Raw genomic sequence first — 243,846 nt, 5'->3', positions numbered from 1 at the left:
AACCTGGTGTCCTGGTTTCAGCTAGGACAGAGTTAATTTTCTTCCTAGTAGCTGCTACAGTGCTGTGTTTTGGATTTGGTATGAGAATAACGTTGATAACACACTGATGTTTTTAGTTGTAACTAAGTAGTGTTTATACCAAGTCAAGGATTTCTCAGCTTCTCGTGCCCAGCCAGCAAGAAGGCTGGAGGGGCACAAGAAGTGGGAGGGGACACAGCCAGGACAGCTGACCCAAACTGGCCAAAGGGATATTCCATACCATATGGCATCATGCCCAGTATATAAACTGGGGGAGCTGGCTGGGAGGGGTGGATCGCGGCTCGGGAAGTAACTGGGCATCGGTCAACAAGTGGTGAGCAATTGCGTTGTGCACCACTTGCTTTGTATAGTTTAATTCTTTTAGTATTACTATTGTCATATTATTATTATCATTGTTTTTCATTCCTTCTGTCCTATTAAACTGTCTTTATCTCAACTCACGAGGTTTTTTTTTCCTGATTCTCTCCCCCATCCCAGGGGGGGGGGGCAGTGAGAGAGCGGCTGCGTGGTGCTTAGCTGCCGGCTGGGGTTAAACCATGACACCTGGGAAATGCTCCATCCCGCTGGTGGGCACACAGAGGGACACAGTGCTGCGGACCGTGGTGTGCTCGGGGACATGGGGCATCCCCCATGCGAACGTGATGGACGTGAAGCAAACCTTGGTGGGGCCAGAACGTGAGCAGAAGCATTCAGCTGCCAGGCACCGAGCACCCATTGCAATAAAAGCACATTCCTAAAGGCGTTTTTGCTACTGGTGCAAACTGGAGGCAAGCGCTGTGGCTTCAGCCATCCCGATGTTCGGCATCTGGTGGCCCCAGCGCAGGGACCCGGGTCCCTGTCCCCAGCCAGGCCCGCAGTGAGGGGCATGGGACACCCACAAACGCCGGCCCGATGGCTTGGCACAAAGCTGCCACTGCATGTTGTTATTCAGACGAGAAATCCGCATTCTCGAAGCATTTCCTTGAAAGAAACCCAAGATTTCTTCAACACTTGTCACCGGTGGAGGACACCGTGAGCGACACGGGCTGCGCCAGGGACCGGCACCGGCTTGCAGCCGCTGGCGTGCATCGCTGCGGCGGATGGCAGGTGGAAACGCCGCGCTCATCCCTAACTCCTAGGGACCGGGGGGAAAAAAAGAACATGGAAAACCGTCCCGACACCCAGCAGAGCAGGCACAACGCCTGTGCGCCATGGGAAAAAGCAACAGAGCCGGTTTATTATTTTATTTCTTTGCATCATGGTTTCTATTAACAACGCCGACCTCCGGGTCAGAAGTTTCCTGGCAGCGGCAGGGGCTCCACAGGACCCTTGTCCCCACGGCCCGGCCAGCCAGGAAGGGCCGGCTCTGCTCCAGGCACAGAGCAAACAGCGGCTCATCCCCAGGATCGATGCCCGCGGGCGGGTTTACAGCTGATGGAAATCCCCCCCTGAAACCCCAGCTCTGTGGCCTCAGCGGGGAACTATGACCTCGAGGACGGCTGCCACTCGGCCACTGCTGAAGTAGGGGCTGATAGTAACATCCACCATTAATGCCGGCAGCAAGGAGGGGACAGCGCGTGCTCCCCCTCGTCCCATGACCCCGAGGCGGAAGGTCCCGAGCCCCTCCGGCTGGGCTGGGGTCCTCCACCATCGACCCGGCCCCCGTGAGCGTCGCACACCCCCGCTGCACACCCGGGCTGCACAGCCCGCTTGCATTCCCTGGTTGCACGTTGCGCTTGCCCACCGCAGTTGCCCGCCGTAGTTGCACGGCTGGTTGCACGCCACGGTCGCACACCTGGTTGCACGCTCCAGTTGCAGACCTGGGAGCCACCCCCTCTCCGGAAAGGCATGCTTTTTGCACCCTGTTTTCCTGCAGGTTTTGTTTTTCATCCTGCTTTTCCCCCTCGATATCTAAGCAGCGGCGATTCCCAGCCCTTCCGGGCGCAGCCAGGACCTGCTGGGGGATCGCTGGAGGCAGCACGGCTGCACCCGCGGCGGGGACCACCGGGGAGGGAGAGCAGGCACCCATCGGCACTGTCCATCCGGGCGGCTAACGAGCGAGGAGGAAGCACCGCATCGCTGCCTCCACGCTGACGTGCTTCCGATGCTGAAGGAAACCATGCAAACCCCACGGGGTGCTGGGGGCCAGCGGGAGTTTTGGACGCGAGGACGATAAAGCAGAGCCAAGACGCGTCCTCATCCCGCGAGGAAAGGAGGAAAACTGAGCCAGAAAGCCACCCCGCACCTGAACTGGGATTTCCCACCCCCAAAGTGGAAGGAAAACAGAAAGGATTCGGGTTGGTTTTGCAACATAGCTGCCATCGGAGTGTTTTCTCTGCTGCTGCTGAGAAGGGGAAGTGAAAGGAGGCTGTTATTTCGGCGCCAGAGCAACACCGCCGTGTTTGCATGTACTCACGGTGAAGCCGCTGCCTGGCAGAACTAGGTCACTGGAAGGGAAAGAAATAAAGCAAGCAAAGGCTGGCGGAGGGGAGGGGGCCAGGGCAGAGCACCCCTTGCCCGTGTCGGCCCCGCACCCGGGGCACACCACCTCCCTTCCTAACATGTCTGCTGGCTGTGGCTCGGTGGTTCACCTGCACCTTCAGCTCTTGGCTGTCTGTCCTAGCTGGCCACTTTCTCCACCCAAGAACTCCAAATGTTTTTCCAGCCCGATAACCCGTTCCCCATCTCTGTGCATCCCTGGGAGCCACGGGCGCAGCGCCGGGCACGGCCTGGATGCAGCCGCCACAGCAAAGGCGCATGCGAACGATGCATAGGGGTGAATTCACCGGAAAAAGAGAAATCGGTATCAGCACTGCCAAGAAGTTTTCACCGGCGGTTAAAACCCTAGCGAAGTGCTGGGAGAAACACCCCGGGAGGCGTTGCGGCTGGTCGGCACGGGGCTGTCCCCACATCCAGCCCCAACGCCTGCTGCCAAGCCCCGGGGTCAGCTGAGGTTGAAGCCCCCCTTCCACCGGGACGGGAGGTGTTCGCGTGAAGGTGGGTTGGTAATCACTGCTCCCACGAAGCGCTGGGTGGGAAGGCAGGCGCGGGATGGGGGATCTGCGCTTTCACGCGGCTTCATTTCGGAGCCAGCGAGCCTGGGGAAAGCCTGCGGAAACCCACGGGGTGCTACAGCAGGGTCTCCTCCTCCTCCAGGCACCGCCGGCTCCCCCGGCATCACCCGCAGCGAGGGCGGCCCAGCGGGGAGTCCCCGGTGGCGCAGGGTCCCCGCTGTCCCCTCACCCCCACCCCCACCGCCTGCCAGCAGGATGTTATTTTACTGGAAAGTCAGTTGTTTTGGGTCAGGCCAGGACATGAAAGCATCCCGCGAGCCGGCCCCGGTGCCGCCCCGCGCCGGGCGAAGGCTGCGCTGCCGGCTGCGGCCATCGCCTTCCTGTCTGCACCGCCTTCCTGTCGCCGCTGCCACCGGCACCGGCCCCGCTCCGCCGCCGGCTGCCGCTCAGGAAGGCGAAGGTCTCGCAGCCGGCACGATGGAGAGGGCGGCCGTGCCCTCTGGCTGCAGAAACCCTTCTCTTCCCGTTCGTAAGACAAGGGCTCTGCGTGTCCGCCGGGTTTCGGCCACGGGAGGGTTTTTTACCGTAGCCCCGGTGCCAGCCGGGTCCCAGCCGAGCACAGCGAGCGCAGCCGCCTTCGCCTGCGGTTGCGATACCGCCCACGCCGACCTGTTAAAAAAAGCAGCACGAAGAGCCGCAGGCAGGGTCATGCTTTCATTTATTCACTTCATATAAAAATCTCTTAAGAATGCATCTGAACACAATATATAATACTATAACATACATTGTGTGAAACTTTTGGAAACAATAAAATAACCACCTGGAACAATGCAGTGTTCAACAGACATACAAACCCATTGATCATGCACAACTGTGCTATTTTCATTAACTAGTTAGTCACAAGTTGGACCAAAAGTTTTGAAACATATTTTACAAACTGAGACTGACACCGCTCACGATGCCGGACAAGCTTTGTCAGAAGAAGTTTCACAGCACAATTATTACATCAGTTCACATTTTCGTCATAGAAATTCACATTGGGTTGTTCAGAAATTGGAACGTGACACTTAAAAGCTGGCCCGTTCGTGGGGGTTTCTTTTTTTTTTTGGTTCCCCCCCCAGGTTTTCAGCACTTCCAACCGCTCGCCTGCTGCCCTGGGGTCCGGACCCCCCGCCCCGGCTCGCCGTGAAGACGAACCCCCCACGGGCGGCTGCCACCCAAATGCCCTTCCTGGGTTGCGTCTGTCTCTTCAGCTATGTTCAGGTTCTTGTATTTTATGCAATACAAAAGGTTACAAGAAAAAAAGGCAACTCTTATTCCGAGTTTTCTACACAATTAACATCGCCGCCGACAGGCAATGTTAATTCATATAAATTAATAACTTACAAAACATTACAGTATATACATTACGTAATAAATACACTGTTATAAACAGTAATGGAGGTGTTAGAGCTCAAGGCAGTGCAGGAGGAGGACGGTGGACCTAAACCTAGGAAACGTGAACGATAGGCGAGAGAAACACAAATATCCGAGCGTGCAAATTCCACTGAGCCAAGGAGCTGCCGAGGGGGAACGCACGTCACACGCTGCCTTATCACGCTTACTTATATATGTACTGCGCTGCGCCATGGAAACAAACTACCCTCTATCCTGCGCACGACAAAAATAAAGCCCCGTTGAGGAGAAAATACTGTTATTCCTAGCAAGCGAACAGAGATGGTGCACGACGGCATGAAGTGACTTTAAATGGGTCGCCTGGGGTGTTAAGAAGACAATTAAAGGTGCAGTAATGCAAAACAGAGGGTTTCCCTTCTGTTTCGTCTGTAAAAGTGATTAACTGCAATAAAGTGACAGGTATTGCCCATGAAAAAAGGAAGACTGCTTCTTGTAACAGGAAGAATCAAAAAAGTATCCGTCAATTTTGAAACACTTTGTGTCGCTTTTTATACTAAACTCCGTGTATTTAATTAATAGACTCTTGAAAAGACATGAAAGTGTTTACAAAGAAGGCACACAGGTCTGCAGACAGGTGGTCAGGTGGACAGGTTTATATGGAGAGTTATTAATCAGTAGTTTCTATCAGTCTAACTGGTATAAATTCCAAAACTAACAGTATAAAATCTCTCAGTTGTGTGTCATTTACTCTTCAGTCACGACTCAAGCCAGCTCCAGGACAACGCGATGCTCTTAGCTGACAAGGCTTAAGCCACAATGTAAATCACCTGTTAATTTCCTGAGCAATCATTCACTACACGATCTTTAACCCTGACTCCAATCTCAAGTAGCTGGGAAGATCTTTCAGCCAATGTTAGACACAGGCCTCAGACCCAGGCTGCAGGCTAGTCCGTGAGACTGCTTGCACGCTCATTAAGTGTTTAAAATCCACTCACACGGGTACAGGACATTATGTGTCGACGGGAGACGTGTCTTCTGTCACAATTTCTATGTTCGCCTCCCTCTGTGAATCCTCTTCCCCTGGGTCGGCCACGCAGAGTGTCTTTGTATTGCTGAAGTAGGCGATGCTCTCGCCGTCCTTCTCCGGTCCATCCGAATCCTCCTCCTCCAGCGTCAGTTCAAACTGGAACTTCTCCATCAGGCTCTGACAGTCCCTGCCCCGCTCCTCCAGCGGAGGAGATGGGCTCTGAGGTATCATGCTCTGGTACCAGTTCCTGTTGTCCTCCAGCGTGTCCAGGATGTCCTGGGCATCGGGCTGCACCAGGTCAGCCCACGTCTCCCAGAGCGGATGGACAATGTAGTCGATGAATCCCACCTGAGAAACACAGGAACGTGCACTCTTAGGGGAAGGGAACGGCTAGGAGCAGATGGGTATTGAAAAAGTTCAAATGCTGTTAATACCTGATTTTTACAAGCAAAATACCCGCCCCAGAGCAAGTCCCCAAACCAGCACAGTCTAATTGCAGACGTAATCATCTGATACCCAAAGCTGCACCTACAACGTTGGGCTAGGTTGATGTCTTGTCCAAAAGCAAACCTTGGTTGAAAGTTTAACACAAAGCAGGAACCACCAGGAAACTCGGCGACGGAGCTGCCAATCCCATCCCTGGCTGCACGCGTGATTTTAAATATCCCTGCAGACGTCCCTTCCTGACTAGCGGATCAACCCCTGCCCTGCAGAAGCTGGGGTAAGCCATCGCTCTGAAGACAGAACATCCCACCGAGGGATGCCTCTTACCAGCTGTCAGTGCACAGAGTCATTTTAAGACGATCGCTGCCTCTACCCTACGCATTGAGAAAGCTTGCTGTCTCTCAGACAGGATTCCCTGGTGACTGCGGACAAGGCTGGCGCGTTTGTGGCAGCTCTGCCGTTACCCCAGGGTACTGGTGTGGCTGGCGGCTGTGAAAACGCCAGTGCTCCCAGAGCGAGCACCCGCCCTAGCGCCGAATGCCACTGCTTTTACGGGCTGAAGTTTGACCTTTAGGCGTATTTTACTACGGTGTGTAGTTTGTACCTATTCTGAACTGCTCCATGGTCCTGCATCTTTAAACATTTCAGCAGTTCTCCTCTACTCTGCCAAAGCAGCCACCGTCTTTCTCTGTGGAGCCGGCCCGGGTAGAGATTTCCTTTCCTTTCATTTTGTTTTGGAAAGAGCGCAGAAGGCAGGTCAGCTCATCCCAAGAAGTCCTCCTCCCGCACGAAGGCGGACAGACCGCTGTTGCCCGACTCCCATGGAGTGACGTGCCAGCGGTGGAAACAGTGAGGGTTGTGGCCGAGCCCGTCAGCCCTTCCGCCGGTCGGCGCGTAAGCTCTGAGCTAAATCATTTTTCAATTGTCTGACTAAGAGGACGTACGTCCAGGATGGAGAAAACTGAATGGCCATAAAGAGGATTGAAATTCTTCCGTCTTGGCAGAATGTGTCACTTCTCTCCTCGCTCCGCTGGACAACATTTCTGTGCAGCAGGAAAATGGCTCTCAGAGGGGCCAGACTCAACGTGCAGATGCTTGCTTTGGAAATCACACATGCCTCCTTCAGACACAACAGGATGTCAATAGAACCATTAACATTCAATTGTAACATACTGTTGAGGCAGCTTAAACAAAAAGGTGATGAAAATTTCCTGCAGCACATGTTCCGGAGCACTTTTAAAGCGCAAAAAAATTCTGTATGGTTAGCTGATGGCTTCGCCACCACGCAAGGGCTATACAGCAGCAATGGCTAGAGATCGGTCACTTCGTAACCAGGTCATTGTTTCTTTAAACAAACATCCCAAATCACGGAATAGCTGGCCAGATGGCTGAGCACTGATCTTAAAATCTTTTGATGCAAAGAGGTAACATCTAGAGCTTTGAAATACTTGCATGCTATTTTCCAATCAATTCCTTGTTTCGCTCCAGAATGGACATGCCACCTCCCTTTCTCCTTTGCCACTAGTTGGGATTTCAGTGGTAGCCATTTCATGCAATTCCTGTTCTTTTTGCATAGCGAAAATGCCATTCTGAAACCTCTGTGAAGTGCATATGTGAAACAAAAAAACTTAATTGGAGCTCACATGCGGAGCACATGGGCATTTGCTGGCCAAGCCTGGCCGAAGGATTCATTTCTTGTTAGGTTAACAAATAAGACAGATTTTTCCAACAAAATCACCATGCGGTTGAGTGAATAATTTTGAAACCACTTGGCTTAGTCCAAGAGGACATTTGGAAATAATTATCATCAATTTTGTTACTTATTCAAGCTGAAAAACCTCGATGATGACTTGCTAGAGTCATTTAAAAACAACAACCAAGACACTATTATATAAAGATTGGAATATGTTTAGGCAAACATAAATTACCGGCTTCATTACAGACTAACCGGGTGAAATTTTACGGCCTGTGCTCCACAGGTCAGAACAAAATCTGACCTTGAAACCGTTTAATCTATGAATCAGAACTAGGGATGAGCCAGTTAATCTCGAAAAAGAAGACATATCCAGCTCCTTTTAAGGTTTGTATTGACATAAATAAATATTTCTTTGACTTCACCCGGCACACAGCAGCTCCATCAGACCTCTAACTTAACCGGCCAGATCACGCACTGCAAAACTGTTCTGCACGAGGCTGAATAAGGACTGACATCCAGACTTTTCCAGTGCCCTGAAGCGGATCTCAGCTGGGAGAAGCTCCTAACCCTGCAGTTCAATGGGGCTGGCATTGCTATAAACGTCTAACACGGGGTACGATGTCAGTAGGTTTAGGAGGTGCTAATTAAAGAGGCTGGAGGGCCTGAAGGCAGAAGGGACCTGGCAGAAGGCAGGGCAGATCAGAATTGCGCTTTTCAAGCCTGGGGAACGAAAGGAAACCAACTCGCTCTGGAAACTGGGACACAAACAGGGCAAGAGGAACACGCATTTGGAAATGAGGAGACGCCAAGGGGTACAGAACAGCCTTGCCAGTCTATATGAGCTTCAGGCACAGCTGGATGTCAGGGTCAGTCCGAACCAACCCTCTGAACCGCTGGCTGTTTGCCTAATTGTGCTAGAGAAGGCAGATGAATTTTGTCTCTGCTTTAAAAATACAAGCTTAGGCAGTACAAAAATGCAGCTCGCGGCCAATTACCTGTGATTTTTCCACTGACGCTGTGTGTTTGTCGCACATTGGACTGATTTCCATTCCTCTTTCTCGCTCTTTGTCTCCCTGCTGGAAGAACTCCTCCATGATCCTGTCCGTCCACTGCCGGTACAGCTCCAGAGACTTTGTGGGATTACTCAAGTCCGCACAATGTACCATATTTCGGAGAACCTGCAATTACATTAATCAGAAAACTCATAAAATCAAATGGAAAAAAGAGGACGGCTTCAAGCTGTATCTGCTTGCTTAATTCAGAACATTTAACCACAAGACTCTTCGATTATGCAACAGCCTATAAAAATATTAACATCGTAACATCTCCGTATAGGAGACTAGCTGCTACGGTCCGCTTCAAAAGTAAAACGTGCTGTATGTTTTTCAGACAACTCGATACTTACACGGGGTGCAGTTGTGGCAACGTTAATTACATCATGCAGGTTTGTTTTTGAATGCAGGTGCTTCCCACCATTCAAAATTTATTTCCATGCTCTCAGATGGTTAAACACTCCTACTTTATTAAATGAGTAATATCCCTTCCACACAAAAAATATGTGCCTGACTAACTGGGGCCGCAAGGATTTAGACAGCAACAGAGCGACCTGTTTTAACATCAGCAGTCTTAAATAAAAATGTAAGGAGAGTTTTCCCATGAGTCTGTTCTTAAGAAGTTGGCCATCAAAGTGGAGAGAAGATCAGGAGGTATCTTGTCCTACTAACTATATAACCTTGTGCCAGTACTGCTTTGTCATTTCTGTAAATCAAGGATTAGATTATATAGGGAACAGATTGTACGTCCCTAATTTCAGCTCAGTGTGAGAGTTGCTTTAGGTATGGAGTTACAAATTAAATTCTTGCAATCTCGCAATGCTATAGCAATCTTGCTGTACTTTTTCGACAGGAGAAACAAATGGGAGAAAGCAGCAAGGAAATTCAGGAGCCCTCAAAAACTCAGCCTTATAGATTAACTTCAGAAGAACACGCGTGTTTGCAGTTCCATGCTCTAGGTGTTAAAAACATAACCCCCTTTGCCTAAAAGATACGGGACCACCTTGTACCTCTTTGTGGTGCAGAACAGAAGAAAATGATTGCTGAAAATTTAGGTCAGTAGCTTCTATATATGGTTCATTTAAAAGCCACAGTAAAAACAGGAGCATGGTTTCTTCAATGCTGAACAGGATACCTGAAATCCAGGAAACTTGGCTGACGTACCTGTATTCTGTCCGTGTAGTTGTCCAGAAGGAGGACTCCTGAACTGGTCACTTTCTTAGTTTCCACCATAGTCTTCAGATCAGCTAGCAGACTCATATGCTTGGACATATCTGTCGCCAACACCTTTACAGAAGTGAAAACAGGCTCTCAGTCCGGGCAACCATACAAAGCAGCCAGTTTTTTATTTAAGAAGAGGAGCAGCGCGTGCATAGTTCATACCATGTCGATCACCATCTTCCTGAGCGTCTGACGCTGTTTCTTGGTCAGGTTCTGGAAGATGTCACAGTGCTCCTCTTGAAGCAGTTTGAAACCCACAGCAAGATGGTGGTTCTCCAAGACAGATTCGTCGTTGTACATCAGGGCTAGTTCGGAATCTAGCAAAGCAACACAAATATGCGACTCCAGCATGTGAAATGTGTGATTTCAAACAGCAAACGCTTGTCCTGGGTACTGAAATGTTTATCTGTATGCAATAAATCGGGAAAAGTTTTCTTTTTTTGCTTCATGTGTGCCAAGAGCGTGCGGTTTTCTAATCTGAGCACATATGTATATAATATAAACAGCCCTTTGCTCGGTTCTAATGAACAAAATAGTACTCGGTTGACTTAGTTACGGGCTTCAGAATCACTGACAACAGAAAGCATGAATCCTGCAAACACACTTTCCAAAAAAGAACAATACCCACATTTTGGAATCAAGATACATGCTTAGCCTATTGCAGAACACAATATGAACCACAATATTTAGCTTTATCATTGTCAATAGCAATAGCATTATTTGTCTCATATTAATGATAAAATTTGCACTCAGGACTGGAAGAATTATTATGCGTTAGCAAGTAGTAATATTCACAAGATTCAAGGGCACTTTGCAAATTGTACTACAATAGCTGCCCTTGTTAGGAATTTCATTTTAATTACTGCTTTATTTCAAAACGTCTAACTAGTTTACTGCACAATATTTTGAGAAAGCAATGCAGTCTGAAAGTTGTAATTTGTGACCTCGCTGTAATGGAAAATGCATTTCCATTAGTTTCCAAGTTTGCAGATGAAGTTGTTATGGTATTTGAAACAAAACTCACTTGTATTAATAAGAAATTGATTGGAGACCCCGGGGTGATCCACATCATGAATTGCAGCTGCAAAAATTGCAGCAAGGATTTCCAAATCAGTGAAGACGGCCTAGGAAGGACAAAAGGAATTCGTCAGAAAAGTCCTTGTGTTTTCTCTCTCAACAGTTTGGGAGGCTGATTTAGAGAAACAAATGGTGCTTTTTAAATTCGTTTTCTGAGGACAAGACATCAGAAGCAAGGTCTACAAGCAGCATGTGCTCTTTAAGATGAAACAGAGATGACAGGCAAAGCTGCTGCTGAAATTTCTTAGCGGCGATTTCCCTGGCAGTAAACTGAGCCCTCAGAAGAGCAGGCAGCACACTGCTTTTTGCAAGTCTGAGTGCTGCTGGCGACTGACTCAGCTTAAGCTTTTTCTCCTATGTTCGCATAGGCAATGTGGTGCTTTTAAGCCGCCATCCCACCTTTAAGCACGACGACCGCCCGACACAAAGCACTTAGCTCAAACTAGGTAACTCACGTCCAGCGCGGGGGTCGAGAGCAGAACATGCGTGGACTGGGCAACATCAGCAGCATGGAGGCTGTTGTGGTAAGCTACGTCTGAATGGTAGTGGTCTTCTAGCGTCATCATGTACGTTACAAAAGTGTCTGATGAGATCTTGAACGTTTTTAGTAGATCTCGCTCCTGTATAATAAATGGTACAAGCATACATGCATATATCAAATAAGGATGTCATACTGTAGAAGGCAACAAAACAGAAAGCAATTAGAAACTGAAATAGTGTGTAAAAGGACAGCAGATTTGATCAGAAAATCACGAACCTGAAAGATAGCGTACATAATGCAGGTGAGCGGCCTGTTGTGGGAATACCTTGCAACATTAAATATGTTGAGACCCCACTTATTCAGATCTTCCAGTTCCTTTTGAAAGGACAAAAAGAGAACGGTTACAATATTTTTAAAGACAATTCTGCATTTATCACTTGCACTGCGTCTTTTGCATTTTCCAAAAGTTTAAAAAGACGCAAATTCAATCTTCATTATGGTAATTATGTAAGTGCATGAACACACGTACTTAATAAAGTACACGAACACAGAGTAACTGTGAGGGGCTGATGCCAAAGCACTTGTACAAGGAGACAACATTTCTCTCTGTGGCAGGGGAATTATCTGTGATGTGTGTTTCTAGGTAGCAAGAAGAAACACCCTGGCAGAAACAAAGGCCCCACAGCCAGTTTGCTGGACGTAGCGTTGTTACACATTCCTGTGTTTGATAATTGCTCTCCTCAGCCTTCATCACATTTTTTAAATTATTTTAGGGATATTTTCAAGGAATTTATGAACATAGAATATGCTGTTAGGGCCTGGTACCATTAATTACAGCATTTCGAATGGCCACATCACTTCAGGGATACCGATTCCAGTTTTACAAGGTGGGGGGGCGGGGGCGGGAGTCCATCCCTCCAGTCCATCCCGGCTTCCAGATAATAGCGATTCTCCCAGAACTGCAAGAATCTGTCATACCTTGGCCAGATGGTCTTCCTTTTCTGTTTTCACACCAAATCGTGAAATGCTGGTGTTATTTAAGCTTGAACTATGCATTAATTTTTTCACTCCACTGATCTGTGTCATGAGCTGCTGTTTTTTCTTCTTCTCTCTGTCTTTCTGGGTGGGAGAAGGAATCTCCACATCATTCTGCTTGTCTGTAACAAATAAAGGTGAAATGAGTCAACCTCCTTTGCAGTGCGAGCACCCATCGGACCACCCAAAATCAACCCTTAGCTTTGCTGATTAAGTGGCTCTGCACACCAGTTCAAACCCATGCGTTTCTGCTGGGGCCTTCTCTAATTTTGGACCGAACGGAACCAAAATCAAAGCAAAACAGTCACATAACCTCTGTTTGCCCTCTGCAAGACTGAACCTTCCCACTGAGCCCTGCTGGGACATGAAGCGCCAGGCTGCTTTCATCGTAGCCATTTCAAGCTGCATCACCTGGGGACACAGCCCATGTCCAGGAGCTAGCTCTCCATGCCTGAAGGGCACCAGGTTCTGCTTATGGCTAGATCTCAATTAATTTTTATTACCTGTTTTCAGGAAAATAAAATATATATGCAAACAACACAGTTTTCCTCAATAAAGTACATAAGCATATATTTTCACATTCACTCTATTGATACTTATAAGGGCCAAACCCATCTCCATACCCCTGCTCTTAAAACACCAACCCAATAACAAATTGGTGTCACTGATTTATTAAAGGTTTGCCTTTTACAAATACGTATAGAATAACATACAATGCACAGGCCATATTTCTGTTGTCATGCTCAGAGATAGTAACAATATTAGTGCACATTATGTAGGCACCTAGTGGGGCACAAACTTGGCTGTGGAGATGCGTTTAATAAATAAATCTATCCACATATGCTACTTACTGCCTTTACAACTGATTTATTTGCTGCATTAAAATGGAGATACAGTGCCTCATTGCTTTCCTACTAACCATTTTTTCATGAACTTTTAGAAAAGGCTACTATCATCTCTTCGCACCTTTGCATCTCTGAGGACCTCTGGAGGGACTAGGCATCTAGGCATTAGTTACTTTTGCCTTGGCTTAATTAAAAATCTCTGAAATAAGAACTACCAGTGTGTGCAACACTGCAATTAAGAAGGAAGCCATTATTCACAGCAACAGTCAAGCTGACATCAATGGGTGTTTCCCTTGTGTGTTTTTGCTGAACAACAGGACTTTCCTCTATATAATCTCCTTAGCAATGACTAACACTAAGGCAGTGTAAAATGGACATTCTTGAACAGAAATCTCTGATTTGTTAAATCATGTCCCCACGGTGGTGGCAGCAACAACACCCCTTGCCCCTTAGGAAAGGGCAAGCGCTGAAAGGCCAGCACGATCTTCCCCGTTTACGTGATGTGGCCAACGATAAAACCACCGTTGTCCTTCATACGGATCTAAAGCTGGCGTCCTTGCTCTCATTGACCAAAAGGTGACTGCAGGACTGGCCCCTCTGCAGAGGACATCGCTTCTTGGTGCCTTCCTCAGCTCATTTAATAAAGTCAAGAGACTGAATGAAGTCATATGATCTGGTTTCAATATCTATAAGTTATCCCCATCTAACAAACACTGTTTGGAGATAAATGAATGTCCTATCCACATATTTCTTTTCTTTGTTTGTTCAACTTCCTCAGTTGTGGACTCCTGTTATTTTGTGTGTTCGTTTAATTTTAAACCAAATTTTAGGGGGGAAAAAAGCAATTCATAAAAATGTGACAGCATGACTTCCTAAAAAAGCTTTACGATCCTTTTAAAAGCTTTACTCATTTCTTTTTAATATGGGCAAGCAAGTTGCAATCTGGCCCAATCTGGAGAGCCTGCACCACTCGGCATTAACACGGCCCTAAGTGGCTGAGTGGCCCTCATACTGCCACAAAACGGCGAGGACGTCACGATTACAGAATATGTGAGAAGAAGCAGAATAGGAATGAACCAAGACCATTGTCAAGACCTGCAAAGGGAAATGCAGTTACCTGACCCAGCCTGAGTACGGGGAATAATACAGCCCCATTAGCACCAGAAGCGGCTTCAGCTAATTAGCCCCTGCTGAGATACAGATTCCACTAACTTGAGTGTATGTGTGGTTTATCAGTTTTATAGTAGGTCCACAGTATCAAGCCACACCGGGTATTTCTGCTGCAGCACATCCTGCTCCAGAGATACACGCCTACTGGCAAGAGCTGATGAACAACAAACTCCCTGAAAATGCCATGGTGGTCACGCTCCCCGGCGCGCTGTGTACGCTCCGGGCTCTCCAGCTGAAGAAGTGGCCTGCTGGCTGGCAGCTAGGCAGTCTTGCTTCTATTCCCTGTATTAATTCATGTTCTGGATGTCATGATTAAGCTGAGCGATAAGACAGGGCCAATGGATTCCCACAAAGCAGCTACAGACGTACATGGATTATTAATGATATGATGTGTCCTAAATGCAGGCAGTAGTTCCAGTTGCAACTGGCTATTGAAATCACTTTAAAATCCCTTAATGGAAAAAATTGTTTGTCATACAGTGAATGCATTCTGGGCCATCTTAACTGCAGGGCACGAGTCTCCCACAAGCTCCGGCATCCCATATACACTCAGCATTTGAAGCTGTTGGACTCAGAGATATGTATATGAGGGTCCTGTGCTAAGCTTCATTATATATGCAAATGGTCACAAATTTTCAGTTGCTTGAAAACACAGAAAACAATATTTTTCATAACAAATCTATTTTGTAAACACAGCGGATTGATTCATGTCAGTAGTCCTACGAGCTCCAACAGAACTAATGACATGCAAAATATTCTCTTCACTCTTTATTTTGACTTCCAGTGCAAAATGAGCAAATTCACACAAAGTAATGTACAAAATGTCTGGGCTGAACCTACCTGTCTGAACCCTGTCTCTGAAGGGGGAAGATGCAGCTGTATGAGGCAGTAGTTGCAAAGATGAGAGTAGGCAGTTGGGCTTGTGTGACTTTGTCCTTTCCGTAAGGTCAACACAAAAATCAAATACTGCATAAGGCAGTTACCAATAGCTTAATTCAATCTGAACAGAAAAACCTTCTGATTTGCAGAGGGAATTCTTTTGTGGATAGACTTATTCAAGCACTGCGTTATTTTCCTCCCCGTATGCATTTTGAAAGTGAAAAATCAAAACGTTTAAATAATGCTCTGCCCCAAAGGAAAACTAGGCACAAGCACTGACTGGTGGGTATTAGGCTGCCATTAATCGTTATCTCTGAGTCACCCGAAAGCTTGGGATGCGACGCCTTACCCAGGAAAGTGTTGGAAATGTACTCGGACACCTGGTTGCCGGAGCGGCTCATCTCGGAGAGGTGTGTCAGCTCCCGGTTCAGCATCCTCTTGAACTGGGAGAGGAAGAGCACATACACAAAGATGGCATTTTTCTGAATGCTTTTCCAAATTAATACAGCTTTATCACAAGCAAGTCCACAAACAAGATGTTAAAAGCAAAATTCTGGAGATATTTGGAATGGAGTCAGCAACATATGGTTTCATTCAGATACTGTTCAGCATCATCATGACTAGATATTTCTTTTCAGTACACTAAACTACAAAATTCATTTCCTCCAAAGATGCACATTAGTTTTTACTGTAACAAATGAGAAGATAACGTTTCAGATAATCTCTCTGAAAGATCAAATTCTTGTATTCATTTTAAATTCCACATCCTATGACCTTCTTTTGTTCTGAATTTTCTAAGTTTGCTCCATTTTGAATTACGCAAGTAAAAGACAACTGCATATGTTCAGAACATAACAGAGGAGAAACATGCCATAAATCTGAAGATCTGCTTGGATCATTACACTAAAATGTAGGATTCAAGCATTTGTTCACCCAGAGATACATACTATGATCCTCCTCATTTTCTAATCACACATTTTCATCGCTGCATCATTTTATCCCACAACAGTGAATTCCCAAAGGGGAAAAAAATTTACATACATGTACGCCGCATGCACAGTACACACATATGTTTATCTCTTGCCATACAGTACACATAAATAATCATTTAAAAAGCAGGTTTTCCTTATGGAGGTTTTATCCAAGCAATACAGCACAAAAAACCAGTCATTTATAATCCTTCAGGATTTAAACCCACCTTAATATAACCCCAAGATACAGATAACAAATAGTTTGCTTCAGGCATTTTGGAAAACTCCACGCCACGGTCCACAAATCCTCACGGAGAAATCACCGGTCAGACAGGAGAGCTCCTCGGGCACACGGACACCCCCCTTCCCCCGTCAATAAAAAAAATCAGCGTTCATCAAAGCCAGAGATCCCCCAAAGCCCGGCAGTTGCTAATCCCAGACAAAGCCAAGCTTGGCATAGCATCTTTGCAGAGGGCTGAACGTGGGTGTATTTGCTCGCAGGAGAGAATAATGAAATCAGGGATTGCACGAAGAAACGAGAACTAATCCAAATGTATTCAGCTGGATGGCTGGAAGCACTTATGAATTATGAATCGTCCTGGTTGCTTAGTTGGCTGAAGGGGGTCCCCACTCCACATCAGCCTTGCTCAGCTGAACTGTACGACAAAAAAATGATGCTGGTTTCTGAGGGGTTGCCAGCTTTAGTAACACAGCCATCTTTTTATAAGGAAGATTAAAATGGAGGAAGCTCTGCGCATATTTAAGTAAGTCAAAAGTAGGCAGTAGTCTCTTCTCCATTTCTGCTTTGTTTTAATCCTCTTCATGACAGAGACTGAGGATTTTCAAAGCAAGTATTCATGTATGGATTTTTAAAAGCATGATTTTTCACATTTTCAGTGTGATCATAAATTTTTTTCCCCTACATGATAAAGGGCAAAATGTAGCAATGGAGCAAAATGTACCTTTACAAACTGGAAATATTTTTCAGGTAAAAGGTATAAACTAATAATAACCTTAAATCTCTAATGTCAGTCTGCAACTAATAAATCCTTTCTTACAAGAATATAGTCACAATCCAAATTTCAAGATTTAATCATTACTTTGGTTTTCATTTTAAACTGAAATGCAATCACTTTTTAGGAAGCTGTAGCTGTCCTTTTAGGATCAAATCAAAAGAAAAGCACATTGTACTGTGGATGTGATACAGATCACAGCAAGGAATCACCGCTGCTGTGCAGCACTCACACTGCTTTAGGACGTCCTTGGTGATTGCTGGCTGTAATACGCCGCATGACAGCGGCCAGGATTCCTAAAATAAAAGTGCAATCTTTGGTCTAAAATTATTTCCTTTCTCCAACTGCCTTCATTAAATGTTATCAGCCTCGCCCGGCACGATGTCACGAGGCTTCCTCGCGTGCCGTGGGACACGCAGGGCACGGGGGGCAGCCTGCGCTGCATCGCACCCCCGGTCCCCGCTGCAAGAGCTGACGGGCAGGGAGACGCAGCTCCCGCACACAGCCCACGCAGAGCCCATGCACAGCCCGCAGCTCCCTGCTTGCCCAGGCTGCCGGACCAGCACTGAGCACCATGAAAATCACGCCTCGCTGGCCAGGCATGGCTCCAGCCGCTGGTCAGCACCATCCAGATGGGACTCCCGCTCAGCCTTTCGGCCATAAGAACCACATAGAGCAAAGGAAGTTGTGAACCCACCTTCTTCTCTCCTTAAATTCATGATTACCAGAGGTGGAAAGCTGATGCCACCTCCCTTTTACCACGTGGCTATCTGCACAGACCAAAGACGGGGTGCTATCTGCTCAGATTCTGCCACCACCATCTCTGCTGTCTTCTCCTGCAGCAACCTGCCTTGCTCTGCCCGTGCGAATGTCACACAGCGAGGCCTCACTTTCTGGGTTACTCAACCAGTTTAAATACTGTCTCATGGGATACAGGAGGGAGCGGGATGTGAAGGATGCCGTGTCATGGGATACAGGTGGGAGTGGAACGTGAAAGATGCCCCAGGAGTGCATCCCACAGCCCTGGGTCATGGGCATGGGCTTTGGCTCACAGGGTCTGCACTAGACTTCATGCCAACCAAGAGGGACAAAAGCCTTTTTGAAACTCCTAAGAGAAACCTTAGTGATGGAGAACGAGTGGCAGCAAGAATGAATACCAAGTAAGAGAAAGTCCGTGGGAGAGGAGAGCTCTGACCCTATCATTCCTCGCAGTGACGTATTTTCGCCGGTCACAAGCACCAGCCACCAACACGTGAGCACTCCCACAGACTTACGCTGAAGCATGCGCTGAAACATTTCTCTGGATCAAGGCCTTTATCTTTACAAGGCAAACACCATAATCAGATGATCACGCAAACAACTTTTAAGCAACGCTGAATCAGTCGGGTTTTCTATACAATCGCCCCTTTCAGACAAATAATCCCAAGTGGTGGATAAACATCTGAAAAAAATGCCTTTACCTCACAACTGGCTTCATAAAGTACAAAGGGTAGCTGCTGCCTTTTCACAGAGGCACAAAGCAATTAAATGGCCTCCACAAGGTCACCCAAGCCATCTGCAGCAGAGATGAGGACAGATAAAAGACCTTGGGATTCTCATATCTGATCTTTAACCAGAAATCTGTCCCCCTCATCTCCTCCAACAGCCTTAATCTTGCTCATTTTTCCAGACTTTTAATCGGCAACCTTTTATAAACGCAGACAGCAGTACCACAGCACTGCTAAAAGGACTATCGGGGCCAAACCCAGCCGAGACACCCACAGTGCTACGAGAATACCCACATGCTTTGCAAAGGTTATTGCAATTTACCATCTGAACGATGCCGGCATCTGAGCAGGATTTACTTAATAACACGCTACCCTTTTAAAAACAACGCAGTTCAGCACGGACCGAGGCCTGCTGATGGTGCACTCGGTAATCACAATGTCTTCACTGCTCAGGGGGGTATTTGGGATTTTTCCTGAGCTTCCCTTGATGTCAGGATGCTCTGGAGCGACACTGCTTCCTCTGAACTGCTTTGCCATTTGCCTGCGGCGCCTGCGGGGAGAAAGCACAGTCGCTGCCTCTCTGCACAGATCAATGACTGATGTCATGTGCAAACCTCTGTAACGATCCCTTCGTTAAATCGATTTGACAGCAAAGGGTAAAACAAACAGATTGCACGCTAGCAATGAGAAAATACCAACTGCTCTGCCATTAAGCAAACAGAAGTGTTGCTGCTTTAAAGAGCTCGTGCATGAGCGCAGCATGGCCCTCAGCTCGGCAATTACGATAATGCCTATCAGCAACATGTGGACGTGTGCCGTTATTTTCATAATTAATAATCATCTCAGTGCCTTTTACAAAGGAAATAAGCACTGATAACCTCGCTGTACAGATGGGAACTGAGGCACACATAAGCATACCCATGCGCGCACCATGAGGATGTACATGGGAGGGAATGCCCAGCCCGACTCGAGGGGATTTTCCCTTAAAAAGAAGCAAAACCAGGAAACGGGCTTGGGGCTCCCTTCTCTCTGCCCCAAACTCCGATCACAGGACCATGCAATTAACACGTTCAACTGATGAAAAGAGTGCAGATAACGTAAATAAGATGAAGCCCCAACTGAAATTTTTCACAACCGAATACACATGGCGGTACAGCTGACCTTCCCAGCAAGTCACAGAGGTCTAAAACCATCTGGAGGGTTGTGTGAGAAAAAGCCATCGCATCACGTGGAGTTTTCCTGTTTTGCATGCTCTGAAGTAACTGCAGAAGTCATCTGAACCAAATTAAGTCTCCCAGAAATTGAATCATTCTTTGATTACCAGCAGTGACCCTTTTTCGTGTATTCTCTGGTAGAGGGAATCACAGCTTCTTTCCAGCTTTCCAGTTGTGCGTGCGTGCGGTAATTTCCTTGATTACCGTTGGGAAAGTTCACTCACAGTTCCCCTCCTGGCTGCCTGCACCGCACCCTCGCTGCTCATGTTTTCTCTGCACCGGCAGTTGCACTCTTTGCTTTTACTTCTTCGCTGCAGCGTGGGGCTGAGCGCTGGCCCCAGCGCAAGGCTCTGCAAGGACACGACCATGGGGACCTCTGCGGGCATGTGGGAGGGCGGTGGCATCGGCACCGAGTGCATGGCAGCTCCTTAACCGCTTGGCAGCTGGTCCTTCACCCCATCCTAACCAAACGCTCCGCAGGCAAAGCTTGCTTGCCTTCGTTTTTGTGCAGAGGAAGAAAATTTGGCCTAATTTATGATAGGATTTGCCAGATTTAGGAGCCCAAGCACACTGGTAGCGCGCTGGCTCTGGGGCCACCACGTGCGATACGGGGTGGAATCCAGGGCAGCATCCAGCCACACGTGGGAAATCTCCCTGGTGCTTCAGTGTGGAAAATCCCACCTTTCTGGCTCTTTATGGAAGAAACAACTCTCTTCCTTTCCTAGGATGGTTAGGGAGAGCCAGGCAGAGGCCTTGGCCTTTCCAGCCCCACGCCGGCTCCAGCGATAGTGCTGTTGTTATTCCTGTTCCTATTCCCCTTTGCAGTACAGCATCAGAGGTGTTCCTGGTGCTTTACAGGGAGAATAAAGACAGGAGGATGTATCTGCTGCTGATGTAAATCCTTTGAAGTCGATTTATACCAGCTGGGGTTCCCTGAGGCCAAGAGTCCTTATGCAAAGAGGCTGCTTAAAAAAGTTTTAGTCATTTGCAGGAGCTGAGGGCAATTTCAAGATAAAAGAGCTGCTAAGATGCTGCGGGGCTCCGAGAGTGGGGTCCCACCCCGCACTTTGATGGAGGAATCTCGGTGCAGATCTCCAGTGTGTAAAAATGTTTATAAACTCTGTTCCCGGTGACCCACCCTTCTGACGCAAACATTACATCCCTCACTCTTCCACCGCTCCTAGAAATCATTAGAACAAAAGGATTTGTGGTACGAGGGTTACTTTCGCCTTTGATTTCCACGCAAAGGCAGCTGGGCTGAATCCTTCTTAGCTTAATTGCCCGGGTAAATTAGTGCAGGTCCAGAGGCGCAATTAAACTTTGGTGTAACTCCATTCATTTCAACAGCTCTCCTCCTGGGAATAATGGGACGCCCAGCACTGGGAGCTGGAAAGAGCTGACACTCACCTGCCTGTGTGACAGAGCGGGAACGAGAGTCCAGCTGGAAATTATTTACACGCAGGAGGGAAATTACTCATCCGTGTATAAGGCAACCAGGTCAAACAGCAAATGTGTAATGCTTTTGTCTGGACCTCTGTTCGCTCGAAGGGAATGGATGTGACACTCATGCGCTACTGCAGATTTTAAAAAAACTGAGATTAATCTCATTGCCTGTGTTTGAGAAGCTAGAAGAAATATTTGTAAATACCTAGCCCTCTCTTCCTGACACGGATACCTCATTCCTGTATTGCACAGAGACACGTAACCCTTAGGCAGACAAAACTCCCGGAGTTAGGATTTTGCCTGAGCACAGGCAGAGCGAGGCTTACAGCCTGCGACCCCGGGTGCCCCGGGACAGGGGTCGGTACCAGACCTGGACACCCCCTGCTCACGCCTCAGACGGGCAGGGAAGCAGCTCTCTGGCACACGAGCACCTCGTAACTCGCTGAAGGTAATTTTCATTACTCTCTTTTTTCCCCAAACTACATTTGGAAAACCTGCTGGTTTTGGAGTGCTGGAGCACTTCTTTTGTTGTTTCTTAAAAAGTTTGCAAGTCAAAAGAGTTAAAATTCTTTAATTTACAGGAGCAGTAACCTGATCGTTTATCTGTGCTTTCCTGATGTTACCTCACTTACGGAAAGGACTGTGTCAAACAAATTTGCAGCTGTCCTTGTTACTTCATCATTTCTACCGATTTTCCTTTTTAAGCACTCACATGAAGGATGATGGGAAGGTGCATTTAAATGTTTAAAGAAAAAATGAGCCCATTTCACGCTAATCAGTACTAAAGGAGAAAGTTTGCAAGCGTATTTCAGTGCCTGAAGAAAAGTGGAATGGTTGCCGTCAACTATCAGTCATTAAAAAAATCAAATGCTTTTGCAACTCTTTCTAGTTCTTGTTTCCTAAAACAATATAGTTTTTAATGTACTAGAAACTATTTTTAATGAGATACAAAGTACTATTTGTTTTTTCGGGGTTTTTTTGTTTTCCCTTCAGCTTATTTTTTAAACCAAAAAGTAAACACACAGTTATGAAATCTCCAATTTCACATCAAAGGAGAGTTGATTTATATATATGTTCAAAGGAAGACTTTAAAGGAGTAACATCATGACCAACTTGTTGGCCTTATGTTATTAGAATAATTTAAAAATCCACAATGTAAATGTTGATAAATAAATAGCACGTTGCCATAAATCAGCATGTGGCTGCTCATGAAAGCAATAACATATATCTGATGTAGACAGAACAATATTCAGATTTTACCCGTAAAGTTTAGCATTTCTGAAAGCAGCAGAACCTCCCTTGGGTGGGACGTATTTACGCAACACGGGGCTTAAAAAGTGATGAAGTGGAACCTGAAGCAGGAGCGTTAGCACCCGTCCGTTTCCAGCTCATTTCCAGACAAATGAGACTTGAAATATGCAAATTGCATTAAAATGGCGGAAAGGAAAAAACCTCCCTACAGGATCCTGCCCAAGGAAAGCACTGTGCATTAGCACTGCTTAGAAACGATACTGAATTTCCTTATTTAAAAGCAGGCTCGGGGCCTGTTACTCACTTGCTGGGAACTGGCAAGGCAGAAGAAAAACCCCCTCCACCGGATCCCGGGGAATTGGTAAGGTCATGGAGAAACCACCCCGTTTACTTTCCTGAAAATGAATGTGTCATGTGTTTATAAGGTGTGCCTGCCTGAGTTTTTGTTGGCACACGGAGAAAACGCCTGCCATACCCTGCAGGGCCAAATCTGCGTACCAACTCTTTGGCCGGGGCAGTCCTGCAGCATCTATGGCCGATGAATTCAAGCCTCCGTGTATCCAATACCATTGTGTTTGGTACCCAACAGCCCTTGGTTTAGATTTACATTTGTTTGTATTGATATGAAATACCAGGACTGAGAGAGTTTACGATTTCACGCTGCGTGGCGTGACAAAGCACATATTGTGTGTCTCCTCGGGCGGAAAGCGGGGTATGGCCCAGTCTGCAGCTTGAACTGAAGCTTCGGGTTCCTTTCGAAGAGGCTCTCATCCAAAATGCTCTTCTTATACTTAAGAATAGGTCTCTTCTAGCCAACTAATACATGCAACTATATCTGGAGTCTACGTGTCAGATTATTAAATTTTGTACGGATTTCCTCACCAGTAAGTACCAAACTGCATACAGCAAGAGCTCTCAACCAGACAGAAGCTCAGCAGCGATCCCCCGGGAACTGCACTCTCTCTCCGTCGTTGAAAGGTGCATTTTATAACATATAACAAATTGCAGTGTAAGGAGGAAGGACCACACAAATGGCACGTTACAGGCATGGGGTAACTCCCAAGACTAGTACCACCTTTTCCAGAGCAGCTGAGCACAACATGGTGAGCATTCATACCAGTTTTTCATCCCAGCGCCGCTTTTATTCTTCACTCGAACGAGGAGCGAGTTAATAAAATCAGAAACAAGCAAAAATACTTGTTTGGCAAAATCATTTTTATAGAGTTTTACTAGGCGGAAAAATGTTTGTCGTGTTAACTGCAAAAGGAAAATCAGGAAGAAGAGATGATGAGTACCAGCCCGAGCTGAAGGCTAGGAAGCAACAGCAAAATTAAAACCTACAGCAGCTTGTTTGTTGACATAAAGTTGATTAAAGAAAGACCTGATGCAGCTGACAACATCTGTGGCCTCGAGAGCAGATAGCGCTCCAGAAGGCTGCAGATCTCAGACCAAAATCTTCCGTCAGTCACACCCATGCAAACCACACTGATGAAGCCTCGAGTGCCAAAGGAAGCCAAATGACTACGTAAAGAGAGTCCACAAACCAGAGAGCCTCCCCAGCCGCTCGTTCCTGCCAGGGCAGGCAGGGAGCAGGCAGAGGCATCCCTGCTCTTGCAGGGCTCAGGGGTGAACCGTAAGGAGATGCTGGACATTCGGATGAAATATGCCTGGATTATATTCTCAATCTTCAGAAAAAAAAACCAAAACAACTGAGAGGGAAGAGCATTTGTCGTTTAACAAGAGAGCAATGCAACTAAACATGGGATTTTGTTAATCGTATGAAGCAGCAATTTAAATTTAATTTAAATTTGAGTCAGGCTCTGCAGTCATCATTTAGGCAAATCCAGCTGGGGTTTTACCTGAGTAGGAGAACAGGCTTTGGAAAATTCAAATAACTTTGTGCCCTGAGATGACTTTTCCAAGATGCCCATGATGAGAAAACCTCTGGCAACTTTTAATCGACGCAAGTCTGTTTGCTTCAGGAAACACAGGATAAAGAGTAAGTCCTGGGAAGAAGTCAGTGTAACTCTACGATACAGTATCCCCCCCAAAAAACGTGGCAGTTGGTCCTGCCAAAATGAAAATGAGCCTAATGCAAGCACCAAAACCATATGGAAGGCACTAATTAAGGTAAAGATATTTAAATGAAAAATCCTTCTCACATAGAGATAGGCAAATGATGTGCAGAATAATTTTTATGCAGCATTTGCCCAGCTGTGCTAAACCAGCAGCAAGGTGAGGCACTTCTCGGTTGTTTGCTTTAAACACAGAGCAAAGGTTTTAATCAGAGGAATCTCTCCCTCTAAGAGCTCTGATGGATGAGGCTTCAAACCAATACATCTCCACAACATGTTCTGGCTTTGATAACACAACGTCTTGCAATTAAGTTTCACCTAGTGCAAATATTTTGCTCACCAGCTGCCCCACGGAAAGCAGTTGCTCTGCAACTGGGTAAAAAACGAGGAGTTTGGAGCCAGGCTGTGGAAACTGGCCTGGTCCACAAAATCAGGGTCAGAATTAGGACTGCTCTGAGGATTAAATCCTACTTTGAAATCCTTCACAGCTCACCCTCATCCTAAGTGATGCTTCTCCTCTGAGACTTCATGCGTCTCCAGTATCCTCACTTCACTTCCATAGAGGTCACTGCTCTGAACAGTTAGTCACTCTCTAGTCCTGCCCTCAAATCATGATTCATTTTGAACCTGCCTTTGAGCTATTATTTATTTAAGCCCCACCCTAACGTGTTATAACGTAAAAGTCTGAGAATGTAGAACTTTAAAACCCATCACATCCTAGTACAAGCAGAAATGTTTAAGGACATGCTAGAAGGTCCTGGGCACCGTCATGTCCCAGAGGATGGCAGCTCCCCAGAAAGGCTCCTGGGAAGATGGTTTTGAACCAAAATTCAACCCCCGAAGTCTTCATCTCTGCTGTGGCTATCTAGACGTGCATCACCAGTACGTATGGTGTGTGGCTGCGGGATCTCCCTCCTATGGGCTTTTCCCACTCATTTACCGCAACAGTCACAGAAGATGAGAAAGCATCCGCCACTCCAAGTCACTTTGCTCTGGGAGGGTATCATCTCGAACAGTGGCACTGACTCCTAATACCGTACCGACACTTTTCACAGACAATGCTGCAGCTTTCCAATATTTCAAATTTTTTAATATTTGAATCAGTTTAACTAAGATATCTGGAAAGTGATAGCCCAGAGGGCTCGCAAGACCAAAATATTAGATGGTTAAATAAGTCCACGTATGGCCCAACTATTCCACCCCACTCTTATGACATATTTGATATAACCAGAATGATTTATTTTAGAGGCCAAAGAGCAAGGGAGGAGGAATAGGATGGATACAGAGACAGCTACCCTGAAAGTCATTTATGATAGTGATGAGAACTGATACACAGGAGTTGACTCGGGCCCAGCTCCCCAAGTCTTGAACATCCGTGAGGAGCTTTGAGGGGTTTCACAGTCTGGGGCAGAGGCACCACCCAGGGCTGGCTCCTCCTCACCCAGCAGACTTCACTGGAACCTCATGTTCACCACTCCCAAGTACCTCAGTTAAAAAACCTGGCTCCCGCATCACGCGTAGCTTTGCCTTAAGAAATACAGTGCCCTGTCCTCCAGAACAAGGACATCCTCAACACAAATGAAAAGCCATCAGATAAAACAAAGATGGAGTGAATATTCCCAACCTCACATATAAACAGCTCCTACCGCACTTCTCATTGAGCATAATGATCGTCTAGCATCCTGCTCTGCAGACAGCAGCTGGACATCTAAGAAACAGTTAACCGCCGCGGAGCACGCCGACGTCAAACCCGACACGGGCAACGTGCGTTAGGGCTCTGCAGGGATTGCCGCGGAGCAATGCCAGGGGCTGCTCCGACCGGCCCGCCTTACTCCGGAGAGCTCTCCCAGGCGTTCAGTCGCAGATCCCTGTTTCCGTAACGCAAGTCCCCAGGCGAGGGGAATACCGGCGTGCGGCTGGGGAACCGCGTGCGGAGCTCAGTGATTCATCCCGGCTTGTAAAAACAGGAGATGTGGAAGTCTCTTTGTTTCGCTGGCTGCTGCGCAAGTGAACAAGCCTCTCTTTGTGCGGCGCTCGGCTATTTTAAAGCATATTAAACAAAGGAAGTTACAGCAAAAGCAAGCGAAAGACTAAACAGCTCGGCACCACTTAAGGGAAACATCACGTACGAAGAGGACAAGATTTGGGGCTGACGGACCAGCAGAAGACAGGCGAGCGAGTGGGGAGGCTGTGCAGCCCAGCACATACGCTGCTGGCACTTGGCCCCGCGCCGTGCTCGACCTCCACCACGGACCTCAGGAGTTTACATTAGTGTCCAGATGTTTATTTAGCCGCTGTCTCCTGAAAGCTAGGTGCGGCCTTGCTCCTCTTTTCTGACCGAAATGCCCTTTGAAATACAAGCAAAATGAAATCAGTTATGTTTATCTTAGTGGCTTCTGGCTCACAAGCAACCAAGATAGGAGTGCGGAGCCCCGCCGTGCTGCTGCCCTGAGCCGCCGGCTGAAAACGGCCTTGGGTGGCAAGATTTGAGTTGCGTTATTCAGCACTTGGGAGTAACGGAGACGTCTTTAAGAGTTGAAATAAGAGAGTTGAAGGATTTACTCTGCAGTGTTTGTAGCTGCACGGGCAGTGCTGGCAGGGAAGGGTCCCCCGGGAACAGTCCGAGGAGAGAAGCGAGTTTTGAAAGTTGCGAGAGCACGAGGCAGGCACTCTGATGACACCACCTCTGTCTACGCAAAGTTAGAATATCCCCACAGACCACAAATTACGTTATCTGTCCATTTACTTACTCGATGGACTGCAAAAAGCTCTAAATAAGACTGGTCTAATTTAAGGAGATGGAAAGGTGCTGCTTAGGTCCATTCAGATATATCCATTTTATGCGTGATCTGGGCTGTATCCTGCACGGACAGGCAGGTAGCTCTTGAGAAATAATACATTTTCTCCATCCCTCATCTCTATGATAAAACGGCCCTATAAAAACTTGGGAGCTGGTGAGACCAGCATTTCAGCTGGGAAAAATACTTGCTCCTTTTTATGATTCGGGGGATGCACTGAGCATGTCCTCCCCCAGATCCCAAATGCTATATTAGGGAATAGAGCCGAGGGGTCCTGCGCTTCCATCTGCAGGGCAAGCGAGGCTGCAGATAGCTGCCTAATGCCAAACGTAACATTACAGGGTGGCCACCAAGAGAGAAAATACCCCCTCTTTATCAGCAGGCCCATGACTCACAAATCCTTCTAAGACACAGCAGTTGCCTGAGCTGGAAGCCGGACAGGGTGATAAATGCAGGAAAAAAAGAATAGATATGTTTCAATAACGTAAATATGCGTGGTCTGCTTCTACAGGCAGCACTGAGTGCCTACAGAGCTTTTTACAGGTAATTTTGTTTCATTGCAAAGCTGCAGTGCCATACTCCGCTCCCAGCAAAAGATTAGTATAACATTAGGAAAATAAACTCCCTTCATGTCGGTTGCATTCCCTGCAACCAGGTAGTTTTCCAGGTAGTTTTTTTCTCTAATTCAGAAAGTTAAAAGGGCACTGTGCATGGTCAGTTGTTCTTTAGCAGAAGCTTGCAGCTGGAGCAGCAAGAGACTCGGGCTGGTTTGCGGATCAGGCACCGCTCTGGTAATGCGTCAGGACTCACGGACGCTGACCACACACCCGGGGAACAGAGTTCCCCCTCTTTGCCGGTTTTATGTCGATCCCCGCTTGTGGGACTGCAGGGTCCCACTGTGCAAGCGGCAGTGCTCCCTTGGCTCACACTAATGTCAGTGCAATCAGGCTCGTTAGCTCACAGTAAGATTAGCTGCTCATTTCCTCACTTCTCCTGTAATTAACTCACGTCTTAAAAGAGTATACGCACATGTTTTAACTGATGTTTTCCGAAAACCATCAGCTTAAAGCCAGGATGCCGTCCTGCATGGCGTTTCCCCCCAGCGATTCCTTTTTGGTGCAGGACTTCTGAGAATCACCCTGCGAACACGTATGCCGAGATCCTCCCTCTCTCTCTGCTGTTGTTGCAACTCTGGATTTTCTAAACTACGTCTGTCAGGAAGGAGACAGGAAATTCGAGTCACACTTGCAACAGCTGTGCCATGCCTACTATCAGTCTGAAATGACGTAGTTTGGCTTGGGTGGCGCGGGGCCAGGAACTCGGCGAGAGCGGAGGTCAGGAAGATAGGTCACTGTTTATACTGCTCTTGCACTTGGGAGCATGCTGAGCCTATTTGCTTTCTTCCTATCTATACCGTTTCTCTTTCCGTTTTTCTTTAATAATGTGGAGCCAAAGCATCCTGTTTTCAAAACATCTGACTGTTTTGCTATTTACCCGTGACAAATTTAAATGCCTTTGACCGAAGCAGGCAGTTGAGTGGGATACTTGGCGAAGGGAAAAACCTGACCAATTAAGGACCGTTGCAGCCTCCTCCTGAAGATGCACGTTTCCAACCCGACGGCTTCGTGCGCTGTAAGAGCGCTCTGCAGATTGTACATCTGCCACCAAAACCCAAAAGCCACAAACCCCAAACTAGTTTGTGTCAGTATCTACCGTTGATGAGGAAAGGAAAGCGAGGTGTGAGGCCATTTTATGCTTTTCTTTCACAGATGAAAACGATACTGGAAGTTGACCAGAAAATGCAGACATTTCAGAAACTGGTTATGAAAGAACAAAGTTTCAGGAACCTTTTGCTCGACCCAGCTGTAAGCCCTTTGCACGCAGAGGGATCACAACTTCTAATTACTACAATAAGCAATTTAGTTAGTCCTTCACCTTCACGAGTCCAGATTTGGCACTCAGCGAAAAAAAAATAATCTCAAAACGAAGGCATCACCGTCCACATCGGAGGTGCAGCCTTCTCTGCAGCCTAAACCTTTCTCAGCTTTCACCCTCGCTTCCCTCAACACAAACTCAAAAAAAAAAAGTATATATTCCTTTCTTGAAAGCTTGGTCTATAAAACTTTTACTGCTTCCTTTGCCCCTGCACGTCGTGGTAATCACTAACAGAGGACGAAGCTGAAATAACACGGGATTTCTTTGCTCAACTTTTTCCATAAAATCAGTTTATGATTCAGCACTCCTGATTTCATTAATTTTCAATTAGGAAAAAAATAGTAACATCGGGTTCGTGCAGTACAACTCAGAACTGGGTTTAACCATGGCAACTGGTCAAAGGCATGGATGCAGCGGACACAGCCCTCATCCCAACGACGGAGCAAGCTCAGTCTGGGACCGTATAACCTGCTCCATCGCACAACGCCCGGCTGTAAACACTGAATTAAAGCCTGGGTGCAGAAAGTGCGCTGGAAAAAAAAAAAAAAACCAAACAACAAAACAAGGCACGGGGATGGGGAGCAGCCAGCCTGTCCCGGAGGTGTGAAGGCTCCGCTGGCAGCCAAGCGCTGCCCCGGGCAGCGGCTGGGATCAGAGCGGGGAGGTGGCGCCGGCCCCGGGGGAGGGAGCGCCTCGCACCCAGCAGCAGCCACCCCGGCAAGCTGAGGTCTGACTTGGGGAGATGCTGAAGCGAAATTCATCTGCGATGCTGTGGCTCGGCAGGACGGGGGCTGGGGAGCCCGGCTCCAGCACGGGGAGGGGGGGGGGGGCAGGAGGAACATCAGCTTCGAAAGTTGCAGAGAGAAGGGCGTTCAGCCCTCGCCTTGCGCTTGCTTTCCTCTCTGCTGCTTCTCAGCATACTCCTGAGACTCTGCCCTCCCTCCTGCTTCTCTGACTTTTAGCACGGCGTACTTTTCTTACTTTATTTTAGCACCTTATTCCTCGCAGAAAAACTCAAAACTCCCCTTTCGCTCACGGCGCATTAAAAACTAAAAAAAAAAAAAAAAAGGTCCCGGGAGGCGGGCGAGCAGCTCCTCTCGGGGCTCATTCCCTGTGCACAATCTTTGACTTCGCACCCTCATCATGTGCTGGCAAGCGGTGCCGAGCCAGCCCACCACATTAAAAACAAAATTAAACGCTTACCGAAAGACAAAACAGCAATAAAATAACGTACCACAATGTTTAGAGTTTGCCATTATTACGGACAGACAACAATGAAGATAATTGACTTTTGAAGTGATAATTTGTTAAATGCGGGCGTTTTCACAGTATTTCTGGTAATATCGGTTCCGAAGGGACCGGCGCTAATTGAAACCTCTTTTACTTCTCAGAAGCGAGCCTGGCGGTAAGGATCGCTCTCGCCACGCCGTCCCGCCGCCAGTTTTTTCTGGCCGTGCCTCTGCGGGGGAAACCCGCACCTCCTTCCCTGGGAGTAACCTGGACTTGCTCTCCTGTACAGAGGCGCAGACGGGCCGGGCATCAGGCTGCCGTGCCCCGCGTCGCTCCGCATCCCCCGGCTCCGCATCCCCCCCGGCTCCGTATCCCCCCCGCTCCGCATCCCCCGGCTCCGCATCCCCCCCCCGGCTCCGCATCCCCCGCCGCCGCTCGGCTCACCTTGTTGGATGCCATCTCGCTGACGGAGCGGTAGGTCTGGATGGTCTCCAGCTGATCCAGGCACCAGTCGAGCTCCTCCAGCGTCTCCATGGCCAGCTTCTGGTAGGGCTCCTCTGCGAAGAGGCAGACGGACATGTAGTCGGGCTGGCGCGGCGGCAGCCTCTCCATGGCGGGGCCGCCCGAGCCGCCGCCAGCGCCGCCGGAGGTGCCGCACCGCTCCCTCATCATGCGGCCGCCGCTGCGCTCCCCTCGCCGCCGGCGAGCAAATCCCCGCCCGCCCCTGGCACCCGGCACGGCCCCGGCCCCGGCCGCCCGCCCCGGCCCGCCCCGGCCCGCCCCGGCCCCGCAGCCCGCCCTGCCCCCGCGGGACGGGGAACCGGGCGCCCCCCGGGCAGGGCAGGGCAGGGCAGGGCCGGGCTGCGGCTCCGGGAGCGCCGGCCCCCCACGCCCCCCCCCCCGCCACCCCGGGCGCCCTTCCCGGCTGCTGCGGGGGCCCCGGCCGCCCCCGCCGCTCGGCGCTGCCCGCGCCCGGGATGCTGGTCCTGCGCCAGCCCCGCTCCCCGCCCGGCCGGGCCCCTGCACCCTGCTGGAGCCTGCTCCCCCGGGCCTGCTCCCCAGCCCCGACAGCCCTGCTCCTCAACAGCCCTGCTCCCCAGCCCTGCCTGCTCCCACTCCCCAACAGCCCTGCTCCTCAAGCCCAACAGCCCTGCTCCCCAGCCCTGCCTGCTCCCACTCCCCAACAGCCCTGCTCCCCAACCCTGCCTGCTCCCACTCCCCAACAGCCCTGCTCCCCAACCCCAACAGCCCTGCTCCCCAGCCCTGCCTGCTCCCACTCCCCGACAGCCCTGCTCCCCAGCCCTGCCTGCTCCCACTCCCCAACAGCCCTGCTCCCCAACCCCAACAGCCCTGCTCCCCAACAGCCCAACTCCCCAACCCCAACAGCCCTGCTCCTCAAGCCCAACCGCCCTGCTCCCTAGCCCTGCCTGCTCCCAGTCCCCAACAGTCCTGCTCCCCAACCCCACCAGCCCTGCTCCCCAACCCAGCCGTCCCTGCTCCCCGTCAGTCCTGGCTCCCCAGCTCTGCTGGCCTTGTTCCCTACCAGCCCTGACCATCAACTACACCAGCCCCGCACCCTGCTGGTCCCACTCTCCAGTGCCATCCGCCTGTGCTCCCCACCAGGCCCTGCACCCCAGCCTTGCCAGCCCTACTCCCCAACCCCGCCAGCCCCCGCTCCCTGCTCCCACCGAGCTCTGCTCCCTGACCCTGCCAGCAGGACAACGTGCTCCTGAGCGGCTCTCGGCGTAAAAGTTAAGGTTTACATAAGCGGATACAGTGAATCATAAAATCTCCCCATGAATGTAACTGCTTCTCATAATACCAGTGACATATGCTTACCCCATAAATCTGTCAAAGTTAATGGATTCAGCATTTCTGATGGCACTGGCTGAGCAGGTAACAGTGACATCAGAGGTCAGGATTGCTATGATATACACTCAGCAAAGTATCTGCTGTATAGCGCATACGCTGTATACACATATGCCCCATACATGTGTACGCCAGTGCCCTCCCTATCAAACGCTCGCTGGGACTGCACGGGGCGCGCTGCCCGCAGGGCTGCCACCCTCTGCGGCCCCCGCGTCCTCGGGGGAAGGCACTGCACCTCGAGCCGGTATCTGCCTTCACAAGGACAGATCCTCTTCATCCTTCACCAACATCCATAAAGCAACGTACATCATTAGTAAGTATTGTATAGAGACCGTACGTTCAATGTTTGAAGTTACGTGGCAGAAAATAAACGCTGCCAAAGAGTAATTCAGCAATAAACTCGCAGGGAGCACTTGGCACAGACGCGTTTTAAAGATTCAGTAAATCTGAATCTTTGTGGCATTGAAAGTTCATGTTTTTTCTGTGCTCACAGAGCTCCAAACATGGCAAGTAATCTCGTTCTTGCATACTTCTGGGATACGTATATCAAAAAGCAGGTGCAAATAGCCAAAACACACAGAATTTCGGGTGTATTTTCCTTTCTAACATGCATATCCTCTATCAACTGCTTTATTATGTAAATTAGTTAACCTGGAAGGGCTCAAATTCCTTGTAATAGAAAACGTGTGCATTGATAAAACTAACACAGGCTAAATCACGATTTTAGGAATAGGAAAAAATCATCTCCTCAGAGAAACTAAAGAGGAGCTGACCATATGTTTAAATAATGAACCGTACTGTGTTCTTGTAACGTGTTCCTCTGCTCTAAGACTTCTCAGTAAGCCGGACCACGGCGCGAGCTACGTGTGCATTCCTGTAGCAGGAGAAAGAGTAGGCTCACTGTGGAGTAGGCTCACTGTGGCACTAGACCCTAATTTAAGCCATTTGGGGATTTCCAGCCTTGCCCAGGGTCAGGGTTGCAGGACCTCCTGCCACTATCGCTTCACTTAAGTCTTCACCTCCAAAAGAACCGTCAGGGCAATGCAAGACCAAGAACAGAAATCTACCGAACAGAAATATTCAAAATATTGAAGGACTTATTTTCCCCAGGGCTGAGGAACGGTCCAGGCTATTCCCTTACTTTGTAATCTGAGTTTTGTGTAATAAAAGAAAAAAAAAACAAGAAAAAAGAAAAAAACAAGGAAAGCTATTACATATTAAGGAGATAAATGCAAATTAGGAAACTTCAGGGCTTAGGTACAGAGCAAGAGGGTTTGGTACTAGGCTACTGCCAGCTCTAAATTCTTTAAAATTTTATTTTTAGTTTTTAGAAGATGAGATAAAAATACAATGAATGTTTTATACATTCTAAGTGGTTTTTTAGAATTTTTAGCAGAGTATATCTGGACAGTTGTGCAAAATGATCCTTCCTTCCCACTGGCGTCTTGCAGCGTGAGCTGCCTTTCTGCTTCATTTCAGTGAGACTACCTGAAAGAAGCCTGTGAACAGCGGGGATCCCTTCAGGCTGAAGCCTGCTTTACTCCTGCAAAAATACGAGCATTATCACCTACTTAGGCCTTTTCAACAAAAACATTTAGAGGACAATAGATTAACGATTTAAATGCAGATGTTTTGAAAACTGCCACTTAAAATATCTCTAGTCATTTCAATGGCAAGGACACAGTAAAGTGATAGTAAACAGTTCTTACTAAGTATCATTTTAAGGAAAAAAAAGGTGAGTTCTGCTACTGTTCAAAAGCTGTTTAGTGCCCAGTCTAGAAGTGTATTTCAATATGAAAGCACTGTTAACGTTTTCTTTCAGAACTTGCTTTTTTTGTGACACTACACCAGCCTGCACATTTCCACTGGCCTGCCCACAACTCCATCGGGGTCTTCGACCCACGGAAAGATACGTCACCTGCTTCCTTGGGTGGCTCTTCTTAGATTCTGAAGTATCTTTTGGTTTTGACTAATCTAAACATTTTTTCACTCATTTTCTTAAGGAAATGAGTCTTGTGAAATGAGGCTCTGATGCTGTGCCTCCCTCCAGGTGTCTGCAATGTCTTTCAGCTTCTCCACCCTCCCTGCCCTCCTTCCTCAGTCATTTCTGAACCTGCTGGCGAGTTTTAGCTCCATTTGCTCGGCCAGTAAGTACGCCAAAGATACCACAGTCGTAGGAGTTTCAAGAAATTAGACAGTCAAGTAGAAGAAAAGACACTATCCTCCTCGACAGAAGGAAGACAGCCCGAGCTCAACCCTTCTTAGAAACTCAGTAACTGTCTCCTAAGCCACTTTCTAAGCGACCTGATCTGAGACCAATCAACCTGGAAACCCCAATTCATATCAAACCAGCCCTCCTCGGGTACGTGCAACTCTGTTAAGTCCCTGTTTGTTAACTTGTGACTATCTACAAATAAATTGTGAAAGCACTGGCTACGATTCCACAGATAAGGCTAAATTTGAACCAGGTGTTTTTGAAAAACAGCATGTAAAATTAAAATACATACTCCAAGTCCCTAGTGAAATGTTGTAAGATACACAGCTATCCAAAAACAACAGTCAGATATAACGCCAATTAGAAGTTGCTCTTCTACAAATGTAATAACTTTCCATGGGAATGATCTTAAAAGGGAATAACACAGATTTTCTAACTTTCTTAATAGTTAATGGATATATACCACATTAAGCACTTTTGAATATTTTAAAACCAACGGTACATTTTGATACTGATAAGGGAAAACATACTTTATAGCACAACCCAACACAGACCCTCTGAGAAGGAGCAGCTCCTCCCTTCCTGAAGCACTGCACCACCTTCCACCCTCCTCAGTGGTCCTACAGCATCAGCCCCTGCGGATGGCACAGCCAGTGCTGCGTTCGATATAGCACGAACACGAGAGTACGATACACTCTCAATAGCTCGCGATGCTTCGGTGCCAGCGCAGCCTGCAGCAGCAGCATTTGCTTCTGCAGAGGTGGCGGTGTGGGGCACAGGAGGGGACTGGAAGCAATGGTAGGGTTAAAATAAAAGTGGGAGAACAGAGGAACCCTACAAAGGCAGGGGGAAAGAAAACGAAGTGTCAGAGGAGAAACATGAAGTGCATCGGGGTTCTCTCACTGAGCGGTTTCTAGGGTCACTACAGGGATCCAAATAAACAGTAAACAGAAGTTTAGATGCTACACGACATGTTCTTTCCCTGAATCCAATGTGAGCGTCCCACTGACATCAGGACTGCAACACCCTCTGCCAGAAACGCTCTCAAACCTTCTCCACTCACAGACTTCCATAACCTTCCTGGTACAGCTGATGCACATGGTCACTTACGGAAACAGTCCTGCAGTTTCTGGATATGGTCTCCTGGAATACTATATGATGCGTCTTCAACTGTATCATGTTTCAGTTTATATTTGGGTGTTGCATAACCAAGCCCTTACCCGTAAAATTATAACCGGCGTTTCCGTCATTTTTTTCTCGTGCCCTATGTGAAATCATTTCCGAGACAGAATAAAGAACTAATTAACAAAAGGAATTTGTTTCAGTTTTCAAATATTACATGGTGTTTGTGCACGGCTTTTGATCCCTGCGGCAATTTAGCAGGAACTGAGGTGACATTTCGTCACAAGACCTGATTTGCTGCCAGTCCATCAGAGGACAGACTGGCCGAGCCTTCAGAAGCAGCACACCGTTTAATATTTTTCCGTTGGCACTTAGAACGCTCTAACGTACTGAAATGCGATTCATTTATGTGCCAGTATTTTGCAACAACTGCACTTCTGGTATTTTTTGCCATCTATTTCTTTTTCACGTCTGTAAGATGATGGAACATACAGTATCTCTCACTAGAGAAGTGACTTAGCAGCCCACTTTCAGAAGCTTTTTCCCATGTAGTGACTTGGCCGTGCTATCGTTTTCTCATGGTGAGAGCTGCTAATGAACATGGACTTGAGGCTTTTTTCCTTCTTGAATACTTGAAAAGTGAAAGGTTTTGGAGATCTTCCTCTTTTCTGGGAGCGGTTCAGCGTAAGAGAAAAAATGCACTTCATCAGAAGGCCTACGAAGTGTCGCCGATGAGAAGGGGGCTTAACACGACGAACTCTTGCCCAAAGCTCCCCCACCAACCCCGTCTGTACCACGCTTCTCTGCAGCGCAGAGCTACAGCCCCTCGCCGCTGCACGGCTCTGCGTGCAAGCCCCCGCGCTCGCCCTCGCCGCTGGCCGGGGTATCTCTGAGCATGAGGCCAATGTTATCTGCAGCTGCAGCCGTGCAGTCTGGTTCCTCTCTGAACCCGCAAACTCGCTGTCCCCATCCTGTTATCCAAATGCACCGAGCCCCACGAGGCAGCAAGGCAGGATGGCGGGGCAGAGACCCCAGTCCCCAAGCTGCAGGAGCGAACGGTGGCTTTGCCCTCGACTGACACAGGAGATGAACCAAATTAGGAAACATTTTGAAACTAGATCCAAACGCCAAAATTCAAAGTGAGTTTTTCTCTCTCCTGATTCCCTCATGATTCTCTCTTGCCACCCTCATCCCCTTTAAATAAATACATTAAGACATAGCATGTCTTGCTTCTGGCAGAAAGTGTAAAGGCTCAAAAGTTCTAAGAGTGGCCAAGATGCCAGATCCCAAACAGGTGAGTTAAAAAAGTTGGAGAGGAGTTGCAGTTCTCCTCTTTGCTCAGTAGAATATTGCAGGTGCCAAATAACTAAGTTTTCCATGATCTAGCAGGCTAATATTACTAAAGGGTTTCTATCTTGTGAACAGATTGTCCAGTTTGGCAGGCGAGAAATGTTGAATACAAATATTCGCAGACATCTTTACAAACTCAGCTCTCCTCAACTCTTAAAGATCAAATTATGGACTGACTGTACTGGTAAAAGACTTAATTCCTAATTCTGCAAAGAAAAGAAATAGTTACTTCTAATGGATTGTAACTTCGCTCGTAAACCTTAGGCATGTAGAGTTTAAGACTCAAAAAAACCCCTAATAGTCTCTATAAAAAAGGGCTGCAGAAAAATTCAAAGAGAAACTTTTACAATGAAGGTTAAAAAGCAAGGCATTGCAGCTTATAGCAGTCTTCCCAACTTTAACACAGTATATCCTATTCCACATGCAAAACCACTTGTTTACAGAGCCAGTAAGACATCTTCTGGGTTATTTACTTTTAATTGCATCCTGGCTGCAATAAATTGCAGCTATTTATAATTATAAACTTCTTCAACATTGGAGGCCTTCCTTCGCACAAGCACTCTGTGCTCAGCTCCAGCCTGCCTTCATAGCAGCAATTCATCTGGGACTCGAGGGACGGCCACTGAGGTCACCAAAGTGCCCATTTGCCAGCAATTCCAGTTGATTCAATAAAAAATATTATCACTCTATCTTAACCTTACTTCAACAACAATTCAGACTCGGGATCAAATCTGTTCATTTAGAAGTAAAACTAGCAAGAGCAGTCGCTCACTTTTGCCTTGGAAAGGCTTTAATACTGGATCTGTTCCCAAATCCAGTACATACAACGTGGCAATAGGCAGGCACTCAAATGTTCGCCCAATGTTTAACAAACTGATAAAGTTCAACAAAACCTGAGGCAGACAAACACTCATAAGAAACAAAAGATTAAAATATAAGTATTACAGAAGAAAATGCTTCCTAACTCCCGCTAGTGACAGGGAAACAAACGGTCAATAATGAGTAGATTTGGTGAACTGAGCTCAGCTACAGCTCTTAGGTGAGCTGGGGCTTTTGAAGTCCTCATGTCCTTGTATGGGAACATGTAAATGTTTATCCTGGTGCATGAAACCGCTCGCAGGCACTGAACACTCTGCTTTAGGAAATGTTTGAAAGCACGCTCCCAGGCTCCTAACTTGAAAATAACATTAAGGGTGCAATTTCAAAATGTACATTGTTCTCAGCGTGAATCCATAGGATGCAACCGCTCTCCCACAGATTTTAGGCACATTTGAATATTTTGCTTATTTACAGATATTTAAAATAATTTACAAAGTAAAAAAAAATAAAATGAAAGCACATTCAGATATGGACATTTCTTAAAAATCGAAACAATATACATTATGAGTCTTTATCGCTTAGAATTCACCAGAGGACTTTAAGACAACTCATTTTTAATTATATAGTATACTATATTTATTATAGATTATCATAATTGTTGTCATTATTATAGATTACAAAAAAGATGAGAAGGGAGATCCTCTAGTTAATCGTGTGAATGACAGATTATTATTTTGTGAGCAGTATAGATATCATTAATGTTTACTGAAGGCCTCATTTACATTTCTCAGTCCTTGACTACTAATGAATAAGAGCTTACATCGAAGCAAGCTGGCAGAAGCCCTCTCTGTGGGATCCTCACGTACAATCTGATCCACAAAAGGCTGATCCACCAGCTGAACTCATCTGTGCTTCAGCTGAGACCCGTTTAAGTCCTGATCCAGGTTAGAGGAGAGGAAAAGAAAGGAGAAGGAGAAGGAGAAGGAGAAGGAGAAGGAGAAGGAGAAGGAAAAGGAAAAGGAAAAGGAAAAGGAAAAGAAGGAAAAAAAGGAAGGGTGGCCTGCATGATTTAACAAGGTACTCATGTGGTCATGGCTTAGATAAAAGTCACATAGATCCAGATCACCGAAGGTGCTCCCTCCCGTTCCCTTCAACAAAAGAATACGGCTATTTTAACTTCAGAAAGCGAGATTCGTTATATGCCCTGCAATAATTACTAGCCAGTGCCTAGCATCACTCTAAAACCAGGGAGCATGGAGCATGTTCAGTAAAACAGGTTTATCAACAAACGACATGCCAAAACTTGATAGAAGAGGGACTTGTGCAGGCTGTCAGCCATTTACCCTTTGCCTTCCCTAATGTATCTGTGGTTGCTTACAGATTGTGCGGACATGTTTACATATTTATCCTTGACAATGCTGAGTGAAGAACTGACACCAAATAATTTATTTGTTTAATGTATCCTGTTAGTGCATTCATGACTACCCATGAGCAGAGAGCTATTTCCTTGAATTAAACCATTGTTCTAACAGATCCAACAAATATATTGGAGAAAATTGTTCTGTAGATGGGTTTGAAAATTCGGAGGAAACAAAATCAAAGGCACAGAGCACAACTGCAGTGATTCATTTAAAATCTGCAGTGAAAATGTCCAAGTCTGATAGCACCATCTTACAAACTGCAAGCACCAAAAAAACCCTGCATCCCGTAATTACAGGTTTCTTTTATAGATGCCCCGTATGTTTTCCGATATTCAGGATGTCTATGGACCAGATTTCCAACTTTTTTCCAAGCACAAAAGCTGGGCATGTACCTAAAAGAAGGTATTATTCAAAAGCAAGATGTATCCAGCAGAACTACCCAACGCCACACGTGCTGGCAACGCTGCCAGCGCACGAACATGTTCCCTCTTGTAGGTTTATGGACACTTGCGCACTCCCAGTCCGCTGGACCGCGGGGGCTGGAATTACAGAGTAATCTAAAATCATGGGAACGACAGAGTATTTAGATGCACTTCCCCTCCTCCCCAACATTTCATTGTATGCAATGAAACTAATTATATCTTTTGCGAAGATAAGTGCAGATGTGCTAAGAAAGGCACAAAGCCCCAGCACCTGTGGAACAGGTGGAGCCAGTACGCTCTTGAGCAACTCCCCGAACAAATGGACAATCCTGCCCTTCTCCCCTCTCCCGATTGTATTTTTGGGGCTCCAGTTCAGCCAGGAACTCTAGCTGTCCCCTCTCACATTTCTCACACCTGCAGCTATACTGCAGCCTCTCTCCGGCGTGCAAGGGAGGTGTGAGTAAGAGCGAAGGGCTCTTCGTTTGCTCCCCAGCATGATGCAGCCGTGCTGGGCACCGGGAGAGACGTGGAGCGGGGCCAGCGGGTGCCGGAGCTCAGCAGGAGACGGGCAGGCTGCAGACAGCGTGGGCACGGGCGCTGCATGCGAATGAACGGAGAGCAGCATGTCTCGAAGTAACGCTTTTAGCAAAAAGCTAATTTAGAAATGCGGACTTTTCTGTTACCTAGCACTAACACATGAGACGTGGTAAGAGAGGCCAGGGTAGCGAAACCCCTGCAAAGAGAGACGATGGGATCTACTGGCTAAGCCACTGCTAGAGGTACACTGAAGAGGTGGCACTGGAGGAGATCCAGCTGTGGGGGAACGCAGACAAAATCTTAACACAGGCTCAAAAGCAGCACAAACAATGGAGTCTGTATTCAGAGATGATAGAGGAAGACAGAGACAAAAAAATGAAGTGAAAGCTTTCTACTGCTAATTGCGAAAAATGCCAGGAAATGAGTGAGATGCTGCTGCCAGGAATAACGCTTGTGATACTGAAATTGTTGATGAACGTGTTTGACATGCGCTACAACCTCAGGCAAAATAAGGCCAACATTTTGGGGGGCATTTTTCTTTTTGTTTTTTTTTTTCTTTTTTCAAAACAACAAGGAACAGAAGAAATGAACTCTTCTGTTACACTGCTGAGGAGTCTGGCATTATAAGTTCCCTAATTAAAGACAGGTCCTTTCTGGGACACACCATTTCAGCTGCCCAGAAAAGCTGCTGGGAAAACTCAGCCCCTAGAAAAACGGCTCCAAAATTGCTGAAGGCGCCAAGGCAGTGATTAAAACAGCACCCGCCAAGAAAGTCAGGGACACATCCAGGTTCAAACTGGAAGACTCCAGGGAGCAAGGAGAGACGCCTCACCAAGCGAAGGCACGGGGACCATGGAAAGCAATATGAAAGGGAGAAAGAAAAACCTCTTGCCTGTGGGGAACGACACAAAACCAAACCACTTCACGTCCCCATGCTGCAGCTATCCCAAGAAGGAAGAAGCCACAGCTCATTTAACCACTGAAGCGGAGGCTTCCAGTGACGGGAGGAATGCCTGCAGCACGACGCGAAGCGCAGGAGACGTCTGCTTGTCACTTGACTGCCATAGTAGCAGTGATGTTTCTGAGTCAACAGCCAACGCGCTTGCCGCCCGATCACTGAGCCAGCTGCAATGTAATTTGAGCAACACCGATAAGCAGTAATATTAGCCTGGAGAAATGTCACTGGGGTGGGGGGGCTCATCTGGGCTATCTTTAGCCATCTAAAAGTTAATCACCTAAGCTCCCTGCACAGTCAGTGGAAAGTGGCTGGGACCTCCAAGGGGTGATCCTGGTCTATTCTCAGCACGACTGCTGCGACGGGCTGAATCACCCTCCGGAGGTGCCTGTCATTCTCCATTAACTACAGAAGGCACCCCTCTACCGCAGTCACAGCAACTGGCTGGAAGGGACCTCCGGAGGTCATCTGCTCCAGCCTCCCACCCACAGCAGGACTATCTCCAGCTAATCACCAACATCAAGTAGCTGTAGGGCACTGTTAGACACTCCGTACCCTTCCTGCCATCAGCCACCAACTGGACACGCAGCCTTCATCACCACGCTTAGAGCCTGGTGGTCCAGCAATATCCAACCCTGTCAACAGTCCATCTGTCCGGCCAACGCCGCTTCAGCTTCCATGCGGGAATGCTGTGGGAAATGGTGCCAAAGTGCTTATTGCAGCAGGTATACCCACCCACGGCCCTCCACGTGCCCACAGCCAGGCCATCCCCCTAGCCCTTGTAGAAGGAGGTCGCGGCTTTCAAGCACAATTTGCCCTTGGCAAATCTGTGTCTACCATTCCCGATTTACTTTCTTGTCCTTTGCGTGTTTGGAAACAGACTCCAGCGGCCACCCTCAGTGACCTCTGCGGTGACTGAGAAGAGTCTGACTAGTCCATAGTTCCCCAGTTCCCCCTTGCCTTTCTCAAAGATGGACCTTTTTCCTGTTGTCACAGACCTTCCCAAGCACCACAGTTTTTCATGAATGACACACATTGACTTTACAGTCAGATCAGCCAGCTTTTCCAGCCTCAATCTTGTCCAATGCCGTGGACCTGAACACATCCACCTCCTCTAGGTTGCCCCTAACCCGCTGCTCCCTCATTGTCCTCTCCTTCCCAAGCAGGTTGGGGGGTGCCAGGGCCTGGGCAAAGACTCTGTCTGTGAAGACTGAGACAAAAAAGACACCGAGTACTTTGGTCTTTCGTGTACCAGTTGTCACTAGGCTGTTTCCCCCATAGATGAATATTTTTTCTGAACTTTCTTTCCCTACTCCATACCCACGTTGGAGTCCCCTCGCTAGTCACAGCTCCATCAGCCTTTGGTCTGCCCAACTTCACCCCACACGCCCAAACAGCACTTTTACATCCCTCCCTTGTTACCAGTCCTTTTCACTCTTCGCCTGCTCTCTTTTTGCACTTTGACTCACTAAGAAGCTCCTTGCTTCACCAAGTTGGCTTCTGCTGAAATTCCTGATCTTCCTGCACAACAGGATGGTTTGCTCCCAAGCTCGCAATACGTTTTCTTCAAAAACCAGCCACTACTTAAGATTGGTCTATAATTTTTAGGTGGCTGAAGTTAGGTGAAATTAATCTTATGACAATGATGGAGTCTTGAGACCAAGCAGTAAATGGAAGCCTTCGGCAGCAAAGAGAAGAGTTTTTGCAGAGCCCTGGTGCTGGGCAGCCTGTCGCCCCAGCCTTGCTTTGATCCCGATTCCTGCAACCCACCCCAAGGTGAGCGGCAGGAGATCAGTCATGGGGACCCAGCCACCGTTTTGAGGCAAACCCGAAACATTTCAAGGAAACTCATACCAAGAGGTCAGCCTGGAGTGAGAGCCAAGCCCTGATGAAGCCAGTTAAGGCAGAACTGGACAAACCTGCAAAAGTCCTGATTATACCCACCACTACTGGTGTGCAGGCTGGTTGGGGTGGATCACCAGCCAGGTCATGAGAATCAGGTCACCGAGGACCCACACGGGCTGGCAACTCACTGAACAGACCACTGACTGTTAGCAGTAACTAGGCAATTGCTTACCAATTAGTCTAGAGTAGGCTGATTGTGGTTTCTTATCGCGGGAGCTGGAGAAGTCACTCAATTTTGCCAGGCTTTGTGGCAATAACTGCGGGTGCCCACAAGCAGCACTTATCATTACAGTTACTCCTCTAATGTCAGTGTCCAGGGTCCCCTGGGTTGGGCAGCAGGGTATCGAGAGTACCAAGAGCATCGCTCCTTCTAGGAGAGGATGATGACATGGAAGAGGCAACCAGCAGCTGAGACACCCGCCTGGGATAATCTCAGCAGTTCAGCCTGGGTGTAGTGCCCGGCTGAGCACAAGAAGCTGAAGCTCTGAACTGAAGGAGTCGTCAGTTGGGGGGTACAGCTGCAGTTTTTCAGGGACTGCTGATGGGAGAGCCTGTGATATCCCCACAGACACCTTAAAAACAGACTGAAAAAGAATGAAGAAAACGAGGAGAGGACACTACTCAAGTATTGTCTTGCAAAGAACTGGATTTACCAAATGTTGCTCAGAGAGAAGGACCAGAGCTTCAGAGGGCGTTGCAGCAGAGTGCAGAAGATGTTTCATCGTGAATCTTCATTCCCGCAGAATAAATACTACTAACATCTCTCTTCAATTGAGATGGAGCATTGGAAACCACTTGGAAAGGTCTAGCTAATAAAAAGTCAGGATCCTGAATTAACCCAAAAAAGTGCTCTTACATTTATTTTGTGTGTTTACGTGTGTCAGATACGCATGCACTCTAAAACAGCTGTGTAAACCTCAACCTTAAAAATGCTACAGTAGACTCCCAAAGCAAAGTTAACACTGCACCTTTTGCATGACAGTGAGGTCCAAAAATGAGGCGTGAACACTGAGAACACCTTAAGGTGGCTAATAGAAGCCTATGAAGCTTCCCAGAGAGGTAATTTCTGATCTGAAGATAAGCCTAAAGGTTTAATCAGAAATGCTAACGAGTGAGGAAAACTGGAGAAGTTCTAAAGAAGGATTTAGATTGGAGATACCGTCTCATTGTAGGGTGGGATGGAGTGTTTTACCACAAGGCAGTCCCTGTTTCTGCAGTGTCCTTCCCCCCCACGGCAGCCACACAGAGCGAACAATACAGTGTAGCTGCCACAAATCAGAAGGGTAAGTGACAGTGCTTTTATGGTGCCAAATGGAAGTAACAAAATGCAGGAAGCATCTTGTCAGATGTCACTTAGCAGTGATATCACGGGGGAATCTGGGAACGGGATTTGCCTGCATAGTAGGAATTCCTCAGTCCACGGAGAGGGAGAAGCAGAAATGGCAAGAGGGGCAGAATCTAATCTTGGCCTGTCGAATGAACGGGAAAGATTGCTCAGTTCCAACTTTATCTCAGGGAGCAAACACACGGTTTGGCACGTTATCGTTTTACTGACCGGGCTTGATTCCTTGTTGCCCTGTAGGATTCCTGCCTTAATCACAAGACAGGAGGAAAAATACGACGCAAGAGAGTACCTCTCCTACACAGGGTCTAACAAAACAAGTGCAAAAGACTGACAGTGCACTTAAAGAAGAGAGTTGCAAGGAGAATGCTGAAAATGATTTTTCAGATGACGTTTCGTAAAGAAACAGACACATACCTCGAACACATCTCTGAAGACAGATCACAATTACCAAGGTCATTACAAATTATTAAATTAAGTGAATCCCCATCACACCTTTACTCAACACGCTCCTCAAAAGTGCAGCGAAAACAGCCCAGAGAGCTGCAGGCTGGGGACAGAGATGACCATCGGTTTCGATGGGCCGCAGAAGGAAGCCTCCAGCCCAACTCCAGAGCCGAGCCCGGGGATTGAAATCCCAATCCCCACTCCCTGTAAATCATGGGGAGCCCAGCTTGTGTTTTTGTTTCTCTAGTTAAACAAGGAAAGGCCGGATCACAGTAAAATGAACATTTTATTGTGTGAGTAGAAATGTTTTCTTCCTGAGCGCACGGCGTGCGTGTGAATGCAAGAGTGTGAGAAAGACACTGAAAAATCAGGATATGATTATGAAATTACCTAGCTACCCACTTAAGATTTACCTGTGCCGTGCAGTGTATTATCTCATTTGATACATGTGGGCTGGCTCGGAGAGGGCTGGTAAGCTTACACGTGCAGGGAAACCAACTCGGATCCTGGAAGCAACATCGTTGTGCTAACAAGGCACTCCACCTAAACTCATTAGCCCTGCTTTTCAACAGGCTTAATTAGGTGGGGCACCATCCTGTGCTGTTGTGGCTAGACGGCTTCCGGTTCTGGAGCTGGCTCATCCACAGCCAGTCTGAGGGCTTCTGCACTTCGCTACCCGGTGCCGTGCACCGACGCCGTGTGCGTCGGAGCCGGGGCTCTCGCCCGTGTCGGCCCACGGCTGAGCCCAGAGGCAGTGCCTCTCCTGAGCTGCCTTTCTGTGCACGTACCTGTGCAAAACTGCGTGCCTGCGCCCCTGCTGCTGCACTGAAAACTCCTCCTCGAGAAACCACGAGCTGACTTTCGCAACAGGCCTAAGACAAGGAAGGAACTAGACAGACCACAGCAACGATTTTAATTCAACAAAGGGGAAAAAAACCCAAACAAAACATGAAAGATGTAAGAGACTAACCATACTCTATGCATAAGAGTTTTGCAAACCACAAACAAAAAGGTCTGCGTTTGGATCTGCCACAGAATTCAGATGATACGTTCTTCCACATACCCATCTGTAGCCATTAAATCAGGTTTTGAACCGGGTTAACCTGGAGATAATAAAACTTATGGTCTAAATATTCTGTCAAGAGTGAAAGTCCTTTGACTGTGGTGAGACAAATACTGGAGTAGGAAATGGAAGAGGAACCTCAGGAACGAATCCTGGGAGCACAAAGCACAGTGCTGATCTACCTGAAAAGCTCCACTTGGCCGCTGGCATTAGATACAAAGACAAAGTTTATTAATAATCCTTAGCTCTTCATGAGGAAAATCATTCAGAAATTTTAAATGAGGGTCAGAATAAGGCTACCCACGTCACCACACCAATGTAGAACAGGCTATTGGTAAAATGTTAGACCTGTTTTAATCAGTTTCCTTGGCTCCTGGAAAGGTTACAGCTTAACACAAAATTGTCCTCCATTTCCTCTCAATTTAATTTCCTTAAGGTCTTCAACATGAAAGTTAAGAATGTTGCCCCTGGAAGCATCCCAACCATAATTCATAGGAATTCTTTAAGACATATATCAACCTTTGTGTCCGTATGCTCCGCTCTCACCCTTGGAAAGACGGGGCATACAGTCATCCATTATGTTTTGAGCCACCATGCCAGCCATTTAAATGATATTAATTATAAAATATAATTAAATGGGGTTTTTTTCATGGCTAAATGTAATTTCTTGAAAGCATTATCCTTTAGGATGGAAGCTTAAAAAACTGATTTAGTTTGGAATTTTAATCTGTTTTCCTACAATAGATATTTTACGTACCCAAAGGGTAATAATGTCAACCTCGCCAATTTACCTTATTTGAACTTTCTGCCCTTATTTAGCCTCTCAAAACAAACGAATATGACTGTCATCCTACAACTGAAACCCAGAGATATTGCTGCTCCGCGTTGAGCAGAGCCACTCAAGTATGCCGCGTGTTGCAAAAAATGACCTGTTTTGAGATATTTCGTTTTCAAGTGATGCTCTGAGTAAGCCCTATCGACTGATCTGTAATTGTACCAAACGACACTGTGGGAAGTCAGAGCATTGCTCACTGCAGATCGTGGGTCGGTCATAGAGCAGAACCAGCAGAAATGGCTTGAACAATCTGAAAGCACATGCAATTTAAAAAGTTGTTTCTTAATCCGCAATCCTCCAGCTTTTGAAAATGCGGAATGTTTTGCATGTTAAGCTAGTGTCCTTCAGATAGCTCTCTGGTGGCACCCTGAGACGTGCGGATTCACTTTTTGCACGTCCACGCACTGTAACTCTGAACACTCGGAGTGAGCCTCAAGTCACAAAACTAAAAATCTTCAGACCTGCAGTAGCTGCCAACAGAGCTACAATATTCACTGTGCTAATCATCTGTATTAATCCACCCTAGCGAACAATTTCAGCTGTTCGTAGCTGTGACTCAGTGTGCTTTATGTTTACTAACCTGCACGTACAGCCTTTTAGAATAATCTGTTTAAAATCACAGAGTAAGTCCCACGGGTAAAAGGGTGGGGAGGAAGAGGGAGATGTCAGTATCCTACAAACCAGCATCATTTGTTTTGACAGCTTTTAATATTCCATATTAATCCTTTCATGTGCTGATCTCCGCTGTGCCTCTGTGTCACCTTCAAACTGAGGCCATCACACCCTGGTCACCAGCTTTTTCAAAGGTGTGTTTGGGACACGGGTCAGAACTGGACCATATTTTCCCCGACATTGCCAGAGACACTGCATCGGATTCATTACATCGTTATCCATAATCAGAAATAAATAATATAGAACACCAGATAATAATTTATTTCTGGGTTTTTTTTCTTACATCTGGATCATTTTAGCCAGAAGCTGATTAAACCTGGAGGTCTGAGTCCTGTATGACTAGTTTCCTCAAATCTGGGGTCTCAGTCCTGGCCCGAATCAGGCTGTTAGGCTAGAGCTAAGCAATCAGCGAGCTGCCCTGAAGGGGCAGATGGAGGATAAACTCGAACCCAGCAATGACAGGCAGACTTGGAAGTGTAAGCGCTTGTCCAATCCCTACGGCCAGCACAGGTAAGAACAGCCTTTCACTCTCAAAATACATTTAATTAAGGCCCTCAGAATATATTTATTTAAGCACCTCAAACTGAGTTCAAAGAAATCAAAATGTCAGCTATACTAAAGGCACACTTATTAACAATCTCAGTTAAAATATCAGATTAAATGGACATGGAAATGGAAATGTTCCCCATTGAAGGTCAAATATGGGTTGGTCTACTGCAGATTATTCCAGCGGTTACTTCTTATGCTTTAAGTTTTATGCTATGTGGCACCTTTCAGAATTTCTTACGTTCAGCAGCATAATAGGGGCACCTCATGTTAGCCTTGGCCAAGGTCTCTGCACTGTCATTCACACTACTTCTCTCAAATAATGAATTCTGTCAAATAAGTTCAGTGAAATTCATACAATTTCTGTGAAACATCTGATTTTAAGCTGCACATGACTTTCCATTTAAGGCAATTTGCAGTAAGAGACATTCTAGCAGCATGCTAAATTGACCACATTTGGATGCGTTACAAAGGCAGGCTCCGAATGAGCAGCTGCTGCTGAAAAATGTGGTGTGAGCATCATCTCTTCTTGTGTTTCATTTTTTTGTGCCTGATCTATAAAGTGTGAGTAACAGATTTTTGGCTTTTACCTGGCTAGTACGCTCCCACTGTAAGTGGATGGAAATATTTAAAAGTTGCATGCGGTATAGTTGAAACCCAGGAAGCTGCAAACAGTTCATGACATTTCGGTAACAGGAATTTCGGGAAATACCCTGCCCAAAGAACTTGAATTAAGATGAAGGCCCAGCATACGTATTTGACGAGGATCTGGATGTGGACCAGGTCCCATAAAGTACTACTGCTAAAACAGAAAATACTCCAGTTAGACTGGAAACTTGTATCTGAATTTCTCTTCTTCAAGAAGTATCTTTGGGAAGAAAGGGAGGAAAACATTTCACAACTGTCAAATGCTAGCAAGATCTACTATCGACAAACCCCGCACTTGTGTTTGCTAACGTGTGAATGTTTACTTCTTTGAATTTTCGCCAGCAGGATTGGCCCCACACTGTGCTCAACTCATCGGATGATAGTCCCCACAGAGCAGACGGTTATACCACGTCCTCTCGGGCTGTCCCAGACCAGTGCGAGCGCTCCCAGTGTGGATCCAAATGTCCTGCAACTCGAGTCAGTAACAGCAGGGCCACAATTTCAGGTCACTTCTCATAAAACTCAGAGAGGGAAGGAGGCAGGGAGGGAGGGAAGGGGAGCAGGAGGACAGGCTGGCTTTTCCACTTCTCAGAATAGTAGGCTGGTTTTTCAGAGAACGCAACGATTGCTCTAACTGTGTCCTGCTTTTGTCAACCTAATATACGGTATGTAAAGAAAAATACATTGCTTGTAAAATGTGACATTTTAGAATCATTTTGGTATTAAGTGCTAAGCTTGTAAAACCTTCCTAAACACATGCTTGCAGCGTGAAAGGCTAACTGGATTCAATTCATTTTAAATGAAAACATCGAGGTGTCTGGAATATGCTCTAAGGGCCTTGGCAAGCCGGATCCAAAGCCTTGCTCTGAATGCCTGGAACCTGGAGTCTTTTAGGTACCATGCAAAACTGTCCATTTAAGAAATTTTTTGAAGAGTGTGGAGGTGTGGTAGAGGAGTTTTTGTATGCATAGATGTTTAATTTCCTCTTGGAAAGGTATATTTATGACAGCAGGATATTTATACTACAATACATTAAAAAGCATAGCTTTTTTAAAATTAAATCTAACTGCATAAGTACTCAGTACTGAATAATGGCCACTGATCATGGCTCCTAGTAAACAACAAAACCCAGTGTCTAACCTTGGGTCAGATCCTACTCCTCTTCTGGCTGATGAAAGGCTGTTTGCCACTGGCCTTTGACAGGCACAGTACTGAATACAAAATCAAAAGACGTTAATTGTCAAAATCAACACCCTGCTAGATTTTGGAGGGGTTTTTTTGGGTTTTTTTTACATTCTGAATTCCTAAAATGATTAAGTGCCTGAACGCACAACAAAGTCAATCAATGATACCTTTAGACATGAAAACATATTCCACAGGGACGGACATATTTAGATGTTTTTTAAAGTCCACTGCTTAAAAAATTTAAATCTTTTTAAGCATACATGTTTTTCCAGTGAACTGAATTAACTTAAGAACCTGGCATGTTTTATTAATAACCATAAGTAGTTAACAGTTGTTTCCTTTCTGTCAAAAAAGTGTTGCAATTATACAATACTTAAGGCTGTCATTTACAGACACTTCTTACAGAGAAAACAATATTACCATAAAATGTTTCATTAACTATTAGCGTAACATTCTCTATCAGTTGCACAATGACATTATGCTTACTTTAATAAGCATACCATGCTTAACTATATAAATCTTTTTTAGTCAATCAGGAGATGAAAAGATACTGATAATAAACCCAGAGCATTTCTGGGTGATTTGAACATTGAAAACAGTCAATACATTCATTGTTCAGTATCACCGTTCGGGAATCGGTGAGTCTAAACCGTATCTCAGAACAGAGGCAATTCCATGACTGAATAAAGGGAAAAGTGCATTAGCAATCCTTCACTCCCTCTTTTAATTCTACCTGGATTATATATTGATTTTAAAAGCTCTTAAAGTTTTAATCTTTATAATCGTTATCCTACAATTGTAGAGTTAACTTCGGTGGGCAAAATGTCTACCCTACAGAGGACAACGGGTGAATTCGAATTCTGTCCATCAAGGCCAGCGCTTTACCCTCTGTATGTGCCCCTACAAACTAGAATCAAACACTGCTCCCACCAAGACTAATAAATACGCAACAGTCAGCGGGAGTTCCTGCCCTACTACGGACTGAACGATTTGGCCGCTGACAATCAAAACACAAAGTTAGAAATACTTACTTTTTAAAACACCACAAGAAAGCAACTTACACTTGGAATCAGATCCTGCAGGAGGACAAAGTTTTGAACATTGGGACTGTCCAAGGACAGGCTGATGGCTCTGGGATTTGTGCGGTGCATTACCCTGGGAACGTCTCCGCACAGATACTCGGATGCAGCCTCTCACACTCCCATGGCCAGCTGTGTCCGGGACACAATGCTGCAGCAGTGAGCTCAACCTCGGGGGAGGAAGGAGAAACTTATATATAGCTGCTGCGGGGATGAGCTGATGGGTGCTTTCAGGAGTCCGTTTCAGCTCCCACTGGCTGGAAAATGCTGATGACATGGAAGTTGAAGGGGCTCAAATCAGTGGGACAATGAAGAACCCTATTCATCACTAAGGCATGCACAAACTGTGCCCCACGACCTAAAAAAAATAACTCGGCCTGCCAGAAGTTTGGTTTGGGTGTTCTTGTTTGTTTTGGTTTGGTTTTTTTCTCAGATCAAGTACACAGTTCTCAAACTCATATGGAACTGATTCAGTACACTGAAGACTGCGATGTCAAAATCTCACCCACAGCAACTATTATCATTCTATGCAGAAAACAAAAGAAACACAGATTTTATCAACTCTGATATTAGCAATGGCTAAGTCTTATTGTCTCCGCAGAGGCCTTAAGCAATCCCATACAAATGGGAGCTGAGTAAAGCAATATAGGGCTTTCAGGGCTTGACCTGTGCTTAAAGAGCAGAGTGAACATGGGGACACAATGAGAGCATGCCACTACGAAGATCTCTTCATTGCCACCTTGGGCTCGCAGTTGCCTGGATCATTCAGAAAGAAAGCATCCATCAGAAAGAAGCTCTTTTAATAACCTATGACTGTTTTTATGGCTTTATCCTATGTAGCAGAGTGTGGTATCATCAGTGAAATGACAGCCTCAACAGAAAAACCAGTGGTTTGGCTCCTCAACTGTTCTTCAAAAACGCATTGCTGCTGTTGATTACAACATACCTGCTTATCTTGTCAAAGGAAAGGTACTCCCTCCACCTGGGTGAGGATGCCATCTATATATATCCTTAGGTTTTCAGCTCGCGGCCCCTTTGGAGCCTCTGTCTGACGGCCAGAGCCATTCCTGCTACCGGGCAAGGAGAACTGCACAACCCGGAGCCGCCTTCAGCAATGGGCAGGACGGCAGCTCCGGGAGGTAGGTATCTGCCCGGCCACGGTAATGAATGGAGGTCTCGGCCAGCCCAGGAGAGCCCAGCCCGCCTCAGAAATACAGCAGGACGGCGTGAGTGCATGCAGGGAGTCCCGCTGGCACCGCGGCCGCTCGCCCCACGGCCGCGGATGGCAGCTGGGCCCCAGGGAGTGACAGGCTCCTGATGGCAGCAGCACGTGTAGCATCTTCATGTGACATCCACAGGTGGGGCGGAGGGGAAAACAGTTTTTATCCGTTGCTATGGAGTCATGATTAGCTTGTATGTCTTCAGAGCCTGCTGAGGAGAAATGAAGGCTATTTTCTTATATAGATGTCATGAAATCAATCCTTGCAGAATTTCTGGAGTCAAAGGCTAAACAGGTTTGCCTGAATACCTTCTGTTACTTGATACACAAATACATCTAGCCGGGAGACCTAAAATGAGTGTCATTTTTCAGCTGGAGCCGATCGCAAAAAATTACTCTTTAGTCTCATTTGGAGTCGTTTATGCGCACAGTAACATAACAAAAGTGTGTTAAATAAAATGCAGCAATTATCACAGAAAATGAGTCTTAGAAAATTAAGCAGACCTCCCCCCCTTATTGCAAAGCATAGTGACTTCAGAAGAAACTTTTCCCTTATTCTCTCCAAATGCTAAAAGAAAACCTGATGTTCTTCTTTTAAAATGTGTCTGCCTCTAGGTCTTTGGCACAGGTTTACTGATGGGAGGGCCGGCAATCTATTTAATGACTGCATTGACGTCAATAGCATAACTGAAATACTTACTAAGATGCATGAGTCCAACTTTCAGGGGGTGTGTGTTCGCAGGCAGGCGCAACACACGAAACGGACTCTCCGCGGGAATGAACTACCCCCGAAGAGCAAGAAAACGGCCTCTGGACGTCCCCAGCGCCGTCTGGAGCTCGGTCAGCTGCGTTTGCTTTTTCTGCAGGTAACTTTTAAAGTTCACTTTGAAACGCACTGTTAAATCCTCCAAGCAGTAAGAATCACTTTACCGTTCAACAGCCTTAATTTTACTCAAGTCATGTCATTAAGCTGACATCTATCTGATTTCTTTTACAGCTTTGCTTTGTTTCTAAATAGTCTGCATCATTATAGCACTGCATCCTTTAAAAATAATATTTGTAGGTAATAATATTTATAGGTAAGTCTACAGCACCACTGAATTTACTGTGCACAACCAGTTCTTTTTTAGCTCAGCTATTTGGTAATACGTGGTTCCTCTTGCACTCTTGTTAAAAGCCTAAACCAGCACATCTACTTGACTTGTACAATCTGCCTCAAAATCAAAGGGCCAGATCTTCAGCCAAACTCACAGCAGACCAACAGAATTTCAAAATGAATCCTCTATTTTGTGTATGCCCAGAGCCATTCTCCGCACGCCAAGCAGAGGAAGTATGGTGCAAGAGCGCTAGCTCCATACTAATTACTTGGGATTTATAGATATTTGTAACCAAGAGCTGACTTTGATGCTCAGGGCTTGTTAACTCCTACAAAAAGTTGGGACTCTCATTAGCACAAGCACCAGCATTATCCAGTCTTTTGTTTATGCTTTATACAAATGTTCGTGCACGAGTCTGTGTACATCTTACACCCACATAAAAAATGAAAGGGTACAAGTTTTGAGTTCGTGTAAAGGCATGTGAGAAGCGCAGACAAACGTGCAGATGTACAGGAAAGCAGAGGCTAAGGCACAAGCAAGAAAAATACCAATCTTTCACTCCCATCCCCAGAGAGGAATTTTAACAAAGCTTTAATCCCATGAGCCCTGAAAAGCCTGTGTGTGACATATCCCAAAGCGCTACACCCCGCAAAGCCTCGGGTTGCAAAGCAAATCAGCTATATAATATTGCTAGGTATGTAATTAATTGTGAGGACAGACTATAATTATTCGGTGTTGAAAGTATCCAAGGGGCGCTCGGTTGCCCGCTCTTGAGAAAAGTTTCTGCAAACCCCTCACAGCTCCAGGAAGCGCACAACACTGTTTGACCCTTAACGCTATGCTTTGCTCCTGTCAGCCGTCAGTAACGTTTAAATGCAGCAGCCTGTCAACCGAACCGGTATGGGAAAATACTGCCCATCTGGGTATCGTGATGTGCCACCTCTCCCCTGTCCCAGCGTTCATCCGGAGAGGCTTCTCGCTCCCTCTTGGGTCACAACTGGTACGGCGCTTTCTCCAGAAGCTCTGTGACAGGGAGGAGGGGGTTCATTGACCGCAGCGCCCACAGGTAACGCACAGGCTTTTACACATGCACTGCAAAGGTAAGGTGATGGCACGAAGAGCCTGTGCGCGTCCAGACAATCATGAAGACCAGGTACACAACCACTGTCAAGCAGTGAGGGAGAAGCCTTGACGTTGGGAATCTAAGCAAACAGCACCGATCCCGTGCCGAGCTGAGAGAAAGAATGTGGTAAAATATGAAAAAGTCCTGGGAAAAATACAAAGGAAACAAAACAGATGGAGAAAAGATTGTACCAAAATGGGTGGAAGAATGAGAGGCTTAGACTGAATGTGGCAGCCAGTGAAAGATGATTTAATTCAGAGGGAATTAGGGCCAGTGAAGTAAATAAATATGGAGAAAGGAACAAAACTAAGCAGGAACTGCCAGACTTGTTGCTGGTTAAAGATTTTATTAGTTGAATCAATTGGGTGGGAACTAAAGACCTTTCACTGATGCCAGGGCAGGAGAGAGCTGAATCGAGAAGAGAAGGCGCTGACGGATTCACTGAGCCCAAGGTAGCACAAAGGTCAACGAAAGTAACTGTGGCAGAGGCCGCATTTAAAAAACAAAAAAAGGCGAACAGGAGAAAGAAACGTCACAGACGCTTGTGTGACAATGTGTTTGTGACAATGTGTTTATATCATTGTTTCTGTAACTCCAGAGAAGGTAGTTGGGTAGCACCCATTCATAATCCTGGCCCTGCGCAATTGCACTCTGTAATGCCATATACTGCTTAGGAACCTCATGGTCTGAAGTATTCCCATTATCCTTCCCAGCCGTGCAGTACATGAGCTAATTAAGGATTTACGTACTTTTTGCTATGGCTTCATATTTCCATGTTATGGTTTCTCAGTTAATTCATAAAAGCAATTTTGTTCGTTCCTGTGATCTGCAGTTATAACAAAATAACAGGAAAAATCTGCCAGATTTACTTAAGCTGATACCAAGGACAAAACACAGGATGTTCAATACATATTCCTCTTCCTTTTATGGCTGTGGTTATAAGGTTAAGAAAGCTCTGAAATTCACAGTGACATCGGTATCGCCTTTGAAAGCACTTTGTCCCATGAAAAACCTGGCCAGAATTTTTCATACTTTCAAGAAAATGAAAGCAAGAAAGAAAAAGAATTTCATAATTTTGACACAGCTCATTCATTTCGCCATGGGCCTGGGTCTTCAGTGATGCAACTCCTTGGGAGTACACTAGCAACAGATTTGGCTCCTCTCAGTTTGAAACAACTGACAAATCCTGTAACATTCTAGCTGGAGTAAACAGCTGGCACGTATTACTTCCAGTGCAAATGCTGAATGTAATTTGTCTCCCTCCAGGGTAATTTTATTAATGTATGCTAGCTTGCTTTAAACCCTGAGTTCTGCACTTTTCATAACAGGATATAAATCACTCCACTAATGACAAATAAAAGGAGACATATACGAGGTGCTCACACTGATGTCAATTGATTGTGGTAAATCTATGAATCAATGTGTGACACGGGAGAGCTAAAATAAAATTCCGAGCTTTGTCGACTAACCAATCTAGAGAATATAAACACATTTCATTTCAAAACACATTCTTTTATCTAGAGGGATGTAACGCAGCCTAGTCCCAATCAAAACATTACTGTTTCCTTCTCCAAAACTTTCAGGAAAAACACTCTGCATCCTTTGAGACACAGGAGCCATTGGCACATAGCTAGAAGTGTTCTGATAGGAAAATCTCTCCTTCCTCTCATAATTTCCAAATCAGAAGCCATCTAGGGAAAAAAAGCTGCAAACACCGGAAAAAAAAAAATCCCCTGAAAATCTTTGTTCTTGCTGCATTTAAATGGAAACTTCCTTAGAAAGTAAATGGCCGTCATTGTTTTCTGCTATACTGAAATGAGTTACAATATGTAACAATGGCTGTAAATAGGTAAAGGCAGGCAATGCCCAAACTGATCAAGGGAACTGCTGTACAGAACGACTACAGCCTCCACGGGAAACAAGAGAGGCTCTACAGGAACCCGGAATGCACTCTGGGCAGCAAAGTGGGGACACCAAATTCAACCAGTTAAATAAGGTCAGAAATTCAGAATGGTCCTGGCTTACATGCTAGAATAGCACATAATAAGAAAATTAATAACTGCGGGATAGAGTAACACTGGCACTCCTCACTACACCTTTATTTTCACATGAGCATGGGGAGAACGGGAGCTGAGGGTACACAGCCTATCACAGAAGCAAGCAGGCAGGTGTCTGGGTGCTGGCCTCACCTGAGAAGAGCGCATCCCCTCTCTCGGCTACGACTCTAAGCCTTGTAAACTACCTGGCAATTTGTGAGGGTGGCAGCTTTATCAGGCTCTTTTTCAGAGTCTTCCTTCAATGTGTCAGAGCTGCTGTCCCTTCTCAGCAAGCTCACTCCTGACGCCCGCAGCGCAGGGGTGTGACAGTACGGCAGATGCAATGTCTTAGGCTGGCCAGGAAGGGATTGCTTCAGCCTAGAGACTGGATCCTCTGAGAGTTGGTAAAATTCATCAACAAAAATAAGCTGAAGCTGAATTTAACTAAGAACCCCAGGCTTTTTCACTAATAATGTCAATATTGGCTTCTTTCATGTAGGAAATAACACAATTTCCTATCAATCTCAAAAATAATTCTTATCTACAAACTGTCACAATTTACTTAAGTTGTAATGCTACAACTCACATTTTTTGTTTCATTTGAAGACTTCACCTAAAGTCAGTTAAGATTCATGGTTAAGAACTCATTTACTTGACGGGCCACGAATTCAGCCTATACTTCTCTACTTTTTACAAATTCCGCAAGCCGCTAAGCTGCAGTTTTCTTCCACAGTCCTTTTGTTACCAAATAAAAATCTGCATACTGAAAATGCATCCAGCGTGGCTCGTTTCCACATCTGGACATTTTCTTTTTTCGCATCTCAGGTAAGATCTTAACATAATTTATTTTAGATATATTCACCTATCCACATATAATTACTAGCACTGAAACATTAAAAACCATGAGTCAGGATCACAAGGTTAAAAATGCTAAAAGTTGGATTCTTCTCAGTTGCTTTCTCTTTTTGAGCTTTGCAGGGTAACACAAAACTTGCTCTACAATTATGTGTGTCAGACCCTTCAATCAAAAAGGAAGCTGAAATTTTCATGTATTCCCAGCATTAGAAGCTTGGGTTAGCTAAAAAGTAACAAGTATCCTACAGCTCATGTTGGAAATACTGTAGAAAAATATCCACAAAGTGTTAAAAAGCTGAAAGCAATTGTTTCCACAGAAAGTGTTAAGAAAATTAACGTAAAAATTCCTGGAAGGGAACTCTCGCCTCATTATTAGATTCTGTAACTTATATAAACAGATCTATGGAAAGGTTATGAAATTTTCCATTATTTTTTTCACACAGCCCACAAAATCAAAGTCTTGCTAGAACAGATTTTTAAATAAGGTGACGAGTTGCATTCCTGCTAGCTCTGACTCGACACTGTTCACAGAGAGGGAGTGAAAGAGAAGGAGTTTAAGATCGTGTTGTCCAGTTTTGTTTCTGCATCAGAGGTTTCCACATCCCATTAACAAGTTTTGAGGAACCTAATCTGGAAGTCTCCAGGACTTATACGTGTCCCCAGACAGTAAATAATACACAGCATGAAAGGAAATTATAGTTAGTTATCTAGGTTTCACACACTGTAAAAACTAAGCTTTATTAGTCCCTCCAAGCACATAATTATTGGAAAGGCTGAGATTAAACCTTACAAATGGGCACTCCTCCAAATCTTATCTCCTTCTCTGTGGGAGTAACCTTTAAATTAGTGCAAGCAGGGCCAGCTCTGCTCCTGAGAGGGGTCCCACAAGCCCTCAGCGCTGCATGGCTAAACCCAGGTGTAAAAGTAAAGAAACTTGTCGTAAGTAAACAGCAGGCTGCCTCTGCTTCCCATCTCCAGTACTTCATCCTACCTGAGCAGCCCCCTGCTCCCACCACGACTGCTGCCTGCCTCCGCTTGCTGGGCTCACACTGCTGCCTACCCCACCGTGCTTTGGCACCCCGGGCAGACGCTGAGCCCCCTCGGGGGTCCCTTGCTCGCCCGGGCTCTAGTGCAAGCTGTACACGGTGCACTGCCCAGTGCCCTCCGTCCGGAGGCTTTGCTCGGTGTTATTCTCTTCCATGATCGTAGTCAGACCTACTTGTGTTTGCTGTGGTCTCTGACCCGACACGGGGGTGAGGACAAGGTGACCGAGGGACACTGTGTGCAGCGGGGGAGCAGATAGGAAAGAAGATGCGATTAGCCACACTCACTGACTTCTGCTCTCGTTCGATTGCTAAATGGAGATTTCAAAAGACCGCAAGCAAACAGCGAAACAAAAAAATGCCATTCCAGGGCAGCCAAATAAAAGCAGAGGAAGCTTCACCTGAGAAAGGTTTTTGAGATTGCAATTTTTACATAGATCACATGGAAACAAACTGAAATAAACAGGGTAAAAAAAATACAGCTGTGTCTGAGCCTGTTTGAGGCTTGTAGGCTGGGGCTTGTCCGGGCCTGTGCAGCACAGGGACTCAGAAGAATAGCAGTCACTGTGGCCATGCCTATCAAACCAAAATCATGTTCGTCTCTTATGCTTACATACAAGGATAAACCCCAAACCCAAACTATTAAAATAACAATATTTTGGGCCTGATGGTTCTCTTGTATTGGTTTTGTACGAGTAACTCAGAAGAAGCTCTACGAGCCCAGAATTGCACCAGGGGGAGGGGGCAGAGAAGCAGCTGTTAGTAAAACGATGTGCAATAGGCGTCCTCTGCATTTGACCTTGCAGGTGATTATCAAAGTCACACACATACCTTGCAGGTTAACTCTGGAGACAGGTGGCTGACTCGTTGCTGGAGATCTCCTAAGAGGGATAAAGAATACTCTATAAATAGGTATTATTTTATCCTTTCAAACCCTGTTGGCAGTTCAAACTGCCAACTCCCACAGTTAAAAATCCTTTTTCATACTCACAAAGAAGCCCAAAACACTTTAAAATGATTTGGCAGTCAATGAGCAGTATCAATATATCTGTTAGGAAAACCCAAAGATCTATGTCCCCTGGCTAGGCACACACACATGCTGGAAAGAAGGTACACCAGGAAAGACGTGCCATCATCCCACACTGCCTTCGCAACTTTCTGCTCAAAATATGCCTGGAAGTCAGCAAGGGCTGGTCTCTGTGGCTGAAGGGGTCAGTGGGTCCCCCACAATCAAGGCCTTCTCCTGAAAAGCTTTTCCCTACAAGGTCTGGACTGGACCCTGAAGTAATGTCAAATGCTACACCAGCCTGCAGGCTGCAAGGCAATGCCATAGGTAAGGTGAGAAATGTACAGCTTTAAACCCTACAGTTAACAGTTTGAATTGCACCTGGAAGCAAGTAAGAAGACGCTGCAGTCACTAGCGTAAGCTCTGAAACAGCTGAAGGACTTTTTTTGACTAGGAGCAACAATTTCACCAGAAAAGTCTGGATTTCAGAAGGACGAAAAGCTATCTGAAAAATTGGTTCAAGTCAAGCAAACAGGGTCTGACTGGAAGAAGGGTGCAGTATTTCTCCAAATGTCAAAATATTTCATTGTGAGATTTGCCAAATAAAACTTAATTTTTCAAGTTGAAACCACAATTTACTTGGGAAAAAAGAGACTTCTTTTTTAAAGAAGTTAAGAGTTGACACCAAAATCAAGATACTTCATTTCGGATTGAATGCAGTATTTCAGGCTGACCAAAACCAAAACTTTGGGCTTTTGCTTCCTTAAGAAGTTTCTGATACATTTTAACTGAAGCCAGATTTCCCCACACTCTCTCTTAGCCAACCTCCTAACCCCAATTTTTTGAGTCAGCCACTGAACTGAAACATCCATTATTTGCCAGCTCTCCTTTGAAGCTAAAATCAAAGCAAGTGAGCGGCTCAATTCTGCTGCAATTGTAGCTCCAGGGAGTTCTTCAGAAGTGCTCCAGGAAGGCCTTGCTAACCAGGTAAGATCTGCGTTAGAGTAACGCAGCTACAGTCCTGCTTCAAATCCTCGGCTCCAGCCTCCCGATCTGCTGGCAGCACGTGGGCCGGTGGGGCTCCAGAGCCTGCTCCTCAGCAGCAGGCTCCCCTGGGCACAGCACCCGCTTGCCGGCTGGCATTTCAAAGGCTCAGCTTTTCTGGAGGGAGCTGCAGGACCCAGATTCTTCGAAGGGTTCAGCACAGGGCGTACATGTTGGATGCCAACTTCTCTGAAAATCTGCCCCGACCTGCCTCTGCTGAGCCTTTGAAAAGCCAAATCTCGAAATCTCTAAAAAACAGAAACTCCCCAATAGGGACACCACGCCGCGGCTGCAGCGCTTCCAGTATCTGGGGAGACGTGCTGCAGGTGTCTCCAAACCCTGCGCTGAGTTGCACAGACATGCCTTTCGGGGGGGGCGGGGAGGGATGAACTAGTATTCAGTAGGGTATTCCCCGCTGCAGAGCCTGAAAAGGGAACGGCACCGCTCCCGGCATCCTTGAACTACGTCCTGGCTGTGCCTATCCTGGTTTCTGCGGCAGCCAGGGAGCAGGCAACAGAGACCCAGAGATCTGGGTTTCGACAGCACTGTCCCTTCTGAGACACCACCGTGCTCAAGCGTACACGGCTCCCGCTTCCCGCTCCTTCTCTCTTGCCGGCGGGTATTAAGAGGAGTAGGCGCCGGATGCTTTCTGACCGTGTCCTGGGCCGCGTTTGCCAAACTCAGGCACTCCGAAACCATTAATCATACTCTCCTCTTTTCCAATCAGGAAACTGCCTTAAAAACCCTGACGTTGAAGTCCAAAAAATATGACTTCTGGTTGTTTTTTTTTCCTCCAGCCCTTAACATTCATATTTTCCAGCATTTCTGTAAATGTGTGGGACAGCATCCTCTTTTCCTTTCTTGGGCCAGGAGGGGTGGAGGAGGAGGAAAAAAGCGGAGAGAGGAAGGGCTAAAGAAAAGCTGAGATTCTCATGATCCCCAGAGCAGAAGTTTAAGTAAAATACCACATATCATGAGACATATGATAAAATCATGAGCTGGCAGCACAGCTGTAACCCAACAGAGCTGTTTGGAAACTGTGCGGGAAGCTCCGCAGTGCCTGGAAGCACATTCCGCCACGGACTTGGATGTTTGGTATATAATGATTTAAACATTTAACGACTTTTACTTTGGCTGGGCAAATGACTTTATACCTCAATCAAATCTGGGAATGTTTTCAAAAGGACACTGCAAGATGCCTGTGTGTCCTACAGGTTACGCCCTCGCTTCCTTCCGGCCTCATCCAATTTCAGATTCCTCATTAGGAATTGCTGAAATGCTCGAGCTGTTCAAAAAAGCAAAGCTTAAAAAAAGGAATCTATTTCAGCCATCTGTTTTTCTATTAACCTCCATCTTGGGATGCGGCGGTTCCTTCCCGTCATAATTTGCAAACAGAAATCAACGGGAGGAAAACCTCACGCCTGGATAAAATGCTGGGCTTTATGTAAAATACAAGATCGCATTGGAAGGCAGACAGCAGAGTCCATGGTGGGCACCCAGGCGATGCCACTCACGCCTGCAGCAGTGAGGCGAGCCCGTGGTGTCCCACTGGAGTGCACTTTTGCAACTCATCCTTCGCTTCGGGAGCCAGCGGGACACTTGGAGCGAGCAGCACCTGCCGGTCCCAGGGTGGGATGGGTGGGTGCGTATCGCCAGGAACGAACGATGCCGGTTTCACGCAAAACAGCTCTCTTGGGGCAAAACAGGCCAGAAAATGACGATGACTGGCTCATTATAAATAGCTAAGGGGAAACGGTGGCTCCGGGCAGAGGCGTAAAAAGGAGTTTGTTTGGTTTCTCCTGTTCAGCAGGTATAAAAAACAACATCCTCCTCTTAAGTTCAGTGCATCACCTTCCCCATTCAGTGCAATTACAGTGTCAAACGAAGTGACGTAGGATCCCTGGCCTGCAGGCAGCATGGGCCGGTTCTCTGGGCAGCCTTCCGGAGCCGAGCTGCAGGACACTGCTGCCTGCCCTGCCGGGGAAATCCTCACCGTCCCCACAGCCTCGTGCCTGGGGTTTCCCTCCTTGGCGTCTACCCTTTGGCCGTGACCGCCTCTCTTGTGAAACAATGGTGGAAATGCAGGGCAGCACCACAGCTCGACCGAACACCAACAACGCCTCCTCCCCAAGCTGGGCACCTAACGAACGCCTGGGACAGCCACGGTGGCCAAGTGAGGAAGACATCACATCACACGCACCCAACATGCCCAGAAACACATCGCACCCCCTTCCCAAGCAGAAATACATCACTCCCTCCTCAGGCTCGCCATGCTTTTCCAGTCTCTCCAGCCAGGCGCCATGACTGAGCAGTAGAAGGCTGCGATACTGGCAGGCCGAGAGCCTCTCTCGGGGGGTGAGGGGGCACAGACAAGCGTGAGGAGGAGGAACGGGGCGGGATGGGGTGGGTGTGTGCTCCGCCGGGGACGCGATGCCCCGGGGGAGATGCCCGCCTTGCGGGAGCTCCCTGAGGGGAGAGACGATGGCGGGGCCCGGCCGGCGGGCTGCGCTCTGGCGCCCCCTGGCGTCCCGCGCAAGAGGCGGAGGAGGCCGCAGGCAGCGAGGCGGTAGCCCGAGACCGGCGGGGTCCGAGCCGGGGCGGCGGCGGCCGGGGTCCCCGGCCGCCGCCGCCCCGGCTCGGACCCCGCCGGTCCCTTCTTGCATGCGAACGGTTAAGGGAACGAAAAACGAAGGGCTTACTTGTTGGAGGCGCCGTGCAAATTGGTAAGGAGCGTGAAGTTGTTCCTCACGCTTCGTAGGCTTGCCAGCACCTATGAGGGAGGCAAAAACCAGAGACGTTACCTTCTCCGCCTAAGGTTTTAGGTTTTCCGTTCGTTTTTTGTTGGGTTTTGTTTTTTTTTTTTTAAATTTGAGAGGCCAACGGGCTGCCGACTCACCTGGGCGAAAGGTGTGACAATCAGGTCGTCCCCATGCCTAAGGAGAAGTGGAGAAAATGTGTAAATTTACCTCAAACAGGGCTGTCATTCACCCCAGAGAAAGAGCATTTTACTGAGGGAGGTTTCCCCACGACAAAAAAAAATACATTAACCCATGCAGCGTTTATTTAACACTACATAAAACCTTGTTCCTAATGGAAAGGTCTCGCAGTGTATATCCAAAACAACCCGGCTGGAGCGGCTGTTCAGATTGGTAACACCAGGCAATAAAAGCCAGGAAATTCAAAAGTTAAGGCAGCACGCTTGCACAGCGGTGGAAAAAAAAACCGTAACGGTCCGGGGAAAGGTCAGCTTTGAATTTCCTGGCTTTTGTTGATCTCTGTCACAGTCTTTAATGTTATTCAGACGCTGGATTTTATCTGGCCGTTTTCATCACGGAAGGTTTGAGCAGAAGTTCTGAGAAAAATACATTGTCACCGTCAACAAGAGGGATTTTTTTGCGATATTATATATAGCACTTGTGCGTATATGAAAAATCCAGTATGATTTACCTAACTGAGGCATGGCAGGGTAGAGCTACTGCTGCGCAGCACAGACCTGACAGCGGCTGGAAAGCAAGGCAATCCAGCGTGGCTGCTGGTGGGCTCCCGTCCCTCTGGGTGTTTTGTACGATGTGCACCTGATGCACTGAGCGAGGGCAGGAGAGCAGGCATGGCTGCAGGCAGGAGACAGCAAGCATGGCTGCAGGCAGGAGACAGCAAGCATGGCTGCAGGCAGGAGAGCAGGCATGGCTGCAGGCAGGAGACAGCAAGCATGGCTGCAGGCAGGAGAGCAGGCATGGCTGCAGGCAGGAGACAGCAAGCATGGCTGCAGGCAGGAGAGCAGGCATGGCTGCAGGCAGGAGACAGCAAGCATGGCTGCAGGCAGGAGAGCAGGCATGGCTGCAGGCAGGAGACAGCAAGCATGGCTGCAGGCAGGAGAGCAGGCATGGCTGCAGGCAGGAGACAGCAAGCATGGCTGCAGGCAGGAAAGAGCAGGCATGGCTGCAGGCTGCCACGGGCACCTCTAGAGAGGTGTCCACCAGTGTTGGACCCCTTCAAAGGGGTATTCTCCCTGGCTGTGCTGCCACAGAGCACATCCACTTGTCCAGACTCAGGTATCGGTGCTGCTAAGTCTACATTTTAATTAAAGTTGTCTCAACACTGATGTCAAAACCAGGTCAGCGTGGAGATGCCTGCTCCTCCGAGTGCCGCAGGAGCCTTGATGCCTGCAGTAAATGGACACCTCTAACTGCAGGCAGCTATGAAGCTGGGGGAAATGAGGGTGGTGGGCAGAGCGGATGGGGCTCTCCCCGCCCCAGCACAGCTGCCTCCTCCAGCGCACTGCTGGGAACAGGGGGCAATTGTTAAAATCCACCGTTTACACAAAACATGGTATTTGCATAATTTGGAGTGGTTACTTTGTCTCTGGTAAATATTTACTAAATGTGAACTAACAGGGAGGGATGTTCTCTTTCAAGAGAATTCTCCTCGTGGATCTCGCTAATATTTAGATTTCTATTTCATGACAAAACTTGTAGGCCTTTCATAACAGTTAAACTTTTTTATGAGCACTTTTTAATAGCTTAATGGTCACTTTAAAAATTTAAACTGTGCCTTTTAAAATAAAGGGCTGCAAATCCAGGACGCTCGTTTAAGCTCACGCTCTGTGTTGTATTGATCCTCTCAAGCTCAACCATCTGTCTCGGCTTTCTGCTGTATTTTCCGCTCAGTTCTAGCGAACAACCCGTGACAGAAAACAGGATGGAGAAGAGTAATACTGTAAACATAAGTACAGTCATATTTCTATTGTCCAGGCTAATGGAGCGTTACCTACTTAAGAAAAAGCAGAGATGATATTAACCAGGCTCTGAGAATGCATGGTGAGAGTATAACGGACAAAAGAGAATGCAAGCAAGCCAAGCACTGGAGCGACAGGGTTCTCCTGCCTGCGGGTCCGGCGGAGACACGGGCAGCTCGCAGCGGTCTCTGCCCTGAGCACAGCACGGGCTTTAGCCTGCAGTTAGCTGCAAGCGCTTCACACCCCAAACACAAATTCCCACGTGAAGAACTAGTACCAAGAAAGGTGTAAGGCAAAAATTCTCTGTTACTTCAGGATATGGATTTGAAAGCTCTTCTGGTAAACTATGGAGAAAAGGGCAATATTTTAAGGATGGGATGAGGAGAGGGAAGTCATGCCTTGGCAGACCATAAAAGCACCCGTCTTGGGCACTCAGGCTATGAAATGTGACTACCACCCATAAGCTCCTCTTAACAGAGCTCTGAGGATTACAGGAGGCCATGTAAAGCTCTTAGTTACTGTAAAATATGATGCGAGCTGAATTTATGCTTACTGTTCACTTGGGAGAGAAGAGTTCCTGGACATCGTCTTTGGTGATAAGTCATAGTCACTGTCAGATCTGTACAGGAACGACTCCCTGCGCTGGCTGTGGCCCGGGAACGTCGTGTGCAATACGAGTCCTGACGAGGAGCTGGCCTGCGGGTCCAGCGGGCTGCGACCTGGTGACGGGCCATTTTCCACATCGAAGCTGTGAACAAAACACATACTGTGTGTCACGCGCATCTGCCAAAAGCTGTTTTTCAGGGCATGTGTCACGTTTGCATTGCCCACACCGTGTCATTTGCTCAGTACAGGAGACGCAGGGCTACATTTACTGGAGCCTCTTGCTGGTGTATTTCTATTCTATGCAAGCAGTACTCTGCATTACGATAAAACATTTACCCTGAGGCTTCTTTCCTGACTACATCTGCTCAGTCTTCCTTCAGCCTGAATTTCTCTAAGCTCAGCACAGCTCGTGTCACTCTCAGCATGAGCACGCAGCAGCTAAACACGGTCACCAAGCTCTGCAGCTCTCCCCACGCCGCCCCCATGGCCGCAGTCTTTGCACAAGTCAGGGGGTTCGATTTGCCAAACCTCACTCCAAGCCTTACGAGCATAACGGAGACTAAAGAAGCTATGACATGCCACCGTCCTCCAGCCGAGCCCTGTCCCCACCCGCTCTGGAAGCAAACTTTTGAAATCCTGCGAGATTGGTGAGGACTTGGCAGTTGTGCGAGCTGGATGCCCAAGTCTCTCTTCATCCATAGTTCACGTCTTAGCCATTTGAGATATTAGTCCAGTGAATTTCAAACAGCTGGGCTGCAAAATGGACGACTGTTTAAAAAAATTTAAAAAAGCCCCAAACCTTCTGTCACTGTTTCCATTATACACCCACTTTCTTATGGTTTCATAACTTGGCTGCTGCAACTTGTGGCTGAAGTCACCCTGGACACTTTAGCAAGTGACACCCCTCGTAAACCCTGAAAATAAGCAGGTTGGCCTCCTTTGCTTGGGCATTTGGATCTGATATAAATACCATATGTGTGACCATGTTCCAGCTAAGCCAAGTGAAGTACGGCTGTGTTCAGTATGAATTTTCTTGCCTTTGGAAGTCTGAGGCTTCGTCTCACTCGCAGTGGGAGCTGAGTTCTCGCTCTTACCAGGGCACGTGCCTCTCCCCGTTCCCGAAGTTCTCCCAATTTCTTGCGCCTGCTGGGCATGCACTCGGACCCCGGCCCTGACGCCAAGCTGCGATCCCTGCCATGCATTTCTCCATCCCTCCCTGCTGCTGCCTGCCCCTACTCTTTAAGTCAAAAGATCCCCCTGAGTGCGGTGACAGGGAAGACCTCGTCTCTCCCTCCGCTCTGCACAGCACACAGCGTGCTTTCCACTGCCGCAGGAGGAGGCAGATAAAGTATCCAGGCAAAAAAAACCAGCAAAACCTCTGGCAGATCTGAAAGTAAGTAACGCACGCAATCGTGAAAAAAATAAGGGAGTCTGTGTCCCATTGCAAAATGTATCTCGGTTTACTCTCCTTCTCTACTGTGAGTCCATACATACACACAGAGATTCAATACGGGTCGACCGAGGGATAAATGAGAAGAGGAAAACAAACACCAAACAGTGCAGGAGGGAATCACAGGTAGAAAAGGTCCATTTATCAAATATCAGTAATAACACATTGCGTGTGAGGGATTGCATACTTTGCTTAAGCAGTTATATTTACAACATAAATATTTATTTACAGTTGCGTATGTGCTTGGGAGGGAGCGGGTGCTCAGACAGTTATTTTTGCTGTCTCCAGAAACTACTTACTGGGGTGGAGCAATAAAAGACTACATCTCCTGGAAGTTATTCCATTCCTCGTGGCTGCGGATAGAGGATAACTACTTTGGTCTCGTGCTATTTGGTCCCACATACGGTTCCTCAAGAATTAAAAAATGCATGGGAACATGCATGTAATTAATGCAATTAAAAAATGCATAAGCACCAGTGCAAAGATTTTTAGATTCTTTGGAAATCCAAAGGCAGGCACCAGTATAATACAGTACGCATTGCAGGAGATTCCTACGTCTACCATGCCTCACTGTAGCATTTACTTACCCCGCTGCATAAGTACATCTTGAAACTGGTAATTGCTCAATTAATATTCTTTTCTTTTACTCTTTATTATCTGCTCTTTTACCAGCTTTGACAGCTTGAGTACACTTTATTTGTAGCCACAAAGTAATCAACAGAAGAAACTCAGCTCTGTAACTATGGCATCTACAAACAACAGCCAGCTGATAATCCATACCTATTCAGAAAATTAACTCTGATTACTCAAAACATTTTATTGCAAAACCTTCAATTGAGAACATTTAGTTTACTGACACAAACAGAAAGACAGCAATGAACTAAATCTGAGCATTTAGCTGAGCAGAGCTGCTGTTTGATACTGTACCTGCTGCTTGCTGGCAGACATTAGCAATTGGTTTGGGAGAAAAAGTTAACACACAAGGTTTAAAAAGTGTGTGAGAGGCGAAGGGAGGGAGGCAGGAGGCAAGGCTGGTACAGGGATCTTTTGCAAACAAGACTACTCAGCAGCAAAGGAGTAAGTTTAGTGACAGGGGAACTATCCACCAAAGATCTGGTTTTGCATGGCTTACTGTAGCATGGCTTCTATGCGTTGAGGTAGGTGGAAGATACTCAAACCCCCTTCCCTTTCCCTCTTTTAACGTAAAAAAAAAAAAGTTCTCTGCCAGCCTAGGCCTGTTCTGAGTCAATCCTGCAGAAATTCCCACCTCAGTCCCGGAGATTTTCAATATCTTCGGAGGACATGAACAGTTTTGTAGCCGCAGGTGTAAGAAGGACCCTGGCGCTCTGTGACCTGGGCTAAAGGTGGAGGTTAAACCTTGGCAAAGGCAGAGCTCCCCGGCAAACAGTTTGCCTGAACCGTGCAAGCTTTCCAGATTTCTACAGCACTTGCAGCTCATGCTGGGATGAGCTGGAGATGTCCAGGCTGCCTTAGCGAGAAGCCCGGCACAGTTGACGCCCAGCTCGGAGTGCCGTGGCTGCTTCCAGCCACCCCGCGTGCACGCAGCCAGCTCCTGGCTGTACGCTGCCCGTGCTCCCTGTGCCAGCGCCTGGGACGCTGCAGCATGGATCACGCAGTTAATCCAGCTGGAAAGGCGTTTTTATTTCTTTCCGCAAGTTCAGCTTGCAGCCATGCCGGCCCCCTCACATCTGGCTCCCCTTCCTTGGGCCCGATCCAGCACTCAGCCAACCACGTGCTCAGCCATTAAGTTAACAGAAAATTCCCCCCCTAAAAAGTGAAGGCTAACCAGGAGTTTGTAGTTATCTCTACCAAGAGAGTCCTATTTTGTGCACGTGAACAGGCATTCCCAGCGGTACGGCTGGGTGGGTAAGGCGTTCACCAGGATGGCCAAAACCCAGGTCTAAGTCTCTGCTGTCATGGGTTTTTAATAGTTACAAGAAGTCAAATACGGGAAACTATTTCCCCTGGATGACCCAACGTTAGGAGAATGTGGCCTGAGATATGTAGAACAAGAGCTTAACCTTATGTTTTTCAAATCTCTGCTGCACATTAAGTTCACCGGTTGCTCTTGGTTTGTACAACAGCCCATCTGGAATTGCATCCTGATGCAAAAAACATCTCCCAAACAAACATTTGCTGAAATTGGTAAGAATTGCAATTAGATTGTAAAGTTGCCCTCTCAGAGCTGCATTTTCCATTAAATTTTTTCGTTAGAAGTTAACCGATTCGCTCTGCTGGAAAAACTTAATCATCAGTGTGGCATCATGTTCAGAACACTCCGCAGATTGTAAGGGTCCTCTCCAAAGTCTGCAGCGCCCCATAGTATTCGCGTAAGTGGAAAATAAAGCTGCAATTTGTCTAGTTAAAAATAAGGATGGCAAAGTACAAAGCACCACTACAATAGCCTAGAGAAAAAAAGCTAAAATTTGCTTTGCGTTTATCTTCAAGCAACAGCAGTTGCAGTCAAGACGCCCTATTTGTGAAACAACGATGGCAAAGGAGCACTGAAGCAGTGGCAGCAAGCTCCAGAGGTAAAAAATCAGCAAACACTTGATCTGTTATTCTACCGTTGCTCCTCACCCCATGTCCATAGCAAGGGATGGTGCATGAAATATCTTTGGCCCAAAGCACAGTCGCCCACCATGATGTGCTGCTTCTTTGCCTTACCTCCCGTGCCGACCCCAGGGGCTCTTCTGCGCGAGCATGCGGATGCCCAGCATGCTCCGGATTAAGAGGACACTGTTGAGGCTTAAAATCACGTTACCTAAACACATAGGTCACAAACCTGGTATCTGAGGTCCCTATAAATCATTCAAGATAAGTTACATAAATATCCATCCCCCGTAGGAGATCTCCTCTCTAAAAAGCATGCCTTGCTCTACAATCTTGAGAGCTCCAGCGCACCGAGCTGACACCATTCCCCGCCTGCCTCCGACATGTGTTATCAGGTTTATTCAGCCAACGTTTCCAAGCGCTGTGACAGTCTCAGGGGGTGACGGTGTGTCTGGAGGCCACCGAGGGCTTCTAAGGAGAAGTGCCCACTTGCACAGAGCCAAAAACTGGCTCCACAGGAGGAAAGGTGACAGCGTCCGTATGGGATGGGCATTAGTTAACCACTGACACGAATCAGTGGTGCAATCCCTATGCCAAAAAATAATGGCAAATCAAAGACCTGACTGACAGACAAAAAGTCGTCTCCTGAGACCCTTCTGTTTTCAGCGGCGGATTCACGAATGTGCAATTCATGAGCACGGGTGAGCGGCACCCCTGAGGTGAGCACATTCTCAAGGTTACTGACCACCGGCAGCAACCCAGCAGCAAACGAAGAGAGGAATCCGGTGGACACAGAAAGCCACAAATCCCAGTGCCAGCCAAAGGGAACAGCAGATCCACCAAGCAAAACCCAACCCGGCAAGCGTGCAGCCAGCACGGCGAAGGCAAAGCGTGCAATGGCAGGGGCAGCACCGCAGCCCAGCAAGTCTCCACTCTCAGCTCTGCAGAGCTGCGAAGGAAGGTGGCCTGTCCCCTGGCTTTCTCTCCAGAGCCAGGCTACACTTAAACTCAACATCCAAGCTCTCCGCTTACTTGGTTGGATGAGGGGAAAGCTGGTGGTGGTGGAGGAGAGGAGGCGGCAGGGTCGGCAGCGGGAGGAGCAGGGTGGCTGCAGAGCAATGCTCAGCAGGGAGGTGAGTGCAAGCGACGGGGCAGCCGCAGCTCCATCTCCTTTGTCCCTCTGCGTTTTTTAATAAACCAGGATCTTAATAATGTGACGAGCAAAGAAGGAGACAGCAGGTGGCAGGAGTTAGCTGTAGCTCGCTCTGACAAGCAGCTAAGGGGGCACTTGCTGTGGACCTGTGGAAAGATGTGATTGTAACAGGGTAATGAACAGAGGAAATACGCAATGGCAACCAGGAGAAATCACGCTCAACTGTAAAACACAACGAGGTTTCATGAGTCATTCTGCAAAACAAAGAAAATTAATAAAAGCAACCCCCAGCTGTCCAAATTCTACAGTTTTACAGTAATGACTACAATTTCTCTACATTAAAATCTACTGCACTCCTTTATCACAGGGGGAAAGTCCAACCAAGCCTCTGCAGGCAGAGGCATCCCTGCTGCGGGACTCCCCATCGCCCTCCAGCCGTCCTTGCCCCCACCCAGCGATGGGGCCAGCTCCCTGCAGCGTGCATGAGGACCCGTTCCCATCAAACCAGTCCTAAATCAATCCTAAACCAGCCCTGCTCCTTCCCGCAGCACAGCACCACTCTCACATGAAAACATGGCAGCTGCCAAGGGGTCCCGACAGAAGATGCCGCCTCCAACTTATCCAACAATTCAGGCTTTCGAGCTCTTTGATCTACCTCTGCAAAGGGGTCTTGGCACAAAACTTTTTGGTGGAGTAGCAATGAGGAAGAGAGAGCATCGGGAATGCATTGTCTCTGGATTAGCATTGCTCGCCAGCAGTCTTGGAATGTGGTAAGATTTGACATAAAAACTGAAAAAGAGGATTGTGCCACGATTTTGATGTAATTTAGAGTCATTTGAATAGTCATTGCAAGTCGAATGGTTACCATGAGAGCTACGCAGCCCCCAGTTTGTTTCTAGATCTGTAATATAAAACACAAAGATAGACACATTTAAGTCTATCAAACCAGGCAGGCTTGTGTATTTTTGTTTATGTTCCGAATTTACACTTTTCCTGAGGATGACAGCGCTGACTCTACAAGAGGGCTTACCATCTGCTTTGCCTTCCGAGACTCATTCCTGAGGGCATTACTCCTGATCTTCGAACTATGGTCCCACCTTTAATATGATATCAAATACATTTCCAAAATAGAGTATTTCAGGAAGTTTGGGCAGACTCTGCTAATTATAAAGATCCTCTCGCAATCATTAGAGCCCTGTTTCTCACCAAGGCATTCAGCTGGATTTTTAACACCATTAGCAATGAAAAATGCTGTTCCTTACACCTTCAGATCTGTACAGGCACAACTGCTTCTCCCCGCTATCTAGTTTTGTGCACCTGCTTCCCATTATCCCAACAGCTTGCTGCTTTTGCTAAATAATCTTTCACGCGGAAAGGTCTGTGCTTCAGACCATCAGCACTTAATGAAACAGGATCGGACACACAGCGGGCATGCCGGAGCTGAGCACGCCGCCAGCCGATGCAGATGCCCTAGCACCGGCACAAGGCTCCGTGAGGCTGACCGCCCTCAGCACCGCAGGTATTAGTGCTTTTTTTCCCCTCCTGACCTTCTCCCACCAAGGGGAAAATCTTGTTGCTCTCAGGGGCCTCTCAAAAGCATTCAAAGCCCTCTGCCAGGTTTATCCCTCATGTCCCTCCTAATGCTTTTTTATCTCCAGAGCCTAAACACCCGTGCCTCCTGAAATACAGCCACCAAACTCCTTGCAGTCCCTCCCCAGCACCGTGTGTCACAGCTGCCTGGCACAGAAAACCCAGCAGCACTTACTTAAGTGTTTGCAATGTAAACTGTCAGCTGCTGCTAAACGTGTTATTAAGCCTCTGCGTGTATCACAAAGCAAAAATATATGTTTATTTGACTTTGTTATCTCGGAATATAGAAGTTCACTCTTCCTAGCAGCTCTCTTGTTCAACGGGTACAACAGAGACAGAACCACCAGAGCCCCTGCCACGGCCTGCAGCCTGTCTGCTGTTGCAGAGGATGGGGCCAGGAATTAGCTTGTCTTGCGCTTACAAACCGCTTTGAATTGCAGTTTGCCTGATTCCAACACCCGGAGTCCAAGGCAGACCTGAGAGCTGGCAGCGCTCCCTTTGCAACCCAGGTCCATCTTCAGCGTAGCACAAAGATAAAAATGAATATACGCAGCCAGAGCCCTTACAGCTCTCCAGCACAACTCGGCAGCAGTACCCCAGCGAGGCTCACGGTTCGCACAGCAGCAAGCATCGGTTCAGCTACCAGCTCGGCACGAGCTCTGTTGGGTTTTGAAGGATGGCACCAAGTGCTCGTTTAGTTTTTTAAAGCCCTATTCACTACAAAGAAGCCATTGTGCTACCTGCTTGTTCAGCATCTGCGGCAATTGCTGCCTGAAACTCTCAGCGTCTTGCACATCAGGTCCTTGAGCCGTTACTCCTCGCTGTTGCCATTCACTCACCGGCACTGGTGAAAGCCACCAGGCTGCGGAGCCACCATGCATGCCTAAGGATGGCACACCGCGCCGTGCCGGCTGCAGCTTTGCACTGTGCCCGAACAGTCACCAGGAGATGGTCGGAAAAGTACAGGAGGGAGGTAAAAATGAGTTTGGATTTTCTTCTAGCACGGAGGGTTCCAAGAAATCTAATCCTTTTCATGTTTACTACAGATAAGTAGCTTGATGTTATCCTGTAACAAGCTAACATCATGTGGTTGTTTAAGTCCCCCAAAGAAGAAATCCTGAATTCTGTAAACCAGTTGTTATTTTTCCAAATGTACATCCTGGGCTATTTTATCATCTTACTATGGTTCACTGCCATTAATCTCTGGAAAATGCAAGGCATAGTCAAACACAGCAGACACCCTCCCTATTTTCACTTCCAGAGCTTGTAAATGCAGACGGGTGTGAGCGTGATCGCTGTTAGCACAGGCAGCAATACCACTTCCTAAGGGTTTTTTCCTCCTGAAAATATTCTAGCTAGCAACCGATGGAGTAGCTGCTTTTCTTCCTTACCGCTGCTGCCCAAGCCGAGGTATTGAGCAGGTATTACCCTCCCCGTGCAGCACGACACAGCTCTTCTCGCCTTGCGGGTGTTTTTGCCCAGCACCCTCCACCCCCTCACAGCTCATCAGGACCAAATCTGCTCCGGCACACGGGCTGTGCTTTTGCTCTGCTGAAGGACCCGGCTGGGTCTCACCGAAGGGACAATTGCCACCTTTTCCCTGCTGGAAAGGTGCTGGACAGGCAGTCGCATGCCTGTGGCCGGCGGTACAGGTGGCACGGGGACAGCACGGTGCTCCTCAGCAGACACTCGCCGGATTTTGGCATCACCTGCTCTGTGAAACGGTGCTGTTCTGCGGCACAGATGTTTACATTCTAGTTATGGGACAGTATTTATCCCAGTCTGGCCCGGCTGTTATGCTCTGTTCAGTGTCAGTTCAGCTTTTACAGCTGCATCTAAGCACCGTAACATTTTACAGACTCTCTTTCCCAATATGCAAGACACGGACGTTGCCTCCCGTGGAGGAGGCTGCCTGCAGTGACCTGGCTTGTGTGACGGGGACCCCGGTGCGGGGCTGGAGCTGAGCCCGCTGCGTTCTGGTGGGGTTCCAGGACACCTTACAGCATTTCTGCCTATGGACAAGCCCCGCTCCCTCCCCAGAGCCAGCTTGGGGTGGGTAATTCCACCCAGCAAGTGGGTACACGGGGTCCAGCCTCACCTTTTCCCCACCAGGGTATTACTGGTAACGAAAGGGGAATTACAGTCATATATTGCATCTTTTATCAATGTGTCTTAAGGCATCTCATATGCCTATCAAGTGTAATCCACACCTAACACTCTTCCCGCAGCATATAGTGCACTAATGGCAAACACAAGCCAGCAGCACGAGTCTCAAGGGTCCCGTACAGCAAACGACCTCTGCTTCCAGTACGTAGGAAAGTGTTCCCGTATCTGTACAGAACCGGAGCGTCAGGAGGCTGCCGGCCAGAGTCATGGTTTATTTCACCCTGACCTTAAAAAGAGGATCGCCTGGCACGGCTCCAAGAGGCCCTTTTGCCTTTTCAAACAGGCCAGCAAGCTGACAGCGAGCCGCTTTGCTCTGCCGTTCACTCCATCCGGCTGCGGCAGGCTGCACGAAGGCGTCAGCTACAAATCAAATAGCTGTTCTGATCCGCTGTCAAACAGACTGGAGACAGGAATAAAGTGACAATAATTTTTAACAAGCTACAGAGACCACAGATTCTTCCGTTTTACCTGGCTAATCTGAACTGGGAGGACAGGCAGCCTTTGAGTCAGAAGATTTACAGATTTTCTGCACTGATGTTTTAAACTACCCTCAGCCCATCTACAACACCCAAAAGTCCAACAGTGGATGTGTGGAAAGCAGCTGCACTGAGAAATGCACCAAGCCTTTTCACTGGGTTCATAAAATAATTATTTGACCTGTTTTTTGGATCTATTTCCATAATTGGTATCTGCGTTCCCTGCTGGCAAAAAGACAATGAAATGCCCTAAGATGGTATTCAGATTATTAAATCCTTTGGAGACTCAGCCCTCCCAAAAATAATTAATCCGGTTGGGTACACTTCAGCAAAATTTTACTTGCTTCGCATCTTTCAAATGTCTGTACTCTTCATCTTGGATATCAATAGGACAAGACACTGTACATAGCAAATGGCAAAGTATGCTGATGTGATTTCAAGGGCAATCTTTTTTATAGCTCTTATTGATCATTTGAGGCCCAGCAGAAGCTTAATGCAAAAGTGGCCTCATCCAAATCACGAGCATCTGCCAACTGGTCCTATTTGAGGAAAAAATATTTAGGATGGAAAAACCTGTCCCTTTGGCAGAAAGTCGCATGTTTACTCTGTCTAAGTGGTTTGGCACATGTACCGAACGCACGGTCAGAAACGGCACCCTTTTCCAGGGCACCACAATAACGAACGATACCGATACCCTGTGGTTAATACAGCTCCAATTGAATATTTGCTACACTTCACTGGCGATCGCGGTATTTCTGTCATCGCTGCAGCTAAGCAAACGCAGAGAAATAGCTCACAGGTATGATTTTAAATTGCAGCTCTTTATTTGCTCTGGTCAATCAAAGCCACAGCCATCACCGCGCTTCTCGCTGCTCATTTGTTTTATTGCCATTAACATATCAGGGTCTTGACGGTAAGGCCAGAGGGGCTCGGCTCGTTCATCCTGCTGAAACGCCCACTGAGGGACGATGCCCTGCTTCCGTACGCGTACCAGGGCAAAGGCCAGCAGAGGAGACGAGATCTTCAAGCTAAAGGACAACGCTGGCACAAGAGCAAGCGGGTATAAAACGGACAGGAATTAATTGAGGCTGGAAATCAGAGGAAAATTTTTTGCCTCGAGAGCAGACAGATCACTGAACAGCTTTCCTGTAGGAGTGATGGGGGTAAACACCAACTTGATGTTATTACTGGTGAGATTAACAGCATAATTGACTACAACATCGCGGGATGGTGGCGTAGGAGGCTCATCCCAGAGCTGGCACTCGGGCTTTGCCCCCCACGGACACGGGAGGGAACCCCCATCCCGGCTCACTCGGAGGGAGCTGATTCCTGCGGTGCCCATGTTTCCCCATCTGTCTCTCTGAGTCACCATGGATGAGCCGCATCCCACTGAACATCCATCCACTCTCTGGAAGCACGCTTATTTAGGGGATGTTGCAGGGGCACACAGGGATAAGCTGCCAGGTTTGGGGTCTCTTTGCCCCTTTCCCGCCTCCCCAGTGCCGCACGGCGAAGGCAGAAAGCTGCCTACCAAACCCCTTCTCTCCTGCGCTAAGCCGAAGCCCGGCCAGCACAGCAGGCACAAGCAAGACACAAGCAAGGGGCTGGTGTCAAAAGCACGTTGCATCATCCCAAACGAGACACCTCCGGCATCGCCTCTGCCACCGACGCCGTTACCGTAGCTCTAGATAACCTGCATACCTCAGCACGTGCGCAGGCAGAGGCAGTACATACAAAGCGTGCCATCTGCTGGCATGCACAATATAGTATTTGCATACATTTGCATTTTTACTAACGATAGTGAGCTGGAAGGGACACCCGAGTGCAGCCTCGGCCGTGACCAGCAGTGACACGCTCTGCCTGCCCACACTCCCTCCCTTCCTCCTCAGGCTGTTTGAAAACAAAAGGGGGAAAAAGAGAGTGATTTTAAAACACAGATTTTTATTTTCTGCTATTAAATCACATGCTCTGAAATGAGATTTAATAATTCTGGACAGCAAACTGGATTTAGCAGATGGAAAACCTTCTACTACGTGGAGAGAAGACAGAAATGGTGGGCAGCAAGAGCAAAAAAGACAGAAATGGCGGGCAGCGAGAACAAAACCTTCTATAGGAGTGACTATGGGCCCAAAAAGCCAGGCAGGGCAAAAGTTTTGCAGCATATTTCGTGTAGTTTATGCCGAATGGTGAGCTCATCCAGTAAAAACAAGGCCCCAGACTTTCCAGGTGTGGCGGAGCTCAGGATGTCGGTCCTTGCAGGCCTGCCAGCTATTGATTGCAAAACACTTTAGGAAGGAGGCAAACATTATTACATATGATATCCATTATCTGGTTTGTTTTTTTTTCCTTTAACCTTTCTAGCATCCTTACAGCTTGCTTCTCCATCCAAAACAAGTCTTCCAAACCCTGGTGTGTGTCCGCACAGGCCAGCCACTCTGCGGGTGCCCAGATCGACGCGGTTCTCATCCCAGTTCTCCTGCTCTCACCGAGACAGCGCAGGAATCTCTGCTCCGTTCCTGGCTCCCACCGCGCAGCTCAAACTCCCAGCTTGCCGCTTCCTCTACACGCAGTTTCACAACCATCTTGCGGCTCCTCTACAGCATGTTTGTGCTTGCAACAGTCGGCGTCGTCTTCTTGCCAAGTTATCTCTTGCTCAGGTCCTACCTCTGATCATCATCTTGCCGTGAAGCCTTCAGAAAAGCTCCCGCCAGCCTCCTACACTGCCTCCTCACACACTGCATCTCAACCAACTCCTCTGTGCTGCGTTTCTAAAAACCTCTTGGGAAGGAATGATTTCTCTGATGTGAAAGCAGATAGCGCACTGTTGGCACCCAAAATATCATTTAATAACACTATTATTTTCTCTAGACCTGCAAATCTTCCCAAGACCTGCTTCAGGGCTCGTTTTGATCTTCCTTAATTAGTGATCCCTTAGAAGCTCTGTTTCATGTTGAAAATCACTTGCTGGAATCACTACTTTGGAGTCACTTACTTACTACAAATCATAAAGCTGCACTGTTCAAAAGAACCAGAGACATGGGAGCACAGAGCAAAATACACTGCAGCCCCAAACTATGACTATATTAAACGCAGCTATAAGTCATCGAGTCCAGCAATAGCAAACAATGCAGCGATACAGCCACAAACACTTGGAGATTAGGAAGAAATATTAGCAGAGTACTTGCTACAACTGATCACCATTTAATAATGCAGAAGGTGAAGTTTGCAGTGTGAATAAGCATAAACGTGTAGGCATGGCACAAAATCATTATATCTGATAGCAGCTTAAGACGCACGTCATCATAGTAAAAGCTTCATTCTTGAGCTAACAGAATTTAGACATCCGGAGTATTTTATTGTATTGATAAAGGTTTGTACTGAGCTAATGAAGAACGAGCGGGCAGAGGTAATCAACGTCCAGAATGGATCCATTTAAAAAATATTGACAAATTGTGTGAAAACATTCAATGTTGCAAAACCTGAAGACAGTATGCACAGATGTGTTATTCCAAGGGGGAGAAAGAAATGTTTCATTTCACTGATGAAACACATGAAAGAAAACACCTGAAACTAGTGAGGAGCTGCTGAAAGCCCCGGGGGGGCTGGCTGGCCGACCACGGGGGCAGCAGGCAGGGCAGGCAGGGCAGGCAGGGCAGGCAGGGCTGCAGCAGTGGGTCCGGCATCGTGCATGCAGCTTGGGCCCCAGCGATGCCGGGGCACTGAGCAAACACCCCGGCGCGTATCAACACCTCCTGAGAGGGCTGAGCCCAGCCGTACGTGCTCGATACCGGTTTTCAGATCAATAATTCTATAAGCTGTAGACGTGAGCGTTCTTCCTGCGGCTCGGCACCGAACGGAGAGGTGCTTAACCCTTCATCTGCTTGCAGAAAAGCTGCATGTGCTAGATTGCTGCTAGCCATATCATTTAAACTGGAAAGATGGATTAAAATTAGCCTGTTCAAGCTCAGATTAAATCCCAGCAGGAGACTGGAAGGAGACTTAGCACCAGCCCACACTCTCCCACCCCAGCTCAGGCATCTGTCTTCTCCAGCCCAAGCCGAGATGCAGTTTCTGAAACTTTTCCCCTTGCTCTCTGTGCTTTTGCTGAACTCCAGCAGAAATCCGGCTCCTTCCTTCGATCCTTCATGTAAGAGATGAGGCCAGCTCTGAGTTTTCAGGTTAGGAAACCTTTCTGCGAATGTGTTGATGTACTTGGAACTGGATGATGGCCAAGAAACCAATCAGTCCCGGGGCGAGCAGGACTGCGTGCTATCTGTCTGCCAGCCGCCGGGAGCGTCTGGAAAAGATCAAGATTACAGACCCGGGGTGGGAGACAAACAACGGGTATTCCCTTTATACCGCTCAGCCAGAATAAAATGTGACACGCTATATTAATAACCTGGCGTCACCCAGCAAAACATCTGACCAAGGGGAACATAAAATGCCACGCAGATATCGAGGCCCTGATGGCAAGTCATGTGAAGAGCAAACGAGATAGCTGGGTGGCATGAGATGCAAGCGGGGAACAAAACCCCAATGTCAAGCCCTTTTGTGCTCAGCAGAGTCAGCCCTAAATGGTTTGTGATTTTCGCTTTCTGCCAAGGTACTGCTTTAATTGGGTAAGGGAGACTGTTCAGCATATTCAATAACATAGAGCGGAGAGGAAAATGGCATGTGCCAGGCTGAGAAGCCATGCAGAAGTCACCCTGCTTAAGTGCAGAGATTTAATGCTGGTAGGAACACATCCTATTCATTATGGCTTTTTACTTTACTATTGTAAGAAATGTTCTCCGTGACTTAATCTAACAACGCAATCTTTTTTGTGCGTTCCCTTGTGCTGGTTTTGGCTGGGGTAGAGTTAATTTTCTTCACACTACCTAGTATGGGGCTGTGTTTTGGATTTGTGCTGGAAACAGGGTTGATAACACAGGGACGTTGTAGTTATTGCTGAGCAGCGCTTACACAGAGTCAAGGCCTTTTCTGCTCCTCACCCCACCAGCGAGTAGGCTGGGGGTGCACAAGGAGCTGGGAGGGGACACAGCCGGGACAGCCGACCCCAACTGCCCAAAGAGACATTCCAGACCATAGGACGTCATGCTCAGCGTATAAAGCTGGGGGAGAAGAAGGAAGGGGGGACATTGGGTGTGATGGCATTTGTCTGCCCAAGTAACCGTCAGGTGTGATGGAGCCCTGCTTTCCTGGAGATGGCTGAACACCTGCCTGCCCATGGGGAGTGGTGAATGAATCCCTTGCTTTGCTTTGCTTGCGTGCGCAGCTTTCGCTTTACTTATTAAACTGTCTTTATCTCAACCCACGAGTTTTCTCACTTTTACTCTTCCCATTCGCTCCCCCGTCCCACCGGAGGGGAGTGAGCGAGCGGCTGTGTGGGGCTCAGTTGCCGGCTGGGGTTAAACCACGACAGCTGTTAACCAGCCACACGCGGAAACCAAATTCTGTCTAAATTTATACTCGCAGGCTCCACTAGTCTCAGTAAACAAAGCCAGAACTAACTCCCATCCCTTTTCATTTCCTTGGGTGAGGTGGAAGCAAAAAGGCACCGACCGTTGAGACAGCCCGAGAACATAACCACGGACACGCTGGTGGATCTCATCCCCGCCGTGACTTTCCCGCACGCTCGCCCGGTGGCTTGGTGACGGCAGGGAGCCAGCAGCGCTGCCTTAACTACACACTGCTCTTACCTGCGCGGCGAGGGCAACTCTTGCGAGGGCTGACGGAGCAAAGTTCTCTCCGGGAACAGGGGCTGAAACCTTCTGGGTGCCTTCAAGACATCAGAAGTTGGCCTAACTCCTAAATTATAGTGGTGACCCATGGAAGGATGCGGCTTCTCAAGCAAATTTGTGATGTAGAAAATGTGCGCAAGCATAACTGAGCTGCTTATTGACTTGAATTTAATAGATTAGTTGATAAACCCTGGTACTTCATCACAGAAGTAACATCCTAGCAATGCTCCTTCCTAGACTCTTGTAGCAGCTCCATAATCATCTGAATAGCGTCTTTAGTACTTGAACCTCTTTCCAGCATAAAGGCGATTCAATAGCAGCATTAAAGCCTAGAGTAGCTGGACTGGCTGCGTTCCGTCTTCACAAGAGTATGAAATTCTTGCTGCGGTCTAAGAAAGAAAAATCACTTAGCACAAATAAGGTCTTTTTTAAAACCACTGATTAAATAGATATTCACAAGATAGAGCACAATGGCTTTGATGGAGCCGTTGCAACCTATTACATAAATCCTCATTCATGCCCATGAGAGCTTTTCCTTTTCTTTTTTAATAACAGAAGAGAAAATGCAGCCACGTAGAAGATATTAAATTGCATTAAAATGTGCGACTGGTAAGTTCATGACTTAAACTCAGAGAAGCAAAGAGACGGAGAGTTTGGGCTGGAAATCTCGGCTGCTGCTCGGTCCCCAGCTGCGACCTCGCAGGAGCCGTGCTGTGGCCTCGGCTCACCCCCACCGGAGCTGGCTCGCTCGCTCGCTCGCTCGCTTGGACTCAGCTCCGCGGCACCGGAGCCGCAGAATTACACCTCTTCTGAAGAAGAGGATTTAATTGCAGAGTTTATTTACGGATGCACGGGAGCGCTGACAAGGAAAGCAAAGCGTTATGTGAGGGGGCTGCTCGATACTTAGAAATGCCGTCCCTTATTCTATAAATGTTCCTCATCTGCGTGTATACTGCTACAGCCCCAGCACCTTCCAGCCATGCATTGAGCAACGTGGCTAATGTACATTAGCAGCAGGCTATTTATACTTCCACATACTGTTGTACTAACATGTCAGACCTGACTGAAGGCAATACTTTTGCTAGAGCTTTGGCAATTTTCTCCGTTTCCTCCGGAGAATGGATTTTTTTTTTTTTTTGCCAGAATCCACTTCTTAACACATTTAATCTGAAATAAATATATAGTATTGCATCAGTCATCAGCTGACCTCATGAGCTGGGCTTGCTCTACTGGAGCTAAAACTGGTCTGGGAAAGCAGCAGTAAGTGTAGAGTTTAATAAAATAGTTTTTAAAACACTGTATAATTTTATTGCAGTAAAGCAAAAGGGGGTCAGCTCGTTCTTCCAGACTCCACTCCAAACAATTTACTGTCTTTATAGATGAAAAAAAATGTAGGCAGCCTTTTGTGATTTGAGTGAAACTAGGACATTCAATATAGACCCACTTCAAAACTTCACTCATAGATGTCTGTTCCTTCAGTTCATACTTATCCTCTGAATTTTCAAGAAAGCCCTTTTATGCAGTCTACATGGCTAGACACAGACACAGCATCTCCTTCGCTGCCACTTCCCTCCAGCAAATCTCTGTTCTCCTAAGTGTCTCTAACTGCAAATAGATGACGTCAAGCTGCAACCAGGCGGACTCGCTGTCCCCAGAGTTACGGTGTCGTACAGCACTGGGAGCTCGATGGCCCTACCAAGGTGGTCATGAGAGATTCGACAATTTGGCCCAACACCAGGACTCCAACCAGAAGTCAGTATCCTCGTTGAGACAGCATCAAGAAGCACGTTGATCTCAAGAGATCTGTAACTTCAGGAGCAGACAACGTGTAATGAAGAAGATCCTAACCTTGCCTTTCTTCTCTTGGCTGGATTTGGGAGCTCTGCAGCCAGGTGGCCCTTCGGGAGGTGGAGGGACATGTGCCTGAGTGACTTGGTGACGCAGGACAGCCAAGCGCCACGCTCGCTGGACCTGCGGGGCATCCTCTCTGTCTTGCTTCTTGCAAGAGGGGCACTAGTTTGTGCCTGCTATGAGCGGTGGGCATCCTTCCAAACGCTGTGCAGTCCGTACGCCTCCGTACAGTGGTTCTTCACAACCAGGCAGGACATAGCTTCTTCTCGTGAATTCGCTGACTCAAGCCACTCCATTGAGACAGGCTGTGGTCCCCACTTCACACTCACTGGCCCTTGATGTGGACAGCACGCAGAACCAACCACTGCTTTTCTGCTCCTCACCGTCAGAAAAGGTTAACAAGAAACGTTTGTTTAGGAGACCGACAGGCTCTCGGTCCCAAAACCGGACTCAGATCACAAGTAAGAAAGACAAACCTTGAACCTCTCTGGGTGCTTAGCCTTTCTCTGCTCTGCTTTGCAAGGCACAACTCAGCCGGCAAAACCAGGAATTTAGTTCACTGGTGTCACCCTCCATGTGAATTCATTCCTCTTCCTCGTGATGTCATCCAGCTTCAACGCCCCCGGGGCTTTCGCCAGAGTCGAGAACTGTTGACGTGTGCGGGGATTCTCACTTTAGCTGAAGTAGAGATGATTTATAAGAAATCCCTGACTGCACTTCCTCCAGCTAGTGCCAATACCTTTCCCTTGGTGTTTTTACGGTAAAGCTTCTGCAGGGCTCAGCCCGCCCGGGGCTGGCCCCGCTGCCCCCACCCTGCTCCCACCCGGCACAATGCTCACCCGAGGCAAACCAATGCAAGTGTTCCCTGGGTTTATTGAGCTGAGCTGGCCCGCTGCAGGGTCACAGGCGAGCAGGTGACACCGAGCCATTGATCCCACGGCTGGACTCCGTACGTTGGGCAAGGGGCTTGCAGCTGGGATGGCTTTCGACAGGCCAAGAGCCGGGAACAGGGATCAGGGACTCTGAAACCATCAGGACTAGGACAGACTGCAGCACTTCAGTGGGAAGTTCACCTCACCCAGTGTTTAAATCACTCCCACCCGAGGTGATACCCTGTCCCACGTAATAGCACGGCAGCAATTACGTGGCAGGTCCAGAAATCTGGAAGAAACTTTGTGGGTCCCTGTGTCCAGTCCTCTGCTACTGCAGACTCTACACCAGACAATCTCCTCCATAAACTTACCAAGCTTTCTCCTGAGTATTTGGTTTCTTCAGATTTCTAGCATGCCTCCCCAGCTGCCCCAGCGAAGATGCCCCGAGGTGCTGCTCCACCGCGAGGTCTCACCACCAGCATCTCAGCTGGACCGCAGCCGCTCGCCGGGCAGACCCCACGCTCACTGCAAAGCCGTACCGGGCTCACGGCTTGCAATTATCCTGCAGTCAGGACGCTGGCTCTCCTCCTCTGCTGTTTTCAGCTAACGAGTTTCCAGTGTATAGCTGAAGCTTTTCTTATTAATCCCCCCGTACGCTGACCTTACGCTCCGTATTGCTGAACTTCACCAAGGCCAGGCAATCCTTCCAGTGCTGTACCACAACGTGCAACAGCGGGTGTACAGAAGATCAAAAGATGGAATCAACGCAAACATAGCAAGGAAAATACTTCAGAAGATGAGACGTAGGATTTATCCCTGAGAAATCCCACTGCTAACTTCCTCCAGCCTACGAGCTGTCCTTGCCGTACCACCAATTTCAGTGCAATTTCCCCTGCAGCTCATTCCTTAACCACCTTACAGCTCTTGTTGCAATGCACACCTCCAGCTTACATCTCACCATGTCCTACACGGCACCACACTGCATGCTGTAAGACAGAAATCTACTGCATTTACTTGATCAGGGAGAAAAAAAAAATTGTCTAATTAGAAACACCCATTAGAACTGGGAATGATGTACCTAAGACAGACCCATTTCACCACTGCCTTCGTATTTTTAATTAACCTCTCCTTCCAAACTAATTGCTAAACCATCTTTAAACATCTATTCCTATGCTAAGGAAGTGATAAAAATTGAACAGAAATGTCAAAATACAGCATATAATAAACATGAAAGCAAAATTATATATGATCAAGGTAAAAATAATAGACTTACATAACGTAACTGAACAATAAAATGTGATTTAGAACTTTTCAAGAGCCTTGCTAGCTTGCCCTTCATATAACTTTCGAAATTCTCAGGCTGTGTTAAGTTTATAGTACAATTCTAAGGAACAGATTATAAATAGAAGGACATAACTTTTTTTCTCTTTCTAAATAGAGATTAAATCTAAGAAATATTTATCTAACTCCTCAGAAAACCAAAAGAGTCGAGCCTCTCAGGAGTGAGCAGTTCGGCAATGCACACACTGCAGTTTAACAGATCCGTGTTTCCCCGCTTTAAGCTTTCCTGGATGCCAAGGAGCAGGCGCACGTTTCCACGTGGTGCCGGCGCAGCCGACGCCAGCTCATCGCCTGCACCAGCAGCCGAGTGGAACGGGCGGCAGCGGGGACGCAGCCGTGGGGAAATGACTTCCCCGGTCACCCGCCGAGAGCCGTGGCCTTACTTCTCTGAGATTAATTATTTTCTTATATGTTTATATGAGGATTGCAAACATCTGGGAAATATTAGGCAACTGCTGAAAAGACAGCAGGCTTCTCTCATTAGCAGAGAGCTGCATCACGGCTCCTTCCTCCATTCTGTGCAAGGGGAAATTTCTGCAGACTCATTGACTCGGTGCCCTGTTGGCACCCAGCAGACCCGCTGCCTCTGGCTCCCCGCAGCACTCGTGGCAAGATACAACAGGTTTATTTCTTTGTTTTTTTAATCTGCAGCCTTTGAATCACTGCAAAAGGTATTCAGTACCAAATACACCAACTCTACAGGGAAACTGCTTCATGCTCCATCTTGTCTCCGGTCAGATTACGCCAAAATGCCCCGGATCTGCTCCTGCGGGTGACAAAACTACTAATAACATTTTGGTTGGGAAGGTCCCTGTCTACACACCAAAATGTACTTCTTGGATATGCTGTGGCTCAGCTCACAACGGGATTTCAGCTGGGGACAAACATGAAAGCAACTTCTGTTCCCATAGGTACCAACAAGAACATGGACTGCTTTGAAGTCTGTCATAAGGCTTTTTTTTCCTCTTTTCAGCTCTAGGCAAAGACAAAAAAAAAATAATCTCGATGCTATGGCAACTTCCCATGGACAAACTTGTCACCTACCTACAAACAAACAAGTGTACCTCAACATTTCAGGTGGGCAGAAACAGCGGTGGGAATACGATGAACTGTGCAGGGATCAAGATCTTTTGACTCTGACACTGTACCCTATGCATCAACGTATGACAACATCGAGACAATTTCCCCGTGTTCAAGAGCCACAAGTGAAGCACAAGGGTGCTTGAAGGCTTAGAAACACAGCAGGGAATCAAAACGTTACCCAAGTGAATTCTGATGTCTTGGTTTCCTTTCACCTAAAGTCATTGCTAACAGGCTCCAGCCGATGGGACCAGAAACAAGCCAGGTACTCTGTAGAAATAGGTCCGGTTCCAGCAGATGGCACGTGGCTCCTCTTGTCCAGAAAGCTAAGAAGGATAGGTGTTCTTTTGATGTTTGTCAACAATTCCAGATATGTTCCCCAAAAGAGTGTCACCAGCGAAGGATTTCAGACTCCTTGGTGCTGAGGGCTGGAGAGCATCATGAAGCGTATCTGGAGCTTCCTCCAGTGGCACCAGGAGGACCAGCAGCCCTCCTGAGCTGCTGAAGCCACCGGGCTGAGGTGACCCATGCAGGGATGAGTACAGCAGACCCCCAGCTCGCGGAGAATAATTAGTCTGAAAAAATCACCTGAAATTTTAATTCTGAATGTATTTTTCATGATGATTTCCTCTGCTGGTGTAAATCATGACACGTGAGGCACTGCTGAATCACGTCTTTGCAGGGGTAAGGGTGAGCCCTGTCTGCACAGTCCCCAGAAATTCAATACAGCCACGTTGGCATGCGCAGGTAGGAGATGGAGGAGCCATCTGAAAGGGTAAACTAGGGTATCCTGCACCTAGGATATGGGAACATCTAGGCACAGCAATGCTTTGATGGACTGAGCCCTAAAGGAGGTGGCCTGCTAGAACAGGTACGGGGCTCTCCCGTGATTTCTGGCGACGCAGAACACGAAAACAAATATTGCATATATCTAAAAAGGAACTGTAGAAGCAGGGTGCAAGTTGGTGTAGGAAATTCCTGCATGGAATTTCCCCTCCTACCAGTTTCCAAGACCAGATGATTCTACCCCAAATCTTTGTTTATAAACTTAAGAACCAGTGAATGATGTGCTAAGCGGTTTTGCAAAAAAAGGAGAAGTTTGTGCAACAGCATCTAGAAAGCTGTATTATTGATACAGTCAAATGAAATGAATATAAACAAGGTAAGATTTAATCTCTTAGCTCTTCTTCCATTAAGTCCTTCTGAGGACTTAATTTTAAAATACAGAAGTGTTCTGAGAATATTTTGTAATTACAAACCAATAAGAAAAATCATCCAGGAGGAATAATTACATAATTTCTAGATGAACTCACTGCTTAGAAGAACTCACAGCTTAGAAGAGCAGTAATAAATAGATCCTCATATCATTACTGTTGCTGCGGCTGATGACTCACCACTGTTACTGGGATCATATCCCAGAATAGTCATGCTACTCTGTGTACCGCATACAAAATTAGCCATGAGGGACTTACTATTAAATGAAACAGATTTGGGGTTTTAGGATTCATGTGGTCATATCATAAAAACAAAAGCTGTTAAATATTTCACTTGAATGCAGTGAATTTTAGATACCAAACCCGAAGGTATCTGCTCTCCATCAGACAGAATTAGCGTCTGCACATACTGATGCATGGGTTTTCAGGTAACAATTTCCTATCATACCCTTCTGGTTCTGGCAGCATAGGACAGCCCTCTTACACACAGCAGCTAAAACATGCCATCTCAAGAGAAAAATACACATAGCTTTACAGAAACATAAGGGAACAAGTACGGGTATCTGATACAGTTTATCAAAAAGATCATCTAATTAAAATATATGTGCCTTACCAGCTGAAGCGGAATGGTGTATCAGTGTGATAGAGCTTAATTCAAAATGCATAACGAAGTAGTATGAAACATGAGCAATGTCCTGCTGTTAGACTACTCTATTAGCCTCCAAGAAACCTGCTAGAAACACCGTTTCCTCTAACAAATACTTACTCACGTAATATAGGTGTTGCCTGCGCTTATGTGCCACACCTAAGTGTGGTTTGTTTGCCATTTTCAGTGAATACCCAAAGTCTTTGGGAACTGCAGGGCAGGTCCCCACGTAAGCCATGTGAGAGACTGACAGTACGACAGGACTACGACAGGACTTCCCCCACCCGACTTCACAACCTCATTTCCAAACATGTTCTGTTCTTTCATCTTCTGGGATGTATGCACATCTCTAAGTATGCCCGCATCCCTTACCTTCACAACACGTTTACTGGAAAGAACATTAGGAACATCCACAGTTTACTTTTTGGCTGAATAAAACCCTCTCCTTGTGCATCACAAAATGATCTAGTATGTGTTACAAGTGAAAACACTTTTTTTTTCAATCTCCAAGCAACATCCAGTGCTCGGCATACAATAAAACATTATCAACATGCTACCACCTCAAGGTACTTGCTTCTGTCTTTTTTTACATGAACCGCACCTTCAGATTTTGCCAGCCACTAATTCTTCAGGCTTTCCTCTTAGGATGTTAGCTATTTTTATTTTCTGTTGGTTTCTTAAGAGAACTCCTATTCTGTCCTCCAAACAAGCACACAAAATTACAGAAAATCTCTACTTGTCTCTGCAGCAATCACGCACCAGTGAGTTAACTGAAGCAGCATCCAGATGCACGACGTTTGCTTTTAAGCAGGCTCCCACTTAAATGTTCTCATGAGCAAGTCCCTCCCCGGTGGGGATGGGTCCCAGTGCTCTCCTGACTCCCCCAGAGAAAGGCTCTGCCTGCCCCATGTCCAGCACCTCCATGCTCATCTCACTTGCAGCACAAGCCCCGTCCCAAAAAGCTGACAGGTAAAGCAGCTTGCTCGTGTCCTTAGAGCCAGGGTGGAAAACACGAAAACCATTGGAACGACACATAGGGGTTTTTCAAACTAGGTTCAAGGCTCTCTGAGATCAAGAAGTCGGTTGAATCAGTGGGCAGCAAACACGAAGCACCTTGTCCATCCCTCTCCTGCAGGTCACCCCGCAGCACGCTCCACTGCTGCGTCGCGCTGAATCTGCCTCGTTTGCTGCTTTATACCCTGAACTCCTAATAAGCGCTGTGACTTCCTTGGAAATACGTCAGCTGCTGCCCTAGATACCGAGTCTGCTATGCCAAACGGTCTTTTCCAGACTGCACGGTGACTACCAGCTTATTTCTCGTGTTATTCTCAGCATCTTTCGGTTCATCCTCATTTTGCCTTCCCGGCCAGCCTACCCAGAGGACCCCACGCTGCTGTCCACCCTTCCCAGCTCCCTCTCCTTCTCTTTGACTAATACGCAGGAAACCAAGTATTTATTTGTCATTTTTTTCAGCCTTTAGACAACAAGAGTTTTGCTCATTTCTCTGCAGATATTAATTCCTCCAGGCAAGGTAATAACAGGCTCCCTGAAGCAGCCTGTCCTTGTAGGATCTTGCTGATGCTCCCTGGACCGCCCACGCGCATCTTTTTCTAATAGCCAGTTTTCTGGCCATATTATAGCTCTCCTCTTATGACAGTCAACCTGAATACTCGAAGTTGTATTTCATGCTCTCCTAAAAGCCAAATATATACTGTCTATCAAATTCAGTTCCTCTCCTAGTTCTCTTACTTCGATAAACAAACCCACCAATCACATATGCTGTGTTTTGCTCATGCTTGTGCTTTTGACAGCGGGCCAAACCATTGAAATCAAAAGAGCTTCTGAGCCAGTGTAGGCAATACAATATATGCTTCTTTCAATGTGGCAAATCTGCTTTTAATAGGCTTTTAACGATGACAGATTTTAATCCTGTGGAAGCAACTGCCTAGACTACTACCTGTGCATTTTTACAAACACATACTATATGTGCTTTTTCCAGTCCTCTGCTTTTTGTATATTCCTATCCCAAAACCGTATTACTGAAATCATCAAGGGATGCGTTCATTCCAGTAGTTTGTATTATCGACGTATCATGTTTTATCCATGGCTTCTAAAAATATTTTATAATGGAATCAGGCCCTTTGGATTAATTCAATTCACTGTCATGTCACTAGCAGACCTACACCTATTGCCTTCATCTAAGAAAACATATGAATACACGTCAGGTTCACATGTCCTCTAGCTTTCAGGGGCTAGCGCCCAGAGAAATCCTTAGCATCACTCCTTCCCATTGAACAGCAAATCTGGGGGCACAGCCTGTGGCATTCAATAGAGGGCCCCCCATTCCCTGTCGCAGATGCTGTGCGTGGTCCAGCAGCCCTCTGGCAAGCAAAAGGGGAGGCCGAAGGGAATCTTCTTCATACCAAAGTCCACATCTGACGCTTGTATTACAAACATAAGTTTCATGCTGATATGTAATCCAGGCAAACACATAAACAGCAAGAAAAAGGAAATATGGGAAGTCTTCCATCATAAAAGAGGAATTGTGAGAGTTTTTATAAAGTTTCAGCATTGTGTTAACCACTATGGAATTAGCTAGTTTAATTTTTTTGTTGTTACTGCTTACATTAATTGTTAAACTTCATTTGGAGTTAACACTTGCACACAGTAAGTATAAACACCTCGGAGGGAGACACACAGCAAAAATTGCTTAAAACTTCCCGTTGCAAAAACCAGCGTTCGGTGTGACGCTGCAGCCTCGCCAAGCTTGACTTGCTCAGGATGAAATTTGCCTGGAAAGTTCCTGCAAAAACTATTGAGCTGTTTTCAAGAATGAAATTATGGAAAACATGTTCTGCCCGCAAGAACAAATGGTCTGACAGAAGCTGGCTGGAGGTTGCTGGGTTTGATTTTTTCCTGTCTTTTCCGTTTCAGGCTATTGCTTTAAATGTTTAAGTTTAAACTTGGCAAGAGCGCCCGACCAGCGTTAGTCAGGGATCAGCCTTTCCCCGAGACGAACACTCACAGTTGACTCACTGATGGTCTTTTGAAAGTAAATCTTAGCACACGGGCACTAATTGGAGCCTTTTTAGTGCTCGTCTGTCAAGCAGTCCCAAAGGCGACGGGCGCAGGAGCCCCCGGGTGGGAGCCAGGCAGCTCCTGCCTGCTCGCTGCCTGCAGCACCCAGCCGGTCAGCTGGGGAGTCGGACGCTGTCAGAAAGCAAACGAGGTGAGAAACTTGGTTAAAAAAATAGGTGGCAACATAACTAAGGACCGTTATAGCACATGGACACGGCGGGGTCTTGACCTTGACCCAGGCTGCTTTGGGTTCTCGCTGCGGGAATATTGCTGCAGAGATGCTGGGCACGCAGGTCGCTGCTCCCTGTGCCGTGGCACGGCACGGCACGGCACGGCAGCGGCACGGCAGCGGCAGCGGCACCGGGGAATGCAAAAATGGCTCTCAGCGTTTCTAAGAATTTCTGGGGCTTTTTCCACTCTTGTATCTTAGCAGGCTTAGGAATGCAGATTCTTGTTTCTGAAGCTTTACTGGGATTTCCTTCATAAACCTCTTTTACAGAGGTTAATAACTGGGATAAAGATTTCTTTTAGCTATAAACTTACTGGCACGTAAGGCAATCTCTGGGCAGTTAGCTGCTACAGTGAACAACACAATGAAAAACGGGTTTGAAATCTGGATCCTGCAGAAGGAATGAGTGAAATTTTGGGTTCCTACTGACCTGAGTTTTGTTATATACAAAGAATTCCAGAAGTCGAGTGAGGTTTTTTTTAAACACACCCTCCCGTAGCTTGTCATTTACAGTTCTGCCACCCTGAGAATAGCTCCACATTACCGATGAACCGGTCCCCTACAATTTATCCCCTTTGCTGATGGGAAAAATGAAGAAGCTATTCCAGGGCCCACGCGACATTCCGCTTGAGTTACTTCTGCTCAAGTTGCTTCTGCACAGAATAAAGCCGGGCACACCCTACGTAGGAGCACCCTTACCAACCCGATGCCCAGAGTGGGACGGACGGACGTTGGGTGCTGCCCTCTGCTCCCCAGGTCCAAAGCTCAGCCTAAATTGAACCCTGAGAACTAAACAAAGTATTTTCCCATACGCAGTCCTGTCATTGCTTACATCCCGGTCAGGACCGGGTAACACAGATTTGTAATTAACAGCCACGGTATTTATTCCTCATCTAGATGAGATTCCTCAGAAGGACGTAAGGTGTGATTAAAAATCTTTCTCCCCACATTGTGAAACCAAACCTGTAATCATGATCCAACTCCTATTTCCACTGGTTCTGTCCTGGGAAGCTCTGGATTATGGCAGATTTAGGTCAGCATCCGGCTGCCACGAGAGGAGAGCCGTCTCGAACCATGCACTGGTCACCCGCCGGTTCACAGTGAGCCATCTTTGCTTCGTAATTTTGAGGGCAACCGTATACAAAAGAAAGACCCTGAAGGTCATAACGCAGAACACAAAAAGATACCGTTCCACGTAACGTAACAACGTCGATAGCATGTTTATTTTTTATGAGCGTTGTAAAATTATGTTCTAAACTGTCTGAACTACAGTAAAAAAAAGCTGTTCGGTTTCCTCCGGAAGAACAGAGAGCATCCATCTGAGCGGAGGTGCCGGTATTTCTCAGCAAGGCAATGTTATAATGAGCTACGCTTCATTTCAGCTGATCTGTCTGACCTAGCGGGAGCATCACAGACCTCACGAAACTACAGCTGGTTTGTGCAGGCACCCAGCAAAATTATTAAAATGCTGCATGAGGGCAGTATTCATAATAAGCAGTTTGGGGCAGACGAGGCTGTGTGTAGCAGGTACGCAGCAGCAGGTCTTCTCCTGCAGCCCCCGCTCCAGCCTCCCCTTCCTCAGCATTTTTATAGTCTTTGTTCAATTTATCACAGATGATCCTCGGTGCTTACTATAACTGCAGTTTTATTTATTTAAATACAAACTAGATAAAGGGTGTGAAAAAAAGAACAAAAGAGGAAAGGTTTTCCGAGAGAAAAAACGTCATTTTTATTCTTGTGAATTAGCTACCAGTGATGCATCCCTGTAAATCAATATTGTTCTGGTATGAGAGCTCACACATCCATATTCACACAGCCCACGTCCGACGCTGGCCTGAGGACACGGCAGGCAGAGACTTCTCGGAAACATGACTCTGTTACCACAAAGCCCTTGTTTGCATCTTTAGAATCACTTTCTAATGCTGCTGCTGCTTTCTTAAAAGCACTTCTCTACGTTTAGGTACAAAAAGGTAAAAAAAAAAAAAATATTCTTAAAAAGAGAAGGATTCCTGATGCTCAAAGAAAAGCCAGCAGCCCGATCCGCCCGCGACTGCTGCGCTAGGAATCAGCCTTTCTGGTTTTTCATTATTTCATTTATGTGCAAGTTTACTAGACATACTGGGCTGGTTTGAAACCTCCCAGTGACGTCAATGGGCCAGCAAAATGAGAGCTCTGCGAGACAGCGGCACCGCACCCAGCCTGCCCGGGTCTGCTGCTCCTCGCAGGGTGACAGCTCAGACAGATACGATCAATCACGCACTCCTGGCACTGCACCAAAGCAGAGCGGCTTCAGCATTTACAACAGCAAAAGCTCCCCGTTACTTGGAGAATATTCTTTTTGTTCAGTACAACTAACAAAGAAAGTGGTATTGGAAACTGCAGACGGCAAAGGTATTAAAGCACTAAAGCTCTTCACTAAATTCTGGAAGTTTAATTCTTTTGGAAGAAAATATAAAATTCCAAAGTGACAAAATCGTTCCTTGGCTTATAAAGGGATTTAACAATAATTTTACAGGATATATTCCCCCCCCCCGCCCCCCCGATTACTTGTATGGTTCTGTTGCTTTTTTATGTGGCTCTCACTATAAATTCTAGAAAATAAAATGACTGCAAGCCTTTAATAGCAGTTCATCTTTTTCAGCTTTTTTTTAAGGAAAGCATATGAAAATGTGTTAATTCTATCAATCTAACTGTGAAACATGAAAACAAGCTCAGCAAGAAATCGACCCATGATACTGTCTGATCCGATGAATGGCTGCTGTATGCTGTGAAGCCACATGCACTCATTTCACAGCACCTTCCGTCTATCAAGGAATTCTCCCAGTTCATCAGCCCTTCTCGCCTGAGATATTAAATCTGGCTGCGTGAGGACGGTACGGCACAGGACCGCTCTGCACAGCACTTGCCTGGAGAGCCACACAGCATCTCCTAAGCCACCACGGAGCACGGCAGGGGGAGATACTGGGAGGAATGGGTATCAGTGGTAGAAACGTGGTGGTGGCCAGGACGAGGTCTCAGGACGCGGTCGCAATAGCAGGGAAGTGGGGGGGGGATCATGCAGGAAGAAATAAAATTATCTTAACTCTCTGTAGCACTATTAAAAATAATCTCTCAAGCTTATACGCACTGGTGATGAGGGAAGTATAAAAATCAGAGATGCAGAAGCATGCTTAGAGATTGAAGAGCAGGGAAGCTAACCAGCAAACCTTTCCAAGCCAGTGGAGCACCCAATGGTATCCCCCCTCGTTAGGATGAAGACCACCGCCTTCCCCTCTAAAAGCATTCAAGGAGAACCTGGACTCATATGAGAAGGTCGGCATCCTGGTCGTCCCTGGATGCCACCTAAACCAAAGGGTATTCACTGGAGACCCACCAAAGCCAGGCTGGGGAGCAGCGTCTACTGAGGTAGCAGGGCAGCTCCTCCATCCAGGCTCACCCCGATCTGTTGATGGGACGGACACAGCATGGGGTGTCTGCATCAAGTGAGGACTTGGACCTCTGCATCTGAGACAGGTCAACAAGGAGGAGGAGGAAAAGACTGGAAAAATAACTTAATGTGCATGACATCTAGATATACACGAACTTGGCTAAAAAGAGTTTCCCATCCAAATAAAGTTACATAGATTATTTCACTGGAAGTTAAGATAATTAATGTAAATATGATAATGTAAATATGACAGAGCAGCCTCAAATGCTCTAACTCTTATCTTCTGCCTTGCAAGACCAGCATGAAAATATAGCCAGAAACAACTTGAAAAGATACAGCATGAAGAAAAGGGAAAGGTCACTAAATACCAAGCACCATTCCTCCACCAGAATCCCTCCGTAACCAGCTTTTCAAACAGTGAAAGCAAACGCTGCATTGCTCAGACCCAATTAAATCCCCATTATTTTATTGTTAAAAATCCCGTTTCAGCCAGGCATTGTCTTCGCTGCAGACACATTTCAACAGCGTATTCTTTATGCTTCCTACAGCCATTTGTGAGCACAAGAGAAATATTTGGCCTTCTCTTTCTAAATTGCGCCTACAGATTTCTGAGTTATGTCTCTCAAACCTACCCTCTGCATATAAATCATTTCTTTGTTGAAGATACTACCTATTTATAGAAGGCTACGGAATTAATACATGAAGACAACCAAAACGTTTTAAGTACATCTAAAGTTACAGCTAAGCCGCACGAAAACAAGATAACTAGAAGGTAGAGCAGATTTTTACCCACGATATTGGAGAGTATTAACTCCCAGACCAAAACTTGAGTACTTCAAAACTCAATTTAAAAATCAGAGTCAGTATAGATGGTACCACATCATGAAAATACTTCCAGCCTCATACCTAACTGCAAACATGGCAGCTTGAATCAAGTGAGCTGAAAGAGCTAACGTCAGGATGGCTGTTCTGCATCCTGTGGTTATCAGCCCTAGGATAAATATGTTTACGGCCCAGTACTGATACCAAGATGCGCCAGGAGCAGCTGCCACTCCGACTGCAGCTATCTGCGGGCTGTGGAGCACCTCCGGGAAATCCCTGTGTTGTCAGCCCGAAGCAGAGACCTGGGGTTTCGTTTCACCGCTTCATCGTCTCATGACAGAGCTTCTGCTCCCCCATCAAGGCCAGGTTGGAGGGGGCTTTGAGCAACCTGGTCTAGTGGAAGGTGTCCCTGCCCATGGCAGGGGGGTTGGACTAGATGATCTTTAAGGTCCCTTCCAACCCAAACCGTTCTATGATTCTGTGATCAACACAACGCAGCTACCCTTCAGCCTCTGCATCCCTCGTGCAGGGGACAGACCTGAGTTTCAAAACGTCCCTATGAACAAGCGCCGACCACGAAGCCTCCCATTTCTCCACCACGCATTTACAAGAACTGATCGGCTGGTGCACTCCCGACTGCAGACAACTCTTTTCCATTTCCCCAAAACAACAGCTCCCAAAGCCCCAGTCCAGCCAGAGCATCCCTCAGCACAGCGCAAAGCCTTCCCCTCTCCTCCCGCCCCAAAGCAGCAGCGACCGAGGCCCCGCATCGTCCATGCATGGACGGGAGCCACCAGCTCCTCTCTTGGACTTGGTGGAGAACATGGTGCTCCGAACCTAAAGGCCATCCAGGCTGGCCCCAGGCTGCACTGTTTAAACAGCTTCTCTGAAAGGCATCGTTAGCGTCCGGTTTTAATGACCCCTTTGCAATATGGAGCAGTTGTTTGTTCACTTGCATACCCACTTGTCAGTGAATGGTTACTTGGTTGATTTATTTTAATTAATACATTTTGGATAGTTCAGGCTAGTGAACAGTTACGCTTCCACCACCGTCTACAATACTTTTTTTTTTTTTGAAGTTTAGTTAAAGAGTTTGCTTATGCATGATGGGACAGAGGAAAGAGAAGCTCAGAAGAGGACCAAAAATGTATTAAAGAGGAACAAAATGCCTGAAGATACAGTGCAAATGGCTAACGGTAATTAACAAATCTCATCCCCGATGCATGCTCTGAACAAGCAACCAGGCGGTTACAAAGGTCGTGATTAGCAAGATTCAGCCTGGAGCTGTAACTAGACCAGCATGGGGCAAAGAATATGCTTTATTTCCACCCGTGCACAGGTTACATGAATTCTTATAGGATAACCGCTACCCTCTCCTTTGTAAATCTATATACTGACAGGGCTCCCTTTGAGCTGCACAGTTTTAAATTACCTGGAACTTTGCTGATTGATCAGGTCGGCTCCGATGGCCCCACTTGTCTCCGGGACCCATCTCTGACAACCCACCCTCTTAGGATTACCGTCCTGCTGAGCATTTATTTCAGTTCTACCCTTCCTGGAGTTAAAATTACTTATGTTGCTCTTGCAACTACAGAAATGTATTTCTCCTTTCTCCGAATGAAACGCTTATTTCCGTAACACCCTCTGCTCTGCACAGGCGTCAGCACTGTCCGTAACTAACACGGTCTCTCCTCTTCCTTGCATTTGTAATTCTGGCAAATCGATTAACACTTCCCACCCCTTTCCTCCTGATCCCATATCCTTCTATCTTAAACTACTAGGGTTTCTCCTCAAGAGGAACTTGCTAAATCCAACCAACAACTCCCCCTGCCAAAACGTCAAGGGGAAGCCATGGTAATAATTGCAAGACAGGTCTAACAGGGGCTCTGCTAACGCGCAGCAACACCTTCCGCTGCGTCAGGCGCAGCCACATGATTCCTCACTTATCTCCGTCCTTCAGATCTGGCACATCGCTGAGCGCTGGCAGCAAAGGCACATCTTCCTTCCTGAGCTCGCCCGGCCTGATCTGCCGGCGCCGGACCGCATCCCCCACGGCCCGATGCGTTCGGAGCTTGCTCGCGCACAAAAACAATTTTGCAGGGGCAACGTTACACCGATTTTGATGCTCCCGTGGCCACTGCTTGTCGAGATCCTGCTAGGGTCTTCAACACGTACGCCTGGACGTCACATCTGAACTCTCCTCTACTCCTGCAGACGAATGGGCATGTATGCAGAAAGGAAAGCTGAAGCATTTTGGTACAAAGATGATGAATGCTGGCAACGTGCTTATCTGAAACTACGAGACTGTGCGACGCATTGCACAGCAATTGTACATCTGACAACTTGATTACACGGCCCTTATTTCTCTGCAAGCATTACATCTGCTTGGGAGTGAATACAGGAGTCGAACCGAGCGAGCACGGTAAGAACAGGAGGACGGGAGAGGTGGCACAGTCGCCAGCACACCCACCCGAGCAGCACGTGCCGGACCTCTTCGGCTGGGTAGGAACCCGTGCTACCAACACCCTTTGCCCTCCTGAGCACACAGCAGCCGCGTGAACCGGCGAGGTGACACGTGCCACCAGGTCTGTCCCGCAGAAGGGCAGAGGGTGTCTGGGCAGCCCCGTGCCACCGCCGTGGCTCCCCCGGGGCTGGCGCAGCCGGCAGCGGGAAGGAGAACGACCTCGCCGTCCATCCCACCCCACAGCGCGGCGGAGAAAGAGCCATCTTGCTCCTCTCAGCTATCAATCCATTCATCAACACCTCACTGAGTGCGGAAGACACAGCCCTAATGTTTATGCAATGTAATGACAGATAGGGTTGGCTTTTTTAATTAAGCAAACCTCACACCAACGTGAACGGGTCCTTGGGAAGGGGAGGACACCCAGCACCTCGCAGGGAGAACTCAAGCAACCGGTGGGACGCTCCTTCCTTCCCCTTCTTGCTGCCTCCTTGTTTCTAGGGGCCCCCTGTTTCTTCCTTTCTTAACATTTGCTTTAACCAGAGGTCTTCTGATAATATAATAATGCATTTTTCCTCTTCTCTAAATATTTACCTTTCCGTTCTCCTGTCCCTGAAACACCACACACGGCTCTTCTTGATGAGCAGACTCTCTGCTCTGGAGAAGGAAAGCGAACTGTGTATCTTTCCAGCACCATTTAAAGACTCAGAGCCTCAATGTTTTTATTAATATATACAAATACTAAGCTATAGGTTCATCTCAGAGCCTAATGCAGAGGGAGCCAAAGTTAAACAATTATAAGCAATAATAAGATTACATAGACTAAATTCTATGTGAGACCAGAATGTATATGTGTACAGCTAAGATTACAGAATGCAGTATTTGAATATCTAGAATACAAAATTCTCCCTATATTTTATATTCTTACAAGATGCTGTATAGACTACACAGAATATCTGCAACTCTAAGACCATCTGTGTCACATTATCCAATGACTTCATACCTTAACTCCAACAGCAGACCTTCACCTATAAAAAGGAAACTCGTTTTGGTGCAGCCTCTCAAACGCAAACCTGCGGTACCCGCGGTGGGACATGCCTCTGAAGTTTCCCTCGCATCTCCCTCTGCCCTAACACGACCAGATTAGAGCAGAGGCAGCAGCGGCAGCTCCATCTGCTTATTAAAATGCAAGAGTAGTTGGCAACAGACTTGAGAAGGTACAGAGGTAACACCATGCAATCACCCAAGTGAAAAGACGTTTTAGTAACTCATTACTTTTTAAAATGAAAATGTACGTTCGTACGCATCTTATAACAAAAATAATTAAGCACAATAGAAAAATTTCCATCCTTTTCCCACCCTTTTCCCACCCCCAATTACTAGGCGTTGTGAGGGTGCGTTGTGAGATCAGAATCTGATCAGGAAAGACAGAGGAAAAGAAAATATTCAGCAAGCACCATGACAATTTTACAGCTTGAGGAACACGCATATCCTTAGCAATGCTTCCGTTTAGCAGCTGCTTTTTGCAAAGGTAAAATGGCACGCTTTCAAGCTCTTTTGCCCACCAGAACTGCTCTGATCCAGACAAAACCAAGTAATACTTACCAGATCCATGAGTGACGGCGATTAGGTAAAAAATTAACATTTAGCATCTTCCAAGATGATACTTCTCTTCTACTCGTCCGAAAATATTCAGTACATTTTCCGCTTGTTCCAAACTTCTGCCTTTCTGAAGTTGTATCAGTGGCATGTAGATGTTTCCAGGAGTTTTTATTCTTTGTGATTACATGTCAACTCCCATTGCAGGGTGGATGCAAATGACTTGGCAATCAAAATGTGAGGGTGCATGTGGAACAGCCTCTACGGACTCCCATATTTCTTCATTTATATCAGAAGAAAAAAAAAAAAAATCTATTTCTGGCAAAGCCCTGACTGCAGTTTCCTGCTCTCATTTGTATAATCCCTTCCAGTGATCCTGAGACAGCAGGGGGGGGAAAAAAGCAAGCCTTTTCCAAGCTGGAGAAACATCCCCATTTTCCTGTTTATCCTTTCCAGGTCATATCCCTCGTTCATTCACCACCTTCACAGATGAATCAAAGTTTTCTGACGCTGCAGAAACTCCGCTCCCAGGTCCCTCCTGCGTAACCCGCTCCGCACCACGGACGTGGGGGATGACATTCCCGGGGTGACACGGGTGCAGGCAGCTACGGGGGGGACCCAGGTCCCTCTCCAGCTGAGGGGTTACAGGCAGGAGGGAGCACGTCTCTGTGGCAAAAGGCCTGGCTCATCCATCCCACCAAACTAGAAGAAACAGCAAAGCTTTCAGAGCGTTGCAAGCTCCCTGCAAGGGGTCATTCTGCACAAACGCGGGTGTGCTCTGCGTTACTGCTGTCACTCAGGGATGGGTCTGTGTTTCTGGATGGGATCCCTAGCTGCTTCTCCAGCCCTCCCTCCGCCTGGCTGGAGAGGTGCTCTGCCTGCAGGAAAATCCTCCGAGCAGGTACGTCCGCAGCTGCAACTTCACCCAGAGCCTTTGAGCGAGAGCAGATTTGCGTGTCTCTGCATAAAATGGAATTTTACAAGATTTACATCTAAATCCCGCCGCTAAACATCAAACCCAGCACCGCTCCCTGGTGCATCGAGACGTCAGGGGGGCGGGTGGTGGGAAGACAGCCGCCACGGAGCTGCGCGGGGAGCGGCTCCCGAAATCAGGGCTTTCCGCAGCAGCGCAGCCCGGGGCTTGGCTGCCAGCCCCGCATCACGCACCCACACCCGCTCCGGGGCTGCCGCCGGCGCTCGGCGAGGCTGCACCGCCGCCGGAGCCGGTGCTGGGGACGCAGAGCCGGGGAAGGGGATCTAGGGACAAAGGGAGGGCTGGTTAAATAAAGGAGAATTTAAAGCGCTTCCAGCAGCAACAGGGCGATGGTTTGGGAATGCTGAAAGGGGGATCTGCCCACGCGTCCCTGCCCAGGCAGCACCTCCGCCCACCCGAACGCGGGGGCAAGGAAGGGGGTTACGCTAATGAGGCTGGAGGGTACGCTGCGCTGCCTTCTGTTTGGGAAACAAGAAGTTCAGTGTCAAGAAATGCGCAGTATGTACCCGCCAATTTTCCGTTTACTGGATTTTTTTCCTCCCAGTGAAGTCTCGAGACGTTTCACCTTGACAACCAAAAGGAAAGGATTTTATCATCAGCTGAAATCAAACGCATAAGCAAACATGTATAAATGGGCTTTCTATAGGTGGTGTATAAACGGGCTTTACATTTCATCAGGGTCGTAAGTGATGCGTAACGCTCCCTGCCCACAGAGAGGAGGGCACCCGAAGCAGCAAGAGGGGACGGCATGGGAGCCCAGCAGCCCGGGGCACCGAGCAGGGGATCGCACGCCACGGCTCGAGGAGTCTCATCCCGACACCGAGACCTGAAACCTGCCGCACCGCCCTGCCCATGCATTGTAAGTCCGAACTGGAAAGGTGAATGAGTAAAACTGCTTTATTAATTAAGATCTCAAATCCAATTTCAAAATACACAGGACGGGGTAGACTGGCAATGTCATTACGTGCTAAGTCACAACTCAACAGTTTGCACCGACACAGTCAAAGCTAAGAAAAAACCCCAGACTGGAAGAACTTTGTGCTTCTCTTCATTAACTGTGAGATGAAACATTAAACCATATTTTATTCTATTGACATTAAAAAACATTTTATAAAAATGTAGTGGCAACTTAAAAGTATAATTAAAAAGTGTAAAGCTGGAGTATGGATAATCAATACGCAGTTTGCACCTCTCATTTGCTTTGCTGCATCTCCGCTTTCATCAGTTTGTTTTGAAAGGAGCCAGTTTTACATGCAGTGGCGAATAATTTTGCTTTCAAATCAGTGTAGACCACAGAATTATGGATCTTATATATGAAGAAGGCCCACAAACATACATGGATGGAGATAAATATACAGATACATGGACACATGCACATCTTCAACCCCAGCCTGCAGACTGCACTACTGCTACAACAGGTAGTTGTACAAATGGCCATTTTTACATGCAGCTAGCAGAGACATCAATTCTGCTGTTACCGGCTTCAAAAAGGGAATTTACATTTTCAGAAGTGATGTTTACTATGCTGGAAATGCATGTTGGTTTGGACATAGCTGAAAACTCAGCTCAGAAGGTATTTCAGGCATTTCTTAATGATGCGGGAATTTCTAGATCACTGTGCCCTCCATTTCTTTTGTGAACTGAAGCCCAGCATCACAGGCTGCTTCTATACACTTACAGTCAGGCTAGCAAAACCCAGCATCTCAAACCCACCGATATACCTCATACGGTCTTCCTAAGTGAAAAACACTGTGTGTGAGAGTTAAATTAAGCAACTCCCCCCATGGGGCAGGCTGAAATTTAATTTGCTGTCAAATAAGAGAAATTCAGCTCACATAATGAGCTTAACCCAAGCCTCCGGGCCGTTCCCAATGGACATGCCAATGTCGTGGGCTTGGGGAGCAACAAACCACTGTCACCCCCAAAAATCTCCCACCCATCACTCCGCTGGCTTCTCATCCAATCTGCACCCAACAAGTTGAAAACTCTCACGATTTCATGTGACTCAAAGAAATTCCTTTTTAACGTCCTCCTCTTGCCCTACACGATTCTGCCCTTTTAGCTTTTCCCCAGCTCTCAGGCTGGTACATTAAAATATTACCAGGTTTAAAATGGCTGTGCCCTCCACCCCCCATGCCTGGCAAAAACCACCAGCACGTCCCTCTCGAAGGGAAAGTCTGCCACGTTGGCCTCCAACATTCTTCTCACTCTTCTTGGTGAAAAAGACAAAATTAATTCACTGCTAGTTTGGTAACAGACGTTTTCGTGCGCTATTGCTTCTTTTCTATCCTACCACACTGAGATTCTGCATTTTCTCTCCCTGCTCCCATTGGTATGGTATTTCCCTTCACGTTTCCAACCCTTCCCTTCATCGAGCACCCCGAACTTGATGCGGATAATTGCAGGGAACATGGCAGTAATCAAACGGTGGCCAGGTGGGAAGGATAATAAGTCATTCTCCAGGTTTTTTCTCCTATAGCTTCTCAGACAGTTGAATAATTATCCTCCACTAAAGACCCAAATGAAAGACTAGCAATTGCAGTATTAACATGACATAAATGAATATAACTCTCAGGGCTATGATCAGAACCCACTTCTGCCTCACTTCTGGGTCTAAGCACCGCTGAGTGCCCTGCCTCCTACTCCTACACACTTCAAAAAATCATCAAATCGTTCATTTTGATCTTTATCCATTGGGCGCCACATCTACATATTTAATACGTTTATTAATTAGAGAATAAAATGGCTTTGCAAGCCCTACGAATGATGAGTCCTAGTCCCATCGGTCCATCCTGGCAGCCCCAATTCCGATGCTCCACCAGGGAAACTTCAAATGTTTTGTGAAAAATTGCACAGGCTCTTCAAAACCATTTGCTAGAAAACCAACACGTCCCATTTTTTTCCACGTCTTTCGGAAAAGTGACATAACGCAGCTATTGCGCAGCCGCCCCGTAACCGTGCTGGCTTGAAACGCTGCAGGCCCTTCAGCACTTCGTTACCTTTATTCCCTCAATCAACAGCAGGTTGCTGCGAAGGCTCAGGAATGTTCTCTGTCCTCGAAAGGCACAGATACAGCAGCCTGAAAAAAATCAGCTGGTATTTTGGATATCTTGAGACAAACCAGAAGCGCGGCACATTTGTAAAAATACGCACATTCGATGCTCTCTCTTTCCAGATTAAAGACCCTACACTAATGCGAGAGCATATTGGGGTTTTCAGCCCAGATAAATAAATAAAATACTAAATACGTTTAGAGGAATATTTTGTCTTCCTCCGAGCTGTCAGTAGTGGAATAATCAGGACAACATGCAAATGTCCTAGCTTATAATCGAAAAGCATGAAAAACACTCAGAAACGAACTTCTCCAATGCTGCTCCCTGGTATTTTATTAGCTCTTTTGCAGAGCAGTATCGACCCTTTCGCGAATGTTTATATTGTTGGGGTTTTTTGTCACACGCCGCTGCCACAGGCTGCTTTGCGGAGTACAAAGCTCTCTATTGATTCGGAAAGGATGCGATTGCTTGTGCACCAAACCAACTACTCAGCCATGCAGAAGCTGTTCATTCATTCTTTCTTTCTGGCCACACTGATTCATAATGATGAAATACTGATTTGCAATGCAAATTTCCTTCTTTCTCTTAAATAGGCTGCCCAAGGACTGACCCAAGAGCTCCCAGGAACATTACCTTGCCAACCCTTACAATAAATACCATCATTCTCCATGTAGTACTGAAAAATATACTTATTTAAGAAATGCAATCATAAAACATCTACCCCTTCAAAATAATTAGCTCATCAAACACAATTTTAAGATAATCTCTTTTTCTTGAATTTTGGAATTCTACTCACCGAATAATAAGCTATACCTGCTGTAAGCTGACTTAAAACCTGCAGGTAATTTGGTGTGCCAGGAAATTACCGGCTCCAAAACCTGACCTGGATCTCACACAGACTCTTCTGCAAAATGCATATGCCAAAGACCCTCGCAGGAACACAAGTCTAAGATTAGCCGAGTGTTGGACTGCAGAAAGTAGCCAGCATAATTATAGGTATGTATTCATTAGGGACAGGCTCACCGAAATCTCTTGCCAATGCAGGTGACTCTGTTTAATTGTCAACTCAACTCCTCAGGGTTGGTTCTTCCCCTGCTCCGCAGCTGGCGCAGTCCCTACACCTGCGCGGTGGGTGTTCAAGAGGTGCTGAACGTGAAGGATGGGCTCCCTCACGTTGTCTTACACTCACGTTGAACTCGGTCTACAGAGCTCTGGATAAATACAGGCGGGAGATGGCACAAGCACTTGACGTTTTCCAAAAACGGTATCACTAAAAGTCAGCTGGCAGCAGGAAACTGCCGTTTCTGGAGCGATGCTATCAATATACCCTGAATCTCTCCTCCACAAATGCAAAAATAAAGTTCCCCCCGGGTCGATTCAGCTTTTCAAAACAGATACATCACCTCCATCTTTCTCACAAACACCTTCCTTCCCCTCTTCCCGTAAATAAAACTGTATTTTCAAACGGGTAACATTCAAGCCGAGCAACTTAACGTGGAAGAGGAGGCGTTTCAAAGCAAACCGTTCACACAAAGGGGGCTAAATCCGAGAGACGGTGTTTGCCTTCAGAACAGAGCGCAGCCTTTTCCCTCGGAGAAACCCCCAAACCCCTCTGCCCGCTGCCGCTGGCCACCGCACAAGGCGAAGCGTGCACCGGGCACAGAGCGATGCGCGGGGCATCACCTTCTGTGCTGCAGAGCGTGCATCGACACGCAGGACCCGGCTCTTACACCGTACCGCAGCCCGGTGAGCCACCGACGATGTACCAGGTTGGTGTGGGTAAGTGGGAGAGAGTCAGAAAGAACCTGTACAAGAACCAGAGGAAACTAAAAAAAAGGAAAAAAAAAAAGGAAAATCAGCTCGCTGATACTCGATCCTGCAACTTCCCAGCGAACGTTTCTGAAAAGTTTCCAACAGAAAATAACATAATGAATCGACAACGGCAGCTGGTTTGTGAATACCAAGCGCCACGTTCTTCATAACCATCTCAAAGGGGTCTTAGTACTGACTTAGCCTGCAATTAATTAGCGGGAGAGTTTTTATCTATTTTATGTCAACAGCATATACGATGACATCTTTAGAATGCCCATTTTTCGTGAGAGCACACCAAAATCTCGAAGCTGGGAATGTGCTGTATACAGAAGAAGTGCATGCACTGAACAGGTTTCCATCTGGATTATGTTTTGATCTAGAATTTTATTGCATCTTTAGGGAGCTTTAATTTTCTGTTCCGCTTTGGCTACTTCCAACCTCTAAAGCTTTTCGCAAACCAATTTGTGGAAGAGATGCTGCAGGGGATGCGAGTTTCCACCGCAGCATGCAAAGTGACTAAACCAAACCCAAGCATCGTTTATCTGATGGAAACAGAAAGTCCCAGAAACTTAGGCGTTATGCCTAACATGAAATTTATTTGCTCTCGATTCTCTACTTCTTTGGAAACGCAGTTGCTGTATTACCTCGGTTAGGGAAGAAACACTGATGGCTGCTTTCTGGATGAAACTAAATGAAGTAACAGAGGAAAAGTGCTGCAATTCCTCGCCTATCAGAATATCATCACCTGTAAGCACACTAATAATCAGAGATGAGGCATCTCAGAGTAGTTAGGCGGTAACGTATCAAGCATCGTGAGGCTTCCCAGGCTTTCCAAGCCGTGACTCTGGGTCCCCCCTCCATCGATGGAGCCATCTGGAAAAGCAGATGCCGAATGAACGCCTGACGCCGGCGTGCTCTTCCATCTTCCCACTCCCTGCTGCAGGCCAGGAAGAAAATGTGAGCCCCACACCGGGCTGGACGTCTTCTGGATGAGTAATAAACCCCCATAAACACAGCCCTGGGCTCTGACGTGGCCCTGGCGTTTTCAGACTCGAGCATCTAAAGCTGGACTCAAATTTAGGTACCTACGAAAGGGACCGCATTTCTAGACGCGATAAAGCACGAGGACCGGGGCGGCGGGTGGGAAGGCACTCAGCAGCACCGAGCTCTGCTGGCTTCCCTAGACCTCATCTACAGCACTGATTTATACGTGAAAAAAATAATTGCCGCTTTAACATAGGTCATAATATTATGACTTATAACCCTCAACACTTTTTTCTTTTTTTTTTTTTCCATGTCTTCAACCCTTTAAGCTGTAGGTTTCGAGAGCGTTAGCTTTCTTACCTCCTTGACTGAAGAAGGGGTATTTTTACATGATGGCATTTTGTGTTAAAACAAGCAGATGACAATTTCGGAGTGCAGTACTTAAGGAGCTATTTCCTGACAGGAGACGAGGGAAAGCAGCAGTTTCCTCAGGCACTCCGATTGCTCCTTTCTGCTCTCTCCCATAATATTAACTCCCATCACGCTCTCAGTTTCCTTTGAGTACAAATCCGTCTGCATGAAAATATTTTAAAATATTTTCTATTACATCTGATTTCGTGACAGGGAGGAAGCCCCAGAACAGACAGGAAAATTGAATCACACTCTCCATACGCTTCCTCACTTGCAAGCATTTTACATCCACCACTGGCCACGGCCATGGTGATCCCAAGTGAACCCCATGAGGAGAAGCTTCCAAATCTTTGCAAATTTACCACTTCTTAGCACTTGTTTGGACGTGAAATGGCCACCAGCAGCTCCTGAAAGCAGGCTGGTCCCAGCACAGCCTGTCACCGCCGTACCCATCTCCAGGCGTCACATCCTTACAGCAGTCACATAGAAAGGGAGAAGCCAAGCACTGCGTGCCTTGCAGAAACGGAGTGCAACCAGCCGGGGCAGGACAGAGAGAAGGCTCTCATCGACGAGTCTAGGAACAAGGCTCTTCATCTACCTTTAACAAGTATTACAATCCCTGATTTTCACTCTAAAGAAGATAAGACGATATCTTGAACCCTGTAGGGAATCTTCAGTTTCTCAGATGCCTTCTGAAAACTAAAAAAGCTAAGACAATATTGCAAAACTTACCAATTTTAAGATTTTGTTTAATGCATCATTTCCTTGGTGTATTGAAACTTCCCTCTCAATGATATATTATATTTCTGTAACAAAGAAGTAACTTATATTGATAACAGTTATTTTTTCATATTGAAATCACTCTCATTTTAACTTCCAGCAGCAGAATAATACGCATGTCTCTATGCATTCATCCAAGCCACGAGATTTTGGCATGCTAAAACTGTGAAAAATCAGAACACTAATAATTTTTAAATAATTTGAAAACAGTGAATGTGCCATCATTATCCCAGAACATTTCCCAGAGTTAGCTATACAAAGCAAGTCATGCTTTGTCATTAAATGCCTGTTCCAGAGCGCAGCACACTGTGAAACACATACAGCACATGGCAATAATTTGCTCTGAACCAGGTCCAAGGTGAGCAAGCTCCAGGGTGGCTTAGACGTGCTGTGGGTACTTCTACCTCCTCTCAGTGCTCCTGGCGCTGCTGGTATCTGCTTTCAAATCTCCTTCACTTGGGGACATGAAAGAAATCACGGTGGTTTGTTGAGCGCAGGACATTTTCTCTTTTTTTGCTATACTGCCTGAGCTGTAGTCTCTGTTCCTGTGAAACTGCAAACCCCTAAGCACAGGGAGCACGGGGAACCCCACTCAAATCCTTCAGTGGCCAAGCAAGGTGAAAACAAGAGAATATTAACCACAGTTCAACAAAAAGGTTAGCGAACGTGAAGAAACATACTTGGAAGCTATATCAAGGAGAGAACAGCTTCATTGCCACACCATTTACTGGTTTTATACAATCCTCATCTTTTATAAATACTTGTGCTATCCTGTGGCCATTAAACTAACGTATGTATGAGCTAGATGGATATTTAAACATCTATCCGAACACTTTCCATTGGGATCACCCTGCAAAGAGATCTCAAATGCAGTGCAGCAGCAACACAGATGAGCTGAAATGGGACCGAATAAAAATGTTGCCTTCTTTGCAAACCTGCTCTTCCCGTGTATTTAGCAACACATCTTGTCACTTATGTGACTAACTATCGTATTTTGTTCTCACTAAATACACAGAACCATTATTCTCAAGGTACATACATCAGGAATCCACCTCCCTCATCTTCCCATCTTCCCCGGTGGGAAATCAGCTTCGCAAAACAGAAACAATGGACATAAAGAAACGCAGAGGGAAAGGACTTTTAAAAGTCATTATTATTTTTTTACTTTCTAAGTTTATTGTCCCGGTTGAACCTAATTAGAGAACAGGTATACCCAGACAGAATTTGAGGGAATACCTACTTCTGTTCCAGGCAGAGCACTTCCAAAGACAGCGTCACGAGGATCGGCTTCACGTGAGCACGGGTACCCATCTGTCATTTCGAGGTTTGTATCATGTCGCAGTACAGAAAGTGTTTGCCCAGATAACGCTCCTTTTCCTGCCACTATTACCAGCCGTGGAAAAGCATCTAATTCCCAGGGTACAGCAGCCTTGGGCAATGCCAGTGTGTGTTACAGCACCCACGCACCTCTCCTGCCGTCGCTGGAAGCACCGCTTCTCCCAGGGGATTAGACTCGGGATTTAACAATCCCCAAAGTGTCGCTCTCTCTGAACTACTAGGTGAAATTTCTGAGTTTTGCCAGCAAAGGCTTTGCAGGGAACTGAGGATCTCACTATTCAAGAGTGCGAGCTCTGCCAAAGCCCCACAGAAAACATACATCTATTTTACTGAAGTTTGGCATTATAACAACATTTTGAAAGAGAAATGACATTGCACATTATTTAATACATACATATTAATTTCAAATAGATAAAGCTGATTAATCTAGCTTGACCACGCAGTTCAACACTATAGGTAGAAACACATAGTTTCTAAAGACACCAGGGCTAAAATGAGATATTTCAGTCCTATCTAGTCCAGGACCTGGTAAGAAGGACAGACCTGTTCTGCACAAAGTCTGCCTCTCTGGGCAGAGAGGTGTCCCTTAGAAGAGCCTTTCCCACCGTCCTCAGTGACGTTTTCTATGGACTGCTCTTGCCTGGCTTTCTGGATGACCTATGGTATACGATGAAAAAATACTATTCCCAGAACAGATTTCACGAAGAGGTTTAAGTCCTTCGAGAGACTTACTCACGCATCTCAGAATAGTCCACGTTGCAGCCCGGCATCGTGAGTGTATATATTTAACTGTTATTCCTTATCACTTACGTTCCCTACCCTCTAAATATCACTATCTCAGGAACAGGGAGAAGGCACGCTCTTCTTAAATGTTTCCAACTTTTGGGGAAAAAAACCACACACAGGCACACACACAAAAAACTTCTGGACTTTGGCATCTGGACTCTTTCCAATTTGTTTGCCCATTACTACGATTTTCAAACCATTTTTTATTGCTCCCATTTCCCTGACAAAACCAAATTTCAGAGAAAAGGGCAAGAAATCAGGAAGCGTCTCCCCTCCGCACTCCTCAGCCCTTTTTCGCATCGCGCGTGCTAAAGGCAGACTTTTGTACACCTGAGAGTAGCGACACATAAACCCGCCAAAAATACGTCTACCCAAAATATGATGACTTTCTTTATCTAATATGGAAAATAAAAGCTACGTGTAAAAGTAGAGCTGTAATATAAAATAGCAAGCGTATTATTTTAACCGTAAAGGATGCTCCTATAGCACCGCATATTCTTTCAAGAGCACTTATGACACCTGCACAAAAGAAACCCCGCTGAGCCGGGGTGACAAAGCCTGAGACGCCAGAATTAGGATGCTGACACTACACCGCTTTTTTCACGCACCCAAACAGCGATTTGAGAAATACACTCCCAGTTTCAGGAAAACACGAACCCAGATGTTTTTAGAAAAAGGCTCCGCGCAGGCCACCGTTACCTCCCGACACTTTTCTCTCCCACGAGCCTGGTTATGGCATTTTCTTACAGGAAACATTGGATGCAAGGCAAGTGCAGTGCATTTGTTTCCTTGGAAACAAACCCTTTCAACCTCCATCGCACACAATCTTAACCAAAAGAAAACTCTGTAATTAGGCCCAAGGTCTAGCTATTTTTAGCCAGCAAGATGTTAAATTGCAACTGTTTTATTAGCAACAGAACACAATGAAAACACACTGATTTCAATTATTGGAGTAGCAAGTCTTCGTATCAACCAAAACAATAAATCCATTGAATTACGCTAAGAAATATAATTGCTTGCCCACTTAAAAGAATTTGGCAGATTTGGATTTAGCTATACTCTGCACCAGGATTAAAAGAAAACCTTTAAGTGACAAACAAAACTGAAACAATCAAGAGGTAACATTTATTAATTTAGGAGACTTTAAAACCTTGAATAACCATCAACGTGCTGCTGTTAGCGCCTGTTGTAAACAACACTTGGCCACAAAGGCTGAAGCACTATCAAGTACCACCACCTGCATGTACCTTGTCAGTACTTTACTCAGGCTCTGCTAGGAAGCACTATCATTAGCACCAACATTTAGCCAAATACTGTTTGCTCTACAATGAACTACTGCATAAAACTCAACATAATATTGCTTGATTCATCAGCTTAGCTATAGAGCTTTTGAAGTCAGGAGCAAAATCCTTTCTCACACCCCAGGAAGATGCTGGACCACCGGAGAGCCACTTGTACGAGTGTCGGCAAGGGGTGGCGTGATTGCTTCAGCCAGCAGGATCAAGAAACACGCGTATCCTGGTCTTTACAACATCCACTTTCCAGATCTTTATATTCATAAATATACAGAAATGGCCTCAAGTTGCGCCAGGGGAGGTTTAGATTGGATATTAGGAAAAATTTCTTCACCGAAAGGGTTGTCAAGCATTAGAACAGGCTGCCCAGGGAAGTGGTTGAGTCGCCATCCCTGGAGGTACTTAAAAGACGTGTAGATGTGGCACTTAGGGACATGGTTTAGTGGTGGCCTTGGCAGTGCTAGGTTAATTGTTGGACTCAATGATCTTAAGGCTCTTTTCCAACCTAAATGATTCTATTCTATGATATAACTGACCAGGAGTCAGAATACAGAATGGCCCAAAGAGTAAACTGCTCTGGATTTTCACCAGCACTACTTTTCCCAGCAGAACCAAAGGTAAAAGCTTGCATTTGTTACTGCAGTCCCAGTGCCACGCTCTTAAACATATCCACAGCGTGAAAATTGTTCAAGAATCAAAATCCTGTAGTCAGAGAAAGCAGGTAGACTCTTTCACTAGAAATATAAATATGATGAGGCCTGAGGAACTTAGTTAAAAGGAACTGGATAGTTTAGTTTAAAATATATTGGCCAATTCTATTCTGCTTATGATTCCTCGGTGTTTTTACTGTAGAAAATCTCTGTATCATTTCAATTAAAAAGATGCCAATTGAATTCTACAAAAAGATTATCTGAAAAGATAAATGGAAAAGAATTGTCTATTAAATTCTGCTGTAAAGTTGATATTTTTTCCTAAGTAGAAGTTTTAAAGAATAATATCATTATTTATTCTATAAATCTGTTATTTTATATCATTCTCTAATTCTATTGTTAATTTTTACACTTTTATAAATTATAGGGTATTTTTGCTATGCACTGAACAGATTATCAAAACATTATTTCTGTTAAATTCTACTACTAGGCTACTTGGGGAAATGGATCATTAAAAACAAGATTTACAAAATTATAACTTCATGTTTCATACAGCAAAACTGAACCCGGGAGCGCAACTCTTTCACAGCCCTTAACTTGTATTTGCCGTTCTCTGGAGATTCTCCCACTTGCTTCTGATAGATTTTCCTTTTCCTTGTATAAATGTTTTAAAATGAGAAAGATTTATTCTCTGACCATCACCTCTTTTTGATTAAACATTACACTGCAGGGTTTTTTCCACAATAAAGAGTGAGTTTCAATAAAAGGAAGCGTCATGACACTTGTGAGTTGAATCAGTTGAACAAACAGAGGTAGATCACAGGGAAGGGAATTTGAATGCTTTTATGGATAAAGATTATTGTGCTTAATGTTGAATATGTTCTTAAGTTTCTTGCTGAAACAGAGTTTTAATCTCTTCATGACCAAAGCACTTCCCTGAGAAGAATCAAAGCTACTGAGAAGAGTCGGTACAGAGATGAATCTTGAATCACCATTTGAAAATGTAAAGCTTTGTACTGAAATACTGTATTTTCTTACGTGTCTAGACCATACTTTAAAAGGAAGTTAATGCGCTGTAACTGGAACGTATGCCCTTAAATGATTCACACAAAATCAGAAGCAGATGGTCTGTTAGACTGGAGTGGGCAACCTATGGTAGGGTCATTTACAGGGGAAGTACTGGGGGAAAAAAGAGAATATTAAGTAACGGGAGGCAGGGAAGGTGAGAGGAGAAAAAGAGACTTCAGGCTAAATTTCACTTCACGTTATCACATACAAATAGATGTGTGTATGTAGATACTGCTGCTGAGTCAGCAAGGTAGGACTGTCGTGTTTTGGATTTGGGAGGTATGTGTGTTTTCACAGATCACCCCCACATATTACCACAAACAGCAGTAAATCTGGTATTTCTATTAACCAGGAATTAGTTCTGTCATATATTTAGGACAATATATAAACAGCCTTTTGGGCAGAAAACATCATTATGGGGAAGATGATGAACATCCTATTGAAGATCCTACTGTAGTCTACTTGGAAAAGTTATGCTGCTTCTCTAAGTATGAAACTCTTTCAGATGACTAAAACTACCATAATATACAAGTTAACACAGACAGCCTTGAAAGAAATCTGCTCGTCTTTCTGATGGAGAGCTGGGAGGCCATCTTCTCTTCCTTCTACAGAAGCTCGTCCTATTAAAGACCAGGATTTAGAGTTACATTGACATGACAAATATAATAGGTAGGGCCAGGCTGAGCAAGGTTTTCTACCTTGTGGACCGAAGATAAGCATTACTTGCCTTTCTATTTAAGTTGATTCGAGAAGAATACATCCTCTCCCTTCTTCAGTTGTGCTTTGTGTCTTCCTTCGAATGAAAGGGCTGAAGGACTCCAACAGAGACTACGTGCAACCCAACACCTTCTGTATTTTTGGTGCTTCTCTATTATTCATACAGCAATTGAAGAATAATGTAGCATTGCAGAACTGTTTTCATGATTGATGGTAAATACACAACCCTGAATTGCAACAAAGCTACACAGATTTAGCACGGTCTGCAATCATCATAAACAGGCATTCGTGAAACGTCCTTCTCCGTTCATGTTACAATACTCTTGTATGTACAGTGTGTTGGGATCTCACTGCTTGAAGCAAGAAGTGGTAGTTATGTGATGACCTTTTCAAATGTCAAAGTGTGACCGTATGGGTGTTATGCGTACACCCCCAGCCCCACGCTTCCAGCCGCAGGAAGACCGGCCGGCTGAAATACAAATTATTGCTGCAGCATGCGATATATTGCTACTCTTCCCCAAAAAGCAGGTTAGATATTAAATTCTCTCTCTATTCTGAAAGCAAATGATACAACAGCAGAAAATTCAGAGATGGATCTAGTCCCCTAAATAAGGCAATTCACAGCTGATAAATGACACTTCTCTGTCTGCCTAAGAAATGCTTCATCAGAAATGCAGCTCAACCCCTACTGTTCAGAGAGAAAAGATCCACTACTTAGAGTTGTGTTGTTGGATCCTAATATCGCACCTCCGTCTCTTCAGCTCCTCCTAAACAACGGCTGTGTACAGCTCTACATATTGCAAAGAGACAATCTACCTGCTGAGACAGAAAATTGCCCCAATTGTCGCAGAAAATACATATACCGGGAAGCAGCTGGTGTGAAAACTGTCTTGTTTTGAATGATGGGAAGCTGAGCTGCTTAATGTTTTTCATTCCTCCAATCTCTAGGGTATATCTGATTCTGTTCTGCAACAGATGTCTTAACATTATGGATGACAAAGAAGGGAGGTCTAGGTCATCTTGCATGTCAAATTAAGTCATCAATATGCATAAATGGAGTGGAGGGCAATATGGACCACAGAACCATCCTTCATTGGGAGCACAAGCAGCAAGGCCAGTCTGTGTCAAGAAGATTAAGCAACTACAGTTGCCTCTGTTCTTGCATCATATTGCAAAGTCACCGAGGATACTGGCCAATTTTTCTGTGGTGAATCAAAAACTCCACCAAAGTCTCAGATGTGGACATCTGAAAACCTCAAATGTGGACATCTGAAAACCTCTGAGGCTTCACAACTCAAAAGAGCATTTCCAGTGGTGAGCAGTCTCAGTTGTAAGATGTATTTGTTTCTGAACTTTGGAGAATGGAAACTTGGACTGAACCTGATTTTTCTCTGAAGTCCCCCATGTGAGAAACACATCTGGAAGACATTAGCCTCCTGTGTTGGTGTGTTTAGACATAAGAATTGGACAAAATGGTTTCTAGGCCAGTGAATACATTTTTTTTTTAATCTGAAGAGCAACTGAAAACTGTTATGTCTGATATTAGCTGAAAATTGTATCTAGTTAATAGAATCAGAAACAAACAAGTTGAATGTCATTTCTGCTAAAGAAAACAGTAACATATAGATTAATGTTTGTCTAATTGTACATGACAGTAATTCTACCGAGGGGGCTTCGAGTGACATTAACAAGGCTGAGTGGGTTATTAATCTCACAGTAGCCCCTCCGTGGGATTTCAGCTCCACATGAATAATTCAGCTTGTTTAAAAAAACCAGCTTAATATGTATTTTATTCCAGCTTTTTCATTACGAATTTTCTCCTCCCTGCGCTCACTGCTTTCAAAACTGAAAAGAGGAATTTATTGTGCTTTCAGCTATATTATTCTCATGGTGCACCAATTTTTAACTCTTTCTTTATCTGAGGGAAGCCGGTACGTGTAATTGCCTTCGACTTCAATGAGATCTTGTTAGAATATCTGGAATTCTGTCCCAGAAAGACTAAAAAAATTAGAGACTGATCTATAAGCAATAGTTGGGAGATCTGGCTGAAGGTAAGCGCTAGGATAAACTCCTATTTTGCTAACAAATAATTAAACATAACTGGTTACATGTCTCCAACACACCAATCAGCATAAGTAGGGCACATGAAAGCAATGATAAAATTTGTTAATAAAAACCCAGTTCTACCTTTGAAAATTTCACTCAACAAGCCCAACTTCACCACCACTCACACGAAATAGGTCTTTCTACGCAATACATACACTAATAATTTTAAAGCCCCGTTTTTGCTAATCGTCCTGGTAGCTCATTATGAAGTTCATTATGAATTCATTATGAGTTTCACAAAGCTAAAAATTTAGTATAAATAAAATGCTGCCAAACCATAGTGCTTTAATACTGAAATGCAATATGAATATTAAAAAAAATGTACTAAGGACAGATCCAAAAAAGCACGTCAATTCAGAAGAATCAACCCCGAGAAAATGATCCACACAAATCTGCCAATATGCAATTTCTCTTTCACCAGTAAGGTTCTTCACGTGCCTAATATTCTATTTTTGCATCCATCCACGAGTCCACAGGCTTACTTACCACTGTACCTAGTTCCCACCCAAACCTGCTGGGATCCACAAATCAGGCTTCTCCAATCTGGCAGCCCCTCGCCGGAAAGTTTAACACATGAATCCCATCGAATTTGGCAGCTACCCACGCTTGGGACAGAGACGCAGTTTCCTAGCAGGGAATCTCAAGCCTGGAGCTGGAGACCCACTGGTCAGGCCAGTATGTCCAAACTGTCCCTTGGGAAAGAGGTCCGTAAAGAGCTGGAGGCAGCAAGATGCGCTTTCCTCGTGGACTACCTGCACGCATCTCCCCGTACACGTGCGGGAACCAAGGCACAGAGATCAGCTTGCCCAAGCCACAACGCCAACGATGGCAGGCTTCAAAACAGGGATCAGCTCACCGTACCCTCATCAGATAATCCTTGACAACTGGAAAGGCAATTTGCTATACCCACACTTTAACAATATTAAAAGGTATTTTAAGTTAAAACTTGAGAAAAAAATCTTTAGTCAAACAAATGCAATAATAAACTGTAACCTTTTCTATTTTTTGTTTGTGACAATTTATTGGCATTAACATTCATTATTTCAAACATGAGTAATATAAAAATATGAAAATCACATACTAGGAAAGCATCAAAATGACAGCAGCAGCAAATACATAACTCTTTAAAATTAGACTCTACTCTTTTATCATGAAGTTATTTACTCTTTTCCATTGCACCAAAGTAATATGTAAACTAATAATTTAATGTGAAGTGGAAGGTGTGAGATAAAACAAGAATTAAATACCACTTTCATACTTACAATAAACTTTACACGTTACATACAAGCATAAAGTTAATAGAACATCTGGAACTGTACAAGGATGCGAGTTGATGTAAGGTGTGGAACTGGTCTATCGGAATAAAAATTAACCATCCTAATGTGTGCTGCATATAAAATTCACTGAGTACCTATGAATGAACACAGCCAGAACTTTTTAATCCTATTTAATAACAGCTCAGAAATATATGACAGTTCATAAGATGTTGATATTAGTTAAGACAGTTGAAAAAGAAGTGGTGGAAATTCATTTGACTTAGCATCACCAAAAGAAGTGCTCTTCAAGTTGACAGGGTACAAAGCTATTCTGTGGTTTTTCACAGGACTTCAGCTTTCCTGAACGTGGCCAACCTCTGTTTAGCCTTGGCTAGAGGTCAGAGATCAGAGTCATGATATTCAGAAATGCAAAAAATACTTTTGTAAACGAAGGGAGTTTGCCTTTCTCTCTCCCTGTCGAGTCCCGCAGCCGGCAGCTGGACCTGAGCTCGATTTAGATGTTGAGTTGGGTGGAGGAGCAATCCAGCCGCAGCAACTCAGAGCACAGCCTGAGCTAGCGATGCCATACTGCTTTGCAGGCACAAATTAAAAAAAAGAATTCCAAAGTAACTTAATTCCTGTAGGGTTCAATGACCAAGCTAGTCACATAAGACCGATTTTTAAAAAGCACTTTTTCTGAGACAAGCACCTGCCCCGAAGCTGTCCTGCGTATGCTCCATCCACTCCTGGCAGGCGGTCATAAAACGTGATCATCGGAGGCTGACCAGATGCAAACTGAAACAAAAAGGTTTGGGCTGGCTCCTCCTTCCCTCTCCCACATCTTTATTTTAAATCTTTACAGCACAAATATACAAATCCTTATACGGGGGGGAAAAATCTGTTGACTAGTTTACCTTATCGTAACAAAATATTTTCCAAATCAGCACCTAATGAGAGTTATGAAATGAAAAACTAAAGACTTTATCAGTGTATAGTGAAAACAGGCAATCCAGTGATTTTCTGGAAAACCATAAATGTATCCTACTTTAGCGGAAATGAACAGTCATTCCCAGCATCCTCTTGCATATTAAAGTAATACGCATCAACATCCCTAAACTTTCCCAAATGTCCCTGCTGCTCTTGAATTCATGGCACTGCATTATTATTCTGAGCAAGATACTTACAAAACCTCAGAGCTCTTTTACAGTTCATATTTATTTTTCATGAGCATACACAGATCATATAAGAAGAAAGAGTGGACTTGACTTGAGCAAGGATTCAGTACATCGAGCCAATTCAAAAGGGAATCAAATTAAAGCTTACAGACCTCTGAAACAATTTCTTCTGGCTTTGACTGCTGTATTTGATGCCTAATCAGTAAATTCTGAGGTCGGAACACTATGGGATTTCATAAAAGAAAGATTTTCTCTGCAGAACCGCATACTTTTCATCTCTGTTACTGCAACAAAAATAAAGCAGTAGAAAATACCATTAAGGATTGTAAGGCCAGACCAGTGCCTACACATCCCCAGGTCAAGAAAAAAAATCACACTTTTATTTATATACTCCACTCCTCTTCAGAAAGAAACAAGGATCCACGTCATTAGAAGTTTTAATTTTAAAGACAGTAGTACTGCTAATAATGTTAAGCAATGTCTGGTGGTGGTTTGGCAAAAAAGAAACAGCGCTGGTCTTCAACTTGGTCTTCAACAGAGATAAATCAAAGGAAGGTTTTGGGAAGAGCACGGGGGAAAGAAGCAGTTCTCACAGATATGTCGCTCTAAGGGAATACCAGCAGTGCTTGGGAGAAGCAACAGGTGAAGCAGCTGTTGGAAAATCTCTACCTCCCAATTGCCAGGAGAACCACCAGCCAATTTTCCAAGGAGAGAGGTTCAAATCCGAAGAACTGCAAATCATTAAACCCTCAGCCCAAAGGAGAAGCAGCAGCGAGCAATAATGCTGGGATACAGGCAATGTGGAGGGGAGATGCAGTTCCGCAGATGCGCCAGAACTAGTTAAATCTTGGAGAGAGAGAAAAAGCTGCGGGCAAGCTCCAGGTGAATACCTACAGCTTTCTCCTCCCATTTGACACATACCTCCGAGCACTTCATTTGCTTGGCAAAAGGTGTTTGAAATTACCAGTCCCAAGTCCATGAAGAGGAGTATGCCAAAGTGGTGGGTGGTGTGTTAGGAGGGGAGGTTTGCTGAGGAAAATCCAGCCCGCGGGCGAGTTCAACATCCTCTTTTAAATGAAATTTTATTCTATCAATTAATGCAATTTTAAATAGAGTCAATATTATTCATCATTATGGCCCAGTGCTAGTCCCATTACATTCGGTACGTTCGATAGCACTAGTCAGTGGCAAGACGATCAGCTTGTGTGTCCACTGCAACCCCTAACAGAGCCATCGAGCAGAGAGAGCAGTTAGATCCATCCTACGAAAACCATTCAATAATATCTTTGCATACCAATATCTTTATTTACTGCCTCTAAAGTTTTAAAAAAGTGACTGCTACAATCTAACCAGTAGAAACAATGGCTGAAAATGAGCCATTTGCACCCCATCAGTCAAGTAACACGCAGTCTAAACATTTTAAATACAGCGTTCACCGAGAAACCCACAGTGACATCTGCGTGGGCGTTTTAATACACTTGGTAAATAAAATGCATCCAAAAGATCTCTCCAAATGCCTACAACAGAGATTGCTGAACGGGGAATTTGCTGACGGGAAACGGCTTGTGAGATTCGGTGGGATTCCACCAGGAAACCATAAAACCTGTATTACAGTGCCAACCCCCCACAGCTACCTGCAGAGACAGAGCTCGCGGATAAAAATACACTGTTGAGCAGCGGTGGTGGCGAGGTTTACCCAGGAGTCTCCAGTGAAAATCAGAATTGGGGGGTTTTGTTTTTGTTTTTTTTAAGAAAGCCTTCAGAGCTGATGTCGGTTTTCCCCTCATTCAAATCAAAAGGAATGCAAAACAAAATAAGCAACTGACATGTATTGGAATTAATACTACGGTGATAAAACCAGAAAGTCAACTGCCAAAATGAGGGCTCCAGCCTCAATGCACATCGAGGGGCTTCCAGAAGAGACGGCAGAATATGCCTTCATTTTTGTACATACATGCTATAATTACTTTTCCATGAAGCTACTGCATTGTCCATGGCATCGCATTATACAATACGGACAAAATCATAGTTCTCAATACAATCAAGATACAGTCATGAATCTTTCCGCTAGTCCAAAGCTCAATATGCACAGCATTCAGATATCAAAACCTGAATTAAAACAAAACATGAAGACGAAAAAGAAACTTCACTTTCTGCAGCTTACTATTAAATGCAACTCAGTAAGGCAGAAATGCAATCTGTAAGATACTGGGGATGAAACATTTGAAAAACTGTAATTCTACTAAATTTTAATTGATATAAAGGAAATATAAGACGTAAGGAGAGAGGAAGAAGACAAGTCCCTGGTCTGATCTAGGGCTGAGCTTACAGGACCTTCTCATCATGGGACTTGGGCACTTTACAAAACTTTTCCTTACAGCCGTGGCAATGACTCCAGGTAAGGCAGACTCTTGCATTTCCTCTATACATTGCTGTACAGTCAACAGCCACCACTGTCAGGGGTCCCTCCTTCGCTAGATTTGCAGATTTTATTCACAGCCATTGAAGTCTCCTCTGCCCTGCAGCTCACCTGGGCACGAATGCACTGGCTGTAAGCGAGCTAGTGCTGCTCGAACCAAGCGCTGCAGAAGCACTAAGCCTAGCAGAAATCACAGACGCCCAGTAAATGCATAACGCCAGTTAGTAACGCCAGTTAGCACATACAGCACAAGCAGTGCCTCCGCTGCCTTTAAATCAGCCCAGCTCAGGTATGTCAACGTGGGTGCAACCACAAAACTGTCCGCTTTAGGTGCCAAAGTACGGAGGGCAGGGTACAGTTTCAGCCCTCTCCCTCCTGCTGCTGGCTGAGCATTTCACTTTGCTGAGCTGCACAGAAATAGATATTTTTGTTTGTTTTGCAAGTTAATTTTCTACCGGATCAGCTACGGTGTGGCTGACCACGATGCAGCACCTGGGAACGCGCGACTGTCCCTTCCAGCACCGGTGAGGACTCAGCCTGGCTTACCGTGAGCACGAACCCACGCAATTGTCTACATGGAGTGGCCCACAGCCGCGACAGGAGATGTGAGAAACTCTGTTCCTTGCTTTATTCCACAAGCAACAACACCCATGTCAGGCTTGTGACACTTTTAGAGCTTAAAACATTCTCATGCCAGCCCTTCTTCTGGGATAAGAGGTGCAAACTAAGCTCCTTGCTAGACTGAAACAACTCTGTCCACTGTCACAGCTATAACATTTATTAAAATGAGGCACTGCTTTTTCAAATAGCAAGGTGATGGCATACTTCTATAGCAATACCCTCTCATTTTTTGCATGCAGCAGTATTTGACAGCAGTCATTTAATACCCCCTCTAGGATTTTATTTTTCCACTTGACTGCAAATTTTCAAAAATAAGAATTAAATGTATTCTGGTTTTTTTTCCCCCAAATACATGATAATGCTTATGCTAAAAAACTCTCAGTTCTTATATTTCATTTTTAAACTATGCATAACAGGCAATGCAGCTATGGAAGTGTGTCCTTTTCCTTTGAGATGGTTTCCAAAATTTTATATTAACGGTCCAAATCCAGCAAGATTTGGCAATGTGTAAGCACGGCAAGGCCAATGACCATAGTTCTGGACATAAGCATCTATTAAGCTGGCCTTCTAGAGAACACCAGATGACTTAGGTCTGCACGGGGAAGGACGATAATGCTCTGGGGGGAGCGAAGAGGAGCATTGTGCCTCCCTCTGCAGTACGGATGTCAATAGTGCAGTTGCACTCAGGACCATTACGTTTTTAGGAGCTGGTAAGCGTGCCCGGCTGGGAGCCAACGGAAGACATCTGGAGCCAGGGAGAAATTCTCCTGCCAGCTCAAACTGGCAAGGAGTGTCATGGAGAGGAGAGTTAAATTCTTCTGTACAGTGACCAACCATAGGATCGTCCAGAAGTTACACGGACAAGTGCTCTGCAACTGCAGAGAGGACACCGATGACATCTTTAGTGTCATCTTCTTTCTTCCTGGAGCAAAATACAGATGCAGCCTCTGCCCTTTGCAGCATGTTTTAAGTTTGTTATAGGGTGCTGGAAAATGCAGTGGTGGTGTGGGGGCACTTTTGGATTGTCTCTGCAAAGGACTAAATGTGCTCTCTTCTAGCTGTCCTGCCAATTAAGACTACATTAGCAAGGCTTCTTGGCTAGGATGGAATTCCTGCTACGCTCTCTGCTACTGTGGCTAATGCAAGAAGGAAAACTACCTGCCTTACAAGAAGAGGACATGACTGCAGCTCCAGCATTAGGTCACCGAAGGATGCACAAAGAATACTGAGTCACTCTCACCGACCCGATTGCCACACGTGCTAATTGAGAGGGAGAGTTGCCATCAGCTAAACACGTCAACTCTGAATTCAAAGTTGTTGGGCAAACTACAGGCTAGGAACCATTCAAATGCTGTTGCCATGAGCTACAGAAGTTATTTTCACATCGACTGCAGCCCAGGTGGCAGAAAGAAGGCTTTTAAACAGATATTAATTTCTAGGAACCCACATATAAAATTTATTTATATTCCCCTACTAGAGGCAAATCTAATACAAAAGTAAAAAGACAGTGGAAGACATTCTGATACCCTCACTGGCAACTCAGATAACAGCATTAGGTTTCAAGCAAAACAAAATGTTTCTTTTTTTTTATTACAGTCTGATTTGCTCCAGGTTACACATTAACCTGCTGCATTTGTGAGGCAATAGCATTGTGCTGCGTGTGGGAGTCAGCAAATTAAATTGTAAAGCTTCTCTCAAAACAGTCTTCTCACAAAGAACACAAAGAAATTAAAATAACATAAATGACTAAAGTGGATGAGATTTTTCTGTTTTCTGTATTTTTCCAAGAAGGTATCAGTTACCACCTGAATAAAGGTCCCTTTGATAGCATTTTTAATTTGGAAAGATCCTCTAAATAATTACATATTCTTACATTAGATGGTAATTTTTATATAAAATTTAGCTTCATATGTAACAGTAGGAACATATTATTCACCTTGCTTTTTCTGAGTAAGTTAAAACTATCGGGATTAACTGTGCTTTGCCTCCCAGATTTAAGGTGGAAGCAAGAATGGGGATGCACTATCCCATAGCCCAGGGATTCCCTGGGCACGGGGCTGCCAGGACACCATGAAAAACCTTGGATGGAGGAAGCCCCAGGAAGCCTACCTGAATGGATTAGTATGGAAATTAATCATCGCTTTGGCTAGTTTTTACCAAGATTCACTCCTTCATTGCCTGCTGAAAATCTTGCACTTGACATACACCCAACTGAAATGTTTGCAACAGAGAATAATGCTGGTTACAGCTGAGATGCAGAATATTAGTGTGTAATCCTTGTACACCGTTTACCATCTGCTTTCTGCTTCATCATCACGCTTTCCCCTTGTCTCCTCTATTTTCTCTTCCTCTTTTCACAGTGGTCTTGTAAGAAGATTTTTCCTAGCGGCAATACACAGGAACTTGCAAGTGTTACAGCTAGTCTTGAGTAAGAAATCAGATTATTCCATAGCTGCAAGGTATCTGCATTTTTTCCTGAGATACCTGAGCTGGCCAATATGCAAGAAAGGACTCTAATCCATCTGGACCGCAGAAATCACAGACTCACACAACAGTTTAGGTTAGAAGGGACCTCTGGAAGAGTCTCATCCAAACCCTGCTGCAAGCAGGTCCAAGTAGACCAGGTTACTCAAGCCTTGCCTTGTCAAATTTTGAGCATCTCCAAGGATGGTGATCCCACAGCCGCTCTGGCCCCTGTTCCCGCGTTTGACCACTCTCCCAGGCAAAACATTTTTTCCTTACAGCAAGTCAGAATTTCCCATGTTACAAGAAGAGGTTGGCTCTGTCTTCTCTACACCCTCCCATCGGACATCTCAAGGCAGCAATGAGATTCTCCCCTTCCCCTTCTCTCCCTAAGGCTGAACGAATCCAGTTTTCTCAGCCTCTGCTGATACACCATGTCAACCCGCTGGGTACGTTATCGATAACCCAGCCCGGTACGGGCTGGCCTCCCTCGCTCCAAGGGCAGGCTGTTGGCTCAAGCTCAACTTCTCAACCAGGTCCTCCAGCCCTTTTCTGCTAAGCTGCTTTCTACTTACTCAGCACCCAGCCAGGACTGTCGCATGGGGCAAGCTGATGTAACTGTCAGCATTATTACACTCCTATATTAGTTAGCCTAGATGCCTTTAATTATTTTCTTCGTCTAGTTGTTGATTAAATCTATGCTATTTTCCCTTTGCTTGGAAATTGGTTTTCATTCCAGAAACTGTTGTTGTTTTTAAAAGTATACTCACCATTCCCATCAGCTCTTTATGCACAAACAAAAGACTTTTTACATATTCACTGTATCATCGGAATTGATTTTAATTTGACCTGAAGCATAGGAATAATTTATGTTATCAAAACACATACATTTTTCATGAGGAAAGTATGCATCTTGAAAAACACTGACTTTAAACAATACTAATGGCTTAGTGACCATCCACATTACAGTTATAAAAAATACATACCCTTCAAAAACACAGTAGGAAGATTTTGTTTTAAAAAATATAATTGACTTTTCCGGTATTGCCACCAGGTATTTCCAAGAAGGATGTATGAATAATGTATCAAGTATAAAAGGAAGAGGTTATTTGCCCTTTGAACACAGCAAATAATCAGGTTGACCTGAAATATTAAATTTACAAGGCTTAGCATGCAACACATCACTCACGGTGTCACTAATAGAGACATACGCTCTGTGAGAAACCCCTACGCACAGGTTGCAATAGCTGCCCTTAGCTCCACACCTTCCGTATTCTTTGTTCATTCGCTTTGATACCTGATCATCAGATGAGATCCTGATTTGGCAAACTCTAGTGAATGAATGTGTCTCAAGGTACGATCCCATGTCAATAATACCACATTTGGGCAAAAGTCATTTGTTCATCCTACTCTTGTAAAGCATGTGGAATTCTTTGTGATATAGCTAAATACCATATATGTATAAAAAAAGAAAACCGGAGGTATATGTTCCCTCTGTATGTACTAGCAATGCATTCGAGTTAGATCTCTAATGCTTTTGGCATGAATTATTAATCACCCTGAATGTAGGGAACTTAGGTCAGCTCTTACCACTGACCTGCTGTGCCTTGATAAATTCCTACTTATTACATATTATGCAGAATTTTTCCTTCCTTCACCTCTCTGGAAAGTGAAGATCCACAGCAATCCTCTTCACAGAAATAAGGAACGGGAACTGAAATCTGCTGCTCGATGACCCTGTTTTGCTGTGTGGATGGAGAGCGCAGACACGCGCGTGGACAACTGCCTGCAGGCGTGCAAAAAAGGGTGGCAGCAGCTGGGGGACCGAAAGGGGCACTGGCTCCGTCTAAAACAGGGTTATCGAACATCTGGGTGACTTAATAGTCTGTCCACGTTCTCCTTAACGTGCGTTGCTGCTACGCAGAAGAAAATACAAGGAAGATAGAAGATTCTCTTGAACTTAGAAAGATACGCATTTGTATTTTAAAAAACAAAGATCAGCTAGTGGTTGTCTAGAAATGTCTCTCACTTGATATGTGCACAATGAAAACTCTCTTTTGGCATTTACTCTAGCATTTGTTAAAAATAAAGAAAACATGGCAAACACTTTGTCGCAGGAGATGCTTTTCCTTCCCCCGAGTTTAATAAGTTCACATGGGGCAGCTGGAGGGAGGGACTGGCACACCGAGAATCCAGCAAATCTGCCCTCATTTGTGCATGCAAATGCGTATGATTCATGTCTGAACCGATGTCAGAGAAATACATATTTATTAATCTCTTTAGAAGTATGAGCAATGAGTGCTGCTAATGAGATGGGATTAGTGAAGTTTATCACGATGCCTTAAGAGGTGATGGGCAGACATGCAAAACTACCCCGAAACCAGGAATGTCCCAGGTATACCTACTAATTAATAAAACAGATACATAAATTAAGCGATGTTATACAAAAGTAATATTCTTGGGGGCGGAGGATATTTATTTATTTATTTAGATGCTTTAAAAAACTCGATGCTTTTAAACTACAGCTGAAAAAGATGGATTGAAAAGAAGTATTTCACAGGAGTAAACTTTCACTTTATGAAATTTATTCCCTATGGCTGTAATACAACAAATTAAAACCTGAAATTCAGATCTCTAATATTACTTCTAAAAAGATGTGATGCATTTCTTCAGGAAAGAGGCATTTTGTTTGGAATATTAAATTAGAATAACACTGTTATAATTCAAAGTTAACGCATTTTTTTTTGTAAGAACTGAACTAAACAGGCTGCAAGAAAATAAAACCTTCAAAGAAGTTATTATTGAAACGCATCCTTGATTTACATGATAACAAGTATCAGGCACAAATACTTGTCAATATGATTTCTCCCTTACACATCATAGCTCAATAATTCTTATTCATTGCTCCTGGTATTTCCTATCTACAAATCTGCCCTACCACTCGCTTTTTGACAAGACCATCAGAATACAGTACATAAAAGAACAGGAATTTCTTCACAAACAGGTTTTTCCTGAATCTGCTGAACATTTCAGATTATAAAGTATCCCCTGAAAAACTCTGGAAAATTAACATAAAACTAGTCCCTGAGGAGCATTATCAACTTTTTTGTCACATAACCCACGTCATACTCCACTGGCAGCAAGAACCTCTTGCTAGCATTGATGCTGCCCGTCGGGGACATGTATATACTGATGATTTCCTCTGGGCCATTTATTCTATCAGATTTATGAAATCCATTTAGAAACTTGTGTAAACTATCCATCGTTAACAATACTTTATTCCATCAACTGAAAATCTTGAAAAGATTTACAGGCTGTCAGTTATGATGTGTTTTTTCTTTTTGGATTTCAGAGGCGAATATAAAATGGGTAAGCACACGAGATTTTATAAACAATCCGTATATGCTGTACAGCATTACCCTGTATTGCCTGGGCTTTCTCAATTTACTGTCATAGATGGATAGCATCCTGTAATTTTTAAAATATTCTTTCTGAGTAACACAAAAATAACCCCTCAGCTTCCACTGACGTGGAAGTAGCAATTGATACACTTATACATGAAAGGTTTTCCTTTGAATTAAAAAAAAAAAAGCTCCAGATGGACTTCTTCGCAGCATGGGGCTCGTGGGGAGGGGGCTGGAATTAAAGCTGATTGACCTGATGGGTTGGTGTGGTGCGGTGTGGAGACAAGCAGAGATGTCAAGTCTGAGGTTTGCTCTGCAGCTTGCAGGGATATCTAATAACATCTTTTTCATAAAAGATGAAAGCGTTTCAGCTAGAGATTAAAAACTTCACTGAAGGCCTCAATTAAAAAAAAAAAGTATCTTTTCTACCTAACCTTTCTAATCACAGAATTCTGCTAAACCTGATAATGGATAATTTTCTTTTTTAAACAGAAAATGGGTTACTTCTCTGTATATTGCAATATTCAATCCAGACTTTTTTCGTAACAGACAACATGAATACGTTTAACCTTGTAAAAAACTGATTTACTGGGGCAATGCAGCCGCCACCAGGAGAAATACAGTTCTGCTGTACCCTGATTTGATTTAGATAGCATCAAAATTATGTTCCCAACGTCGAGAAAACCCAGAAATGACAACGCAGCTGCAACGCATTGACTTGCTCTTATGGCAAAGCAGCTCCGCACATCCCTGAGCACAGCCTCCTCTCCCACGACGAGAAACGGTCCCACCGGCACAGTTCAAGCCACGCCAGCACCAGGCATGGGGAGCACCCTGGAACAATTCATTACGGCGACAGTGATCAGACCTCAGCAAACACCACGTCTACTGATCTGTAAATTAACGCCCCAGGTCCTCTGAAGCTCCTGCGAGAGGGAGGTAAGGAGAACTACACCCAGCCCTTCTGCAACCAGCAAATGGAGGTGGAGGCTCTACTTGGTGGCATCCCAGCCAAAACAGGACTCAGGCCCCCCACGTGCAAAGCGGCAAAAGGGCCAAAGATAAAAAAATCCAAATTAAAAGGAGACCCAGTCATCTGCATTGGTATTGTCCTAACTAAAAACACTAAAATCTTGACCAACAGAACAAACAATTCATACCCGAACCCAAAATCTTGCACCAGCTCCTACAGCGCCGGCACAAGTTACAAGAAAGAATAATAAATAATAGCAGGACCTGGATGGCTAGAGATTCTGTGAAATAATCATGTCCACAAATCACCTTCCTGAAATTAAAAAGCACAAAGCTAATTCAGATGGTCATCCGACACACTGCTGGGCCAAGCAGCAGCACGTGCAGCCACAGGTGCCGTCTTCACTCGGTCAGGAGAGACATTGCAACCCGTGGGAAGGCGGCTCCGGTGATGGAAAGGCACTATCTGCACCAACTTCCAGAGGGGAGTCAGAGAAGATACTTCCCAAGGCCACCAAGAATTACATAAAAAAATCAGAAAACATTAAGCAGAAAAGATTGATTTGTTAAAAGCAAATACATGGAGAAAGCACTCAAGCACTGGCCAACTTTGCTTCTTTTGCGTCACGCAAACGTGTAGGGGCTGAGATGCCCTTACACCCTACAGGACTGCTCCTCTTGGTTTACTTCAGTGTCAACTCTGACCTGGCACCAGCCTGGGAAGTTTTGGGGTGGCTCACGTCCTTCTGCACAGGGAGAACCTTCAGGCTCTTTACCCTGGAAGGGTTTTCCAAGAGCAGTGCCACGGGACTTGAGGTTCAGCAATGCGGATGGCTGACCACCTAGGGCTCTAGCTCACACTAACTTAGGGGTACAACTAATGGTATTGAACAGGCTCCCATTACAAATACAGCATAAATAGTTCTTTATGCTTCTTTCACTTTCAAGGGGCTGATGATTTCAGGACCTAATTTTCCTGTGACCCTATTCAGACTTCTTTTAGAATAAACATGAAGGAGAAACACGATGAGAGTATCTAGTGTTACTGATAGGTCCTGCCCAAGCACCACCAGATTGAACAGGCAGTATTGAAAAGGGTAATGTCAGTGATAAAATTAGAAATTCCCAGCCTGAAGATTTTCTAGTGCTCTTCCTCTTCTCTCCATTTCTTCTGGTGGGCAGAGGTTCAGTTCTCGCTGCCCTTGTTTTGATACCAGAAGGAAGCAAACACATTAATACGGAGCCCATAAGTGGCAGTGTGGGCTGAGCTCGTTATCTGCAGTGACAGCCGCACAAACGAGCAGCGGAAACATCTTGCCTTCTAAGGCTGATGCCTTCACTGACTCAACATGAACAAATTCATCAGCCCAAAGCAACCTTGTATCCCACTACAGAAAAGCTTTTGGGTCATTCCCATAAACGATTTGTATATACTTTCTTCTAGAAAGAACATGAAACTGTATTGTGGGACTCACTATTCTTTTCTCTGGTCATCTCCAAGTACTGCACTTCATGTTCTCTGTCCCCGTCACAAACTTTCTGATTTTTCCTGCCTGCCGCAGTGCTGATTTTTGCCGCTCTGCGTGCAGAGCTCCGGGGGCAAGCTCTGCTTTCAGCTACACGTAAGCAGCTCTTCCTTTTGATGCCAACAGTGTACTAAAACAAGAATCTGGGAAGAAAAGCTCTACACGAGTCTCATCTTTCAGCTTTAAATACCTGCCTTGTCATCCTGCCAGCCCTGCCCCAGACGACAGTATTCTGTCTCCTACTAATATACCTTTACTGGCAGCCCACACACTAACGTATCTTGTGTCTTCTTCTGTGCTCATCTGTACGCCCATCCTGGCTTTCATCTGTTATTACATATTCAGTTTTTTCCTGTATCATGTCACTACTCCCTTCCTCTTGCTCCATCAGATCACTCTACTGTGTAAAGTAATTTCCGCTTGCTTTCCTAATTTCCAAAATTAAACACACAGCCAGAATATTACCGGTTATATTCTGATGAGCGGTGCCGAGCATTGCGTAAATATGTTAATAGCAACTTCATATTTACAACTAGATTCATCAGAATCAGTCTTCATACCACAAGAGTTACGGATGACGGCAAATTTATGGTGTGTTCTCCTCTGAGGCCTCCACCACGTACTGTTAAAATGCCACCCAGGCTTCACCGGAGGGTCTTTCTCATCGCCACGTCAAGGACAGGCAGAACAAATTTCTGCTCTTGATACCTGCCTCCTGGGAAGAGGTTTGCAGAATGAAGCTTAATATTAAGCACAATTTCCCCAAGAGATCTGAGTATGATATCTGGACCAACATGCGTATAGACCGATTGCTGCGTGTGCTGGATGGCAAAAAATTGTGATGCTCGCCTGCTAGAACAAGTCTTCAAGCTAAAGCAGGGACTGACTACACAAATTTGAGTACAAGTAGAAACGACTTCAGTCGAATGACTCCAAGTTACAAAGAATGACACTTCACGATACCAGAGTCTAAAAGACAAAAAAGACACCCTGGGATGACCAAGGAGAAAAAAAAAGAAAATCTTTGTTTTGTCTCAACAGCCTGATTGTTTCATGACAAAAAAGAGGAGGTTTGTACATTCCTGTTTATGGATGCTGGCAGGGGAATCCCCAGCAAGTTATCATCCTCGCTTTGCATGGAGACAAGCTTAAAGAGAGTAGAGAATAATTACATATAATCTGGAAGCCTGCGATTGTTTTGTAGCTGACAAGGACATTGCATTCTTTCTTAAATGCCACTTTTCCTACCTTAATGGACTTATTTTCCTTCAGACTGACATTTTTTTTGCAAGCTGTCTTCAATTAGTATGAAATTTAATTGATGAAATGTTTAACATACTATCAAGGTACTTATTTATATAACACTAAATATTTAACATCTCTTGTGTTAATGAAGGGAACCAGACCACAAAGAGACACAGAACAGAAAGCAAATGTTTTTGTGACAGTGCAAACAGGAATAATATTATATTTGTGTGTACACTGCTAGAAATAATGGAGATATAAACATAATGAACAATGCAGAGCAGAATGGGAAACAGCATCTGTCAGTAAGGTCAGCTCTGGACTGTATCACATTTGATTTTAAAAAGGGAGATACGAAAGAATCACTATATTCTAAAATTTGAAAAATGGATAAAATTGCATCAAAGAAAAAACAACCTTTTAAGAGTATTTAGCTAAATATAAAAATCAATTTCTATGCAATATTTTCAGGGTGAATTTCTGGTTTTACAATTAAGAGGCACGCATTTAATCAGAGGTGAGCACCATTACTTTATAAGGATACATCTGTCTCAAGCCCGATACGTTGAAAGCCACAGTGCAGATTGAAGTGATGAATGTGAGAACAGCTTACAGCTGGCTTCTAAAACAATTATTTAGAAATACTAATGTGGCGAAGCCGTAGCGATAGGGTCACCGCAGGCCATTTGGACAGAAAGCTGAGGTTTTCTAGGACTAGTTTTTATCAGAGGGCTTCTGGTGCCTTTGCCTGGTACCCTCAGCTCCTAAGAGCCAGGGGATGGGAACAGAATTAGGGCAGTCCCGTTACGAACTTCCCTTCCCTTGACCGATGGGCCACCACCGCATGCTAACTAAGCCCTTTTCAAATATGCCGATGCTGAAGCAAACAGCCACAAAATAGCAGAAACCCCAAACCCCACCTCCTTTCTAGTCTCCGTGCTGAAATGCAGATGAACAATTTTTGTCTTCCACATTCCATTTTTCGGAGCTCTCTGTAGACACGGGAGAGGAAAGGTGCTGACCTTGCTCAAGGTCAAGGAATCCAATGCCTTCGCAGCACAAGAAACCAGAACATGCAACCCCATTCACCTACCGACGTGCAATTTAAACTAAACTAAATTCTTCTATTTTTCAGCTTACATATTGTCAGGTCTTAATAATTCATTCTTGTCTGTTGGATTAAATAAGTTTGCTTTCTTAGCTTTGGACCTACACCTGAGTCAGCATTTAACTCCTGCTCACTGCATAGCAGCCCAGCTTTCCCCTTTTTGTCTAACAAACATCTTCATATTTGTTTATATTCCCCTTGCAATTTTCTAATTCAAAGCCCCTTTTCTCGGTGTTTTCTTTAACCTTACATGTTCGATTCCACAAACTGTAGCTTGCTTTGGTGATCAGTCCCTTCTTATGTCCCCTCTAAGAGAGAAGAATCATTTTTGCGACCTGTTACTTGTTTTTAGTTTTTCAGAAGTCTGCATTTTACCAGGTGTCCCCTTAGATTCCACCTCTTCCCTTATGGGAACTTAATGCCAAAACTTCGGAGGAGGAGGAGGAGGAGGGATGCAGGCTGGGAGGAGGCAGACCCAGATCCCAGAATTAACTGTCAGATGAGGCGAACACAATTCCGCCTGCAGCTCAACCATAACGTAATGACAAAGCCCACCCCTTGAATTTACCTTTCTTGAAATGATCCTCTTAACATGCCCTCACATGCTAGAGACAAAAAAAACATTCCAGGAATAATGAAGCTTGTTTATACCAAGAGATCTGGATTATAAACTTCTTGAATTCAGTTTATCTGGACAGCGTACCTTGGTGTTTGGTGACCTCACAAGTTTTTGACAGAGAAGACTCAATGAAGTATTTATCTCCTGACAAATAATGTCAAACTCTAGAATACACATTGGAGTTAGAAAAATGAGCTATTGTTTTGAATACATGAAAAAAAGGAAATGAAGCTAAAGATTATTACATGAATCCAATGTGCCTATCGAAGGGCAACAATAATCGTGCTCTTCCTTGGCTCCAACATCCATGCCTGCACTTCCCATAAGCAATGCTGCCTAATAATTTCAAGAATTTCCATGAAACCAATGCAGTCTGATTATTTATAATATAATTTGCACATAAAGTAGATTTTAAAACAGAAACGAACTTTTAAACATTTACTGGTGCTGGTATCACCAGTGCACATTTTCCCCCAGGAAAAAGAAAGTGTTGTCCACAGAATTCATTTAATCAAAGCCTAATTAGCATTCAATAGTAGTTCTTTAAATTCTTAAGCACGTTTGTGTCAACAGCATAATGTCCACGTTACAGTAATTTATCAAAGTGATTTTGACAGCCATTGTATATACTAAAAAATATTTTCCATGACCAAGAAGAACCTTTAGGATGTCTGGATTTTTTTATTTTAGGGGGTTTTTTTGTTAATTATAAAAGTTTTCAAAAATCTAAGAGATGCAATCCAGATAACCCAGGACAAAGACAGGGAAAATCTAATAGCAGAAAGGATTTTTTGCGCTTAACTTATAATAATAATCACTAGCGGCAAAGCGTTATGCAGAAAATGCAGAAGTTCGATGAGATTTTCCTTATCTGACAGTCCAACGCTCCCAGTCTAGCCCTGGTGCATTATACAATCCATATGGGAGGGCAGGTTCGGGGCAGGAGGCAGCCGTGGAGGCAAGAGGCAGCGGTGGGGAAGAGGGGGCAGCCGCAGAGATGCCCCCGCCTCGTGCGATGGGGTTCAGCTCTCCTCTCCTCTCCGCTGCTCGACTGGGTAAGAGATCATTTTCATCCTACTTATTTTGAGACTAGCTAACAGAGAAGTCAGGTGAATATCTTGAAGTAAAAAGTAGCCCTGTATTTTTCAACTGTAATGAGACCGTACCTTCTTACATTTCTCGTTATCCAGCAGAAGCCTGGCTATTTCTCTTTTTTTTTTGCATTTGCCCCCTCTCTGTGTTTTATGCTAAATGTTTTTAGATTGCCGTGAAATTCCAGTAATTCACATCTAGATGACACATGGAATTTCTCATGAAGAAAAGTGCTATATATACATTCACATTTTTATTATAAAGCTTAAAATCTCCACTTCCCCTGGAAGGGCATTAATATTACATAAGGCTGTTGAATTTGTAAACCTATACAAACAACTGGAAAAATAAATTCAAGCAATGCTTTATGGCAAGAAACATCACAAACCACTTGTGCTCCTGAAACCAGCTATTTGTAAAAAACCTGACACAGAACTAAATATGCCTTTAATTACATCGTTTGTAATGAAGGCTCAACTGTGTATAAGCATAGCATGACATTATTTTTTAAATTATAGCTCTTAGTACACAGAAAAAAATGTTTATACTGGATTACAATCTTTACATGTAACCCCCTTTTCTTATATTTTATGAATGAATATAGTACTTATGAGAAAGCAGCACAGTGGAATAGATAAATGATGAACCCTGCACCCTTTGCAGGATTGTGCTAATGCACAGTAAGCCCAAATAGTGTTGTCGTTTCGTTCAATCTGTGGAGCAAGCTGTTGCTGTTTTCTGGTGCGGTACAAACTTACTGGTAAAGAAAATCCCTACTCCGAGAAACTTGTACTACTTAGTGATAACTGAAGGTGCAACTCTAGCAAAACCAGCTTCCCCAGCACTGGGATCATGGAGCTGCCCTCGCCCACCTTTACGGACGGTTGGCCTCTTCTACCTCCTCCTTATCTGGGACGGTCTGACCAAAACAGTTTTGCAGTTGGGAACATGAAAACTGCGGGACATTACAGTAATAAGGACCTCTGTATTTTCTCACTTTAGCGCACAGTTTACATCAAATCTCATTATCCGTCCACTAAAACTTGAGTGAGCACGTAGGAAGAATGACGCTCGCATAGCACGCTGCTCCACAGCAGCGTTTGGGATTAGCTATCAATTAATACCCTGAGGAGGCTCTAGCTTCATGCCGTCTTCGTTAGGCTTGAGAAAAGAACTCCTGACCATGTAACTCAGAGCTGCCTCGATGAAAACACGTTCCCTCTGTACCCAACGAAACACGCATCCCTCAGAGGATGCTGACACCTCTCCAGTTACAGTGACACTTCTCCGCCCCTTTCAGTGGACCAGGCAATTGACATCCCATAAGAACACATTTGCTCATCGAATGTTTTATGTACGGTCAAGTAAAAAAATACCCATGACAACAGAACAGCCCTCTCCAATTCAGTTAGCAAAGAGATGGAGCAACTGAGGTGCTGGTGGGCACCTCTCCCATTGCATTAAGCAGTAGGTACTACAACAAACGGGAGAACGCAGGCAAACAATATGCTTTATATTCCATTTATTAAAGAGCAGAGACTACGACTACTGTATCAACAAGTTGAGTAACAGCAATACTGATCTCTTCATTCAGGGCTGCTTTCCCCATAGAGAAGAGGAAAAGAAAAAGATTTTCTTAACGTTTCGGGGGGGGACCAACAAAGAATAAAATTACATAACTTGCTTGTTTATCAGATCACCCTTCAAGTTCTCCTTTTTGTCCTCCTTCGCCACCTATTTTAAACTCCTGTCTCCACAGTGCTAAGACCTATTTCCATAAGCTAAACTCCAGATTAGGAGAGGAGGCAGATGTAAACCATACTGGATGAGCTGCAACCAAACCCACACCTTTACCCAAGGCACGGGAAAGGTAAACCTGCATGGGAGCGACCATTTCACAACAGAAAGTGCCACAGAGTTCCAGCACTGGCAAAAACTGACTTACAATAAAATCTAAAAAGAAAATACAAGCAGTTAAAGATACACAGAATACAGCTTAATGAAACTGCTCTTTGCTTAAAGAAATAAATATTGCCATTGGAGGTCTGAGCATCAAAACCATTTACGAAACAATGAAGGACGCCATTCTCATTTCATTTCACTTGAGGAATTTAAGAAGTGACTAAAAAAATCTCCAGCTACTTCCGTGTTGCATATTCTCAAGATGAGTAACTACATATTTTATATTAGAAGGAGGAGTCCAACTTCAGCTCTTACTAAACAAGACAGTACTTGACAGGAGCGACCACATGGCAAAAACGTTCCGGCTCACTTTGGTGCCAGACCCGACACACAAGGAACTCAAGTCACTGCAGCCACTGGGAGCAATACAATCAACTTCTGCTAGAAAAAGAGGAGGGTGTGCTTCTGAGAGATGAAGTATTTGAATTCCATTTTGTATGTGAACTGGATACAAATGCTCGCCTGGACCTCACAGCAGGAGCTGGAATGACCAACAGCTAATGCTACAAAGCATTACTGAATACTGAACTCCCTGTGCCACTCAAAGGAATAACAGGTTAGTTATTCCTTTGTTAATCCGTTAACACAAAACCCTACTAAATGCTAACTTTCAGAAGCAAATGGCCTATTCTGTTGACCTGTTTTTCATTAACAATTAATGATACATTTCAGCTACTTGTCAGCATGAAAAAAAGCTGTGCAAATGATGCAAGTCCTCTTTTTTTTAAAAAAAAGGTCTATTTCAGAGATTTTCTTGAGATAAAAAGAAAATGAATGCTATTGAAACACAGTATTGATTACATAAGCAATTTTAATTAAAACTACAGTGATTTTAAACTGGACTAGAAACTTGTTCAAGGGAAAGAAACAATAGTTATTTTCTTAAGGAAAAAAAAAATAGCTCTAAATGTCCATGTTTCCATAGAGACAACCTCTATCCTTTTGTGCTTACTAATCTATCTTGGTCGATCAATACTTTATGGTAATTGTTTCCATGGTAATTGCAACTATAATAATCTCCCTTTTCAGTATAAAAGGAATGTATAAAAGCAAAAACAAAACAACTTGGGAAACACAGACTGTGTCTGCAACAGTGACAGCAGAACACACTCCTTTGCCGTGATGAAAAGAACTGAAAAATTTGTGCTTAATTAACCCAGCTGGAATTCACTGTTTAGGTGAAGTTTCGTAGGGAATCTGAGGATGAGGGTGCAAAGTCAGTTCTGCCCAGTGCTGGGCTCAATCCAACACAGCCGAGTTCAGCAAGCCGAGAAAAAGTAAACTAGCGAGCCTTTGGGGCTGATTTCCCATGGTGTGAGGGAATAGCACGAGGCTCTGGGCATCGCTGCTACCCTTCAGCGGTCCTTTCTTATCCCGGCACCCCGCTGACGTGGACAGGGACAAGAAGGAGGCGGTGCCAGCCCACAACATCAGGGACAAAAGAAACGGCAAAGAATGAACCATTAGTGACAAAATAAATAATCGTAGAGTTGGGGGGGAGGAGGGTTTTATTTCCACACTGGACCCGCATCCAACCTGATCATCCAGGCGACATGCAGAAATGCTGGGTATCACCCATGGGGCACCGCAGAGAACAGCCTCGAGTCCTTTATCTTAGTCATTAACTTCCAGAAATGATCATTTAAATGTTCGTTATCATTCAACTATAAACAAACAATAAAATAAAGTGACAATGCAAACTTCACGCTTCACACGGGTCAGTATTTCAGCTCCAGTTAACAGTGAAAAGGCCCTCCAGCATAGCCACGTAAAGTTAGATCTGCAGTAAAATTATGCTCTGGTTTTAAATTTTTGCAAAGAAAGTGAAGTCACTCCCAAAGCACTATTTCCACATAGTTAAATCTCAAAGAAGTAAGGTAAAGGTAACAACAGGTAAAACAAATTTCATCAATATAAAGATTAGCAATTAGCAGCTAGCTAAAAAGGAAATTACCTAGACTACTTAAGGAAAATACTCCCCCCGAATTAGGACCAATTTAGCAATTTCTGATAGCTTTCCATGTGAACCAAGGAGAGCAACGGTATAGAAATTAATTATGTTGATTATGTACTTGATTACAGTGGATTAAAAAGCATTATACAAGTGCTGTTCCCATGGCAGTGCGAACCGTGTCAGTGCTCGCTTCACAAACCTCTGCCATAAAAATGCAGCAGCTCTGAAACGCCAGGTTGGCTGGATCCTTCTCTACCTCTTTTAACTGGTCAAATTTATTTTCTGGTTAAAATACCTAGAAAGATGGAAGATGTGGCACTCAGCTGAACTCACTGCTTTAGCTGTACTTCAGGTCCGCTATATTTAAACAAGCGAAACTGGAAAATAAAGCAGTCACCAGCCAAAGTTTACGTTTGTTAGCGTATGTTGGCTCATCTGCATTTGCAATGCCAACGGCTCTGAAAACAGCTCAGCCCGTCGCTGTTAGGGAAGGATGGCACAGAAACCTGAGCCTCAAAAGTACATTTTAATTTTTTTTTTAATCATGGAAAAAAGAAAAAGAAAAAACAAAGCGTACTTGGTGGGGAGAAGAGTAGAAAGGATCTATTTGTTTATGTAATATGCTACATTACACCTAATTCCCCAAACTAGCCCAGAGGTTTAAACCCTACGCTAACCTGAGCTCACACCAGGGATTACCTGGTGGCGTCACCGGTGGCATCACTGGTGGCATCACCGGTGGCATCACCGGCAGCAGCAGTGTGCAGAGGGGCAGGAGGGAGCGCTCAGACAGCATTCCCGTCCCCTCTGAACCACCAACTCCGCACGGATCACAGGCTGGCTATCTCTGACTAAAGCACGCTAGAAGAAATTCAATAATTTATCTGTATGAGCCAAATGAGCCTCCAGTGCCACCTCGCCAAGCGTTGGTAGGGAGGTCCAAGGATACGTCTGACCTGATGCGTCAAGCAGGGAGCCAGCTGCTTTGCATTTTACATCCCTTTAAAATGATGATGAATGTTTTAAATCAACAGCTAATCTGTAAAAATGCAAAGGCAAGGGAAACTTCAGGGGGAAAATCCTGAAGGCACACAAAAGGCTAATTCTGCTTTAACAACAGGTCACCTACTACAACAATGAAGTTACCAAGGAACCCCTGAAGACAAGGAGCTGCCAAGTCCAATACATCAGCCAGCGCCGCGTTACGGCGTAGCCTGCTGCAAGGGCTGACCCTTTTGAACTCTTCCTGCAATGTGCAGAACACAACATTCAGACCAAGAAAAAATGTGGGCAGAAGGAAGATTGTAGGCCGTTTTTGTGACTAGCTTCATGCACATTTTATGAGCCCTTCTCTCGAGACAATATACTAAAAATGGCACACAATTTGTTTTCTCAATTGCTTCTGTGATTGAGAGCCATTCTCCTGAAATAGTTGCAACCTGGTAGTGGTGCAGGGTGGAAATATTTGAGTTGTTTGCCAGTTCAGTATTTTATTCGTTATATATATACACACACATATTCATATGCATATGCATAGATATATACACACACATATATATTTTTATATACATACATATATATACACACACTCTTATATAAAAAAAAAGTACCTACCTGCTTACTAGCCTGTAACTCCACTGACTTCTTTGCAAAGAAACTCTTCATCACACAGGCACAAAGACAGAAACTACCAAGCCCCATGGCTGGCAATTAGAAACTTTTCCATAAATGCAGGGAGTTTGTAAAAATGCTAAATACATAAAAGCAATGAAAGCACATATTTCACTTCTATTACAAAACCACAAAATCTGTATTTAACCAAGTATATTCTAGTACTTGAATTATTTATGGCAAAGCTCTTTTCAAAAGTCATTTAAATACGCTAGGAATTAGAATAAAACATTGAAGTTTAGTTCTTTTAGTGCCTATGGGCCAGAATAGAGTTCACGCAGAGAGTGCGTGAATCCTTAAAAATAAAGGTTTGAACAGGTTAAATACATAAAAAGCACCATTACAATATCGTGGCAATACCACTGTGGTATTTCCTATATTTGGAATGGATAGCGCGCTAAAGGAGTCAGATTTTACCCTGCTAAAGGCCTGATCCTGCTCCCACTGACGTCAAAGGGACTTCTGTCATTGACTTTAATGACAGCAAAATTGTCCCTTAAATGTTTAATAGACCCCTCTGTGCTATAGAGCTAAAGAAACATGCAGGTGTCCTTCGCTGGCATCATTTAATTCTAGAATTAAATTCTTAAATTCTGAATTCTGAAAATGCAAATTAAAATTAACTCTTCTGCATTATTTATTTTTAATTAAAAGTTCATTTTAAAAGCTTTAAAGACACTCGGAAGCTTCTGCATGAAATCCAGAAAAGGGAAGCAAAAACTTGGAAACTCTTAGGTGGAAAGCACTGTTTCTTTGATGAGAAGAATCAGGACCCCGCTCCAGAAGGGAGAGGAGACAGCACGGGGGAGGTGGAGATGCAACTTTGCTGTGTGCGACCTGCCATCCAAAGGGGACCTTTTTTGAAAGGTGGAAGCCAGGGAGAAACTACAGCTACGAATGGCAAATAAAAATACCCAATGGGTCTGTTCTGTAACAAAAAAAATACTCGGTATAGCTGTACGCTTCACTCCACTTCCAAATGCAATAAAAATAGCACAGTGTGATAGTTTTGTAACCGTGCTGGAAGCCCTCAGTTGTTCCATTTTTACAAATTCATACAATCATGTTACACTTAAAAAGCCAGCCAAGAAATTGTATGGTTTTTTATCTTAAATTGTTGATTTAAGAGGGAAGAACTCCTGTAAAACTCTACTTCAATGATGGAGAATCTACCACTGCAAGCTATTTCATTATGCCCTGTTTTATATTAACATTATCTTGTTCAGGTTCAATTAGAGAGATGTTCCCCATGCCTTTTTACTGAGAACCGTAATGCTTTCAGCCCCACTTTGATAGCCTGAAACTATTTAAAAAAAAAAAAAAAACCCAACCAAATTCTGAACTACATATGCCTGTCTTCTTAAAGTTCTCATTATTAAAGTGCATTTCTCTTCCTCCTCCTCAGGTAGCAGATGGAGTAGTACAAATCACACTTCAACAGATCCTTGGGAAATAATTTGAATAAATATAGCTCATTTTTAAAGCTGTAGATACCAGAAATATGAGGAGAAATATGGCTGAATACATGTACCATACTGACAGCCATGCAGCAGTGAAAACGTAATTTAAGAACTGATGACAAATGGCGTACAGCTGTACATGCATATATAATAGTAATAAATACTTTTCTTATCCCACTGGAAAATCAGCCTTTGTGTGAAAACGAACAGCGCGATAGCACATGATAGTGCATTGTGTAGAGTAAGGTGAAGATTACGGACTTTGCTGCCATGCCTCAACTTATGGGAAATGCTCGACATCCTAAAATATACGTTATATTTTAGTGAAGAATTTGTTCTAGCTGAAAACCTAGACTGGAAATGTACAACACTGATAGAAAATAAGAGAAACTTCCAACCCAAGATGTTTATCTAAAAGCTAAATATGAAGAACTGCTATCTTTATTAAATACCGTATCTAATCTAGATATAGCTAGACAATGTTGGCAGCTCAGAAAACTCTTGAGGTTTGGAGTTGCTTCCCATGCTGATGACCAAGAAGTCATCAAGGCACTTCTGTCATTTTACGTCCTGGTGCTCAACACGAGAACCTCAAACATGTTCGAGTTGCACTGAGGATGTTCCTTACTCTAACAGTCCCCTGCCGGGTTGCAACAGGACTGGAAGTGATCGCTTCGGACAATAATACAGAATACAAATGCCAGGATGCATTAGGCCAACCCACAGAAGAGAATCAATGTAGCAGCCACTTATCTTGCTCTTCAGAAAGTTGCTCGGTGAGCTCATTCCTCCTGTCTTCTCCTCCTGCTTCCTCCCTGCGGTTCATCCTGAACATCACCTTCAGGATTTTGCAGAGTGCAAGGGAGTTGATGAAAAACTCATCAACGATTTTTGGTGGAGATAATTTATAGATAGAGGAAACTTTGATCCAAGGACACAGAACAAGAGCGCTGGCAGTGCCTTTGATGCAGACGATCGATTGTTTTTGGCAATGCTGTCTTGGTTGTGCTGTTAGTTAAGGGATTTACCTTTCTTCTCAGGTTAAAATGCCTTTTGCCAAATAAAATTTTCATTCCTTTTATGTCAATTATTTTTTGTTGAATATATTGACTTAAGCCTTTGTTGTGGGTGTTGCCGGGAGTGAAAAGTTTTTCTAGATCTCCTTCCTTTGAAGAATGTTTCAATATTAAGTATGAGTAAGCTAAAGATGAAGATGAGTCAGACCTATCACTCAATGAAGAGGCAGCGAGAGGGACTTTGAACTATTGGAGACGATATGGAAGCCCTCAAACGCACTGGGAAAAACTTACCCAAATGCTTCTTTCAGCTGGGAGAATCACATTTGCAGCAGCCTCATGGAACATGGTATATAACTCCTTCATGATTTATTGGATTTTCTCAACATATGTTCAACGGAAGAAAATGCACCTTTAGCTTAAAAGAGGGCATGCGAGTCATTACACAACCCTGAACATTTAATACAAAAGTGATATCCAGTTTCCAGACTTGAAAAGCCCACAGGAATTAAAAGAAATCTTAATTTCTCTAGTATTTCTGCTGAATTTATTCCCTGAAGTCAAGTAAATTTTTCCTCAACTTCTCTGAGTAGTACAAAAAAAGTCTCAAAATTATTCAAAACTTGTAGCTCATTTTTCTCTCACTACATACTACAGACAAAAATGCTTAACATCAACTTTGCTATCTGACAATTTATTTAAAGCAGGAAAGAGCTCAATTAATAATATTTATCTATGAACATAAAGAACTCATTCTTTTTGAAAAGGAGGTCAAATGTCCAAACTTACAATTAATCTTCCTGTTCATTGATTTTGTTCATTATCAGTAAACTTTCAATTTTCATGGGAAAAAAACCCCACCCCTCGCAAGAGGATCGCAGATCCGGTAAATCTCCAGGGAGGGAATGTCAGCCTGGAACCACACCGGGGATTCTCTTGTAATTATTCACTTTTCTTTCTCCTGCCTTGTTGTATATGACCTCCTGTCAAACAACTCCATTACAAATGAAGAAGGATTTACTTTTCTAACATTACAAATGTGACGATTCCCTTATAATCCCATTCTTTTTTCATACCACTCCAGGGGAAACTGAACCAGAACTGACAGGTCTTGGTATAAACAGCAACAAAAAAAACCCCAAAAAATTCAATTGTGAGTATTCTTGTGACAAACTCTAATACACCAGCACACTAACACGCATGAAGGCCCTCAGATACCATCTCTGTACTCTCTGTTAGACTCTCCCAGGTGGAAAATACCACAACAGTGGCACGGAGGTGGCCAGGGAAGAAGAGGGGGAGCATGCCTTCAGCCCTGCTCTGCCTTGACAGGCGACGGCAGCACCCGCAGAGCGTGATGCCCCACTTTCTCACGAGCAGAGGGATTTCACACGGGTCTCTCTTGCGTGGTGTAACTCAGAGGGGACCACGCCTTCGGATGCTCTTTTCAGAGCTTAATGTTTCTAATCCCTTCCCAGCTTTTAGACACAAAACCATACAGAAAACCTGCTGCAGTATAAAACATTGACACGATGGGGTACGGGGAGGTACGTCAGGCCGGCAGCGCCCGAGCCCGGTGCAGGCAGCTGCAGCAGTGCCGGCGCGTGACGTCAGCCCCGCTGACCCCCTGCCCTGCTTTGTCTCCCTCCTTCCTCGCTCCTCCTCCAGCCTCCATCCCTTTTGTCCTTCCCCTCAATGCGTTTCCCTCTTCACTGGCATTACTTCACCCCTCTCTTTTACCTTTAGGCTGTTTTTACATCTGCTGCCCTCCCTTCCCCAGCATTTTTATTTACAGCTTCGCTCTGGGTTCAACACGGCCATAAAAATTACTTTAATAGCATTTCCAGCGCACTAATGCTTCTCCGTTACAGCACAGCCAGCTCTGGCTTTCATCAGTTTTATTCAGCGGAGGGTAGGACCAACTAAGTGCAAGGTTGCTGAATCAGCAGAGTTGCCACTCAAAGCAATGCCGAGAAGAAACCTGCCCGGTCCCCATCCCACCACCCTCCTCTCCCACCACCCCCCTGCAACCACCGGCCAGCGCTCGGAGGAGCCTGCTCATGCCTGGAATGCACAGTGTTGCTTGGCAAGTAAAAGAATCCCCTTTCTGAAAACTAGAACGATTCCTCGAGCCTGTGGATTGGTTTGCAATTCCAACCCTAATTCTCAGCATGTTTTTTAAAAGCCAGAAAGTAGCTGAGAGTGGATAGCTAATCTATATGTAAATGAACAGTATGCATATGGTATCGCTCTGCTAAGGACCCTCGCACGGAAAAGCGGAGCCGCTTCAGCTTTGTTCCACAAATGTTCCAACTGCTATTTTCACGGGATGACGTCCTTAGTGTCATGGTTACAACAATGCTGCATAAAGCATCGCTCTTGCCTCTCCCCGCTGATATAACAGCTCGCTGGCAACAGCTGAGCCGCCGCCACCTCCCTTCCCGCTCCGTGCCACCCGGGGCTGACCCCCTGCCCGGGGGGCCAAACGCCCGCATCCAGGCGGCTCGGAGGGATGCTACAAGAAGCACGAGGGGTCTGCAGCCGGTTCTCGTTTTAACGGCATAGGCAGGAATCGAAGGGTAAATTTGCACCAAGCGCTGTTGCTCGGTACAGCAGTATTTAACAACAGGATGTACTGGTGCACAACCCTCGTTTCCTCATTATATTTTAATGGTCTTTGTTTATTAAAAAAGTTAGTCAGCACTTGCGGAGGCTCCTTAGCTGACTCCGAGCTGTGCTTATTATTCTGTAATTTTTCAAAGTTCCTGTTTCATGCAACGAAGAACAAGCAAGCAATATTCCCGGCTGTATGGACACTCAGTAATCTCTGTAAGCTCTAGGAGAGGCCTTTGAACCTTTTTTCCTGAGAGGTGTAATTTAAGCCTGTTCTATATACTATTTTTCCCCATTTACACATACAAAGCAACTCATTTTTCATCTCGCCAAAACATTACCGAGCTTAATGACCAAATAACGGATTTCGAGTACAGATAAGTAAACCTTATTCAGGCAGAAATCTCATCAGCTGGGCTTCACAGTATTTTTTTTTCCACAATATTTGCTTATATCTCGACTCTTGTATGCAATTTTAAATCTTCCTTTGAATTTCAAAAGATATCCCCTTGTCTGCTACCTGTTGGTCCTTCCTGAGAAGAGAATTACTCTGGTCAATCTTTTTCTTATTATGCAGTTTTCTTATTTTTGACATTACCGAATACTATTGCAATTTCACTATTCTCTGTTTTCAAATCAGAATTGAAGGAGAGGTTGGTTTGGGGTGGGTTGTTTTTTGGGGGTTATTTTTGAGTTACTGACTCCCACCTGTGTCTTTCACGGTAGAAGGCAATAATTACATTGCAGAATTTCAAACATTTTCTTGACATAACGGTTACTTTCCCATTATCAGACTACCATTTTTCCCTCCACCACTATTCTTAAAATGATGAGCAACTGACAGCCATTAAATGTCAGTGCAGAAAACTGGCAGATCGATGGCGAATGACTTGTGACTGAATATACTTCATTAAGTCTGGCCACCCCCTCTGACACAATATCAACAGAGTTAAAACCAATTATTTTTCAAATAAGTTTGAGAAGGGCAAAAACCACGCCAGCTTGTTTTCTGCTGGTTTTTGCCCTTTCCCCCCTTTAGTTGTTTTTTAATCTATCAGCTGAATGCCTGGCACATGTTAGTGTTCAAAGATGCTCATTCTTTGGCATGACCGCCCAAAGAAAAACAGCCCAAAGAAAAACCCCTCAATTTCTGTTAAAATCTGCTTGCATTTCAAAGTTTCAGACAGCCAACAGAACTTGACATACTTGAAATACGTCATGAGATCCTTTGAGTCCTACTGAACTACGGGTGCAAAGCGGGCAAGGACAGCCTCGCTGGAGGGAGCAGGTTCCAGTAAGAGCAAGACTGGCTCGCCTGGTCATTGCTGCAACGCTGCTGGGCTTTGCTCCTACCTGCAAATATGACTAATGAAATGCACAGGTATATTTACTGGACTTGAAAGTTCTCCAAGACTTTTTAATAACTTTTTTCCTTTCTTAATTTCCTCTCATGTTTTCTTTATCAGTAAATCAGTGTACGCATTTAGGAAAGTAAGACTGTCTACTGAAATAAACCCAAGAAAAGTCAGATTCGTTGAAGACAAAACGTCCTAACATTGCTACAGCATCCACATTCCTCACTCTAAACCTTAACAGTTACTACAAAAACATGTTTTAAGATTCCAGCGGAATCAGATCCTATGCAAGGAAAATACCTGCCAGAAATTAATGCTGTTAGACTTTAAGTCTTACCACAAGGTACAATCTACTGATTTGTGAGGATTAAAGAGGAGTAACTCCTGCTGCTTTCAGTGTTTGAATAACTTCTGGCATTTCACAAAGTGCCTTGAAAGTCTGAGCACGCAAACACATCAAACTGTGAGACAGAACGGAACTTTCCACCTGAAGAAATACTTCTTAAAAAAAGAATTATTTTATTGGTAGGCATTTATTTTCCTTTACCAGCCTCTGCTGAATCCAGTCCCCCAACAAGAAGGATGTTTTCTCTGTATCCCCTACCCACCTTGGCCTAACTCAACAGAGAAGGAAGTATTTATTTCTTACAGCATTTGCATCTCAACAGTACCTGGGTGCTGGCACCTCATTTAGTGTGTGGATAACCACAGAACACAGAAAAGGCACAGGAATCCAAATTTTTAGCATGCCCCTCACTGCTTATTTGACCCCACTCCATCCTTTTTCTTATTTTAGCCAAGTTTCAGTACATTTCCCTTGCAACTTCTCGCGAAACTTTCACTGTCCTAAAGCACCTCAGGCTTCTCTGGTTTATTTGCAGCTGCAGACCTCAACACTGCCTGCCTCTGTTGCAATCATGGTTTCCACATTCTTTCTTCACAGTAACAATGGCAGCCTTAATTTCTTCATCAGGATATGTAAAATCTAAAGCCATTCAAGTTTTCATTTAAATGTCTCACAAAACTATTCTAAAGCCTGAGGGAGGTGAAAAGAAAAGGAAGAATACTGTTTCAATTTAAATATCAAAAAGGCACAAAATGTAGATATTTAAAGGTCAAAACTCCCAATGCTATCTCTTCTAAAGCACTACAAATAACACTAAAAATCCTTTTTTGTGTGTACGTAGTTTTAGGTGTCTTAAGCGTTCTCCCTATGCCTATGGTAAGAATTACTGCGTAGTGAAGAAGGGGACATTCAGGAATTGCTCCCAATAGAGAATTCACTTCAATGAAAAGGAACAAATCATAATTCATTCTCCAAAACAAATAAATACCCTGAATTAGTTCTCATTATGGCTCACCCAGAGAAATATGCAATCATTTGCTATTGTTCTTGATTTGTTTGCATTAAACTTTACTACATATACAGACAACAGGATCCTGCCAATCTGAAAATTATATAATTTGTTTAAAAATAAGGATCTCCATTCACAACCAGCAAAGACATAACAACAGACCACAGCAGAAAGGGTTCCCGTTACTGGGACAGCAATTTGATAGCACTCAGTGACTCTTCTGAGCAAAGAAGAATCTCCCAGGAACAGGACAGAATTCACTCCATTTATAAATTCATTAGGTCATCTCATCATGAACATGAAATAAGAAGGTGGCCCTCTAATTAGAGGTCTATACTACACTATACTATATCCTTACAATTCTCCATAATATAAATGACATTTAGAGGCTTGTAAGAAGAGATGCTCACAGCTAAAAGAAATAATCTTTGTTTTAATCCTTGAAAATGTTAGGTAACTTTCATAACATAATTAATAGATATCTATTTTTTTTCAGTGAAAATTGCATGACTTCATCTTACCAAACAAAATCCTAGGTGAGGGGACATGCAACATGTCACATGAAGCAAAGCAGCTATTAACCTAAGAGTAAGTGACAGAAAGTAATGTTCGTAATAAAATATGTAGAACACAAGCGTCACTGATACAAAAGAAGGATGCCTTGACTGGGGTTCACAGTACAAGTCCTACTAAATTAAAAATAAAACAATCAAGAAATACACTACTGAGGCTGGTACCTAAGTAGTTACATTCATCCAGGCTGCCAATTGCCATGCAAGATGCATTATAAACAAAATAAAAGCTTATTAAGGATGTAATGTTGCTGTATTTCAAACCCTGGGTAGATATATCCAATTCTGTCCAGAACAGCTGGCATCAAAGTAAGGGATTATCCGCAAAATTATAATTAACCTTGTATAAAGTGTTCCTGGCTAACATAAAGAGCTGCCTTTTATTCTATTCTGTAAGACAAGAAGAGACCCAAGAATTAGATTAACGATACAAAGATTTATACTTTAGTAAGAAAGACAACTATGAAATTAAATCGTGCCCATAAAAATCCTGGGTTTTTTTGTCATCAGAGGGCTGGACTTTCAGCCCTACCGACGTCCCTAACCAATTGCAACATTCTCTGAATCAACAACAGTGAAAAAAAGAATGACAAAAAATTATCTTCTGGCATGGATGGTAAACAGAATATAAATGCATATTATTTAACTTCTCAATGAGATTATATAGAAACAGCCACTGCACTCTTAGCAGTATTTTCATCTCTACAGTCAGATGTGAATGAGATTTGGGGATACAGGCAATAACTGAAATCATTCACCAATAATGAAAAGAGGTGAGAACTCCTGTGGGAGAGTTCTACCATTCGCCAGCTTCTCAACCCAATCAAAAATGTGTATTTAAATAATAGTTATCAGGATTTCACAGGACAGCATTTAAATAATTTGAATAAAGCAATTTCATTCTCACTAAAGTGCTAGACAAGACACAGTTACAATGGATTTTTAAAAAATTTCGTTCCTGTTATATAAACAACCTGGATATAATTGAGGGGGCACAAGACTATTAGGAAGATTTCCTTTTGGGGGATCTTTTTTGTTTGTTTGCTTTTTAATAATGGTACATGCTATGCTCTACGTTAACAATAGCATCCCGTTCATGCCGCACGACACTGTGGCTTTTCCTCCTCTCTATACGCCTTCTACAGCCACATATACTGACAAGCATTTCAACGTACACAGGCTTCCAGCAGACTCTCTGCTCTTCTTCACTCTTACTGACCCAATTTAAAGGTGGTAGCTACAGCATCAGCCATGAAATACAGACTGTATTGTTTCCATGGTCCCTTGATTAACTGCCATAGTAACCAGGTAGTAGTGGATTTGTAGCCGATTACCTCATTTTTATTTCAGTTATTATTCTTGAGGAGAGAGTATAAAGGCAATTCACGACACCAGTTTCTACATTCTGGATCATGCAAAAACCCTTCAAGTTAATTCTAAGAAATACGGATGATGGACACCGCCGTGCAAGGCACACAGATACTCAGTGACCCCACTCAGAGAAAGAGGTGCCGCGGTTTCTACCACTACTGCTTGAAGCAGAAGATAAGTGTATCTCCTGCTGGAAGGGACCACGATCAACGTCCAACACCGGTGTCACCAGGTTTATGCCCTGTATTCCTGCTCTTGTTCATGCTGGAAGCTGACTTTGGAAGCAACTCTCCCAGCTGTCCCCGTTACTGGTATTTTGGTTGCAATCTGGGGCAGTCTTGAGGTACACAAACTGGAGCTTCTCGGGTGATGCTGAACTGGAAGGTGCACCCCAGATGCACCCAGGGCTCCCCAGCCCCTAACAGGCACTCAGCTTATGGAACCAGCCCAAAGTAAAACCCTGAGAACAAATCTCTGTGGACACTGGTTCCTCACCACTGTTTTCCTCTCCAGATTTGCTCTTACTGAGCCTCCTATCACCATTATTTGCTAACATGGACAAAACTTGACTATACCAACGATAGCTCTTCCTACAGTCATCAAGGTGGCAGACCTTAAAGACCAAACCAAGTCAGCCTGTGTACCTCTGCCTGCTGCAGAAGAATAATATTTTTTTTCTCATGGAAAACCTAAAAAGCTGATAACAGTTTCACTACTGATAGTCCACAGCAGATGTTGCGCTGTCTCATTCAAGTATGCCTTTTTTTTCCCTCTCTAATTAAGGATCTACACTTAAAAAAGAAATTCACAGATCATCTCCTTCCTCTGGAGAGAGGACTTTGGTCTCATCAGGGAGAGGGGACGCACACCATGGAGGGGCTGCTAATGGAATCTGGCTTTTCCAACAATACAGATGATAAATATTTGGAGAAGGGAAGCAGGAGAGATCACAGCTGCACCTCTATGTAAAAGAGGAAAAAAAACCAACAAGTAAAATGAGCCCACTGAAGAGACCTGGAGGATCTGAGATATGCATGGTGGGCCCTGGAGCTCAATAAATCTGCCCAGGGAACAGCCACATCGAGGATGGGAAGGTTATCCTGGTAACATCTCTGACACGTTTACCACCACCAGAGTGTGACTGTAGGGGCGAGTAAAATGGGATACATGACCTGCGCTGTCTTACATAACTGCAATCATCAATCTTTCCAGCAATTATTTTCCACTCTGACCTACGGTTCAAAACAACAGATACATATGTAAGGTGACTTACGCCTTCCCAATGAGTACGGAGGGATATACTTTAATTACAATTACTAAGAAGCCACTGTACTGTGCACAGGGTAACTGCAAGACCAGCAGTGCATCCAACAGAGAGATTTTTAAGGAAAAGAACTTAGGTAAAAGCAGTAATGTGAATGCTACAATCCTCCATTTTCACTGCATTATACACCCTTGCCAGCTTCTTTTCAGTGCAGATTCAGCCTTTAGACCTTACAGTCATTTGTACCAACATACACCAAACAGGCAAAAGGTGGGAGGTTTAGTACGACGACTTACAGCGGAGAAAATCGTTCCATAGCAGTAGTGTTATCAGATGTCTCGTTTCTCTTGGGTTTATGTAGCAGAATGAGATTTGTACTCACCTACATGCCTGCATAAAAAAGGGACCTTAAGTAGACAAATGAGTAATATTTTTTAAGATAAATGTTCTTTTATGTTCACTCTTGTTATTTTACTATACATATTACATTGTCACAAAAGATCTTTCAGTGCTGTCACAGAAGTTCCCTTGAATACCCACCATACCTCTTTCATGAACAGAAAGACATCCCTGTGAGGGATTTCAAGAAGTCATCTGGTCTCTTCCCACAGTCCAAAGTAGGTTCAACAAAATCCAAAACTTTCTGGCCTCACTCAACAAATGATTCAGGTTGAAGTCCTTACCGTCTGCCCAGGCAATGGGAGCTGAGTTGTTCATCATCCTTCCACCAAAGCTTTTCTGAATGCCTATAGCCTGATAATCTCCCTTGCTGCAGGACTTGCTAATTATTTCTTGCCCTATCTGCAGCAGACACGGAAGGAAGTTTCCTTCTCCTGAAACTTTTTATATAACTAAAAGAAAGTACTTGCCTCAAGAGTAAATAATACCAATTTTTTAATCTTTCCTGATAGGCAATGGTTGTTATTTCTGCCATTTTCTTTCAGATTCTCTCCAATTCTTCTTCTTGAAGTGAGGTCCCTGAACTGGACACAATCCTGCAGCTCTAATGTCACTACTTGCAGTAGGGCAGAGTATCTCATAACTGCCTCGTTTTCTCAGAACAATAATATTGAGCATTGTGTTCAAAGCCTGAAAAAAGCATCAGTTGTAACTTGACTTTCAGTCTGACAATATTGCATTTAGCCACCTCCAGACCACTAGAATGATTACTAGAAATGCAGCTCTTTGCTTTGTTGCTACTCTATATATAGATTAAAAACAACCACAAAAGCCAACACCTTTCTGATGAATATCTTACCTTTCTTCTTTCTGTCTACCACACTTTTTCACAGTAAAATTCTGTAACATCTCATAAAAGTAACATGTGAAAATGCAAGTGATTTGCTACGAGGATGTTTCCTCAAGCTTCTCTAACGTTGTATTTGCCTTTCTGGACATAGAGGTTACAAGCAAAAATATTGCTCAGCCAGCCAAATAGAGATATGTGTTGCAAGAACAAGAGAATTTTTATTGTAACAGATTACAAAGCACAAAACAATATGCTCCTAGTGCTGTAGGCAAAAGTATCTATCCACTCTGTTGGCCTAATATCAATAATTCAATATTAAAGCAGCTCAGCTTTTCAGCACAAGTACAGGCTTTTCAGTGGAATTATTCCTCAAGTGTGATGTCTACACACAGATCTGACACGCAGATCATAACCATGAAATTGGCTAAAATGATTCTAAAATTAATTTAACAATTATAGTTGAGAAGATGCATACGGATTAATGAATTACAATTTGTGTTATGAATATTTTCTCAAGTAAACAAGCCGCAACACAAGTACATGCTATTGTGATTGCTTATTCTGTGGCGCTGAAATTCCTACAAGAAAGCAACTGTGAATCATCTGAATAGTCGTGCTTCTCAAAGGGAAAAAATCATCCATGAATACGTTTCAATAAAAAAAAAAAAAAATCTCGTGACTCTCTGCTTCCAGAATGCCCCACCGCTTTGAGGTGGGCAATGGAGGCTCATCAGGATTCGTCAGAGTTTCCCCTTCTTCCTTGGCCAGAGGAGGTGACACTGGGTGACATCGGGTGTTCCACACAATCAGCTTCACCCAGCAGAGACAGCTGCCAGTTCTTTCCTCACCCGACTGGTATCTGCAAATACTGCAGTCCCAAGGCAGCCATGAAAAACAACAACGGGATGGTCACTCCACCAAGAAGAGGAAATCCTCTACGCTGGGTATCAGGTCAGCAGCCAAGATGGGGCAGAAGTCTCCAATATACTGTAATCACATCCTCTCCCTCTCTTTTCTCATCATGTACGGTGAACTAATTTACGCCGGAGCCTCGTGGAAATTGCTAAGTGTGGTTATGTCAAAGTAAGCTTCCACCAAATCTTTTTTCCATGGTTTTGACTGGAGGTCAACAAACTAGGTACACTTGATGCCCATAAATCCTGACCACAACATTCACTAAACCAAGTCATACAGATAGGAATGATTTGTATCTGCAATATGTGTTAATTCCATTAGTGAAAAACTACTAAAATTCAGAAAAGAATTTATGGGATGACTATGAACCTCTGAAAGAAAAAACGTACAAATGAAATACATCATGGAAACTGCATGTTACCTCCCATGCTGTGTTGTGTTAGAAGCATACCAATAGGCACCGAAAACAACCCCAGCAAAACGAGGCAGCAGTTTGGCTAATTTGTGTTGGAAGCAGAACAAAGAATTGTGGTTTATGGTGCGACCTTCTGGTTTTCAGCCTCATTTTTAACAGAGATCATTAACTGCCCACAATCATACAGCAACTCCAATTTTGGACTGGCCAAATTTCCAATTCTTATTTCCACAAGAAAACTGAAACAATTTTCACTTTTACTCCATCTGGGGACTCCACCGATGTTTTCAGCCCTTAAAAGTTAATGCATTAACTGAAGGACTACTTATACTGAAAAGCAAATTGTTTTCCAAAACTCATAAAATCCAGCTCCCCAAAATCCAGTGGTGCTCTGTCAGGGACTGCGGTTTTAACCGTGGTTGTTTTATACACAGAAATTTTGAGAATGGAGAAACAAAGTATACACACTGCACTACTTAACAGCATGATCCACAGGACAATAGATAGCTTATTAAGGGACAAAAGAGCAATTAAAAATAGTAGATGAACCTAAACAGCAATTGGTGTAACTACTGGATTTGGTCTACTACTGCTTCAATCACAGCACGGTGCCCTGCAATACCGGTCTGCCAATAAAAAAGAAAAAAACAAACCCACAAACAAAACCTGGGATGAATTCAGCTTCAAAAAAAAGCAAATTTAATCTCTTCTCACGGATCTGATTTGTACTTTGGGATAATCTCTTGGTGACAGCCAAATGAAACCTTCAGTGCAGGAGAAAGGGATGGATGAGGAGACAATGTGTATTGCTCAGGAACTCCTGGGAGGATGGTTTCCTGCTCTCCGAAGGGCCTCCCCATAACAGAGCTTCCCGAGCCCTCTGTCCAACACACTGCGGCTTAAACATTCCTGGAAAAAGTATGCGGTGCTGGTGTATCGGGAACAGCAGAGACTTCAATACTGTAAATATATCTACAGACCCTAGAAATGACATGACAGATCTGGAACGATGATGTATGAAGTGGTGGAAAACTGGTCAATAGTAAAGTGCCTTACGAAACATGAGCGTTCTCACCAAGGAAGGATTAAGGCTGATCAGGCAGAAATTACATTTCCTTATGTAGGTGGCAACATATGGGAGTTGTCAAAACACATGCTCCTGCAGATGCACATGTCCCAGAGCAACACTGCCTCTCACATTCTCGGACTTACCCTGGCTACAGGCGAATTTGTATATTAATTACTGTAAGCTTAAAAATGATGTTGCAGGGGAGTACCTGGGGTCTCTCATGGTGCCTCGCACAGCCAGCTCACAGCTTCTCAGCAGTGAAGGAAGCCGGCGTTTCATCGCAGCAGCACAAGCGGTCTGCCAGGGAGCAGTAACGCTGCTGGGGCTGATGTGGAGGCGAGGGCAGCAAGCCGGGGGCGGCGGTAGGGAGAAGGGTGTTTCTCACTTCCATCTTCTGGCATGGCCCACACGAGAACCTCTCCTCTTCCAGCATATGGCACAGAGCAGGGCTTTGTCTTGCTGCTGGTGGCAGGGACTGTCCTGCACCTCCACACCCCAAGCTCTCCGGGGGGTGTACTGGTGGGGGATAGTCCTGTGCAGCTCCTCTCCATCCCCTGAGCTGGCAGCACAGCAGGCAAGCTGCTGCCCTCTTCCCGCTGCCCCTGTGGGTAGCTGCCCGTTTTGTCGGTGCCTTGAGATAGCTCCACGCCTGGTACCTTGCAGCCCCTCCAGCTGACAGGGAGCTCGGTGCTCCAGCAGCCACACACCTCCTTCGCATGGCTGATGACAGGCTGCTTCCTCAGACAGACAGACAGACGGCACGGTGAGGGGCTCTTCTGGAACACAGGGCTCTGACACACTGCACAGGAGGGGCTCTCTCAGGCTAGAGAAGCAGAAGCAGTGCTGCTTCCAAATTAAAGAAGTAAACGTGACACATCATGTACATAACTTCTCCTCGCTCTCTCCTCCTGCCATCGGCCTGTCTCCTCTTACCTATCTCCCTCTGGACACAGAGCTCATCTGCTGCTAGCACCCGCTCCTCACTGAGCATCCAGAGTGACTCAAGGTCTTGCTTCCAGTCTCCAAGGCCCTGAAATTATCCAAGCCCCCCAAGTATTAAAGCACGAACCTGCGTGATAACTCTGCTCCTCAGGCCCAACCATGATGTTCATTGACCATGCTTCAAGTTGCGAGATGAAGTCCCACGAGAGCGAAGAGCCACTTCCATTCCTGTTGCTCTCCATCGGCAGTGCAGACCAATGCCACCGCTTCCCATTGGGACACCAGGGACAAAACAACGCAGCCTTGCCCCGTGCAGGCTGGCGTTCACATACAATGACTTTGACTACTGCAAATCAAAAGACACGGGTGAAGAGTAAGGAGAACCACTATCTGGATGCTGGTAAGGCACTTCCTGTGCAAACAGCAACTCAGAAACATTCAGCACGGAAAATTCCTCTTGGTCTGTCCTCAGAAGACTTAAACTTGATGACCTGGCGATTAATTTTCCGCGTATAACGTAAATCCAAGTATAGCAGCAGGAGGCCCACACATGTCACACCAATCAAAACGGCTCAACCCAATCAGTTCAGGAAAGGATTACTGCAGTGGAATGAAAAAAATTGTTTTAAAAGCTAAATAAGCTAGCTACTATCTTAAAAAAATTTAGAGATATGAAGATGTCCCCCATGTTTCTAGAAATTAAATGCAAGACTAGAAACGTGAAGTCAATATATTCCACCTCAGCTTGAATGCCGATTCATACACTCTCTAGAAGGTACAGATTGGTAAAAGCAGGAACAAAAAATAGATGCTACAGCTGATTAAAACCTCAGCTAAACAAATTGTCTACAGGAAAATGCATTAGCCCGAGAGATGCAAGAACAGCAGGACACTCAAATGAAATTAGATTCTTTAGATCATATGTCTAAAACATTAGAACTTCCCTTGTTTATCAGTAAAAATTAGTATGATAGGGATACTCCAGGCACAGAAAAACACAATGCTGACACCTGAAATGACACCTGTGCTACGGAGAAACCAGATAGATTTGAAAGGAAATAGAAAACAAGCATAAAAGGCCCTGTGGGATTAGTATAAAGAGAGATTAAAATAAGAAAACAGTAATCTTTTAGCATGTTATAGCTAATATAGTTATGCTGATTGTCAACATTTGTTTCCAGGTATTAATACAAGAAGGAAAAAACATACTGGAGTAGTAAAAGATAAAAAGCATTGCTAGGAATAATGGGATGAAATGCAGAACAGAAGTGTAGACTATTAGAAGAAGCTTCTAGACCACAATATTTACTAAATACGAATAGTCCGTCAAGTAGCTGAAGCTCTGACACTAAGGACAATTTATTCTCTACCCGTAGGAATACTCATCCGTGTACTCCACAGCTGAGCAGGTTATCAGAACAGGAAACGGTGCACCTTTCGGGCAGGATCTGTGCTGGATGAGGAGTTCCTCTCGCCCTGTAGACTGCGAGCACAGAGTATGCCGAGTGCATCCTCAGAGTATCGTTTAGCTTGTGCACAACAGAATGCTCAACAGCAAACAGACGATCGTTGGGTATGTACAAAATACAATTAAACGTGGGCTAGACATTCAAAAATACAATAAATAAATGTTATTACGCTAAATCCTTCAATATTTAGTCTGCTCATGTGTTCTGTAAACTGAAGGAACTCCTCATTAGTTAGGATTCACAGACTTTCGGGGTGAGGGGAAGGAAGACCTCATTAGTGGCATGGCTAAACAAGTAACTCTGAGTTACTTCACAGTTTTTCAATTCTTTTATTTGTGCTATATCTATACATCCTATTTAACATAAATACCAAGCTGTAGAGAAGGTTAGTGGATTATTTTCAAAAATAATTTTGTGATCCTGAAAGGATGACTAAAAATGATTAAAAATAAAACAGTCTTACAATGAAAATGAGATCTCATTCCTATGAGATCTGTCACAATTTTTCAATAAAGAAATTATCTCATGGAAAATATATTTGTAATAATTCCTGAACAGGAATGGTTGCATTAGGTACCTATTATTCATATGTGCTCATACCTTCTTTTGATCGGTACTGACTCGTCCTTACCAAGACCTTACCAAAGTGAATGCCATTTCCAGTAGCACAAAAGACATACTAATATTATTGATAAAAACCTTAAAAATGCATAAAGTTTGATTCCAGATTTCCAGCTGGAAAATCAGAAGGGTCTCAATATGCAGAAGTTTCTCACTTTACTCAAAGTGAAGTCACTGGGAGCTCCGCAGCTCACCAGAATCAATCTCAACCACAAACACCTACTATAGCAAACACCTCTGAAATTTGAGGAGTCCAAAATCTAACCCATGATGAATCTCCAATTTTTAAATTGTGGCAGTAAGCCAAAAAACCTAAACCCAAATAACGTCGCGCCCCCCCCCCCCCCCCCCCTTATATTCTTCAGCTATACAACATGGTTAGTTGAATACCTTTGTCACAAGGGTTGACAACATGAGTTAATCAAAACTAACAAATAGCTGCAGACACTTGTACTCAGTAGTCTTCCATCCGAACACTGCAGCAAAGGCTTCTCTTCGGTATGCCTCCTTATATCACACTTATTAAGCACTAAGAAGTTTTTAATCTTGGTTATTCCTTTCAGTTGAGTCATTACTAGAATATTTTATTGCCTTCCTGCAATGATTAACAGTAGTGACCTTTTCAAAATTTGGAAGGATCTTTTCTGCATGCTAAGTAACACCACAATGGCTTAATTTAAACTACAGCACAAAACCAATCTACCTAAATAATCTCTGTCAACAATTAATTTAACATTAAGAAAGTCAAATAAAGATGCGTAGTCAGTAGCTGTTCTGGTTTTAATTCATTTGCCCTTTTTAATATCCTGCACAAGGCAAGAATTATTGGTGACAAAACCAGTCACAGTTATCACATCCATTTAACTTCAGTGCACGAAGCCAAACTGACTTCAGCTGCAAGAAGCTGCAGAGATCACTTTTTCAACATCACAAAATTCTCACCATTACAGTTTCCTGGTTCCTAGATCCCAAGAGACTCAGTAAGCCCTATGAAAGACCAGATCACCATAAAAAAACCCCAAAACAGCACATATCAACAAAAAAGTTACTTGAAGGAGATGTCTGCCACAAGAAAAGGCCAACTGAAGGGTACTGAACAGCTCTGAAACTTTAAGTGATCATTGCTATTTCTCTTCACTCAGATAAAATTACCTGTAATTTCTGTGAACAGTTCTCCCTTAGAGTAGGCATATCTACTCAATTGTTACAAGCTACAGGATTCCCAACCCAGGGCCTTTATGTCAAATGGGGAATATCAGATATTTGCCTACACTAGGGTCACACTGAAATGAAAAATAGAGAGTTATTTCCAATTGCAACATACTGCTGTTTTTAGAGATTTCTGTATTACTTTAAAGCCAAAATGCCTTCAAAATGCATCTACTTGGAAAGGTGACATATGTTACAATGCACTGTTCTATAAGTATCTGAAATTCTTTACTTGGCTTTGAAATCCAAAATTTAAATTTCTGAAAATGTAGATCAAGAGACCCAGGATGAAAATAGGCCATGTGCAGCTCTGAAAAGCATTTGTATTAATGTCTGCTCTTCTCAGTGGAGGCAAAGTATTCTTGAACATTAACATCTCTGCTTTAATTCTTGTCCCTATTTGAGATTTACTTCTATCTCTCCTGTCTCTTTTTAACCTTTATCTGTGGTAATTGTTTTTGTTAAGTCTTGTTAATTAAGACTGCAAGCTCATTAGGGAAACATCCTCCCCTTTGTTTTCCAGTTCCGTATCACGCCTGGCAGAAGTACGGCATCAAAAATGCATCAGATACTTGGTTCAACAAAACCATTTCACAGAATTACAGAGTATAGACATGACGGTCCTGAAGTCCACCTGTGTGCTTATATCAAAATGATTCTGCTCATATAACTTAGTGTTTTATTAATATAATAGGCTTACTGCTTCTGGTGAGACATTTTAATATTGACTATTAAAAAAATCTATCAGAATTAAACCATTCCCTCTTTCAGCCAAGAGCTGATGCCCTTCAAAGGTTCACAGGCTTATCACAGCATCCCCTCCCACTACACTAACCTCCCAGTTTGGTCATTGCTTAGCTAAATGCTGTGTATTTATTCTCTTTGTCTAAGGCCCTGAAAGTTGACTTTTAGTCTATATGACAGAGTTCATAAATTAGTGACCCCGAATTATTCATTAGATATTTAACCAAATGCTCTACCAAAACCCCCAGTTGCTGTAAATCTAACAAAAATACATTATATAGTCTATTTTTCTCTATATAGCACTAAACACTACATTTTTTCCAAAAGATTCCTTAAGGCATCACCAGCTTTTACCTTAAGTGATACCACAATAAAAGGCAGATTTAATAATGTGTTTCAGTTTCTTATCTTCCCTTTCCTTGAACCATTAATATAAGTGAAAGCAAAAATGTAAGTCAGCTTTGCAAAATCAAATACATTAGACAGGGTATTATTTGCCTCAGGCAATGCCATTTCAAGTTTGTATCACTACTACCCAGGACCATTCAGTTTACAAAGAAAAAAATTTGGATTTGACAATGACTGCTGCCACTCATTTACAACGAGCAATTGCTCTTTCACCAAGAAATCAGTTTCCACCCCAGTACACGTGAATGAACAAACCTGTGGTGTTTATTACGTAGGAAATATTTTCCCTAAAGTCTTGAAATAATTTGAATTTATTTCCCTTTACCTTCATAAGACGCTAACAAGAGAAATCAGAAATTAACCAAGACCTTTCTTATGAGAGCAATTTTATCTTTAACTACTTGGAAATTAGATTTTTAACAATGAAATACAGTGTTTGTTTGGATGAGAATCACTAAATAAAGAAACCAACCACACAACCAAATGCCTGGGACTTAAACCTCCAGCCTGACTGCTCCAACTGTCACCAGCTTGAGGGGCAAGTTGCTCTCCTGTTGACAGCATTTTCGAATGTCTAGTCACTTAATCTCAGAGACAACTTCAAAACTTAACGGTATGCTCTTGGTTTTGCAAATTTTGACCGATATGACCGATAAATTGCATCACTTGAAGATCTGTGAAGATCTGCCTTATATTGTCATGCACACAACTTTAAATGAGTTTTTAAAACATCAGCCCTATATATTTTTGAGCTCGCTTCCATACTCATTATTAACACAATTAATAACGCAGCCCTCAATATTGTGCTTGACTGTCTCATGCCATGTTCTCTTGCTTCATCTCCCAGCCCTTCAGCACAGAAGCAAGATCATGGTTTCTCAATTTTAATGTTCTTTTGAGATTTACCTAACAAGTGAGAATAAGTCAAATAACAGAAAGACTGAGTAAAAAGCCAGGTCTGATATTTGAGTCCGAATGATGAGTGGTCCAGTGATAGAGGTGATGGTGAGCGAGTGAGTGATCTAGATCAGGATCGACAGGAATACTCTGACACAGAAATGCAATTGTCATCTCAGGCCACAGGGAGAATTTGTAATTTCTTCCACATCTATTATTACAGAATAGATCCATGATCTCAATTCATAATATTTTTCATATTTCACTTTGTGAATTAACATCAATTTAAGTCCTTTTAATTCATTCTAAATTATTTTAACCAACCATTAAAACCAAACCCATTTCTCAAGTCCACCTTGAGGCTATTTTGAGCAAGTATACTACAAAGGGAGTACGCTGTCAAATATTGCTAGTGGTTAATATTATGTGAATCCTAAACAATACAAATATGCTCTGAATACAATAAAACAACCTATCGGAAAATATTCCTATCCTACAGAGCAGAGTCCTGATATTTTTTACTTAGCCTTCTGTGGAGTCCTAGCTTACAGAATTTGTGTAAATCAAATTCCAACCCAAAGTACATAGACGATTCTCAAAAAAACTTCAATGCTTTCCAAGCACGGTTGAAGAAGATTCACATTTAGTTCACAACAGGCTGACCAACTGAAAGCATTTACAACTTGTTACAAAATTTTTTTCATTGTAAAATAGCAACTGGAAAGTACAAGACAAACGGTAATAATTGTCTGCGGCGGGCACGCAGTGTATCGCAATTGTGAATGCATACAGCAACGCAAGAGCTTCTTTCTGGGATACGCTGTAAAAATAGTAAAGCCTGACATTTAGAGATTTTTTTTTGCTTTATGGAGGCAGGTTTCAAGTACAGTAGTGCAGATTTTCATCAATCCCTTCTTGAAAACAGGGCGAAGGCTTAGGTCTTGGTGATTTAGGAAGGTGTTTTTGTTGTAGGCAGAGGGTGTGAGAAAACATCCTTATGTCTATGGAGATGATAGCTTAACACTTTTGTAAGCTAGAAGAAAAGGCAGCAGCTGACTATAGGTCCTAGACTTACAGAGACTGCCAAGATATTGTACTCCAGAGAAGCCTATTTCAAGATCACGTTTGTAGGAAGTGTGGGCTTCTCATTACACCTACTTCTCTTTCAGGTGCATCTTCCAGTGTTACCTTCTCCATCCTGTACCGTCTTCTCTCTTTTGATCCTTCTCTGCCTTTATGCCACTGTAATCACCTGCATCTCATTACCAATATGATGGTGAAGAGATCTCTTGAGACAGTAGGATTGTTCCTCATACATTCTGCTCAACATTTAAGGACATTTGTCTTGCAAATATCAGTTAAATGACAATGGAGTTCTTTGGGGGGGGGTTGGGTTTGAGGTGTGGGGGGTTTTGTGGTAAGGTCATCATTTATCATTTGTTACCAGCTGCCTTTAAGAGCAAAAATAAATAAAAAATGCCTTAGTGGCTAAGATTCAGAAACATGCAACATTTGCAGGTTCCATCAGTTTCAACTGGAACTGAAGGAGCTCAGTATCAAATCAAAAGGGCTGCCTTGTAACTAATAATTCATGAATACACTGTGACCTCTCGATGAGTATGTTTACTGAATGTGTACATTGGTTTAATCTAACAGCAAACTGTTGGAAAAGTAAGCAGCAAGCCTAATAACGGCTGGAGGCAGCCAGTCTACAAACACCGGAGGGACAACGCAAGAGCCTTTTGTTTTCACGCTCCACCTCTGACCTCCAGCAGCTCAACACAATAGTTTGTTAAGGGGATCCAGTCTGACAATACAGACCTTGGCTAGATTTAAAAGGACACATTCCCTAAGGGGGAAGAGAAAGCTTTGGAAAACAGACTGATACTCAGATCCCAAAAGTTAAGGGTGGCTGTGGCTTGCCATCGTTAATTTATACTGATCATAGTTAGGAGATGTGTATAATTACTACTTGCTTTGAAAACTTTCCTGCTTAAGTCAACCACTAAAGAAATACTTAAATATAGAACGCTATCCACTTACTCTGATAGCCACGAGCAAACCCAGTTCATCTCTGGAGTACTCCAGTCCACCTATGCAATGGGATAACTCAAAGCTCTCTGCTTCCAACTGGAAAGCACACGTTTCCCAGCCACAATACTCTGTGATCCTACATCCCTCCCCCCAAAAAAACAGAACTCAGGCAACTGGGATAAGGACAGAGCCAAATACATGACGGCAGAGTAAATTACGACAGTAGTAACAACTGGGGAAGGCAGCATGGCTGGAGAGGCACAGCATCCAGGTAGCCCCAGCCCGGTCTGATGGCTGGGACACAGCGAAGACATCACTCCCTTAGGCGCTGCATACCATAAAGGATGCACAATAAGGATGCTAGGAGCTCTGCAGTGGCGACAGCCCTCAGGAATTCAAGCCCTTGTATACACTGTGAAACTGCTCATGATTGTAATAACTGAATACTTATGGAAAATGAGCCTCCCTAGGATTACCTGCCTCATCTGGCTTTCATACAAATATTCCGATTTCCTACCCATCTAACTTGCTTGAGAGGGGACAGAATAAGGCAAATGGGCTGAGAACCTCTTAAATGAGCACTCGTGTGTTAATGTACAGGAATTAGATCCTCAGCTGATCACACACTTGTGTATGAACTCCTACAGTGGGACTCCCAATCACTCAGCCATTAATAGAAACTGTGCAAATCTCACACTGAGTACCATGCCATTTACCCATCAGCAGAGAGGTGTCTCCATCTGTGGTGCATAAGAACAGCTTGATTTTATGACAGAGCAAACACTGCTCTAACTCAGTCTACTCATATTGATGGTCATTATGCTGCTATTTCTGTTTCTGTGAAAGCTGCAGTATGAACAGTCTTTGGTAGAAAGAGGAACACATTCCAGGTTGTGAGGTAAGGGAATCCCATAGAAATGTATATGCCCAGATGAGTACAATCTACTCATCTAAGGTTATGTGAAGCCGCAAGAAGAGTTGCCAATATAGACAGAGATACCTAAGTCAGAAAAATTATATTACCTACTCTGTACTTTTAGCATATTCATAGGAAAACACCAGTATTACAAAGTACATCTACAATATTGGGCAGCGAAGGAACTCCAAATGCTGGACTAAGTGCCTGGGGAGAGCTACAGCACTGAGCCACCAGAAGCAGATGCTTGTATAAGGCTCTCCAGCATAGCTTCTCAACACCATGGGCCTGTATGTCTTAAGCAAATACTTCTGCCAGAGTACACTACCTAAGCCTCTTCAAAGCAAATGCTATTGCTATGAAAATTCATGGGAACTTGATTTTTCAGGATAAAATTCTAGTTTTTGAAGATAAGGTAGGGCTAGGAACAGAAGTGTCTCATGGTATGAACATTGCTTATTTTCCCAGAAGTTTTACAATGTTGTATGAATAGCATCAGGACCTGGATTTACTTGATTTTACTTTCTTAGCTAGGTAAATTAGTCTCCATGTTGCTTTCTGCAACATTTGAACAGTAATAGTCTGCATATATGTTTGCAAATCTTCGGGAAACACTCATTCAAATCTCTTAAGGATGGTTTAATAAAGATTTGAAAGCTGGCACTGAAGTTTAACTGAAAAGTAGATGGCTGTTTTACAAGCCACCTTGAGGCTGGCAGTGTACTCATTAGGTTTTCACAACCCTGGAGGCAAGAAGTGTGTAGGTTACTAACCTCAGGTCCTCACCTGAGAGAAACAGACAAAACTTCCTCCAAAGCCTGAATCCCAAGGGAGTTTCAGAGGTGATGGTCACATTTGGAAGGCTGAGAAGAACTCTGGCTCGGGTCTTCAAAGACTTGCCTCTTCCAATGGCAACTGGTCTTTAATTCCGGCAGCTGGCTCTCAGAGCTGTAACTGCCTAAGGACAGCCTGACACGTTAGTGACGAACAGTGATTGTGTCAATTAGAATTCATGCAGAGTCATCCAGAAACTGTCTTCCGCAGGATTACTGTGCTGTCCAGCTCCTCCTGTCCAGCCCTTCTTCCTCTCCCATTCTCTTCTTCGCCTTGGCTCTGTGTTCCTTGTCAACCTTTTCTTGAGTTTCCACATCATACCTGATTGCTTTTCATTCTTTCCCCATCCCCCTCAGAAAAAATACAAATTAAAATAATCCATAGATAAGCAAGAGGATTGCTTATCTAAGCAATATGGGATAGGATGCTTTTAGCTTGTTTATTTTGGTAACTCTTTTCCCCCTCCATCTTGTCATCTCTGCAAAGAGAAACACTGCAGTACACAGCACTCAACAAACAACGCTTCAGTCATAACTGGATGATTAGGTCTATGATAAACATTAAATTTAAACAGTAATACATACTTTGACTTAGTATACTGTTTTAAGGAACAGAGACCTGAAAATACCCTTGAACCTACAAGGACTGAATGCCTTCTGAACGTTGCCAAGTTCCCTTAGACCTCATTTCTGTGGCATGAGCTCCAGAATGCACTGGGCTCAGTACAGGTTCAGACTCTCCAATTATCTTAGTAATAATGAATCCAATAAAATGGAAGAGCTAATTTTGCTTTATTGTTATGAAAGAAAACTTTCCCTCTAACCTAATGAAGTTGTCCATCATTATGCAATTATTACCTGCATATGTACAATGCCAGCAGGGTTCATGAAAGCTTTTTGAAACAAAGTAGCAGCACAAAATGTTTCTAATTTTCAGATAGCTCTTTATATGGTTCTTCATATATTGAAAAGGCAGCAAGCAACTGTTAATTTACAAACTACATTCTGCACATTTTAAGAACATACAGTAAATACTATGATACCATGGTAAAAACTACATGCTAGTATCATAAAAGGAGGTAATTTCTTAAACAGTTTTGTTGTACTTGCACTTTGTCAACCTGTATCAGTGTAAAAGCTGTGCCTGAGCTGAGAGAAAAATCAATCGATTTCTGTTTTCTTTTACTGATAAAATGAGATTAATGTCTCCTTATGTTTCCTTTCAGGAGGTATGCTTTCAGATGGTACAACGTGCTTGCTTTTCCATGCCAATGTCTAGACAGCTAGCTACGTCAGAAATCAATAAAACAGGAATCCAAGAAGTTACCGTACCAAGACAAATATGCAATGAAATGGAAATTATTCAGTATATGCATATGTAAGAATCTACCTGCAGTACATTTTTATTGAGAATAAGACTCCTTTTCTGAGATCTGCATCATGATGCATCATACAATGTACACAACTGCACAATGAAAAATCATCGTCCTAGCAATAGCTGAACTACATAATGCTGGACACATGGAGCTATTGGAAGCACAACAAAAACTCTTTCTCCACATGAGTACAGATTGATTCAGGGCAAATTGATAAAATGGTTCCCATTTAATTCCATTAACTGCCGTGCAGATGTTTTGCCTTCATAGCATTTAAATCTGTTGTGGAGAAAGCTGCAATAAATTGCTCTATCATGATAAAATGCAACTGGCTGGCTTTTAGAAAAAAATAGCAGAAGGCCTTTACACAATGTTACATTGAACATATAAAGGTAAATTCAGTTCTAGTGAGTGCAGGCATCCTAATTCTACCCATAAAAGCTCTCTTTTTCTAGTCCAAACAAGTTCTAGACAGTAGCAAAGTAGGCAGCTTCCTAGTGTAGCAGGTTATTATGGCAACAAAACAAAAAAAACAAAACAAAAAAAAAGTCCATGTCCCCAGTGCTTTCTCTGCCAGTGACAGCAAAGCCAGCTGGCGGCGGCTGCTGCAGAGAGGGAAGGTGCTGAGATAAAGAGGCTGGTGGATACGTCCGGCAGCAGGGTCAGTCAGTCCAGCCCCTGCAGCTGTAACCCCCTTGTCTCACTCTGGCCATCCATCTCTACCATTCGTGGTAGGGCCCCATCTCTGAAGCACCAGAAGTCTGTCTGCACCACTGGGAAGTTTTGAAACAGTTCTTTTTGCCACTCTGATGTTGTTCGTAATGTCAAAAAATACCTCAAACTGTACATTTTTGGTCCCTCAGCACTGCCCCCTCCTCCTGGCTGCATGTCTGTCCTCCCTCCTCATCTCATTAATGGCTGACTTGAATCTACATACTCTTGTCAGCCCTCTTCCACCAAGTTCTTCTTACATTTTTCTCAATCAGTTTTATTGGAGATAGTCAAAACTCAAAGCAATCTGGGTCAAACCTGATTCCTATTTAAGTGCACCATCCTAGCGACGTGGAAAATGTGAGTATACTATAGCATGCCACACCACAAGGAAGGTCTGTATTTATCAGGAGATACTAGTAGATCAATCAAATGTTTTGTCCAATACAAAAATGTTAGGGTTTTTTTACCATAAGAAGAAAATGTATCAGCTAATATATTGCTGTTTCTCCAGAGTCTTATTCTTATATTATTTAATATCTGCTCTGCCCCTCAGAAGTATCTATTTGTAGTGTTGAGAGAACAAAAAAATTTGAGAAATTTAAAAACTTAAGTTTTCTTCCAGTGCTTCCCAGTGGTAGAGGTTTATCTGAAAGAAGAGATTGAATCTATGCACGTATTTCTTGGAAAATAAAACCATATCTCATATTAATAATTTTTTCTATGGGTAGCTATGGCTGTTGCACCAGTCTTCTTGATTTAGTTTAGTGTCCCCATCCAGAGGGATCTTGACAGGCTTGAGAGGTGGGCCTGTGAGAACCTCATGAAGTTCAACAAGGCCAAGTGCAAGGCCCTGCACATGGGTCGGGGCAATCCCAAGCACAAATACAGGCTGGGCCATGAGTGGATTGAGAGCAGCCCTGCGGAGAAGCACTTGGGGGTGTTGGTTGACGAGAAGCTCAACATGACCCAGCAACGTGCGCTCGCAGCCCAGAAAGCCAACCACATCCTGGGCTGCATCAAAAGCAGCGTGGCCAGCAGGTCGAGGGAGGGGATTCTGCCCCTCCACTCCGCTCTGGTGAGAGCCCACCTGCAGTACTGCGTTCAGCTCTGGGGCCCCCAACATAAGAAGGACGTGGACCTGTTGGAGCGGGTCCAGAGGAGGCCACGAAGACGATCAGAGGGCTGGAGCACCTCTCCTATGAAGACAGGCTGAGGGAGTTGGGGTTGTTCAGCCTGGAGAAGAGGCGGCTCCGGGGAGACCTTCCAGCAGCCTTCCAGTACCTAAAGGGGCCTACAGGAAAGCCGGAGAGGGACTTTGTACAAGGGCAGGTAGTGACAGGACAAGGGGTAATGGCTTTAAACGGAAAGAGGGGAGATTTAGATTGGCTGTAAGGAAGAAGTTCTTCACTGTGAGGGCGGTGAGGCACTGGCACAGGTTGCCCAGAGAGGCTGTGGATGCCCCATCCCTGGCAGTGTTCAAGGCCGGGCTGGACGGGGCTTTGAGCAGCCTGGTCTGGTGGAAGGTGTCCCTGCCCATGGCAGGGGGGTTGGAACTAGATGATCTTGAAGGTCCCTTCCAACCCAAACCACTCTATGATTCTGCGATTATGCTTGTGTGTCACTATTTCAGTACATTACATAAATATCTATTATTTATTGTCAGTTATAGCCTTATATTGTGCTGAGACAGGAACTCACGCATGTCAAGCAATGCTGCCTATTGATTCATGAACTTGGTAAAAGTCATAGCACCCCATGAGCAGAGTTCAGGTTTGTTATTTACATGTTGTATATCATACTCATTCAGGTAGTCCAATAGGAAATTGAGACCAACTGTAATTTTCACATTGTAGCTTCCCAAACCTGCTCTCTTCTTTCTACTTCTCCAAATCTATGTTTGCAAATCCACTCATCACAGAATCAGCAGAGCATTTTCCGTGCCACTGCTTTAATTCACCTCTGCCAAGAACATCGTCCATGTCTTAACCTGAACTAATTTTTTGACTATTGCAGAATGCCCATACTATGATCGTTACAGAAGAACCTACAAACCCAACTTCACAAACTACCCCCAAATTCGCGCCGTGCGACACAGAAACACGCCGGCATTGCGGAACCCATGTGAAGTTGTCATGAGGTAGTGCCAGGCAATACAAGTAAAACACAGAGAACATTGAGGAGACCTAGCTGTGGTTATTCAGAAACAAAAAAGCTGAAAAAGATAAAAAAAAAACCAACGACGGACCAGAGAATGTGTAGATCTGCAGTGAAGCTAATCTACACTGCATAAATTATGTGGCAGACACATTCGTGGTTTATCAGTCTGTCCTGGCAACCAACTCAAGCACACAAGAAGCAAACTGTACCTCCTAGAAACGTACAGCACAAATCTGTAGATGTTATCACAATGGCAAGTTTCACACATCAACATAGCTTTCAACAAAGCTAAATTCAACAGTAGAGCTTCCTTAAGAAACCATTTTGGCACAGAAAACGTTAACTTAATAGTTAAGCCTGTGTATGAGAGTTGGAGGTCATGGATTCTCTAGGCAGGTCTCAGCCATGACGCTAAGTCATGAAACCTCTCTGCATCTATATTCCTCATAGATTAGCACACTGTAAACATTAAGAACTTACTTAAAGGTATTACAAATTCCAGAAATAGTGTTTATTTCTCTGAGAAGGGATCCACTCTCTTTCTCTCTCCCCCTCTCAGAGAAATGGCTGAATCTAGCAAAACCAAATTATCATTACTATAATAATCTGTTGTACTTTGCTTGAATCTTTAACAGCTGGTGAGTATTTTAGCACCATGTTTTCCCACATAAGTGGCTGGGGGATGAAAGAAGTTTCTCCTTTCTGTCCTCCGCAGTCGCAGACAGGGTACAGAGGCAATGTATACAGTCAGAACAGATGTAAACATTACGCAGCTGGTTCCGTGTTTGTTGTGTGTGCTTATTTCTGTTGTCTGAAGAGCTCTTTCCTCCTCACCTTCACGTCCTTTGGAATCCTTCCTGCCACTCGCTGTTAGTGCTCAGGAACTCTCCTCGGGACAGATGGGAGAACATATTCAGCAGAGAAAAAGAGAGGAACCTTCTGGGTTTTCCCCATCCTTTTCCCTACTCCAGTTTGTTTCTCCTAGGACTTTCAGTAGATAACTGAGCAATACAGTGTGTCCAATACCAGTCCCAGTTTGAAAGAGAAACTCCAGAAAGCAAGAGAATCATCCTACTTCTCCAAAATGAAAAAAAAAAAAAGCTTGAAATCACATCAACAGTCAGTGAGAAACACAAACAGATCAGCTCATTGAAGTAAAGACAAGTGTGTTATTCAATGCTGGAACTATGGAAATGCATCCTGCTATATATATAGCAAAGTTGAAACGGGTCCAAAAGCATATCATATGGTACTTTCAGGGAGATAGGCTATGGTGAGAGACACTAGCTTTGTCTCAAAAGCAAAAGTCACTTCCTCTAGCCCAAGTATTGGACGAAGCTGGCCAGGAGATCTCAGATCAGGGGCCCTGGTGCATGGGATGCCAGCACAGGGCAGAGGCCACCTCACCGCAGTTGGACGCGGTAGGGCTTGGTGCTGAAAGGGACTCCAACAGGGACGAGGTCCCACCAGGAGCTCCGCTCCACCGCATGCGTTCTGTCCTGCGACTTGTACGCACCACCATAACATGACCAAATCGCTGGAGAAATTTAGGGATCTTATAAATGCCTGTTATCCTCAGCAATTTCAAGCACACAGACAGTCTCCAAAAATTGAATTTTCTGAAGCGCTATTCCAAGTGTGGGTTGCCACTAGGTAAATCTTTCTTATTTGGTTCTAGAAGCACAACGATCAGAAAGCAAAACAAAACGTGACATCTTTTGATAGCTTTGATTTGCCTGTAGTACATTTTGCAGCTTCAAGTAATTAAACCGATCAGTTGTTATTCACCAGGCTTGGAAAAAACTCAAATGCTACCCCTCTGACTGGATTGTGCCATACTATTTAAGTTACTAAATTCCACCACTGAAGATTATTGTGTCATGAAAACAGATCATGTTTTCAAGAAATTAAGGCTAGCATATGATTTACATTTTACATTATATTTTAAAACGCAAATGCATGTCTGTATTTCAATTGTTTTGAAGGATAACCAAAAGAAAAACCAGAGCAAAATTTCCTAGTATATAATTTTTGTTCTGTCCTGTATTTTCTTTATAAACTAGATAACAGATATAAAGAAAAAAAACAGGCTTAAAACCACTAAAATGATGAAAGCTAAATGTGAATTAATTTGAAAAAAACCCACAAAAGTCTTAGTTAAGAAAAGACAATAAACATCATATTCTAGAAATCACTTCATTAAAAAGCTAGTGCTCATCACACAGCATAGCCAATGACTGTCTGTATATTAAGAAACAGAATAAGTGATCTAGGTTGTATAAATATTATTGAAGAACTATTTATAATCTTGAAGATAAATATTGCAAGATAAATAAAACTGTATTATAAGCAGCAGAGTGCACTTAGAAAATATCTACTTTCTTTTAGAAGACATTCAGGATCTTCCAAGATGTTGCTGAGAAGGACCTTGCTTTGGGTGTAATCCCAACGATATCAACAGTATTACTTGACAAAAACAAGATGGCAGACCTGTAGAAAATAAAAGCTATTTTTAAAACTACTGCTTTGAAAGTCCTCAGGCTAAGGCCAGGGCCAGGGAGAACAGACCGCGAGCGGTGGAGAGGGAACGTGCGGTTTCTGTGTTAGCACTGGCTCACACGAGAAAGCGCTGTGGACCAAGCGTATCTCCTTGTCTTCCGGAGATGCTGTCCTCTCGCCAGTGACTGCGGAGGAAACTCTGCAACGCGGGTGCACTGCACGTTCAAAATTTAGATGGCGACTAACAGGTATCAAGTCATGTCAGCTACTGCCTGCTCTTTTCCTCACAAAAGCCCCAAAATGCAACTGATACAAGGGGAACTACCAGAAAGGAAGAAATAGGATGTGGGCTTTTAGGATCTCCAGGACAAAAATGCTAGATGCAAGAAAAGAAGGAGACTTGTGGATTCTGGTGGAGGAAAAAGACCGAAGGCTGAAGAATTTTTGTACTGTTGTTTTATATGAATGAGGTATTTGAAGACTGGACACAGCAACACCAGCCATGGCAAACTGTTTACGGGGTTTGGAGCAGCAAGGGATCAGCATGACAGATGTTTGAAGGCAATTGTGTTGACATGTTGGTCATGTACTGTTGTGAGAACTGGATCCTGAGGAAAAGAAAGATTCAGAGTACAGAAGCATTTGAGTTGTGGCCTTATTTAAAAAAAATAAATTTAAAAAATCTTTTTTTTTCCTTATTCTTTTTGGATAAGATCTGATGACTGGATATTGGAGAAGGCTGGTGATGACAGAGATTTCATCAGCATAATCAGGAGAAAGAAGTTGAAATGTATTCAGTTATAAAAGAAGGAAAATGCCTAGAAAAGGCAATTAGTTAAAAAGGAAAGGAGAAGAGCAAGGGAAGACAGAAAAATGAAAATAAGGGGCATAGAAAAGGGAACAGAAGATTCATCAAGTAACGACATTAGCAATGACGATAAAGGTGGTGAAAGATCATGATTTACCATGCCACTAACTCCCAAACCGAGGAAGTTGACTGTTTATGAGGCTATGAAAGTTATAGATTATATGATATCCAACAGCATGAAATGAAAGTTATAGATTATATGATATCCAACAGCATGAATTAATTTCCTTGCTTAGTATTACTGTGCAGTTGATATTTCTTGTACATTTACTCCTGAGGTAATTCCTTTGCTACCCAGATACTACTTCGCAGCTCAGCACAAAAGAGCACCTTACGTAAGTGGCATTTTTGCTCAGCACAGGTGATAATGTTTTCATGCACTGCACAACAAATTTACAACTAATAAGCAAATTCAGTTACATAGCTGAAAGAACACCGTCTACAACACACATGCAACAGCTGTACACACATTCTAATGAAATGTTGTATCACACTTCAATAGTTTAAATTCCTTCCTGTTTTATAACATGCTAAAGCAAATAAAAAATATGTCTGGGTTTGCTATATGTTTTGACTGCATTAAACATGTACTCGCACTCATTCATTCTCGAAACCTGTCCGTGCAAGGGTGATCTTCTTCATTTCTACAATAGTTTACTTCTTATCTAAGGTTAAAATACTTATGTATAGTTCATAACTACCTGATATTAAAAACTTTAAAAAATGGAAAGAGTATGAGAACCTTCCATTGTTCCACTAAAAAAGGAACCTATAGTAATCCCACCTCCTTTACAAATTGATTCAAGTAGAGATTATTAGTTACATCTATAAATATGTGTGTGTGTGTGTGCATTTTTTTTTCCCCCACCAAACAATACCCTGTGTTGAGTCTGAGCACATTCTGCTCTGCCAATGCCCAGCAGTACCGTCTTTCCACATGCGTACCCCCACTACGCATTTCTCAAAACATACTAGTGGGGGTAAGATGAGCAGCACCCCACTGTTTCAATGCTGAGAGATATGGCAGATGTTCAAGGGAATTAATGTGTATAAACCTAAACACTACGGACTACAACCAATTGAAATGCTAGAGGAAGCTAAAGAACATACTGAAACCATTACAGCATGTAACCGGTTTGGGTGGCTGTTATTACTGCCCGGATTAAAAAAAAAAGGGGGGGGGGGGGACAGAAAGTCTGCACGATTCTAGAATTCTAATTTGAATTGAATGCTGCTACACCCCAAATGCATTTCAAACTGTGTTTAAAAAAAAATTTAAAAAGTCAGTTATCCCAGTTCTACTCAGTGCAATTCCCTGGTATCAAAGTTTACAGTTTTTCCTCTTATTTTTCTTACTGTTTAACAGCACAGAACAACTGTAAGAGCTACTAATCCACTCTAAGCAATTAGTAATTCACTTCAGAAGTAAATATAGCTTTGAAATATTTCAGCATTACTCAAATAAACCATTTTAAAATAATGTTCTATTTGAAAAAGTAGCAGACAAGGATGGGTATTTCAGATACCCCAAAACAACTGGCCCATACAGATACAAATGGGATAGCCTCATCCTCTCCCCTCTGATTCAATCTATGGAATAGGAAACTAATGGATATGGCTAGGTGTGAGCAGAGTTTAAAAATATTCACGTTACTGAAAGTTTTCTGGTTTAATTCCCACAGTCAACTAGTGCATATTTATAGAGACTTTTGGAATTTAAAAGGTGGACCGTACGAGACCCATATAGAGTAAATTTAGAAAATGAACCAATGAGATTCTCATAGATTTTCCTGAATTATATATTTTGATTACTGTTTATGGCATGGTTTAACCAGGGTAACTGACAGTCAGAGGCAGCTCACAATCAACTGTAATGGCATGCAAATTGACTATTTGGGGTTAGTAATTTGAAGGGAGGGAAAAGAAGACTCTTAGACGGAGTTTCCTTGAAAAAATGGCTCAAAGAAGGGATATTTGCAGCCAGCAAAAACTGTTTAAAAGCCCCTCACAGTGAAGTTAAAGCCTTTTCCAGCATTTAACTCCACGACTACCCTGCCCAAATCGCCCGGTCTGCGCTGTACTGTCATCTGCAGTCGGAGCTGACGGGGGCAAAGCAAAAAACATGTCTTGAGGGTTCTGAAATGAATTCATGTGGTCTGCCTACAACAACATAACGCCTGGGAAAGTTACCGGCTGCTGCCTTTGTTCGACAGAGATTAACCATGGCACACATGAATAATGGGCTGGATTTATTCTGGAGAACAGAAGCTGAATGACAATTGTCAAGGCACGGCATTATACATACTTTGGCCGCCTTCTGCTCTATTCATTTAACACTTGCAGGGAGTACCATGAATGAATCTCAGCTCATTTATCCCTGTTAAAACCACAGCTACACACACCGTTTTGTAAACCCGCACTGATACCCAGCAGATCTTACCATGTATGTGCCACCGTAAAGCGACGACGCTGGCGGATGCTTTTATTCACGAGCAACTTTCTGAAAAAGCATGGAGAGTTCCTCGGTGAACTGCGAGGAGAAATTTTTGGAGACGTAGGTCTGTTCCCAGCCAGCTTGGGAAGCTCGAGCTCTAAATGCATTTGTTCTTTGAAAGTCCTTATGTAAATCTCTGACTCTGGAGTAGCAAGTTCCCTAGAAGAATCTTTTGCTGTCATAGCTTAGACGTTATGTGAGCTCTCACCATTCAGAAAACGTAACAAAAACACATCACGCAGGCATCGCCGCAGATTAAAAACGCTGATAAATCGGCAGAGCTTACCCCGCTCATTCACAAGGCTGGGCTCCAAATGGAAAGGCTGCCTGAAGCAACAGCAGCATAAATCGAAGGACGATAAGCCAGGGCTGTCAGAAAACCCTTTATCAGCCCAGCTCTCCCTCTGAAAATGCGCCAAAGTGTTTCTGTGTCAGCAGCCTCCCTGTGGATGCGGCTTGCCTGCCAGCTACACACCGACGCGCGCCGGAGCCATTCAGTCCCGCACACCAGCTCATGAAAAATTCATAACAGCCAGCTCCCGATCAATCCCTTTCCTATAGCATTTTGGCTTCACAGACTTAACAGAAAAACACTGGATTTTTCAGTGTGCACTAATAAAATCAAGGAATTCCCTAGTCTGTCGCAAGCCAAGTAACCCAATTCATTCAGGCCCAGTACGTTTAATAAAAAGGTCTCCATTCAGAATTAGTTTTACCCGTACTGCAGTAGCTCCACCCATGACATGCTTATTGGCTCGATATTATTTTGACAACCGGACTCTGTTCAGCTCTGTCTTGTGTTATGAGTGTGTCGGATTCTCATGAAATTTTAACGAGCTGTCTAACACCACGACATTGTTCCTGGGCATCGCCGAGTGCACCCTGGGCACACCCGGAGCGACCCCCGGGACGGCAGCAGCACTGGCTCTGATAGAGATGTGCGCAGCGCTCAGGGTGGGCCAGGAAGAAAAGGTCTAGCAGGATTAAAAAAAAAAAAAAAAGGCAAGGAATAGTATTCTGCAAGAACAAAGCGTGCAAGAATGCATGCTCCGCAGATGAAGCTGAACACTGCCGAAGCAGCCTGCTTTGCTGTCCTGGGATCTGCGTACGGTCAAAGGGCAAAATCACTGCCAGAGGCTGCACAGCCCCAACCCAGCAACCGACACGGGAGAAGCCAGCACAGGGAGAGAAAATAGAGGGAGACACCAAAGGATGGGGGACCTGGCACATCCCTGCAAAGACAATGTAAATTAATTCAAATTAATTTAAGCAATATATGTATTTAGAAACACAAAACCCAAAATTTTCTTCTGGACATAAACACCATGAAACCAACTTCTACACTTGCAAGGCTAAAAAAAAAAAATCCAGATAAGGAAGTTAAAGGCAAGATTCGATGTTGATAGTAAGACCGTAATAAATACTACAGGGAGTGGCAGAGCATCTTTTTAACTGGTCAAAAGCAGGTGACCTTAAATGTGAATACAATAATTCTTTTTAAAGGAGGAGGAGACAGGAAAGAGTATACCCAGCCAGCCTACAGTGAAAGTGCTCCGATCTGCATGCAAGAGGTTGATTGCACAGTATAGGCATCAATTACACAACAAATCCCCACCAGTCCCTACCCATTCCGGTGTTCTTTTCACTCATATATCCCAAAACACTTTACAAAAACATTAGCATGCCTTCCTCAGCTTCAAGCCAAAGGCTTGCTATAGAGAGCTTCCCTATAGCAGAGACTATAGAGGAGTTACCAGACATTCTACCTAACCTGCTACTACGCTATTCACCATTCACATTTATTTAAAAACAAACAAAAAAATGAAAAAAAGAAAGATCTGCCTGAGCCTAACCTAAGGACACTGGAAATGCAGTGTTATTAAATACTAAGAGGTTCACGCAGTAGCAGAACAGGAACATTTAATGCTTTAGGAATTATGACGTGTTAGACTGTGATCTGTTACTCTACATCTCGGCTGTACTGACAGCTAGTGAAAGACAAAGGGAAGCTTGAGAGCTATGCTGAATGATAAATAAAATCCACACAAATGCTTAGAATCTAGAATTCCAAACAGAAAAAATGAACTTTCTAACTCACCAGGAAGCAAAATGGGATATTGGAGGGGTTTTCTGAGAATACGTTTGATATTAGCGAAACAGTATTTCCACGCCTTTTCATAAAGCTATTAAAATGGCAAGGAGAATAAAGGGAAACTCATCTTTTACAAGCACTCTGCAATAAAACATGCTGTACAACGGCATGCTCCTCACACTGAGTATGTACTTTTGCTACCTGAATTCAGAGATGTTTCAGAAGCAGTGTCCGTTAAGGGAGTCCTTCTCATTATTTGGACAGTCATAAAGCAGTAATGAGATGTCAGCCCCACAGCCTGTAGTACTGTGGTAAGATGTGCAAAGGCTGTTGACGGAGCAAAGAAATGCAAGAAAGACTAAGCTAATGAGATGGGAAAAGGAGACTGGGGGGGGGGAGCAAGCCTCCACTCTCCCCTGTGAAAGCACAAAGAATGAAAAGACCAAGTGCCACCCACTGCTTTCGGTAGCCAGAATGCAGGTGCTTCTCCAAGCTGAGGTCTAGGACACTAGTTGCTTGGTACACAACCTCAGAGTATTTTGAAGGCTGACCATTAGCATTCTTCTGTTAAATATCTTCCAGATCTTGGTGGCAACGGGAGCTAACGGTTACCTGAAAAAGGCTGTAGAACAGCTCTCTTTCTGTTTCAGCTACCATCCTTCATGCTGCCAACTTCTGATGCCGCACGCACAGAGGCCCGTGCAGCCAATGTCTACGTAGCGTCTACTGATTTGTAGTATTGGAATTCTGTCAAGACGTGCTGCTTTACTCCAGGATAAGCCAAGAAGAGGTGAGAACAAGAACAACTCAAGAGACTTGAGCTAACTGGCATGAAAGCTTGATATCAGAATAAACTTGGCGATAATTCTGAAGAATGAATTTTGCTATACTTGCTGAGGTTACTGTCAGCAACAGGAGGCAACGGTAGACAGAACACCTCGGGTACCAGAACACCCGGAGAGCTTACCAGGTACAAGGATCAGTTTACTGAAGTTCCTCTAATACACAAACAAAAATGGTCAACAGGCATCTCGCTCTTTCCTGAACTCCTGTAATGTCCCAGTAACACGGTGTAATGCAATAATTTGTCTATCAATACAGATTATTGTGTGCAATAGGATCAGTAGTCTGAGAGCAACAAGTAATTTCAGCTCATCAGAAAAGGGGCCAGTAATACAAAGGAAGAGTTGAGGAGGGGGAAAAGATGATTAAAGAAGAGGGCCTGGTAGCACTGGCAGGAAAATGAAACTGCTTGGAAAAACAAGGAAAAACAAAAATTAAGGAAATTTTCAAAAGTTTAAGTACACTTGGGTGACTTTTCATACAAGCTTCCGAGCTTACCAAAGTGTCCAGCATTGCAGAAGGTTTTAATACATTTCAATATATTTTATTAGAATAACCAATATAGGTGGTAAACAACATTTTCAAGCGTGCAATTCCTCATTAAAGGCTGATCTTCATTGTGTTGAGAGCAATTGCTAAGCAACAAGAATACATACTTTTTCTTTACAGTAGCACTATTATTTACCTGTTTCTAAGTCATAATTGCCAGGATAAAATAAAATGCCAGGGAAGAGGCAACTGTGAAATGTCCTACATGCTGCAGTAGGAAAGGAAGATTTTTCACAGCCCTTTCAGTCGGTGGCAGAGTAATTTGACAATTCTTCCATACAACATGCTCTCTAGAAGCACATTTCGATAAAAACAGTTAGGAAGCTCCTCTCTGGTACTTAGGTCATTGCTCCACCCATACACATTAGCAAGGCATCCCAAAAAGATAATGCCAACCTGACAGCAAATTAATTAGAAAAATTATTTCAAGGGATTGCGGTTTGCTGGTACTACTTTTACTTCTTTCTCAAAGGAAGGAAACCTAGGAGAAATGTATTTTTAATCAAGTACAGAGTCTCCTTTTCAGAAATCCTGGCTTTTAGTATTCTGTCTTTAAAAGCAAAAATAAAGATCTTTTTCAAGCTTTCAAGCAATTTGAAAATTAAGACTACTCCATGTGCCAATCATTATAAAATATAAAACACAGATCCCCCCTGCATATTTTTAATTGTTGTTCAAGCAATTTGCTGTCTAAATGCACACATGTAATATGTGCTCCTGAAGCAATACAGAGAGTCTGTTCCTTTGTACTTGTTAGTCCTGGAAGGACTTGGGTGGTCGCTCATACATATCAGCGTTTGTTTGGTTTAAGTCAGGCATCCGTGCAAACACAGGATTGTAAAGGTCACTTGAGAGAGACGGCCGTCTCTAGAATCTTTATTAATAGTTGAGGATGCACAAGAGAAGGACTTCATCTGACTCTTAGAAGCCAGTATCTTTCTTTTAGACTATAATTTGAACACATTTGATATAAAAAAACTGATTGGGCCTGCTCTCACAGCACTGTTGCTACTTAACATCTGGATATCTGTCAAACGTAGAGGGTAGAAGATGGGTTGGGAGAGGATCTACGATGGACTTCCAGGAAAGAAACTCTAGAAGCCAATTACCTCCATTAGCTCAGAGAGAGATGAACGGGCAATATGATCCTAAGTAGGAGGCAGTGAAATCACTGTCCCCCGCCAACAGGTCAGCTAAATCATAATTTCCATTATAAAAGAAAAGGGTTGAGCAGAGTAGGAGTGATCATGCAGGAGACTAGAAACTGGAATTAGAATTGGGTCATTGAAGCAAGTGATGAGTTCAGGGGAACAGAGCAGTTGAGGAACGTCTGGTTTTGTGAAAGGACAGAAGAACAAGATTTTGAGGAAAAGAGGAAAAGGAAACCAAGGTAAGGGAGGAAAAAAGCTATAAAATGACAATTTTCTCTTGGACTAAACCAAGACAGACATGTGAACAGAGAAAGCAGAGGAAATGAGAAGGTAGACAAGAGAGTCAAGAATATGGGAACAGTCACTTGTACTGGAAAAGAACTCAGTTAAAAAGACTGCAGTAGAGGAGGGAATAAATTTGCGGTGGAAGTGTCACAGGACTGACATGGATGTGATCTTCAGTTCAATGCCTAAGGCAGAAGATGTAATTGCCGAGATGAGCCAGCGTTGGGAATAAATAAGAGCAACGCAGACAATGGGAGACAGGCAAAGATGCGAGGGGGAGGTAAGTGAATTAAACAAAAGAGAAATGTCTAGGAGGAAACTTAGAGCAAGACAAAAAATATATCAATGAACCGGAAGCTGTAGAAAGGTAAGTGGCCAGGAAATCAGATGCCAAGGAATAGTGCTTCAACGTGAACATAGAAGTCACTGTGGATGAAAATGTAAGGATAGGAAACGACAGCCAAGGCTTTAAGTCAGAGCAATGGCTGGTAAGAAAGAGCTGGGAAGGCGACAGTGATGTCAAAAGAAGAGCTGGAGGCAGCATTGCTAAAACCTGGAAAAGATTCCAAGAAAATAAAAAAAAGCTGTACAGCCAGTGTTATACATAAGGATGTGTTTGTGGTGGAGAACTTAAATCTTTCCAGTGATGGAGTTAGTTCTCTAGACACAACAGAAGCGGAGAAAAAGGGAAAAGAAAGGTGAAGAGTATAAGCTGAAGAGACTGGTACGAGAAGAAACGACAAAATATGTACTTCAGGCCTTCTTTATTTCCTTTCTATCATGATGAAGAGGCACATCGGTGAGTGCTACGGATTACATTAGAGGCAGAATCAGTATTAGTTCTACCCCATCCTAGTCCCAATTTTACTTTTAGCTGCCTCAGAGTAGCAGCAAATCTGATGATAGCCTCTACTTAAACATATACCTATGATTGACATTTTAAACCATCATATCAAATTCTGATGCTTTAAAATAGTAATTTATCCTGAATAATTAGAATTCACCATTCTAATTTGAGATGCATTTGATCCACCACATCTTCCTCCAATGCAGTAAAGGAAAGCCACAACACAGCGCAGTGATCAAACCTCCAAAACATGCAATACAAGCCTAGTGCTTAACAATAATATAAATGTAACAGCAAAGAAATATTATCTGGAAGCTGTGAAGAGATGCTGATGTAGTAAACTCCTGCAACCCTCCCTTAATAACGCCTTCTTTAATAGAAGGCTGAGCAAAGCCCAATGCAGGAAAGTCTCTGCGGCTCAGAAGCGGGAGGCTTTTTGGTGCTCGGTTTGTATCTTTTCAAGTTAAAAAAAAGATGCCTGCCTTTGCTCAGTTGCAATGTCTGCTGTCTCACAAGCTAGAGCTTCTAAAAGATGGCTCCATGACAGAAAATTTTAAATGACATGTTTGACAATTTTTCTTATACTTTCCTGAAAGTTTCCAGAATTGAGATGCTGAATGAGAGGCAGAAATACATCACTAATTACTGGTTTGCATGACAAATTTCCCACATTTAAGAGGCAAAAAAAATAACAACAACAATTCACTGCAATTTGTATTACCATTGGAAGATAAGGTTTTCCTATATTTAGTAGTTTAAAATTATATAGTTTGTATCTCCACTCCCACAGATTTAGGGGCCTCTGAAATTTTCTGAAGGGCAGACACTAGCAATTCTTGCATAGGCCTTTGAAGCGATGTTTTGGAGCGCTATACACGGTCACAGAAGACAGAACCACAGCACCTAGCAACCCTTTGGTTTGCAGCGTAAGAGCTGAGCCAACTGCATAAGAAAGAAGCAACTGGAAAAGTCCGTCCTTATTTATTTTAGAGTCAGGACACCAGCACAGAGAAATTGCCCACATCTATGAGCTTAGCAAAGGTTGAACAGGACCCACCCTATATAAAAGGCGACCTTTTGAGCTCTTCCCATTTCATTAGCATCCAGTTGCTCTCAAACTGGCTATTCCTCATTCAATAAGCAGCTTGTATATTAGTTTCTGGTTCAGCACCCAACAATTGCAGCCTCTGTATATGATTTCCTAAGTTTTTAGGTCTTTAAAACATCCAGTACCTCTAAAAAGGTCAAGAAAACCCAGAATACTTTTCAGATTAGTCACAAACAAATGAACTCCACCTTTAAGAAAGATACTTGGAGAGTTTTGAGTGGCTTGGATGCTCATCTGTTCACACTGAATTAGTCATCTACGTCAACCAGGTCATTGTACCATTTGAGTAGAGCACTACAAGGTGTCCTCTGTCACAGAAAAATTATTCGCATTCAGAACGTGGATGAAGAAGTCAGTAGCAACAGTAAGCCTGATGCCTTTCACCTGCCATTTAGTCCTTCAACTGGATTTGGTACATTTTTTTCCCCACAGCAAACCACACCATAGAAAGACAGAGACACAATTTATCTGAGTTTCTTGCACTTTTTAGTATTTAAACAAAAAAGTACAATTTCTTATCATGCCACAATGCCATTTTTTTCTTACAGGTATGTATGTTGTTATCTCCTAGTAGATACATATGAGGAAATAAATTTATATACGGTAAGCCCTCGGGGCATGATGTAAGATACCTTATCCATAATGGTAATTTCCTTAGCAACTTTGATTGTGCTTGATTTAGAGTATTTCTCAGAGAACATTTAAATGCCTTCTATATTATCCATAGTGAGTAATCACATATGTTAGACCAATCTGTATTACTTGTGATTATTTTCTCATTTCAGAGCTATAGATTAATATTTTACAAATGAATTCAATAAGCCAACTTATTCTTCACAGGCAGAGACCTCTGGGGCGTCTCCAGAGAAAAGAGAAGCCAATGCAAAACAGTCTTACGATTTCACACATTCTTTACATCCGACGTGATGAGAAAAGGCTTTGTGCTACTACAGAGACATAGTATGAAGGAATCTCTAAAAAGATATTTGCCTGGGCAAGCTAGCTCACCTCTCGCCAGGCTGTTGTTTTATTCGTTCGGTGGCGTGTTATCTGACTGTGATTAGCATTAGCTGTACCTGTCTCTGCCATGACTTTGCCTGTGACTAAGCACCTCATCTCGCATGAGTCACCAGCATTCGACAGCCAGGATCAGGTCTTTGCTCACCGCTGTGCAGAGATGCCTCTGCGCCCGTGTCTAGATGCCTCTGCAGATGCCTCGGTGCCCATGTCCAGAGGCAACTACGGGCACCAGAGCTACTGGCCAGTATCACCCACTGTAATTCAGTCACAGCTAACCTCCTTGTTAAATACGAAATGCAAACAAATATTGGTATCTCTAATTTTCATGTGACTAGAATGAAAATGACATAATACAATGACAAGTATGAAAAAAAGTCAATACTGCTCTGTCAGAGCAATGTTCTTACTGACAACAGATAATCCTATGTAACCAATTCAGGCATGCACTTTGTCAGGTCATTTGTGCATTCTGCCATACATTCCCCTGAAAAACTACAGTTTGGTTTGGCTGGCAACATCTCCACTCACACAGGCAATGGCAAGGGTACAAAAATGAATGCTTAGCCTTGACCAACCCTCCTCCTCCTTTCAAAGAGAGGATTTAAATCATTTTCATGAGCAAATATATTTCTCTGTTATTGGTCTCACTTGTGATAGCTGAACAGGAACAGAAAACTTCACCATTAATCTGAGTCTGCTTAGGTTTTGTATTTTGCTCTTCCAGATTCTTAGTTCTGCAGCAGTTGACTGACAAAACATCATTCCAGTTTGCATGCAAGTTATTTTAATTACTTTGTGTTTCAGATCATCTACACCTTATCAGCTCTCTCAAACTAAACAGTATCAGGTTTACAATGTGCATTTATTTATAGTTACTTTTCCCCTAAAAAAACCCCAACACAGACAGGTAAAGCTCACTGCATTTACTGTTCAACAGCACGGTTGTAACCGCCAGCTTTGCCAAGTGCCTCATGTTTTGGTGCTGGGAAACAATAGAAAACGCGTTGTGCACAATTGTCAGAATTCACATACAGCTTTGTCCGTTACAGCTTAATTAAAGGAATAAATTCACAGCCAAAACCCTAGAGACCAGCGCACTGCCAGTGCCAATAAAAACAGGGTTAAAGAGAGGGGGTGGCTGTGGCCAGTCCAAGTATATAAGAAATCTCATGTTTTTCTTAACGGAAAGAGAGGGTCCAGCGACGGGTAATGAGCCTCCCAGAGCAGCAGCTGGGGTGAGAACCTGCAGAACGTAACTGCTGGCAGCAGAGGACAACGCTACGTTCCTGGTCTTCTAATTCAATCCAATAATGCTCTCAATGTTATCAGGGTCTCTGTTCAAAGGACCCAGGAAGGAACTGATACAAAAAACAAGTTTAAAAGGATTCCAGGAGGTCAGAACATAACTACTGAAAACACATAAGAGAAGGTCTAAAGGCGTTTGACACCCACCAGTGCCAGGTGGATACGGACCACAAGTAATTTATCGAGATTAGTCAGTACTTGGAGGAGTGGATTTCCAGTTATACTAGAGATGTTCCGGCAAACACAAAATAAGAATCATCATCCAGGGACACGTTTCCTACATCCACACACAGAAGTCGTCACCAGTCACAAACACAAGCCATATCACGTGAGGCTGTCGGGCAGTAGCTGTCTCCTCAGATAGACACAGACCCCAAGCACACGGTACAACTGCAACCACTGGAGACGAAGGGCAGGCTCCACTGGCCTGCCCAGCATCTCGGTCTGGCGCTAACCACAACCACTGAAGACAACCAAACCCAAGGACGAAGGGTTTAACGCTGGCAGAGTGAATAGGTTTATTCTATCCTGACAACAGAAGCACTCCCATCTCAAGGGGAACTTGCCAATCAGGGGAACCGCTCACAGCAGATCAGAGATAATTGATTGTTGTTAGTAAACTGATTTAGTAGCTTGGTTACAAGTATTTAGAAACATGATTTATAAGTGGACTTTGTTGAATTCGGGCTGGGAGATGAGTGCACGGCGTGTGGAATCAAACTCCAAGCATTTAAGCTTCCCAGACACACAACATCTGGGACAGGAGCTGCAGAAGAAGGCCGTCTGTTAAATGGGCATGGCACAATGCTGGCAAGTAGAGTTGCATCCCAGCCCCAGAGCAACCTAAATACACTCATCTTTTCTGTTCCCTAATCCCTTGTCAAATATAACGTTAAGACTCCATGGCTTATTCCCCTACTGCTTGACAGCAGTGTAAGACATGAGAGGCCATATGATGGTGTGCAGGCCATGTGGCACGGCCAAATTGGTACGCTGGCACCAGGATTCACACTTTCTCTTGCACCGTATTCCAGAGCTTCAGCGATAGTTCAGGCATCGCTGAAAAACCACGTAGGCACATGCCACACACACTGCGCTGGTCACCATGCTGCAGGGGCACGACTCTGCCTGCTGCCAGCAAGCATGCACGGAAAGCAAGCTCGGAGGGACTGGAAAACACAGACCATTTTGATGCACATAACATTTACTTTTATTCTGTTGTGGGTTTTAGAGGTACACACACCTTCACAGCAAAATTTAAAACAACTTCTTTGCTTGCACAGCAGCACAAACCAGACCACCACCAGAACCATCGTGTGTAACACTGAACAAAAATACGTCTAATGCCCTGGATCAGCTGAGAACCAGAAGGTAGTTCTCCAGGTAACAAAGCAAACTGGATTTGATTTTTCCTTTCAGATGAAGTTATCATTAGTCAGAAGTTTAAAGATAAAAGAAAGTTGTGTCAAATTCTTGTCTGATTCAGCTTTTATATCAACTGTATTTCCATAATCTCCATTTATTTTATTTTCTTGGGAGGATGAAGTTTGAACATAATATTTCAGAAGCTTCATTGTCTTTTGCTAATTAACAGTGAGTCATTTCTTTCCATCCTAGATACATTTCAAGCTGTCTTATTTCATTCTGGATCGAGGTATATAATTATAACTGAATCATTACAAGCCTTTTTTGTGTGCCTACAGCTACCTCTGTTTGAATGACTAGTATCTCCAGGCAAATCTTGCAGCACCAAACTTCAGGATTACCTTCAATAAAATTACTGGGCTCACCTTGCAATTCATACAAAAAGGGGATGCTATCATTTTGAGCACGTAAGCAGACTAAAATCCAACGAATCAAATAAACACAAACTAAGAAAAAGATCACATCGCAATAACAAAATATAAATTGTGTACCAAAAGACATTTATAAAATAATGACATTTTTAATTCAAAACCTATGACTAATCCAACATTATGTTTCTTCTTAAAATTCCTCTATACCAACTACACCACACATAAATCATAGTTATTCTATTTAGGCCTTCTAGAAAACATAAAAATAAAAAAATATTCCAACTGAGAAGAAGATCCAAGAGCTTCAAAAACTGACAGCAACAGACAATGTCTAAATATAGGCAGTCAAAACACTTATCTGTGTATTTTTAGCCGAGAAAATAACTTCAGTGATAACTCAGAGATAGCACATATTCTCTCTGCAGCGGTTTCTTTTCAGATAGGTTTGCATTTGTACTAGGTATAAAACGAGCAAGCAGTGAGCCCTCTGTATTTGGGTTGCCCATCGTTTTTTCCTATTACGAAGGATTCTTGTGATTTATTTTTATAAACAGATCTCCAGGATTTGTTGCGTCATGTCAGATGGGGACGGGGGTCCACCAGGGACCCCCCACAAACCAGTCTTCTCGTAGCAGAGCCAGGGGAGCCGGCTAACTGTGAGTGCCGACACAGCATCATGGCTTAGTTTTGTTTCTTTGACTGATCCTCTACTCTACATAGTTCCTGGTTAGGAAGAACCACCATCCCCCCAATCAAGCCAGTGAGGATGGGATATTCTCTAGTGGAAACATCTTACTAAGGGAGAAAGTAGCAAAATTTTAGAGAAGACATTTCTCTCAACTATCTCACTACCTACATTTCCTCCTCCACGTCTTTGTGAGGTGTTAAAATGAAGCTGGGGCGGGGGGGGCAACAATGACAACAAATTCAAGGAATTTCCTCTTCCCACACCAGACAAGCAGCCCCTGCCTCCCACCTTGGTGAGCTCAAACAGATTTAAGCCTTAGTGAACTTCTTTATGTAATTTTTATGATCTACCTGTAGACAACATAAGAACTATCTTGCAACAGAACATTTTCAGCTTTTCAGAGACTATCTTGAGGGGTCCCCAGCACTCCAAGCTCCTACCAATTCCAGTGTTCAGCACCAGGAATGAGCCATCCCTAAATGTGCCCGATAATATTTCTACCTACTGAAGAACAAACAAAACCACTGAGCACATGAAATCCTTTAGGACTGTTTCCAGATCTAACACTCTTCACTACTCTCTACATCTTTGATATTGGTAGGAAACTCAGGACAAATCATAGTCAGTCTGATTTTCAAAACTAAGCTATCATATACATTTTCCAGAAACAGCACAGCGTAATTAAAAACTATTTTCCCCATAGAATATATGAGATGTTATGACGGCTACAGCTGACCTCCTTTTTCAAGGTAAGTAAACGCCCCACAGAAATGTGGTACAGGCTTTTGAAATACAGGAAGCATGTTCAATCAGAATAATTGATCCTGCTTTATTGCAACGAAAACTGATGTGATTTATATAAATAATAAACATTTTGGACCAGATGATGTCCACAGGTCCCTCCAACTTCAACTATTCTGTGATTTAAATAATTTTAAATATCGGTACAAAAATCAAAAACATGTTTTTAAGTGTGGTTTCTTTCCTCCTAGGTTTTTATTTTTCACATCATATGGGAAGCCAGGTCATCTATTTTTTTTCTATTCCAAGCTTGCAGCGTATTTTTTCAGTTCTTATCTAGTTGAATTTGAAATGATCTAAGAAATAAGACTTCAACCTATTTCACAGGGTATTATCCCACAGTCTGAAACAACATTTAAAAATACAAAACAAAAAAGCCCCCCACTTCTCCAAAACAGCATTACTCCTGAACTTCTGGGTTTCATCTCACTGTTCCTACTTAAGCTTCCTATTACCCTAAATATTTCTTTTCATTCCGTGGGATTTACAGATTTCAAATATGTAAAGGAGTGATGAGGCATATTACCTTCTGCTTAGTTTACTAGCCTGACTACAGTTTTATTATCCTTTTTAATCCTCCATGCAAATCTCCATCCCCTTTATCATTCTAACTTTCCACATCTATCCCTCAATTAATTACCACCAGCCTAACAGCTTCACAGTGGCTACGAGCCGGCCCTAGCTGAAGTCAGCATTTCTGCTGAAGGTTTGGTCTCAGACTCAGTTGCTCAAAATTATACTGATTTTTTGTTTTGTTTTGTTTTTCATGTTGTGTCTAATTTGCTGCCCACGATCACCATCTGGAGAACAACATGCAGTACTACAAGCATAGATTTCACACCGCATACACACGCCAGCCCTCACCGTGCATGCACACTTCAGAATGCAGTAATGCACTCACACACCCTTCTTTGCATACCCCAACTTCAGGAAGATTTTCAGATGGACGTGGAAAATAGGATCAATCCCTTAATATTTCCTTTTTAGATTCTGACCACCAACCTGTACAATATTCTTCCAGAAGAAAGCAAGCTATAGACGTGGTTACTGACAAATGACTAGCAATAATAGAGCAAGCTCACAGCGTGGTGGCGCAGCCCCCCCCGGGCCACGTTGCGATGTCAGGACCAGCCAACATTGCGTTCTTGTGCAGTGAGTTGGGACAATCTGGTACTTTCTTACCCTGGCCATGGTACAGTGAGTTAGGACAATCAGGCACTCCCTAACCGTACCTGAAACTCCTGCTGCTTGGATCATGGCCTGCCTTGGAGGGTGCCAGAATTACCTGACAAGAATGATGGCCAGAATGGAAATACACTGACCAAAGTCAATCATCTTGCGATCCCATAAATAGTGATCCTAAGTGAGACCCTTTGAGCTCTCCGGGATCGCAGCAGGCTGTGACCCAGTATCTCCCCCTGAGTTGGGACGCCTCTCAGGGTAGATTTCATGAGGATTTTAAGTAGTAGATGTCACAAGGATTTCAAAGAGTAGATTTCATGAGGATTTCCAAGATTGTCTGCTGATAGATGCCGACGAAGAAGAAGGAGTCAAAGATCATCTGCTGACAAACGCTGATGAAGGAGAACAGTGAGTAATTCACTACAACTGGATTGCGCGAGGTTTTTACAGATCATTTGGTACCAATAATTTATTACAATTGGCCAAGAGAGAAAAATCTTTATTATAGGTTAACCTCTATATCTGTGTGTGTGTGTGTTCGTGTGTGTGTACGATTTGATTTAGTAAACTTTATAGTGCTGACAGCAAACTTTATTAAATCACTCTGATAATTGACTGATGATTAAGTACTGTTAGAAATCATATAACCTAATCTTGTGATTTACCGTAATAGCGTTAATAAATCTTAAATCGCTGCTACCTTAAAGTTGTGTAGGATCCATAATCACTCATTCCCCGATAAACTGACATAATAATTTAACGGGAGATTTTCCTTACCCTCTGTATCCCTTTTATTAGGCATAAACCATTGTCCAAGCGTGAGACTAAGTTTGGATCCAGCCACACCTAGACTCTTCTCTGAGATGGAGTTTAGAAAGCAAGGGGGTGCATTCTGAACTTTGTGACTCAATGGGAGGTTTTCCTTACCTTTCCATTAATTCCATTAGACATAAATCGTTGACCAAGTCTGGGACTAAGATTGGATCTAGCCGCACCTAAGCTCCATTAGGAGTTTAGAAAGCAAGGGGGTCCACTCTGAACCTCATGACTCAACGGGAGGGTCTCCCTTACCCTTTGGAGTCTCCGGTCTCTGTGTAAATCATTCCAAATCGATTCTAACTCGATTTTCCATTGTATGTTTCTCACATGTAGTAAGTAATAGAGTGAACCTTGTCATCGAACTTCGTTAAGTTGCACTTTTACAAATTCATGTTAACAAATCACTTTTGCTAATATCTTTGACAGTGATTCTTTAAGTGATATAAACCACTCCATTCATGACACACAAAACACCACAGTTTGCTCATTAATTATGAATGCTGTAAAAAAAAATATTACCTTAAAAAGTAAAGACAGACTAATGGTTAATTTTTTTTAGTAAGTGGCAAGAATGTGACTCAAATAGCAACCAACTCTGTTAGACAACTTCCTTCAAACCTAGTGAGTTCTCACTTCACTCTCACAGAAGAGCGAGGTAGCTTTTGCACTGGACAATTAGCAACATGCATATTTCAAAATAGCATTTAATACCATAGTCTAAATGTTTAACAGAATCTCTATGCCCTGAAAATGTGCACTCCTTACTATATTTAGTATTAACCATATCAACTCTTAATAGAATTCTTAAGGCTTTTCTTTCCTTACGCTTTGGGACTCATCATAGAACTTATTTTTGTTTCAACATAGAAACTTGACGCAAAACTGTCAAAATGTCACCACAGACCAGAGTCAAATGTGTAGAAATGGTGTAAATCAGAAGCTAGCTGTCAAACCTAACCCAGGAGCTGGTAAGTATCAAAAAATAGAGTCAGAGAACTATTTTGGATGCTCTAAGTGTAGCTACAAATATATTCTTCACACCCTCGTTCTTCCCTCTTGCCTGGATTTATTATCACAAAGCTTTAGTTATAAAATATGGAGCAGGATTGTGGAAAACATTTTAACAACTTCTATGAAAATATGGACAAAATTTGTGCAAAAGAAGCTTCTACATTCAGATTGCCACTTGAAGATCTATATCCTATATACCTCTTCGCTTGTATGATTCATGAAAGCTATTTCGTATGTGTACTGCCTTGCCATTTTCACACAAAATATTATTACATTGCAGCTGGCTTAGAATTATTGCTTTGGAGTCAGCCTGGCCATTTTTTTCTTTGATGGTTACAGATCTTGTCAGACCAGCACCGGTCTCAAGAAAACACAGTTCTAATAAAAAAATGAAAAAACCCAACAACTCAGGAGCATCTTTATCTTTTAGGTTCTCATGTATCTTTAGTTGAAATATCTAAGTCATGGCTCACCCTCTCACGGTTCTTACTTTTGTATTACCACTGGAAGTTAAATTTAAGGTGATTTCTGAAAAAATGTGGCAGCAAAACTACGTACAGAAGGAATAGGCTTATTTTCCTCTACCCCTCCCAAATAATATGTTCTGTATTTGGACTCTGTTATTCTTTTCTTCAAACCACAGTTACTGCAATCCCAGGAACAGCTAAATTTCCACAATCAGTGCCTTCTTAGCACACAGTCTGTAGCACAGCGCTGATGTTGCAGGTTGAATTTTGTACCATTTCAGTGATGACAGAACCAAATTTCACCTAACCAATAATGAACAATATTTTTAAAAGAAAACAAAGCACTGAAGCTGCTGTAATATAATCTGACTATATTCTCCATTGATAGGTAAGGTTTTGCAAAGAGCTTGGTAACATCGAGAGCTGTGCAAGATGCATGGGTAGTAGCGGGAAGCACTGTATTTCACAGATGTGGCATCTCCTAAATTGCTCCAGGAAGAACCACAGATATATTATTATTATACGTAAACTCTCTTCCAGGATTTCAGTTTAGAAATCTCATTTGATAAGAGAGATATTTGCCATTTGGCATTTTGCTCAATACAGAGCACAAACAGCGAAACGCTTTGCAGCAATGGAGATCAGAGTGAGCCTAAATAAACCATCCAGAAGAAAGCGAAACAGTATTCCAGCACAAGAACAATAAAAAGATAAACAATGAGCGTATAGCGAAGATTTTGTGCCAACAGGAAATGGAAGAACTGGAAGAATGGCTCAGCAGAATGCACACCCCAAATATACGCAGTGAGAGTTTCCGCGGGGATTTAATCTGGTGATCGGGTTTTGATTTATCCCTGACTCTCCAGAAACTTTGTTATTGTTGTTCTGGTTAAGATGATAAATTTCTACAAAGACTACAACGGCTTGCACAAATAGGACAACAAAACCGCAAACTGAAGTGACTTCTTTGTTCAGTATGAAATGTCCATGGAAAGCCTCACTTCCACCCTACCTGCCCTAATAAAAGAGACAATGTCCCTTATAGAAGCTTTGTATGTGTTTCTGAATATACACTAAATATAACAACGTAATGAGGAACCTGTATATCAGCATGAAAAGTTAACTGTCATCATGATATCGCTAGGAAGCTCTTTAACAATCTTCCAGTCATTACAAAAAAAGATGATAGCTACTATGCACACTAGACAAATGAAATAAAGACATTATTTCTAGGAATCATGTTTCATGTCATAATAATGAGGTGTTTCACATCTGTCTGTGGGGTTTCATATGCACAGAAATAGAGTACAGAAAGCTCAGGTAAACCTACACACTTCTGAATGAGTCCTATTGATCTCCTGTAAAAAGCTCCTCCAAGCTACAACTCTATGAACCCTCTGGAAAAAAAAACCATACTAAGTGAATGTTAAACAATTTATATTGGACACATAAGAGTTATGACGACTTACCTTACGGAAAACGTAAATCTGGACCTTACGTTGTTTATGCATTTTAGTTGTGTGGACCCCAAACGTCTTAGACCAAGGCCATTTACATTTAAATTTCAGTGAAGAGTTTCCTTTTGCATGATTCACTAACTCCACTGCCATAACAGTATCAATGAACTCGATCTTGTACAAGCTGTAGCAAGGCTGTCTACCTTTGGGAGCATAAATAGAGGGGAGGAAACCTCTGCATCCTGAAGCTAAACCCAGGGAATAAATTTAGTGAACAATTTCCATAGCCCAGAGACAGGAGCCTAAAGCAGTGCAACCTCAATATTCGGTGCTGCATTAATGGGGCAGATTTGTGGACTAACGAAGATACACACCACACTTCCAAGGAACAGCACACTGCCATTACCTTCCACTGAAATGCTGGGAAACACAAGACAACTGGCAGAAGACAAATCAAGAGAGATTCTGACCAGACATATGGAGACTTTTTTCTGCGTTGAGGACAGTCACACAGTGGAACAGGTTGCCCAAAGAGGATGTGAAGTCTCCGCCCTTGGAGGTTTTCAAGATCAGACTAGATAAAGCCCCTTGAGCAACCTGGTCTGATCTCACTTCGAGCAAGGGTTGGACTAGAAACCTCCTGAGGTCCCTTCCAGCCTGAATTATCCTATAATCCTATGAAACTAAGAGTTGGATACTCTTTTCACAAGGAATATCCTCTTTCCTGTCCCAGTCTGAGATGTACACTGAGATGGCATTAGGCTCCCTACATGTAAAGCCTTTTTTTTCTCCCCCAATTGTTTAAAACATGTTAATTTTCTGCCTGTGGCCTCAGCATTTTTATTAAAGCTCCAAGAAAAGACACCCATAAAGTGAGGTGAAAAAAAACAGACTTACAATATAAGAATGGTCTTACTGGTCAGGCCAATGGTACATCTAGCCCATGATCTTGTTTCCCACAAGATATCAAAAGCACAGAACAAAAAAGAACAGAAAGCGAACATATATGATACTTCCCCTCAAATATTTTCCCAGTCCTAAACAACTTGCAGCTCAGAAGCTGAACAAGAGATGGGGTTTATGTATTCAGAAGGAAACCACAACAGATTACTCCTCCAAGGATCTGTTAGGCTTTCCCTTGAGCCTGCTCAAACTCCTAGCATCGACAGTATCCTACGGCACAAAGTTCCACAGCGTAACTAAACTGCATAAGGAACCACCTCCTTGCACTTACTTCATGCCTGCCATACCAATTTATTTGATGGCCCCTTTTTCTCATATTGAAACGGACAATAAGCAATAGATCAACTACCTCTTCTCTTCATACCATTCATAAGATCTTGGTCCTATCCCTTTGCTCAACTGTGTCTTTTCCATGCTGAAGAGTTCGAGCCTCCTTGGTCAATCCCAGTGCAGAAGCTGTTCCATATGTTTGATCATCTTAGAGGCCATTAACTCTTTTTAGTTCTGCTATACCCTTTTCTGAGAGGAAGGACCAGAACTGTACACTATATTCAACATTTGACCAAGTAATGGGTTCCTACCATGGCGTCCTGCTGTTCTATGTTTTATCCACTATTCTTTTCCTTCAAATCTTTAACAATTAATTTGGTTTTTTGGCCATTAATAAGCACTGAACTTGCAACTCTATTGGACTTCTATCCTATACCCAGGATCTTGCTCCTGAGTAGTAATATTGTTTTGCAGCTACAACTCTTTCATGCTCAGATATATCGCTTTGTATTTATCTACACTGAAATTTTCCTATCACTTTATTGCCCACTCACCGAGTCTCTTAATGCTCATATCATTCCAAAGCTGTTTCAACACAATGGCACACACGGGGCTTACACAAATATAACCTGCATCTAGGGTATATTTCATGCAGAACTGAACCACAATATAGAAGCCCAAACAGTTTGAGGACCAGATCTCACTTGCACCGCTCCTACACAAAAAAATCTCAATCATGACTGTGCTCCCTGAAAGCGTGGTCAGGCCCCCAGTAACTGGAAATTGCATAGGTAAGGAACTGCCTGGCATGGGGTAGAGAACAGTGCTAAAGTCTACTCAAAAGCCCCTGATGACTAGAACTTAAACAGAAAATGGGAAAGATCAGAACAATTTTCTGCCTAGCTGTAAGAGCAGTCAATCTAACTGGTGCCCAAGTCAGAAAGGTGAGGGGGATGCAAAGATGCGCGCGTAACCACGTGTTGGAAGAGCACTCTGCATCGCAGTCACACTAACCAGCAACACCCGCCTCGCTACGTGGCTGTAAACAGATATGACAGATTCAAGCAAAACAGAGAAGTTGGAAGCTATCTGCTCTCTTATAAGAGATTAACAGCGGCAAAGAAATAGCAGTAACCTGAGTATCAGTTGTAAGTGGTTTCTCTTTGACTGGCATAACGTTCAAGAAAAACACATGTTGTGCGACACAATACGCATACATTGATTCTCCTGTAATGGAAGAGAGGAGCAGCAATGCCCCCTTGTGTTACAAGGGAAACTAATGATAAATCCATTGCAATTCCTTGCATTTTCCTAAATCGTGTGTGAAGGTGTATTCAAAGATCAGAACTAATTCATTCTTAAAAGCACACCTTACGAATAGGCTCTCAATTGCCTTGCAGGCAAGATTACAAATTGCTGCAGGGACACAAAAGGGAACATTTGTAAAATGCTCGTAAAGGTAAACTAACCCTTTTATTGTTGAAATTCACAATCCATCTGAAATTAGATAACTAGTTTTGTTAAATTTATCCACAGCAATTAAATGCAAAAATTGAAAAAAAGCTCCTGCTAATTCCTCTTTGATTTCTGTATCTCATCTACTCAAGCGCATAGTTTAAAAATCCTATTTGCAATAGGAAAACTGTTTTTAAAAGGACTCTAATATAGAGGACATCCCAAATTCATTTAATTGTTCAAATGCAAACTGAAATGCCAGCTCTGAAGAGGGCTGAGCTTAACAGAAGCTAAAACCAGACTCAAACTTGGAAATAATGATATGAACACGTCTTGCAGTCAGCAAATGAAATTGAGAGTGGAGCATTTAAAAACTAGAATCTAAAGCACACTTGAAATCTGAAGTTGAGAGTACAGGTTTTAAGGGCACATTGCAATGCCATTTCAAGATTCAGACGGCAAGCTGGACATCTAACCTTATTTTGCCATTAAAATCTACCATTGCGATTCCAACGCATGAACATTTGGGGCTTTGTCTTCCTCTCCTCCTTCTAGATGAATTTCCTTGGTTTGGCACTGAACATTCAGTTTCTGGTTTGGAACTCACCTCTTAGCAACCCCCTTTCAATCAGCTCTCTGATAGCTTCTTTGGGACTTTTCTTGAGTTTAACATCAGATTCAAATGCTTTTCCAAGCCTTTCTTCCAACACTTGGATAGGAAATAGCCAGAGAGCTAAAGCCTTTTTCCTCAATCTGTTGTAGAAGAGTCTACCATCATCCTGAACTCTTCTGTGGGTGGAAAGCTAGTAACACAAATCCTCTGGCTGAGATCGGAATTTACGACACAAAAGTTTCACGAAGATGCACAAAAAAGTGAACAGAAGAGGTTTTAACAGAAGTAGAATTTCAAAAAAGGCAATTACTTTGTAAACACCTTTCAAAAAAAAGAAAAAAAACCAACCCGAAACCAGAAAACAACAACAAAAAAAAACACCTAAAAAACCCAACTATGTGAGATTCATAACAAAGGGAAATAACCTACCAGTCTTGGTAAGTGGTGATTGCAATGCTTGGAGGTGTCAACAAAGGCAGAGTTGTTGGTCTACAGACAATGTCTCTGTCAGGTGTCCTTGCTTTTTCTGTTTGTCTTTGGGATAGTGGTGGTAACTGCAAATTACCAGAACAACATCTTCTTCCTCTCCAGAGGTCTATGCCCAGAGCATGGCTGGAAGTACTGTAGGACTTACTCAGCCCACACTCCAGGTAATCCAGAGCATTCTGCAAAGACAGAAAAGCCACTGAAGTTCTGCAAACAAATGATTTCCTCCATGAGGATAAAACACATTCAATTCTTGTTCTACAGCCACAGCTACTCACAAAAGATAACTGTATGATGAAATCTTGGCAGAGTCTGACTGCGCTGCATTGTTATTTTATCAAGTTATGAATGAACTTGAAAATTCACTCATAACTTGTCTAAGCTAAAGTCAACAGCTAATTCTAATCTAACTGAACACTTCAATAATCCAGGTCACTTTGGTGATATGTTTAACTTTTCATATTTTAAACTTTTTCAGAGAACATTTCACTCAACATCCATCTAAAGTATCATTCCTCTCCACAGCACAAACACATTGGCTTGCCACTTTTTTTTGAGGAATCACCAGGCAGAGCAAGGTGCCAAGAATACTGGACTTAGACACATCCTGAATCACCCAAGAGCTATTCAGTGAGAGGAACTCCCAGCTAGGCTACCCTACCCTATGTCTGGCATTGCTAGCAGAAATAGTCTCAAAAAAGGTTTTAACCAGTTGAAGCAGTTTTTCCTCTTCTAGTTTCTACTGATTTTTATTTTAAAACATCACCATGATCACAGACCTGGCTGTCAGTCTTCTCAAATCCCAGCCAGTTCTCCCACAGCAGAACAGCACTGCAAGAGGGTTGTCAGTTTTGGTCTTACTCAGAGAATTTAGCTAGTCAAATATAGTTGTCCAATACAAATGAGAATATTTCTGTATTGTCTGTGATGAGCTACCAGCAGAAGCTGGAGGGTTATCATAATCGGTATATATATCTATGGCAACCCCTTTACACTTTTCCTCTTCTACCTGCTCCTGAATTTTGATCTCCACCCTGCTCTCTCCACCCTTCACAGACCTTTCCAAGCCCACCTTACAGCCTCCCCAAATCCCTTGGTTCACTTTCCCTACAAACTGCTACCACTGTGCTCTCCCAGCCAGCACTGAGTGACTGCAAAAAATAAGAGAGTGGTTTAATTTTCCATAATTGGTTATTAGGTCCTTCATGAACAACTGCAAAGTAGCATGAGTCCTCCGTTGCCTCACAGTTTCTAATGGAAAGTATGTTCTCCATTGTCATGAGACTATTAAACAACTCTGTGGTACTGTCTACTCTCTTACCTCAGCAAAGAATCTCAACATGGGAAGGAAAGACAAAACTGATGGGAGAAAGGCATACTACCAGTTTTCTCAACTTTGCCTACTTGCTTGCTCATCCCACAACCATGTGAAGCATCCAGACAGGAAACAACATGGCCCACAGCTACTTTACTCCTTGCATATAGCCTGAAGTGCTATAAGGCATGCTGGTGCAGATTCATGAACTTACTAAGGCATCAAAATCATAATGACCTAGATAGAAGTTTAAAATATTTGGCATGTTGTGTTTCCAAAAATATGCTAGAGATCTTCAGTGATCCCAACCCTACTCTTTCACAGCAAAAAACCAGGTCAAAAATACTCCTAGGAACCCCAGAAAGGAAAGCCTGCCTTCTATATGAGGATCTGACTTAACCTGCCTTTATTAATACTCTTTATAAGACTGTTTAATTTTTTTGTTATTATTTAAGAAGTGTACAGCAGAGTATTCTAGCTTCCCATTAGATTTCAGATGCCTGCTTTTATTAAAATCAGCAAGGACTGAGTGGAGCCAGCATCAGGCTCAGGCGACCTGACTATGAAGCACTGCAACACGTGGTCCAAGAGTGTAAAAGAAACACTTATTTATCGAAGGAGTGCTATAGGATACACTAACTATTGGGTTCCACCCCTTCACTGTATTTTCATATACATTCCACGCGGTTTTCCATCTTTGGCGAGCCCCAGCTGTGACAAACAAGACTATTAAGGCTGCGGTTATCATGCCATCATTACAAACTGATACATTCCTCCAGAGAACAGGAACTGGATTTTAATTAATAGGGGATTATGGTGATGATTAGCAAGTGTAGCAATGGCATAACACACGCATCATCACATTAGGTGTTCAGCAACTACAGTGGGGAGAGATGCTGAAACACACATAAGTACACAAGTACAGCACACGCACAAAGATGGGATCCAGAACAGAGCTTCCATAAGGTACGTAAATGTTCCCTGCTGCCTGCCGGCATGACGCTGACCAAAGACCAGTAAAGTATACGCTCTGCATAAGACTCCTCTAAACTTCTCATGGTGTGAGGGTTGGTTTGTTTGCTTTTAAATGTGCCGGGCTTAGTTTCTGCTTATTATATGAGCTGCAAACAACTCTAAGGAAATCAATGAGTAACCAAAGAAAAACCAGCTGATACTTACAGAATAAGACAAAACTAACTTTTAATCTCATTTTCATAAAGTACTGGGGAAAATAAAACATGCCTTTAGAAGAAACTTACCTCATCTGCAGTTACTGTCATGACACTTCTGCTTTTCTTCATTATTGAGATTAAAGTGCACCCCGTTATAAAAAATTCTTGTTCAAGCCAATTTCTTCAGACAGGCAACCTGAAAGAAAAAATCATCTTTTTGAATAACAAACTGGTTTTGATAACAAACTATGGAGCTGACTGCTAACATCACAGCTGATGGATAACTTACTGCCCATTTTCATAAAACGCTTGGCAGCATACGTTATGCAAGTGTAGCTCTCCACTAGTGAAAGGACAATTTAATATTTAGTAAAATCATGTTAAAAGTAACCAGTATTCACAAGACTCTGCAATCTAAGCAAGCCTTGAAACATGTCTAGTAATACAGGATCAAAGCTAACAGGTTCTACTTGCAGAGAATTTTTCTTTAAATGAGCCCTTTTCAGAGGTACAGCATAGAAGGTCTCCAAGAACGGCTTGAGCTAGCTCTCATAGAAGAAAAGGAATTGCGTTCGTGTGCAATTCTAAGATTTAATCATAACTCACAAAACATTATTTATTATTACACTGGCACGCACACACCACTTCAGCCACTAAATTACAGCCTTCTGTAGAGGGTGACACCGCAGCCACTTTGAACCATGCAAGAGTGCGAAGGGGAATGAAACACAGCCGAGCAGCTGAAGCAGCAGGGGAAACAGGCACATGGGAGTATTCCCAGGAGTGTTCCCCTTGGAGTGTTCCCAGGCCCCCTACTCTTTCTTGCTGTGGATTTAGAGCTCATAAAAAAAGCTACATTCATGATTATATAGAAAGAACACTGAAGGTTGTGGATTTCTTCTTTTCTTTCCCCGAAGAACAGGTAAAGCTGGAGTGCCACTTTTTGTGTGCCGACAGATTTTCTCCCCTGCTTGGAAGGATTATCTTTGAAGTAGAAGCCTGCTGAAGGGCCACTGTTCATAAACTTTGTTGGTGAAGCCACCACCAAAAGCTGTGCAACGGTTTCGGGCTTGGCGATGTTAGACTTCGAACATGATGTTCACTCTGAGAAACCAGGGATTTTAAACTGTATTCAGATCACCTGTTTGTGCAGTGCAAGTTCAGGGGAGCAATAAGCAATTCAGACTGCCTGCAAAAAAGGCCTGCCAGACCCTGGCCATCCACCCAGCTGATGAGGAGCAGATGTGGCATCAAAATTAGGCACCTAATTCTCTTCCCTGCCACTACCAGCAGTCGGGGTCCCAGAAAGCAGGCAGCCTGCACCGCTCACTTTTATTGTGAGGTTCAAGCCCCAGCAGCAGGTACCAAAAGCCATCTTCCACAGCAATTGCTGGTCGTACAAACCTGTTCTTTGGTTCCCACCCCACAGTGAATTCAGGAATCTGCACACTCAAGTGTGGCAGCTCGGCTTGGCTTACAGCCGCAACACAACTGTGCCATCGAAGGTGCAGATTCAGCTTAGTACCGTTGTGCCCAGGTTAAATGCTATTTAGCTTGCACCTCTACCTATTTAAATCAAAAAAGCTTAAAGAAAAAAACCCACACTAACTCTCAGGCATAGCATCTGAATACAGCGTGGTGCCTCTGATCACAGAGGTCTAAGGACATCGCAGTCTCCAGGAGCCAACTGCTCATCTGCTCTCCCATGCACAAGCCAAGTGCTGTAACGAACCTGCTTCCCTCTAAACCAGATCACTCTGGGGAAAAAAGAAAGAGACAGAGAGAAAGAGAACAAAAACTCAAAGGAAACACTAACACACAACACCAGCACTGTAGCTGAGTCTGGCTGCAGTTCTGGCTGTGGCACAGGCACTTCCAGTTGTTTTCATTTCCTTAGGGTTCATGCATCCAACACACATATATCCCTTCATTGCCAGCCAAAGAATTCGGAGCGCTCAGATCCATGCCAGACATAACTCACTGCCATTTCAGCACAAGTGCCAGCACACAGGGCTGAACGCTTTATCCTGTATGAAACAGCATTGGAAAAGAGCTGAGGGATTTATCTTCTAAAGCACCTCAACAGCTTCCCTCCCGAAAAGGATGAACAGGACCATCCAGGAGCAAAGGACAGAACACAACAGAAAGCGCTCTGCAACGCCTCCCCCCCGGCTTGCTCTCCTCTCAGCACCCACTGCTGGCTGTCACCAGAGCCAGGCCAGTGGGAAAAACAGATTTATGGCCTGATCAAGAACCCTCTTCTTACAAACAGGCCACGTGCATGCACCAGCTAAGCAATCAGGGTGGGTTTAGGCGTTAGAGCAGTGGAATGGGTATTAAAAACCTGACACGTGGCAGCACAGTTGTGTGGCAACGTCACTTCTCTCTGCAAACCTTATCTAGCTTTTGATTCATATCACAATTAGATGAACAGGCTAGAAGCGAGAGAAGTCATTACCCTATTACCAGCATAAAAGTCATACTACAGTATCAGAATAAAATTCTAGAATAAGTTCAGCAATTTTATCAATCTTCAACAATTGGGAGAAACTAAAAAGCCCTGTTACAAAAAGAATCCAAAACTGACAGCAGACAGCAAATTAGATGATACTGTCCCAGATATCATGCAGGTAAAGACGACCATGACAGTGGTATGTATTCACAGATTAGGAATAATACGGCATGACTATTTGCTGCCAGAAATAAATACATATTCCACTGCAGTATGTAGACAAAATTCATAGAAAGAACAAAAGAAGGAAGCAGTTGCATAAGCAGCAGAACTAAGCAGACTACAGATTTGTGCTTAATAAAGTACAAGTTTGAGATGTTCATGACTGCCCTGCTGTGCAGACTTTGTGATGCCCAACACAAACGAGCTCACTCCGCGGCGTGTACCACAGTGGGCCTAACAACTGCATCTCCCTCCTGAATATGTCAGTTCCCAAACTGACATAAGTAAGTACATACATAATAAAGTAAATAAGTAAACACATAAATAAGTATCCAGGAAAACATCTTTGGAAAAAGAATCTGAAAGAATGAGAGTCTAAGAGTGTCTCCTAAATTTTGCTGAACTTTAGGATCAGAATCGACACTAGGAGACGAGACATGGAGAGATGGACCAGACTGACTAGCAGATCATTTCTGTGGAAGCCTGAGTCCTCTTACGCCACAACTTCCTTTCCTTTACAAATATTTATCAATTTGTCAAAGGAAGTTTAACCAGAACATGAATAATTATAAAAAACATATTTTGTTCCATGTGGACTGCATTTCTGAAGAGCCTACCAAGAAAATCTAAGACTTCCCTTAGTCATGACTGAATTACTGTTAAAATATGAGTCATTCTTTTCTTGTGTCTTTACATAAAAGATCTGGCACCTGGAACGAACATCTGGGGGGGAAGCGGGGGAACCAAACAAAAACACCCCAAAGAGGCTTACTGGAAAATTTTTCCCATGCACATTTTCTAATTCATGCAATCTTTTGTTACAAGCAAAGAGTTTCTCTCCACTACCCAAATTCTCCAAAAAGAAACTACATCCCAGTGGACTGGTTAAGTGGGGGTAACAGGAAATGCCTAAAAGCAGCAAGGCTTTGCATTTGATATTAGACTACAAAGAAAAGTACTCTTCCAGTGCTGCAGTTGGGTCTCCATTTTGCTGGAATACATCCTAGGTAGGGTATGAGATTTCTTTTTACACCAAGCTGACCTAGTTCTTCCACCTGAAGTTTTCTGTGTTCAATGACCGTGTTTTTCAAAAATGACAGTAAATGCTCCAGCAATTTCAGAGTGATAAAGCCTTATAGCGAAGGTATGAATTAACAGGGCTCAAAACTGGCAACTGACAGTGGTGAGGATAAAACCACATGGATGCGTGTGATAAAGCCTGCTTTTCCTACACACTTTTTTAAAAATAGCTATTCAACTCATCCAGTGTGAAATCCACTATTTAAAGAAATTCCTAAAACGCATCTTAATGTGCAAGTTCTGGTATGATTTGGAATACAAGACACACATTTCACCACGTCGCTGTTTTCCCACACATTCTGGCTTCTGCATGGGCAGGTTTAAAGCCACAGGCTTATATGACAAGCAGATTAACCCTCTCACCCCTAAAGATACTCCTCTCCCCGATGAAACACAGACAAGGCAGGGCCAGGAGGATTACATTTTGCCTGCTCGTGCAGTGCTAGTTCTTTGGATTAACAAAAGGTTTTGGCAAGCAGAGCTGTTTATCTGGCTCCTTTCATACTCTAAATTCATTTCCTCCCACTTTTCAACAAGGCAAGACACAAAGATTGAGAGAGAGTGAAAAACAAAACAAAATCCAGTGAAACTCAGATAATACAGCACATTCTGCAGCACCATACCTGTTTCTTCCTAACTGCCAGCAGCGCTGCCAGGGCCGTGACACACGTTACTGGGGTGGTATTTTTCCTAGCAACAAAATGCTGATCCTTACAGGTTCAGCAGAACCTGAAGATGATCAGAGATAAAAACAGAAACCTGAATGGTGAATTAATAGAGAAGCTTTACTAAGGAAAGGGCTGGGATAAAGGAGGTTATTTGATCACACAGATAATTACATCATTTGTGAGCTGGGATTCAAACAACTTGATTCTCCTTAAAGATCATCAAAACTTCACAGAGTGAAGTACATAGACAGGGTGACAGTCACCAAAAAAAAAAAAAAAGTGATAATCTCGGGTCTAGCTCTCCCAGACGAAACACATGGGCTCTTCCTTCAGGCTGGGAAATTGCACATGATTCCTTGTAAGAAAAATAAACCCTACGTGGATTTCACATTGGTCAAAGGCAAGCTGAGGTATAAATAGCAATCGGTACCTGAACAGTGATGGTTTTGTATTTTACCTTAAACAAAACCAGCAAGTTCAAAACGCGAGAGCAATACTTCGCCCTCGGATTGCTAAGAAGGTCAGCTCGCTTACAAAAAAGGAAATGGAGGTCATGGCCAACTGGTTGCACAGCATGGCAGCAGCACCGCAGGTACTGGAGCTATCCACCTACAGCAGGAACAAACATGCAGTATGTTTACAAGCTGTACATACAACAAATAAAACTTCAAAGAAATAATAGTCAAATGTTTCTGCAGAAATTACATTCCCCTGTAAAAATAAGTTTCAGGAATTTTACCATTTTATTTTTGCATCACACACACACACCTTGAGCTACAGAAGCATTAACTGTACCTTCTTCCCTTTCACCAATTTAGGCGCTAGGCTATTTTTTCCAGTATTGAGCCCTAAACTTTTAGCTCTGTGACTACCACTGTCATGTCCAGCTACTTGGACGCAGCCTCCCAGAAATACATACATAAGAATTCCCCAAACAGCCTTTTTTATTACTTATTTAAAGAGCAAAAAGTTGTTTTTTTTCAGTGGTCTTTTCCCATTTCTTGTGAACAGAAACAACTAAACTGGTCTGCAGAGCTTATGGCAGCTCCAAGAAACTCACTCCTCCTCAGAAAACTCAATCTATTATAATTTTCATAAAATGCTGAGTCTTCTCAGAATAGAGACATCTATTATATAGATCTATACTAGAGACAACCTACACAAAATAAAAGCAAGGGCATCTATTACCACAAACGCCTGTAACCTATGAAAACAGACTCAGAAAAGAAGGATTTGCCCTGAGAGGTAAAACTAGCTTTATTTCTTATCACCGCAATTCTCACATAAACTAAGTTTGCTACGAAGGTGCTAAGGATCTACCAACATCATCCAATTAGAGAAGTGATTACTCCAGTTTGTCCTCTTCCAAGGCTGCTGTAAGCTTTCTCATAATTGCCAACCTGTGAATTACAGACTGAGTATGCAAACCAAGTCTAAATTAGTTTGCTGTTTTTAAGCCATCAGGCATCTGTGTGACGTGATAAAGTTGCAAATTTATCTACAATATAAATTAAACCAATTCTCTTTTTGTAACAAGTGAATGCTATATGCAGGATACTCTTTGTACATGTTTGAGAAAGGTCTGTCAAAGTTGTGCGGGGCCAAATAAAAAACTTTAAAAAAATCACCTCCCTTCCCATGTTACCACTGGGTAAATTATCCTTATTAAAACAGTGTCTTAACTTTCATTAGGAGGTTTCTTACTGAGATATCGCCAAGGTTAAGAGGATTGCAAAGACTCATCTTTTCTCTGGCAACCTAATCATTAAAGCTGAGAGTAACCAAGTCAGCCTATTCCAGAAATTCCAGTAACTCTTTGATTTCCAGCAGAAGGTACAATCAGGTTGCCATTGCTCTTCATTTATTTCAGTTATGATAGGAAAATCAATACTAATTTGAACCTATCATTACATTGCTTACTGTCATTAGGTCTAACGTGCGCTGCAGAACTCCCGTGAAATACAAGCAACATTTTTCACTATTACTGCTGAGAAAATATGACCATATTTTTTTCAGGAAACTTTCAGGCAAATGTTAATAGCCTGGGCAGAAGAAAGAATTGCAGAAAACACTGTTCTATTTTCTTTACTATGCTAATGGTTTTTAAATCTTGTATTTCTAAAACAGTTTGTCTACTATTGCGGTCTACAAATGCAATTAATTTAAAAATCAGTTGTGACAGCAACAAAGGATATAGTTTAATAGCACTACCTATCAGCACATACAGGATTTTCAAGGTAATTACTTAGGAAAGTGAAGCATACTATTAAAAGATGCAATTTATACCTTTCTTGTTCCATGTGCAAATGACTAGCAGAGCCTCCCCCACTCCTCGGAGTGGAGCTGAACAGCGTTCAGAGAGCAAAGAACAATTATTAATTATGCTTTTAAAAAAAAAAATGTCAGTTTAAAAATACAACAAAAAACAGTGCGACAGAAAATGCGCGCAACGCAAATTTTCCCTCTTTAGATTGGCAGGTTGCTTTTTTAAAAAATAGACTTCATGTTCCCCATGTGTTTTTATTAGGAAAGGAGCATAATGCGCTAAAGCCTTGCTGGTCTACACAGATAACGGAAACGCTGCAGATCAGGCAGGATTAGCCTGTGCTGGATGAACAGCGTGGGGAAACTTACTGTGTCACCGCCAGCTAATGCGGCACTTGCCTCATGCCACTGATATATTTCTTACCTTCCTAAACTCACCCAGATATTGCTCTAGTCCAAGAGGAAAAGTTCTAAAATCCTCAGATCTCTCTTTCCCCTACAGGTTTTATGGGAAGAGCCAAGTTCAAACAGCCTGCAAGAAGGACTTTTTTCCCTTTTTTTTTTTTTTAAATACTGGAGCCATGCAGCAAAGCAACACAATGATCCCAAGCACAGAAGTACACAAACAAGCCTACAAATAAAGACCATCCTCAGAAGAACACACCCTCCAGAACTCTTGTAACAGAGGAAAATTCCTAACCTTGCCAATTTTTCCCTTTGAAAAAAACACTAAAGAATAGTGGGGAAAGATGAAATGCAAAATCAGAACAGCAAGAGGTCCCTAGAGAACAAAGCCAGCTGAAACCTGCAAAGGAGAGGACCCACAAAAGTAAGAAGAAATCTTAACTGTACACGGGCTGCACAGCAAGAGGCTGAAGCAGAAAGTTCAAAGCATCTACGAGAAATGCTAACAGCCTTGTGAACAGCAGACCTCTCCAATCCTGCGTGTTATGCAAGAGACAGGCTTAGCTACTCCATTTTATCACTGCTGCATCTGTGCCTTGCATCTGCATCACAGGGCAGCAGCTCACCCCACATACCGGAGCCAGCGCGGCGGCAAGATCTCTGGGCCTGGCCAGCGAGGTCTACAGGCGAGGAGAGAAGTCATGGTGCAATGCTGCAGCCGAGGTGGGCTTCTTCTGGTGAGGCCCCATGCAAGTAAGAGTCTTGCTATAAATGCCGTTTCCACACCGCTCCAGAAGCCTTCCCCCAGCCTGCGACGAGCCAGGCACCACTTCAGTCCCTCCCCAGCCACGCACGCTGCCCCTTCTTTTTTTTTTTTTTCCTTGTACTCTTTAGGCAGGTAAAAATCCCATAAAAATTAACAAGAATCTCCCTTGAGTCTCCCATAACCCTTCTTGCCGTTCTGTCTTATTTGCAGATAGCTTATAAAATAGGAGATGAGGGGCTGAGCAAGCACGATCAGATACCCAGCAGCATCTTCAAACAAGAGAAGGCACTAGTCAACAGCTGGGGACAGAGCTGTCCATGCTGCGGCACGGTGGGTTTCTGTATCAGATAGTCCTGCTCATCTCACAGCCCAGCCTCAAAAACACAATCCTGCGGACCATGAAACACCACCTAACAAAACCATTTAATTGCCTGAGGCAAAACCTATTCCATGGCCAATTAGAGTAAATGCTTCTGTAGTGGTAACAGCAAGACCAGGTAACTAGCTTTTCTGACCACAGACACACACAAAAACTAAACAAAAAGGAAAAACGATGCTCCGTGCCAAGGTAAACAGCTGCTGCTATTTGTCTCCTGCCCTCCTGTGTCCTCTTCACCAGGCAGAAGGATTCTGCAGCTGATAAACTGCATTTTCATAAATTGTGCATCCTAGACTGCTCATAAAAGACAATCCTGTAAGGACTCCAAGGAAGGAGAAAGAAGAGTCTGGGAGAGACCTCTCCGTGCTGCTAAATGAGTACAAAATGAGGTTACTTTTAGGGTAACAGCATCTAGCCACATGCAATATATTGTTTCTAACAACACTGCCTGTCTGCAGCATCATTTTTGTTAGTGCAATACAAAGGATTTATTTTTTTAGATCACAGATTTCGTGCAGCCGTAGTCGCTGTTACTCTATTATTAAGTACAGGAATAATCATGCCGTGCTACAGTGCATTGTCTCAAAAATTTTATAAAATATACTGGAACGTGCACATCATCTCTCATAAGAAAAACAGCCGTTATCTCAACAGTAAAGCTAACTGTTGTCTCAGCATCTCCTACCTAGGTTTTGGACAGATTTAACATCATTACAACACTTTTCACCCACAGACCTCAAAGCATTTGGCAAGTGTGCTCAGCCTTACAGTAGCGGACATAAATGCACAGAAAAAAAAAGTGACTGACTCAAAATCACTTATGAGTCAAAGCAGAGTCAGAAATAAGACAGAGAACCAGCTATGCTTACCATTGCACAAAAGCACCCAGGAAAGAGTACACAAGCTGTGTATGCACAGATTAGAAGAGAGAACCTATTTTTAACTCCTGTTCTTTGCCTAACTCCCCTATTTACTATTTATCAAAACACAGTTCCATTCTGAGGTTTCAAAAATAACTTAATTGTTCATTTAGAACTAAGGAAATTCTCTAAATATAGGATTTGAGGCTTGTCAGGAGAACTCAACCCCATTCCAAAATTCGTGCCTAAAAGCATCTGTCGTAACACTCTCACTTTGGAGGGTAAGTGGTTCATCAAACGGCCCCGCTTTTCAGAAAGTCCCCTTTTCATACAGAAACAGAGAGTAATTAAAATTAAATTTCACATCTCACCTGCAAAGGCAAAGCATGGCATTTGGAGTATTAAAGAGGATATGACTGCATTAGCTTAGCAGAGTCAACTACAAATCTGATTTATCCCAGTTTTTCTTCCATACTAGCAATTTCCAGAATAAAATTTCTGTCTGTCCATCCACAAAAAAAAAAAACAAATTAAGACTAAAGGAAAAGCCTTCGGCATTCTTCAAATGCACAGATGTTTTCTACCAACCACTAGCTAAGACCACTTCCATTAAAATATTTTACTTCATACATTTTAAGAGGCTTCTATGACAACATTTTTGTATTCTGAAAAACTAATTTATAACAAGAGATTTAGAAAAAGCCTGATTTAGAAGAACATTTAAGCTTTCTTATTCTAGGATTTTTCTTTTAGCCAAAGCAGATGTTACTCTTTCTTTATAGTACTGCTATGCTGTTTCCTTCAGTATCTGATATTTTGCTTGTTGGGAAAATATTTGCATTATTCTAGATTCCAGGCTGAAATTATCAGCATTTTTTTTAAAAAATGAAAGAATACTTTAGATCACATTGCAATTTTCTCAGAAATCAAGTACTATTATGTTAGGTGAAAGTGGTAACACCAGCATTTTCCTCAAACTTCTCATTGAAATTTCTTTCCTAGTTATTTAAAACTCTTCAAACCTTTAATTATGTGGGGTGATACTTCCAACACTCAGTGTCTGCCTCATGCTGCATACTTTAGAAAGTTTTGATCAAATTCAATCACTTCAAAGAGTGCAATTAATGAGGAGCGCACTGTTCAGTAACCTCTACTTGCAGCATCCCCGTGCTTCGGAGCACAGACCTATCATTTCACAGGGACAAGCTTCACGTCACAGTTCTTTTGTGTGCATCACCACGAAAATTCTGGCTCTTCTGTCCAAATTATCCAACACTGAAGTTGCAAAGGGAATTGCAAAACTGGAAATTCCAAAACATAGGGATGTATGAGAGTCCCAGGTTGTTCAAAGCATGGTCAGAGGAATCCCAACCTGGTTACATCCAGCCTCACTGAGAAAATGACTACTGCTCTGCACCCAGCCGGCAATGTTGAGAAATTATAGCAACTGAAAATGGAGTCTTGATGTCAAAAGTCAACATTTGTATCTACAGATGCAATAACTGGTCCCATTTCAATAGCCTCTGGCCTATAAAGTAAGAGATACTCAACTACTGCTAAAGAGGAGACTGGTAACTGCAATTAATATTGCTCTTCTAGTAAGATTTGAAACTTTGGCGGTAAAAGGCAGTTCCTCACCTTTGCAGCAATGAAGCAAAAGAATGTATTTGAAATATGTGAGTTCTTTTTAAAACAGGTAATTCTATTGGCCACAGATGATTATGTACTACCTCATGTATCTTTTTCCAGAAATAAAATATTTAGGTATTATCAGTACCGTATTCTTTCAAACTAACCTTAGGTTAGGGCAGAAGGATATGATGCTTTTGCTTGTTCCAGTGCAAAAAAGTCAAAACAACAGCATGACGTAGACACAAAATGACCTTTTTATGCCACAAGACATCAGCCTACAAAATGCTGTAAGTCACAAGAGCGGCCTAACATTTCTGCAAGGTTTCCCATTTTGTTCTTACGATGTGCTTTACTCGGACAAAAAATGCGCTCCTGTCTCTGGATGGCAAAGCAGACTTTTCTTCTGGGCAGAAGAAATGCCAGCTTTCAAGACAAAAGATGTCCTGCCCGTCCTATATTCTTCTCCCACGAGCAAGATCACACACTGGAGACCTGGCCTTGCTGCCACTCCTGCTCTCAAGAACAAAACTCCCACTGGCAAGGCACCACTGCTGCGCCGAGCATCAGAGGAGCTCGCGGAGGCTGCTTGGATCGTCCAGTCTCTGCGTGTGGGCACGATGCCTCTGTACGGAGCTACGACAGTCCTGTTTGAGCCATGCAACGACGTGGCGGCCATGGTAACGTGCCCCTCACTGTACGTGCCCCCTAGACTCACCTCTCCAGTATGGAAAAATCTTCAAACCCACCAACTTTTTATAGCATCATCAGGCAACCAGGGGCTTTCCGCACCACTCCCAGGTAACAGAATTTTGAGTCAGTTAAGAAAAAGAGCTGATTTAGGGCTACTTGCATGTTTTCTTTCGTTTCTATAAATGGCTGTATGAAAATAAAGGTAAGGATTTTCAAAGATGGATAGCAGATTAAGAGGATATGAGACTTACTATGGCCCTACCAAATCATTAAATTACCACCCAGCTACATGAATCCCCAACGCGTAAACAGTGCAGAGGAGTTTTAAAACTCTCATCTTTCAGGATTACCTTACTGAAAAGCTAAAGGGCACCTGTATTCCTATAGTAAAACAGCAGTATTAAATTACTAGATGGATTTTACAGCAGGGATTACTCTCCCTGCAAAATTTAAAGCAATATATCAACATTTTTCTTACAGTTTGGAGACTATAATGATAAAAAAAAGAAGTCTCAGCTTTTCACCTTGTTCCCGTCACCCCAGTAGAGTGCAGATCAAAGAATCCCACATTACACAAGTAACATAGTATTTCCTTGGGGCCTTTAGTACAACCATATACTCACCTGCAATTTTTGTACAGCTAAATATACGTGCATTTATCTTGTATGAATATAATAAACATTTCTATTGACTAAATGGAGCCTGATTACTTTTAACCTTAATTGCTGATAGACAAAATGTTAAGTTTGGATCAGAAATTAAATACTTGGATACCCTTAAATTTCATCAGAAATGAATGTCTACCTACAGCACATGAATTCCACGTAAACCTGAAGTAACTGAAACACTAGGCCAGCTGATAAATAGACCAGTCAAACACATACCGAGAAGTCTACACAGGTTGTCCAACACAGTCAGCCTCTTACCACTGTATTTTTTTTTTAATAAATTCAAATTCTTATATAAAACTGACAAGCCTTTTTAATACTCATTTTTAACTGAACAGATGCAGTAAATCACTATATATTGTCTAAATATTTTAAGATCACCATAGACCATTACACTACCAAATTACTTCTAGGTTTAGAGTTTGCCATTATGCCGTTAATTGCTCAACAAAAACTTCGTTATTCCTAAGGCAGAAGCTACACGCAGTCATGAGAATTACACTATGAAATAGCAAGGCTTTGCTATTTCAAAGGTTTATTATTAATTCTGGATGCAAAATTACATACTAAGAACCAACCAGATTACAACAGCAAAAAACATCTTCACACCAGGCTGAAGAAGCATCCCAGATTTCTGCACTCTGTTCTTCAGACATCCGTGCCATTACCTGACATTAACACTTGTAGAGAAAGAGTTAAATGTTTACGTACTGTTGTGGTAGCAGCTGCATCCTGAGAAAACACGGAGTGCAAATAATGAAAGTACACAGATATGCAAACAAAACAATCCTTTCCTACATTCACTCTACACAAGTATTTTTTAACGAGGTCAACAAAAGTAATGTACTTCCTTCTATATCTATAAGAAGGTTCCAAGTAAGTTATAGGAAACAAATTCCCTTTTTTGAAACCTCAGTAGATATCTTCCTTCCAGGGGACCTCCAGAAATGAGGTGGTGCTACTCTGCAGGACACAAGAACCCACAGATTCCTTATTACCGATTATGAAAGAGCCTCTCAGAAAGACCTAGCACTGCTACCACTACCACTTCTTTTGGGCGAGTTTTGCCAACTTTCTTCAAGGATCACCAGACATGCTGCAGAGACAAGCATTAATCGTTATGCAGATATACAACAGGAAAACCTCATACTTTTTTGCAGCAGATAGGGTGGAGAGAATAAACTCGTCCTTCCTGCTGACAAATAAGCTCAGGATTTGGTGAGAGCCTTAACCATGCAACGTGCCTACAGTAGAGCTTCCCGGGGCATGGACAGAGAAGAGACCAGGGAAAAGGACGCTGCCAGCTCTCCATATGTGGGCTTTCACATCCCTTCCCCCAGAGCTGAGTCACTCAGATCATACATTTTAAACCTTAGCTTCCCAGTTACTATAACAACTTAATGGAATTCTTCTTGATGTTATTAATTACATTCAATTTAATCTGTTCATACAGGATTTTGGGGGAGGCACTATATGATAGCTTCTCTTCTGCTTTCAAAAGGCTTTTAAATTCCTAACTCGCTCCAACACCCAGGTGCTCCCCCCATAAACCTCTTTCCACTGAGATAAGGAAATGCTCATATTCCTTCCTTTGAGAACTCAGAATAGAAGGAAATGTTTTTTTCCTGAAACCAAATAAGATGCCCAAAATAAATCTGCGAAAGATGTATCCTCAGCTGTTTTTCTACAGTAAACATGGTGGACAGAACAGCTTGTAACCTGGCTGAAAGTGGCATTTGTAATACATCCCAGAAGAGAAAGACTGAGCACTTTGCAAGCAAAACTACTGAGAGCCCAAGCAAAGAAGCAGTCAGAATCTAATTTATTAGGTCTACATTTCACAGCCTCAGGGTATGAACAGGCAGACCTCTGCTGCTGGAAATGGCAGGAAAATGCAAGAAACTCAGGGCAAATCCCAAGCTCCAGCAGCGTTGCAGTGTGCAGAATTAAACCCCTTCATTTTCACTTGTCTCAGCTTTGGAGCCCGAGATCAGAAGTGCCACCTCTACCCAACAGCACAGAAACAGAGGAGAAAAGCGAAGCCTTCACTTCCCTTGGCAGCGCCGCGGGACGGGGAGGACGGGCAAGTTTCCTCGGCCTGGCTGCATGAGGTGGGCAGGGAAGGAGGACACTTGCCTGCTCCATTCATGCAGGGATTAAACAGCACGGATCTCCTGCCACTTCAGACCTGCACAGCGTTTAATTAATGTAGGAAGGCTCCAAACACCAAATCCCTTCCAATTCCGAAGGACGGTGGGACCGTGGCAGGCCACAAGATGACTGCCAGCTGTTTTGAGGGCAACAGGCTGGAAAAGACTGAAAATCAGTAAGTCAAGATCTGTAGAGGGGCACTTGCAGCATGTCAGTGTTCAGTATATATTGCTGTATGTCCATCCAGGGGCAGACGTTAGCTGTTGGCTATTTTCTCTCCTCCACAGCTTGGAGCAAGGGGAGCCACCATGCTGCATCCCTCCCGCAGGCAGAGGCTTCTCAGCAGCGGGCTGAGTTAACCTGGCTTGGGAGACAGCCTGTGTATCCTTACAAATGACTGCAGGTCTCTGCGATAGAAGTTTTGGCAGATACTCAGAGAGTCAATACATGAAAACTACAATATCACCTTAGACACTTATTTTTGCAAAAACATCTGCTGCTTACTGGAAGAAGAAGAAGTCCTACTTAAAAGGGCCAAACCATAAGTATGGGGACAACTGGGTGCAATGGAGAACCTGAACTTCCTACAGCCTGAATGACTTGGGAATGAAGCATTCCCGCTACTTTCTCCATTTAGATTTATCCATTTTAGCTGTAGAGTGCAGAACTGAACTCATCTGCAGAACCATAGCCACAGAGCGCTCAGGATAATTTTAACCCCACAGACATATGGAGAACACTACTTTCACCCTCCTCTGCAGAAAAAGGAAAGATGATCTGAGCCTACAGACTTCCAACAAGGAAAAAAATCTTCTCCAGATATTTTAAATAAAAAAAAAAAATAATGGAAACGATAATAATAGTTGTTTATATTTACAGTGCAAAAACAGTCACCAAATATGCAGTGATAAATACAAGAACACAGGGGGAACGATTTTATGCTGCTTGCAATTTTTTTTTTATTTCAAACAACTAATTTCTATGAACTTAATTACTCTCATTATAAAGTACAGTTGTTAAGACACCTACAAGTACCCTTTTAAAACCTATCATTGTAACCATACTTTAAAAAGAATAATAATGAAAGTATATGTCTGAAGGGAAAAACAGTATGAAGCAGCTGTGCGTGCCACATGACTGCACTTCCCAGCATTAATGCAGGTGCTGCTTGTTTGCTCCCAAAGGCACAATCTCAATAATGAAAACCAAAATAGGTTTGGTTTCCTGAAAAGCATATGCTTTCTTAAAGAAAATGTGGTTTATGCAACCACAAAGTAACTGGTACAAATGCAGAAAAAGAATTACTGTGCTCTGGATTAAAAGTGCCCTGGTGCAGTGATGGGAATAATTACCAAATGCATATGTATTTATCCTGAAGTACTGGAGATGGGACTGCCATGGCTCTGGTAAGAAGCAGGTAGACCTGAAGATAGTTTTATAACTATCACTCGTGTTTTCCCAAATCCACAGCTAATCTGCAGACTGGAAAGATCCCCTGCACTGCTCATTGCACTATAAGGCATTGAACAGAAGTTCAACAGCACTACAGGTAGCAGCAAACCACTGCCTTCAGAACCAGACGATATACAAACGCCTCCATGCAGCAATCGCCCACTTGCATTGCCATATCAATCCACTCTTTTCATCTGGCTGCGATCCATCTCTTAAAAAGAGTGTTGAAAAAACAAATTCAAAGCTCTGCGACTGCCCAGCCTACTCCATGCAAGCAAACTTTAAAAAGATGAGCCTGGACCCGACAGCACTGCAGCTCTGATGTAGAGCCTTCCATTTCAGTTCACCAGTTCCTTACTGTTTTTACACTGTTATACTGGAAAGCAAGTGCTGGTGCCCACCAACGTGCAGGTCTTTGATCCATTAGACGGCCACAAGACCTACCAAATAAAGAAACAATTACACATCTCTGCAGAGTAAAATGGAAAAAGCAATAGCAATAACTACTCCAGGGATTGCACCCTATCACAGTCTAATCATATAGTGAATTATGGGAAGGGAGAAGGGCATTTTTTCTTGGGGGCTGGTTGCAAATGCTTTCTCTGATGCATTCAACCCCAGCACAGAAAAGGAGTTTCCTAAAAGATGAGTGCTACAGGAGGAACATCACTACCACTACCTTAAGGTGAAGCAGAAGACGAGCACATTCATTCCTGCTGGTGAAGAGGCATGTGGAAGCATAAGCCATTCCATGGAGAGGAGTTTGGAAGATGTCTCCTGCTTGTTCCTTGTTTTATAAATAAAACAATGGCGCTCAGAAAAAAAAAGGCACCTAGCATCAATTCCCCTTGGTAATAAGAGAAACAAGCAAACTCCACAACAGTAATACCTCAGGTCAAAGAAGAGAAGCAGTATTTAATCCAGAAAAATCCATCAAAGATTTCTACTGATGTGTACAAAGTCAATAGGAGTTTGCTTAGGGCTAAGTTACTATTTTTTATCATAAAGCTTCTCTATTTTTACATGAGTCTAAACAAATACCTTATCATTTGCTTACCAAGTACTTCCTAACTTTTACTACACATAACTGAATTGAGGAGTTAATTTCATTACAACTATGTTACATGACAGGACACTTGCACCAGAACAGTACTAGTCTTGTAGAGACTACTAGTCTTGAAGACTAGTACTTGTACAAAATATTTTTTATGCTGATAGTGGATGATTAAGAAACAAGCAAAGATGCTAAAGAATCTATCTTTCTACTTCCTTCTAGTTAGCTACTTGCCTGTGACCTGATTATTTTTCCTTTTTTAAAAAGATATGTTTTTCTCTGAATATGCCAATAGGCTCCAGAAGAAAACTAACCATTAGGTAAACAAGTATTTATTTTTATAGTTCTTACGCCTGACTTCATTTGAACACTGCCTTGTTCTTGCCTTTCTGAGAAAAGGCATTTAAAGTCTTCAATTTATATTTGAATCGATTCATCAGTGACCCACAAGCAGATTGGAAAAAAAGAAATGGTCCTGTGGCTCCTCCAAAAATTACAGAAATTAGTAAAAATGAATGGAAAAAATGTGAAAAAGCACACAGGCCCAATTCACCTACGGAACAGGGGGAACACTGGACACATGGCAAGTAACACATCAAACCTTTAACAGTATAGGCAGGGGATTTCAGGATACGAAAACATTATGTATATGCTGAAAGCAAACGAAAAGCTTAGAACGGGAAAAGAAGATCACCAGCTTCGTCAAAGTGCCAGGCGTCTAATCATCCTACTTATCCGAGTATTTCTCTTTTGTTAACGGTTTTCATCCAAAGGCCTGTAAGTTACATATATACATAATTCATTAGGAAAGCGCAGTGAAGAGGGGTTATAATGGAAATTTCTGAATAAATTCGAGAAAGGAAAGGCAAAATTGAGACAGAGAAAAGAAAGAAGAAAAAAAAACCAACACAAAACCAACCGAGGCACGTTCACTTCTCTCAACCCTGCATACCTGGGAAAAAACAGTGGGGAAGGGTATCGTAAGAACTATTACGGCAGAATATTAATTGTTATGATAGCAGTAGACCATTTGCCTAGAGTTTCTTGATGATGTACCTCTTTTGGAGTTGTCTCAAGCAAGAACCTGTCATGAAATCCTCAGGGTTAGCAGGCAAGGATGCTACTACACTCGATCTGACCCTCCAACTCTGTTCTTTTTGCACCGTACCTCACCACTAAGGCTCCCTGAAGAAGCCTCTGTAACTTTCAAGGATGACGATGCTGGGACAAGTTTCCTGCCCTCCTTTGAGGATCCCAAAAGATATATCCTAGACACCCTGAGAGTTTTCTCCAGTGGGAAGAAGAGCACTTCTAGAAGAAGCGGTGATCTGAATCCAAGCTCTCAAAATTACACTTAACATCCTGCTTCTAAATGTTCTTTGTCTCCCGCCCAAGAATGGCTCGTGTTATTGTGAACTCAAAACACCACTGGCCATTCTCAGATGAAAAATGGAGAATCTTGTGCTATTTCAGTGACGATTTTCCAAGCTGATGCCTACAGCAATTGCAAATGTTATACATGGACGCCTTTTCTTCAAGTGGAACGATCAAAATAGGCAGTAGTGGGTTTAGCTCTTGCACCACACACAGGCACTGTGAGATTTATGATTAGGATTCCTGAGCACACTGTGCATCCTGAGAATATGATTTTCTTTGAACAGAATCCCATCAAACAGAGCAGCTTCACCCTGAAGGTTTCCATATGTTTTATACTTATTTTCTTCTCAAGAGCTCTTGTGAGGTTGGATCATTTTCTGTTTCTTATTTGGGCTTGTAGTTTCAGAAATGGTTACTACCGAGGATTAATCATTTCGGATTCCTCTCTTCCTGAAGTTCCTGTTTTCACTATTTATAAGCACTCTTGAAAGTATCCCTGTTGCAAGGAGCTCCACTCCAGATTTATCTTTCACATTTAACAAGTGCTCTGGCAATTTCAGAAGATTTTTTTGGTACTGTTTATTCAAGCGGTATGCAGTCTATTGCTTCCTTGAGCAATTACTGAATTACAAAAGCATGAATGAAACAAAAATCAATCGCAAGAATTTATTTTTCAATCTGAGCATAGTACTGTTCCTTCAACCAACGCTCTGAAGTAATTTTGCACTTGGTGGCCATCTTGCAGGCAGAAAGCATTCAATCCACATCAATCTGCACGACTCGGATGTTAAGCTTTGTTTAGCAACAAAAAGGTTAGATAAGGTTCTCCCCCATCATGGGAAATTTCTCCCCTTTTTTCTTGACATTTCACATTTCACGTCCCAAAACTGATTCTTACACATCATTGAGAAAACACTGCCGCTCCAACAACTCCCAGACTTCTTATATGCTGCAGTCAGTCACTTTATTTGGATTAGCCTCCAGAAGAAACACTGTTTCTTGTGCGTGTCAGTGGCACCTGAGTTCACCCAGGGCCCCAGGCAAAAACAAAAATGAAAATATCACGGTTATTTATTCTACAAATGAAAGGGTCAACTTCTTGTTTACAAGTTTAGAAACACTGTTATAAAAGAAAAACATCTAAAAGAATACTGAGGAGAAAATCCTGGCATTAAGCTCTCACACTAGCTATCTTCTGCAGCTTCCATGAGGTATCTTTGTCTGTAAAAAAACCACATAACCACCTCAGCAAAATATTGTCTCTAAAACGTTGCCAACAGGTCAGATTTCCTTCTGGGTTTAGGAGAGCAGAGATGACTTCTCTTCCAGACATGACTTACAAAGCCACCCTACGGCATCAGCTTATTCGCTGCTCCCCACTCTGCAGTGCTTGCCCGGCTCTCTGTAGTCGTCAAGACCATACTGTTTCCTTGAATTTATTTTAGATGACCTCTCTTTCCCCTTTTCTCTCTTCCTACTTCTTTACTTGTAGAACAGAGCTTCTGCCCTGTGCGTTGTTTTACAAGATATGCCTTGAATACCTTGTGAAAAATCATTCTTTCATTGCAAACATCACACAAACAATCCCTGTCCTAGTTCTTGCAAGTTGAAAAGTATTTGATAAAAAAGGTTTTAGTACCTGCTGCTTGGTTACCCTTTTAGTCAACCTTTCATTACCTGTTATAACTATAGTCATTCTGGTTCTGTGCCACTCACTAAACACTTCATGCTTGGAAGGCATACATTTTACCACAAATAGCTGCTGTTCCCTGCAAAATCTGCTGCTTATAATCAGGTCAAAAGTAGGGTATTATCAGCTATGCTGCAAATAATTAGAGAGCAAATGAGTACATATTAACTGTTTAGCAGCTGAGTCAGGTCAGTTTAATGTTCTCAACAGGCAGCTGTTTGCAAATGAAGTGTATTTCAGCAAATAACGTTCAAAGTATTTCTCACAAATGTCATCTAATAGTTTGCATCCTCGTGCTCCCATTGAAACATAGCCTAGACCTTCAACATAAGGCAAAACTGCTGAGGAGGTTTTCCATTCTCTCCTAGGCATCACTCACAACACTCCCAAGAAACAAAGAGAACATCAGTCACCTCAACTTCTCTGATGCGTTGCAAAGGATCCTGGTGGCTTCCACTGCTTTTCTGTTATCAGAAACTAATTTAACATACGATAAAGTACACCATACACTGAAATACTGGCATTTCATCAAATTACCTACAGCCCACAGGAAAACAGAACTGCTGTAAGATTTCTTGGTCAACCAACAGCGAAATCACAGAGGCTTTCAACCACCTGAGAAGGAAAGGTCCTCTGAATTAACTAGTGTTTCAATTATAAAAAGAAACTTAAAAAGACTCAGTCAGCTTAGTGCTTTCATTTTCAGAGAATGGACTGCAAAGAGCGGGGAAAATACCTCTGAAGAGTAGTAATACGGATTTAAAGTCTTCAATGATACAAAAATTCATGAAGTTTGCAGCTCTTTTTGATCAAGTTCATCTTCCCTGTAAGCGCCCAGACAGGACATTCCTCGTGCTCTAGCTTCCCCAAGACGGCCTCCACGGCCCAGTTTGAAGGAACCTCTGGTGTAGGACACAAAAGGGCTGACACGCGATGTTTAATGTTGGATAGTGAACGTCCCACAGGGCTAGGACTGCTCTAGTTAAACTCGTGATTTGGGTCTCTGAAAGGAACAGCTACATTTATTCCTAAGGCTAAAGACAGCGAGGCAAGGGACAAATGGCTTGGTTTACTGGCAAGGAAGGGTCAGTATGGCTACACCAAGCGTTAGATGGAATCCCTCATGGAGTGAAGGCTCTAAAAACCTTAGCGCTGACTCCACGTGCTGGGACAGGAAAGCTGTCCCTATATTGCTGCTCGGAAGGGTGACTGCCTAACAGGAAACATCTAAGCATAGCAAGTTTTAATGGAAACCTGGATCTTAACTCCAGCTCAGCAAGGCTGCTCATCTTCAGAGCCTATCAAAAGATATTTGCGTACTTGGCTCCAGCTATCACAGTTTAAGAACCATAATTCAGCACATTTCTTAGTGTGTTAGCTGCTCCCATTTCCAAATCCAAGCTCAGAAACTCAACCCTAGGCCTATCTGTGGCTTTAACCACCATCTAGTCAAGACTTATCCTTCAAGGCATTTCCCCTGTTAGTATCAGCCCTTATCGGTGTTACAGAAAGAAATGGTCATCAACCCACAGCTTGCCAATCCCTAACCCTAATTTTAGTCATACTATTACATGTAGCATTTCTACATATGGGGAAAAACACCTAAGCTCCTGACAGATCTCATCCCTTTTCCAGTAGCTCTTCATGCCATGTTGCGCTGAACTCTCAGCTACTTCCACCCCACCAGAATCTATTGTAACTTCACATAAGCCAACAGTAACTCCATATCGCCCACCCACGTCATCCTCAGCCCAAATGCCAAATCCAATCCAGCCTCATTTCACTGTCCCACAGCCCATCATAAACCATGTGTTTGTGCTAGCACCAACTCTGATCCGTCTCTCAACTCTTTAACGATTTAACAGTGAAGATGTTCAGCCCATAAGGTAGCAAGCTTTATAACTCTACTCCAAATAAGTTACTTTTTTTTCTGTATAAAATAACTCACTCTGTACAATACCTTAGGCCTACACTGTCCCAATTCCCAACCTACATTTTCAGTACCACCAACATCGGCCTTACTTCTTCCAGGCCCTGAACCTGCACAGACCCCTCCAGATTCTACATCCCAGTTTGTCATAGCCTGGTTTCATGGCTCCCACACCAACAGTAAGCAACTCAGGTTGCCCTCATGGAAATGTATTATCAGTGTCCTACCCACATCTGATAACACCTCCTCCCGTAATGGGACATCTTCCCTCCCCTCTCTCTGCTTGCTGGCCACCCCTCAGCAGGTGAAAGAGAAGGCAGAGGTTGAAGGAGGCAGTCAAATGCCATCACGTGCACCAAGCACTATCCAGCCCATGACATAGCTTTTGGTTCTGCTTGCCTCCTCATTCCCCACTGGCAAAAATATATATAACACTCTTTGCTTGACTTCCGAAGAGGAGAGAACATTCAGGAAAGAGACATGGATGGAGGGGAGGAAAAAATCCCACAAACCACACACACGAAAAACCCACACAGACAGAAAGAAAAGGGAGACGCAAAGACAACTACAGGGGAATTTTCTGGATCTTCTTCCCCTGACTTACTAACAAAATAAACAAAGCGTATTGTTAAGTGCACAAACATGAGAAAGTATCTAGCTCAGGAGTACACGTGCACTTACAGATTTACGCTTTTTAAGCATCTGAATAGCCGCAGATCTAATCCATCATCATCCACTAATCTGTTTTCTCATCACTGACAGTAACGCCAGATGCTTCAGCAGAAAGTGCAAGAAATTCGACTGTAGGCAGACGCAGAATAATCTGCTCTCCTAGAAAGTTTCCTCCAAGCCTTATTTCTGAGAGACTGGCTTAAGCTATGAAGGATAAACATTTACATCTTTTCTACAGCTCTCCAAAATTGTCCTTTTAGTATTTGCAAAGTTTTTGATACTTCTGGATACTTATGTGATTTACAGAAATTATTTTGGATCTAGCCAAGTTCTGCGCTTCAAGGCAGAAGTCCCTCAGTCTAATTCTACATCTATTGAAAAAAAAATTAAGTCTTGAATTTTTCAATTTCACTGCATGCCTACTTTTTCTTATATTGTATGACCAGGAAAAAGGGTCTTAATGTACCTTCTCTGTGCCATTCATCATACTCTGTCTAATATATTAACCTGAATAAGGGATATACTCTTAAACTATCTGAGATGTAACGGCACGTAGGGCTTACAGATGAACAGAATGGCACTAACAGAAAAGAGAAACAGGCCTTTCATGCACATTTTTAACAAGTAACATGATACTATCAATTTGTTCTTTTGTTGTAAAAACAAGTTTTTAAAGCTGAGAACTGTTTTCATAATTAAAGACATTCAGCTAAAATGTTTTACCTAAAACAGCTAAATAACCATTCCTCTGCATTGCCAGAAACCAAAACATTGCAGCAGCAAGAATCTGAAAGTGAAGCCGACAAATTATTTTAATTCTCTAAACTAAGCGACATACAGGGGAAAAAAAACCAGCACATGAGTAATAACATCAGATTAATATCCTTTTGCTTTAGAAGTAATATTTAATATATGTAGACACACATTCATTTGCAATAGCCTTCAAGTTTAGGGGAATTCTCTCACATCGTCACTTGTTCTATGCCTTTCTAATTTTTTTTTCCATCTGCTAAGGCTATATTTATCCTGCTGCCATAATTATAAATTTCATTTACTGATAGAACTAGTGTAAAGACTTACATGCTTTATTTGCTGCATAATAGGCATTTAATTTATACAAATAAAGGTGTCTCTATGCACCGTTTTGTCACTATTTTTCTCAATGTGCAAGAACTACCCACATCTATACCAGGATAGCTTGTACCACGTGGATCACTCCAGGGCAGGGTTGTTTGGGTAAAACAAATCATCCCAACTGGCCCAACTTGTCAGCGCTTAAAATTGCCATTTTAGGAAGGATTTTACAAATCTATTCACAGCTATCCATTTCAAATATGGAAATTCAAGATAGTTGGTTGTAATGACTTTTTAAACAAGACTACTGTTCACAGAGACGATTAGTCAGCTAATCTGTTATAAGCTTCCTGATAGAGAAGTCAGACTCTTGAGTAAGGATCTGAATGCTGAATAAGGAGAGGCCTCCATGTGAGGTGGAAAGAGCTGGGAAGTAAGCACAGGGGTGGCTGGGGAAGAATAGGAAGGCCTGGGACACAAAGCTGCCGGCGCTGGGCAAACGGAGGGGCTGGTGAGTGCCCAGAAAAGCGAGAGGAAAGATGATGAACAAAGCTGCATAACTCTCTGTGGCACTTTCATGGTAGTTCACAGCAGCACGAGAGGAAGCAGCAGAAGGATCCAATGATTATGCTCAGCGTGGTCAGACCAACAGGTATGGAAAATGGTTCGGACAGTGAGATTTTCATCAGAGATACAAAGGGCACGTACTGGTGCAAAAAAGGAAACTGCAGTAACCAGAAGGCACAAAGATCAATGAAGAGTTTTTGCAACCTAGCTAGGAAGAGGAGAGGCTGTATTTGCGGAAGGCAGCACCCTTTTACTACCAGAAAATGAGAAAAGGGTCCTACCTACAAATATCAAAATAGCGTGGGATCAGGATTTGGTATACCACTTATCTCCATGGCACAGAGTAGACTTCGCTTGAATTTTTGCACTCGGATGCAAATTCAACCTGAATATGTTTTTGGAAGAAGCAGACAACAAGGCTGAACCTTGTATTTTACTTCAGGTTCATGTTTAAGCATAACATTAGAAATGGTTTACTAGAATCTAAAATGTCCAAAGATGAGAATAAAGCAAGATGTAGGTGTATCTGGAGTACCTGAGCAGGCATATGGAAACATATTAAAATAGATTAGATGACAAGAGAAACAGATAATTACAATGAATAATCTGCTATATGCAGCCAGTATACTTAATAGTGTGCTAGAAAAGCACTCTTTGTACTAAAGAGCTTTAGATTCTGGATGATTTATAAATCAGAGATTTGTTTACAATCTGGCCACCATCTCTGGAGCCGACAGAGAGGGACACAACAAACGAGCATCTCTCTCAAAGTGGTATAAAAAGTTCTCTGTTTCACTGGATTTAAAACGTGCAAATGCAATTATTCAGCTTATTCACTGCTGCTTCCTCTAGACATCAGAATTTCAGAGGAAAAAAATAAAAAGCAACGTACGAATTCTGCTGTTAAGATAACTTACAAATCTATCAGGAATTCTTTCTTCAGAGTAGGTGACTTCTTTTGGGATATTTCCTATCGCGGCAGACACTGAGCACCACACAAAACAACTCCTTACCCCCATGGCTACATTCCACCCCGAGGGATCTACAGTAAATAGCTCGGTGCATATAAGATCCAATTTATCACTCCTCTACCTTCACCCAAGGAGGTGAAAGGAGCACCCCTCTCTGCTCTCCTGCACGGCACACTACAGGCTTGCAGGCAGCTGTTGCCTCGGAGCCGATGCGGAGCTACGCAGAGGAAACACTCAACTTCCAGATCCTCTCTAAACTCACAACTCCCACCAGGCGCTGAACTGAGAAAAGGAAAATCAGAAAAAACAAACTGACTCAAACCACATGCTAGCGAACATAATGTATAGCTGTAAAGCCTAGAAGAGAAAACGTCACAGAGAAATTCACGTTGGGACGGCTGACCCGACAAGAAGTTAGGAGGACCCAAGGCTGCAGATCACTTTGGAGGTACAGCCGACGTCCGACCCATTTCAGAGGTGGAGGCACGGCACGGCATCCCCCAGCCCATGGCCGCTGGTACCGCACAGGGAGAATACGACTCCTGGATGCACGTTTAAATGAAACGCTGCGACAAGACAGCCTTAACAGGTCCAAAATAAAATGAGTAATTCCAACAGAAATTTGGAAAAAATGCAAGAAAATAATTTAAAAAACCAACAGTTAAAGTACATCTTCCCTCTCTGGAAAACCAGCCCCCCCCCCCTTTTTTTTTTCAAACTATCAGTTCTTAACGCCATGTGATTCAATACGACAAAACTTACTGAAACCACCGAAACAACCCACAAGTGACTAAGATGTTTTCCTCAATCAAACCTGCTGCGCGCAGGTGGCGATGCCGCGCACCCCGACTCACCCCGGCCACGTAACAGGTACCAGCCCTCCGGGACCCCCGACGCCCTCCAGCACCCCAGGGCAGGGCGGCTAACGGACCCCCGGACGGCGGCGGCCCCCTCCCCGTCCCTCCTGCGCCGGGGGCTGACAGAGACCCGGCCCCGGGCGCCGGCGGGGGGAGGCGAGCGGCGGCGAGGCGCAGGCGGCAGCCCAGCCCCGCTGCCGCCCCGGGCCCGGAGCGGCAGGCAGGGAGCCGGGGAGCGCTTACCTTCGCCGACAGCCCGCCGTCGTCTCTGGGGGCTCTGCCGCTCTCCCCGCGGCGGTGCAGGTTCCTCGTCAGCCCCGCTCGCCGCCGCTCCTCAGCGCTCCATGGCTCCGCCGCTCTCCCCAGCCGGCTCCGGCAATGGCAGCGGGGTGCGAGCAGGGAGCGGCGGCGGCGGCTTAGCGCGGCGGCAGCTATCGGGGCCACCACCTGCCAGGGCTGCGCCGGCGGCTCGGCTCGGCTCGGTTCCCTTCCCCGCGCTGCCGGGAAGGAGCGGCGCCTTCCCCTATGGGCGCGGGGCGGGCTCGCCTCAGCGCCCCGCTTCCCGCCCGCCGGGCGGGGGCGGCGTGAGGGGCGAGCGGCGGCGGGCCGGCCTTGAGGCGGGTGGGAGCTGCGGCCGACCAGACCTGCAGCGGCCGCCGTGAGGGGGACGGCAGCGCCGGGGAAGGGGATCTGCCCTGCGTGGAAGCCCAGGCCCGGCACCGCCTGCCGCGGGAGCCGTGAGGGTGTCCCCGTCGTCCCCCCCCTCAGCCCTCCGGGACGGGCGGCCACCGGTGAGGCGCACCGACACGCTTCGGGCCTCGCTAGCTGGGTTTGGCCAACGACGCTGCTGGGCAGAGGTGAGCTTTGAGAGAAGGTCTGCTGCAAATTACTTGGGAATAAAGCAGAAAGCCAATTTATCGTTGCATCCGTAGGGGCAGAGCAGGAGAGGAAGCAGCTCATGGCGCTTTGAGGACTTGCCTGAGGAAACATTGCTCTCGGCACCCGGCAGCCTGAGGCATGGAGCAGAGGACGCCCCAGCACAGCCGTGGCAGAGGAACCACCAGTCCCCTGGAAGGTCTAGCACCACTGTACACGCGTGGAAAGCCACGCCGGCATAACTCGCCCAGGCTGGCAAACAAGCAGCTGCTTACCTTAAAGGTGCAATGGCGAAGTGTCTCACATCCGTATGCTAAAGCTGCCGGCTGGTCACACCACCCCCAAAGGCCCATGATGTGGAAGATAAGGATAACTCATTTTACATGGTTTCGTTACGGTAGGAACTTCTTTTTGATCCTAACAGTGAGGCAGGATCTTTGGGTGTTTGATGTCTTTATCAAAGGCCAAGTTGCTGCAGGCATGATGTGAAAAACTTAGCTCACGTTTTAAAAGAGGAAGTTTCTAGTCTTCACGGCTGAGGAGCAGTATTGAAAAGGCTTAAAGAACCCGCTCCAGCTCCCAAAACCTCAGAATCCAGAATACAAAAATAAAATGTATTCAGTATAAAGCCTTTTGAATTAAGAGTTAAACTCGCTATTTGTGGATGACACACAGACCCTTGATTTTTTCCAGGGATTAATGACTACAGCCTCTGAAAACTGAACAGAAGGCTGCTGTGTTGTAATTCTTGCTCAAGTACCATCCCATAGCCTAGTATCCCACAGACCCACAGTACAGACCATACCAGATCTTGATAAACCAGTCTTTATGCAGTGCAGTGTAAAAGAACAATATTGAATGGAAGTTTTGTACCACATAATCATAAAGAAAAAAGATTGTCTGTATAGCTATTCAGTTACGTTGTGGTAAAACTAAGGGTTAGTAACTGCTTGATAGATTTCTACAATAGACAGAAGTTTCTTTTTGCATACACAAAATATAAAAATAATTATCAACAAAAGTTCAATTTTCCCCTCCCCTCCAAATAAGGGCAAATTTATTTCTGTACATGTAGTGTAAAAAAAGTGTAAGACTGCTAACAATTGTAATTCAGATGATTTCGGATATATACTGTATTTCCTTCATTACTTCATATTGCAAACAAGAGTATAGAAGAAAGTACATTCATCTCCATGAATACATGATGCTGTAGTGCCAGAATTTTTAAAGCAACTGAAAAGCATTTCTGTAGAATGTTTTGCAATATTATAACTTATCACCTCATCCTTTCCTTTGCCAATAAAATACCACTCCCAACATTTGCTAGCCTATTAAGTCTGAAGTCCCAAAAAAAGGAAGATTTGCACCAGTGTCTTGAACAACTCTTCCCAATATCGTAGTTGGATGTAGAACTAAGGATGCTTACGTTTGGTCACAGGAGCTGAACTTTGTTGTCTCACACAAAAGCAAGATACCAGAGGCTGGGGCAAGAGCGACTCCAGCTGAGTTTTAGCAGAAACAGGAGCAGACAATAGCAAGCAAACAAATCACCTTGCAGAGCAGCCAGCTAGGCTCTTGCCTCTGTGACCACCTCCAGTTCCTGCAGAGGAAGGCCACTTGGTGCCATGCCACTTTACTAAACGGCTGTCCAGGGATAATTCACCCCGGTGCAAAGCAACAGTGGCCAAAGCAGCTTGTGTGGCAGTGTGTGCTGGAGCCCTGCTTGAGACGGAGCTGTGAGGCTCTGCAAGCCCTGGTCAGGATGGCACTGTCGGTCTGAAAGTGCTGGGGTGGCTTACAGCCCCACGTGCTGCCCCACGTGGATGGACACATTCCGATCTGCACCAATACACAGGCTGTCCCTGCCCCAAGCCTCACACTTAGGTGGAGAACCCCTTCATTTTTGTCACGTGAAGGATGTGCTTTTGGGAAAGCATAAGGCACACAGGTCCCAATTGCCTCCAAAAGAGGCAAGCTAGACCAGCACTAGATCTAGTCTGACCTTCTGTACTTCATAGGCCATTACATTTCACCAGTGTCCTCCTGCTCAGTATTGTGTATTTGACTAAAGTTTATCTCCCAAAGTCACCCAGCCTCGGTCAGAAGATAGGACGGAGAAGTCACCACTTAGCAGTCTGTTCCTCTGGTTGCTCACTGACAACAATAAAATACATACTTAACACTCCGATTTGAACTTGTCTGACTTCAGCTTTCAAACAGTGGTTCTTATACCCTCCCCTGCTAAACCAAAAACATACAGTATTTTACATGCTAATCAAGGCTTATCAAAAAGTGGATTAAGCATTGACAAGTAGATAAACTCTTCAAATTCATTATACATGGCATTTTCTTCACTCTTCAAACTTTTTTACAATTTTCTAGGCCTCTCAAAACATGCCAATACCTTTTACAAAATGTGGGCTGCAAAACCATTTGTAGCATTTCGATAGCATGCAGGAGCAGTGAGTAGAAGAAAGGTGATTTTTTTTCCCCCCCCTGCCCTCTCTGTATGCTGCCTTGGTCAGAGCGCCACGTGTAAGAAATCTGATCCAGAGTCTGGTGTGCAAGGGTGTTGAACTTTGTGAAACTCTACAGTGAGGTCAGGTTCGGAAACCCTTCCCTAGACTCTAGATTTAATCTCTGTGGTTTAGGTTCAGGCAAATCCTTGATTGTTGGGTGTGGAGTATTTAGGAGAGTTGTCTCTGAACTGTAAGCACTGAACATACGTAAGTTATGGCAGGACACAAAATTCTCAAATGGCTAAAAGCAACCCTTATCTTCTAGACTACAAGGCCAAGAAAATTAAAATCTTGCTCTTAGTCCCCCACCGCCTTCAGGCAGCACACACTATCTTGTAACTCCCTGGCAACAAAAAACATCAGTAATCCTGATGCAGTCAACGATTCACGAACACTGACGAAGTTCCAAAGCCTAATAGACAGCAGTGCTTCACCCTGCTGGGAGGAGGACCTGGTCGTTAGTGCTGCATGTTAGCTTGCAGCAGCAGACTCAAATGATCCTCCTCTCTTCACAGCTCTCTGGCTTTCTGATGTCCTATTGGAAACTCAAATACTGATAGCAAAGGCTGATACAGGGAGGATGAAATTAAGAACCTCCTTAGAGCTCATGCTGTGATCGTATCACAGGCTGTGTTATTCTTATCTTCCTCCACTGAATCCGCCAAGTCAACTTCAAGAAGTCGTCCATGGCATTAAGATATTCCACCGACTCTGAGCCCTCATAATCTACACTAGAACTGAATATTGAAAGCTGCAAAGCTTACTGTTCTTACACTGCTGTACTAATATTTACCAAACACTGTTCATGAGCACAAATTTTTCATTATCAAGAAGCTCTAAACATCCAGAAGGACTTAATACCCACAAATCTGCCTGATACCCTGCCAGTCTCATGAAAAGGTTGTAAGAAGTGACTTACACTGACCAATACTGTATGATCAATGCCTTTGTCATTCCTCACAGACATCTATTTAACTCTCAAACGCGCAGTCATCGGGCAAATCCTGAAGATTCCCGCTTGTGGCACATCAGGTTATCCAGCTACTGTTCATGGCCAAACCTCCCCATTCCTGTGAGAGTCCACAGAGCAGCTGCCCGAAGGCCACCTCCAAGCGCGTCTGTCTGAAGCTAATATTCGCAGTTCAGCACAAATTTAGGCCAAGGCATAGAGATGAAGCAGTTTTACTGGCAGCGATTAATTGGTCTCCTCCTCTCAGTAGGTAGGAGGGAGGCATCTGTTCTCATTCTCCAGAGTCACTTCATGCTTAAACTTGTAACCCTGGGATCCCACTGCCTTCCGTACAGGAATGGGCAGGATAATACGCTACGAGGCTTTGAATGCTTTCTGAAGGGGGACATCTCTTTCACAGTAATGGGACCGTGTTCCTCCACTGCTGGACCTTTCACTGACAAGGTCCCATACCCGTCGGTGGACAGACGTCTGACAGTAAACACTCAAGTGCCAACAACGTAGAGGTGATGCAGAAGCGGTCAGTTCAGGCAGTAACTCGAGAGTATTTTTGGATGCATTGTTGACACTGAGCTCTCACTTACCAGTCTGAGTAATGCTTTTCATCATCTCCAGGTGACTTCTTACCATTTCTGTCCCATTCTGGTGTATGACCTGGCCGCAATTATTCATGCCTTCGTCACCTCTCAGTTGAAGTACACCAATGCGATGCAGCTGGGAAGGAAGCTCCCAGCACTTCAGAAACTCCAGCTAGTATACAGGACATTGCAGAACATCACCTCAGCAGCACCGGTAACCATCCTGGACTCTACTCGAGTTCCCCGTAAAACAAAATCAAGTGCAGGGTTCTCACCTTCCTAATCCTCCGTGCTGCAAGCCCACCGTAGCCAAAAAGCTGCCCAGTAGGATGAAGAGTATTGCTGACACCTTCATTGCTGCCAGTCGGTGGAGGGATGGTACGGCTTTGTGGCCAGAAAGTAGAACTGTCTCAGGATCAAATCTGAGGATATGGAATGAACCAAGAATATCATTAATAAATGTGTCACCAATTATTGCTCCATGCAAAGTGTACGTTTCTTGGGCTTTGCTTTCTCTGTTATAAAAAAATAGAGCAACGTATATGTAAGAGGACGGGGAATGAGTCCCACGTACCAAAATAGGACACTATTGCATCCATATTTTTTTCCTGAGGAGACTGAGAGAAAAAAATAACCTGGCAGATGTTAGTCATTTTGCTTAATGCACTCAGATACTTTGGCGATAAATGTGGTAGGAGAGCTTGTACAGAACAGAATAAATGGCTTCAGTGAGGTACTGTCAAAACAGTAAAAAGAAGATATGTTTCCTATTAAAATAGAAAGGGAGTAAAAGCAAATGTGTTTTGAATGAGGATGGCTGATATTAGCGATGCTAAAAATAAGGGGAAGTGAAGGGGAACTCAGCCCTTACTCCACTGCCAAAAGAAAAAGGAAATTTTTTTTCTGTCTCTAAGGTGAAATTCCCTCCCCAATCTCTTCTTTGCTGGTTAGCCAGTTGGGGTTTCTGGCTCTTTTCAGAGAGGATCAGGAGGAGATTTCTTGGTACTGCCAACACCAAGCAGAGAAGACGGCCAGTCCCTCCCCCCACAATTGTCTTCTTTCCTCTGTGCCCTCGGTTCATCAAATTCAAATGGCTTTGTCATCTTCTCTCCTCTTCCGTAAAGGTCTTGGTACCAGAAAAAGGAATTCAGGTGAAAACTGATGGGAGGCTGCAGGCTGCTAGGAGATTAATAGGACAGTATGGAAATAGGGGAAGGAAACAAATACCCCGAATACTGTAAGAGATCAATGAATTAATTAATTGGGCAGAATTAATGAATGTTTGTGCTCCCATCTCTGTCCTTCCACCGCAGCTGAAATAGCTGAAGAAGCTCATATATATCAAATAGAGGGCAATTAAATGGAGTATAACAGATGCTGTCTGTGCTCCTGTGATCAGGCAATGAAATTTACCCTCCACGTTTAATACCAGAAGTAGAAGAATTGTTGCTTTTGCTTTCAAGAGCTGAGAGAAGACAAACTGAGCAAAGAGGGACAAGGTGCAGGGCAGGCGCTCCGTCCCTGCTTAGCTTCCTTGTAGTATTATTAGAAACCTGTTTGTGGGAAATGCATGAAACCGTTAGCTGTGCTGTGAAGGATGCACTTCCTCTCCCTTCAAAAGTTCATTTGGGAGGCTGTTAATAAGTCTTTTGACTCTCACAAATGGATGAGAAGACCGCTATTGATTCCCAAATCATGCATGTAAACAGATAAATATAGCAATCCAGGCAGCCCCACCACCCAACAGAAGAGCTTCCCTAGAAAAGATCAGCTAGCTTTTCGTATGAAAAGGGCAGTAGCTTACTAAACCACTGAAGTTCATTTTATTAGTTTTAAAATCTTCTAAAATGCAATGTAGTTTTTAAACATAGCCTACTTCTGTGTAACCCTAAGACAAAGCCGAGGATGGTATGCAACCACAGGAATTTCTCATTTATAAGCCAGCATGCAGGTGTAGCTTGCAGCGGTCAGGATGTCAGGAGATGGGAAGCAGTGGTGGCATGAAAGGTTTTGTCACAGTCTAAAGCCAATGAGGATAATTCCATGGATGATTTCTCCTTCTGAATTCAGTTTGAAAACCCGAATATTTTGGTTGAAGACAACAGCATTTCAGTGCAGAAGTAACATTACAGCGCTTCCTGGGATGTGAGGCTGAGATGGCTCAGACTCCCATTTTTCTCTATAGCCTGGGCTCTGAGAGGGAGGCTGGGCATCAGGGGAATTGTTAGCCCTGGGGCATCATCACAGACATTAGCTGGGAAGCGCTGGATGCCCTGTAAAATCTATGTAACAGAGCGGAAAAAATATCAGCAGGAAGGTGGATTATTTTGTGCCGTGTTTTGGAAAAGCTGGGTGTTCCCCTTGGTTCAGTTCAAGGTTCAACAGCTTTCATAACAGGCCCAAAAGGTACCACCTAAACCCCTGCCCCCAAGGGGTCAGGTACTGGTTTTAGCAGGGAGGACAGGACAAGGCTGTTCCTTTCAGGCAAAGTATTGAGAAAGGAAGAAGCTAATGTCACTTAGCTAGCGTGCTGTAGCTTCTCCACAGCCTTGGTTGTGTACACTGACCAGTGCATGCACTTCACTCCTCTTCCTCCCCCTCAGCCACCCAGTATTAACTGACAAGCCTGTCAGACACAGAGCTGATTCATTCGACCGAGCCTTTTTTGAATATCTAAATCCCTGAGAGGGTCAGAGTGGAAAGTGGTGGTCAGGGGCACAGCTGACACTTGCAGAGGAACCAAGCTGGTGAATAATTCTAATCCTCACACTGAGGACTCACTGGCTGGCAGCCTAAAACCCAAGTGTTGATGCATCCAGCCCAGTTTATAAAACTGTAGGAGGGAGGGCTGGTCTGTTGGCTAGATATTGATGAATTCTGTGAAAAGATAGCTGCTAACAATATTTTTCAGCTCTTGTCTTGCATAACAGCTAAGGCTGGAAGGTCCTTCTATTTTATGAAGGAACTGGCTAAAGATCCATCTAATAAAGTGATCTGATTGCAAGTAAACATGTAACGGATACAAGAAATTAAGTCCTGACATTAAAGCTAGCATTCTTCATCTGTTGGAAATGTTTGATTTTGTAAAGTGCCAGTAATCCAGCCACTTAATTTAACATTAATATTTTACATGGAATAGGAAAATAGGTTTACTTTGAAACAAATATTAAAGGCTCAACACTACTATGAAGCACAGGTTTAAGATCATTTATCCTTAACAGACAGTTGCAACCACAAATTTCAATGAAGTTTCAACCCGTTCTCTCAGTGGGCCTTTCTCTTCCCACACCAACTGTGGAAATCCCAAGCGATGATTCTTGCACAGCCGACTCTCCATAGAGGAAAATAATGCTTTTGCAAATTACACCTTAACTTGTTCAGCTATCAAAACCCAACTGGACAGAGTCCTGGGCAGGCTGCCCTAGCTGACCCTGCTTTGAGCGGGGGGTTGGACTAGGCAATCTCCAGAGGTCCCTTCCCACCTCCGTTATTCCATGATTCTGTTCACGCAGTAGTACTTCTGGCAGGATATTTGCAAATCACCAGCCCAAGCTGGATATATGCTCATCCAAATAATCTATTCTGCATACCATTTCCTTACAGCTGCTTAGGAGAAATCATTTTAAGCGATCTAAAAAAAAAAAAATCCCCAGCTATTGCATTTTATGAGATTTATGCCTGTTTTGTTCTAACATGGACCTTACTATCTCACCATTCCTCCAGGCAGATTTCCAAGCCTCCAAGATTTCCACCCCCGAGGTTCTGGGGGCAGTGGTGCTCTGGTTGGATCAGGTCCAGTGACGGTAACTGGGGGAAGACGCATCCCAGTGATCGCTGGGCAGATCTGTAGTGATGAGACAGGCCTGAGGTGAAGCCAGCCTACAGGCTGGGATCAAGAGGGTCCATGGCGAGGTACAGCTGTGATGGTAGCCACAGCCAAGTGCTCCTCCAGCATAGCCCAGGTAGGGGCTGAGGGCCCAAGGCTGAGCTTAAATAGAGCCCCTGGGCAGGGGGTGTGGGTGGAGGCCCCAGGTGAGGCCGGTCAGGGCTCTCCTTTCCGCTTCTCACACGTGCCTGCGCCTTGCAAAGTGATTTGCTCTCTTTTGCTACCAGGAAAAATGACAAGAGCCACGTCAGGGTCACTCTCTTATCATAAGCACGAGGCACGTCCAGCAGTCTCATCCCATCTTTCGCACTGCTGCACGTAATGAAACAGGCGCTTCTCCTACAGTCTTCAGCCTCCTTTTTCTGGTCTTGATCTGCAAGTCTGAGTTGAGACAGATGTCTGTAAACTGGCCTGTGACACTTTGTCTTGGAAGTCCATAAGGTGTCTAGATGACAGGTCCCTACCACTTCACACTTTTTTCCTTCAGCTCTCGATGTGTTTTGATCAGTCCTGAAGAATGGATGGCTCCAAACTGCCTGTTAAGGGCTACAATTAGATTTGTACATGCAGTGTTTTTCCTGAGCTAAATTCAGCAGCAGGATGAACATGTCCCTTTATGCTGGCTGTTAGTGCTCCCATGCTTCTCATCCCTTTTTCCAGTTGTTCATCTTGACTGATGACATCATTCCCCTTAGGAATCACAGTCTTTTGATGATTTGAGCCAACCTGCTGCTCTTCCTCTTCCAGGTCACTATACTTCATAAATAGGGCACAGAACAGTTGTAGCTGTCTGCTGTAACCCGTGTCCTCTGGCTCGCTCAGTGCTGTATGCAGACTGCCAGCACCCATTACTATCACCCAACGTTCTTTACAAGGTGTTTTTCTTCACTCCTTTTCTGCAGCTCATATCCAGCTTGGTCCGCAGTACAAGGTTTTGCTGCCACTGCCTGTGCACGCACACGCACAAACTCACAAATCCAGAGTGCAGCCCAGGTAAGCTACATCTCATCCACAAACATCTCAAGTCCTCAATAACCCCCGGCCACCGGCAGAAGGACTGTGTGGACACGCAGTATCTGCACAGCGGTGTCAGCCATTGGAGCCCAGCCGCCTTCCCTTGGGGGACTGCTCTGTGTCAGCACAGCGAGCAAGCAAGTGCTCCTGGTCTGCCAGTAACTCTGGCTAAAGAAGGCAGCTACACAATCTGTAGGGTTAATCTGGTAAATGCACAGGGAAGTGATTTTTCTCCATGTAAGGAGGCTTACAAATCTAAAGTCTTATTTAGCTTTCTTGTTTGCATGTAGGTTTGTCACTAGATTTAGAAAATCATGTCCAAAAAAAGCGTCTAATTCAGTTAGGGTACAACTCCACTAACGTAATCAATTTTACAAAACAATTAATCTAGTAGGCTCAGCTAATTTAACATCAGCTCTCTAAAAACATACGAAAGCAGTAGCCATTTAGACTTTACACCCTAATCCTGTGATTTTTTGGAGTGTGAAAAAGGATCTCAAATTGGCAAGAAAAGCCCCACTCTTTCACACGCTACATTTTGCCTACAAAGAACAGAGCAAATTTTTAAAACAAGAAGAAAACCTTCTGTGTTTTAGCCTGACAATAACCGATCCAACAAGAAGAAGTTAGAAGAAAACAAGACCAAATAAACAACAGCTGTTCAGAGCAATGAATGTCAGCCGTATCTCTGACCGCTTTAATGGCAGGCAAGACGAGATTCAGGTTGTGATCCGAGTGGTGTATATTTAACTCAGTTCTAATGATTTGTTTTGCTAACATACGTGGCAGCAGTGGAAATATATGCTCTCTGAAACCCCCCTGTATTTTCCCGTAGATTCAGCAGTAGCAGAGCGGAGTGCTAAATACAGGGCCAGCTGGTTTATGTCTGCTGGTGATGGAGTAAGCAGGACGGAGGGTTTTAGCAATGGATGCTGAAGGTGCATGGTCAGCTTAGAAAATGTGGGGCCAAATCTGTTCTTCCAAACCTACGTGCATCATCATCAAAGCAGGATTTTTCCTTCCTGTGCTCATGACAGCCGGGCGGGCTGTGAAGAGCTCGTTTCTTGCTGGCATTTGGCCCTTCTCGTCTGCCTCAGACGCTGACGCTAGCCAGGCTTGTGTTTCTGGGCGCTGTCACCACTTAATGGTTCTGGGCAGCACCGTGAAGGTGTCACAAAGCAGCACTCGCATTGAAATATATCTTCAGATATGCTGAATTTAGATCTCTGCAAAAGCTAGTGCAGTTTTAACCTTGCTAATGCAACAACGTAGGAGCGGCTGCTTCAGCTAGATAGCTCCAAGTAGTTTAGAGAGCAATCTATTAAAACCCCAGATAGGAAATTGGGTGTTAGTCATCATAGAGTGATAAGGACCGGGCTCCTAATTCAACATCTATTTTCATATCCAACTGATCGGAAAAAGAGCAAAAGGGACGCACAGTTATAAGACAAGAAGCAAATAACGTGTTGTCTGTATTTTCAGAGTGCATTTCAAAATCCTGTGGATTGAAAACAAAAAGAAACCCAGCAAACATCCTTCCTATTAGAGTCGTAGGAAGAAATCTTTCCGTAGCCATCTTTCCTCCTGCTCCAGCCAGAAGAAATTGCCAGGGCGCGCGGGACGGTGCGCAGTGCAGAAAGGGAGCTCGGGCCCGAGCCCCCCCCGAGTCGGTCCCCACGGAGTTAGGAGCGGCGGCTGCACGGCTCTTCAGCTGGTGTTTTCATGACCACACAACTGAAGGCAGAGGGATGGCAAGCTGTTCTGGCAAAACAGCATCAGGTCTCTGCGACTCACTCGTGACGTTAGGCAGGCAGAAGACTAAATAATTATTTCCCTGCCAGGCTCTTCTGGTCCAGATCTTTAATCATCATTTGATGCTTCAAATAAGTCTCTGAGTGTTTCTTTCCGGCACAAGTTCCAGCCTGCGCTGTGTCTCCTGCCCACCTATGTATACGTCTCCCGGCACTGCCTTGCCAGCTTTGATTTGGGAGAATTAACAGTGAGCCTGTGCCTTGGCTCTCCCATCACATCCATTCTTCCTCACAAAGTGACCCAGCTGACAAACCATTGGTTTCAATGTTGAAATGAGTTTCTCTGCTGAGAAGCAGCTTTGTAAAAGCAGCACCGGAAAGTTTTATGTTTGTTATCTGTCCTTAATGCTGTGCTCAGGTTTAAAGACATAAACGGATGTTTTTAAAGTAATTTTCAGGGATAGGAAATAAGCTTTGTATTCGGACTATGCAAAGAGGTGCTGTGCGTTGCTGGTGGTAAGAAAGGCAAGACAAGACACTCTAATTACAGCTGAAATACAAACAGAGGTGTGCACTGCCGTGACCTTTATCATACACAGGCTCCACACAGCCCAGAGACCTCGCTCTCCACGGCTTTTCATCAACATTAAAAGCCCCCCCAGGCTCTCCTTTCCTCCATCTCTCTTCACCGTTTGTTTTTCCATTCATTCCCTAACAGCAGGACACTGCATTATTTCATAAGCCATCAAGACTGATTTTCAGATCTCCCAGTGAGAGTTTCTCAGTGCCTTTCCCTGCTTTGCTGATGACAGCTCTTCTATAAGAAGCTCCTGATGGGTAGTAATTAATTAGAGTCTCACGCAGACAATTCACTTTTCTTTTGTTTCCGATAATTAGTGCACAGAATGACACCTGCCAAAACCAAGCCGTTTTCCATCCACGAGGGTGCTGTGTATTTCCAGTTTGGCTCTTCTTGAAAGGAAATGCTTTCTGCGGGTCCTTTTGGTCTTCCTGCGGCCGCGTGCCAGTAGCGCAGTGCTCCATTGTGAGAGCCACAATGCTGCCGCCGAGTCTTTGTGAGCGGCAGCATCTGGCCACTGGGTCAAGTGCTGAGATCTCAGGGGTTTAGTGCTGCACGTCGGAAAAATCGGTATGCGCACCAGGGCCTGTGGGGTTCATTCAAGCCTTGACAAAATTAACTCCTGTTGCTTTCCCAGCAGAAGGAAGACTGGAGGAACAGGATCCTTCCTCTTACAGAAGTTCACAGCAGAAACCTGCATTTTAATTACTTTTTCTGCAGCAGGGAACACAGAAACCGGAATATCCACGGCAAAATCACAGTCTGGGTAACTATTTGAAGCAGGTAGTGCTCGCTTCTGTATTTTTAAATCACCTCCCTCGGCCCGCTGGCAGCGCTCTGAGCACAGCCCAGGCTGCTGAGGGAATTCCTCGCCCCAGGAGCACATGGCTGGCTCACGGCCAACTCGGTGTCCACCGGGACCCCCAGGTCCTTCTCTGCAGAGCTGCTTTCCAGCCAGTTGGCACCCATCCTGTACTGGTGCTTGAGCTGGGAGAGGGTGATTCCTCCCCAGAACAGGACTTTGCCTTTTTTTTTGCTGAACTTCATGAGGTTCCTGTCATTCCTGCAGCCTGTCCGGGTGCGTCAGGCACTCCTCCATCCCTGAGCGCGTGTTCGGTGGGAGACCAGGTTGTACGATGGAGCTGCTGAGCTCTTGTGGAGAGAAACGGGGTCTCTCCTGCCCTGTGCAGATTTGGGGGCCGGTAGCTCACTGAGGGGCTAAAGGCTCTTGGAGTGTCCTATGAGGCTGGCAATTTTATTACATAAAAGTAGTTTTGTGTTATTGTCATAAAGGGCAGTGGAGCGGCTGCAGGCACGCAGGGGACAGACATTTCTTCTCTACTTCGCGACACCACCTCCCGGCCACCAGCTCCCCCTGCGCAGACCGGTGGTGGTGTACCACGGGCTGGATCCTCTGCCTCCTCTGCAGCGGGAGGTGAGGGTGATGTGCAGGCTTGGTGAACCACATTCCAGCAAAGAGGAATCGAGGAAATTAAGTACAAATTCTGCGCAGGAAGGAGGTACAGAAATAGCCCTTCGTACCCGGCAGCTTGGTCGCAGCTGGTACCCGCAGGTGAATTTGCCTGACTTGCCAGGGGATGGAAACCTGCCTGAGGCCAGTGACTGCCCGCTTCACCAAATTGCACCTGCAGCTCTTCTAAAGCAGAACTGCAGAAAGGAAGAAGATAGATAGTGTGCTTACAGAGAGAGCGCTCAGTGCCCCCGTAAATGCAATACATCCTCCAAAGCCATCGTGCTCTGGCCGTACCCTGTCATGTTGCCATCTCCCTGCGCTTGTCAGTAGGGACAGCTTATGTTAGTGATAGTGGTAGTTTACTGCAGTGAAACTATAATAAAGCAGGGTAATAAAACCGGCGGTATTGTATAGAATATTATTACTTAAAATATTCAAATAACTATAAAAAAGCACTCCAGAAGTGTATCATACTGTAGTATTTATTACAGACCACCTTAGAAATCTCCAAAAATTAATACTCCTCCCCCAGCACGCATACTGGTTTTGGTTGGGTTTTTTTTACAGAGACACATGAAAGGAGCGTGTCCTGTCTCCTCCTGCCTCCCCATCCCCATCTGTCCACTGGCTGCCTAGTTCAGAGCAGGTTCCCCGGGCGCTGGTCTGGGCGAGCGCAGCAGTAGGTGATGCAGAGGAGGGAGGGAGGTGTGGATTTCAGTCCTTTCCCATGGAGGTGTCAGGGAGACAGCTATAAAAGAAATACCTGAAGAGGTAATTTTACCTCTTCTGTGTTTATTTAAAGGCAAAAAAACCACCAGCCCGCAACAAACTAGCTATGTATTTCTCAGGAAAAAACCAACTTTCACTGTCTCCATTGCTTGCCTCCATTGGTCCCTCTTCCCCTCCAGCATCCAGCTGCAAATCCTGCTTGCATCACAGGACTTTTCCTTACATGTCCAGAAATAAGTGATCCATCGATCCTCCACGCTTCCCGGAGCAGAGAGGTGCCACCGGGGCCAGTCATACCTGGCGTGTGTGTCCCCTGCCCCGGCTCTGCGGTGCCCACAGGGACGAGACAGTTCCCGGTGGGCACAGCCCACGTGCAAAGCAGGGCTTTGCAGCGCAGAGCGGGTGCTCACCTGGTCGCAGGGCAAAGAAAAGCCCAGGGGCTTGTAAAGTAAAATAACTCGGGGTGAGGACATGGGGGCTCCTTCCCCGCGCCGGGCAGCAGCCAGGCGGGTGGCAACGGTTCCTCAGGCGAAGGCGTGAGCGGGGAAGGGGAGACGGGGACAACCCGGCTCCCATGGGACTCGGTGGCTTTTCAGGGCGCTCGAGGGCTTCGTGTTGCTGTTTCTGTCCCAAATGGGCCTGAACTCTGCGACTGCGGGGCGAGGGAGCTGCTCACCAGCCGCTCACAGCGATGCCTTTGTCAGCTTGCTCAAAGTAACACAGATGCTTTGCAGCATCTCATCTCGGGAGAATATTTCACGCAAAGCAGGGAGGGAAATGCCAAAACGCGGAGCAGACAGGGAGCAGGTTACACGCGCTGTGCCAGCCGCACTAACGAAGGAGGGATTCGGGCAGGGACAAGGGCAAGAAATCGGCTCTTTACATCAGTTAGTCCTGCACCTGCAAGCGCGGACACAGAAGGACCGGGTGTGTGTGCAACAAGGGAGCCAGATCCTAGAATCATTTAGGTTGGAAAAGACCCTTAGGATCATCCATCCTAGCAAAAGCAGGGACACCTGCCCCTGGTTCCTCTGAGCTCTGCCTGTGTCCGGCTGCGCAGCATGGGACACTGCAGGACAACAGTATGTCACATCTCAGGAGCTAGCCGATGATAGAAATGTTACGTATTATACAGCAACTCTGGTCTCTTCAAGGTCCGGTTCCAGTAAACTGCAAAGTGAAACTCTAAAGATTTTCCCAATTTAAAAAAAACCACGTCAGCGATCGAGTTCCTCAGTGGGAAATCCCGGGGAGGGCAGGACCAGCTCTCACAGACTGCTGGCTCCCACGCGAGGCAAAGGCTCGCTACAACAGGCAAACACCTATTCAACGGTAACATCAACAATAAACATTTTATTCACAAAAATAATTACAAAATTACTCTGACGCTGTTAGAAAGCGGTGTTTCAAGTTACACTCTCATCAGCGGGAAATAATTACCATAACTGCTCCAGAAGTGAAAGCCACATACAGAAATTAGTTCACAGTTTATGCAAGGGGAAAAGAAAAACCCAAACCCCGTTTTACTGCAGACTTTCAAACCCAAGGCTGATTGCACAGATCAATGGCTCAAAGGCAGACTAACAATCTACACACGTACAAAATACGAAAACCAGTTTCTTGCTGCTTCAAACAATTGCAGTTTAAAAAAATCAGGGCATTTAACTGTAGCTGTAAGTGACAGGTAAAAGGAATAATGACACACTTGATTAATTTTCTTAGATAAAGGAGCTACACCCCTGAATGCTCTTCAAAATTAATTTGCAAGAGCTTAATATTAGGGCTTAATACATGCTTCAGAAGCTGCACATGGTTCCTCCTAATTGCTTGTCCAGTTTAAATTGAAAAGGCCTTTCCTGGTGGGTATGGAGCCATGGCAAGAAAAGCCCCCATCTCCCTGCAAAATGACCAACTTCACTGGGAATTAACACTGAATTATTTGTAGCAAAGGCGTAGGTATATTTACAGGGAAACATTAACAGTTTCACTATTAGAAGCAAATAGAAACTGTGCTGGGTTGCTCCCGCCGCCAAGCCCCAGGTTTACGGCGGCACCATGCTCTCGGGATGCTCCGAAATGCGTTCCTGCAGCGTTTCTCTTCCCTCACTGCGGCCCTGGGCAGGCGAGTCCCTTCGGCTCTCTCAGGCACCGAGCCCAGCAGTGGCCCTGGCCGGAGGGGACCGCGTCAGACCAGAGATGAAGATGAAGGTCATCAGCTGAAACCCGCTTTGCCCCCAGCAACCCTCTCCCTCTGATGCGAATCACAGCCTGATCCCCTTCCTTCCTTTCTCCCTGTTTCTTGGCAGGGACTTCCCGGGTCTCTTGCCAAGACAGGTCCGGAGCCCAGCAGAGGCACCAAGCGTGGACTCCTGGCTCTGCTCCGTTTCAGCCGGCTTCGAGTACACAACTCCCGAGTGTGAACCTCTCCTTCCAGCCCTTCGCTGGCTGCAAGAGCTGTGTCCCTCGGCGGACGGTCATGCTGAAGTCGGGGGGAAGCTGAGTGGGAGCTCCTGTTCTGGCTACGACAGTCCGGCTGTCAGCAAAAATCCTCCTTGAGAGATTAATACAGCAGTTCAGTTTCCTCTGCAGGTTTTCGCCTCTGATAACTTCGATGCTAAACGTGTAATGGCGTATTTAAATTCCACTGGCTTTTGTAAGAAACGTGCCTGAAAAGGGGTTGTGCTTGCAGATACAGTTTCTGTACAGCATTTAGAGTTCCCGTGTACTTAAAAATAAGATATCTGCTCTTAAAAATCAACACTTAAACTCGCTACGGGCACAAGAAGAACTCTATTGCTGCAGGTGGAACTATCTCCAGCACGTGGAAGGGGAACTGAGCCTCAAAGCCTCCAACAACCACGACCCAACCCCGGCAGGAAGACCGGCTGCTCGGCCCACGCAGCTGGCCAGGCAGGAGCCCCCCGCCGCTCCGGCCCTGCTCGTGACACAGCGCCGGACACGGAGCCACCGAGAGAAGGCAGGAGGGCTGCCTGCTTGCAGCTTTGCAGGGAAAACCGCCCTCCAAAATTACCTTACAAAATGCCTTTGCCCAGGCGCCGCACCTGCCCGTCTTTTGTCTCACCCGGGAATAAGCAAATGAGATTTTGCTCCTGCGTAAAGCACGTGTATCGGCTGCCCGGTGAAAGGAGGAGACCGCTGTAAGCACAGCATAAACCACTGCTAGCTAACGCGGCATGGGAAGTACTCAGCTTGGTTAAACAAACAAATCGACCTGAAGTTGAGGGGAAAAAAAAAAATAACGGTGAGAAAAGCATGTGGTAACTGACCCCAGCTCTTAATTTCCTCTCCCAAAGGCAGATGCTGCCCGCAGGAGCAGCCGGAGCTGAAACCGTAACCGGAGACCAGGGCAGAGGCAGACGGCAGCAGCCGGTGGATTCGGGATATGCAGATTTTGGCTTTATGCAAGAGCGACGAAAGGTGAAGAGCGGGATTGAATGTCCGTTCCATAGGGATGAAAATGCCAGACGGAGCGCCAGTTTTAGGAAGTATTTCTTGAATAAACTCCTACAGCCACGTCCTGCCCTTCACTACGGGTCGGGACCTAGGTGCACCTGCACTGTCAGAAACTTAGGGATTGGAGACACGGTGTGGAAATTGCTTCACAAAAGGCACACCTACATTAAGGGATTAAATTGCCTGGTTCTACAGTAATTATACTTAAAATCTTTTCTTTTTGCTGAAGCAGAAGAGATCAGCTAATATTTGCAGTATTTCTTACATTCACAGCAGGGAGTTTTGTAAATAGCGCATCGATTTGTTTTTCTAAGGAGCACCACTTGCTCTGGCCGTCAGGAAAAAAACCCCATGATTGGGATGGCAGAGAGGCAGGCAGGAGGGCAGGCTGGACCCCCAAAGGTGGCGATAGCTGGGCAGCTACCAACTTCCATCGAGGGAAGACGGTCTGCACTTCTTTTCTGAACATAGCAACCCTCAAGCACCGCTGCAGGCATCGCAGCAAGTCCCGGCTGCGAACGCTCCCCTGCCACCAGCTCTGAGGCACGTCAGAGTCCTGCACGACGAGGGACAGAAGATGAACTCCTGCGTTTTCCCGTGTTCCCAGGAAAGCCTTCCCTGGTTCACTGAGCTGATCGTTCCCATGGGTAACGGCAGTCCTGTCCTTACGGAGTTACTGGATAAGGACTTTGTATGGCGAAATCAATGTGAGCTTTTCACTTCTTGAGCAAGACGATCTTCAAACGCAACTACATAATTTTTCTGGACACTGTAATTAAGGAAATCCAAACCTGATGATGAACCAAGCGTTTATTATTCCAGTCTACAGAGAACCGCACTACCCTTTTCACTTCCCAACAGCAAGAAGTTTCAGCAGATGGGTGCGCTGCAGGGGCACAGGGAGGGAAGTCTCTCCTCCGAACGGAAGGTGACACGGTTATACCACGGCAGCTGTCACAAAACTGCATTTCAAGAGTTTACGTTACCTCTGCATCCCCGGTTAACAAGAGGAGACGGCTGATGTGCAGGACTCTAGGTCTTCCACCCTAAATTCAGTTGCACCACATGAGGGATCCCCGTGGCATTACCTGGGGCGGGTTTGGTGGGGCAGCCAACCTACGCTAGCCTCCCCGCATCCTCAGACGTCAGGGGATGTTGGATCTGGTGGATGAACCCTCAGGAGAGGCGGAATCCAACACCCGAGTCCGTTCCTGGGGCGCTCTGAGGACCCCGGAGGCTGTGCCACATTGAGTTCACGTGCCGGCAGGAGCGAATTTCATTTTTCAGATGAATTCGAAGTTTAGCGTTCACCTGGCTGCTCATCACAGCCTAGAACTCTCCAGGAACCTTCAGGTTTGTCCCTGCAGCCTCCAATCACATTTTCAAGTGACAATGAGTTTTGGTTACTAACACAAAACATGTTTTCATTCCCCCCGCCATACATGATATTTTTGAAACCAGTACATTAGATTCGTGTCGTATTCAACATCCAGAAACAGAGACGCCCAGCAAGAGCCAGGTTAGCAGCTTGTTTGAGAAGAAGCGGTGGGGTTTTTTTGTAAAGCTTGTCTTAAATTCAAAGTGCAGATATATATTTGCTTTGGTCCCTTTTGCTCCATAGGATTTCTTATCCCTAATATTGAAGTGTTTCCACACCTCTCCTACCATTTGCTATTGTTGCTGGCTTTTGCCCTTTTGGTTTTAATTGCCTATATAAGTTTTACATAAATTTAGCTTTGGAATACACAATATATTCATCTTTCTTAACTCCTCAAAATAGTTCTTTGAAAAGGCACATATACAAAAATATTTACTAACTATGGAGTAGAAAAAATATATTTGGCTTGTAAATAAGCGTGGTTTTCTTTACCTGCTTATCCCAGAAAATGCAGCTGAGATCCAAGATCTAATTTTCCTCCCATCTGAAGCTTTTCAGCTGAGCGGAGCGGGGCTTGTGCAGGCAAAGCGACTTCTCCAAGCCCATACAGACAGGCTAGCTCACCGAAGATCAAAAACACAGGATCCTTGGATCAAATCACTGCCTTTTCTACTGTGGGCTCTTAGGAAAGGGGTTTGGAAGAGATGTTAGTTTTACGGCAGTACCATTTGTACTAGAATCTCATGTCCAACAACAAAAATGTGGATGTTTCACTTCCAAGTACATCAATTTACCCGGATAACACCGCACAATGAATGCAGCCACAAGAATTTTGATTCTTTTCCTCTTCTTGCAGTACCGTAAGTCTTTAGCTACTGGAACCGTTCCTTCTTCAGGGAGTGTTTTACACACTGGTGCACTGTTCAGCACACGTCTCTGACCTCACAGTTTCTTTTACAGCTCTCTGATGCTACCGATGAATATTTT

At 44.3% G+C, this 243,846-nt stretch overlaps 1 protein-coding gene and 1 long non-coding RNA gene across 5 annotated transcripts; both read right to left on the bottom strand.

Moving 5' to 3' along the window:
* Positions 1–4,206: 4,206 nt before the first annotated feature.
* On the bottom strand, positions 4,207–223,901 carry PDE4B (phosphodiesterase 4B). Of its 3 annotated transcripts, XM_050900637.1 has the most exons (17): positions 223,874–223,901; positions 197,836–197,944; positions 195,205–195,440; positions 65,915–66,109; positions 63,523–63,559; positions 63,326–63,396; positions 59,408–59,457; positions 31,216–31,328; positions 15,704–15,797; positions 12,404–12,582; positions 11,702–11,800; positions 11,400–11,564; positions 10,892–10,991; positions 10,030–10,184; positions 9,811–9,933; positions 8,590–8,772; positions 4,207–5,802 (listed from the first exon to the last, which is right to left on the bottom strand). In XM_050900637.1, exons 2-17 carry the CDS (start codon positions 197,875–197,877, stop codon positions 5,437–5,439), a joined length of 2,208 nt encoding a protein of 735 aa, XP_050756594.1. In that variant the 5' UTR covers positions 197,878–197,944; positions 223,874–223,901; the 3' UTR covers positions 4,207–5,436. The 3 variants fall into 3 exon arrangements, with proteins under 3 accessions (XP_050756594.1, XP_050756595.1, XP_050756596.1); XM_050900638.1 differs by lacking the exons at positions 195,205–195,440; positions 197,836–197,944; positions 223,874–223,901 and adding an exon at positions 174,000–174,235; XM_050900639.1 differs by lacking the exons at positions 31,216–31,328; positions 59,408–59,457; positions 63,326–63,396; ... (3 more) ...; positions 197,836–197,944; positions 223,874–223,901 and adding an exon at positions 16,553–16,600.
* A 1,414-nt stretch (positions 223,902–225,315) lies between these two features.
* On the bottom strand, positions 225,316–232,490 carry LOC127019106 (uncharacterized). 2 transcript variants are annotated; one of them, XR_007766862.1, is made up of 3 exons: positions 232,286–232,490; positions 228,849–228,995; positions 225,316–228,745 (listed from the first exon to the last, which is right to left on the bottom strand). It is a non-coding gene; the product is annotated as an uncharacterized LOC127019106 (long non-coding RNA). The 2 variants fall into 2 exon arrangements; XR_007766861.1 differs by having other exon boundaries at positions 225,316–228,995.
* Positions 232,491–243,846: the final 11,356 nt, after the last annotated feature.

This window comes from Gymnogyps californianus, chromosome 8 (assembly GCF_018139145.2).
Source record: "Gymnogyps californianus isolate 813 chromosome 8, ASM1813914v2, whole genome shotgun sequence".
In the NCBI taxonomy this organism is placed as follows: Eukaryota; Metazoa; Chordata; class Aves; order Accipitriformes; family Cathartidae; genus Gymnogyps; species Gymnogyps californianus.
Note: the sequence above shows the minus strand (reverse complement) of the source record. Positions and strands in the feature narration are given on the sequence as shown.

Coding starts and splice junctions, on each gene's coding strand:
- PDE4B (XM_050900637.1), bottom strand. CDS start 197,877: ATGAAGAAAAGCAGAAGTGTCATGACAGTAACTGCAGATGAG. Junction 195,441..197,835: donor TGACAGTAACTGCAGATGAG/GTAAGTTTCTTC, acceptor CTGTCTTTGCAG/AATGCTCTGGATTACCTGGA. Junction 9,934..10,029: donor GGAAGATGGTGATCGACATG/GTATGAACTATG, acceptor ACTTCTGTAAAG/GTGTTGGCGACAGATATGTC.